The sequence below is a fragment of the Lepisosteus oculatus genome, chromosome 6 (genome assembly GCF_040954835.1).
Source record: "Lepisosteus oculatus isolate fLepOcu1 chromosome 6, fLepOcu1.hap2, whole genome shotgun sequence".
NCBI classification, from domain to species: Eukaryota; Metazoa; Chordata; class Actinopteri; order Semionotiformes; family Lepisosteidae; genus Lepisosteus; species Lepisosteus oculatus.
In genome coordinates, this window is record NC_090701.1 from 41,099,236 (window position 1) to 41,376,036 (window position 276,801).

General features: G+C 40.8%; 9 protein-coding genes and 1 long non-coding RNA gene across 28 annotated transcripts; 2 read left to right on the forward strand and 8 right to left on the reverse strand.

Moving 5' to 3' along the window:
* Positions 1-5,612: 5,612 nt before the first annotated feature.
* Positions 5,613-14,944, reverse strand: LOC102685135 (coiled-coil domain-containing protein 106). Of its 6 annotated transcripts, none has more exons than XM_015353945.2 (5): positions 14,871-14,944; positions 12,160-12,388; positions 10,147-10,332; positions 8,934-9,143; positions 5,613-7,874 (listed from the first exon to the last, which is right to left on the reverse strand). In XM_015353945.2, exons 2-5 carry the CDS (start codon positions 12,365-12,367, stop codon positions 7,531-7,533), a joined length of 948 nt encoding a protein of 315 aa, XP_015209431.1. In that variant the 5' UTR covers positions 12,368-12,388; positions 14,871-14,944; the 3' UTR covers positions 5,613-7,530. The 6 variants fall into 6 exon arrangements, with proteins under 6 accessions (XP_015209431.1, XP_015209429.1, XP_006634190.1 ...); XM_015353943.2 differs by having other exon boundaries at positions 14,808-14,880; XM_006634127.3 differs by lacking the exon at positions 14,871-14,944 and adding an exon at positions 14,653-14,862.
* Positions 14,945-23,198: 8,254 nt separating this feature from the next.
* Positions 23,199-36,332, reverse strand: LOC107078182 (uncharacterized). Of its 5 annotated transcripts, none has more exons than XM_069191279.1 (17): positions 36,251-36,332; positions 33,393-33,552; positions 32,950-33,116; positions 32,786-32,856; positions 32,597-32,667; positions 32,109-32,223; positions 31,431-31,520; positions 30,810-30,868; positions 30,155-30,215; positions 29,504-29,575; positions 29,272-29,312; positions 27,913-27,967; positions 27,576-27,676; positions 26,716-26,805; positions 25,469-25,579; positions 24,761-24,880; positions 23,199-23,336 (listed from the first exon to the last, which is right to left on the reverse strand). In XM_069191279.1, exons 2-17 carry the CDS (start codon positions 33,465-33,467, stop codon positions 23,286-23,288), a joined length of 1,350 nt encoding a protein of 449 aa, XP_069047380.1. In that variant the 5' UTR covers positions 33,468-33,552; positions 36,251-36,332; the 3' UTR covers positions 23,199-23,285. The 5 variants fall into 5 exon arrangements, with proteins under 5 accessions (XP_069047380.1, XP_069047379.1, XP_015209438.2 ...); XM_069191278.1 differs by having other exon boundaries at positions 25,469-25,576; positions 27,913-27,985; XM_015353952.2 differs by having other exon boundaries at positions 27,913-27,985.
* Positions 36,333-52,598: 16,266 nt separating this feature from the next.
* On the reverse strand, positions 52,599-180,735 carry gpr158a (G protein-coupled receptor 158a). 2 transcript variants are annotated; one of them, XM_015354046.2, is made up of 12 exons: positions 179,418-180,735; positions 156,237-156,342; positions 110,935-111,037; positions 106,445-106,665; positions 101,288-101,356; positions 80,274-80,383; positions 76,698-76,936; positions 70,161-70,299; positions 64,271-64,376; positions 63,843-63,989; positions 63,651-63,734; positions 52,599-63,146 (listed from the first exon to the last, which is right to left on the reverse strand). In XM_015354046.2, the coding sequence occupies exons 1-12, from the start codon at positions 180,296-180,298 to the stop codon at positions 61,245-61,247; spliced, it is 4,107 nt and encodes a 1,368-aa protein (XP_015209532.2). In that variant the 5' UTR covers positions 180,299-180,735; the 3' UTR covers positions 52,599-61,244. The 2 variants fall into 2 exon arrangements, with proteins under 2 accessions (XP_015209532.2, XP_006634191.2); XM_006634128.3 differs by lacking the exon at positions 63,651-63,734.
* On the reverse strand, positions 114,950-120,521 carry LOC107078205 (uncharacterized). The gene is made up of 3 exons (XR_001479171.2): positions 119,057-120,521; positions 116,554-116,618; positions 114,950-115,177 (listed from the first exon to the last, which is right to left on the reverse strand). It is a non-coding gene; the product is annotated as an uncharacterized lncRNA (long non-coding RNA).
* Positions 180,736-209,860: 29,125 nt separating the features above from the next.
* Positions 209,861-225,315, reverse strand: LOC102685537 (threonine synthase-like 1). 4 transcript variants are annotated; one of them, XM_015353939.2, is made up of 5 exons: positions 225,246-225,315; positions 220,814-220,907; positions 220,437-220,597; positions 215,683-215,797; positions 209,861-214,906 (listed from the first exon to the last, which is right to left on the reverse strand). In XM_015353939.2, the coding sequence occupies exon 5, from the start codon at positions 214,903-214,905 to the stop codon at positions 212,659-212,661; it is 2,247 nt and encodes a 748-aa protein (XP_015209425.2). In that variant the 5' UTR covers position 214,906; positions 215,683-215,797; positions 220,437-220,597; positions 220,814-220,907; positions 225,246-225,315; the 3' UTR covers positions 209,861-212,658. The 4 variants fall into 4 exon arrangements, with proteins under 4 accessions (XP_015209425.2, XP_069047382.1, XP_069047381.1 ...); XM_069191281.1 differs by lacking the exon at positions 225,246-225,315 and adding an exon at positions 224,890-224,993; XM_069191280.1 differs by lacking the exon at positions 225,246-225,315 and adding an exon at positions 221,312-223,986.
* Positions 225,316-226,070: 755 nt separating this feature from the next.
* LOC102685746 (N-acyl-aromatic-L-amino acid amidohydrolase (carboxylate-forming)) lies at positions 226,071-237,346 on the reverse strand. Of its 2 annotated transcripts, none has more exons than XM_069191282.1 (7): positions 237,239-237,346; positions 236,279-236,511; positions 233,826-234,021; positions 232,604-232,691; positions 230,107-230,214; positions 229,490-229,599; positions 226,071-228,943 (listed from the first exon to the last, which is right to left on the reverse strand). In XM_069191282.1, the coding sequence occupies exons 2-7, from the start codon at positions 236,503-236,505 to the stop codon at positions 228,743-228,745; spliced, it is 930 nt and encodes a 309-aa protein (XP_069047383.1). In that variant the 5' UTR covers positions 236,506-236,511; positions 237,239-237,346; the 3' UTR covers positions 226,071-228,742. The 2 variants fall into 2 exon arrangements, with proteins under 2 accessions (XP_069047383.1, XP_069047384.1); XM_069191283.1 differs by having other exon boundaries at positions 237,214-237,310.
* Positions 237,347-241,001: 3,655 nt separating this feature from the next.
* Positions 241,002-244,148, forward strand: aplnr2 (apelin receptor 2). The gene is made up of 2 exons (XM_015353964.2): positions 241,002-241,269; positions 241,786-244,148. The coding sequence occupies exon 2, from the start codon at positions 242,054-242,056 to the stop codon at positions 243,479-243,481; it is 1,428 nt and encodes a 475-aa protein (XP_015209450.2). The 5' UTR covers positions 241,002-241,269; positions 241,786-242,053; the 3' UTR covers positions 243,482-244,148.
* Positions 244,149-251,142: 6,994 nt separating this feature from the next.
* tmem17 (transmembrane protein 17) lies at positions 251,143-255,478 on the forward strand. The gene is made up of 5 exons (XM_069191284.1): positions 251,143-251,359; positions 251,879-251,982; positions 252,203-252,316; positions 253,602-253,745; positions 255,031-255,478. Exons 1-5 carry the CDS (start codon positions 251,251-251,253, stop codon positions 255,127-255,129), a joined length of 570 nt encoding a protein of 189 aa, XP_069047385.1. The 5' UTR covers positions 251,143-251,250; the 3' UTR covers positions 255,130-255,478.
* Positions 255,479-256,807: 1,329 nt separating this feature from the next.
* On the reverse strand, positions 256,808-266,262 carry LOC102686147 (zinc finger protein 3-like). 5 transcript variants are annotated; one of them, XM_006634132.3, is made up of 5 exons: positions 266,075-266,262; positions 264,180-264,517; positions 261,439-261,614; positions 260,847-260,937; positions 256,808-259,560 (listed from the first exon to the last, which is right to left on the reverse strand). In XM_006634132.3, the coding sequence occupies exons 2-5, from the start codon at positions 264,385-264,387 to the stop codon at positions 258,188-258,190; spliced, it is 1,848 nt and encodes a 615-aa protein (XP_006634195.2). In that variant the 5' UTR covers positions 264,388-264,517; positions 266,075-266,262; the 3' UTR covers positions 256,808-258,187. The 5 variants fall into 5 exon arrangements, with proteins under 5 accessions (XP_006634195.2, XP_015209523.2, XP_015209524.2 ...); XM_015354037.2 differs by having other exon boundaries at positions 256,808-259,563; XM_015354038.2 differs by lacking the exon at positions 266,075-266,262 and adding an exon at positions 265,230-266,068 and having other exon boundaries at positions 256,808-259,563.
* A 463-nt stretch (positions 266,263-266,725) lies between these two features.
* Positions 266,726-273,696, reverse strand: neu1 (neuraminidase 1). Its single transcript, XM_015354041.2, has 6 exons — positions 273,493-273,696; positions 271,483-271,672; positions 270,680-270,942; positions 270,187-270,369; positions 269,666-269,885; positions 266,726-268,072 (listed from the first exon to the last, which is right to left on the reverse strand). Exons 1-6 carry the CDS (start codon positions 273,601-273,603, stop codon positions 267,855-267,857), a joined length of 1,185 nt encoding a protein of 394 aa, XP_015209527.2. The 5' UTR covers positions 273,604-273,696; the 3' UTR covers positions 266,726-267,854.
* Between the last annotated feature and the right edge of the window lie 3,105 nt (positions 273,697-276,801).

Genomic DNA, 276,801 nt, shown 5'->3' on the forward strand with positions numbered 1-276,801 from the left:
AAAACTTAAATACATTTTACCATCAAACTGACAACAAAAGAAGTTGCATTTCTTAACAGTAAAAAATCCAATCTCTTGCATGGAATATATGAGTATATGCACCAAAAAAAGAACAAAGTCACTTTCACTATTTTAGGAACCCAAACATTAAATTTAATCAATGCAATATTTTTTCCCCAGAAGGTCAAGCTTAGTACAACTGTATGTCTTCTTTGCATGGGTAAATTAATTCTTCTCTTATCATTTCATAGCAATTTGAATTGCATTATATCACCCTGCAAACCCTCTGTCTGGAATAATTGATTTTCCCCGAGAAAGGAATTTTGATTATTTAATTCGCCATTATCACAGAAGTACTGTATATACAAAGAAAGAGTACACCACATTTCTAGCTGTCAAAACTCATCATGGGCACTGTGAAATGTTCATCTTGTATTACACTCCTCTATTACACCCCCTCATAACTTGTTTTAATCCTACTCACCTGTGTAGCTGTCGCTTTCTATACTATGCTCCAACGCAGTATGACATTAAGAGAAAAAGAAAGATGCTTTTCCTCATTCCGTTCAAACAGGCGTTCATTCATGAGCAGCTGACACCAGTGACAGACGGAGCTCTTGAGGCCAAGAGTCACTTTCTTGGTGGAATGGCAGTGCAAGTACTTAGCAAGGCTCTGGGCCAGCGAAGTGAGGCGATGCTGCATAATCTCACAGTGCTTCATTCCCACAGCCAGGGTTTCAACTCTCCGGGCAAGGCAAAGAAAAGTTTCCAGTTTACAGCATGTCAATGCACTTTGGCTCATCTCACCCATTTAGTGGGTTTTAAGTGATTCATCCAAGAAAATCATCCAAGCATTTGCTGAAAGAAGCCAGGGTATCTGCTTCGACAACGTGATTCCATTCTTTCATACCCATTTAATAATAATAATTGCTTACACTTACAGAGCCCTTTTCTGGACACTCCACTCAAAGCGCTTTACAGGAAATGGGGACTCCCCTCCACCACCGCCAGTGTGCAGCCCCACCTGGATGATGTGACGGCAGCCAGTATACACCAAAATCTTTTAAACAACTGTAGTTCCTTTCCTTACCAGTTAGAAAAATATTAACTCAGTTCAGAAAAAAAAAGGCTGATGAGGTAACAATAATAGATTAAAATAAACACAACTATTCTCGATTAAGATGATCCTGATGATTGTGATGATGGTGATGATGACAATGCACTGGGTGGCCCAGTGGTAAGGAAGTGTGGTAGTTATCACTGCTGCCTCTCACAGGAGTGGGCTCTCTGATTGTCTCTTAGATGTCTCCGTGTCTGTGTGACAGACTGACACTCCACCCAGGAGAGTGTCCTGCTGGATGGACAAAATGAAAAATAGCATTTAGAATAATGGTTTAGTCCTGAAAAAATAGAGCCGTGATAGCTCAGACTGGCTTCTGACTGGAAGGTCCTGTGTTCATTCCCAGGTAGGGGCAAGCGATGTAGCTCTAATTCCTTCCAGATGGCCCCCAGGCCCACTCAGCCTGCTTTCCAAATGAGTACCATGGTGGTTAATCCTTCTGGGGGTGATAGGCCAGCCGGAGTGTGATGCTGACCACATCACCTCCACCTCCAGCGTCGGATGGTCAAGAAAAATGGTGGCCCTTGCCCCACATTCCTCATGGGCCTTTATGACCTGAAAAGGGACCTACCTACCTGGATATATAAAAAGATCATGTAAAAAAAAAAGTGTCTGGCTCTTTTCTACCTCTAAAAGAGGTACAGACAGAAAACGTGCTGCAAGAAGGAAGGGGCTGGCGAGATCGTGAGCACAGCTGGCAGTAGAGTTCTTATCCGTGTCACAGCACCTGCCACACGATCAGGGTCTGTTCATAACAGCCCCTCATCACAGCTGCTGCTGCGATGTCACAGTCAGAGTAGCCCGGTACTCGACCAAGGTAAAACGCTCGTCTGTGGACGAGGCTCACCTCCCTCGTCTTGTGCCAGTCTGGTTTACTTTGTTAGTAGACCAAGCGTGACTATGACTTAAGTTTGGTCATACTGTAAAAGTCCGATGGCAGCATTAAATGGTCTATATAGAAATGTGATTATTGTCTGCAGTGTAAGTTCACTTATTCTATGCATAAATATCATAGTTTCAAACAATATACTCTAGTACTGTTTGGACATACAGTATAGATGTGTGTTGATCCTGTGTTTGTACCTATAGATACGTTTGTCCATCCTGCAGTGAATCTCATGTTGTCCATCACCTGCTGTCGACAAACCAGACAAAATGACCTCCCTTGCTTCCCTAAGGGGCTCTGTGTGTTAAGAATTCTGCCCGTGCAGATGAAGAGGTGAGATACAGGAGCTGTTCAGGAGACAGTCACCTTGTTCTGCACTACTGCAGTGCAGCATCAATCGAAATAATTAGAGTCCATGGCAAATGAACCTGTCCTATTCATTCCCCCAGTTCCATTTATGGCACAATAGACTTTAGATTCATTTCCATGACTACTGTGGAGCAAATAAACTTTTTAACATGAAACATTAATGCATGAAATAATCCACATGAACTGCATTTTATACTATAATAAATTGTAGTTCTGAAAGCAGGTATACTGTAAGCAATAGTACTGTAGTCACTCTCTAAAACTATAATTGAATTTCATTTTGTTAACAAAGAGTTGTCCTACATCCTTTATCTCTATAACAGCAACCATAAGACATTTGGAACAAGTATTTGGAACAACAAATGACTTACTGTGCCGGAACACATCAGCACAAATATCTGTCTTTATTTATTCTAAAAGAAGGCTTACCATCAGTGGTATCCCACTCAAGAGTTTCTACTGAAAGAAATAGCAAACTGTGCCAGTCATAAACATTTCCATTCGAGCCAGTCAAGTCTTCTTGTAATCCTAAGAAAGCAAAGTACAGGGGCGGCAATAACTATAGCTGAATGTAAAATTGGGAGGAGTCACCAAAGTCTATCAGACACAAGATACCCCTGAACAAAGGCAGAGGACAGAATGTGGTGTACTAATCTGGCCATACAGGCCTTCGGCTGGTGGGATAGCAGCTAGCAAACAGCCTGACTTCAGAGCAATTCAGAGAGACTAGAGAAGAACTTGCACAAAGTGTAGGATCGAGATCTTTGTGTAATAATAAGAATGTAAGGGCAGTATAAACGATCTCAAAATTCAAAAGGAATGCCATCACCTTCTCAATGCTCCAGAAGACCTCCAAAAGTTTACTGATGATGCACATTTTACACATTGTGGCTCTTACTACAGGAGAAAATGGTTTGTAGCCTCTTGGTTTCACGAAAATTCCCCATTTTTATTTGTAGTCAGTGCTTTCCTAATTGTACTCAAGTGGCGTTTCGTACATTTTCACTTGGAACCAAAAGGTAGTCCTCACCACCTAACACAATATGTACATTTTGCACAGGAGGTGAACTTATTGAGATGCCTCATAATGGTTATACGGATAACTGATTTGTCTTTGCACCTCTATCAATTAGTCATCACCTCAAGGGCTTTCAAAGGGTAGAAACACTTCTGCCATTTAAATGCTTGTTCCTTCATGTCAAAACACCAACTTGTTGCAATTCTGATGTTAATTCACACGTTCTTAAGAGGTTGCTACAGTCCTTTAAGCCACAAACCCCTGCAAGCTCTATTGCTATTAGCCTTCTTGGGTTTCCTTTAATGTTCAGAACCCACACATTCAAAAATATTCACCTATCCTCTTCTTCATCTGAGCTTATCAGATCATTTAACTTGCTCCCATGATGCATCAGTCATCACCAATCACGGCAAGATGCATACATTTATTACTTTAAATTAAACTGGGTCATCAGCCTCTCAGACTATAATTCCAACTGAAATTATCTCAGCCAGCCGTGGCATCTGACCCTGTAATCATTAAAGAGAATTAAAGAGAATCGTCTCTCACTGTTTCTGTACCCTTCACTGGTTCCTTTGCCACCCATGAGACATGCTCATAAAAAACTGGCTTCAGTGTCAAACATTTTATGGCTACTCATTTTGGGTTGATACAGTATCCAACATGGCTCAAAGAAGGAATCTTGGATCCTACAGTCAAATCCACAGGACACTAGACTTCTGAAGCTTATCAAACATGGATCAGATCTGAACCCAGACAAGCTGCTTCCCAACTCTGCAGCTGAAAAATTCTGTTATAGGATCACTCTTGTATCTTCTGTGAATTGCAGTAGGCTGTTCCTAATGGGTTATTCCCTCAAACAGACAGGTTAAGATAATACATCAAGCCAATTCAAATGATGTTTTCATATGATCCTAATTAGGGATTTGACCAAAGTACTTAAGAGTACATAAGAGTTTTAAATGACGGCTCAGGAGGTCAAACACCATTTTTTCATGTAAGTACAGTATCACAATACCTACACATTGGTTATCATTTCTCTTTCCTCCCTCCAACCCATCATTCTACCGGGGTTTCCTTTAGTCTTGTCCTTATAGTTCCTGAACTATTCTCTCAATCTAATTCCAATTCTGTCTTTATTCCACTTTAGGGTTTAACCAAACATGCTGAAATAAAATTTGTGAACATAAAACATGAAAGTAAACCAGCCTAGAGAACACGGTCGGAAGAAATACAGAGGAGCAGAGGCTAACCTCTATTTTATGATTTAAGTCATTCAACCAAAGCACCATAAAAAACAACTACCAAATTGTATGAGGGCAAGCATTCTATATTCACAGTACTAGGTTGGGCTAGCCTTTACTTGACAACATTGTGTTTTAAGGGTTTTCTGCATGCTGTGGAGATCTTAATACTCCAGTTTGAATAAAAATATTTAGATGACCGTTCAAATGTAAAGCATTTCAAGAGAGTGACAATAGAAATCTAAGTCTTCGATTTAAAGGACCAGAAAAAATGTGAAACATTATTTTTAAAAAGACTCAGCAACTGTTTCCAACAGCTACTGTTTTTGTTCTTTGCAAATGAATAGCTTTATTTTGAAAAAGACATTACAAGGATTATTAAAAACATGATTATCAAAAACAAATCTTATAGGTACATAGTCAAAAATGCATCGCACCTAAATTTTAAGTATTTACATTTACGTAGTCAAGGTGAAGTCTAATGTCATGGGTGAATACAACATCAACATTTGTGTTGGGAGTTCATGAAAAGGTAAATCATGAATCCCATTACATGAAAACATCAACTAATAGACAACAGAACACTGAATGATCCACAGTGACCTTAACTGAAAACAGATGCTTAGATATATTATAATAAAAGGCAATCCAATGAACTGTACAGTATGTTTGCTATTAAGTATTTAAATTACTTAATGAGTTTTTAAAAAGTAACTTTTTGTCCATAACAAGGCGATGGAACTGAGGGTGAGAGAAAATTGTTTCTTAAATATGAAAACAAAGGAACCATTTAAAATAAATTAAAATAAATTCTTCAGGAAAAACTAACTATTTTGAGCAGCATAAAGCACCTCTTAAAGCAATCATTATAAACAACATACACTGAATCGAAGCAAATACCTTCACATTGCACAACTCATAGTTTCAGTTTAAGTGGAAATTGTTAATATTAAGAAAAAGTCAAACATTAAAATGCAGGTTTTACAAGTGCTTTTATTTAAACAACCACAATGAGTTTTCAATATGCCAAAAACCTTGCAGACATATTCATTTCTCTCTAAATATAAGTACTGTACATCTTACATATATTAAAAAATAAACTGGTATGCATAAAAAACTTATTTTCTCTATGTTAGCTATAAACAATGCAAAGCAGCCCAAATAATACCCCCGCTTGTCCATAAATACTTATGACTGTACCAAGAACATTTGTGGTCTTTTAGAAATGTTTTGCATTTATTGGGTAACACTGGAAATATTAAAACAAAAAGAAATGTTATTTCTGTCAGGATTGAGGATTTGAGATGGCAACAATAGTTAAATGTGTTATAAACATAAAAATACTTACTGTCCTGTGGTATGTACAAAATTGCCCAAATTGTAGGAGCAGTAAGAACGTTGTATTTTGTTATTATACCATGTAGCACCACCTTGTGGATACTATGAGATTTCTTGGATAACTTTGTAGAACACTACCTAACTGATTTAAAGGACACACTTACGATTAAAAATTTCTTTAGATCACAAGTTCTTTAAACCTACATAAGCTTCCTTTAGCTCAGTGTTTGCTGATTTTTATTTTCATTTTAATTGAGAGCGCTATTACAGAGATGTCACTGTGACTTGACATTATACAGCTCCTACCCCACTTGACAGAACAAAAATATCTGCTGTACACACTGTCAAAAAACACGTAGATAAACTGGGTGCATTTAACATGTTATGCAAGAAACACCTTAAACTTGTTACAAGTACAAGTAAATGCTTTTCTCTGTGGATGAATAATTTATCTGATTATTTTCCCTTTTGTGTACAAAGGTACTGTACAGTGAATGATCTGCTTACAAACCACAATTGAGGAAAAAAGACACATATTCACAAATAATTGATGTGTCCTGGTTTTTATGTCAACAAAATCAAAGCATTTCCTTATACAAAGCATTATCAATTTACCTACTGTACCATACAGTATAAACATCACTAGCATTAACTCTTTTTCTTCTTCTCAGTTGGCTGTAACAATACTGTTAAGTTTAGACGCTATTTGAATTCTACTTAAAAAATTAACTACATTTCAATTGCAGGAATTCCTGTTCGTCCCATCCTAATTATTAATTAATTATAATTGTAAGAATGGATGTACAGTAGGATTACCAAGTTTCAAACAAAACTTAAGTTCTGTTGACAACCAACTCATTCTACAATTCCTCCAACACGTCTTTTGTGATATTGAGAACAAGTGCACAGACAAGAAAAGTACTTCAATGAGAATTAAATCTACTGACTTTGTCTAATTATAAACCACGAAATATGTCTTACAGTCTTTGACAAAATGTTATTGCACTATTTTTAATTAACATGAATATGTAATTATTATGATTAGAAGACAACAACTAGTCTGTCAAATGTTGTTTTACAGAGACACCCATAAGTTAATTTTAATGGCCACTTGTCCATAATGCCCATTTCTCTAAACACAATTCTTATTACGCTGGTGAGAGAACAGAATATCATTTCTCTGTCCTTGTACTAAATACACATAATGAAAGGACAGCAGCATCACTGATAAATCAGTCTACTGTCACTTGCTAGGCTGCTCAGTTCTGCACACCCGTTACTTTACAGTGCTCTTTGAGAAGAAACCTAAAGGAAAGACTAACATACCACACAAGACCTTTCCTTTACAAAGGAAATTAAGAATAAATCACAAAATGCTCAAACTAAGGCATAAGAAAGTTTTACACATAAATTTCAGAAAGAGGAACTTTATAAAAGGTGACCGTTTGTCAAATGCCTGTATCGTCAAGTTTTATTTGCAGTTGTCCTTTAAGATTAAAGAGCTTGAGTGTGAGTCAAGATGCATGTCACGCAGTACGATGTCAGGATATCTCCTTTAGCTGTTCAAGGTGGAATGTGTTTTGGACTTCTTGGCCGTAATGGGTAGAAGTTCCCCTGTAGCTTTCATTTGCTCAATTTTCCGGGAAAGGTTCTCATCGTTTTCTATAACAACAGCACATTTCTGAGCATACTTGACCAATGTCTCTTCCCTTGGGTGAAAGAGTCCCACTACCTGCAGCATCTCTTTGGCTGCAAGATGGAGCTCTGCGATGGGCGCGGTGTTGGCAATGGTGTTCCTGTCGATGCCATAGTGCCGGAAGGCCCCACTCATGCTCTTTTTCTTGTTGAAAGCGGACAGCACCTGCTTGTACCGATGGATGACATACTGGACTCCCGTTGCTAGAACACATGGAAGTGCCGTGGTTATTAAAGACATTTTTAGTTAGTGTCTTCAAACCATACACTCAGAATACAACCTAGACAGTAAGCACTGGGTCCTTATTCTTGCATCTATAATAGGACAGACTGATGCACTGTGAGTTCAGCATTCTGATTTCACCCTTTTAGTTATATATTCATATCTGTATATACATTCATAGTAATGTGAATATAATCAATCATAATTATCATATTATAATAACAATTTATTGTGATTCATAATAACCTTAATATAATTTATACATACATATACATTTAATTCATATGCATATAAATTCAGTGCTTACAGTATATATTTAACAATATGGAAGCACTTAATTTTGTATTTATAAGCTTTTGGACTTTGGAGCTTGTTTAGTTTTTACAGTTTATCGCAACCGAATGAGGCCTTTGATCTGTTTCATGCTTGAGTGTGTTGGAAAACTAGCATGAATGTCTACTATAAAATAGTGCATTTGTTAAGAATTTCACTTGAGAAATGTCTGGAAATTCCCCCAACAGATGCTTTAATCTGCCAAAACATGGCATATTAATGCAGGGGAACATATGAAGAGTTTAACCATAATATCACCTGTACTTTTTACTACACTCTTTTTACTGTTAAGCACTGAAAACAATATGCAAGAAAAAAAACTGGCAGGAAATCACATCTGGAATTTCAAACTTTTTCAACAGATTCCTCCCAAATCTAGGCATTAGCTCTCGGATACAGTTACAAATTGACTTTCCCACATCTCTTTCCTTGTCAAAGTTAGTAACTGCTTCTTGTGTGTTGACATCAAGCAAATTAAACATCCTAAAAAGTAATATTGCCCTTCATGTTCTCCTTTCTTCATGAATCTATGTTACTTACTAGATTTCACTTAAAAGATAAACCGCCTACATGCTTCCTTGCAAAACAAAAAGACATAAACAAAAGCTGTTTTTAAATTCCTCAGAGACCTCAAAAAATGGCTTAAATCTTCATTGAATACAATGATGAATACGATAAGTGTCCTCTAGTTCTGATTATCTACGTACCTCTCTTCCTACTATAATCTTTAGCTTTCTTGCCTCTCCTCTTGTCCTTGTGGTGTCTTTTTTTCTTCCCATCATTGGATGTCCCTGAGGACACCGTGGTCAAAGATATGTCAGAGCCGCTGTCATTGCTGAAGGATGAGCTACTCGATGCCGTCCTGGACCTCTTCCGTGGCTTACTCTCTGAATACAAAGATTTTCCTGGTTTTGAATCTGCATTCAATCAGAGCAAAAAAGTAAACAAGAAATGCTAAACTGTTTGCTACACCTGCACAATAAAAACAAATAAATACAGTAGCCAGCAGCCATATCACTCTGCAACTGACAACTGGCAGCCCACTGAAGCTCAGCAGGTGTGAGCCTGGTCAGTACCTGGATGTGAGACCTCCTGGGAAAAACTAAGGCTGCTGCTGGAAGAGGTGTTAATGGGGCCAGCAGGGGGCGCTCACTCTGCGGTCCATGTGGGTCCTAATGCCCCAGTATAGTGATGGGGACACTATACCATAAACAGGCGCTGTCCTTCGGATGAGATGTAAAACCGAGGTCCTGACTCTCTGTGGTCATTAAAAATCCCAGGGCGTTTCTCGAAAAGAGTAGGGGTGTAACCCCGGAGTCCTGGCCAAATTCCCCATTGGCCCTTACCAATCATGGCCTCCTAATAATCCCCATCTATGAATTGGCTTCATTACTCTGCTCTCCTCCCCACTAATAACTGGTGTGTGGTGAGCGTTCTGGCGCACTATGGCTGCCGTCTCATCATCCAGGCGGGGCTGCACATTGGTGGTGGTGGAGGGGAGTCCCCATTACCTGTAAAGCACTTTGAGTGGAGTGTCCAGAAAAGCGCCGTGTAAGTGTAAGCGTAATTATTAAGTAATAAGTGTTAGTAATAAGTGTAATTATTATTATAATATATTCACAAGTCATTTTAATAGTAGTTTAACACTTGGTTGATTTGTCGTGCAGCAAGCGTTATCACCAAGCACATGTAACTGAGTCACGGACTTTGCAGAATTCAGTGCTATTGAACAAAACAATACACCAGGTAGATTCTGTTGATGAAAAAACAATTTTTGTAATCAGCTTTAAAATCTGAATCACTGCACAAGTTGTAAACCTTCCAAACAGTATATTTAAAATCCAAGTACTATGGCTGCACCAAAACTCTACATTATAAATCAGAAATATTAAATGGAAAAATATTCTGTGTAATATGTACCTTCAGTTATTGACTTTGCACTGGTTAGATTCTCAATCTGGGAACGAAGAAATTTGCGATCTTGCTGCAGATCCTCAACCTGTTTTTCGAGGAAGTTGATCCTTTCCTGTTTACTTTCCAAAAGGCATTGGAGCTTTGTGATGGTCAGCATCACACTTGGAGATAGAGCTTCTGTTGGAGATAACGCTGGGGGGACAAAGGCAGTGATTTATTGAACAGTCTGAAATTTTTCAGCTCACTTGCTCTTGCTTATAGCAAACAAAAATACTTCCTTGTTAACTTCCTCTTTAAATTGTTAACATCCTACAGATTGTGTCATCATTTAAAATACAGCTACTCCTGACAGGTTGGGTTAATGAGGAAGAGCCAAGCTCATATTCCTAACAGACGTGGTGGTAGGCTGATGGGCTACATGTCTTTTGGAGCTGCAAGGAAACTACAGTACCCCCAAAAAAATCAATGTAAACACAAGGCACAAATGCAGACACAACACAGAATCAATCCCAGAATTCAAGAACTATGAGGCTGTGGTGCCGTTCTTCCTGGTTAACTACATGTTTTTATTTATATTCAAGACACCAGTGGCACTGTGTCCTATGGTTTACACTTTAGACCACAGATCTGGTTGCACGTTGTTAGAAAAAGAGGGACCGACACTGAAGACAGTTCCGATCGTTGCCCTACTACAGTAATTTCCCTTAATGAACAAACAACGTGCAGGGGAACTTCAATGCTGTTTTCATATTTTGGGGTCAGAAAGAATCAGCATTGATGAGTGTATTTCAAACTGCAATAAAAATAAAATGTACACAGTATCTTGTAAAACCTCCAATTTACATCACCATAAAGTGGAATTTTCCAGGTTTGCACAGTGTTGTGATTGCAGCGATTCAGAATGAGGTAACAGAACTTCTGGTGAGGTGAAGAGGCCCCATGACATTGTAAACACGCAGGCTTGTGAATACATCTTTTTTAATCCAATAGCAATATTGCTTTTGATTTTGAGACAGTTTTGCTGACAAATACTACTTGCTTGTTAACTCTACACGCAGATCACGTTGGAACATTTCTGTGGTGAAACGTCTGCTGCACAACCTGTATTTATTCGCTTATACATCACTTTACATTATTGTGACTAGTGAGCAGGAAGGGCTGCATCACGTTGCAATTCGTGGGAACTCGAATGCAAGTTTGTGACAAAATGGCGACTTTCACTAAATTAATGATTTTGTGCTTAATTCAAAATTTCTAATATTTTTCTATAACATCAATTAATTTATTTTCTTACCAAGATGTACAGTAATAAACAGTCTGAGAAAGCTGGACTGCAGTTCCCCTTTAAATAAACTCATCTGATGATGGATTGGCAACCAATACATTTTTTTGTACAAACTACTGTAGGTGCTTGCTTTTTTATACTGGTCTACTGTATATATCACCTAAGTTTATATAAACACAGGTGCCTACTTACAACAATACTGAGAGAAAGCTGACAGAAATAAAAAGAACCTAAAGTTATTGCTTTTGCAGTCTTTGTCTTTGGTCTAAATGAGATGGGACATTCCACTGATTTTACAGTAGTTTTATTTCTAAATATTCCTGCAACTTCAAATACTCAAAAAAAAGTCCTAAATTAAAGTGGACAAATCTAAAAACACAATTACATTCTCAAAAGTGTGTTTTCTACAGGCTTTAAAGACCTGTTTTCAACATTTTGTATATTGTTTCTTACAGCGTTTCACAAAGGTTTTTCGAAGAGACTTTGGTAACGATTTATTTGAATGTTGTATCCATAATTCCTTCACAACTGCTACACAGGACATTATCACATGCATAATGCTTTGAAGGGACATGGGCAAATGTCATACAGAGCTCATGACATGTATTTTAGCATTGTGTATAGCTCTTGGTACGATGCAACATTCAAATAAAGCGTTTATATGTTGTACTTTGTGCTGGCTGTTTTCCTGGAATGGTATACACAGTAAAATAAAGTTTGCTTGAGTCCCTTACTGGACACTGCGCTGCTCAGGGTGTTATCCTGTTCCACATCGCTTGTCGTTCCTGAGGTCCGGGTGTCCCACTGAGCAGTGTCTGGATCATTCTCTTGTTTCATCCAGTGCTGCGAGCTCACTTTTGCTTTCTTTCTCATGGCTGAGCTGGAGTGTATTTCAACTTCTGGGGAATACCTTACAGCCTTGTCTGGCCAAAGAGAGGACATCTCTTCTAAAGGCCCAAATGCCTACAAAAGAGAATAGTACTGTGGCACAATCACCTCAAAACAGCTGGGACCAGTCACGTTTCGGTTACCACTTTTGAAATAAGAAATAAAACTCGGAGGACACAAGGAAACTTGGACATGCACCTCTCCTAGCCAAGAGAAGCAACACTTGGATGTAGGTAAAAAAATTACACAATTCCCACTGGGACAGGTACTTTATGTTTTTTAGATCTTTCGTGACAAACATATGACTCTTTAAAGGAATTGGTTATAGTGCCAAAAAATCTTATCAACATACGAGAAACCATCTTTTCTCATTTAGCATTCAGATTTTTCATTTTTAAGAAGTACACTGAATACTTTTGGAGGGAAATAATTCCTTACACTTATATACTGTAGCACTTTCTCTGGTCACTCCACTCAAAGCACTTTCCCCTCCACCTGGTTGAACAGCAACCATTGTGTGCCAGTCTGCTCTCAAAACACCAGCTACCAGTGAGGAGAACAGAGTGACGAAGCCAGTTCAGAGACGGGGATCATTAGGAGACCATGACTGGTAAAGGCCAGGGGGACATTTGGCAAGGACACTGGAGTAACTGGAGTAACTCCTATTCTATTCGAGAAACACCATGGAATTTTTAATGACCACAGAGAGTTAGGACCTCAGTTTTACATCTAATTCGAAGGGTGATGCCTTTTTACAGTATAGTGTCACTATACTGGGGCATTAGGACCCACACAGACCGCAGGGTTAGCGCCCCCTGCTGGCCCCACTAACACCTCTTCCAGCAGCAACCTTAGTTTTTCCCAGGAGACTCCCATCAAGGTACTGGCCAGGCTCACTCCTGCTGAGCTTCAGGAGGCTGCCAGCTGCACCTCAGATTCCACCAAGATTTGAACTCAGATCACTGGATTCAGAGTCCAGAGTGCCAACCATCACACCATAGAACCAAATTAATTACGGTCTTCCCATTAACACAAGAAATGTCTCACAATTGTGTTTTTTTAAACTGAAACTCACTTTTAATATGTCAGTAAAACTTACTGTATATTGTATGATCAAAGGAATATACAGTATTTTGTCTCTGGTTTATTCTTATTGACCATCCTACAATTCTATCAAAACAGGCACTGGCAAATTATATACAAAATACTAACACTTTCAACTGATTTGATGAGAGCTTCAAAAAAGTTATTGGTTGAAAACTTATTTTGGGTTCATTTCCAAGAGACGTAACCCAGAAGGAATCTGCCAGTTTTTAACAACTCCAGTCACTAAGCACGTTAAGGATTTAAAACTTTTGAATATATAATTTTAAACTTTTTCTAACTTCAAATGTTATTAGACTAAATTCCTAAATTAAAAATAATTCGGTTGATGTACAGTATATTGCAATTAACCTATATTTAACTTTATTCCTATACAATATAATTCAATAATTAAAATGTTTATATGTGCTGTAATAATATGTGACAACTAACCATATATACAGTACACCACGTATTTAAAAGGAGTAGGATTTGTGAATTCAATATCAGAGATACAGTAGAAGGGTGGTTAGTTTTGGCTTAATCTTCATAGAACTTAGACGCTTTAACACCTTCTCGCCTCTGGAAAAAGAGTCAGTTTCCGCCTTGTATGATGTCCCCTCAAGCATTTTGAAATACCTCCGGAAGTTTATACAGTAGAAGCCTGGTTCATGGCTTAAATTAAAGCTGAAAGGTCCGTGCCATCACAACACCAGCTCCATAACTCTCCCTTAACAACGACGTCTACTGCAGCGCCCCTGTCCTTTCAGGCCACATCTTTGCAGAAACAAGCTACAGAACCCGTGCATGACGTCATTCAGGCGTTCACCCATCCTCCGTCTCCATGGAGACAGCGCAATAACCAATAATCAGCGAATCGATGAGGTCAAAAGGATGTTTTTGTAATGTTTGCTTTCCTTCCATGGAATACTTACAGTTTAATAAAGAACATCAGTATTTGTTATTATTTTATAGTCTTAATGTCAATACAAATAAAGAGCGTAGTTTGTATTTTGCTACGAAACTGTCCAATTTCTTAACGATGGAATAATGTAAAATACGGACACGTTTAAAAACATTTAAGGTAGAGTCCTGCGTAAGCCATTTAATTTTCTCTTTTTTAATTAAACTAACACGAAGGCCTAATTCCACAAATTAGAATATGTACTGTACATATACTTTATTTTTTAATTATTTTAAATGGATGCCGAACAGCTTACTAGTAAAAAAAATCTAGCATCTGCAAAAATACATACCTCTGTAGTTTTCCCCCACACAGAGCACAGGATTTCCAGCTTGCCACTAGTTAAACTAAGAATTATTTTCCGGGGCAAGGGGCTGTTTTTTTTTTTTTCAAGAAAACACAGCTAGGGCTTTTTTTTTCTTTTTTTTTTTAAAAGAAACTGCATACCTCGAAAGCAATCTTCTTTGTGCTTGGGGGTGGGCAGGTGATTGACGACGTTGACAAACCTACCGACCAGTCAAAAAAGGAGCCGTTTTCGGAGAGCAGCAGCCTTCCTCTTCGTCAGCCTGCTGGGAATGCAAGTGCATTTCGGGATTTTGAGTGTAAATCAGAACTATCCAATTCGAGTTATTCTGCAAACCTCAGCAAGTCATTCTCTCAGTACATTTACCGTGCGGACAGCTCAGTGCGCTCATTCAAAAACGAGCTCCTTTAATGTCTGGAAGAAAATGTAACATACCTGCAAAGGCATTTTTAGTGTTGTTGTCAAAAATGCACTTATTATTAATTAACCGTATATACTAACATTATTATTAATATTCTACAATTAATACATGTATATAATTCATATTTTTTTAAATACTTTAAAGGTTCTTTTATTTACCTCTCTGCTCCTACTGTCTTCAGTACCTCCATCTACTGTCTCCACTCATTGTGTATTTTCATTGGACATATCTTGTGGATTTTTTTATTGTTGTTGTTAAGTAAAGCCACCTTTAAAGTCGCTATACAGAATAAAGTTGTTATTATTGTTGTTATTATTATTAAAACCATATAAGGCCCATTATACAGCATGTGTGTCTACTGCTGCTGTGCTCTGCCCCCTGCTGGGATTCCATTACTGTCACTCATGGTCTTGGAGCAGACACAGCATCACTCCTTAGACAGCAATGAAGTCTGCTCTTCCAAACGTCCAGGTCTTCTGCCAGCGAACACACTCTACACCCTCGTGGTTTCAAGGGGAGTGAGGTAACTTCGACCTGGCGCCAGAGAGTGGCGACGTGTTGCACGTTGCTCCTCGTCTGTATGTCTTTGTCTGTTTCAGGTTGTGGGCTGTAAGCATTTCATTGCATATGTGCATATGACAAATAAAGTGAACTGGACTTCATGTAACATGTTCAGTGTCACTGAGCCCTTCTATGTATTGTAATGTATGTACAGTACTGTATCTCCTGGATGGTTCAAGGTCCACATTTACAGAAACACACATTTCTGTTTTGTATTGGCTGATTTTGACATTGAACTTTTGTTTTGACTGAAATTAATACAGTCAGTGGAATTCATATTTTAAAATTGCCGAATCTACGTAGTTCTTTCATCAATCAATTTAAGAGCAGATTTATTCTGTCATGCATTAACTGATACCAATACCAATCGCCAAAGAGCAGCAGGTGAAGTGGGAAGTGTGATGGAACAATGCTGGAAGGAGCGATATCCCTTTAATTTGAATGCAGTAGGAGAGTGAAAGAAATATGGGTGCTTTCCTTTCTGATGAGAGAGACGAAAAAGAAAACAGCCTTTCTTAGTAATTATAGAGGAACAGCCCACATTTAATCACAGCTTTCAACACTTACTGTATAATTCAAACTTCAACAATTACCCATTTTTGTGAGGAATTTAGTGCCCAGTGAAGTTGCCCCCCCTCCCATTGATCAACCAAATGTGCTTATCTGTCTCAATTAAGTATTCAGTGCCACAGCACATCTATGCAATTACTGTATGAGTCATGCAGCAGCGACATCAAACAATGTGGCACTAAGTACATTTTAGACCTTAAAACTGATAGCAATGCTTAATATAATCAACCTCATGCTTAACTAGCTTTCAGAAACGTGAATGAATAAAAAAAAGCAGAAATTCTAAACTGGAAACAAAAAAGAACATTGTTTACACCTAGTGGTCATAATGTTGGAATGAGCTTTCAGTAGGACGATTAACATCACACAGATTTTTCCATCCACAGTACAAAGATGCATTGAGTGTGAGCTCCATAGCCAGTTTTACTTACTGCAGTATTTCAGCTGCCTGTTTGTCTCTTGAGATCCATTTCAGGGTGTCTGTTCCCGGTGCTCTGTGCCCTGTCTACAGCCATTTTAGTCTCTTCATTCTTATAATACTTTTATGTTCATTGGCCATTTCAATATTTCTTCTTCTGTTTTCTTACTCCGAGTGGACTTCTTTCAAATGTTCCTTTATGTTGTCCATCGGATACATAACGTGTATATACAGTATATACTGTATGTAACACTTTTATTTTTTTTATCAAAATACAACTTATCCATCCATATTAACTGGTCAGAGTTCACAGCCTCATTCTAACCCTGGAAATGCTATGAAATAATAAATAATTATTTAATTTTCACCCCCTGACCAGCAAGGCATCACTGTTCCATTACTGAGAAAGGTGTAGACTGTTATAAAAAACTAAAACTTGACATCATCTCTACAGTATAACACCGTTCCTCTACATCAGCATCCCATTAATATTCTACAGTACCCCTTGCCATACACATCTTTTACAGTTTGTCATTTGTTCCCTGTCTTGAAGGTTGTTTCAATCAGTGTATTCTTGAAATCATTTGGGGTGGGGGTGGGGGGGTGTCTCATCATTCAAAATCCGTACACATGATGAAAAAAATTTAGTTTCTGTCGACTGTGCTTTAAAATGTTCTGGGGAATTTCTTAATTTCCAGCTGCTTTCTTGTTCTTCATTCACTTGATGGCTTTCTGTACATCGCCTCATTTAATGTTGGTCGAGTTCAAAACTCGCCTCTCATTGGGCAATGTAGAATGAAATTTAAGGTAGTATTGTTGAGAGCAACTTCCTAATTGAATATTTGTTCAAAATATGGCCATTCCAACAGGTGTAGACCTCATTTTCATTGATCGGGTCCTTAAGTGTCAAAAGGATTGGCCCTCAGTTACTCAGTCTTCATGGAAGTTAAAAAAAAAAACTCTGATATCATTTATGCAACCAAGATGTTGACTTACCTTTATCATGTCTGTCTACAAACTGTACCTTGTGTTTTTAAACCTTCAACATTGCTTGCTGATGGTGGGCCAGCTTCACCTGCTTGGATTTTGGGTCACTCTGCATGTGATCATTAATCACCTGGTCGTTTCGAGAACAGCGCACCTCTGCCAACACCCGATTTGAAGCCTCCTCCTCCGAGATTCCAAAAAGAATCAAACCTGGCACAGAAATCTTCCCTGCTTTCATGGTTTGAAAGTAATTCAGGTTTAGGCACCTGACCAGAAAGGAAGCAAAAGCTGGGATATTTGATGGTGTCATGGAAAGTCGAGTATCCCCTGGAACTCTCCAAAGATTTGGTGCCCATTGAGGTTGCCCCCCCCTTCTTGATCATCCAAATGTGCTTATCTGTCTCAATTAAGTATTCAGTGCCACAGCACATCTATGTAATTACTATATGAGTCATGCAGCAGCGACATCAAACAATGTGGCACTAAGTACATTTTAGACCTTAAAACTGATAGCAATGCTTTATATAATCAACCTCATGCTACAGTAGTATTGGCTTTACTAGCCTTCAGAAACGTGAATGAATAAGAAAAAGCAGAAATTCTAAACTGGAAACAAAAAAGAACATTGTTTACACCTAGTGGTCATAATGTTGGAATGATTTGAAGCCTCCTCCTTCGAGATTCCAAAAAGAATCAAACCTGGCACAGAAATCTTCCCTGCTTTCATGGTTTGAAAGTAAATCAGATTTAGGCACCTGGCCAGAAAGGATGCAGAACCCGAGATATTTGATGGTGTCATGGATAGTCGAGTATCCCCTGGAACTCTCCAAAGACTGCAAAGAGAGGAGTGGCACCAGTCTGATATGATCCAAATTGTGTGGATTGGAACAGCAGAATCCTGCTTTCTTCTTTCAGATGTTAGTTGAATATCAGAATTGATCCTAGCCTTTTTATCCTTAACTAATCAATGCAATGATATAAATAATAATAAATACTCATTAGAATTGTATTTATTATTGTATTGTAATACATTAATTATAATAAACACTAATATTGAATACTAATTATAATGGTGACTAATTGTTATTTAAGAATTAATTATTAATTAATCATCAATCATTAATAATAATAATAATAATAATAATAATAATAATAATAATAATAATAATAATAATAATAATAATAATTAAGTAGAATTAGTCTTTTACATTTCTTTTACATTCTGCTTTGGGAATTCCAGTAAAAATCAAGCGAGTAATCAGGATTTGTGTAATAATAGTTTAGCCTTTAATCTTATACTGTTTCAAATCTAACAGGTTACTTTCTGAGAAAGTGAGGAAGATGTCTATTAAGAAAACAACTGTATAAGGTATAAAAATACAGTACCCACTGAATAGAGCCATCGGTTCTATTTATAGTATAGGTTCCATTAAGCATATTTGTACAAGGAAGTGACAATTTAACTGCATTTGAGTTGAAGAGATATTGCTGCACTACAGAAAAGGACTGGTCACCCCATTTCCACTGGGCATTTAGTTGAAGAGTAATACTGTACCGTATAGAAAACCCTAAGGACTTCTGCAGGACATTTTATACAGTATTTATGCAAACATTATTCTTAATGAAACAAGGTTCAGTAAGGAAAAAGCTGGCATAGTATGCAAAAGATATCTACAAAACAATGGAGTAAAAACACTTTTTATCAAGTGCCAGTAGTATAATATACAATAACTTATTGCAGACACAAAAAAACACAGACAGTGTAATTTATCACTGCCGTTCTTGGTAAAAGGTATCTATGCAGATAATTAGTCCGACCAGTGACTGCTGGAATAAAAAATAAATAAATAAATAAATAATAGAGTTCACTAATATCTCACACATATTTAAAAATATTGACTTAGTGATCAAGCCTGTCCAGGCTGACAGGTCTCATTTAACCCAAAAGCCATATACTCTTGTTATGATACAGGAAATAGGAAAGCTTACAGGTCTCCCACTTCATTGCATCTTTTACCTTAAGTACGTCCTTGATTAATTAGGCTATTAAACCTTTAATTAAAATTAATTTGGATGAACTTTGTTTAAAACAAACAAAAAATAATTACATCTGCTTTCTTTAAAAAAATAAATTGATGTATTAAAGGAATTTAGCAACAGGCCATTTTTATTGTTTTGGTTTATATAAATAGTGGTTAACTTGTGATATTGCTATAAAACTTATTAGACCCCAAAGCACTTTACTCTGAGCATTCCTAACATCAATGTCATTGTAGACCCTGAATATTTTAACAATTAATTTTTGTTCTTCCCATCGGAACAAAAGTAACTTTTTGCATCAGTCTTTAATCAAAGACTCAATGTCAGAAAAACACAGAGAAGTGGTGATTGTCGGCAACTTCATTCTCCGAAACAAGGCAACAGTGACTTGTAGCAGAGACCATGGGACAACCATTTCTTGTTGGAGTTCAGGTGACCAATGTCATCCATACAGTATATTCCACAGGCTCCAACCTAGGGCAGGCAATGACCCAGTTGTCCATGTGTGCAAAGATGACATTGCTATAATAATAATGCCTTACACTTACTGTACACAGCACTTTTCTGGACACTCCACTCAGAGCACTTTACAGATTATGGGGACTCCCCTCTGCCACCACCAGTGTGCAGCACCCACCTGGATGATGCAACTGCAGCCGTAGGGCACACAGTACGTTCACATTTAACATCCTCAACACATTCAACACATTCAAACACGTTGGCAGGACAGAGATTTTTTCAGGAATTCTTCCAGCACCAGTCAAAGGTGCACAAGCACAAAGGTTAATCCAGCAACACAACATGTGGTTGAGGACATGGTATCCAGAAAAAGGCCTTTCTCGGCCACAGGAAGCCTTTTCATGACAAAAACCATCTAAATATGACAGATTACATCTGAATGAAATGGGCATCAGTTGCCGTGACAAAGGGATCCACAAAGACATCCCGAAACACTTCAACTAGGAGGAGAAAGAAGAGAGGAGGAGCCAAAAAAACTCCAGAAAGCCACCATATTAGCAATGAATTATGATAAGGCTGGCATCACATAAACTATGACCGAAAATGATAGAGATTACTGTAACATTATCAGATACACACAGTTCTGGAGAGACAGGAATGGCAGAAGAGGAGAAGGTATGGAGCTACTGTATATACTGTATAAAAAAAGACAAATTAAAGCCTCTGAAACCATATGGATCAGACTGTTCAAAAACATTCTGAAGGTGCAGTGATAAAGGCATGCAATAGACCAGCAAAGGCAGACTTTGACTATCATTCAATACTACTGTAGATACTGCAGTTAGGAATTACTGTTCAAAGGAAGAAGTCGTTTTTATGGGAGACTTTAACTTTCAGGACATAGACCACAAGAAGCCTGTTGGAAAAGTTTAAAGCAATAGTAAATCATCAGAATTTCCAGTGGTAGACATGGCTAATGCCTGCTTTCTTATCCTGTTTTCTGGAGCACCTACTCCAAAAATCAGGAGAAATGCTTGAATTGTTCTTGCCTATTCAGACAATCAAGACACACCGGTGAGAGAACCATCAGAGGATTGTAGTCATAAGGTTGAGCCCAAATTCAAATCTACACCTTCAGGTAAGGAGATTTCTAAGGAAGGAAATGCCGTTTTTAGAGAAGCAGAATGTGAGGGGATATGGTATCGGTGTGAACTACAGTAGATGGAAACAGTTCTAAGAGATTAATTTTGAAACGTTAAACACACTTTTCCAACCACCTAGTAAATGAAAAGCTAATAACATTACCCTGGGTGGTTCAACAAATAAATTGTGAAACAAATACACAGACAAAAAAAGCCAGTGTGGAGGCACAGTGGTTAGCATAGCACTAGTGTCTCACCCACTGGTGCTGGGAACCTGGGCTCAGTTCCCAGGTTGCTAACAGCATGGAGATGGTACTGTATGTTCTCTCTGTGTTTGAGTGAGTAGTGTAAGGGTGCAGTGATTAGCACTGGGGCCTTGGGTTTAATTCCAAACCTGGGATGCTATCTGAGGGGACTTTGTATGCTCTCCCTGTGTTCACATGGGTTTCCTGCAGGGGCTCTGGCTTCCTCCCACAGTCCAAAGACATGCTGGTAGGTTGATTGGTTTCTGGGAAACTGGGCCTGGTGTGAGTGTACAGTATGTGTGTGCTTGTGTCCTACGAGTTTCCGATGGACCTTGTTTTCCGTTGCTTGAAGGGATTAAGAATAATATATTGCTACTCCAGAATCAGTCTAGCCAAGAGCAAGGACATACATTTTGGGAGTGAAGGGAATGTCTTACACCGACAGGCTGAAGTCAGAATAAGGATAACCAACTGCAAAAATATTTTTTAAAATTATACTTATTAAATGAAGCATGTCAAATTTTCTTGAAAGTATGTTTTTGTTGTTCAGCATTTAGTCAGTGTGATAAAGTGTGTGTGACTGGTGTGAAAACTGGTATTTTAAATATGGTGTTTAGCACATTCTGTAGCATTCATAACTAATAAACATGCATTCATTCACATATTACAAATTCAGAGAACATTTGTAAGTGTAGGTGTACATCAGATTAGGTGTGCGGTTTTCAGCGCAATTACTTATATTTCATATCAGCCTTAGTTAAATCTCCAAATAGAATTTAAAGTTCTGAAGCAAGTTGCTTGCTGTTTAACGTTTTGTTTTCCAGAGCTCACCTACTGAAAGACATTCAATTATTTTCTTTCCACAGTTGAATAACCATGCATAGAGAGATACGTTTCAGAATTAGAATCTTTATAAATGCTTCCTGTAGCAAGGATGGATGGCAATTCTAGGAGTCTATTTTTAGAGAATCGCTTAAATAATGCATAAAAAATAATTTGACATTCCATAAATTGATACGGAAAGAATCATAACCAAAACAATGAACAGATTAGTTCGTTAAGGGTGCCATCTGCTGGCAATAGTGGAAATCATCATTCAGACTACCTACAGTAATAAAGAGATCTAGACTGCCTAGCTCTAATTGATTTTGAAAACATTAAAAAAGCTCATTTAGATGAAAATGGCAAATTTGAATATTTTTCTTCTCACTTCTCTAAAGTTGTGTTTCAAACAGAACAAAAAAACAGCTCCTTTTTTAACAGCTGTCTCTTGCTGAATTAAAATGTTTGCATTTCCTATGAAGAAAAGGCTAAACATTTCATTAAAGAGTGAGTACTTTCTCCAAGTCAAAAGAATATCATTTTTTAAAAAAAAAAGAGTAAAGAAGGTGCTAAACAGGAGATTGGGAGGAAGTCGAACTGTAATCTCGTATTTCTACTCTCTAACATTCCTCATTCCTCATCTGTACCATTCCTTCATTCCTCATGTGTGAGAGTGGTTGTGATAGCACTATCATATTAAGTACAGTATGCTATTCCTTTATATAGGTCTTGAACATTTTGTAATTAAAAGTTGAAATGACTATTAGATGTCCAGAGACCCCATAATTAATGGCATAATAATTTTAATGTTTGTGTGTAAGGCTCAGACATAATTAGCAATGATGCCAACAACAACTACAATACAGAACTGCCATTACACAGCTGTTTATTGAGCCCCAAAACATTGATAAGGTGCCTCCTTTCTTGCAGCAAAATTGATCTGGTCGATGCAGAGATTAATGCACATACAGACGAAATGGGACACCGCTGAATCCTTTCTGCCTCAGCTGAGAAAAGAAATACAATTTCATAAACATTCCTTGAAAAAAGTCTACATTTATATGATAAAGCTCTTCAATATGAAGATTACTGCCATTTAAATTGCTATAGAAAGAAAGGACAGTCTTAATAGGTTATCACTGAGCCTGTAACCTCCAGGGAATCCAAAACATTGTGGACATTGATGAATCTTATTCCTTTGGGTTTGCAAAATCCATAATGCACACGTTGAAATGCTTTTACCATTACCTCATTAATAACATGTCTTTGGTTGCTTGTTTTAATGCCTTTTGGCAAAGTTTGCTACAAATAAAGCCAAAACTGGACAATCCGGCATGATGATTTTGATCCAGATCAACAAAGGAATGGTTAAGGAGGAACTGCAATGCTATTTTCATGTTAGAAAGAATCAGACTCGTAAAAGGAATCAGAAAGGTTCATCAGGTTGAGTGCATTTCAAACCGCAATAAAAGTAAATTGAACGCAGTAACTTGTAAAACCTCTAATTTACGTCACCAAATAGTGGAAATGTCCAGGTATGCACAGCGCCCTGTTCTGCGATTCAGAACAAGGCAACAGAACCTCTGGTGACGTGTGGCGGCCCTATGACATTGCAAACAAACAGGCTTGTGAACACATCTCTTTAAATTCAATAGGGATTTTGCTTTTGATTCCAAGACGGTTTTGCCAACTAACACTACTTACTTGTTAACTCTGCATGTAGACCACGTTTGAACATTTCTGTGGTGAAATGTCTGCTGTACAACCTGTATTTATTCGCTCGTACATCACTTTACACAAGTCATTATGGTGACTAGTGAGAAGGATGGACTGCATCACGTTACGGTTCACTGAAACTTGAGTGCGAGTTTGCAACCACAAATGGCGACTTACAGTACTTTCACGAAGTTCACAATTCGAAATTTGTCATTTGTTTCTATAACATCAATGAATTGATTTCATTACCGAGATTTGATAACTTGTATGAGAAAATGGGACTGTAGTTCCCACTAAAATGCGTACAAAATGCTCCGAATTAGTGTTGCTGAATGTCCCTCTCAATCTTCTGACCTCAGTACATTGGGCATTGGTGATTCTAACTCAATATGGCAGCTCGCTAATGGAAATCAAAGAGCCTGTGGGACTTTAATGCTACAGTACATGGATGAATGTCCTCATGATACTACAGTAGTATCATGAGTAGTATATGAGTCATCTGGTCAGTGTAATATCTGCCAGAGGAGGATTTACAAAATACTAACTACCAGGGTGTGAATAAATGTGGCTCCTGTGTTTTCTGGACTTTAATGATCTGTGAATAATATGACTTTGCTTTGAGCAATACTACAGTATTACTTATTATTAATTGAATGGATTCATGTTTATGGGACTGATACAAACCGAACCCTTAGGAATGATCATGAACTCCTACCTGTTCCTGAGAAACAATGCCGGTGGAATTGAAGGTTCTTCTTCTAGGAGAGAGCACATGTTCGACTGGAGCGCCACTTCCTGGCTTTCCCCATGTGCAATACTGCATTGTCTCTACATGCTGGAATGTGAAGTATATTCCATTACACTGCACTGTGAATATACAGTGTATAACAGTATTACTGAATAATATAATGCTAGGATTCACATAAGAAGATCCCTGAGGTCAAGACCTTTCCCCATCTAGCTGCAATAGTAAGTCATTACTCCTGTATTTGCTGGAGTATTTGCATGACTTTTTATTTGATGTGCATTCAAATACACTGTCATTTTAATAACAATCAAACGTAATGCTCTAGATAAAGCTCTAAATCTCACTGCCATGTTGTCTTTGGAAACTGAAACCCACAACAAAAATTCAAACCTTAGGAATATGTTCCACACAGTTCCATATACTGTGGGTACTGGTATACATACTGGGATCATTGGTTAATATACATCTAGAAGTTGGTTTACAGTATACGCCAAGCACTTGAATTGTAATTTTAATGATGATTCCTACTGTCATGTGTTTTATGTGTTATAAAATACAGTCTTTTTGTTGTTGCCATTTTCTGGTCTGAAGCAACTTAGCAACTATCTTCCATCTGCCTCTCTTGACTTTCTACTTGTTGAAGTGTTTGCACCCAGTGGTGTGACGATAATTTACCATTTGTTCTGCAGCTCCATCTCTCGTTTTGTTCATTTGATTCCTGCGTCTCTTATCTTCTTCCTGCTGTCTTAACTCGGCGTAATAGTTGAGACGTTTCATTTTCTCCTGCTTTTTTTTTGCAAGATGTGGAAATAAATTGAAGAAATTATTTATTGCAACACAGTTCGCAGGAATTAACCAGTATTTTAGTTACAGTATTTCTAAATTACTTGGGGAAAAAATTGAAATTTGTGTCTGTACACTATCATGCATATACTGTATATTTCAAGAGGAATGAGGGCAACCAAAGATCATATGACAGTTGAATCGTTCATCTAGTTTCTCTAAACGTGACTTAAGCTGCTTGGCTGATGGCCACAGGACAGGGAGGCTGCGACCCTCAGGCCTAGTGAGAAGGTGACCAAGGGGGCAGCTGCAAAGGTGGAGATGGGGAGGAAGAGGGATGCAAACCGAGCGAGGAAGAGGAGAGGGTGACATGTGGTACGCGTGGGAACCTGAGAAATTACGTCGAGACTAGTTGTGGGTTGTTGCAGCTGAGCTTAATTGGTCTGGCTGCCCTCATCCCTCCCACACGTTCGTTAGTACTCTATTTAATGACTTCCTGAATAAGCCATGTCACAACTCCTACGACAAAGGGAAATCCAGTGGGTTTGTTCGGTTGGTTACAGCATTCACTGTTCCACCAAGCCTCCACCTCAACCCTCCTTCTTCCCTCTTTACAGCTCACTCACTCAAGAAGACTGGATTGAACCCATACAGTACTGTACTTTGCTTGGGTAATTTAATCACTGTCCTCTCAGCTCAAACGTGCTTTAAATGCACTACTTATGGTCGATACTCGAAAGTCAATACTTTGACTAGGAAGCCATTTACCCTCAAATCTGTGAAACCGCAAATACATGTTCTACAGTAATATAGATGCGTCAGCATGCATAGGCTGCAAAAGAACAAGTAAAGGTTTATTCCAGGCTGAAAGGAAAATAAAAGAAACAACGTTTCGGCTATGGAGTTTTCTTCGGTTTCTTCTCTTTTCAGCATGGAATAAACCTTTACTTGTTCCTTTATAGTGAGGTAATTCATACATAAAATCTACCAGATATGGTATATTGTACAAAAGCTTCATATAGAGATTCAATTTTTCAATTCAATTTGGAATACTTTATTCATCTCCAGTGGGACGTTTTAAGAGGACACTCTGCTAAAACATCTTTTCATAAAATAATTAAAATATAGTCATTCATTACCTGTTTGAGAAATCCTGTTTTCTCATTTCCTGGCGGAATTAAATGGCTACCATCGCTGTCTTTACGCTTGGGTCTTAAAACAGGATATTCCTAGAATATGATATTGATATACTGTAACTGGCATATATACTTTGAAAATATATGTTTTGTTTCCTTTTTGTCTTGGATAGTTTGGCTTTGTTTGATTAGAAAAACTCAGAAATATCACTTATCCATAAACACAGAGTCTGAAGTCAGTTGAGAGTGATACAGTTAGGTGTGATACAAGTATTTGCTACTAACATTTTTTAAAGGTTTTTCAATAACCCTTAGCATGTAATACAGATCAAGCAATAATCTTATATTAATTAAAAGGTTTCGATAGAATGTTATTGAAATACAGTAAAGCTATTATCTGCTTCAATTTTAACATATAGAAGAATATGTAAATTCTTCCTTTGTGACACATAGGGGCATCTGTGTCTTGTTGTAAAACAATATCTGTCAGTTTCAGTCCAATTATATTAATGTGCGTAACAGTGAACTTGATGAATTAAGCTCCTAAAAACTGATGTCAAAGATCTCATGACTTAATTATCATTTAAAATAATAACAGCATTTGTTCTCAATACATACATGATGACTGCATTTCAGTTTATTATAAAATCAGGGTAAAATGTTCCACGAAGATTCTACATTTTAATTCAGTCTTTGAAATTGTTGTGTTACTTTGGCAACTTGATTCCATGAGAAGAATAGTCACCAAGCAGTGAACTCTCCTACCCTACTGGCATGAACACTGGTTGGTGGCAGCTCTTCAAAATAAAATGCAAATCAGGATATCAACACTCAAATATTGTAAGAACCGTACATATTCCTACCTTCAATTCTCCATTAAATGTCTCGGGAGAAGTGCTCGTAATACGGTGTCTGTCCTTAGAAGAACGGTCTCTATCACATTTATGTAGCAAGGGCTGGCTGACTGAAGAAAAAAAACTCTGCAGCTGTTTGTACTGTACATATGTATACAGTTTCTTCACTTCAAATTATTGTCATGCTTATCATTTTATTTAATTAAGTCATGCTTTGTTAGACAGCGTTTTGGGGGCTGGGTTCAGAAACATACTTATTGAATTGAGTGAATCAACATGATGCCAAACAAAACATTAAATTCAGCCTACAAAAAGTTATTGTCCAAAACCTTATATGGCGACTGACCTTGTTTTGTTCTGCCAGGATCACAGAAACAGTTTGGAAAGGAGGGATCGCCATTCTGAAATAAGATAGGGAACTGTCCTAAGAGAAGTTATTTGTGAATCATTTGATCGAATGACCAGATCTCAGCTCATTCTAGGAGTTTACATCCCCAAAATAAAGGCAGTTGCAGTGAGGGCACATACTGTAGGAACATTGGCTGTTTAAGCCAAGCACAAAGACAGAAGCAGACTCACGGCTGATGCAAGTTATGCGTGTTTGCTCATTTTTATGATTTAACATTTTGGGGACAAATTAAAAAGGGACAATGAGTGATTAACAGTACAGTAGGGTTGTGCTCAATACAGGTTTTCCTGAATAGGTTGTGTATCATTATGTCCACTCCTGGTAGGGTTCATTTCAATAAAGTTGCTGCTTTTTAATTGCAGAATTTGGCACTGATATGTCCATCATGTCCAGACTACTTCTAATTTCAACTAAGCTAGTTTCTGTTTCGTAATATCAGTAACAGAATAAAGGAAAACATAAGCAAAATATTTCATGAATGACTATGCTTTCTTGCAAACTGCATAGCTGAATATTACACTAACCTGCCAACAGCACCAAACAAAGTTTAATGGGTGAAGTGTCCCACCCAGTTTTCACAGATGGAAACTATGGTCTGTTTGTGTCACAATTTCAAGCCTTTCATAAAATTAAATCAATGTGAACTATACTTGGGTATCACAGGGGAAATGAAAAGAATTGTACTTTGAATTGTTTCAGCTGTGGTGGGCTGCTGAGAAGCTGCACAGAGAAATCAGGGACATGATGGCAGCATATTTCAGAGATCACAATGTTATACAAAACTTTACAAATCTGTGCACAATCACAGGACTCTGTTCTCCAAAATTGCAACCAATGACAGTCGAGTGAATTTATACCTATTACATAAAAAAAAACATACCAAGCTGGTTATTATGGCATTCATTTGTGCAAGTGAAAGTCTGTGTTTTGGATTTTGTTTATCCCTTATCTGGTGTATTTTGATTTACACATGTTGGATGTGACATCATTTCATTACTATTAAGCATGATTCTGAAAAAAAAAAAAGATTAAAAGTGAGATGTGGTAAAATCGCTATTCATGTGCTCAATGGAATGTTTACTGTTAATTTGTGCTCCACTTCATGATAATATCATGATCTGTACACAACTAATATTTTTTCCAAGAACATCAGCTGGTTCACAGATTCTGTCAGATGGATGCCCTGGAAACTCTGATCTCAGTGAATTCTTACAATTTCCTAATTCTTAAGAAAATAATTGTTAATATCATCACTCTGTTACTATCATGTACAAGCTGGGTGTGTATGGGGTTTACCTTTCCGTATTTCAGCAAGGGGAGTTCTGTGTTATACTGTCCTGAAAAAGAGCAGGGAAAAAGTAGCACAAGTTGTACAGCGAAGGTTGCAGTGTCTAGACATTTACCACTTTAAGATCAAACTTAATTTCAAAACATCTTTCCGTCCAAAAACAAAACCATTTTCTACTCATATACACTATCCATACCAGATTTAGCTATAGTAAAGATGGTTTTAAAAGAAAAGTCAGTTCTTCTGCTGGTCCTTGGATTACGCAGTCTAGTATGTGCTTTGCTTTTCTGCTTATCATGCCTTTCAAGTGGTCTGTAGATAAAGAAAATGTCATAAAATCTAACTATTTGATCACATGGTGTTCTCACAGTGAATAAAGTTATATATAAATACATTTCAAAAAGTATGTCTAAGAGAGTTATGCTGGAAGCACTTGTTTTCTCAAGTTCCTTCTCTCTTAAAGTAACACTTCATCCTTTATACAGTATCTTACTGTACACACAAACAATTATGGTATTATAGTGTTTTTCCAACCCAAAATCAAAACGCCAGTGAGCAGAGAACAAGCATCTTCTAATATGGGGGGGGAGTATTTTCAAATTAAACTGATGAACTCTGGAGAACAGGAAAAGATCCAGGGCTGAGTGTTTTCTTAGTTTTAGAGGATTTCTGCCCCAGTACTGTACTGCTCCTCTTTTTTTCCCTCCCTTCCACACCCACCTATTAGCCTGTTACCGGGGCAACCTGCAGTTCCACCAACAGTCACTCTCCACTCTCCCCTGGAGCAGACAGCCAGACAGCCACCCTGGTCCCAGTGTGTCTCCCTGCCACATCCAGTGGGGGAAATGGCAACCACTACAGTATCGTTCCACAGTATTCACACAAGCTGACCTGCACTTTTGTCATTCCAGAAAGAACATCCAGATCCTTCATGAAATGGCCAGGATGAAATCTGAAACAACAACAACTGTCCTGTATCAGTATGAATGGCACACACAGCTGGCGAGCTAAAGAAGCTCAGAGCTCATGGAAAGACTAAGGTTGTTGCTGGAAGAGAAGTAAACGGGGCCAGTAGGGGGCGCTCTCCATTAACAATCCCAGGGTGTTTCAAAAAGAGTGGGTGTGTTAGCCTAACGTCCTGGCCAGATTTCCCCCTCACCTTTCCTGTTGCATCATCCAGTTTGGGGCTACACATTGGTGGTGGAGGGGTGTCTTCATTATTATTAAAGTATATAGTATACTGTATATACTGTTTTTATACTGTACATACAGTACAAACACTGTATTTATTTTCATTTCTTTTTGGCCTGTTAACCTTCAATTTATAAGCCAACTCAACAAATACATGGGGGATTTACATTAGTATACAATGATGCACACTTATATCATATCTAATATATCAGTTATTTCCCTTGGTGATGAATATGAAAAATAACCATAGAGAAATACAGACAAAATAAAAGGTACAATTAATCCATAGATATATATTATATAAACAAAGACATGTGCACTTTCCTTGGTGACAGGCTGTCACATAGTGACTTACCAATCTGTTTCCCTTCTCTGTTCTCTTAGTGATTTTTATTTCTGGCATGCTTGTTTCTCCTGAATCCAAAAAGACAGCAATGTGTTTTAGACATGGATCACTATCTAACCCAATTGTACAGTATGTGCACAATGAGAGGCAGAACAATGGGAAGAAAAACATAACAAAGCCAAAGACATCTAGTGTATCTGCAGTACCCACTACACTGCACAATAAAATCACTCTGGAGAGAAATCCATTCCACATTGTGGAAGAAGTTAATATGTGACACAGAATCAGAAAAGACACCAAATTAAATGAATGTAGTGCCAACTAGCATAGTTTTTTATACCTGATGGATATGGGGGGAAGGAATTTTTTTAGTGATCACCTGCTGCAGTTTTTAATTCAAATAGTCTGAATTATAGGAACAAAAAAAAACTACCCCAACCAAATCAGTTATTATGTAACTCTGTATGGTTTTCTGTAGTGTCCTTTTTTAGTTCTTTAGCTCCACCATACTTACACTTCTGAAGTATACCTACATTCATAATTGTAAGATTAGTGACCTGTGTCCTGTGGGCCATTTTCTACTACAGTTTAGATTGATTCGTTAAGATATTTCACTTAATTTTACATTACCTCTTCCGCTCTTGTGAAATGTATTTCCATCAGGTCTTTTAAGTGGCTGGTAATCAAACCAAAGACGAGAAATCATTTTGACAGTCAATCCTGACCTCACACAAAAAAAAGATACAGTACCATGAATACAAATGAGTATCTCTGGGAAAGATATGAGATCTTTGAAAATCGACTGTGTGTGTAACTCACCGTAGAGAATTTTGTTTTACAGAATATGACTACCAACAGCGCATATCTTCTAGCAATTCAGCCCAGAGTTAGGTGTACTTATAGGATTGTGGAGTGTGTAATGGAAAGTTACTGAGAAAAAGGTATTTTATCCTAAAAATGTTGTTTATGGGCAGAGCTGTGTTGCAGAAGCAGCTGGATTCTTAGAACAAAGTGTGATAGCACCCAGCTCGTCAAGGGCACGGGATCTTTTAATAATGTCATGAAAAAGGGAGTATGAGAAACTATTTGAATAAGTACTCTTTTCTTTGCTTAAAGCAGAAACCTATAAGGAATGGAAAATTACTGCTTCGCCTGTCCTTGAAGTGTTGCGTCAGCTTAAAAAAGACAGAAAACAAGGGGCTCTCCCTGCTTGCTTTTGAATCAGCCTTCACTTCCCTGCACAGACCAGTGATGGCTTTTTCCCATATTGCAATATGAATAAAGACCTTACTGAGTGAATGAGAATACCTCTCCTGGCTCTTCTTTGATAAAACTCCACGACAAGTGTTATGTGAAAATTTGGCTGAACCCGCTTGGCTGAGGGCTGACCTCCTGGCCAGAGGACGAGAATGCCTGGACCCCCCTGCAGACAGGGGAGTGACCAGGAGTGACCAAGGGGCAGCTGCAGGGGTGGAGATGGAGTGGGGGTGGGATGCAGAAAGACGGAGGGAGAGAAGGGGATCATGTACAGTATTTATAGTGTTTAGGAGAGGGAGTGACGTCAGGAGTGATTGCTAACTACTGACAGCCGAGTCTGGCTGAACTTGGTTGTTGTCCTCCCTCCTGAGCTTTTGTTATGAACCCCATTTAAAAACAAAACATACACTTATCTTGAAGGACTTTACAGTTGACGTTTAGTTTCATTTTCAGAGAAGCTCTGCTTCCTGCCCTTTTCACAGGTTGTGGTGAAAAGAACCTAATAAGTACACTAGATAAAAAAGTCCAATTCAGTTTACCGGCTTTGTGGAACCTGGCTTCTTATGAGCTGTGAAATGGGGGGCACTGGCATCTTCAAGGCAAAGCCACTCTAAAGAAAAGAGATAAAAAAACTGTTAACCAAAGAAACACCCAGAAAAAATCCTCAGCCTCAATTGGCAAATGTAAAATCCTTTTTCATCTGATCGCCATCATTGAAGGTGGATTACCATCTTTTCCCTCACATTCTGGGTCTTCCTCCAAGACTGCCCCTTTGTCCGTGCAGCCCTCAAAGCTGGTACTGGGAAGATTTTCAAAAATAACTGTCAAGTCCGAAAGCTGTCCAGATTTTAGGTTTGCTGTGTGTCTCAGCAGAAAGACAAAACCCACTTACCTTAACTGAATATCTTCAATATGCTTCCAGTAAACTGGATTAATTGTACTATGGCGGTTAGCCCCATGGCTCCAATGTTTGGTTTCGGTGATCTTCAGCTGATTTGTGATTGTAGGATACAGTGTTTCTTCTTCATGCACTTCCTTAAGTTTGAAGTTACAAGCGTGCTTGTTGAGAAATGAAAAAAAAAAATTCAGCATTAACTGGAAATGAGAAACTTTTAATTCATCTATCGCTTACTCTATCACTTCACAGCAAATAGTAGATGTGTAGTGTGCGCGATTCTTTTCTTCTAGTCTTCCACTACCTACTGTATTTCAATTTTTCTCCTTTACTGACTTGTCTGTCATTTGATGGATCTCTAGTTCACCATGTAATATAAAATAAAGCAACGACAACGTTAAATTTAACCCCCGCCAGGGAGTGAACGTAACATAAAGTACCACAGGAGAAGACAGGAGGCAGTAAGGCTCCTGTAAAGGACACAGGGGCTGAGTTGGACTTGTAGAATGTGGCATCTTCCCCTGGGTGCTCACGTTCGTGTCTAGTACAAGAGATCTCCTTGAGTTTTTCCTCCTCCTTTGACCGGACCAGACATCTGGGCTAAAACATAGTGACATTATCATCAAGAACAAAAACAATAGCTTCACGGTGGTGTTGAGGTATTTACCATGGAAAATCATTTTGACAGTTGATCCTGACCTCACACAAAGATACAGTACCATGAATACAAATGAGTATCCCTGGGAAAAGATATGAGATTGTTGAACTTCTGCTGTATGTGAAACTCACTGTAGAGAAAAAGGTTTTTTTTTTTGCAGAACACTACCATATACTTCCAGCAGCACATATCTTCTATCAATTAAAAAAAACTTACACTTCTTTCAAAGGACTTTACAGTTGACATTTAGATTCATTTTCAGATTAGGTCTGTGTCCTGGCCTTTCCACAGGTTTTGGTGAAAAAAATGTAATACATATGTAAAAAAAAATCCAATTCAGTTTACCAGCTTTGGTAAAGGCTGGTAGCAAATCCCATATTGCCCACACTTTTGCCTCAGAACAGACCACAGTTTGGACACCTCCAACACAAATAGGAAATTAGTGAATCGTATGCGGCCAGCACAGCTAGTGTGTTTGTTTATGGTATTGTCCTTCTCAGACAAGAGCACACTGATCTTCTAACCTTCATTTCGCTTGGCTGAAGGTACTCCCGTGTCCCCAGGCAGAGTTAAGTTAATGAACTGTGACAAATCAATAAGACTATGAGGTTCTACACCTTCCGTCCTCCTAATTCAGTACCAACGCCCAGAAGAATCCAATTGTTTGGTTACATAAAACACTCCTCAAAGGCTCATTTCCCTAGGAAGAAATAAGAGTACAGAACAAAAAAATGTCCTGTTGGATTTACACTGTTTGTTTAGGTAACATGCCATAATGGTTGTTCACATTTGTTTAGTATTGTATATGGTACCATTTAATATTCTTTTTTCCCCTAAAAAACAATGAACAAATCAAACATAAAAATGGCTTGCTAGTAGTCTACTTGACTCTGTAATCAAAGAATCAGCGGAAGGTGTGACTTTTTTAAATGGACCATTTCCACACTATTCTGATGCATTAGCACAATACACATTTACATACAAATACACACTTATACACATACACACTTACAGTACAGTATGTGCATACACAAAATTCTTGCCTGTATACAAATCTTACCTTCCAATACTACATTTCCAATACAGTACTGTACTGTACGTCCCTGTACGGTTACTGTATTAACATTCGTAGTACCAGCCAGTGACCCAAAACACAAGTCAGGAGAACCAAAAATCAAACCACAGGTGGTCTTCTGACTTCACTTTGTGAGGTAGAATACAGGTCTTTTTATGCTTTTAAGTGACAGATGTTTCTAACATAACTGTATAGAGAAGAACATGTAAAGGTTTATTCCATCCTGAAAAGAGAAGAAAAAAACCCAACGTTTCGAGGTGTCAAGCCACCGGAAGAAGACTCCACAGCCGAAATGTTGTGCTTCTTTTCTTCTGTTTTAACCATGGAATAAACCTTTACTTGTTCCTTTGCAGCCTGCGCATGCTGATGCAGCTCCCTACTTGAACTACTAGAGAAGAACAATACTGTTTTACATTCATCATTCAGTCCTCCCCCATCACTCCAATGCAGCAGCCTGCTGTACATCAATTAAAAGCAGCGCAGATCTTCAAGATCATCTGTGAGAAACTGGCTCTGTGAAAGATTAGAGGATCAATGACTTGAACGAGCTGCAGGCTGCGGAGCTCGGGAATTAAACTTCAACCACGAAGGAAACATGACAGGTGGTGCAGTGGTCAGGATTGCTGTCTACCCGGAACTGGGGGTCTGGTTTCAATTCCTGGCCTGGTGCGCTCTGTGAGTGGAGTTTGTACGTTCTCCCTGCGTTCGTGTGGGTTTCCTCCGAGTGCTCGAGTTTCCTCCCACAGGCCAAAGACATGCTGGTGGGTTAATGAGCTTCTGGGAAAAAAATTGCCCCAGGTGTGAGTGAGTGTGTGTGTCTGTGACCTGGGTGTCTCATCCAGGGTGTATCTGGCTCCTCCACGACCCTGAATAGGAAGAAGTGGTTAAAAACTGGAGGGATGGGTTCGTGCTGTGCAATATGAATGCTTTTCAACAACACCTTTTCTTAATGAATCAGTCCTTTTTGGGTAGTAGGTGTCCGACTGCTTGCAAGTAATACACCCTTCACATTCTGATTTGAGCTTTTGTTTTGACATTTCTCTTTTCATTTAAGTACAGTTCTCCGCCATTGAAAACATTGTGAACCCCCAAACCATCCTGGATTTGTTTTGTGTTGCAAAATATTTCCCAGTGCTGGAACACAAAACTTACAGCTGTTATGACAGCCTGATTAGAGGAAATGTACTGTAAAATATAAGAATAATCACAAAATTGAAGAATACATATGAATAAGTACAGTATAAGAATATATTAGAACATAGAAGAATAAGTACAAAGTAAATAAGGTCATTTAGCCTATCTAACCTTGCTATTTGATCCAAGTTCAAGTTTCATGAAAGAAGCCAGGATATAGTCTTCAACAATATGGACGAATAGCTCTTTCTATAGCCCCACAACCCCTAAATGTACCACAATAATGCATCATAATATTCTTTGTATAGAATTTCCTATCTACCATAATACAGTGTAGTTGTAGTCTGAGATATTATAATTATTAATCCTTCATACTCCAAGCAATTTCTGCCTGTATTGTTCATAAAACCCCATATTCATAGTTTACTTACATCAGAAATGGTGAATATCTACAAGCATCCCATTTTTTCTGAATTAAGCTATAATGCACTTATGAAAAAAAACAAATTAAACCAAATGTTATAAGGTAGAAAATATAAGTGCTATTATGACATCATTAACGCATCACAGTTTTTCATTCTTAGTGCTTTGTGAGGTTGCCAAGAGCCGTGTGACTTTGGGATCAGCCACAAGACAATTACTTTCAAGCAGAGACACATCTTAAAAGCATCTGTACGTGCTCTTGTTAAATCTGAACTTGTTTAAAGGTCAGGATATTTGAATGTCCTCCAGTTAAACAGCAGAAGACTTCACGCCACGTTCAAGAATTACCTAAGAAATATATGCCATACCATTGATATCCATTAGGGGGCAATGTCTCACTTTGTGTTCTACATGGGAGATAAAAACGGAAGTGTTATTTCAAGGATAAAGGATCTATTATCTATTAATCACAAATTAGTACAGTGTATTATAAATAATACTATATATTATTAATGATTAGATCCATTATATGTTTTGTTATTTTTAATAATTCTGAAAAGTATTCTGTTCACATTCCATAGACCAAATGCTGTTAAATATAATGGCCTCTACAAACTTTGTTTGTACCTACAGTATTTGCAATATTTAGTGTATCTTTTTGGACTGCCTAATAACCTAGTGGATGATCAAAGACGATGATGATTAGATACTTAAATGTTTCAGTGTTTCATTTTATGTCATTTTGCAACTTGTCTTTTTTGCCTTTTATCGAAAAGATCTATTGCTAATTCTGAAAATCTGTCTGCGGTCTTTCTAGTTGACACATACCTGGAATAAGGAAAGAATGCTCTAGTCTGTAATGAGATGATGGACTTTCATTGTCTGATATGCAGGGACCACGTAAGCAGAAAAATGACCTGAAATTTTACATCTGTTCTTTATTATTAATTATTATTCTATAATTAAAAACAGAATTTAGGATTAAAGTAATGTCACAGAGGCCTGAAATGGTTCCTTGTAAAATGAGAAAGAAAATTGTTTGTTTAATAATCTCCAGTACTGTATGTAATCTCTGGAAATATTAGGTGTCGGTTTTGAAGTTTATAATGAATGAGCTTTAAAGGGAGTCTCCTATTCCCTTTCATTTCCCTGTACAGTGAAGCTAATTGGAGTCTGAATTATGTGTCAAGTTAATTGGTTTTACAGGCGTTATATAACATATAAAGCAAAATAGACACCATATCATTGTAAGGCTTTAATTAATCAGTAATGTATCAATCTGAAAACGATTCATTATATTAATACGAGTAGGGAATTGAGATCTTTGTGTTGTATTTTCACGGATACTGTATAGCACAACATGCACACAGAATCAACATGGTTATCTTCTAGAAAGCCCTGAAATAAGTCACTTCCCTACCCAATTGCTTACAATTAAGGTCTTGCACATTTTCATGAACCACGGACTCTGAAAAGTAAAAGTAAATAAAAAGTAAAATGCAGCTTAGCTTTGAAAAATATACTGTATGTATCATGACTGTCCTCGATTCTGGGTGATCACTTGAAACCCTTCAAAGCTATTTGTTTTGTGGTAATTTTTTAAAATACCAGCTACTGTATATTGCATTTAGTTTGTTGAGCTGGTGATAAAGTGCAGTTTGTGGAACTCTAAACATTGATGATTTCCAATAATCCAGTAGTCAAAAACAGGATTGTGGTAAACCTGCAGGACATTCGGAGATGGCAGGACACTGTGTGGAACTCCACTCTGCCACGTGGCCAGACATGGGGAACAATGAGAACATGCAAACTCCATGCAGAAGGAGCCCCAAGCTGGAGTCAAAACCAGAAACTAAAAGCCAACATCATGCTTGCATTATAAATAGTTTGACTAAATTAAGGAAAATATTTTTAAACCGTGCTAAATAAAAAGTGTGTTTTTTTTCTTCATCCAAATGTGCAGGTCGGCCTTTTTTAGAAATAATAATAATAATAATAATAAACTTTATTTTATATAGCGCCTTTAAAGGTGGCTTCTCAAAGCGCTTTACAGGATGACAATAACAATAAATAAGAAGACTACAACAATAAATAAGAAAATTTCACAAGACAGGACACAATTATAATTACAACAATACAACAATAACAATAGAGGAGACCGTGGAAGATGGTATTAAGAAGAGCAGAGGGGTGAAGAATGGAAGCAGTTAAGTAAAGGCTTTTCTGAAAAGGAGGGTTTTGAGTCTGGATTTGAAGGAGTTTAGAGAAGGTGACTCTCTAATATCCTTGGGCAAGGAGTTCCAGAGCTTGGGGGCATAGCAGGAGAAGGCCCTGTCGCCCATACAATGTAGACGGGCTTGGGGGACAGTAAGGAGGGCAGAATTTGAAGAGCGGAGGTTGCGAGGTGGGGAGTAGGGCGATAAAAGTTCAGACAGGTATTGAGGTGCCAAGCCATGTAAAGCCTTGTAGGTGAGCATGAGGATTTTAAAGTCTACGCGGAATTTGACCGGAAGCCAGTGCAAGGACTCCAGGATAGGAGTAATGTGAACACTTGCACTAGATCTGGTCAGGATTCTGGCTGCTGAATTTTGGACATACTGCAGCTTGTTCAGAGTAGATTTAGATACCCCAGGGAGCAGAGCATTGCAGTAGTCAATTCGAGAGAATACAAATATGTTGATCAGCTTTTCAGCCACAGTTAATGATAGCATAGGGCGTAGTCTTGCGATATTTCTAAGGTGAAAAAAAGATGTTTTGACAGTATGCTGTACATGTGGGTCGAATGTTAAGCCAGAATCGAATATAACCCCAAGGTTTTTCAATTTTGATTGGAGCTCAAGTACAGAGCCATCTACAGACAGGGTTACAGGACTGGCTTTACGAAGTTGATGGGGGGTACCAATAAGCATGACTTCAGTCTTGTCACAGTTAAGATGAAGGAAGTTTTGAGTCATCCAAATTTTTATGTCAGAGATGCAATTAGATAGAATAGAGACAGCCACATCAGTGTCGGGTTTGGTATGGATGTATATTTGAGTATCGTCAGCGTAGAAATGAAAGCTGAGGCCATGTGATCTTAAAAGCTGACCAAGTGGGAACATGTAAATGCTGAAGAGCAAGGGGCCCAGTATTGAGCCCTGAGGGACACCAGACTTGACAAGACCAATTTCAGACCTGTACCCATTGAGAGAGACAAAGTGACAGCGATCAGTGAGGTAAGAGGTAAGAGGTAAAAATAGTTTAAGTAAACCATAAAACACATGTCCATAGAAATGCCCACAGAATAAAGAACTACTAGCATATTGAGAACACTGACAGCACCTGGACCATGTACAAGACTTTCTGTTTTATTGAATACAGTAGCATACAGTACTGTACAGTAGCGCAGTAGCGCACTATTAAACACACAAGAAGGGCTTTAAGAGATCTTACAATAGGCAGAAAAGACTGCAAAGGGCGACAGTATATGAGGCATTTAAAAACTGATATGTGCAAAAGAGCTTGAAAGTTTTGGAGTCATGAACATCTCAGAGTGCTGGTGGGAGGGACGCCTAGTCAGATAAAATCTGACACGATGAGGAGCAGAAGAACACAGCCGGGAGAACATCCCTTGATTTGAATGGCTCCAGTATCAGCCAGGGTTTTCTCCAGCTTCCTCTCAACACAGCCCCCTCCGTGTAGCTGGGTGCCAGTGAATGTGCAGTATGACTCATGCCACAAACTGTGAAGGATCTGCTGTGCTGTATGTATCTTGTAAGGCGTCTTCAATGAAACGCGCAGCTTTAAGGTCATGATGTAATTCCAAAGCAAGGGAATTTTAAAGCTGAGGAAAGGTCACAGGTGGTTCAGAACTTCAGTCCATTAATTTTAAATTACAAATACATTGCCTGATGACACTCTCCTGGTCTCTCCAGAATACTCTCCTTGTGTCTACTCTGCCACTTACTCATGCATGTCAGGACCACCCAAATCGTACTCCCATTTGTTCAACTGAGGCTGCAGAGTTTTAGGCTAAGCAGGTAAACATAAACGACAGATTTCATGTAAATCGTCTTATACACCTACTGCACAAGACGTTCCTAATGCGAGTCCCAACATGTGCATGACATAAACTCTAAAGCAGAATAAACCTGCCTAAACTGTATAAACTGGGCATTGCACACCTGTTTCCACTTGAGCTGTGTAATGGGTTATACCCATTGTGGACTTCAATCGGCTACTTACTCTACAACCACAGCAGAATGAGCTTCAACTTTAATTAGAATGTCCCTGCCTCTGAGTGAATGTATCAGTGTGATGCAAATAAAGCAGTGCACTTTGAAGATTGAATAAATGTATTTACATCTTACTACATAATCTCAATGAGGGCTTTTCACTGTAAAACAATAATTAGCAATTTGGCACCTTCAATTCTTATGTTTTCCTCTATAGAACTTTTTTTAAATCTCATTTTACTGTAAGAAAGCTCAGTTGTTATTTAAAATAATCTGATAAATATTCCTCACTGCAGCTGAATGAACAAAAGAGATAATCAGATGGATAGCTATTAGAAAGTCCTGATATGGTTCCAGTATTGTTCATTTACCACCAATGTTAATGAGCTGCCCTTTGTGCTTTTGTTCTGATCCTGCGGTTAGACTTCTTTTTGAGTCTATGAGCCTGTGAGCGAACTATGAAACAGTTATTGTTTTTGTAAGATCATCCATACATCTCTGCAACTTGCTTCTTGCACTTGCCTTCTGATTTGTTTTGACTGAAACAGACACAATCGTTTACAATGAACAATTTTCTTGATCTTCCAAGTTGTAACTATAGGGTTGATCGTAACAAAATCCAAATGAAACATTAAACTTATTTCCAACACAATGGGGCTGATTTTCCCTGTCGTCAAAACTTAGAAAATCATCCTTCCAAATCTTTTGAAGTCTGAGAAGTTTGCTCTCTGTGTCCCCACAGAGAAAAAAGGAATACGTAACTTCATCCTTGTGCCAGATTGTGCCAGAAATGTATTCCACAGAGGGAGAAATAGCAAAGGGACATGCAAAGACAAGAACAATCAAATTGTGAGTGATAAATCCCCAGATAAATTTATAGTGGTGGTATAGGTGTTTACAGAATCATTTAGATTCTCCTGGGAATTAGGTAAAATCCATAACTGTCATAATGTAATTAAAAAGCCAAACTGTTAAAAAAAGAACACGCATATTTAAGGATATGTCATAAAATATAGGGAATTGCATTCATTTATATTTAAAAATATATATGCATACAGTATACACTTTGAATTTGATTTAAAATTAATGTTACTTGATAAAGTGTGTATTTTCCTTTCAAATCAGACCCTGCACAGATGCTAAAGTCATTTAACCTATTCCAAGTGTTCCAGTTCAGTCTCACTCAGAAGCGTGACTATTCATCAAAGACACTGACATTTAGCTTTAACACCCCTGACAATGTTAGATTTATTTATTTACACAGACACAATTCCCTTTTGATACGTTTTCCTTTGAAACTCCTGTGTTGCCCAGCCCTCTTCTCTGTGCCCTGGGATCATCACTCCAATTAGCTCACTGGTTCATCTTACAGTAATTGTACCTGTACAGTACATTCAAATGTACTGTACAGGTGCTGTATGTCCTAAGCACCTGCATATCACTTGTCTGGAAAAGCAGCACATTCATTAGCTTTGACTCATCTGCTGGAGGTGCTGTCACATCATTGAACTCTTATGATGACCTGTGTGATTCTTGTGTTGAGCAGAGTTCCAAATCTGCCAAGGCAAATTCCTGTACCTGACACGTACTGGTGAATAAAAGTGATTCTGATTATGATGACATAACTTTTTACTGTACCTGAGGAGGTACAGTACTTCACCCACCTTTACATTTGACAATCTCACACAAGCATTGTCACGCTTTGGAGATACATTTTTGGACAATGAACAATTATTATTGTATGTTTATTATATATACTGTATATTCTATATCATATACTGCACAGTATATACTATATGTATCTATAATATCTATAATAATATATAAAACATAATATGATAAAACTGTTCATTTACTTAACTAGTTGTCGTACCCGTTATTTCTTTATTTTTAACATGCAGTGATTAATACACATATAAAATACACAAGAACAATTCAGATGTCAGCAGAGACTAAGCAAATAAATGGCCCATTTCACATGTCTCATGTGACACATTAAACTTGACAAATATACAGTATGTTTCTTTCATTGTCAAATAATAAAAGCAGGAAATATCCCCACAAAAAATCCAAAGAAATAACTAGTGTTACTAAATGGCATACATTTTCTATGTGAATTTGGAATAAATAGAATATTCCAAAAGAGATCATGTGAACTATTAAAACAGATCTCATAAAGATGAAAACGACCAAAAGTGATCACTTATTGAGCTGCCAGATTCCTCCTTCTAATATCTAGTAAGCATTGTATGTTTAGTCAGGGGATATCCTAGGTATCCTAAAATTACACCACACATTAGTCTTCGCATTCGTAGATGACATTATCTATAATTAAAGTGTAGCACACTGTAGCTTCCTGGGAGTCTTGATGCCATCAAAGTGCTTTTAAACTGAAGGTAAAGTTCTTCAGAGCTTAGAAATTTTAGTGTGGTGTGAACTCTCATGTGCTACCTAAATCAATGCTGTCATGACATATTTTCTTCAGCTTCAACTCAGCTAAGCAATTACCCTCCTTATTAACTTTAGATGTCTGGGTGGCGAACCAATTTGCTACACCGGAGCAAAAACGAAGAACATTTATTAAGGCACTCCTTGAATGCCTTTGTGATACAAATCAAAGAACACGAGTGAAATGCACAATGTGGTATGGAGGTAAAATACAATCATCTGCACTGCTTTCAGTAAAGTGTTTGGAACTTGGACAAACATTGTAAAAAGTCTAATTGTATACATTAATATATTGTGACTCATATCCATCTAATATCTTCTCTGACGATTGGAGTACATAGAACTTTGCAGAAAGCAGCACAAAAAAAGTCATTAGTATAGCTGAGGCTAAAATAAAAACTTAAGAAAACTGAGGACAAATGTCCACTGGATTACTGAACAGTTACAGTATCTACTTCATAATGCTCGGGAGCCTCAAATAAAATTATTAGTAGTAATACTAATTAGTAATACTAACTAGTAATACTAATACTAATACTAATGTCACTATTATTTTGGTTCCTTTTTTCTATTTTTGCTCAATATTTTTAACCAAGTCCACATTAACATCTTACAAAAATTGCTCAGAATGTGAATTTAACAAAAATTGATTTTTGTTTATAATACACTAACAAGACTAAATGATTGCATGTCATTACACTTACATTTGAATGGAAAAAAGGGTTTAACTATCAATATCATTTTCAGATTAATACTCTCTAGACCCATGGCTGTATTTTTGTATACAAACTCTTATCATAGGATTATAGTTATATTCTTTTTAAGAGGTATTCAATGAAGAGCCGTTATTACTAAATTACATACTGTACAGCATCCTGACTGATGTTGATCCAAATTTAAGTGAAATGTTAACTTAAAATGCACAAAGCATTTGCCAGGTGGACCCAGCTGCCTTTAAGTGGTCCTCCAGAGGACTAATTATCTAAAGCAGAAAACACACTGAGCTAATCAACAGCCTGCACGCTGCCCAGTGTTGCAAGAGAAACAGGAGAAACAGGAGGAGAAGGAGTATCAAGGGCAAATGCTAAAGAATATGAAGACTCATGACAGAAAATCAAGACTTAGTGAACTTCGACAGAGTCGTTCATAACGGATCCTCCATTATGACCTTATGACCTACTGTATAGGTCAGAAGAGTAATAAGTTCCTCAGTATAAAGATTACTACAGCACAGTAACTACTCTAACATCTACAACAACGCTCTAAATTAAAACAACCTTACAGATTTGTCTTTGGCATATTGTAAAGACTCTTTAAAGAGAACTTAACTACTCTGTATCTGTCCTGTTACTGTGTTTTGAACTTTTATGTGTTGAAAATGTTGTTAAAAAATAAGCCAAACAAAAGTGCCCCCATATTTCTGTAGTATATAATATACAGTATTCTCAGTAGAGATCACAGGACTACCTGGAATTTTACTAAAATCCTAATAGATACGAATTACACTAATACCATACACCTGTAAAGAGTAAATACCGAATTGAAATTAATGGATACAAAAGAGTATAGTAGAAATCCAGGACAGCCAGTAGAAGTACTGTAGGAGTGTTAATAAAATATTTATATTTCTTTTATTAATTATCCTTCACAAGGAATGCTCTTCTTTGACAAATATCTGTTAGAAAAATCAATGTTTTGCATAATGCACTGTAGATCTGAATCACAATATTCTGAGTAGTCACAATTGGTTACAAATAGTGAAGGCGTAGTGAAAATTGTGAACATCTGATAGTATGGCTATTATTTTTTTTCACAATCAAGACATTTTTTGCATCTACTGTAGTTGTAATTGTAATAAAAGTGTGATATGAGACCAGCAGCTAAAAAAATGTTTGTGTAGGGAAACAAGTGTACATACTGTAAAACAGACATTATACCTGATCAAAAAGAAATGGGGGAGAGTTATGGAGAGACAACAGAATATAACTTGAGTGTGAGCAGAACATGTCAGAGTGCTGATGTGTGATAACACGATGATGGTAGAATCATTTGGACAGGTTTCATAGGCACATAAGCCAGAGATACAGAAAAACCACATTTTACAGTTCACAAGAAATAAGAAGCAAGACGTACATGGTTCTGCAGGTGTTTGTTGAGTACTTATAGTAGGAAGAGTGTGATTTGTTCTAGGCCACCTGCTTGAGGGCCAGCTTGAGGCTATTGGATGAGCAGGCTATACCCTGTGATCAGTGAGGAGTCGCCAGGAGGGAGCTGTACAGGTGAAGACAGGAAGGAGGAGGGGTTGTGAGAGGCAAAATGTGAAATGGATTTGGGTTTGTGTATGTCATACTGTATAATTCTGAGATATGACACAGAATAATTATGATTTGAAACAGCTCAGACGAATTACTTCGTCCTCCCTCCTGAATGTCAGTTAAGAACATAATTTAAAACCGCTTCCAGGAGACAGACTTGTTCATCTTATGACCCTAGAAACATGGTGAGACCAAATGTACTACTTTAATGAGAAAGAAGATACCATAGGTTTTAAAGTTTATATACAGTACAGGGTTTCTTAGTTTCTTGTCTGTAAACGTAAACAGCATTTTTTTGAATGAGGTTCTCTTCAGAGAAAGAGAATATTGCAAACAGTATGGATTTGACTGAAAGCACAGAAATACTCAACAGTACAGTTACAGAAATGGTCTGCAAACTCATGTTTGCTGTAAGTGGGGATATACTGTAGCAATTTTATTGTAGAAACAAGGTAGCATTTCAACCTTTTGCCCAAATCTGAAAACCAGTTTAAAATTATACTGTATTTAAAACAATATTCAATTCAAACTGCAGAGCAAAGAGGAAGGCTCTTTTCTCCCTTAATACAAATGTCTTTTCATTCATTTCCTGAAGTAACCTAGAAAGCACAACCAAGATATGTACAGCATACAGTATAGACAGAATACCAAATATCAGTATAATGGGATTACAGATTTAAAATCAGTGTAACAGAACGACTTCAAGTTTGGTGTCCTACCAGAAGCAAGATTACAAGACCATTATAAAGCTCAAGCAGTCTCAAGAGTTATATTACAACTAACCCTGTATTATTTTCCAGTGATGAAATTAACACTCACTCACAATGTCCTGCAGCATTGTCCCAGTATTCCTCTCTTCACCTTCATTCTTTGCAGTGTCTCTTTATACAGTACCAGCAAGGCAATAAAGTGTGTAACTATGGGGATAAAAGGAGCATAGGAGTCAATGACAGTGAAATGATTATTGGCACCATTAGGTTTAAGTGGTACAGCAGAAGTAAAAAGATGAGTTTAAAACAAATACAGAGAAAACATCTGACTACAGCAAGTCAAAACATCATATTAAGAAAGTCAGACTATTATTATTCTAATGAATGTTATAATTTTGCATACACTACAATTTGAGTGTTATAATTTTGCATACAGTGGCAATGCTCATCACAAAATAATAACAAAGTTATTAATTTAAATGTTTTTTTATTGAATGCAACTTTTTTTTGTCCTAAAACGAAAAGATTAAGAGTAGGATTTTTTTCATTTACAAATAATTCTTCATTATCTGCAGTTTCTTAACACAAAAAAAGGACTTATTTTTAGAAGTCAGTTTTAGAAGCAGTAATATGTTATTGATCCGCATTCATAAAAATAGGCTGGCAGATTGCTTTTAAAATAAAAATCAATGTTAAAAGGCTTTGTTTACCCTGCCAATGCTTTTAGGTTACATTATATCTAATCATAATTCCCAAGCATAACAGCAAATAGCAGTCATAGATCAAAAACTGGCACAATACAGAGTTACCAGTCAGTCTTTCTTTTTTGATAATGTGAAAAATGTAATTAAGAAAATAAGCTTGTATAAGAAAAAAACCTAAACTGTAATAGATGTTTAATCCCATGATTGGGTTAGTGTGTGAGTGAAGCAACCATTATTTGGAAAACACAGACACAACTCAAATTGTAAATACAGTGTAATCTACAGCATGTCTAAGAATATGAAACAGGACAAAACCAGGAGAAATTAAAGCTACTGAATATATTCCAGCTCTTACAGAAAGGCTTTCAAGAAACATTCTTCAGCAAAAAATAGATCTCAGAAGGTCTTTCTGCGACATCTTTATTTCTTGGATCCTCCTACAGTATTATATTTAAGACACTATGGTTTGTATGGATAAATGAGGACAAAAGTTTCCAAATAACGCATTTTGTGTGTTGATGTACAGTATAACTGTCACGATTATAGTCCCTCCTCCTTAAGAGTGCTCTAGCCCTTTCACTTCAGACTTAATTCTGTGCACCTGACCCCTTTTCCCAGCCCACCTTAAAAGCCAGGCGCTGACGTTCATCCTGGCTCTGCATCTGGTTTCCGCACCGTGGGAGTCCGGGACCTGGAAGCGCCTGGTCCCGTTAAGGTTTTAACTTCCTCTTCCTGTTCCTCTTCCTGTTCCTGTTCGGATGGATCACCTGGCTATGGACTTTCTTGCGTTTTTGGATTCCCTCTATGGATTGCTTTTGGATTGTTTGCCTCGGCCACACCTCCCCCGTGCACCAGCGCACTTTGGACACGCCCCCCGTTTTCAGCCCGGTATTCCTGCATGACGTTTCCCTAGTGTTTCCCCACTTCTTCGGATTGTGTCGTCCGCATAGGGTCCGGAAAGAACTGTTCGTTACAATAACACAATTTTTAAGTTATTTTACCAGTCAATGCTTCGTGGATGGGACCTTATACAGTATATGTACAAGTACAAAGTATCTTTATACATTGAAAAGCATTACTATTGGGACTATGAATATTGAATATTTCTCATTTTTGCTGTGTACTTCAGATCAAAAGATAGACACGAGGCAAAAGAACAGAAGGTCAGCTTTACTTTCTGAATATTTTGTGCGTATGTGCTAAACCATGGTAAAACAAAATGTACCCCCCAATTTCAGGTCAGCAAATTAACCTGGTGGGAAATTAGTATTTTTATGCATACCCCTTACATTGCAATGCCTTTTCCACATCTGTGCCCCACCAACATCACGAGACTCAACAGGATTCAGATCAGGAGATGGACTTGGCCAGCTCAAAGGTTTTCACTTCTTCTTGAAGTCCTGCAGTATCTGGAGTGTTTTTGTCTTGCTGCAGGCAAAATTGCCACCCAATGAGTTTGGAGATATTTTTTGGACATGGGCAAACAAGATGTTTGTGGACAGTTCAGAATTCATACTGCGGCTGACATTGTGAGCTACATCATCGGAAAATAACGATCCAGTTCCAAAGGCAGTTATGCATACCCAAGCCATGACACTACCTCCACCATGCTTTACAGATTAGCTAGTGTATTTAGCATCACTTGCAGTTCTTATTTCCCCATGCTTTTGTCTTTCCGACTCTTTGATAAGGTTTTATTTTGATCTCGTCTGTCCATATGACTTTGCACGAATACTGCTGTGGCTCATCTTGGTACCTGACCTTAATATTTTAAAAGCAAAGCCTAATCTTTCCTTTGAGCTGGTACAGTATCTATGCTTCTCCTCTATAAACAACAGGGCATCTAAGCTAGTTACCAGCTAAAAAAAAATCCCAGAAACACTTTTCTCCAAATCTCAAACTTCACAATAATACTCAGATATTTCACAGATTCCATACTGTAGTCCCACAGTAGGGCAGCAAGATGGCCACCCTCCTTCCTTGTCTCCCTCTGTGTTCTGATGCAGGAACATGGAAGTGTACAGTATTTGCTCTCTTCCTCATAGACAGTAGCAGATACCAACTAATACCTTGACTGCCTTCAACTTCCTGGTTTAAAATGTAACCCAACCAATTGTTTTGACCCATTAGTCAGGTGACGGGGGCGGCAGGTGTCATTCACAGCCCCTTGCAGGGGAATGTATTTTAGTTATCGTGAGGGCCTATTAGGATTCCCGCCATGTCCTCAACAGCAGAACGTCAAGAGCTGTTCTGAGGGACAAAGGCTGCAGCAGAATGAGAGCTCCAATTGTCTTGGTCTGCCTGCCACGTGATCAAGGACTCATGTTCTCAAGATAAGTGTGTCGGCTAATGTGGTTCTCCCATAATAAGAGACGTACGTCAGCTACTGGTGAGGTACTAGAAGAAGGACAGTGATGTCTGGAGCCGCCAAGTTATTAACAGGCATGCAAGTGGTCGTTAGACAAGGGTTGTCAAGCATTTGCTCTTGGGGTGGCCAAATAATGATAATTCCTTATATAGCGTTTTTCTGGACACTTTACTCAAAGAGCTTCACAGGTAATGGTGACTCTCCTCCACTTCCACCTATTAGCAGCCCTAAAGCAGTATATTTTGACAGTTACTATGTAACTGTAACGCCATTCCTTTGTTGGTTTCATTTATACAAACCAAAGAACTGGAAATCCAAGTCTGTCATCACCTTGCTAGCAAAATTAAAGGCATGTGTTGCAAATTTAGTCTAAAGAACACAATACTGAAGCAGCAGTCTGAAATTCCTCTAGAGAGGGAAAGAGACAGGTCTGTTGATTCAGACTTGTGTAACTGGAGGTGTCCGCCTGCAGCATCTGATCGACTGATGGACTGATTACGCTTGTAATGAGAACGAAGCTTTCTCACTGCAGTCAATCAGTCAGTCAGACACCTCTGGGACAGCGCTCCAGCTGGTTTGCAAATTATAGCCAGGGCAGCTACTTGCATACTTCAATGTATTGTCCTCAAAGCTCGCAGGCTTCTAATATGTCCTTCAGTGGGCATTCAGGTTAATCATGAAAGACGGATCTGACGCAAGATTCATTAACAAGGCAACATGTGGATCATTCAAATTCAGTTGCTCCCTCAAATACAGTTTTTCTTACCACGATCATCACATACTCTTATTTCAAAGTCTTACTTCCTACAAACCCCATACGTAAAACTTCAGATGAAAATCGCGTCTGATATGACAAATAATAATTCAGCGTACATTCAACACAGTCATTTCTGTAGTTCGATAAGACCATCATGAGGCTACCTACTGTAGCTGAGGAATGGCGCCTTGGCCGTGTAGAAAAGGCTGCCCAAACCCACCTCACCATTACAAGGAATGAGCTAGGGGAGGTGCTGCAAGGGTGGAGATGGGTTGTCAGGAGGGGAGTAAGAAACTGTGGATACAGTGCATAAAGGGAGTCTTGTGTGTGAGCATGTACTGTAGATGAGTGGAATTCTGCATTTAGAATCTAACCTTCCTCCTGAACTTTTGTTATAAATTCCATTTTGTTTGCATCGACATGAGCTATTAAGCACATACTCAAAAAGAGACACAGCACAGTAAGAGTATGAGGCATCTGCACAGTGTGCAGGTTCATAGGATGAATGACATGCAGGGAGATTTTGATCTGAGAACAGAGTGGACTGCTTGATTCCCCTCAACTCGAGGTTTATGAGCTTGAGGCATGACCTCCTAAAGGCTGTCTCAACTCAGATCTAGAAAAATTACAGGGACCAGTTAGCGAGAGCTTCAGGGACGTTGTAACAGGCCATGATCTTATGTAGTGGGAACATCATATTAGAGAGGGGGAGACAGCTGGGCTTTGGAATACCACAGGAAAGAGCACGCACACCATAAAGAAGTTGCGTGCTTAGGGATTTAAAAATATTATTCGTTGTAATAATAATGGTAATCTTTAACTTATTTATAGAGCAATTTCATGTTTCATTATGTCAATTAACTAGTTTTTATATAAAACAGTAAAGTTAGAGTGCATGCAAAAATAATGGAGAATTTAAGCTGTCAGCAAAGAATCAGGTGGCTCTGTGCAGGTAAAAAATGTGCTCTTCAGAAGTTGGCAAGAATAAACTGGAGGGAACGGACGCACTTATCCAAAACTGTGCTGAAGACAACCTGAGGCTGTTTAATCCCACTATGAATGCCATTTTTCTTCAGCATTTTCTGCACATTTCTGTTAATTACTTGCAGGTGAGGATCTGCTGGCAGTTTGTTTATATTAATTAGCTGAATGCAACAGTGCAGATTTAAAATGTTATATTTACACGCAAATAACTAATTATTTAGTTAAATAACTAATTATTTAAGTCAATTAATCAAGTGGAAGATTGATGATAAGGGCTTTAAAGGCAAGAATCGTGCAGCAAAGTACTATAACACTTAACACAACATGTTGTATACTCAAATTCAGTCTAACAACATGAATAAAGACTAATTTCTATCTTTTTCTTGGATACTGTATGACAGTCCAGATGTGGCAGCTCATGTGGGCCTCATTCCAGGAGAACAGGGTAGCAGACGGAGCAAAAGAGGATTTCTGAGCATCGTCTGCATAGAAGGGGGTATGAAAGCTGTGTGAATGGATGCAAGATCCCAGGGGATGGGTGGAAACAGCAGAGGATCTAGTACAGAGCCTTGAGGGACACCAGTGTAGAGGGAGCGAACTGGTCCAGGAGACCCTGGAGAACTGGAACAGCTCTGGAACCATCACATTCCCTGCACCACGCAAATATGCTCACCTGTTAAAACAGTCTGGGAGCTACCTCCTGTCCATTGTGCTGATTAGTTCACTCTATAATTGATTCACGAGGAATTAGGGCACCGAAGACTGTGTGGAAGTACTGTAGAATTGTTTAGTGACTTTGTGAAAATGTGGCTTAACACCCTTGAGGGAGTGCAACCCTCCAAAGGCTAGGTGCTGGGACCCCCATGTTCAGTGAAAGGGCAAGCCAGGGGCAGCTGCAAAGGTGGAGATGGGGTGGAGGAGGGATGCAAAATGAGCGAGGAAGAGGAGAGGGTGACATGTGGTAGTTATGGGAACCTGAGATTAGTTGTGATTTGTTGCAGCTGAGTTTAATTAGTCCAGCAGCCCTGATCCCTCCTGAAATTTAACTCCATTTTTTAAAATTTTAAATACTACAGGTATATTTATACTGTATGCCAGTGACTTTAAATGTCTGGGACAGAGGCTGGATCTGTGTTTCAGGGAATGGGCTGAATGGCCTCTTCTCTTTCTTAACCTTTCTTATAATATATACTATATAATCATAAATAAAACTGTTTAAAGCAAACATATTTTCTTTAATGGCCTTACAGATCTGATTTATTAGCTGCTCTATTTCCGATGTAAAGAAAGGAACATCCTTCTATTTGCTAAAGATGAGGCCCTCTCTTCTCGTCCGTTTATTTCCACAGAGAAAAACAAAGGAAGAGCTAAGGACTTTGGGTATACCTTCATTATCGTTAATACTGTTTTTGCATAGAAAACATAAACAGTAGTAGAGTACTAGAAAATTATTGACCCAAAGAGCACCATTGAATTGACAAGGGCTTTTGTGGGCTTTTGAGCCAACAAGATATTTGTAGCCTGTTTTCTGAAACTAATTGTAAATTGTAAACTAATTGTTCGAAGCTGCAAATAATATATAAGACAACGTGCATATGGACAAGAGAAAAGAAAGATATAACGTAAGCAGTCATTTGATGTAAGAGAAAGCAGAACTAGTTTTAGAGCAAAAAAAAATAAAAGTCCTTTAATAGTTTCAAGGTACTGTATATTCAGTTTACCTGAATCATTTGTTCTTTGTTTGTTCTAATGAAAAAAACTAATGACATCAATAACATGATTTCCAAAATCACTGAACTTTTGGTGCAGGTCTTATGACCTGTTTAATGAAACCAGCTGACCACATTCTTGAATTTTATAGAAATATTTATTGCAGAGGAGTTATTTTATTTACATGCTATCACAATATAACACAATATAAATCTAACAAATATTTTCATGTGGATGCTATAGTTTTTCATAGAGCATTAATATAACATGTACATAATACAGTGGGTTAGGTACAGTTTCACTCACTATACAGTTCATAACAGTCCGAAAGATCAAAGATTTTAAGGGCAGTGAATGTCAGTCCTACTAATTATTGTTTTCATGCAGAAGCCACTGAAGCAATGATCACAAAGTTACAGCATGAATGCTATTTCCCATGAGGTGATTTTTTAAAACTAAGTTTACAAAATAACTTGAGAAAGCAAAACCCTCAAACAAAAAATCACCATATTAAAATTCTATTAGTAATTCCAAGGCATCTAAACAGCACACTTGAGTTGAACAAGTTATTATTGGAACAACTACTTGGAACAACAGGAATTATTAAGCTAAACTGCTATATTGTTAAGAAACAAAAATCATGGCTGATGCATTACAGTAATCATTTCACAAACGTTTTCTGTAGAATACGAATCTTAAAAGATGCCAACGTTAAGAGGTGCATTTTAAATAAAAACAGTGATTCCGAGAAAGTGACCGAGAAACAACAACCAATAAAACTAAGGCTCATTAATCTAAAATGGTCATGCATTGTCCTAACAAGACTATTATACCTGTACAATTCAGGTACAGTATGTGTCTCTATAACGTGGGTTCCTAGATACAACAGAGCCCATTTAAATTGTATGGAGGACCTGCAGTGTCAGCAGTAACAGCTACACTGTAAACGTACGGTATTTTGTATTGAAGGCCATGCTTCATTTTCTTCAGTAAATCATGAGGCACGTTTACCATTCATGTGATCAAAAGGGATTTGTTTATATTTTCAGGAACATCTTTAATTTTTTTTCGTTATGAGCACAACTCTGATACATTTTCCCCCACATAGCATATCTGTACATCGGTGGATCAGTGCATGAGTGCATACTGTATGTGTATTAGAGCATAAGGCTGCACACCGAGCCATGGATTGTGTCACAGCACCACAATGAAGGTATTCCATTTAATCAAAAGCATTAATTTCTGTCTTTCAGTTTCAGTTAAACAATTGCTATGCTGTAGGCCAGGGTTATCCATTCCTCCGCTCGGGGGGCCAGTGTGCTTGGGGGTTTTCTAGGTCTCTTAAAACTGCAGCACGCGAAGAGGAAAACAAAGTTGGTAAAGAGTAGGGTTGGAATAAAAACCTGCAGATACATTGGTTCGCCGGGATCAGGATTGGAAAACCCGGATAGAGGCCATTAGATTGCCTTTCTAAAATTACTCTTTAGTGGCATAGTAACAGCAGAAAAGACAGATACACTCAGCACTTCCTTATGATTTAAAAGATTGAGCATAAAGAAAAGATTTTTGGTCAGAATATGGTATTCAGGCTGTTTAAAGAAAATACTACTGCTCATTTAGCATCATGACACTCTTTTGGGATGATTGCACAACGTCCCAACAACCAAAGATACCATTCTGCTGAAGGAAGCCCTAAAGACATCTGAAATATACAGTAGCATCAACAGATTTAGGGGAGTAATCACAGCAAAAACATATTTATTTTTCACAAGTAATTCAGATTTCTTGTGAAGTCTTCCTCATCTAAGTGGTATTAATAACATATATATTGTTCATATCTTGTTCATTATTACACAATCCTAATACATCTGGACGTAATGCATTTTTTATGTGGGTGCTTTCTCTATGAACCCTTAAGAAAAAAAACATATTGAAAGGCCAGTATAACAAAGAAATTATTTTTATAAAGTTATTTCAATACATGAGGTAGTATTACAGCAATGGAGTAAAGAAAAAAAAATCTCAATTTAGAATTAGCGACTATTTGACCCCGGCAGCATTCATCCCAGTCATCAGAAAAGCTGCTTGGTAAAGGTTGCAACACAGGGCCAGTTGCAGAAGCACAGCGTGCGAGACAGGAGTGCGGCCTGTTGGTCCCCCAGTCCGCCGCTGGGCACCCACACAGAAACACGCGGCGACCGTTTAGACACGGAGATAACCGATGTCTTAAAAACTTGGAGCAAAACCACAGAACTGAGGGCAAAGCCACTCACTGACAAGAGCTCTGAGGCAGTATTGCCAACGACTCCCCCCCATTTGCCGCCCTTGTCATTGTCGTATTTTTGTTTAAAGACAACAGGAAATGTAAAGGAATGAACCAGGCGGAGGGGGTGTTTTTTTTCATTGGTGTTAAGTCAAAACTTCTGTTCCGAGTACTTCATAGTTCGCTAGACGGGAGAAGCTCGGGGAGGTACATGAAGTTTGTTTGTTTTTTTTCAAATATGAAAGTATAATTGTATCTCCAGGTCCTCTTTATTGAGGCTTTATTGCGGAAAAAAACTACGGGAAAATCGAATGATTATGTTTAAGAATGCCATAAATTACCATTAGCAGCATAGCTATTCTGAAACACACAGTAACACACCAATAGAAAGTAAAGCAATCGTGTTTGTGGTTAGGTCTGAACGGATAGTTCAATTTAACTTAAGTTAGAAATACATTGGCTCTGTATCAAAAACCTCTTTATTAAATCATTTTTAGCAGATTGTCTTTTTTGTTTTCTTTGGAGGACAGATGCTACAATTCTTGCCATACTGTAGCTGAAAGTCTGAAACATAACCCCAAAACTGAAAAATAAAACCCCCTTGCAGGTTTTTTCACGACAGTGTTGAACATACTCATGAGAAGTATACTTACTACCGAAATATACTATAATATGTCATAGCATTATGTTAATATATGGCATAACCATGAGTTTTATATCTCTAAAAGACATCGAATAACTCGGACAACATGATAGTACAATAAAACAATTTACATAGCCCAGATAGTTATTGCATCATTTCCTTTGGGCACACTTGTGAATGCTGCTTTTAGTCCAGAATGATTTAATTCATTAATTACAGTATATTTGATCTGCAAGTGGAATGCAAACCAAATTATTATATTGGCATTGCACTGGTATGTGAGACGTAAATAGGACCAGCAGTCTACAGCTCTGTTCTGGTAAATTCGTTAACTGAACCAGTTGTTGACTTAATTAGCTTAACAGCTACAGTAAATGTTCATGACAGATCAAATGGACCCATAACTTTTGCAAAATGCTTCTTTCATGTTCTTAGCTAGGATTAATATGCTCTTTAGTCACTGACTTGATGTCATAATCTCCAGGACTAGGGCTGTAGATCACTGTTTTGTTGGTAAATAATGTGTTGAGTATCACTTCATTTATTGTCATAAACTATTGTATATTAATGCTATTTATTCTACAGTACAAAAAAAATACTGTAATATATACTGTACATTTATTTCAACAATTTAACATACATTATTTTCTTTATCCTACAAGGCTGCAACACACATTCAACTGATATTTTCTTATTCTGATAGAAGTTCTGTGTTAGCCTCTGGGTACACATATTTCATTTTCTATAACAGTTACAGTTAAGGTATGCAGTATATATATTACATAAATACTCCTATTGACATTTTAAGATTGCATTATATTTCAGATCCAAGACCTACCTAACCTCTTGATATTTAAGATTCTCCACCTTCATGGTTTTTCCATGAAATGCCAAGTTAGATGACATTGTTGGAAAAAAATAACAGTTTTAAAAGTTGATTTTAGTAAATAAACCTTATATATATGTTCTAATGCAAGCATAAAAATGTCATTATATTAATTATTTGAAATATCATTTTTTTTAAATCCCAGTGACAACTGCACAATAAAAGAATAGTAGTACTGACCTTAGGAAAAATGGACAACAATTATTTGGTCATAGCACTGAAAGCAGTTTAACAATATAAATGCACACACAGAGGTGTCCCAACAATGCTTAGTTTGAGAAAGAAGGTGTACCATTATGCTTAATATATTCGATAAACTGTGCTACAAAATGTGCCTTATCTCAGTGTGTTTTCGAGTTCAAAGGCAATCTGGCCTGACGCACTGGCCAACCGTGTCCCCAAAACCCTCAAGCTTTGTTAGAACAGACCTCAAAAATTGAGCTGTTGTGCTAACTTTCTCCAAATTTTGTGTAAAATGAAAACGTTCAGGCTTCCAAAGACATCAATGAGAGAAGTGAATTAATGTTGTAAGGGATAATTTGAAAAATAAACTTAATGTGCATGGGATCAAAGGTCTGTGTCTTTGTCTTAGGTTATACTCATGATTTAATAAACACCTGTCACGTGCACTGCAGCAAACAAATATATGTGGGCCACTGAAACTAACAGAAAGTGAAGTGATTTCTTTTAAGTGCTACATTTTCTATTGAACATACAGTACAGTATATAATAGAAGACATTTAAATTTATAATGAAACAAGAATATTACAGTACATCGTATTCATACAGTCAATAACAACGTGCAAAAATTAATTTCATACTTTGACAGAAGGGCATTCGACATATTTGAAAATGGCTTTACCGAAAACCATTACTTGGTGGTGAGCGTAGAATAAATGTACAGTTTAATTCTCGAGCGCTGAAAAATAAACTGGAAATTCTACACTCCAAAAGTAACAAACGTGGTTGCTTGTGCCAGAGTACAAACCTGTAACTCAAAGTCACAGGGATTCAATGAAGAAGGAGCAACTACCAAAAAGATCGCAAATTGGCTTGGTTTATTCTGTGCAGATTGTAATCGAAAAGCGCCGTAAAACTTAAACTACTGCAGCTGACTCTAGGAGTGGAAGACAAAGTCGGTATCCAGCCTGTATCTGGAAACTCCTTTATCCCAGTACAGGTGGTGGCAATCATAAGGCTCAAGGTAGGACTAAGAACACATTAACCCTCCTCACAGGAGCATTTAGAGTAGCCAATCAAGCCTACTCAGCATGGTACTTTGCAGAAAACCCATGCTGATGTAAGGAGGGCAGGTGAAAAAACACACAAGATACTTGTAATTTAATGTTTTACAGTATTACGTCTTGGGATCTAAGGCATGAGGCAACAGTACTAAATGTCAGGCCACAGTGCTGCCCTCCCAAAAAAGTACTGTTTCTGAAAATCTGAGAAGCTGCTTCAAGCTGCCCGGCGAAAACCTTAGATGAAGGCAAAAGATTTTAATGCGAGACCTGAGAGAGGTGGACCACAAATATTCAATGATACTTTAAGAGGGTTGAATCTTGGTTTTTTGGCAGGTCCTCTTCTTAAAAGCAATATACATGAAAGGAAGCTTTTCATATTTTACACTGAATTATTGAAGGTGCCCTATGATTTTTTCGGTTACTTTCTACCTTCTTATTATAGAATTATATTATACTTATGGGAATTAATGCTACAAAATATCAAGACATTGTGCACTTTCATCCATTGCATTGTGTACATTTATTGGATGGAACATAATATTTTCTGCAAAGTTTACAAAGGATATTTTGCAAGAAAATAATCCTTTCTGCAGTTAAGGATCTTAGTCCTCAGCCTTCAGTCCAAAGTCAAATGTTGCTGCTTAAAGGCTATTGAGAGCAAAACTAAAATGAACTCCAGCACTGTATATGTTGAAGAATTAAGCATATGGTTTAAAAAAATAGAATAAAACTATAAACGAAGCAAAAGATTAACAGAAAACGTTGAAATAGGTGTGCTCACTTTGTCAAAGTATGCAATTGTTTCTGCGTGCTATTTTTCATTTTATGCATGTGGTATAATATTGATTTAGTGTAGATCTGAGTATACACTTCTTTAATTCATCTTTCAATACCATAAATGGATTTTTAAATAACATTTATTGCATGTTTTACTTTACATATACTTTTTTCTCCCAACTGTAAATATACTGTACATACATGCTGGTGTTTACAATTATGATGACATCTGTTAATCTTACTAAGAAAATTTTACATAAACCATTGACTTTATGCCAAAGGTAATTTTTCAAGTTCTAAAGAAACATTTAACATTGATATTGTCTTACTGGCACATGCTACGCTCATCACATTCATGAAGTTTCTGTTCGTTGTAATGCAGAATATATTAACCTTTCCATTAATAGGTTACAAACAAATTAGTGAAGTGCGAGAGCCATGTGGAAATTTGTAACAAGAAAAACTAGCAGCCCACTTATTTTAAGCAGAATGCCAGAAAGAGGATACAGGGGGAGTAAATGATATACAACAGCTGCAAGGAAGTACTGTAAATAAGATCATTGCTTCTCCATATTTACACTTGATGAGGAAAAGCAGTCTGCTTCAGAGGGTAAATGACAAGTCAAACTTCTGCATAATTGAGTCCCAGTCAATGGGTACATTGAGCAAAGCAAACACAAATGAAACAGAAAGAGTAAAACAACAGAATGAAGAAACAGAGGGATTGCTGGTATCTCTGGGGCTAACCATTTCTGAATCATCGCTCATTAACATTTCATTAAACTACCTTCTATCCAAAACCAGAAAAACAAATCTCAAAATGCAAGAAGAATGGATGAGAAGGACTTCAAACTTCTGTTTAGAAAATGAATACCAAAATACCTGTAAATATATGTACTCAGTCATTGACAGACTAAACCAAAAATACTAAGCATAGCAGATGTTAAAATTGGTGCACTGACCTTACTGTAACAAGCGTACATTTGATCTTGGAGTTTATTTTTCCTGAATGGTTAAAACACAAAATGGGAGAGGACAAATGTGTTGTAAAGCAAAAGCTAGACACATCCTCCATTGTATTTCCTTGTATGTCTTTTCCAGTGAATCAATAAGCTTTCAAACAAATGATTTGTTTTCACACCAATAAAAAACTTATAATGATTCAGTTTTATTTCAATAAGAAAAAAAATCAACTGAATAAATGAGCAGAGGCTCTATAATAGATAAGCTGGTCATGAAGGTCCAGCTAGTTTTCCGAATGATAAAAGGTACTTTAAGAGATTTATTAGTTCAACCAGAGACATTTTAGTTAGATCCCTAAAAAATTCAAGAAAACAAGTGCCACCAGATTCTAACATCAGTATGATAAGATAGAATGACAATTATTTCCGAGTTGGTGGATATACATAGGGTCCTGTTTTTATTTATTCACGTCTTAAAGAGCTGAAGGTGAAGCCGCATGTTCCAGCTTAGTAGATATGGAAACAGTATGGATGTGTATATTAATTTCTCAGTGGTAGACACCTTGCCCCATTCATGAACTGCCCAGAATTGCTTTACTGTGTTGTGCATGTACAGTACCTTTGATTGTGCATACAGTATATGTATGAGTGTATTGTGGTGCCACAGGGATATAGTCACCACCCGTTCCATGCTCAAAGTGGTCCACCCCCTGTTGCATCACAGTATTTATTATCACATACATATAGAATACACAATGACCTGCCACAAGCATCTAGACACAGGATGGGCAGACCAACTTCATTATGTACTTCATATATTACCGCATATTAATGAACATAATTTTTAGGGAGTATTTAGTTTCATAAGCCATTTTCAGGTGTTTTCGTATGTGCCTAATTATCACTAATTACTGTACCATTATTGTTTATCCTTAAAAATAATCAAATATATTTTTACCATTTTTGGGATTTCTTTGCAATAAACATATGTTGCTTTCTTTGCAATCTTTACATCTCAACTCACAAAGGAGATTGTCAAGGGCAGATAATCTCCTCTGATCCATCTTTTCGTTGAGTTATTTGTCTTTTGAAAATGCTGCCAGCTTTACACGTCTCGAGAGGTGTGCTGGTGTCAGCTGGAGAAGTGGCACACCTCTTCCCGATGAGACTGCAAGCCTGCCAGCACCTCAGGCTCGAAGGCTGAGAGCCCAGGCTGACTAAATGCAACCCCCTGCTCAGCATCACCCTGATAACTGTGCACTTCTGCCTGGGAAATCTGTGTCACAGTTAACTCAGACTCATGATGGTTAGATCACAGAGCTTAACCTGCACTCAGAGCACGTTGCCCTTACTTACCCTTAGCTACGGTAGTTTAGATACTTGGGATCCCTGCAATCAAAATATTTACTGTAATTAGTTGTCTGTCAGTAGATCAAATACAATCCATTCGCTGTCAGTGCAGAATTACTGGAAACGTACTGTACAGTACCCACTTAATGTCCTTCTTCAAGTGTGCCTGTGTTTTAAGGAAATCTCTAAAAGGAGAAGTTGGATACAAAACCTGAAATTTGATCAAATGGACAGTGGAGTTCTGGAGATTCTTTACATTATTTGCTCTATAGTTAATTGTAGTTAATTGCAAAGAACACTGTGTGTATAACAGTACAGAGTCCCAACTTCAAATGCATTTTAAAATGTTATAGCTTCAGTGGCCATGTGTACACACACTATTTGTGGGGAATTAACATTCCCACAATTGCAGTGAAAGTGACTGGAAATGTTGTTGCATAATATTGTGTCTTCAAGAATACAGCAAATACTCAGTAGCAATCTGGAATGCTTAATATAAATATTCTAAGGAAAAGGAAGAAAACCAGGGGGAAAGGCAACATATGAAAGACTCATATTCTGTACTTAGAAGTCGCCTGCAGTTGCATCAAGTTGATGTTGAAGGGGTTCATACTGTGAAACATTTTTAATGCAAAAGAAATATTCTGTTGTCCAATCATGTCAAGTGTCATGCGTTTTTCCCTGAAGTTTGATCATCGAAGTCCCATGGACAAACTTCTGCTATTCTGTTTTTACTAGCAGAACCCTGTTCTGAATATTCATCTTGTTTTTTTGCACAGGTATTTAAGTCTACTTCCTTGCTTTCAGACATACCCTCAAAATCCCATGGGCAAATTTCAGCTTGCTTGCTCTTTTCTGCTCCCAGTTTGTTCACTGTGGCCTTCCTTTTATCTCCAATTGATGCACCTTGACTTTGACTGCTTTCAACTTCCCAGGCACAGACCTCTGCCATTTTTGAGCGGTTAATAGGTTTCTCTGCCGCTTTGTTGGAACTGCTCTTTTCTCTGCCTTTTGATTTACCTTTTTCAGCATTCTTGTCTTTTGTCTTTTCCTTGTCTCTTTCCAATCCTATAACTTCTTTCATTTTTATGGAATATAACCCTTTCTTCTTTGAAGGGGAATCCTTTGCTTTTGAAAGGGGAGTTACGTTAGAAGCCTTTTCCGAATGTGGGGACTCTGGAGCATCGTAGTCCCAAGGGCAGACTTCTCTGGACAAAGGTTGTTGTACATTGCAGCTGGATTTCGAAGAGTCTGAAAGCAACCCCTTTACTTTGACATCGGTGGGTGCTGAACTCTTATTCTGCCCTCCGTGTTTCATCTTGTGTGGCTCAGTTGGTTGTGCGTTCGTCCCTTGGGATGGCAGCTCTTCAAAATCCCAAGGACAAATCTCAGCCTTCTGGCTGTTATTAGATTTCTCGTTTGTAAAATGAGGTGATAGAGACGGAATGTTTGCTTGTGTTGTCCCCTCTGTCGTTTCCTGACACTCTTCAACCTCCCATGGGCATATTTCTGACTTGTCAACTTTCTTCTCATCGGAATGTCTGCTGTTTGAAGGCAAATTGTCTGCAGTTTTCTGCTTGTGCTGCAGTTTTCCTTTGGTGCTTGATCCGTGAACTGAGGTGGTCTCCACAGGTGCAATGGACACGTGTTTTTGGACTTTATTTTCGGATGGAGTAGTAGGAACATCTTGAACTTCCCAAGGGCATATTTCAGAAATGTCACACTGATCTTTTGATCCCATCTTTCCTGGATCAGAGCATAAAGAGGGCTGACTGCCACCCCCTTGGTGTTTCATGATTCCAGGTTTGCCCGACTTTTTGTACTCCTCAGACTGATTACCCATGTTTTTCTGGATGCACTCAGATTTCTCACTCTCCCCTGATTGTGTCTTGCACCAGTCTTTTCCCTTATGTTGGCTTTTTTGATGTTTATTGCTTAACTCAATGCTATGAGTTTTGCCTGTGAGACCCAAGGTTTTCTCCTTGGCACTGGCAATAACACTGAGGGATTTCTGTAGCATGGATGTCCTGGGGTGGAGTGGTTTTTTATCAGCAGTCAAGTTGTGCGCACTAGCAGACTTACATACCAGAGGGACAGATTCCGCAGATTCAGCTTCTGCCCTGTCTGGGGTCTTTTTCACAAGCTTCTTGCTCATCAGGGCATCTAAAATGGAGTTTTCGGTATTGGAAACTTCCATCTTTTCAGTGGCGGAACTGCTAGACTCTTCACTTTGATCCCTCACATGGTCGTAGCTGCTGTGGGACTTTTTAATAGAGAACATTTTGTGTTTTAAAGACTCCTCCTTGGGTTTGGAGCTGGCATGGCCAGGGTCAAAAGGATTTTTCCTCAAGGTGCAAATGCTGTTCCTCGCGCTTGTGTGATCCACAAGGTCCTTGTCCTCTTTACTGCATTGCCTGCTCACACTCTCGGGAATTTCTGTGATGCGCCTCATAATGGAGCGCCCCAAACCTTTCTTAGAGCTTCGTTTTTTCTGCAGATGTGGGTTATTAGCAAGCATCTTCTTCCTCTTGTAGATCTCAAGCTGGGCGTACAGTTTCTTCAGTTCCTCCTGTGTGATTTGAAACACAAAAGGCAGGGAATAATTGTAAAAGACGTTTTCCTCTTCATTGTTTCGAAAGAGAGCAGAGTAACAAATACATACAGTATAACCAGTTTTGTTGAAAAGGCACACTTTCAATAGCACATAGAACATGCAGTAAACTAGTCAAACATGCATGGCGACAGCTTTAACAAGGTACTGTAGCATGCTCTCGACATAAATAACAGACAAAACTACTATTGTCAATGACAGTTTGAATAATGAAACGGATCGTGTTTTATTGTTAGCGCTGAAAACAGACTCTGTACACAAAGAGATTTTTGCTCTCCATAAAAGTAACACAGTGTTACACACAGTCACATCAAAAGTTTGGCAGCTGCTTTTGGCAAAGTTTATTAGTAGGTCCTGTCTATCTGTTTTTGATCAACAGGTACTGCCAAAGCGGAGTTGTCCTATTCCGGTTTGGTATGAGAGACTTCTTCAGCTCTAACAAATAATAAAACCTCTGCTCACATTGGTACGTTTTTCCCAAAGACTGTCGCATGACCTTACACCACAGCCATTACTAGAACTGAGCTGGCCCGTTTCGTCTGGCGTCTGCAATAAAAAACCAAACTGGCATTGCTCAGTGTCTTTTATATGATGGCCAACAGTCATGTAATTTCATAGCAAACGTGAGAGTTACAAAGCAAAGAATTGATTTACCAGAATGTCATCAGGATCCAAGCTGTGCTCACTCCAGGCAGATGTGATGCTGCTATTCAAGTAGGAGCCAGACCTGCCTAAATCAAGTTCATCTTCATATGCTTCTGTAGCAATGTCATCCCTTGGGTTGGTTCCCGCAAAAAGAAACTGTAAAATACCAACCGTAACACTAGTACTGGGAAATACAATGTACAAAAGCATTGCCCTCTTCAGAGTTACTTTTTACATAAATCTTGAGTTTTCTAATTAAGTAAAGTATCTAGATCAAAAGATAAGACATTTGTAAAAGTCAGCCTAAAATGGTTAAGGACAGTAAATACGTTTTTTATAGGTTCTATTATTCATTTCATCCAGTGTAGCTTTCTGTCTAGGGCGCAGCAGAATATCAGTGAAAGCCCAGATAAAAAAAGGTGTTAAAGTGACAGTACCTTGGGAATAAGGAGAAGGCCGAGAGTCACGGTTACTGTCAAGTGTGCATGCGCAAAGAACAGCATGAGCATCCACTCTGGGTAAAGGTTAGGAGCCAAAGTGAACCTGGCAACACGAATAACAACACACAAACCGGTTCGTTTATAAAGCAGAAAAACACCAGAGCATCTGTTTAAACCTGTCTATAATTCTGCAGATTCTGTCTTAAGAAATGTTGTTGCGTTAGTAAACATTGCCAATTAGAGAGCTCAAACACGACCCCAAGTACATCTGTGAATTATACGCCACTGTAAAATACAAAACATGAAGGGGACTATACGTTTCCAAGCGGGATACTTATAGTACTTGACTCAGGGAATTTTCTATTCAGTTTAATATCCGAGATATGCTTTTATCATGTAAGCAAACAAAATTAGCAAAACATGAGCTACCTGTACATGTAAATGATCCTTGTTTCAAAGTAAGGAAATTGGTGTCTCTGTGATGATTCGATAAGAAATGCCACTGAATATCATTCCAGCCATTTTCTAATCCCTTTATCCAGTCTTGGGTCACGGCGGAGCCGGAGCCTATCCCAGCAAGCAAAGGGCACAAGGCAGCATACAGCCTGGAATGCCAATTCATCTCAGGGCACATACAGACGCACGTTTTCCAAGTAGCCACCTAACCTACCAGGTATGTCTTTGGACTGTTTGAGGAAACAGCAAACAGAGCAAGAACATACCAACACCTCACATCCCAGGAATCAAACCCAGGGCCCCAGTGCTGCAAGGCAGCAATGCCAGTTAGCCACTGTGCCACTCGCCAATTAATATGGAATAAAAAATTGCAATCATAACTATAAGAATGTACAGTAACCCCACAAAAAGCCTTAAGGCTACAAAACAATATCTGCAAAATATATAAAGGAATGTATTAGTTGGTATGTTACTATAAACTTATAATAATTTAATTTCACTGATATTACAGAGAGCCATTTACAAAATATGCATTACTTTATTACTTTAAGGTACCCTTAAAAGTTTGTATAAGCTAACAAATGTTAAATTAGAAAAACTAATTTTAAAAATCTCCAGGTTTTGTTGACAAGAATTGTAGACGTAATGCAATATTATTTTATTCCTTTTTGAATGATATATCTGTCTAAGTACAGTACATTCAAATTATTTTTCTATTTAGTTTATTTCAAAAAGGATATCAAACATAGCACGTGATAGCACATCTCCTTAAGGAAAAGCATCTCTTCATGTCTGTCTACGGACCAATCCATTTGATTTATTTTTTAAATGTATCTATGGTGTAGATCTTTCAGGAACAGCATATTTTATTGTATTAATAATGTAAATATGTTATTTGTATTTTCCAAAATCAGAAAAAAGTAAGAAATAATTTAAAAATAAGTACTTTAATTAAACAAAGATGCATTACATATTACAATAAGAAGCGTACAGTGTCTCAAAAGGATTATGAATGGAATCAAAATTATTTTGAATTAGAGTCTTATTCTAATTTTGTTATAGTTGCATCCAAGCCAAGTTTGGATGGATAATAAAATTCTTATTTCTTTCTGGGTTTTAAAAAAAACGTAGATATCTTTCAAGGTTCATCAAAGCTTTTGTTTGCGGTTAGCTGGGCTCTGTTGAACCTGTATACCGATATTTTACAGAGATGGTTACTAATATTGTAAGGCAATATCTTATTTTAATTATTTTAGTGTCTTACTTTAATTGTGACATTCAATTGAAGACGCCTGTACAAACATTAAAATATCATGCTAACAACTTGTTCTCAGTGCTATTAATGTTAGAAAGAGCCCAGAAATAATGAATTGCGTAGCAGCAATAAATATTAAAGAAGTAAAAGAGAAAATTCTGCCCTGTCTGAGGGAATTTTACTAAGCCATAACTCAAATGAAAGGTAAGCCTTTTGACTGATGAATTCGGACAATTCAAAATAATTAAAGATCACAGGCTGTTTTGAATAAATGTTTTGCAGTCCGGCTACAGAAATCTATTTGGTGAGCAATGACTTTACTTTTGTCACAAAATGACCTGCACCCCTTGGTTAACTTCATAACAACTGCAATGCTCAACACTGCAACTTCAGTAAAAAGAAGAAGGAAGTTCTACAGAAACAATGAGGGTGGGCAGTAGCCTGAATTTTAAAGTATCTGTTAAATTGGTGGCTTCAGAAATTTTCATGTTTTAATGGCTTTTTTTTCCAAAATATTTGTGCAGTGCATTTATACAATAGAATCTATACTGTACTTCTAATACTGGGGAAACAAAACATTTACTCAATGGTTTCGTGCATCATTAATCCTTATTTGCGAGGACAAGATCAGCTGCGTCCTTCAATATTAATCATATGTGTTCTTTGCTGGGATGAAATTGATTACAAGGATCATAAACCTCTGCATAAGTGGAGCGGTGGCTCTGTGGCTTAGTGGCTGTGGCTGGAAGGTTGCCGGTTCAAATCCTGCAGCTGGCAGAGGAATCCTACTCCGTTGGGCCCCTGAGCAAGGCCCTTAACCCCAACTGCTCCAGGGGCCCTGTACAATAGCTGACCCTGTGCTCTGACCCCAAGGTTTTCTCCCTGTCTGTGTCTCATGGAGAGCAAGCTGGGGATGTGAAAAGATGAATTCCCAATGCAAGAAATTGTATAGGGCTGTTAATAAGATGTATAATGTGTAGATGTATAGTGACAACTTCACATACAAATTCCAATGCTCCTGCTCCACTTCAAAACCTTTCTGTTTTCTTCACTGTTCTGTTGATTATTTTCAAGCATCTACTGTATAAATCCAAAACACTATACTCAAGATCTGTCTTTTTTCTGCCCTGCATTGTGGGTGCTATACAGAAAGTGATGCCAGTCGGTCAGTAGTGACTCTTCTCAAAACGTGGTTCTGAAGGTGGACGTATTTGTTTTTAAACACAACGGTTTTCAGAATTAGCTCAATATATGACATCGAACAACTATTTCAATGATAGTGATTGTGAGGTTGGTGTTGCAATAAACCCTTGAGTATTTTGAGGCACAAATGGCTTTTCTCTATTTACATGCACATAACCCGATTTTAGCCTGTTCTGCATTTCACAATTAGCTCATTGTGCAATATGTTCCATAAACTTTTCTTCCCCAACTTTCCTTCAGATGAAACACGACTGTGGTCTACCATCCTGTGATGCAGAGTGTGAAGCTTTCACTGTTGTAAAATAAGACAGCAATAGGTTTGTTGCCTTGCAGTGCACTGATGTCCAGTTCTTGAGGAGAGCTGTGGCACAGCTTTAGGCCTTCTGCTAAAGCATGCTGTGACCTTCACCCCAATGAGCAGTGTTCTGGTAACAGATGGATAGGTACAGTATGTATGTTGTTTTTGTACTCAGCTTGTCTCGAAAGAAACTGTATGATGTGAAGCTGCAAATTCATTACAACGGCTCAGATGTCTATTATAGTTTATTCTCCTTTAAAAAAGAAGGTAAATTCAGTGTGTAGATACAGATAAAATGACTAAACAAACTACTCTGTTTTTGGATTATCACTTACATTTTGCTATAGTTAACAGTTAAATACATCAAGAGCTATAACCTTCAGTTCTTGATTTACATTCTATTGAATTTTGAGGATGAAACATACTTTTTGTGGAAAGACTAATGCATCACTTAATGATCAAATCGACTGTATCTTCTATTGCAGATATTAAGCCAAGAGATAATAAGACAAAGGCAACAGTGACATCTTCAAAAACGAATAGTGAAAGCAAGCAGTGAAATTGACTGTAATGGAGAAGAGCAATGAGCTGAGCAGGGTAACATATACAATTGTGTGATATTTAATTTATGCTTTTAGTTCGGTTCCTGGCAATACCTTCTTTTATGTGCACAATCAGATATTGCAGTACTGCACTGACCAGACTCTGTACACAGCTCCCTGATTGTGCAATCGTTATTTCCCTTTTCCATTTAGTTTTATTGTCTTGCTAGTTTCACAATCATTGTGTTGTTTTGTGACTCGCAATTATTATCTCTGCTTAATGGGGGTGTTTAGCCACAGCATTAAAACTTTTTTTCATTAAAATAAGATTTCTGGGAGCACTTTGTTCAATAATGATGCATGGTTCTGTGTCTGTTGCACCGCTGTCTGCATACAGTACAGTAGATTGCAATGTATAAGGTGAAGCTTATGTATTTTCCCTCAAAAGTTTCTAATACACTGCTTTGAAAAGGAGAAGGATTAACATAGAATGGCACAGCCAATATAACATGAGCCACTGTGAATCATGCTGAACATTTAAGTAAATTATTTGGTATGAGGGGCTGATACATTATGTTTTCTGAACAGGTTAGTCTATTAATTACTAGCTGTTTGAGTCTATTAATTACAAGCTGATTGGGTGGGATTGGGCCTTAACTTGAAGAATATGTACACTGTAATTTTCTTAGACTTTGCTCCTAGAAAAAAATCTAGATGAAATTAACTGGTCCTTAAGTTAAGGAGTATCTGGATACAATTTCTAAGTTTACAGACTCAAAATTATGAGTAAACACTTAAATTAACATCTAACTTATTTGTGTTACAGGTACAGGTATACACTGTAGGTAAATATACTGTAGTTCATGCCAATACCCAGACTTCATTCAAGAAATAACTATTCGAGATCATTGAATCGTTTTCCTGCTAACTGCCAAACAAGCTGGAGAGATGAATGGCCTGTTGTCATTTGTAACCTTTCTTAGGTTCTTATGATGAACACAAGCAGTATACAGATATATCAAGGCTTGTTGTACTTATTTGTAATAGCCACTAAATAGACTCCTTGATATAATGCACACCTATGTAAAGAATCTCAGAATATTTACTGTACGTTTCGTGTTATAGTTAAAGTAAAGTTGAGCTGGGAACAATTTAAAATCGCAGAGCTGTTGAAGTATGGATGCAGGAGTCAAACCTATGTGGTGAGTAACCTCACCATAACCAGTTTCCAGTTTGTGTAGTTTCTGCCAGGAAATGGGTTTATACAGGTTTAATGAACAACAATCTGTGCAAGAACCGACCTTGTGACTTTTTCACCACCTTTGACATAAGCCACAGATTTCCACTGCTGAGTGCTGGGGGGCACATTTTAATTACATAATCTAATGGTAAAAGAGGAAGAGATGTCTGAAACCATGCATCAGTTGTCAGCACCCTCACTGAAACAAGTCTAAATTCATGGTTTATTTAATACAGATCCCAGATAAAATGGAAGCCAAATTGTCTTTCACCAAAACATGAATGATTGTATATACTGTATATATTTGATATGAACGATCTGTATACAGTATGTGCACTCAACTGAATTAGTCATTTATTTGCAGAGCAATTAAGGCATCCAAGCTAGTGTTGTTCCTGTGAGGCTGAGATAACTGAGGCTGCATGGTAGTGAAAGTTCTGGGGAGCTGCGTTAGCCCAGCGCATGACTGTAAGCATACATTGCTGATTCATCCTCTTCAAAACTCTCCAGGAATACCTGCAGCTTCCAGAATCCCTGTTACACTTAGTTCTGTTTCTGTTTCATTGCTTAAAGTCTTGTCCATTTGCACTGATAAATAAAGGCAGAGCAGAAGCACAGTAATACTCCTGGGGAGTTTGTAACAGATTGAATCCAGAACATTCTCTTCAAGCTCTGACCTCCCATTTGGCATGCTCAAGATAAAAAACAGAAATCTGCAGATTTTTTTAAGGTATACATAGCGGGGGAAAAAAATGTTGTGCAGCATAAAATGGATCTATTTTTCTACTTTACGAAACAAAAAGAAATAGCTATGTATACACCAAGAGGTTTCGTGTTTTTGTCTCTGTTTTTGGCTCAGTTCATTGGTAAAAAAATGTCTGCAGATAGCTTACCTAATGATATGGAATATTGCAGAGATAATGAGTTCATTATGGACTGCAACAGCCATATAGCGTGGCTCATGAAATGCTGAAGGCACAGTCCGCACAGCATAGCAGAGATACACTCCCCACAAGAGGAAAATCAATTCAGCTGTTTCGGGAAACACAAACAGAAAATGGGTTGGCAACCAGTCTACAGTGAAATATATATAATAGATTTATATTAATTTTAATGCAAGGAATTACTAAACAAAAAATCTGATTTCATACAACATAAAAAATCTAACATAAATTCTAAGCATTATAAAGTGACAAGCAAATGTATATTAATATATTATAAGTGCTATGAAATGTATTTACACGTATTCCCTGGCCACTGAATGACTGAGTATAATAATAATAATAATACATTAAGTAAAACACACGTTAAACTAAGAGCAATCATTTGGTACAAGTGTTCCATTGTATATCTGTAGATTTATTATTGCAAGTTATACATTTATAGTCTTGCAACCATCTTAAAACATTTTCCATATAGGAAGATATCGTTTCCTGTTATCTCTACTCCTGTGTATTTTCGAAGATCTTGCATTATAATTGCTGATTAGACAACTTAGGAAGTAAACTGAAGGTGAATATAATATTATCCCTTAAAAAGGCTTCTGCATCACCTTGGCATTTGCATTTCTTCCAGAGTGTAATTTTGCTAATATTTTAGAAGGGACACAGTTGAATAGGTCTGATGCGACAGATGTTGTTTTCCCTGTTTAGGTTAATTGAAAAGAACATAAGTGTTGTGGGTGCCATACTGGGTAGTGCTGGGGCCCTGGGTTAAATTAAGGACCTGGGGTGCTGTCTGCATGGGGTTTGTTCGTTGTCCATGTGTTCATGTGGGTTTCTCCTCCAACCTTCTGGTGGTTTAATTGGTTTCTGGGAAAATTGGCCTTGGTGTGAAAGTGTGAGTGTCTGTATGTACAGTATGTGTGTGTGGGTATGGGTATATCCTGCTCCCCAGCGACTCTGTATTGGATAAAGTGGTTAGAAAATGGATGAATGGATGGATAAAGTTTTCTATAGTGTTTTTAAAGAAAAGTTAACTGAATGCTCAAAGTGTCAAGTGTTTCTTATTTATTGCTTTTCATTGCAACCAAGAGGTCTATGTCAGCCATGCTATAGTTTATTATAACTGCCTGTAAGCATTCTGTTAACATATTAATGATGTGATAAACAGTTATAAAAATCCCAGGCAGGGTAAGGATGGAATTAGGGGAACATTTCAGGTTATAATCAGGATTAGGGTTTTATTACACACGTTCAATGAATCTGAAATATTGATTATTAATTAATCAAGACCTTGTATACATGTATATTCTATAAAGCATTCTACAAATGCCATTCATAACACCTTACCTAAAGTATTTCGTATAATTTTCTAAAATATTTCTTAGGTGCCTTCTCACATGAAGATTTTTGGTCACATATGAGAAAAGAAAAAAACTGAATACATTAAATATTGCTTATACAGGAAGTGGGTTTTGTGGGATAACCAAAGTGTCCTGTTTCACTTTCAGTGTATTCTTATGAGACACGGCCACTGTGTAAGATTGTTAGTGTGGGACTCACATGTCCTGTGAGTTTAGTTTTTCAAGTTTGACCGACAGTAAAAAACAAAAACAGAATGTCTGAGCGTGGCTGACCAGGAGCTCCATGCATCACTGTCATCACTGCCTGCCAGTGATGACTGCCAGGATGTTGTGACTACAGACTCTGAGATCTAAGATCAGACTTTGAAATGCATTCTGTTTATTATATATAAACAGAATTGATAATACTGCATGTATACAGTAATATTGATATGTGCTTGGGCCAGTTTTACATGAGAAGAGTGAGCTGCAAAATATTTCTATATATATTGTATGTGTACGACAGGAAGGAAAAGACTACTTTAAAGCATTGCCTGCTCTGTGTCTTATTAATTTTCTATAACTCTTTTATATCAGTTTTGCTGAAACTATGCAATTCAGTAATTTCCTTATATACAGAAATATACATATACTATACAAATGTACGTGGTTGTTGCAAGATAGTTGGCCACTTCAAATAAATGAATTGTGAGAACCGTGGTCCACAGAGCACAGACAGTACATACTGTACAGATGGCCCACATTCCCAAGGATAATGACAGTACACATCATGTCACACTTATATCATCTGTGTGCACCAGGGGGCACTAACACCACTACTGTACATCACAAGGCACTAATAACATCAGTGTCCACCAGAGGACACAAACAGTGAGCGTAGTGCACAAAATCACCAAAATGGAAAACATTGCTAAAAAAAGACCACAGGGCCTGATATCACCAGCACATCTTCCAGCATTCTGACATCTGTAGAAGACATTGCTGAACACTTGCTCTTCACAAAAAGGAATCGCTCTAGTGCCGTGTTATTTCAGAAGCAATAATGAATGCACTAGAGGCACTGAAGTTAGATACATGGAGTACCACCATAAAGAAAGTAAGGTGTACAGTATGACAGCTTCCTAAACAATTACACGGATCTGGCATAAATCATCCTGCAAACAAAATCAACAGTGGGGCCTGATACCATTCTGCTGTATGAAATGCACAGAATTTGAAGGAGTAGTCTTTTTGATTACCTATATTATTTCAGGCTACTAAACTTCTCCATTACAGTGTGTGACACTCTCATCATCAGATTAAACCAGGGTCATTCCAGTGCAATCAGGTACTTTGATTTTCATTTTTCTTTGAAGTCTGTGTTACACACATGCTGTGCAAGAGCAGGATATGTACACTGTAATCATGCAACACAAATGTCACATTTCAGCCCTGCTCTACCCGGTACTGTACTGTAGCTCTCTTCCTGGGATAACAGGTTTAATCCTATATGTGCTCATTGGTTTTTTTTCCAAGCTAGAAAGAAAGAATTCAACTGTATTTAATTTTTATTAATTATACAAAACATCCATACTGTAGATGCCTGACAGAATAATGAATGCATGGCTGCAAAATACAATTTATTTGATTTTATTTACCTAAATAATTATATTTGTTCCCTCCAAATCTAGTCAGCCTGTATTACTGTACATTCCAAATTCTTCTTCTCACTGCTGCAAGTTAGGTAAGTCTCCAGGGGAGAAGGAAATGGAAACAATAAGCCTGGGACTAGTGCAATGGGAGTAAATATTGGGAATGCTGCTGCTCCCCTGTAGCCACCTGCTCAGACAAATATAAGAACACATAGGCAGGTCTGACACTTGTATAGCACTTTTCTGGACACTCCACTCAAACCACTTTACAGGTAATGGGGATCTAATCCACCACCACCAGTGTGCAGCCCCACCTGGATGATGCTCCAGTCTGCTCACACACCAGCTCTCAGTGGGGAGGAGAACAGAGTGATGAAGCCAGTTCAGAGAGGGGGATTATTAGGAGGCCATGATTGGTAAGGGCCAATGGGAAATTTTGCAAGGACACTAGGGTAACACCCCTACTCTTTTTGAGAAGCACCCTGGGATTTTTAATAACCACACAGAGTCAGGACCTCGGTTTTACATCTCATTCAGCGTCTTTTTTACAGTATAGTGTCCCCTTCACTGTACTGGGGCATGAAGACCCACACAGACCGCAGGGTTTAGCACCCCCTACTGGCCCCACTAACACCTCTTCCAGCAGCAGCCTTAGCTTTCCCAGGAGTAGCTCTTCCAGGTACTGACCAGGCTCACACCTGCTGAGCTCCAGGGGACTGCATGCTGCAGGCTGATATAGCTGCTGGCATGTTTAAAGATATTTAAATATATTGTTATATTAAATGCTAAATATTGTTAAATATTTTATATCTTACATACTAAATATATTAAAATATTTAGTTAAAAGAGTAGGACTGGAAATCAAGGGATGTAATGTTGAAATTGTACAATGCACTAGTCAGGCCTAATTTTGAATATTGTGTTCAGTTTTGGTCACCACGTTACATAAAAGACATGGCTGCTTTGGAAATAAATCTTGTATATTTCTGGGGCTTAAAGTAACAGTCTACACTGAGAGGTTAAACGAACAGGAACTATAGTCTTGAACAGAGACTAAGAGGGGGACTGATACAAGTATTCACAAGATTCAAGGACAGGAGTCACTTCTTTATACAATGAATTGTGAGAGTATGTAGCAAGCTACCCAGGCTTGTCGTTGAAGGGGATATTTGATACCTTCTTTTAAGAAATTACTGGAAGTGATCAGTAACTATTAACTACCAATTGAGCTAGATGGGTCAAAAGGCCCATTTCCAACTGTCCTTCTGTTCTTATTTTCATGGCTTTGCTATTTGTGTGAGACATACTATAAATCAGTTTAACATATAGACTGATATAGACTGATCAGACTGATATAACATATAGACTGATCAGGCATGTTATGCAGTAAGTGACCTGCAACTACTGTACATTCCAAATTCAGTCTGAAAGTCCCTCTCTACGGAAACATCTGTCACAATAAAACAGTACCCCCCACCTCCTTAATGTGAGAAAGCATACAGATTTTATATGTACAATAGTTAAATGTACAATACATGAATTGAGGTTTGGGTAGTTAAGTGCTGTATCTGTACTACACTCGGATGCTTATCATCAGCTAGGCTGCAGACCATAACTAGACATACTGTACAATTGATGCTTATTTTTATTATCATTATTTCCCCAGAAATCTTAATAGAGAAAATATACTCAACAATGCAATTTTATTTAGAAAAAAAAACACAAAATAAGACTCCTTATCAAGATAGGAAATAACCCCCTCTTCGGATAGTAATCTCAAGGCCCATGTTTCTCAATCATTGCATATAATTAAAGTCTGACTCTCTACATACTGAACAACTGCACTGACACAATCTTCTCCTGTTGTCATCATTCTCACCAGCCCTGATCACGGTGCAGCTAAAACTGTTTGCTTGTCTCAACAGATTCTGCTGCCTCTTCTTGAGGTTTCTCGTATCCCTCTCCTGTTCTGCGTGTCAAGACTAATTGTGCAGCTGTTCCTGTGAACAAGCAGCCGTGCCTATTTAGATGCACGCTTCATTCTTGCAATGAAACGTCTGGAATGTTATCGTGCTTTATTTTGTACGAGACCCGAAACGCTCAGTTCCCAGGCCGTCAGTAGAAGCAGTTTCTGTAATAACAGGTTTTTCCATCAACTCCCAAAACAAAACATAATTCACTATAATACAGAATATTACATGACAGTACTACTTGTGAATTCATTCTATTTGTATTGTTTACCAGGGGTCCACTGTTAAACAAGGGGTTTACCAGTGGACCCACTGGTACCAGGGGTCCACTATAATTACTACTATATGGAGCTGAATGCTTGGCAGTTGGAAAGAGGGAAGAGAACTTGATGAGAAGAACTGAAATGAGGATGTTGAGATGGATTCTGCAGATTTCAATGAAGGATAAGATCAGAAATGAAGAAATCCGTAGACGATGTAGGGTGGTGGATGTGGTTGAGAAGATGCGAGAGGCGAGGTTACGGTGGTATGGACATATCATGAGGAGGGATGTTGAGGAAGTAACAAAGAGGGTAATGGAATTTGAGATGGAAGGTAACAGAGGAAGAGGCAGGCCTAGAAAGAGATGGACAGATTGTGTGAGAAAAGATATGGAGGTATGTGAAGTGAGTGAGGAAGATGTGCTCGACAGAGACAAGTGGAGAAGAGCAACCAAAGCAGCTGACCCCAGGACAGTCTGGGACTAAGGCTGTGAAAAAGAAGAAGAAGAAGACCAGGGGTCCACTGCTAGGCCTTTCATACATTCAGCAACCTGTTTAGGTAAGTAGTGTAATGTATAAGCACATACTACTTGTATCAATTTTTCTGCTTATATCCTGTTCAGGTGTACACATTTTAAAAATCAGTACTGTGTAATAATAATTACAATAATAATAATAATAATAATAATAATAATAATAATTCACAACAAAATGTACAGGTGTCAGTGCGCTTATTTAAAGATTATTTATCTATAAGCAGGTGAAAGACATGAACATGCGGAAAACCTCTAATGTGCTGGGAATTTAATTAATACTGTACATCACCTAAACTAATTAATCCCTGACACACTGTTACTTTATTGATTGTTCTAGGATAAGACTTCTGGAGAATGCTTCTGTACTTAAAATTAATTAAGGAAGCTGACATATTTGAACAAACCATACAGTGTCTCCCCTCTGTACTTAGGGGGTATTTGTTATTTGGGGTCCAGCCTGGGAAAAAGAACCGCCTGGTACCGCGGCATCCAGGCTAGACTTCGTTACAAACGGTAAACCCAACCAGCATTTTTTCTTTTTGCTTTTGTTTCTTTTTTACGTTTCTTTATCGGTTTTCCCTAACCTCACACCGATGCCCCTGCCCCCTTTAGACGGGGCGTCGACTATGACGGTGCTCGCTGCGGCTCTTCCCACTCCCGCACTGTTACAGCTGGAAAAATACTTAAAAAAAAACGGAATTCGTGTTAGTTTCCAGCACGGAACCTACCAAGCGCCATCATGTAGTCCCAGCGGTCCAACAGACACATGCTGAACTGCAGGCCATCCGGAGTGTACCCCACATCAATGAGGGAGACGTCCCGGTCCAGGTTCTGGCAGACGGCGGAGGTCCAGGCCGCCAGGAACCAGCAGACGATGAGCAGGATGACGCCCAGCAACCGGAGCACTCTCCAGCTCGTCAGGTACGGGATTCTCTGGGCCGTCCGCGACAGGAACACCTTCAGGACCCTGCAACGTGACCAACAGAGCAGAGCTGCAGCACGCACTTTCTACTGGAGGACGGGGGACGGGGGAAGGGGCCGGGATAACGCGTGCATTGCAAGAAAGAGCTGAGAAAAACAAAAGGGAGAGCTTTATTATTAAAGGTAGAGAAGCCTACGGGTTTCTAAACACTCCTAAGACCTCTGTCATTCATGCAGTGGACATTTTTTAGGATTCGTAACAAGCCCTTTGCCAATAAGTCACCTTGATGAGGCTGTTGTATAATCTTACAAAGTGGAATGAATGTTGGAGATGGTAGAGTTTTGCTGAAGAATAAATATAAGAGTGCCACGAATGTAACTATTGTATACTCAGGATAAATGTTACTTGGGACTAAACCGACAAGATGTCACTACAGTGCTAGAGATGTTCGATGGGATGCCGCATCTGTGTTTTAAGTAGTAGTATATCACACCCTCTCGAACAGAAAATGACCCTTATAACAACTAATAACTGATTAAAATGAAGTTGTTTTGAAAAAGAAAGATAAAGTTGGAATAAAAAAGAAATCTGTTGCAAATCCATGTTGCTAAATGATTTTCTAATCTGTGTTACTGATAATATGGGTAATCTGTCTAACACCCCTTTCTTGAACCAGGGGTTTTACTGGCAAGTTTAAAGAGTCAGGAGTGCATGATGATCCTCCCTTTTTTTGTCATATGTTAATGTGTCCCCAACGTTTGTCCAGTAGAGTAAAAACCGTACGCACACATGGACAGTATGAGTAGGAACAGCGATAGATTGAAAAAAGTTGTAGAAAATTCCATCTCTTCCTATTTTTGTAAATTTGTTTTGCACTCCGTCCTCTCCCCACAGTGTGCTAACCTGAACTGTTTGGGGCCTCGTGAATAATTTAGCCACTTATGTAATGTAACAGAAAGCCCCTAAGAGGCCAAAACCTGCGGCAGTGAATCCAACAATGGGAAACTGATCATCGTTACCGTGCCGCTTAATCAGCCTTTGATCTGAATTTATAGCCTTCACGTACACGCATTAAACTGATAAAGGGTCCGCGGCCTCCTTTAATAATTGATCCTCGCGTGTGTTAACTTTAAACCCGCCCCGTTTCAGTGAAGATCACCCCTGAAGATATTCATCTTGCTCTCCTAATTAAGTATTTCATTAGCTCTTCTTGACATTTCTACCTGACACGAGCCCTCTGGCGGTTTTGTGTCCGTCATACCTACAGAGGCTGCTTCTCATTCTCTCTCATTGCGTCTTTGCAAATGGCCTGACCAACTTCAATCATTTTCCAAAGCCTTTCCTGCCGCCCATTGGCACTGGAGTCTTCTGCTGCACTTCCTACCTCATTTTGTTTGTTTCCTGCCTCAACTTGTCTGATCTGTTCGGGACGAAGTGTAATCAATTATTTCTGTTCCAATCTCAGCGCTCTTGGGTTTTTGCTCTTACTACATTCTCTGTGGGCATTTTTTGGTCATTCACAAACGGATGGCTGAGGATTTTAACTTCCTTAGAGTCTGCAAATGAGGTATTTTACAGGTATAGGGTACTGTACTGTATTTGTAAGTACAGGGTATTTAAATACAGTAGGTCTTTTGCAAATAACTGCAAACTATAATCTCATGGCAAGTAAATGGCAGATGTTCTGTACTTGACCAGTCCAAATACAGTGGTAGGAACAATTTTGTGAGATAGAGAAATAGAAAATGAACATTAAATTCAACCCCATGAGTAAGAATAAAACCCATAATTAATATATTTTTTTATTTTTCACTGTATTAGTATATTCTAAAGTACGATGTATGATGTAACACAACAATTTACATTTGCTCATTGAGGTACAGTGCCATATTTAATTCTTTAAATATGTAGGGATGTGAGCACAGTAAGCTGACTGTTTTTAGAGTCCTGCACTTTAAGGAGACATTTCAAACTTAAGGAAGAGGGCGACTTCTTTTTCTTTCAGTCTCCATCGGCTCCCCACACTCTGACGTCCTGACTGCCAGTTCAGGCATTCATTTAACTTGCTTGCAGAGGTGGACTCCAGCCTTCAGAGGCGAAACCCCTTAGAGAGTCTGATGAGCGGACCAACCTGTCCTGAGCTCTCACTGAGTTTTATTTTGGCTGTGTTACTGTTTTATGGCGTGGACTGATTTTATAGCTGGACACTTATGACGTTCACAAAGCCTCCGTTGTACTGAAAGATTTAATTGGCTATTCTGACGGCTGTGGCACCAGTGGGCACATCAGTCTTTTCTGAGCTGTGAAGTCTGTTTTGTTGAAGCGCACACCCTGCACATCACTCTTTACTTCCCTCCCTCTCTGTCTGTCTGTGTCAGGCTGGGGAACCGCTCAGTAAATAGTAATTGTGGGAATTGAATCCTCAGGGATATCCACAATAGGGGAAATCCAAGGCCAGGGTCTCTAGGCAAGTGAAGATTCAAATAACCAGGCGACAGGATAAGTATAAAGTTCCAAAGACATAATCCAGAAATCCAGGTCAGAATGCAGAGTGAATGCAGAGTGAATGCAGAGTGAATGCAGAGTGAATGCAGAGTGAATGCAGAGTGAATGCAGAGTGAATGCAGAGTGAATGCAGAGTGAATGCAGAGTGAATGCAGAGTGAATGCAGAGTGAATGCAGAGTGAATGCAGAGTGAATGCAGAGTGAATGCAGAGTGAATGCAGAGTGAATGCAGAGTTCAGGAGCTCAAGAAGTTGAAACCAATACTGAGCAAAGTTTGTAGCAAGAGCAGGGTTTAAGTATGCTTGAAGGGCTACTAGTCAAAAGGTGATTGGTTGGCCTATGCCTCTTCTGAGAGGTTGCGGTAGACACCAGAGGTTACATTGCCCTGTGGAGGCGGGATGCTGGGACTGTAACAATCTGCTGTCTTGAGTCCTGGGCCCTCTCAACTGCTGCTTCCAGAAAACACTCTCCTTCTCACAGGCCATTTTCATCATAGTTAATCTCGACAGAACTCCATGTAATTAGCACTCAGTGAAAACCAAAGAACATTTTCTCCAGTATGAATGTTTCCATTCTGTTGTGTTCTTTTCATTTTCTGGGTACTGAGTAAGTACAGTCTTTTCAAATTTTCCAAACTAACTAAATGCAGTGCGTGGTAAATAGAAAAAAGTGATGCAGCATGTTCTTTCACATTTCACATTCTGATGCCTACAGAATGACTGCAATTCTGGTAAAAGGCCTTTAAAAAGTCAGCTGCGTTTTATTTCTGAGCTACCAATGATGGCGTTTAACATTAAGAATCCTTTGTTGTTCTTCACTGGCAGCTGACCTTTGATGTCAGGCTTTATAGATGAGCTCACGATAAACAAAGATGTACCTGTATAACTTGAGAGTTATGGTCCCATAAACTGTAGCAAAACCCAAAAGACGAACCCATCGTAGAAGAATGCAGCGGAATACACTCGGCTGAAAGTATAAAATGATAACCTAAAAAAGACAGAAAACACTTTTAGAACAATTTTAGATTTTTTTTCAATGCCTAAAAATATACACATTTCCAGTAAGTACAAATGCAAACATTACTTCAGCTACATTTTACTCCACTGTAAAATATTCAGCTGGTGTTAAAGTTCACCTTTCCTTATTTTTGTAGAAAATCATCAGAGAATCAGTCAATCATTCAAACCGCAATTAACTTCTTTAACAAATCGAAATAATTTCCTTAAATCAGGCTGTCTTACCACGAACAGATTAACGCCATGTAAGGACAGTCATTCAATAAATTAAAGGCATTAATGTAAACAATTCAGTGTAAAATAAAAAAATAACACCTCACTTTTGGTATGAAAATATACCATGGTTTATCATAAATAATATTCCATCAAAACCTATAACAAGTTAATGGGGGGAAATACATCAAAATTTAATTATAAAACACATTTAGAAACAAAACATTTCACAAAATAGCATGTCTGTAGCATTCATATGCTACAGTATATGAATTTGTACACTTGTCAACTGCGAATCTGTAAGGCGTAGTTACGTAGTTAAAGTACTACACAACATGTACTGAGATGAATAAATATCCCAAAAACAAAAAAAATCTAGAATACAAATACATATAATTTATAGATTTTGAAAACTTTCAATCTGTTTTGTTTAAAAAAACATTCTAAAGATACAATAAATACCCTTCTTGTAAAAGAAGCAAGAATTGAGGACTTTGACTCAGATCTTGAAGACACTGTGTGTTTTCAGTGATGGGGATTTATAAATAGTTGTTACTGCATGTGGGCAATTTCGTTTCATGACATGGAAAACACTGAAATGTAATCCTGCATCAGCAAAGATTGGCAAAAAAGTGCATGTGTGATTCCAGAGAATAAATGCCTTAACTGAAGCCTTCTTCTGCACCATTTCCTCATCCATGTGTTGTGTTGCTGGTTTTGCCTTTGTGCTTGGTTTTGTTTCCTAGTCTCGGAAGGCTTCTGAATCTGAATCTGTCATGTTCCTCAGCGTGTTCTGGATGTTCAATGTGCTGTTTACTATCGACGTCATTTTTGGCCACAGGGACAATAATTACTGGGTCATTGCCTTCCCTAGCTATCTGCCTGTGCACTCTGTGGATAAGGGATCAGTCACCTCAGCTCAAGGGAAACAGCGAAATGATGTTGTCTCACAGTCCCTGCTGCAAATCTCTGTTGCACATCTCACTTTACATCTCACAGATGCAAAGATCCCATGGGGACTCAACACCTTCTATTGTGCTGGATCAGCTTTTCTGTCAGGTAATAGTATAAAGGGCAAAGTGAAGAATTATCAGTCCTTATACATGGTATGTGGCCCGACTAGCTCTGCTGGTAGAGCATGAGACTCATAATCTCAGGGTACTGGGTTTGTGTCCCACGTCAGGCGCAAGGTTCTCTAATAACCCATACTGGGCAGCAGCAGTGTGGGACAGTGTTGATGGCGGAGGATCACGTTTCCGTGACAACAGAAACAACACTCGCACTCTCTGTGCGGAACAAAGGCCTGGCAATCAACTTCCATGTCTTGCCATGAAAACTCTATGGATAGTGACGGGGGAACCATCCACAGGGTCGCCATGAGTCGACACTGACTTGATGGCACTCATCCCATCCCATACATGGTAGTACGTTTGGTCTTCCAAGTACCAGGGGCTGTTCAAAGATAATACTGCTTACACTGAAAGGATGATCCCAGTCAGAGTCCCCAGGAGTTTTGAGGTGCTTTTCATGTACATTTTGTTCAATGTTTTAAACTGGAGTGTAACCAAGTTCAATAACCCTGTAGACCCCTCTGGAAGTTTTTCCAGGTTTTCTTCCAGATTTTGATGCACCAGAAAAGCCATAAAGATAGAACGGTTATTGTTCATTGTCACCTTTCAAGTATAATTAAAATCAAGTCCATGGCATTCCAGTGCAGTCATAGGTGTCACGATCGCAAACCCCTCCTCTTAAGGGCGCTCCAGCCCTTCCTAGTTCTCCCTCATTCTCCGCACCTGTTCCTTATTCCAGCCCCTTTTCAGTTCCCCCTTAAAAGCCAGACGCAGGCGATAATCGGGGCTCTACATTGATTCCTGTATCATGCGAGCCCGGGTCCTGATGCGTCTGGCTCCGTTATGCTTTTAACTTTCTGCTCCTGTTCCCGTTCCCCCTGGTTGTCCCGCCCCGGTTCCTGTTTTTAATCTCCCGTTCCGGATGGATCGCCTGGCCTGGACTCATGTTCGTTTTTGGATTCCCCGTTTGGACTTCTTCCTGGATTGTTTGCCCTGGACTCACTCCCCCTGGACACCTGCGCACTTTGGACACGCCCCCCCCCGTATTCATTCCCAATTCCTGCATGACTTTATCCTATTGTTTCCTCACTCCACCCCGGATTGTGTCGTCTGCATAGGGTCTGAAAAGAACTGTTCTTGACAATAGGTGAGTGAACAGTGACTGTCAAAACTGTGTGACCAGAATTCTGCAGAGAACAGCGAGACGTTCAGAGAGTGCAGCATTCATATTATCTAACAGTGGAAAAAGCACTTGAAACTGTTGTTGGAGAACAGATATCTGATAATTGCTAAAGAAATGAACATCTGTGGTTCTGCCGCACATAAGCAATCTAAACATCTGGCACCAATTTGCAGCGCTCAACCAGGAAATATTCAGTTTCTCTAATCAAACAGAGCTGCTCATAGCTACAGTAGATTCAGACTAGCTTCAAGGCCATACACATATACAAGGTATTTTCTATTTGAAGTGCCAATTGCTTAGCACTAATTAACTTTAGCTTGCTGAAAATAAAGCCCTCACTCGGTGGTATTTCCATTCCACAAGTCTTTCCCAGAGAAATGGAAATTAAACCATCGCATTCGTAATGCAAGAAATCAAGTTAATGTACTATAATTTATCCCTACTTTTCGGTGAGGAATTAGAAAGGTTTCTCCCTGTAATACCTGTTAGTAGTTAGTTGATCCAAGGACCTCTTCCAGATAGAAGCCAGGATAGAGCCTCAGCAATATACAGTAAAGTAGCAGGGCAACTTGTCCTATACTCATTACTCGTACTCCCACAGCAATTAATTGTCCCTATTCTTGTTTTGTTTGCTATTTCACTTCGTAATGGTCTTTTATTCAGATGAAGATTAGTAAAGTGAAGGGGATCAATTTACTGTAGTCACGCCTGACCAAATGGCTGCATTTTGCAAACACGCAAGACTAAACTTGCAATCAAAGAAGATATGAATATCCATTGATTAGTACTTGGACCTAATAAGAAAACCAAGCTATGAAACCAAGTGACCTACTAGAAATTAAACTAATCTCTGAGATGACAGGGAGATTGTTTCCAGTGAATTTCATTAATTGTGCAAGTTTACTTCGTGGCACGACGAGCAAACAAAAGTGAAATTGTATGTTGTATGGTACAGTAAAAACCATCACTGACACAAACAATGTAGGGAATGAAGCCAAATGAAACTTTGTAAGTCATGACAAACAAATAAAAGATAATTTTAATCAAATTAAAGAAGACCATCTGAAGCCAAATAATTATCAGTGCTTTGCAGATATTTGACAGATTCACAAAAGGATTTATCGTTAATCCGATTATCACAGATATGAATATTTTCCCAAGGCAAATAATATGCAGGCATCCATTTATTTTCTCTCAATAGGTTTTATATCAGCCTGGGGTTTGAAACAAGCCTGTGGGGACCAAAAGTCTTTCTTCAAGCATTTGAATGCATATACAATACCAGGAGTGTTCAAGCATGGCTTTGTGTCTGACGTAACATGACAGAGCTACTGCACAAAGACATCTGGAGTCAGTGAAGTTTAGCTTGAATTGATGTCTTCTTATTTCAATCGTTTTAGTGAAATGTAGGAAGTTCTGTAAGAGAGAGGTTCATTTTTATTGTTATGTAAAACAATTTCTGTGGCATGGTAGATGTAATTAAAAAAAACTTTTCAGGGATTTCTGTGCTTTCCATAAAACAGTATAGAGTGATTTGAAAAACTTTCAACTACTGTACATTTCTAGTGCTCTCGAGTTTCACTTTTAATAGTTTGGAATGACAAGTTTTCCAAAGACAATGCTTTCATCCATCAGAAAACTGCTTTTAATACGTTTGAAACTGCTTTAAAAGTATGATAAAAAATCCGGAACAAGTAGAATATAAAAAGAACAAAGACTAAAACCGGAAACGAAAAAATGTACAGTATTTTGAGGTGTTTTGTTCCCTTTTTTATTTTTTAGGAACTTAAGCTCAAATTTTGTTTCTTTGCTACAAATGCCTGTTTGTGAAATAAGAACCCAGTCACAACTTAAGCAACTTTGGTGATGAGCATGTTTTCTGTCAGTAATGATTTGTTAAATATTTCTGAAAATCTACAGTACATCAAAGAGGTTGGGAAATGTGATGTAATCTGTTCAATTTGTTTAATTTAAAAATCATGATTTTTAAGATGTACTGTAAATGGTAAAAAAGAAACATACTTCCATCTGACATACAGGTACCGTATATTAAACTTGCAATTGAAAGATGCCATTGCCTACAGAAAACACTGCTGGTGTGATGGGTGTCCACAGGCCTAATCTGCAATTCCTTGTACTGATTAATCATTTCACAAAAATTTAGGCCTAATGCTTAACATTTTATAGAACTGGCAGAAGAAAAAGTGTAAAGCAACTTTAAAGATTTGGCTTTAAGGTCAAAAAAGTACTACTGGGTCATTTTGCAGCAAATATCTATTGAAAAACATTTTCAGTGATTCATTCCTCAATACTCACAAACTGATCTTGGACTGTCAGCTTTAGTCTGTTCAGTAGCATTTCCCCATAATCTTTGGCATTATGGGTTCCATAACAAAGTGCAGGACACGTACTGTACTATTAAGCTTGAGATGCATCCCCTCACTCTATGAACTAGTGAGGTGATAATTATGTGCAAATAAGGGTAAAGAACTTATTTCATCCTCCACAGCACATAAAGAAACAAATGAAGGGGAAAAGACTGAATATTAAGCACAGCAGTATCTATTTCTAACTGCAGCTGGGAGCTGAAATCTTTTTTCAAATGCAGCTACAAACGCAGGATCAAAGCGTTTTCCCCTAAGAACGTTGGTCTTTATGAAACATACCCTTTCCTGCTGGGTTCCTTACAACATATTAAAACTGGTGAGGCTTTCTTGGCCTTCTCTTTGAAAAGTTATTGTACAGAAGGGCATGTGAACAGACAGAAGCTGAACAGAAATAACCAGCATTGTCCTTTAAGCAAATTCCTTGTCAGTACTGAGTGTTGGGTGTTGCGCTAGCTCCCGTGACTGGAGGAATTACTCTACCTCTGTGACAGGATATCGATATCAGCACAGCTATTACCAAGACTTGCACATCGTTTTTAATGTTGTCTGTCTTTTGTTTGCGCACCTCTGCACAGAAAGTCAGATCATTCAGTTCAATTAAAATCATTTAGTCATAAGGTGACTTACCAATTTTTTTTTCAATATTAGGTGTGCTGCTTATAACAAAAATGGTTCTAACTGTCTCACACCAACCAATTATCCTTCTTTCAAGAAAGGTGGTGCAACATACTGTACAAGCGCCCTCTGAGTATGCACTGGCAAGTTGTCTCACTCCCAATAAGGCCCTCAGTTCTGACAGCACCAGTTGATCCTGCCTATCTCCTGACTAGCCCCGATGCTGGTCTGCCCTGGCTGCTTGTGGGTGGTCCTCGAAGACAACTGGACAGAGGCAAAGTCCGTGTGCAAACAGAAACCACACATTTAACAGGGACAAAGGGGCCGTTTGATGAGTTTTGACATACCGCTGGTATGAGAAAAGGTGAGTTAGAAACAAAAATGTCAAAGAGGAAAAAAAACCAGGGCAGACACAAATTTCACATTATTAATCTAAGGCACTACTACTATAGTGTTGTAAATACTTGAGGTGCACAATCACAATTTGAGAAGTAATGTGAGACAGCAGGCTAAATATGCAAGAGCACAGAGCCATGTTGTCACATGGCAAAGCTAACCTTTAATTCTTTAATTCATCTGTTGGCAATTGACATAAGTCAATGTGGGATTGTACATCACTCACTCTGTATTGGTTTCCTATTGTGTTAACACCTGGCTATCTGTAAAGGCATTTTCTGTGAACATTTATACTGATGTTGATGTCAGATAGTAGCTTCACCAGCAAGGCTATAATAAAAAGAAACTATATTCAAGTGACATGTCAAATAATAAGGTAACCTTTTCAGTCAGATTATTCAGTAAACGTTTTTTCAAAAACTTTGTAGTGTGGAATCTTTAGCTTGGCGCTTTTTTAACTGGAATTTGCCCATTACATTAACGATTCAAACATCATTGCTTCTCTGTGACTTCTGGAATTTTATTTTTATCTCAGGCTGTCATAAAGCTTCTAAGCCCAGCAAAGTAAAAATAAAAATCAGTAACTATTTAGCTACAGGTACAGTACACTGTCAAGGCAGAAGAAGCCCTTTGAAGATACCTGGTTTTCTTCTAACCTGCCCAGAGAAGTGATACCATGTGCCACAAATTCGTTGCTCAGCTTCACTTCGTTAACCTTTCTGCTTTTCAAAATGTTACTGGCAAACACTCTCATTTGCTTAGAAGTGCAAATGTACCATTGATTTTTTTTTATTTTATTTTTATTCTCAAATCTCTGCCTAGGAGTTGTTCTGTGATCAAACACAATAACCCAGCTAATGAAGCAAACCTGCTACATCCTCCAAAATAAATAATACTGGCAGCATAGTAATGCCGGGCTTGGCTTGACTGGGGCTCTTTGTGGAGTGTTCAGCCCCTGTAGCTTGTGAACCCAAAAAACCTCAGCAGAGAAAACAAGTTGAGGTTGATTTATCTCTTTGTGCCACAGTGCACCCGGCTGATCCAACGCTTGGTCAAACCAGATTAAGTTTGCTCAGAACAGACCTTCAGGCCAAAGCAGCTTGGCAAGATGCCCTGATTGGTCTCTATAGCCGAACAGAGGATCTGGCCAGGATGTCTAATCAGAAGATTCATATTTGCTTTTAGTGTGCCCTCTGTGCAAATTGGGAATGGCATTCAGTTGATGCTGAAATTGGTCCTTTAATTTAGAGAAAAAAGGCTGACAATTGGAGACTATCAATATAAAAAAGGCCTATGCTTTCTTAGATTGTCTACAGACAGTTGGTGTAAGGAAGATGTAACAGTTAATAAATGAAAGAATACTGTATTTCAACATATTTACAAAACAGGCCCTCACACAATGCTGTGATGATGACAGCTCTCAGTGGGAATAAACACACTGGCTAAAATAGAATGCAAGCTAACGACATTCAACATGGTAAAATAAGCACATGAATATTTTACAGGAGAAACAATATTTTTAGGTAGTGGGGAAAGTAGGAATTGGATGGTGATACTGCGGTCTTGAGGTTTGCCATATTGACTTCATTCAGGCGGCTTTGGAGCGGGTCTGGGAAAGCACTGTTTCGACAATGAATCGTAAAGAAGCAAAAAAAATCACAGGAAGTATTTTTCCATTCATTATCGTTAACTCTTGGTATGGAAGAATAGGGCACAGGGCCAGGCTACACCCTGGAAAGGATCGGCAGCCAACGGCAGCAGAATAATTTTTGTCATGGAAAATCCTGGACCTTCTGCCTGGTACACTCCTGACAAAATGCACATTGGGATTTTTTTCTTTTGCTTGCATTATTAAAGCTTCTTCCACTGCACTGCCCAATTCACTCCCCACATACAAGAACTAAAAGGTTTTCTGAAAACAGAGGCCTCTGATGGCTGGCCCTGGAACACTGTCACGAATCCTGTACATAATGTTCATTCTTGTATCTGCAAAGGAATTCATACAGACCTAATAAACTGGCGCAGATTCGTTTTCCAAAGCGCTGTAGTAAAAAGTGAACTATCCATCTCATCCAAAATGCAAACTCGACATCTTTAGCATTAAACATAATCAATATATTTTCAGTGGAGACAGCATATTGGGTGAGTCATTTCACCTATCTGAATAATAACACTGTGTATCTTTTTTTCTGCTCAACAAAACCACATCCCTAACCCGCTGAAATATATCTTCAGCAGGTACCTGCGAGTCACACAGATTTTTCATTTCTCCAGCCTCACTGTCTGTCAGTGGCCTTGTCAAGAGGAAGTGTGAGCATGTGAACCGAGGTTGAGAACGAGACTTTAATAGAACATACTCATGTACCACCTGCAGTCTCTGGGGCATCATCAGCTGAAAGCCTGTGAATCTAGGGCATTGTCTTTCCTATCCATGAGGTCATCGTCTACTCCAGTCCCGGATCACTGCTGGTGTTCTCAGTCTTTCCTCTGAGAGAAGGCAAGCATTTAACAATCTATCCCTCTGCCTTGATGAACTGTTCATTTTTTGCTGATTAATTTGCTGATAACTTTTCATCCACATTTGAGTAAAATTTGTAGCTTTTGCAACCCTGCATCCAAGCTAAAAGTTGTCACGGTCGACATCCGTCCCCTAGAGGGCGCTCCACTACTTTCTTGTCCCTAGCTCCTTGTGATTGTTTGTCCCCCCCGTTGTGTCTTGTTTGTCCCTCTGTTTAATCCTAGAGCCTCCAATGCTCAGGGCTCAGCTTTAGCATATGGGCATCATGAGGGCATAGGCCTCATTCCCAACATTTCCCGTAACATAAACCCTTGTTTGTTTTCACCGTAGCACGTCTCCCTTTCCTCCAGACTCTACCGCTCGCATAGGGTCTCATTACAAACCCGAGGCAGATTGCAGAGCCATTCAATGACAAAAGTGCTGCTTTTGTCATTGTCATCTGCTGTCCAACCACCAAGTGGAATAATCCTACATTGCACTAAATGTAAAGTAAACATTTTTCCAGTCTTATCTTCTCGGTTGGTAAGTACAGAAATATATTGACAGCCATGAAGATGTGGAGATAGCACTATTTCTATAAAGAATATTATACTGCAAAATAATCTGAATTTTTTGTGCCTCTGTTGTCTGGTATTTTGCATGGTGTTGTCCAGTTAAAGAAGTATAACAGAGGGGTCAAATGGCGTATACTATACTGCATACTTAATAAAAAAAAGTTAGACTGAGTCATACAGTGCCGTGCAAATGCCCCTTTCAATGATATCCGATTTTGCTGAATCTTAAATGATTTATACACATATTTTAACACAAAACAGACATTGTTAGAAAAGGGCAAATACCTTTTTAAAGCACCGCCAGAGTAAAGTGTTGTCTTGCCATTAATAAGCACAATTCCCAACATGGCGTACAGTACCTACTGTATCAAAAAATGGAAAACAGCAGGACTTTTGTAGGAAAGCGTGACATGCAGCTTGCGCGCTCTTGCTTCATTAAATGTGACGAACTTTCGTTTGGTGAAGAGAATACTACTCGGGTGCAGATGTGGCCGTGCCCGACATGAACCTCTCCATTACAGACGACTGTCCCTATTAACGCCTGTCATCAAGGGTCCCCTGCAGGCTCTGTCGCTAGCAGAGTCTGTTTAATTTAGATTAGGGTTACTTCTCCAGCAAGCGTCTCTGGCTGTGTAAGTGGCAGGGCTTAAAAGCATTATACAAATGTACTATTCTTGTCACCCAGAGAGACTTTCAGATAGGGCTGTCTGGCACATTACGCAAAGTACAGAATCTCACCTATAAACCACCGTAGGCACAATCCATCTGGGAGTTTACTGAGAGCTCTGTCACACACTGACCTTGATAAGTGAAACATGCCTAAAGGTATGACAACAAAGGCATGATTCCATTGGTCTTTATTTACTCCAGCTGAGAAAGGAGTAGCAACCAATTAGGATGTGCTACCAAACTAGACAGTCATACAGTATCAACATGAGGCTTCAAATGTCAAATGTTCAATTGCCACCTTTTAAGTTTACAAGCAGAAACTAGTGCTCCGAGACTTGGAATCTGTTTCATCCCCCCCAATATGTTAATGATATGACGATGTGTTGCGCCATATGCTCATTAATCTATCACATGAAGATAATAGATCCATCCATTTTCTAACCATGTCACCCAATTCAGTGTTGCGGGGGAACCGAAGCCTAATCCCAGCAAGCAACGGGTGTGAAGCAGGATACACCCTGGATGGGACGCCAGTCCATCACAGGGCACACTGAGACACAAACACACACATACTCATGCTCGCACCAGGGACAATAGTCCCGCTAGCCAACTCGCCTACCAGTATGTCTTTGGATGTGGTAGGAAACCAGCCAAAAACCCATGTGGACACAGAAAACATATTGTACAAACTGCACACAGACAGCACCCAGGGCACCAGCTCTGCCAGGCAGTAATGCTAACCACTGCACCACTGTGCCACCCCACATGAAGATAATGACACTCTTTTTTTTGTTTTGTTTATGACTTATACTCACTGAATCTATGAAGGATGTTAAGAGAATTGGATTAGAAGACAAAAAGTATTGATTTGTGTGCCAGCTTCCAGCTTCACAGTAACTTCCCTAACAAACAGCAACACCTGTCCAACAAAGGCCCCGCTACTTCTAATCAGGGCACAATAAAAATGTAGATGAAGAATTCTAATCAATATATTAAACAGCTACAGAAAACTACAAGTATTGATTAAAGCATTTCACATCTAGTCAAGGTCAGGATTCAAACACACCTCATTGATCGTGAATTAGGTGCCTTATTTCCTGATCCTTTTGGATTTCAATTATATACCTGTGGAAAAAATGACAGCTTCTATGAACTGAGCATACACTGTAGTGCCAACAACCCAATGTTCTACTGTTTGAATAGCGCAGTTACATACAGTGCCTTGCAAAAGTACTCAGTTCTGACATTTGTTGCATTAAAGGTTGCTGTCATGACTCTTTAATGGAGTTTATAACAGAGTTTTGGAGGGAAGGTTAGATCCTAAACACTTACAGTATGATAATACTTTATTGTCTGAATTCTCAGAAATTTGTCTTACATCAAAGCAGCTACAGCACGTTTTAAACACACAGAAGCTTACAAAACACGCAAACATTACATTAAAAATAAATTCAACATTACATAACAGAAATGAGTATGTATCAACCCATACATACTCATTTCACACCAATCCTACAAGAATTTATACAACGACATCTGAACCCAGTACATTTACTCCCCATATCATACTAGGCCCATATCATGACATTTCATCTTGCCTATGTATATAAACCTCATGCCCAAGACTTCCCTTCTTTCATCCCTCCCATCTACACCCTTAAAGCAACTCTCCAGCTCACTCCTTGCACTACTGAGAGGCAGTTTCTGCAGCCTGATCCTCACGAATAGTCTGCCATTCCCTCTCCTAGGAAAGTCACACTAAAAAGCTTTACATACTGGTATTTGCCAAAATCACTTGAGTACACGAGTAATACAAAGTATATCGAAAGCAGATGTTTCCACACAGGTGTGGTTCCTGAGTTAATTAACCAATTAACATCCCAGCTTGCTCAGGGACATGTATACAAATGTTGAGCAGGCCCAGTTGCCCATTATTTTGCCTGCAGTGGCTAGAATAAGAGATCTTGGTGACTTTGAAATAGGGGTGATTGTTGGGGCACATTTGGCAGGACCTTTAGTGAGGAAGACTGCTCAACTTGCTCATGTGTCATAAGTGGCTAAGGTGATGCTGTCAAGAAAGTCTGAGGGAAAGACATCATCGACTAGGAGCACATTAGAGCTCATCCAACGGAACTAAGGGATGCGGGATGATATCACCTCCTTCCTGGTGGCCTACCACACATGCAGATAGGCCAAGCATTCTCGATTCACCCCCTGCTGGGCAATTACAACGTTTCACTACTCCTCAATGCCCTTGGATTTCATATCCGTGGATTTCATCACGGGGGATGCGTGGTGATAGTTTCTCAAAGTCTACCCACTTCATCCCTCTGCCCAAGTTGCCATCTACTTCCCAGAGGAAACATTCAGACTCCATGGCCTTCCATCTGATATAACTTCCAACCAGGGGCCCCAGTTGATCTCCAGATTCTCCAGAAGGTGAACCTCTCCTCTAGATGCCGCCTGGAAAGTGTACTGTTATCAACCAGGGCCTGGAGATCAACCTTCATTGCTATGTCTCCAGCTTTCAAGAGGACGAGGCTCAACTGCTTTTTTGGGTGGAGCTTTTGAGAAACATCCTGCTCAAGACCTGCACAGTAACCTCACCTTTTGAGGCTACCAGCCTCCTCTCCTGAGCTACTGACATCCCTGCCACTGCAGGCGCTGCTCATAATCTTTACAAAGTGTGGAACTGGGTGCACCGTAACCTGGCGAAGGTTGCCCAAGGGCAGAAGAGATTTGTGAATTGCTGCAGACACACCATACCTCCTTTTCCACGGAGGTAAAAGCCGTGGTTGTCATTCGCGTACCTGTGCCTACGAGATCCCTCTCTCATGCTGGCCCCCCTATTTTACGAGTCTCTTCTGAGTCCTGAAAAGGATCAACTAGATCACCTATCAGCTGGATCTTCCCCTTCACCTCGGGAAGCATCTTTCATCGACCTCCCACGTGTCGTTCCTCCAGCCAGCCGCCACGTGCTTCCAATGTCACCATCTCCCACTGGCCCATCGGTTCCCCCTCCAGGATCTTGGATTCCCGCTGGGTTCTGGGAAGTGTGCAGCGCCAGTTCCTGCAGCCTCCCCCTCTAGTCTCATACCGCCTTCCCTGAACTTCTCACACCACCCTTCTCCTGCATTAGGATCCTTCCTCCAACACAGGCTGATGCCCCCTTTGGGTGTGTTCGGTCGGCAGTCCATTCAGTATTTAGCTTAGCCTCTGGAATAAGAGCAGAACTATCCTTTCTTTCACATTCCCGTGAAATGCTATATTGATTCACTCTGCATCTTGCCTTCTTTATGTAGCCACTTATTTTCTAAGTAGTTCAGGTGGGGAGCTGTGTCAGCATGCGAAGGCTGCAAAGGAACAAGTGATAGGTTTATTCCCTGCTGAAAAGAGAAGAAAGAAGACGTTTCGGCTGTGGAGCCTTCATCAGGTGTTAGCCAAAACCGTTGTGTTTGCTTTCTTCTCTTTTCAGCATGGAATAAACCTATTACTTACTTTCTAATCCACACCTTAATGTGAAGCCAGAGTCACGGGGCACAGATGAATCTATTTTCACATTGAATTTGACACCATCCTAAGGGAAAAGCCTGCAGCATGGGTAATGGGCTTGTTCTTCTCCAGACCGAGACAGTGCAAATTACTTTTGCCAGACCCTCTGCGTTTGAGGATTTCCCCGGATAGCACTCTGCCATTCAATGCGATTGTTATCATTATCACTTTCTGCGGTAAGGAGCCAGGAAGGGGGTCTGGCCCTTTCCTCTAGAAGACCCTCTCCCCTGGTCAATACCATTAGTATTCCAATTGAAATTCCTTTAAAGGAAATTCATTTTTCTGCAAATGTCTATATCGACGATTCATCTTTTAAAATTATTTGACAATTTTGCCAAATTACCGCTGGATTATCAGAAAAAAGAATATTTGGAATCGTCCACATCTGTTTTTTTCCTCTCAGTATGCATCAAGTGCATTAAAAATCTGTATGGCGGTCACAGCCCCCTCTATGAAACCAACTAAAACATAGGAAAAAGTCGTTTGAAAACCTATATGAAAAACTTACAGTTTCTGGTTAGTTCATTTTTAATTGGTGCCATTGCCTTTGACACTGAATCACTGCTTGCCATTGAAGGGCTCATTAAAAATGCAAAGAGCCTAGCATGATGTAGTAAGGAGGACTTTGTGCGCGCTGTTTCATCTCCAGCACCTCATTGCTGCCTCCTTTGCTGCTCAGTGTACAGACTGGAAATGGCGGAGCTAGTTAAGTTACAAACAAAAGCTACAGTATATACAACAATCTAAGGGTCAGAATATATTATCCCAATGCTATATGTTTCTCATTAGTTCTGGCATAGTAATGAATGGTGACACTCCACTCCTACTGTACAGCTTTAAAACAGCATGACATCTATAGCCCAGAGTACATGCTTGTATTGCAATATCTCCAGACCCCAGCGCTGCACAGTACACGGTAGGGTGAATCCGAATAAAAGGCAGTAAAGGCAAGATGGCAAGCAGAGGAGCAGGGAAAGCAATCAGTTTGCCGTGAGGGAGGAAGAGGCAGCAGAGTGGAAGAAGTTGCACTCCCTGGTGAGGAGCACGGTAGGGGAAACAGCGCTTGGGGAAGTAGCTGAAGCAGCAAATCTGGCAGCTACAGATGGAGCTAGAGGACAAGGAGAGCCCCAGAACACGGCGAGTAACGTGCTCGAACAGGGGCCAGATGCAGCGGGAATCGTGCGCACTAAATGAGAGCAGGGGATAGCGAATGTTTTAAAAAGCAAATTATGCAAAGAAAATCCAAAAGTAATGTCGTGTCTGGACTAAAGAAGGATTTGCTGCTACATCACCCATGACAGACGGAAGAGCTACACGCAGTTTCAAACAACACACGTGATCACCAGAAAGCCATCCCAATATGCAACAGCAAATTGTTTTCCATTGCTTCTAATTTACATGTGCATGTTATCACTTGTTTTTCCATTTGCTTGTTCTTCTGTCACCAGGGGTGATTTTGTGACAGGTTTCTTTTTTCTTGTTATCTTTGTGTAAAAAAACACATCATCAAAACTACCATAGCTTAAGCAGAGAAAAAATGCTTTTCGTTTTGTTTTGAGGAAGCAATTTAGGAAAATCCCTAACAATCCGCTGGTCCATAAATTCAAAATAAAATTTAAAGAAGATTTATCCAAATTTAAATGTGTGCATTTCTCTTTTAAAGGCTTTATATTTTTAAAAATCTAAAAACATAAAGCAAAGAAAAATCTCGCTATAATCATGATACTGTACAGTTGAGGTCCTACTTTCTGCAATCCCATTCTAGGAAATGGTGATTTTATTGTATGTGACATGCTGAAATTGCATTACTCCACAGAGCAGAATAGCAAGGGAACACAAAAGATATCTTTCAGCACCAATTACACTGGAACCACTTGAAATAGAGTAGCAATGTCGAAACACTTGTAGAATAACTGTAAAAGCTAATAATAAATCACTTTTAATGCACATTCCCAGAAATGCTAAACATTTACAAATATTACAGTACATCAAAATTTACCATTCTTATACCAATCTACAACTTATACCAGAACAAAATACAATTAAGTGAAAGAATGTTCCACAATTTGTTTGCATAGTAGGTTAAGCAAGGTCAGCCCACAGTCTGAGAAATTATTCAAAAGTGGAGTACTTTTGCCCCCTTTTCACAACATTTTAAAATCTGAATGTTTTGATGGAAATGGGATAGAATGAAGATAATGAAACACTGTGCATCAGCCATCTACACTGAGAGGTTGATATGCAAAGGAAGGGGAATTACTAAAGAAAGACTGTAGAATACAACTTTACAACTTTACAAGTTTGCTTTAAACGAACAGCACACTGCTCCTCTGTTTAAATGCGGACAGTTGCTGTTCTGTAAGAAAACACAAAAGCCTTTTTAACATACATATCAGAATATATTTCAGCTAACTTCAAACCATTTTGATTAAAAAAAAAGTTTTGCTGAAGCTTGATCAAAATCTGCAAAACGCTGTCCCCTTGAGGACTTCGTTTAAATTGTCTTGGCAATTTGGTTCATCTAAATTTGGCAAATCTCACCTGATTTTTTTTTGCTTTCATTTCAAAGAACTCCCTTGTGCTGGATCTTCCTGAAAAAGTTTTTTTAACCTCATAAAAGTTATTTTTTGATCCCTGATTACACACTTGAAAGCTTTGACCCAAACAGCCTGTCGTTTTCTTACGTTTTCACAATAGTCAGGAGCCTCTTTACTGCTTTGCACCGAACTGTTGCAAAACACGTAAAACAGAAACACTGTGCTGGTCTGAGGAATCAAAGGAACAATTGTTAACTCAAGCATTTCATTTTGTGTCTGCGTTTTTTGTGTCCATACATAGTTTACAACTAACAATGATAAGTGACTTGATCATACTGTGCAGAAAAAAAAGGAAAGCCATAAGAATGTTTGATTTCTAATTTTCAGATATAATCTTCTAAACTGTCTTAAGCAGCTCAAGGGTGCAGTGGTTAGCATTGCTAATTTGCAGCACTGAGGCCTTGGGTTCAATTCTGGACTTGGGATACTATCTATGTGAAGCTTGTATGATGCCTTTGTATTTGTGTGGGTCTCCTCTGGGTGCTCTGGTTTCCTTCCACAGTCCAAAAACATACCGATAAGTTCATTGGCTTCTGGTAAAAGTGACCCCAGGCTGACCTGTGATGGACTGGTGTTCCGTCCAGCAATACCCTCTGCCTGTGGCTCATCAGGATAGATCCAGCTCAGGGAGAGGCAGGTAGAAAATGGATGGGTGGATAAATTGTCTAAGTTTCATGGAACTTGATTTTGCTCATTCTTAATTAATAATGACCTCCTCTTACAATGTAAAAACTGGACAGAGCTAGCGAAGAGATTACCCTCTTATAAGAGGACATTTTCAAAATAGAGTTGTTGAAAAGAAACAAAAGAAATGTTGTTTGATTAATTTGAACATTTATAGTCTAGATTGACGTTTAATGTATTTTGTGTACTAGGAAAAACAAGCATGACATTTTCCATTCAATGGCAATCTTAAAAAATACAATAATTGATATTTAGCATGTAATATCATTTAATAGCATTATAGATTATAGCATAGAAATATGATATCGAGTTCTATAATTTGTTAAATAACAGTCTCTTCTGGATTGTCCTTTTATCCAAAGCTGTCAAGCAATTTGAATTACACGGCACTTCTTTGCAAAAAGCTAAGATTTTGTTTGTGTACGCCTCTGGGGAATAAACACATCCCCCTTGTAAACAGATGTGCCTTTGATAATAGACTAATACATGGCATAACATCATAGACTCCTCTGGTGAATCTCTCACCACTGAAAAGCAAAACAAATCATTTAAGAATAATTACTTTCTTAGAATATTGTAGCTGCTAATTGTATTGATTACATGATGTAAATTAGTTCATTTTCAACTACATTTTCAATTTCCTCTTGCACTAGCACCAGGCTTTCAATAAATGGTTTCGAATTGCATTTACTATCTACCTTAAGGTCCTAACGAGTAACCCTTATGTTTGCATCACATAAACTGCAATCATATTGCTCACAACATTAAGAACGATCCGTGCCCACATCAACTTATTTATCTTCCGTATGCATAGCATGGTCTTCGGGATGTTAAATATATTCTAAATGAGCTTGGTTCATCTTGAAATCAGTTGCCCTCTGCAGTTTTCTTTGTAATATCAATATCTTCTGCCATTTGAACATTGTGGAGATTATAAATAGAGAGAAAGACAGGTGTGCTGTGAGGAAGGACCATTCCCACTGGGTCATGTGCACATTCACACTGCCTCATATTCCTGGCCATGAAGCAGTTGTCCCGCTGGCCAAGCAGGAACATCCAAAGATCTAAACTGCCGATACCTCCGAACCATTTGACCTCAAACACAATCATATCATTATTCTTACTCTCACTGAATACACTGCTGCCTTCACATTTATTTCAGAGTCTGTCCAATTCTACTGAAGTGGACGTTCTTAACCACAGTTTGGGAGAGATAACAATAGACAAAACACCATGATATTTTAAATCATTACAGAATGTCTCTCTACTGTTTATATCTCTTGCAAACACCTCCTTTCGCATACTGTACACCAATTCTTCAATGCTTAGCCCAGTCGTCCAAGTGACAAAAATAAAAGAGAAGGTTAAAGAAAGAAACACTGAAATCACATTTCTCACATTTTGCCTCTTGCATTAATCGTCTCTCTGTGGCCCATGCTTAAAACAAAAAAGAAGGTAGGAGGAAACAAGATGGAGGAGAGAAATGTCCTCAGTCTTGCATTCGCCTTCCGCATTATTCATTTATACAACTGTGCCCAAAACTACAAAAAACAGAAATACACATTCTATTTTCTGTCTCGTGCATAATTCAACATGTGGACCATGCTCCACACAATTGAATTGAGACAAAAACTAAGTGTCACTGCATAAGATTTTTAAACTGAACACAACAAAACAACCCAAGATCAAAGGAAAGAAAATCAGCTGTAATCTCTTTTTCTCTCTATATATATATCCCTATACGGTATGGATCTCCAGATTTCCTCAAAGAATATTTGAGCTTAACCAAGAATCTCCAGCTTCTCATAATCAACTTGCTGTTTCATCTTCCTCTGCTTCCTCTTTGCTCCTACTGCATCTCCCATTACTGGATCCATGGCATCAAAGACTGGACTCTAGTTAGTTTGCAAAACACTCTCTGTATTCAGCATGTCTCCAGCATCCAACGTGACCCAATCACAACTCGCCTGGCACCTGCCGGCCTGTGTTCTTCCCTCTCGGTACCCGCGGCTCCTGATGCCACCTCCTCGACTCGACCTCCGTCACAGTTTTCAGGCATCCTACAGCTTTTATTGCCTGTCTTTCCTCCTGTCACTGTCCCTGCCGTCCAACGCGACCCAATCAACACCCTGGGTGTCTCCCATCCTGGGTTCCTCTGACTGGACACGGCTGCTCCGCACACTACCTCCTTGGCCCCTGGGTCTGCCCAGAGTCTTACCTCAGGCTCAGTTATTACTTAAGTTTCCGTATTTAAATTATACCCCCATCCTTATTGCTGCCATTCTTTGGGGTCTCAATTGGAAATAAACATTTGTTATCAAATGGCTTTCTATTACTAATTGATATTGTTACAGGCTATGGTAGGTGACTATGGAAGCGTCTTTAAGAATCAAGAGACAGTGGGTAACAACCCAGTGTCAACATTTCCACTTTCTAGCGCTTCAAACCAAAGGGTGTCTATTGTGTTGTGCTGGGTGTAAGAAACATCAATCAACAGAATCTTCTGGTTCTGTAGATCAGAGAGACACAGGGGAAGGGATCAGAAGTGAACAAGAAAGGAGACAGGAGGACACAGAACATAAAGCTTGTGCCAGGCAAGAGGTCCTTGTCCAGATTATCCATATGGACCAGGTTACAGCTAAGGAAGTGGAAATGTTGACACTAGGTAGGTGTTACTCATTGTATCTAGACACAACTCCCATATTTACCTCCCATAGCCTGTAACAATATTTAATCATATACAGCAGTAATGCAGTTCATACTCCATGTGTCACGGACGTCCAAAGGGACTAACCGTGGGGAGCAGGAGAGCGGAAAAAGACCCATATGCGTAGCGGCGAGACGGGAAAAAGGCCCGGGCTCATTAGTGCAAAGAGTTCAAGAATGCCGTATAGAAACCTATGCCCTCAGGGAGCGGACGTGGGGCGCCCTGGTGCTAGGCGGGTCTCAGGACATCCGAACGTCAATGCTGAGCGAGGACAGAGTGCAAGACCCGGAAATATATAGCCCAAGGGAAAGAGAGGGACAGGAAGGACAGCAGACCGGAAACTAGGGACAGGACAGAGAAGGAGCTCCCTCTGGCTGCAGAGGGCGTGACACCATGCTATTTACACATTGGTGATGCTCTCTGTGGTTTCCAGCTTCTCATTTTGTTAATACGAATGGTCTCACCACGTCCTGTAGCTGGTTCCTCTTTCACCAAAACATCAAACATCAATAAAAATCTCTATTTGTCATCAAGCACTTTGATGGTGCAGCCTTCTTGGCAGCTCAGTGCAGTATTCTTGAACACCTACTTAAGAGGAGGTCTCTGGTTCTCAGAAGCATACATCCGAACCAATTCTGACATTCGGAAAAGGGGCATTGCTCCAGCTTTTTTACATAGTCGTGTGAATCTCTGCATTTTCCCAATGTCTGAACCTTCCTTCCACCTCTCTAGCTGCATAGGGTGGTTTTGGGGGTTCAAAGCCTCCTCGTCCTATGGCCAGGAGGCTGCCCCTTAGCCAAGCGGATGAGGCCAAAACTCATTATACTTTCACACACACTAAACATTTCCAAAGCATCTGATTCCCGGATGGCATTTATTCCTCATGAAACAGAAGTTCTTAACTGAATTTCAGGAGGGATAACAGCAGACAAAGCCAATGTCACCCAGCTGTTTTAAATCCCAATCATGACCAATTTAAGATATTTATGTATATCTTACACACACCTCTTCTCACACTTGGATACACACATCGCACTTCAACACCACCTCCAGCTTCGCAGCTGCTCTTGAATAACTCTTCCCTCTGCTCATCCCGTGGCCAGGAGCCTCCCCCTTATCCAAATCGGTTTAAGCCACAGCTTAGTAAGTAAATACTTAATAAACATTTACAAAGCATCATCATCATTCTTGGATGTCACTATTCCTTGTGAACTGAAATTAAACCTCAAATCCTATTTGATTAAATGAGGTCAGGACCTGCTTTCAGAAATGAATTCCCTAAGCACGGAATGGATGGAGCAGTTGTTTTGCATAACTTTCTATTTTTAAGACATTCTTGTTTTAGCTCACCATTTAACACGTTTCGTTTTCGTTGCAGTTTTTCAGCTTACTGCAAAAATAAGTCATTTCATATTGCCTGCTTCTACAAAGCCTTCCTTGGAACTTGAAACCAGAGGCTTATGAATCTCTGCAGTAGGTGGACTGGCCACCACAGAAGCGTTCTCCCTACAGTATGTATTCTGCATTCCTTAACTGGGACCGACATATTGTTCCAGTTATACAACCCAGTTCTCCAAAAAAGAGACACATATTACGCAGGTTCCAATTAATATTAGACACACTGTGAAAACGTCAAAGTGTCTTAGGCATCCCTTACGAACATGCACATTATTATCCTGCATCACAGGGCTTGAGCAGTCACTCTCATTGATAAAGGAATGAAGACTCACAGGAAAGTACAGCAGCAAAGCTCCAAAAAGGATGGCCTCCAGGAGAACTAAACCAGACGCTCTGATACTCTGGAACAAAAGAGAAAGCAGTGTCAATTTTTACTTCTTTAAGTTGCGCCTTCTGCTGTAGCTACACTGCAGCATGGTGTAGAACACACTGAAGGTTACACATGAGAAAACAATTCAGCCCATCTTCCTGATTTGGTTGCCAATAGATTATCGATCCACAGTTTTCATCCATTCACGAAGGACTGCTTCGTGCCCTCGATGTTTCGTGAAAGGAAACATCGAGTCTTCAGTCCCTGTCCCGATGCACCTCCTCTTAGGATTTTTACTCTTGTCCTCATTTGTTATATGAAATTACTGCTGATAAAGACAAAAAGTGGATGCGATATACAGTATGCTATAAATGTTTTATCACAAACATAAAACCATTAGATTTCACCACCCATGGAACAGAAATAAAACAGAAAAATTGATTTTCAGTCTCAAGGAACGTAAGTGGGTTATTAGTGAGCACCAGCACCACAGCTATATATAGACATGAAACCCTCCATGGTGCTGTTGTCGTTCCTGGCAGGTACTGCTGCACTTCAGCTCTCTGTTAACATCCTGTATTAGCCACCACCCAAGGCCATACTGAGAGCCTGGTTACTGCCGCTAATCTGTGTTCTTCTTCACTTTTCACTACGTGCCACACTATGAGCCCTTGTCAAAATTTTGCATCCAAACTTTATAGGAGAAGATTTCAAGAATGTATTATTTCTTTGTGTGTCCAGCACACTTTATATTTTCAAAAGTCAAAAACAGCACAAAGAGGCAGGAAAGTTTAAAACTGCATTAAAAAGCTGTGGAGTGTGGTTAAAATATCCACAAATACAGTTCATCAGTAGGAGGGTTGTATAGGAGAGGGGAGGATTAACTGGAAATGAATAAAGAGTACTGTGTTGGTGTCTGCCAGAGCTTTGCTGGTGGAGTCAGTATGTGGCCTTAGCGCATAGGATGCTGGAAAGATGAAGCTAATTGGGAGACTTCAATTACTGAAAATAGCAGAGCACTACATATGTTTTTATTGCTGCTGTTTTGGCTGTGCTCTTCCTTGCACTCTTATGCTGCTCCACTATTCTGGAGCTATGTTATCCTTTTTTGTGACGTTTGTCTGGTGCCATCGGAAAAATGGGAAGCTGTGTTAGCAGGTGCCAGGACCATGGCCCCGTTTGTTGGAGTGGGTTTGTGCTTTTGGGCACAGGCTTGTTCTGTCACCGGGAAGACTCAGTTCAGTTCAGCCGCTGCAAAGCTGAAGCCTTTGCACAAGGTAGACCTAAGTAAAGAGGACCAAATTCCATCCTGGAGGCTCTTTCAGTTGTAGAACTCCCACCAGTAAGTCACAGCCCGCAATGCTGTTCGATTACAGACCGCGCTGTGAAGTCATTTGCTTAGTGCCAGACAGGCTATAGAAGAGAACATCTTTGGGACCTTAACTGACCATTACCGCAAGACTTGAACTGCTTAAGATAAAACATGCATTCCACAGAATACTTCTTCTCGACTTGTTATGCTTTAAGTGTAACTGTTTTAAGCTAAACCTCTCTTAATACCAGGTAAAACATCTGAGTTCAATAAAAATCTTATCTCTAAAAAATGAGAGAATATGCTATGGATGTTTTGTGTTGAGCGGTGGAATTACGTTTCTGGAGGGAAATTATTTTGCTTGGTATTATTTTTAAGGATGGATTGTTTTTGTGAAAGAGAACATTATTTACTGAATGAATGGAACATGTATTGACTATTTCACTTGCAGTGTGTGCAACAGTTAGTCTTTTTCCCTGTTGTTTTTTGTTCTGAAGAGATAGTAAAACATCATTAGGCATTAACAGGGCAGGATGTGGTCCTGCCTAACTCAACCTTATTGGTAGATTTGGTTACATGGTAGTCATCTACCATGTAACCATGGCGGAGCGGTGGCTCTGTGGCTAAGGATCTGCGCCTGTGACTGGAAGGTTGCTGGTTCAAATCCCGTGGCTGGCAGAGGAATCCTACTCCGTTGGGCCCCTGAGCAAGGCCCTTAGCCCTAACTGCTCCAGGGGCGCCGTACAATGGCAGACCCTGCGCTCTGACCCCAAGTCTCTGTGTCTGTGTCTCCATGGAGAAAAGCTGGGGTATGTGAAAAAATGCATTCCTAATGCAAGAAATTGTGTAGGGCTAATAAAGAAACATTAACATCTGAAGACAGTGTGCCCTTTGAAATGCTTGGATGTAAAACGAATTCTGAATATAATTTCAGTAAAATGTTACTGGTAAAAAAAAAGAAATACTGAATGAATAATTATTAGAAGATATTTCAAGGCAATTGTATTGTAAAATGTTTTTCCCTTGCGAGACAGCAGGAAACAAAAGGATGACTAGCGAACAAAATGAACAGTGCATACTTGGTGCACTGTTGCAAAACTCACAGGATGGCCTTACGTAAAAATAGGCCCAAATCCCTCAATGACTACGGCATATGATAACTCGGAAGTCTTTTTTCAAAGAACAGAGATACAGCTTGTCAACTGTTATAGAGCTCACAAAGCTTTTAAAGAGAGTACTCTCTGTCTTCAGTTAAGATGGCTTTTTATGATTTTTTTTTCATATGCGTACTTTCCCACAAGTCAGACTATATACAGCAACAATGCACCATTTTTTTCTAATCTGCTGTACATAACATGGCAATTTCTCTTTTATCAAAATATCTGAGAAACTTTTTTTTACGGGAACTTTTTTAAAACATATGTACAGTAAGTTTTTTTTAATTGAAACCAATATACTGTATGTATACACAATATGTGCAGCATATACAGTATGTACTGTACATGATACAGTATACTGTATGTATAGTATATATGGAGCATAACAGACATATGAAAGACCTTGAAGACTGTAGCTTCTCTCTTCTGTCCTTTGACTACCTTTTTTTCTTTTTCTCTTTTTCCTTTGCTTTTCCCTTCCAAATCTCTGGTTTCCTTTTTTCTACTGATTTCTTCCTGTTTTTATATGATTGATTTACACGGTTTGTTAAGGTACCAAGTCTTTCCTGCCATGATGGTTGTTCACATGTATTTATTATTGTACAGTATATGGTGCCAAGTTATAGTCTTTCTGCTCCCTGAAAAACCAATAAACAAATTGAACATGGATTACATTATGTGACAAAGGTAATGATGCTCAACCCAGCGTTGTTTCAAATAAAATGTGAGCAATGCATTCTTAAAACACTGCAGCGCCGGTGGACAGGCTGACTTCACTCTGGCCATCAGTGAGAAAAGCGTTATTTGATTCTCAGCTGCTGCTCTATACTGTTAACTTTTACCTGCCTTTACAACCGGGGGGGATCGTCCTTACATCTGCAAGTATGATTTTCTTCTGACATCTTTGTGATGCCAGACAACAGAGGTAAAAATTCCATGCACTGCAGTCATTCTGAATCACTCAAGCTGAAATCAGTACTAGAGGCTCAGGAAAACAGCTGAAAAGGCTCAGTGCTGTTTTTGTTTTAACACAATTGCCCTTTCTTTTCTATTAGACGGTGGGCCCAAGGCTGGTTCTTTACTACCGTTAACGTTTATGCTTCTACTGCATAAAATAGCATTAAGGCCTTCAAGTCTAATTTCACTTTAACATGTCAGTATACATCATGGTTTGTGACATGAATTATAGACAAAAACACACAATGTTGTTATGAAGAGCCATGGTTAGTACAGCAACTAAAAGGATATACAGAGGCAGTCAAATGTAATAACAAGCTGATAGAACTTTGCCAATTACAGCATTATATAGTGACTTCAGTCAGCCTTTCAGTTCTAAATGGATATAGTTTTTTTAAACCACTTAAGAGTTTAATTCAAAATCCTTGAAGGCTGCTACAGTACATGTTACGTTTTGTGTCGTCATGTTATGTGAGCTAGGTATCTTGTCTCTTAGATGTACAAATTAATGTAATGAATGACATGTAAATGTATGTCATATGAAGTCAAATAAAACATCTGATGCTGAATATTTGTGAAATTCTACTTACTGTATAAAGGGAATGACACAAATACAGTAATTACCATACTATAAATTAACTTAAACTTAAGAACCTCAAAAACACAAGACACTTTTCTTAAATTTCGCACAGATTTATAAAAAAGGATCCAGATGTCATGCAGCAAGTCAAATGATATCATTCAGCTTGTTTGGCCTGCTGACCTCTATTCAGTCAATATAACCACAGTGTGTCATACTGTAGTGCACTGCAGAGATGAGCAAGTCCACACCAATCCACAGAGAGCAATGTTATTGTTCTAATAAGATTTTGCATGAACAAAAATACATTAGTATCTACTTGCTAAGAAATAAATAACATTCCATATACAGTAGCATTTCTCCACAAATACTACAATATGTTTTATGGCATGTTAATGGAGAACAGGGTCTGGCTTTTACAGGTACAATTAAAAAACCTATAGACATACATGAACAGTTTATATTAACACCTTTATAGTGCTAGCGAATGCTAATAAGAGGAACAGAAGATTGGACTTCCCCTGTTTCCAATTATCACTCAAAGCATTCACTAGCAAAAGGCCTGAATAAAAGATCTCTTCTTACCAATCTTTCTCTGTCCCTCATTCTTCCTTAAGGGGGTAGGTTTCTCTTTCACTGTGTCTCCCTCCCATTCCGAATTTTTGTGTTGAAGAAAATTATAGAATGTTGCCACTCTCTTTTGACACCCATGGCACTGAGAATTATCACTAAATTCAGATCCATCCACATTACAAAGAATTTTCAGTTTTTTTTTGGTAAAATCTGCTTCTGACCACATTCAGAAGTTTTTTATTCAATATCAGTCACATACAGTAGGTGAAGTTTCCAGTTTGAACCAAGTGTGGCCTCTAGTATGTACTGTAGCTTTTTGGCTGCGCTTTTTTCAGGGGCGGCCTGGAACTACCTGGAATACACCGTACGTCACACTGTGCAGAGCGTTAAAGAGATATTTTTCAAAGCACCATTGACAAACTCCTGTCAAACCTGCTTTCTATCTTTTGAAAAGCTGCAAAAGGCTAATATTTCCTGGGAAACCACACATTATAAGGCCTTTGAAACTACATACACAATGCGCAGATAACAAGCTCTTACCTTGTTTTTGCGTAAATGGTAAGCCAGCAGCATGCTGATGAAATCCAGCAGCATGCAGACTCCTTGAAAAGAGATGATAGCGTGGCGTAACAGCCCATCCTCCTGTTTATAGCAGGGGGTATCATCTCTACAGTAAGAACATCCTTCCCTGCAAGGCAAGCACTCACTGGCTCCATCAGACAATTCCCCTCTGTACGAAACATCATTATCTGTGTCCTTCCCTGAAAAAGAAAGCAATGTCTTCGTATTCGCCTAATCTGTTGGCTTACGGAAGCGTTCAGCCTCACAACAGCAAACATCTTAAGCATCATGACAGTGTGGATTGTTTTCTATGTACAGCATATTTATAACACAGCAACAACACAGCATATTTATAACACAGCAATAAAATGCAACTGTAGAGTTGCGTATAAGCAATACATTTTGACACACTGCATTTAAGATTCAATACCAAGTAATTGGAATATCAAGCAATATTTGTTTAGCCAACTTTAATTGCCAAAAATATCTTTCATGTTTCACGGACCCTCAGTTATGCTAGAAGAAAGATGTTTATCTGTTGTCTATTACTTTATCAAACACAGTGCAAAAATATAGTATACTGTTTATCACTGCATGTGTACAGTATAATTCAGATTTACCTCCAAGATGTATACAGAAATCATTGTTCCTTTAATTTCATTTTGTTTAAAATTCTTTATCAATGGAAATAATCCAGTACAAATGTCACAGTAGCACAGTGGTTAGCATTGCTCCCTTGCAGCTCCCTTGGTGCCCTGGGTTTGATTCCGGACCTGGGATGATATTTGTGTGTGGAGTTTGTAAGTTCTCTGTGTCTTTGTGTACATGGAGAATACTGTGGAGAATTACAGGGATTTGCTTCAGGTTTTCAAAAAATATAAGAAAGAGGAGACAGAGTGTAAAAACATACTCATAGGTTAATTGGTTTCTGGGAAAATTGCCTCTGGTATAAGTGTGTGTGTGTGTTTGTGAATTACAATACCTCTGTATTTTAGACCACACAAACAAGTGATTTTCTATTGATTTAAACAACTCTTTTGGCTGTGTCCATGCTAATATATAGAATTATATATGTGGTTACTGTATTGGAATATATATACAGCTGTGTGCCCCTTAAATAATCTAGATTTGTAATAGGAAAGGGGGCTTAAATTTATGTCGCAGCCAAACACCCTGCAGCTCCCAGCTGGCAGCCCACTGAAGCTGAACAGGAGTGAGCCTGGTCAGTACCTGGAGGGGAGACTCCTGGGAAAGCTAAGGCTGCTGCTGGAAGAGGTGTTAGAGAGACCAGTAGGAGGCGCTCACCCTGGGGTCTGTGTGAGTCCTCATGCCCCAGTATAGTGACGGGGACACTATACTGTAAAAAGGAGTCGTCTTTCGGTCAGTACCTGGAGGGGAGACTCCTGGGAAAGCTAAGGCTGCTGCTGGAAGAGGTGTTAGAGAGACCAGTAGGAGGCGCTCACCCTGGGGTCTGTGTGAGTCCTCATGCCCCAGTATAGTGACGGGGACACTATACTGTAAAAAGGAGTCGTCTTTCGGATGAGATGTAAAACGGAGGTCCTGACTCTCTTCAGTTCCCGAAAACAATAAGGGTGTTACCCTGGTGTCCTGGCCAAATTTCCCCCTGGCCTTTACCAATCATGGCCTCTTAATAATCCCCATCTATGAATTGGGGATTTAGAGAATATTATTCTAATTCTTATTATCCCTGACCATTGCATATGTTGATTGTCATTACAGGTGACCTCTTTATCTGCAATGCTTATTTGACGATTTAACACTTCTACTTAGTTTGTTTCTTTGGTCAGTCCTTAGTGTCAAAAATACCCCTACTTTCAGGGTACCCTTTTCCCCAGCTTCAGTATGCAAGGTTAAATTTTAATTGGAGGCTTGGGCATTGCAGTATCAGGTGTCCTTATAGTGCCCACTTATTTCAATTGGTAAAGCAATTTCTCATGTCAGCACCTGACCTGCTGTGTAACTGGAGCACAATGCCTGCCACACCTCACCCAAGGAAGTGCTGCATTGACAGCAGTGGGTGAAGACGTGTTTCCGTCTCTGGTATGAAATACGTTTTATACATGTATATGTGCAAGTTATATGCAATTAATGAATCCCTTCAACATTTCAAGAGATCTCAGGTGAAGCCACAGGAGAAGCCAGTGCCTCAGTTTCCAAAACATTTTTTCTGATGTTCATTACTAGATATGTCTAACTGTGATGAGTGTCAAACTCATTCAGAGAAAGAAAACTACTGTACGACTGTACCTTGTATAATCCTGTCCATACCTTCTGTTTTATTATACTGTATCTCTTGCTCTAGTGCAAGCAAAATTACACCAAATCCCCATCTTAGACACTACAACATATTTGACAAAATATAATGAGATAAAGACAGTCTCTCTCCTTTTTTCCCTCTCATGCTATATTAAAATGTTTAAACCTTATATTATTGCATGTGTTAATAACTCCAACTTGCATTGATATTTTTGGCCGTTTTCTTTCATCCGCCCACAGTTTTGTCAGAAATGCACGTACTCCTGGTAAGAGTTGTTGCAAGCCTATCCAGGACATATCCAGTATGATGCAAGACAAGGTGACACGCTGGACAGGACACCAGTCTACTGCAATGCACACACATGCACAGGGTCAATACTGAATCTCCAATTAACTTAACCAGCTTGTCTGTAAAGGGGTTTCCTGTAAAAAACCCACACAGAAGGTTCCCCAGATGTGCCTCGCACATTGTGAGGTCACAGCAGTAATCACCATGCCACTGTGAGTCTGGTGATGTTCCAGTTTCAGAACATTTTATAGCTGCAGTTCTCACCTCCGCACAAATGTCGAGAAATTATTTTGAGAACTTGTTTTTCCTTGCTAAGGAGATTAGCTGTGGAAATGAGATCAAAAGCAGGCAAAACACTGATTAAAGAGGAATTAGCCCAAGACTCGAAAGATCAGCCTAACTTCTCTTTTAGCTGTGTTTCTCTTTTTTCTTTGGGAACTTTTATTTGTTAAGCTACCAGTTTTAATTTTAGAGCACCCAAGCACAGGAATTTGAGCTAGATAAATCAAGGGCCCCAGAATCTTTTTTGGGTCACACTTCTAACTTAAGAATATGAAGAATAGTAAGAAGATGCTACACACCACCAAAGTGAGAGGTCAATCATAATCCAGTCTTGTACAATGAAATCAGGGATGTACTGTACAGTATGTGCAAAGTAAGAAGTGGTTATGATGGGAAATACCAATTTTCCTCACACAGATTGTAAACAACTATCAAGAAGGTGAGCAGCCGAAACTAAACAATGAACAGTTTCTCCCATACTGTGTTTTTCAGAGTGTCAATTCTTTTTTCCCGATTACAGTCGACTCACAACTTACATGTACATGTTCTCAACTGACGAGGGGGCAGCTTTATGCAGTCAGTTCCAGAGAATAAAATATTGAAAAAATACTCTGAAATATTTGTCAAGCGTGCCTACAAGATCTAGCAGCTAGTGAGTCTATATAGTTGTCTTATTTACTTTTGTTCACTTATATTTAATGTCTTGAATTACAAGAGGTTAGTAGGGTTTTTTATAAGGGTTCACGGTACAAATGGACTATACGCAAATGTGGCTTTACATACTACTCGAAATCGCTAACCCAAACGTAAGTTGTGAGTCAACTGCATTAGGTAGGCCTGTACATATCTAGTCTAGTCTTTTCAAACAATCAAGATAAGAGTACGTCAAACAGAGGTGAGAGATACACTAAGGGAGCTTTGATCATAACATGGCTTGCTTTGAAGCAATAGCACAAGTCTATGAAAATGTTTCTGAACCTTTTCCAACCCTCAGTAGCACTTATATGAATATAAAAAAAGAGCACCACTCCGACCCAGGCACATTGTTATTAAGGTTAGAAAACGAAACAGTGTTCAACCTGTGTTTGCCTTGAAGGGCACGTTGGCCTTATCCCTGGCAGTAACTGATGACAGTGAAACACAGAGCTCTTGCTGAGCCACTCTGACGCTCTCCGTTTTTATATCCTGTACAGTACGTCACACTTGAAAAACTAACTCACACTTGAAATACTGTACTTAACTCACACCACACAGAATTCCCTCTTGAACAGTTTTACAGCAACGCAGCTCAAAAGTAATATAGGTACATTGAAATCTTTCATTCATTTTGTTTTGTTCCCATATGTGACTCTTCCAAAATTGTGATGAACACTTGTTAATGTCTATGATGTGTCACTATTCTGCAGCACGCCAGTTATAAGACACTGGTGTAGAGGTTTTACATGTTATGGAAACATTAACAAATCTCCAGGACTGGATCGTATTCTCCCAATTGTACTTGAGGAAAACTGAAAATTAGTCTTTAAAATGTTACATTTCCGGGTGGCTTCTGGAGTTCCTTGAAAAGGAAGAAGATGAACAGTGGACTACTAAACTCATAACTTAAACTCAAAGAACTTACTTTTGAAGCCATTGACCGACACTCTGCTGGGATGATAAAATCCTTTCTTGCACTGGCATTTATATTTATCCAGAACAAATCCATGGCCTCTTAGTGGTTTGCACTGAAAAAAATAAAATAAAGTGTTTTGAGATCAGATAAACATGTTGTTCAAAGGACATGAATCCCAATACCATAGTTCTCTATTTTGCACTGCATGTTCAAGAGAGAAACAGTTTAATTTCACGTAAATTATTTTTAAACAGTGATCTTAACTTGAGATTTTGAATTTTAGAAAGGCATTACAAATGTAAATAAGGGGATTAGAACCTGATGCATTTTCATAATGCCTATCCATATATTACTATACTGTATACAGTCTATACAGTATATCAATGGGATTTCTTCTCATTGGTCCTGACAAGTTTGCCAGTCCCTCTGAAAACCATCACCATAACATGAACACTGCTTAGCATTCAGGCCTAAAAGTGCCACTTTAGTCTCGTCAGACCACAAGTCTTTCTGCCACATCCCTGCAGTCTTCCAGACGGCGTAATGCTAACTCTTTGGGGGCAAGGATATGGGTTTTTTTTCCGCCAGGGCTCCTTCCTTGCAACTCTCTAATACAGGCCCTCTTTGTGGAATGCTTTGGAGATTGTTGACCGATGTACATTATCGTACACCACTGACTGACTTCTATCAGCCACTGACTTCTGTAGCTCGCTTAGTGTCACAGTGTCCTTGAAGTACAGTAGCTTCTCAGATAAGTGTCCTTCTTGTCTGGCAACTAAGTTGAGGCAGTGTGACTGTAGTTTCATACTTCTTTAACTTGTACACAATGGGCTGCACTGAGCTCTGATTCGTCTAATTTTTTTTCAAAGGTCCCTACCTCACAGAGACCTCACAGACACTTAACAACTTAGACTTTTTGTGACTTCTGAGGTATTGTATGGCACCTCTGCAAATTGGAGTTTGCAATTACAAGGCTTATGAATACTTTTTAAATGTAATCATTTCTGTTTTTTTTTTCATTTTTAGAAAATTGTGGAACATTTACAGTACAGTATTTTATTTTGACATGGTACTCCATACTTTGTGGATCAGTGCCAAAAATCCTACATCAATCTATTTCAAATTTAGAATCTGCAGCAACGCAAAACTTGTTGGGGGCTGAATATTTTTTCAAGGCATTGTATATCATCTTATTAAAAAGAGGCAAATGGGGGATAAATCTAAAATTGCACAATACTAACTTAAAGGCTATATGGAATATTGTGTTTTTGTAATTTCCATATTTAAAAAAAACACAATTTGAAGTAGACAAATGCTCACATACCACACAAAATAAATACATAGAACTTAAAATATACAGTACAGCTAGCAAAAACAGACTATTAACAGTAGATCTCATTTCAGATGCCTTGCTAAATTAATTCCAAAGACAAACTACTTCTCTTTTACATAAGATCATTTTAAGAACCTCAGCTTCAATATTATATTTGTACTGTTGTTGGGAGTGCAAAAACTCTTCCAAGGGATATTCTCAAAGTTTTGTTCTTAAAAAGCGGTAAATGAGCTGTTCAATAGTCAGCACATTCATGCTTCCCTTTGGAACCTATTAGAGTACAGAAAATACGTTATAACAAGGACCAACTATAGAATTGTTCTGTTGATCTAAAGAAATGAATGATGATTTGAATAGCCTAGAAAAGAGGACATGTAATTAGTATAATGATGAACCCACACACAGTCATACTGTATCCATCATCGCCTCACAAAGAGCAAAACACTCCACTTTCACACTTCCAATGCATGGACTTTATTCACAATCGAATTGTAAACTGCATTCTTTACAAAAGAAAAAGCAGCAGACAAAAACTACTGTATATTATGGACGTTTTTTGCCACCCTTTCATTTGCACTTAGTTTGGATTCCTGATATTTTTAACTGGCGTTAAAAATCCATGGAAATGAGTTTCCCTTCTGAGACTTGCAGCATTGCATAAGCAGAGAGTAACAAAGTGAAATCCGTTGTTGCAAAATAACACCACTTCATGAGCTCCAATTAAATTGTGAAAATAGAGTATTAATCTCCCCATATTTAATTAGTTTACAAGATAAACATCTGTTACAATAGATGGAATATGTTGCCATCATCATATGAGTAAGAGTTTCCCAGAGTTTACCTTACAGTCTCTAATTAGAAATCTTCATTTACTTTGCTAATACATGATCGAGAGTTCCTAGAAGCAATAACCATACAGTAGTATCAAGGGGAATCCTTGGCAGACTTAATTTTATACTTGCTAATTAAGGTGATATAATTAATATCTAAATAAAGTGCAGCCTTATTTGAAGGGTTAGAACTGGATTCACATAGATTTTGAATTAATAAAAATAAGGAACTCTGCAATGTACAGAATTATCATAAAGCTTCATTCAAAATACTGTGTTTAGGCTTACAGCTACTACTAAAGTTGCATTACAGATACTACTACATAGCAGATTATAAGATTCCTATTCCAAGAATTTACTGTACTCGGAATAAAAAAGCAAAACTTAATATTACTTGTTCAAACTGGCTTAGGTTTCACTAAGCATTATACTGTAGTTAAAATAAAATCTCAATTAACTACACATGATTTAGTTTTATTGTATAGGTATAATAGACAGAAATGCAAGATAGATGTCTGTGCTTATTGTAACCGATATACTGTATGCCAAATGTGTGAAAAATACTGTATTTCCTCATTGTTAATTTGATGATACACGACTGAAACAATCAATGGAAATCTTTGAGGGATCATTATTAACGCAGAATGTCTTTCTAAACTTTATTTTTTCTTTAGTGGGCAGATAATTCTAATATAGAGGATCTCATCTTTATATTCAAATTGTAAAGGACAGAAATACTGTACCAGTAAACTGGAAGCCCACAAAAGTTGTAATAAAAGCAATATGAATTTAGTTAGTATGGACGATCTGTGCATTAGGTAGGGCTTGCAAAAAAACTGGCTTGAAGTTTGTGCCCATAATGAAATGATAATGCAATTATGTTATGATTTATAACTTTTGTCAGCGTTGTTTAAGGTTTTACCAAAAAATCTCTAAACGTTGACATTTAAATCTTTCCAGTGCATGCATAAGTTATGAAGAGAACATCTGAAGGAACAAGACGACAATTTTTGGAGAAATAACGTAGCCACAAGTCTGCAGACGCCTAAGATGTTTTGGAAGCTGCTCTTTCGCCATGAACTAGAGGACCCTGGAGGTAGAGGACAACTGATCTAACCCTACCTCCTGCTCAGCCAATTATATTATTGGGATATCTGGATCATAGAGCCCCGCTCGCAAACAAAAGACTGTGTAAATTGAGGCTTCAAATTTTAATTGGCCCATCCTTCTGTTACTTTCACAGAAGTCCTTCAAAGTTCAGGTGATTTTGGTCACCTTTTGTAACCCTTGAAATAAAAGATGGAAAGAATTCTCCCATAATAAACGTGGATTTTGTAGTAAGGTAATTAAAATTGCGTTGGCCGCACATAATCTGTATAGAATATTTTAATCATTATCCTTCCCTTCTGCAGGTGTAATTGATTACGGTTGAAGAAGGCTCCTTAGCTACTCTTGTTTTAAGCACGTGATTAACACCTTCTCATTCAAATGGATCACAGATCTGTGCCTTAAGGAAAATCAAATACAGACATAACAAAATATGTACTGATTCTGTAAAAATGAATGAAGAATTAAAGTCTCTGAACATTACTTGGACTTATGAAAACACAATATACTACTGTTGACATTTTTAAGTAGAAAACAGCTTTCACAGAGAATGTAACAATTGTAATTTATTAACAATCTATACATTCACATTAACAGTGGTACCAATTACAGTCATTAGAAAAAAATGAGCTGCCACTGTTTGTTATTTGAACAACAATATGCACAACACCGAAGACACATGAATTCATATTTGATTTATTTTAGTGACTTAGTCAAACACGTCTCAATTTTCAGTATGCTCTTTTATTGTTGCAATGCTGTTACAAATAAAACACCAAATGATAGTTGAGCAACAGGGAAGGAAGTCCAAAATAGACATCAAAACAATAATAAAATCAATACTGTACTGAATACACTGTGGTGCTTCTGTTGCAAGCCTTCAAGACACCATTCTTCCTCCTACCTGCACTTTCAAAGTCATTGCAACAAGACTGATACTGAGTCCACTGCTTTTCTTGGGAGACTTTGTTTTCAGCAGCATCTGAAATAAAGTCAAGAATGTGTTACACAGATGATATGAGTTTCCATTCCTAGCAGCAAAACTAAAGGTTTTGGAACTTTGCTGTTTCTTCAAATTATTTTCCATCCTGAAAATAATTGTACAGTACTTTATAATGGTTAATGGAGCTACACTAAATAAGTTCCCTCATAAGACTCCAATATGGGTATGCTTTTTAAAACTGTATGTATTAAACATGTAATGTATTAAGCGTTAAGTTGACATAAAAATCTTCAGTTTGTTTCCTGACCTATTATTCTGACATGTCTGAGCTGAACTTTGAGTTCTTCCCTGTCTGAGCACAGGAATTAGGTTTTCCAAGTTCATAAGGATAAATTCAAGACCCAGTGAGGCAAATTTCTATCTTCACAGCCCGTCACCAAGGACATTTACCCAGGTATCAAACTAATAAATCGTTCTCATCAAATATTTTACCATTCTTAACTTTTTTTTTTAAACGGGAGGAAAGAAAATTTTTCAAGCACTGACAGATGAACAATTCACTGATTACAAGAAGGCTCTTGATTCATGAGGGCAAACACACTAGGAACACGTGCTCCTTTAAATCGCAGACAGGGAAAATTCTCACTCATTCTTATGGCCAATGCTATCAAGACAGTCAAGAAAGGGACAGCCATCTGACCGAGTGCTGTGGCTGTGCAAGACTCTAGTTTAATGAGGAATCTGTTGAATCTGCTGACGCAGATGCATCTCCTCAGAATCTGAGGAGAAGCACTGTGGTAAAACATTTGAAGAGGCAGTTAACTTGTTGGAAGCTACTTTCAACGTTAAAACCAAAATCGAGAGAAAATGTATAGTGATCTATGGTCAATTCTCGGAATTAACAACAGAAAAAAAAACTGTTGCAGATTAGCTACGAAGCGATGAAAATAATAGACTAATTTGTGGGATAAATAATGACTGTATCCAGCAATGTGTGTTGTCAGGAGTGGATTTAACATGTGTGAAAGTGCTGAGCACAGCTCAGGACATTGTAATTCTTAATGGAAATTTAACAGATTTACATCTGCCATCTAGGGAGGTCTTTAATGTCAGTCCAGATGTGCAAAGATCGCGTGACAGCTTTCAGCACTGAAAAGCAACAGAAGCAAGCCAGGCTTAAGAGTCTGCAACCAGTCTAGAGGGAAATACTGTCCCCAGAACCACAGCTTCATGAATGAGATGTTTTGGAACTATGGAAGGTTGCATCGAAAAGGGTGGCAGAAATAAGGACAAAGTTACAGAGGAGCAACCTCCAAAGAAAGGAAAACCTAACCTCTACAATCCCCCCAAAAATAAAATACTTGGATGAAGCATAATACTAAGTATAATACCCAAAATACAAAGAGAAGACGCACTGGGTAGCAGTAGGAGCTGGTCCCAACCTATTAGGTAGAGCCTGGATAAATGAAGCGACCTTCAACTGGAAAAAAAACATCCAAAAAGATATTAGAAGCAAACTACCAGATACTACAGGGTGTGCTAAAATACAGTACGTGAGATGGTTTTTAATGATAAATTATGCAGAATTATGCAGGGTACAGCACCAAACATATGCTGACAGAAATGCAGACCCAAAGATCGTTCTTCAAACACAGATCAGTTTGTTTTCCCCAATGAAAATGTGGATGTAGGCTGAACTCAACCATCCCTAGAAAGAAAAAAAAATGATCAAGCTAGGGACAGTCCATACTGGCACCCATATTTCCTATTCTAAAGAAGGATAGGTGTGTTAGAATATGTGGTGATTATCCATCCATTTTCTGACCACTTTCTTCAATACAGCGCTACAGGCGAACTGGATCCTATCCTGGCAAGGAGCAAGGCAGGCTAGACCCCAATGGGGCCCCAGACTATGTAGTGAATATAAATCAGCTAAACCATGTCTCCTGGAAGAGTACACCATTCCCAAAGCTGACGATTTGTTTGCCGCTCTAGCGAGATTTAACTAAATTCGACATGACTCATGCCTTCCGTTCGTTCACACTAGATGAGGACTCTAAGAAGTATGCAAAAGAACAAGTAATTTCCATGCTGAAAAAGAAGAAAGAGAACACAACGTTTCGGCCGTGGAGCCTTCTTCAGGTGTCTAAGAAGTATGTCACTGTGAATATCCACAGGGTTGCTCACATACTGTATAACAAGCTATCTTTTGGTGTCTCATTGGTGATCCTTTTGACTTTGAAAGCAGCTGGTGGAGTCATTGGATATGTTAGTGTTCTATGATGAGAACAAGGAGATCCCATTTTTGTGTGGTCTCACCATATGAAGAAGGGGCTGTACTCTCCCACTTAACACCATATGGATTGGATAACCCTATTGCCTTTGTCTCCAGAACCCTTAAAGCTTTCTTACATCATTTAGACCCAAGTCACAACAGGCACGAAATACCTGTCCAATCTACAAGGAAAACATCAGGCATCCAATGGAGAAGACGTACCGTAGCACAGAATACACGAAAGATTCCGAGTCTGATGAAGGTCTGCTCAATTATTCAGATGCTTGTGCTTTATGCCTGTATTAGTGAAACATGAATGTAAAGTGATTTGAAATAGATCAAAGAGCTCCAGAAGAATGTTTAGTAAAAACTGGAAATGCCTTTGTGATAAAGAGAGAATTTACACAAGACTTGCAGTGGCAGAAATAACGTATGTGGACCATGACGTGCGATGCCGGCATACTGTAGTGACCCTTCCATTGGCTGCAGAAATAAGATGAGCTCAAAGTTCAAACAATTCAAAGATTGTTGTGAAAACAAACATAGTGGGACAACCAAGAGCAAAGCTCTGGTGCAGAATGTTTTAGTGCCGTTTAGTCAGGAACATTTAGTTACAGACTTGAAAAATGCACACTACTTTGGGCATGTGTTCCCTTACTGTCAATGGTTCCCTTACACACTTCAGTATTTCAGAAATTATGTTCTGCCCTGCAAAAATGTGAGTTTGTTGAAACAGGGTGTAAGGAGATACTGAGATGTGTAACTACACACAGTGGTTTATACTACCACATGCCATGCAATGGATCCTGTAGTGTTGAACATTAGCCTGCACTGAAACTTTTTTTTGGTTCCTTTGTGAGAATGTCTGCCTGCAAATTATCTGAAGCACAGACAGGGAAGGTGGCATAAAGTGCAATGAAGCTCTATGAAGATATGACTATCCTTAAAGATGCGTTTGCTACCATACAATCCGATCTGATGCCAGGGAAAGAATGGGCCTTTTTTACACAATGAAAGACAAGCAACTGAACTGGGAAAAGCCATTCCTCTTGTTTTCTGAGTTCTGTTCATTTGCTGAACATGCCTTTAGTCACATACGGTACAGTATAAGCGATATGGTCAAATAATAGATACAGGTTCTCTATTGTCATAAAGTCCATTTTAATTTTGGAAGGGAGAAGCACACAATAGCACAGAATATGAAATATTGAATTGGAAAATGTCTTTGTGCTGCAAAATAAAAGGCAAATAAGAATGGAAACTGAGGTATGTAGGCAAAGTCATGCAAAGATCACTAAATTTGACATACAGTTATCTAGCATATTGTGTTTTTAAGCTGATTTTAACATTTTATTGGTATCTAGTACTTGCTTTTTGGCTGTAGAGATTGCACAGTAATACATAAGAACATTTTGATATTAGTTTTATTAGCGTTCCCTTTGATGTTTTTTGTACCAAATATTTCTAGTCTCCAGTTTGACATCAAAGATCCCAAAACTAGTCTGTTCACATCCCTATATTTATACCAGCACTTTTCACAGGTTAAATAATTTAAAGGATAGAATTAATGTAAAAGCAACACTCATAATATCACTGCTATAATCTTTTAAATATTTATTGCTTTTAGATCAAGTTTCACTTACCATGATAATGAATCTTCAGAGTCATAGCTGGCCACCGAAGTGTTGAGGTTCCCAGGAGCAGCAGAAGGTTGTGGAAGAGCTACACAACTCTTGTTGTGTGGAGAAGTTACTAAAACAATCTGAAGAAAAAATCACTGAAACAACAGACTTCAGTACCATGCTTCATAGTCAGGTAACGTAAATCACTTCGGGAGACAATTTATTTTTCAAAGTGCTGAAAGGCCTACAAAAAGAATAACGAAAGTAGAAAGAGAGCACCTACTCTCTCTTCGCAGCTCCACTACACTTTCTCTTGCCAATAAGCTCAGAGTTTCTTGATTTCAGAATAGCACTGGTATAGGGGCTGAAGAAGGATACAAGATGTTAACTTTAAGTCCTTTCTGCATGAAGATTAGACTTCTAAGCAACAGGAGTTTATGGCAGTTAGGGGGTTAACTGATAAGGATTCCAGATGCGAGCTAGGAGAGCTAGGGAACCCCCTGGGGACTTAATCTCTGACCATTTGGCCAAAAAGCTGTAAACTGGCCAAACACGTGACCTCCCCCCTTAACCATAATAACAGTGACGTCAGAAGCAGCAAGGAAGGACTATATAAACCTAAAGTATGTACCGGCACCTTGAACAATACTTCTGTTTTGTTGTTTCTTGCGGGAAACAAGACTTCGGCTTTATTGTTCCTTGCATGCAATAAACTCTTCTGTTTAACTTCATCTCGGGATCCAGAACCTTATTCTTTCTGTTGCAACAGGGCAATGAAGAAAGGATATTAAACAACATAAAAAACAAACCAAATGTTTTTTTTACAATGAAATAACATACTTTCATGTACTTCTCTCTTTAGAACCATAGCCTCTAAAGAGGTAAAACCCTTGCCAGTTGCGTATTGTGATTGGTCCAACAGTAATCCATGAAATGTCATATAAGACGATATTTCAGTTGGTGAATGACAGAATGGCCTATTTAAAAAAAAAGCTGGGCAGAGTTGACAGTAATCTGTGAACCAATCATAAAGATGAATGCTTCATTGCCCACTTTACAAAATTATCTTGGAATATATCTATTTATACTGTATAAATACTGCACCCATAACTAAATTGTAAAGTGAGTTACATCATGAAGAGGCCATATTAAAAAATCTTGAGTTATTTAGGAGGTTTCCTTAGCTTTCCATGGAGATTGTCATTTTTCTCCTCTCCAAAGTGTTTTATTTATTAGTACTGTATTCATTTAGGGCCAGCTGTTTCTTTTTTCACCTGTTGTATTCTACCATGTCAGTGTCAGAGTCCGGCCACAGTGCTTGGCATTGCTTGTAGTGCCTTCTCTGGGCTTTACTGGGGCCAAGACAAGTTTCCAGAAGCGTTATACTGCTACTGTATGTCACAGGGTTTACAGTAAAACAAGTTCTTCTGGAAAATGTTACACACACTGAAAAGTCATTGAAAAAAAAGCAACAAAGCAAAATTCAAGTAAAACAATTACATTAAAAATACTTTTCATATGATTTTGTTATGATTAGTAATATATAGAAGTTGATGAGCACAACGGAGCATTCCACAGAAACAAGAAATTGCTGGTCTATGATTTTTTCCCTCCTCACAGAGGGATTTTGTTTATTGTATTATATTTCAGAATTGAAAATGTGTTTTTTTAATCCAGTTCTAAAAATATATTTTACCTCAACCATAAGGACAATAGTGTCATATACTGTTTCTCTCTATTTGAAATGCATGAGAAGCAGCCCGAAAATGTCAACAGATAGTGAAGTGCTTGTGAAAAATCTATTCTATTAATATTTGTGAAGAGGTACTATTCATTGCATTATTTTTACAGCCCTGACGTGTGAGAATTTCTGATTGCAATAAATACCATAGATCATCCTTTGTCACAGGTACAGTAGAAAGTAGAAAGATAAAAATAATGAGCTCTATGATGTATTCATTTCTGAAAAATAAACATCTGAAATGAATGATTTCAGGTAACGGTGGACGTTTGCTCAAAATTAAATCATTTGTAATTTAGCAGTTCCATCTAAAATTTCCTGTGATTATTGTGTCTCAAGTGTGCAGTCTAGGTCAAGAGAGGAATTCAGAGATATTCAATAGCATGGTGAAATGTGAATCAAAAGACAAGTAAGAAATGTCTACTGAAAAAAAAAGGCAATTCTAAATCACTCCATTTTTTTTTAGTGTTTCATTGACAATGTGGTACCAGGTCAATTAAAATCTAGTCAATAACTGAGCACGTTGTCTGATACTTCTCCTAGATTATAATGTTAGCATGTTCTGTACATGTAATACGTTGAGCCAGAAGCTATATTGCCCTGAAGAATAAAACTTATCATATCTCAGAAAATAAATTAAGCCAGACTTTGTTAGTACATGGGTAAGAGATGTCAAAGGAAAAGGAGACTTTCAGGCTTTCCTTGGGATAGTCTTGATAGTTGGTTCGTGTACGAAATCCAAACCAATGCTTAAGTGTTATTCAGTTTGATAGATAAGACTGTGCTCAGCCTACCTTTTAAAATGTTTCTGGCTGAAACGATCAATGAATTGTGTGCTAACCTTTGATTCCAGATCGCAGAATTCTGCTTTGAATATCATCGTGTTCTTTTCACCTCTCTTCTGCTGATATGTAACATTCACTGTGAAGCACGTTGAGCTGTATTGACACGGCACTATATGAAAAAATAAAATGATAAAATACTTCACAAGATTCACAGATTTCCTCTTCCAGTTGAGAATTTACATGTTATAATAACAGCTTGCAATTAAATAACAGCTAGCACTTTGTATCTCGGAGGATCTCAATGTATTTCATTGGGTTTCTGCCCCAGTTGCCAGGCAGAGTCTTATGTTCCTACATACTGTATTTAGAAGAGAAGAAAGGTTTTTTAATCAATAATAAATGCACTCACTCATCTACTACAACTGGAATTTGTGCATTTCAGGGATTGACCACATTGTAGCGAAACTTCCTCGCAAGAGGAATTTTTAGTCGCATCTTTTTGACAAGTTGTGGCAAACCAGGCTGGGGAACATGATGTTGCGAGGATGGGGGCTGAGGTTAGGGGAGGTTATATAATTTTAATAATTAACAAACTGACACCCAGTGAGCCTATTTACAGGAGCTGGAGGTCTTTTGGCTGTTATTGACTGGCCTGCCACACAAACCCTACACATACATCAGTTTTCCAACTGTTGCTTTCAAAAAGATGGCACAGAATGGCAATAATGGTCACTTCCGATCACTCAGGATCATTTACAGCTGGGAGATCTGGTAAAACATTGTCACATAAACATCAGCTGGTAGCAGATCCCAAACAGTAGAAAAAATATTTGAAATAGAATTATCAGAGATGCTTAGCTGTCATTTTTTATTTCAAGATGAAACGTATCACCGTAGAAAGGAAAAAACAACAGAATGGTATTTAAAAGGAGATGTTTTGCAATCAATTATTGCTGTTATCACCAAAAACATAATCATATCCATGAGGTTTATAACAAAACTACATTTTCTAGGAAAAATGTACATTATCAGTTTTCAAATTGCTTGTCACTGCATCAGATTGGTAAAGTTGTACAATAAGAATTGGAATATTTCTTTATGTTGGAGTGCTGCAGTTCCTAATAGGCAACTCTCTCAGCCTGTAATTCCTGTAGTCTTAATTCCCTTGTGATCCTAAGTAAATTATATAAATGCAATGTGACTATATGGGCACTATTTCCTATGCATAATATAAACATGTTGTAGCTACAATATTTTTTTTTCTCTTCTAGGTTTCTAATCACAAGACGTTAAAAGAAAGGTTACGACAGTAAGTGCACTTGAAATGAGAAGTTTAAAAAAACTGATGTGTTTGATGTGCACAAGATCACTTTATGAAGTATTCTCTGTTTGATAAACATGAATTATGAAGTCTCAGAGAAGGTAGGATCAAAGTTGAACAAGCAGGTTTGCAAAGATCCTTTTCTTGCATGCCTGTGCTCATAAATTTGACTACTGTTGAGGACTGCCATCAAACATAAATGCTACTTGAATGAGAAATCCCTGCGTAATTCAGCTACTTTAGCTGCAGTTCTTCCAGTAGTAGTGTGCTTCTTCAAATCATAATATATCTTATTTAAATCCCCCTGTTGTGTCTTAAGCTGCAGGAAACCCAATATGAAATCTACAGAGCTAAATTCAAACAATTTATGGTCAACCCTCCAAAGTAAGCAATTCATTTCAAACTGCTCCCTTTGGAATGTCTAGGATCAAGCACTTAGTAAAGGAAACATCCTTTAATTGTTTGACAAAGCAAAATGTGACTTTACTGGCTCGAGCTATTTTCATTTATCACTAGCCAGCAGACATACCAGAATGTTGTTAAAATTTATATTTAGGATACACAGCCTAAGAATCAGCAAATGTGAGAGGATTGGATGTCTGCAAAAGCTGCTACTGTCAGATAATCCAGACTCTTTCCCACTGGTTGCCATATGCGCAGGATGCCCAGCTGTGAGTCAGTGATATTGGCTCCTCATGCCACAAAACAGTAAAATTAACAACCATATGGGGCTATATTCAGTAATATTCTTATGGGGCTTTATTCAGTTCAGTTTGGTAAAAGTCTTGTATAGTATTGCAAATTTTCTGCTTTACTGTACGTTATGTTGTACGGTATTTTTAAATAGCACCATACACAAAACATTTTACATTTACATTAACATTCCAGTTTAAATTGGATTTAGGTATAATTTCAGAAATAAAACTGCTGTACACCATGCAGTATTTATAGGTACTGATTGGCAGGGCTGATCTGAGGAGCGCACTAAACCATGCAATCAGTAGGAGCGAGGGACAGTGTACACAAATGGCAAGGGACTTAACTCAAGACAATGAATTTACTGGGAATTCTTCATTCAGGGCAATAATTAAAATCCCCAATACCCATCACACATGGGGATCCAGCTTGTGGTCCCAGACACACTGATCCCTTCAGTGTGCTGGACATCAAAGGGTGTCACAGTTGTCCTCTCAAAGGCCTCCTCACATTCTTCCTCTTATGGCACCGTCAGCTAAATGAGGATGACCTTCCTTGTCTCTGGGGACCACAGCACCACTTCTGGCCTTAGGGATGTTTGTACAGCCTTAGGAAACTGCAGCCTTCCTCCAAGATCCACTCTCATGTACCCCTCTCTCCACAGAGCCTGCACAGTGGATCGTTTCTCACACCCCACTTGTACAGATTGTTACGATCCCTGCCTCTTGGCAACGAAAGAGGCAGAAGAAGGTGTAGCCTTAGTTCATTAGTCTACCTATCAGTGTACGCTTTCACCACCACACCTCCGTCTCATCTGGTATTTAAGCATTAGTCTTTCCCTACCCACTCGCTCAGTATTGGTTTCCCTTTCGAGCTACTTAGTTGCGCTACGCCTTCTACCTCTTCGTACTGTTCTGGTTCCGACTTTGGTTTCTCCCCTTTTACTAGGGGATTACGGCTCGGCTTCGGTTGCTTTCTCCTAGTTTGGTTCTCTGGCTTCCCCTGGACTCTCGGCTCTCTCCTTCGGCTACGGTATTTGGATCACGACTTGTCTCTATCGGCTCCCGCAAGTGGGTTCACTACTTGGTTTCGGTTTCACTGGCCGAATCCATAACACAGATCTGGGAGGGTGTCATGGAAAGAGACGTGAAGGGGCCACAATTCTGTCCAAGTTGAACTTCTTTCAGGAAGATTCCACTTTGTCCATACTCCCTGAACTCCCAAATCCACTGCTGAGCTTCGTCTCTCCCGATTCCTTTTCCTGTACCATAACTCACTTCTCTCTCAAGCTATTCCCACTATTTTTCCCACTGCTGGAAGTTTACAATAATGTTCTCTATCTCTCGCCATCTGTTTGTAAAATATGCTGCCTGAAACCGTACCTTCATTTCTCCATAGTAGCTGGTAATCATCCCCTTGCTGTGGTGTGGAATACGATAGTGCTCCAATGCAACCCAAATCAACTATGTGGGATGAATCCACATGCGTTAGCCAGACAACTGCCAGGTCTCCTCTACTGGACGTCACCTCCTGGGTCATCTGACCCCTGTGTTCACCGAGCATCCTGAAAGGCCTGGGATTCCCCCGTTCTGCACAGATGTATCAACGTACTTGCTCTCAATCATGTACTGTATGTTGACACCCCTGTGGCTAATTCTGGAGATCTTCCCCTCCACACTCAGAAGTGAGATGGTTCTAAACTGTCCAATAGATGAAGAGTTCTAAAGACAAAATTCATAATTTAATCCTAAAGACAAAACCTTATACACCTACCTTATACATTGCATTGCTGTATCGCACTCCCTGATTCTTATGCTTACTTTAATATGATTCTCTTTGCATCCGCTTATTAAAACACATTATTTCTAGCAGGAAAACTGATGACATTGCAAAGTAAACTGACAGACATATCCCTGAGTGATTCAGATATAGATGTAGCTGGCAAAGGTCTCAGAGCTGTGAATGCAAACATCATCCTGGGGGATCTCAGGTCTACATACTGTAAACTAAAAGAAAACTAATCAAAACAAACACATTAATATCTTAAAAATAGCTGAATATTAATATCTGAAAATATGAATACTTATGCTTATACTTTTTTCCAGGTTCATTTTTAAGAGATTTTTTTGGTTGTTTTATTAATACAGTATATGAAAACACTGCGCTTTGGGTGAAAAATGAGATGGATGCACACTGTATTTGTTGGGTCATGTGTTTGTTTCAGCATCATTGAGTAGATTTCTCATTTAGGTGAGTGAAAATATAGATTATCACTAAGTATTTCTCCGTTAAAACAAAGGCTGAGTAATTAATGGATTATAAGACTCTGTCCACAGTGAAGGAAGAGCCTGAAAGCACAGATATGAATCTATACTGTGCTGCTTCACACACAAAGTCAATTGGAACTGGGAAAAGTTAACAGGAGATCTTGGACTTGTCTTGAAAAAATAGACACTGTGTACTTCAGACTGTGGATCTGGGCCACCCCAACTGTAGCTGCTCTGGGTTTCTGGATAACAAAGGATACTTACTGTTTTGTATCACATTCAATACACAAACGAAGTAGTACATTTCAGAGGATTTGTGTTTAGGTTTTTGATTTCCTCTGATCAAGGCATTAATGTGAGTAACAAATGACAATTAAAAACTGTACTTGTAATTCACAATGAATAAACATCTCATTTTCTTACTTTTGGACCTTTAACGAGAACATTTATAACCAAGAGCACACACAACCACATATGTAAAATGCATGTAACACAATGCACAAAGGAATACATTTTGACAGTTTTCTGAAAATACAGTATAGTCTGATATCAAGAGGACATAACACTTTTTCACAGCTCACAGCAATGAAGAAATATCAGGCTGCTGTACCAGCTCTGAGAGGGTGAATTTCTGAATTGAATTGAATATTTGTAATGAAGATTAGTTATGTATGCAGGGACACCTAGACATTTAGTACGTCATCTGTCTGAGGAGAGAACAAATTCCCAATCGCCAAGAATTTACTTTATGTACATCACATGTTGCTTCTGAACTCTTTGTTTTTGCAAAATCTCTGAAGGCACACAATCGGGAATATTGTTTTTATCAAAAAGGCTATTTTCATCTTACTATGATTTCATGAATCTTTCAGATCTCCATTCTTTTCTTGTAGAAGTTGAGTAGTTGAAATTCTTTTTGAAATATCCCAGAAGAACATCGTGCAAACGTATTATTTAAAAATATGACAATGAAACCTCTATTTCAGAATTTATCATTTTAAATATACAGTATACAGTATATTCAAAAGGATGTCATTAATATTGCTGACAAAGTTTATTTTTCAGAAATAAGTAATATTGGATATTCTATGTAAACAATACAAAAAATTAAAGAAGCATCCAATGTAAAGTCAATACAATTCAGAGAATGCAATGTCATACAATATTGTTATTCAAGAGACTTGATAAAGTTAATGAAAACTTAATGATATGAAAAACATCTAATGATACATGGTACATTGAAACTGTTTTATAAACTAAAAGGCACCTACTTGTTCATGCATCTATGTGGTAAATTTTAATAATAAGTCTATCTTGGACAGGTTTCAGATACCAGCAATAAATAAAAAAATGCACTTGAACAGTTCCATATTGCAATAACATACGCAAGGTAATATTTGAGTGAATTGCCTATCATAAGCTCAGGTATGCACAAATGCCTGTTTATGATATCAACTAATGGTATCTCCTATCATGGTAGGCTTAAAGCCCTAAACAGATGTAATTTTGTGGGAATGTTGCCCACAACTTTTAAAATTAATTAGTTTAAATTAATAGGGTTGGAATGGCCAAAAACTGTCACAGTTGCATTTGGCTCTCTCCCTTTGATGTCTGAGTTATACAGCGAAGGCAAAAAGCATTCAGGAAATAAATTCTAATTGTCCCGTCCTAATAGAGCATCCATTTTTTAATACTAAATTGGATGGACAGTTTCCATAGAAGGTCTTTGGAAGTAAATGTGCAACAACATAGCCAGCGCAGAAATGTTATCTGACCATCAAGTAGAGTGACAAGTTATTTGGCATTCTCTTTCATAGCTGCATACCCTTCACTAAGCACTTCACTTCTGGGGTGAATAAGTGAAGTGAATACTTCTTTCCCAGCACTGTAAGCAGCTTCTTCACACTCTTGTTTCTCACCTCACACTTATAATTCATGTTTCCGTGATCAGAATATAACACTTTACACTCTTGTGTCAACTAAATCTCTTCTTTTTCCTGGTGTCTACCCAGTCCCGAATTTTGCCTAAGTCTTATTTAATTCCCTTTTCTCTGTCTACTACAGTCTTCTATTTTGGTATCATCTGCAAAGTTCACTGATTTACAGACCATACTTGAATCTAGGCCACTGATAAATTAGGAGCAACAGCGGTTCTAATACATATCCCGCTGGCCTAGAGGGATGTCCTTAAGGCGGCCAGAGTTTCCCTCTATTCAAGTCCTACTGAGAGGGGTCAAAGCAATTTTACATCCCTTTCCTCCACCATCAATAAAAGGCTGGGACCAGCTTATAAGTCTGTTTTTCCTCATTGCATCAAACTATGTAACACATTTATGCAGCTCTATTATAAGAAAACACAAAATATTAATAAGCCGTTTCTGACTTCACCTCCTCCATGACATCTACTAATTCTCCTGTTCTCATAGGATAGTTTCTCTCATTTTTCTGCGTGTTTTAAGCACTGCACTGTAAGTAGCTAAAACAAGACGTACTTTATTGCCTGTGTTTTCATTTCTGTTTTGTTGCTATCCAATGTTAGGTTTTTGGCTAATGGTTTCTGATGTTCAGTGACCTCATATTTCTCTCCTTTTAGGCTTTTGTTACTTTTGTTTCCTTTTTGTGTCCTTTTGTGCAGCTTCTGTTAATCACAGCTGATTACACGGAACGAATACCTACTGTAGCAGCCATTGATACAAAATCTACCTTCTTTGATCTAGACTTCGACTAGCAGGAGTCAATTTAGAAATCTTCGATGATCAGGGTTCTGTTGTAGAACCCTTGTTATTCAGATGTTGCCCCTTAGTCAAATCATGATTTGTATAGTAAATATGCTGTGGCTGAGATTATCAAAAGCCCCAGCTAAGCCCAGAAGGAGAAGAACATTAAGTGACCTACTGAGGCCATCAGAAGATCATTAACTACCTTACCAACGGATGGGCACATATTTATTCCTTTACTTTTATAGCATTGTTTCCCTAGTGTTGTTTAAGCTGATATTACCCAGGTGTATGAAATGTATGAAATGTTCCATGCACATTTTTCATGTGCATGGCTTATATACCACCATAAAGACTATTACATTACACCATAAAGACCATAAATAAGATATGCTGTTTGGCTAATTGTGCTCAAGTTGCTCTACTACGTGATAGTCCTATGGTCAGCACTACAAACAACCCTCCCTGGAAAAGTTATACTTAAAATAGTTAATCAAATATAAACAGTATTCTAAGAATGAAACATCATTCTTTTTAACGTACTCTATACGAGACCTATATTGTAAGCACTCTGTCATTCTTTCTCAGGTCTGGTTTTACTGATACTCTGTTAAATGAGATTATCTCTTTTAACAGAGTATCTGTTATCTCTTGCTATCCTCTCCCGCGTTCTCCTATGGTCTCGGGTCATCTGCCATCAATCACACTAGGGGACCAGCTGACCAAATTGGTGATATATTATTACATGATAAAAATAAATATTAAATAATATTTTATTAGTTTATGTTATTGATATAGCCTTAAAAAAGAATGTGTCCTATTGAACTCTGCATCACTTCACTAATTACAGTAGCAAGCTGTGCCCTTGTCACTGTCCTCTATTTTCGAAGCATTGACTAGTCGCTAATTTACTACATTGTGTTGTTCCTAGAGCACACCAATCAGTTTTGTTGTTTTTTTTTCCTCAGAACTGACTTCCATACAGTAATCAGTCTAGCTAGTATTTATTTGGTTTGAAAAATTCAAATGCACCAAACCTCCTACTGTAGAGTAAAGGATATAAGCAAAACACCTACTGAAACACCTGCCATTATACAAAAAAAGTAATGGTGACATATTGCTCTTTCTAAGCTTTACGTGCAGACTATAAATGAAGATCTTTTTATTTCTTTCTGGCAAGCTACTGTCTTTTGTAATCAATCACATGACAATCACACTTTATAACAGCAACGTGCCTAGCCAATGTCCAGTTGATATTGATGGAGTGTTTATTGATGCTGTATCCTAGGATTTTCTGATCTTGCCAGAAAAAAAAAGAGTTTAAAGTACAGTATATTAAATAGCAGTGCCCTGTGTCAAAAGATTTGAAGGCTTCACCTATTTTCAGAAGACAAAGATTAATCTATTAATGTAGTAATTTTATAAGAGGTACTGTAAAGAATAAATATATAGAAATGCAAGGAAATAAGTCATTCGAGATTAGATACTAAAGTATTTTACCTTCTACCCCTCAATTAGATAGATTTATTGACCCTGTGTTAATTAAACCACAGCTATTTTGGGCTTTGCATAATTTCCTTCTATGAAAATACATTACCTACCATAAAGCCAATGAACCACATTCGAGAGCAGATGGAATTAGACAATATTCCTGTCAGCTGCCGATATATTTGACAGGTCTTATTACAAAACATCTAAACAATTTGAACTGTCGAAGTAAATAAATGATTCAGGACTATTTCATTGTCCTAGGAAAAAACTGCACTTAATCAAAAGATCATGGTCCTTGGGGGTCTGAGTCTTAACCTGTGTGTCACATGAAAAAAATGAAAGAAGCATAGAGCAATATTCAATAAGCTTTATTAAGATGAGAAATGTTCTATTTTCAAAAACCATGAATCTGCAGTTCATCTAGTTTAAGGTCCTTCCAGCACAGACTGCTTCTCCTCATAAAATGCCACATTATTTAGCTGTCTTGCCTCGAAAAACATATGTACAGTAGTGATCCTCATAAAATTTCATGATGCTGTTTAGAAAGGAAGAGTTTAGTCCAGATGCAATATTTCAAAATACAGGCCTTTCAATAGTAAGGATCAGCACAAAAAAAGATGCCCCACGACACAAGTAAATTTGATCACGTTTCAGAGATTTTACCCTCTGCTTCCAATTCAATTCTGGACAAAACAAATGTGAAAATTAAAAAATATATAATATTTATAGTATTTATGAGTACTTATAAGCCTTTACATTTTTTTATGTGTAATATACTGTCTTAGTGTGTCACATTCATTTCATGCCAGTTTTTGTCCAGCATTTTTCTTCGTATTGTTTCATTTCAAAACACATCTGGTTCTTTTGGTTTCACTTCCTCTGCATGCAGTTACAACATTGGTAATTTTAACTATTAAGCAGCATTTCTAAAATATTTAGGTATTATATATAATCCTTCTTTGCAGTGTAATGGAAAACAAAACTTTCTTTCAAATAAACCCATCACTAAGCAGTATTCCCGGCCAACTTACAGGTTGCCCCTTGGGGATAACTCTATTTCTTAAATAAAATAAAAATATGTATATTATATTGCCATTTTTGTTTATTTTAAATATCACAGTATGTTAAATATTAAATCAGTATTAATAATACATGTAATAACTAACTTATAAATAAATAATTTTAAGAAAATGCAATTATTTATTAATATTCCCTTTTTAAGGCTAAAATAGCAACTCTAGTGGTAACATTAAGATACTTCAGACATTTAATTTTACTATTCACACAAATGCACATAAAATATTGTTACTCAGATGCAAAATATCCACCACACACCCCCTAACCGGACAGACAAACTAAACAAAAAGACTATGTTTCCGAACATGTCACACAAGTTAAAGAATCACATTAAGTCATATCCAGACAGTACTGCACAGTACATCAAGTACAGTATAGTAAAGATTAGTGCTGTTCTTGCAGACTGCCATCATCTAGATGTCATTACTTACACCACTATTTTAAAAACTTTCATTAAAATTATATTGCATTGACTTTTTTGAGTGGCAAATTGGAATATTAACAACTTAAATCTAAATATAGTGCAGACTTGTATTAGCTATAATACAACATATTGTACAGTGTGTGATGACAGTCATTCAGGTGATTGCCCAGAACCTGATGTATTTTTATCTGCCCTTTTTTGTTTTTACGTATTTATTTGCTTTTTGCAGTACAATGCTGTGTGGTTATAATATGTCCATAAAATATTGTTATAGAATCAAAATCTAAAATTACTAATTACTATTTATACAAAATTACTAATAATACTATACACTCTTTTTAAGTACAAAAAACAATAATTCTATTAAACAGGGAGTGTGATGACATTATTGTTATATAGTAGTGTGACATACTGTACTGTGTTTAGAGATGTGGTGACCACATGGTAACAACATCCCGTTTTAACAATGTAATCATTGTATTTAATGAAATTGTTGGTCACTAGTACAGTACACACACGGTATGATTAGTGCAAGAAAGCAAGATCAATAGTAACTACAGCAACATATCCTTGTTCCTTAACCTGGTCAAAGCAGGTCAAAGCCTCCAGTTCCTACAATTTTGTTATCTATTGCGCAACTGCCAGGTGTATAACTGCCTGTTGCTGGGCAGACTTGCGCCTCATAAGTAGTGGGAATTTTTTATGTTTTTGGCGCGTTTATGAGTGTAACCAATCAAATTGTAGTACGGGTCTGTGCTTATGAAAGCGCTGGGTATAAATGAAGGGACTTTGAGAGGTGCTTCAGACTAGCACTATACACTGTGCTGTACGTGTGTTCTGCTTCTCCCATACTGCAATATTTAAAACCTTACTATTAGAATGAAGAATCTATTTCTGCTCGTTTGTCAATGTCAATGTCAAGGGGCATTCAGGAATGTAAACAATACATGTTTCAGGTTAGAAGACACTGCAATGTATTTTTTCTATTTCAAATGATCAGTTTATATGAATAATGTCAGAATAAATCTGGACCATTGTAAGCTACTGTACTGTGAGTTAGTTAGTTTAATCCATACTTTTGTTCTTTGTCACCAAATTATAACATCAAAGAAACAGAATCTCTGTGTTTTCTCATATCTCATTTTTATTTCAGTCTTGTAAAATTAAAATTATTTTTTATAGAGTAATATCTACTTCATAATTACATTTTTATAAGTCTTAACTTACTAATATTTATGGTAAACACCTGCATATGACTAAATAAAGTAGAATACCACAAACCCAAGGTAGGTTATACTGTAAGTACTGTATGCTTCTTGGGTGAGCATTAGAGATTAACTTTCTTTGATTAAAGAAAAACCCTAAACAAAAATTAATAATTCTGTATACTGTGTGTAATTAAAAAGCAATAATTATGTTAGTGTTATACAGCAATGTGATATACAGTATCTTATTTGGGGTTTTGCATAATCATTTTATTAGTGTGTTTGTCACTAGTATATGAATTGTGATGTGATGCAGTCCTTCCTTTCTCACTTGTCACTGTACATGTACTGTAATGACTAATATAATGAGAAGTAGGAGTGAATAAGTATAGGTTGTGCATCATTTTTAAATGAAATGTTCCAACATGAGCTCCATGCACAGTTAACAAGTACTATTAGTAGCATTTGTTGGCAAAACCATCTCGAAGTTGAAAGCAATATTTCTATTGGATTAAATAAGATTCATATTTCATAAACCCATTTCACATCACTGGAAGTTTTGTTGCCTCATTCTGAATCGTAGAACGTGATGCTATGCATACTGTACCAGGAAACATTGTCTATGTCTGATGTAAATTGGAGGTTTTACAAGTTACTATGTACATTTTACTTTCACTGTGCTTTGAAATGCACACATCAATGCAGATTCTTCCTTTTTCAGAAATATAAAAATAGCGTTGCAGTTTAATGTCCAGTTCTTGTAGAATATGATCGCTTTATGCACAGTATACCAAATGAAGTATAAATAATAGAAGAAAATAAATGACCAATTAAAAGTAAACTAAGGGCTAGTGTATTGAAAACCTTAAAGCGGCTCTTCCCAGACAGCTGTCTGTTGTCTGAATCTGAAGGCATTCTCCTTCATATTGAAGCCCGGTAGAAGCTGCCAATCAATCATTCTGTCATTCTGGCACATTCATTTGCTGATTGACAGGTGCAACTGGGGACATCTGCCTCAAAATGAAGGCCTTTTGGCAGAAGCAATCACAGAAGCACGGGTTTGTGAGTGTAGATTTTTAATGCTAGAAAGAGAAAACTATGTTATACTTATTTTCAGTCAACTCATACAGTATGTGAACCATACCCCCTAATAGTTTATTTTTGTGTTGATGCAGTTTGTTTCGCAACTAGTCTAAATGTGATTTCGTCCATGAGTGAATTTCTTATGCTATCAAAAGTTTCTGAATTGTTCATTTAAGGGAAACAGATACAAACATGAGCTCAGCTGGTTGCTAGTAACTAAATGATCTGAGAATCCAGAGGTTTCCAGTACATCCACTGGGTTGGCTTTATCAATCCGTTTGAGGATTCTGAATCTTTGAATCAGGTATCCTTGTAGTTTTATCTGTTAAAAACTAAAAAGATTGATATTTCAGCATGTACTGTAAGTGTAGGACATTCCTTTAAGCCCTGGAATGTATTGGGTTGCTCTTAATAGTACATCAGAGAATATTGTTAATCATAATTCTTATAAGCGCTCAATATGCATTTGCATAAGATGAATCAAACCACAAATGATATATGTTTAGTAGGACTGACTGCACATATTTCAATCTATAAATCATGCATCGTTAGTAGGACTTATTATTCAGTATATTTCTTATGAAAGACATTGTGTCTTCCATAACTTTTACTTGATAAGTCTCCAATTCAATGTACTTTGTACAAACTGTACTGCAGCAGTGACAATATTTATATGATGCTAAGAAACAGAATTTTAGAAAGTCCCCAAACACAGAAAATGCCAACTTATTGTGATGCCTTGAGCCTTCATGATCTAACAGAGGTACTTACTGTAAAACATTACAAAAAATAAGGCTGATAATAAATGCATTTCACTTCAGACTGTTTCTGACATTCTGGAAATAGGGCAGTTAATTACACTTTTAAAAACATTGCTTTTCTTTTTCAGTTAGAGCAAGACTGACTATTTTGGACTTGTTGGTTAAAACCTAACTATATCCTATACTGAAATACACGTACACCTAATGCCCCATTGTCCCAGTATATCAGGCACCAATCTGTAAGATATAAAAGTTTAAATTCATCTTGACTCTAAATAAAATTTATCTTAATGCTGAACAAGAATTGCTATGAACCACGTGATTCCTGCTTTTCATATTTGTAACGATTTTTAAAAATTGTACTAAAAAAACATTTTCAGATCAGTACATAAGGATGAAATCCCTATTTCTGGCAGTCCCACACCCTGAAAGCCTTTCAGCTTTTAAAGCAATGGGAATTAGTTAGGTTTCTAGTGAAATTATGTGTACATTGCTGTAGATTGACTATCAGGCAGACGTTCTTTTATCCCGACAGGAAAAATACCCTGTGGGGTCTCCTTTGTGCTCGATAGTACTTGACAGCCTCACTAATAATCACTTCCAGATTCAGCTTATACTGTACCGAGAACAGAAGATTCCAATTGCTGAAGCCTAAAGAAATTTAAAAAATGATTAAAAAGAGGAATTAAAAAGTTATCTGAACGTGACACTTCAGACCAAAACCTTCAACCAAAAAACAAAATGTGCTACAGTATGTGTGGGGAATAAACTTAGAAACTGCAATAAAATATGACATCTGTGCTCAAATGCTGGTCTTATTTTGTTCTGCATTTTAGCTCAAGAAAAATAAGGAAAAATGAAAAAACAAATGTCTTGAATGTCACATTAAAAGATATTTAGGTGCTTAATGAACACCTTTATTAAGTTGAGTTAGTAAATTAAAATGCCCTGTGATGGACTGGCATCCCATCCAAGGTGTACCCTACCATGCACCTGTTGCATGCTGGGATAGGCTCCGGCTTCCCTGTATTAGATAAACGTTGCATGCTGCATACAGTATTTCTCACAGGTCATACTGTACATGATGAAACCTAATTTACTCCCACATTACTTCACTTGAAGCAAAGTGACTTGAAGGACTAAAGGAAAACCTTTAATATAATGGTTGCCACGTTCCATAACCTTACATTTAACGGTAGGGAAACAATTTATAGAGCTCATCCATATGTATAATTAACATAGGCAATAGTCTATATTGATCTAGAAAAGGTACTGTAGGTCTTGTTAAAGCTATTTGAAAAAGCAACAGCTGTTTTGTATACGCAGAGGACATACTATATGACAGTGTATTTACATTTTTGGAAAAAAAATTAAGTCCTTCATAAAACGTAAAAGGTTAATTCTCAAATCGCAGGCAGAAGGCATTTGGGCAGACACAACAGTTTGGACTAAGAACTGGCTAAAAAATAGAAAACTGAGTTCAGACGAGGAGGAACACTCGAATGGGGACAATGTAATTAGCACACTTCCCAGAATACAAGGGACAGCTTAGATAATGGTGATGAAACAGAGAAGGAAATGTAATTAGTAAGACCATTTTCAACCATTGCGATGACATTTTCAAGGCACATTTCATAATTAGTTGTTGAAAATAGCCTCACATCCACATGGATGAAGGCTGAAGGAGCTACTGCATCTTCATGTTTAACTTATAGTATATAAGGCCTTACTGCTGGTCTTTAATAAAATGCTAAGATGGTCCAGTTTATTACAGCCTAGTTAGAAGTAGGATGACTTTTGATAGCCTGTTAATATGAGCTAATAATGTAGTTAATAATTCCTTACACTTATAGAGTGTTTTGACACTCCACTCGGAGCACTTTACAGGTAATGGGGATCCCCTCCACCACCCCCAGTGTGCAGCCCCACCTGGATGATGCTCCAGTCTGCTCACACACACCCGCTCTCAGTGGGGAGGAAAGCAGAGTGACGAAGCCAGTTCAGAGATGGAGATTATCAGGAGGCCATGATTGGTAAAGACCAGGGAGAAATTTGGCACGGACACTTAGTACTTATTAACTTGTTTTTTAAATGTTGTCAATAAATGAGTACTTATTAACTTGTTTTTTAAATGTTGTCAATATGTATTTTTAAAGTGAAGATTGTGAATGTTAATGTGAAATGGAGTAAATAGCCCAGCAGAACATTAGGTGAGGCAACATCTGGGACAAAAAGTGATTTTTGTTCTGATAAAAACCTTCACAAACATGTTTACAGTGGGAACTGTCAGAATGAAAGTGGACCAGAGGAAACAGGCAGTTTGTCAAGATCCTCATCTGCACACACAGGACAGGCTACCCTAATTTATCCTACTGAGACGCATGTTAAAAAAAGATACTGTAATAATATACAATAAAAGGTCTGTTCTCAAACTCCTGATGCCACTTTCACATTCACAGCTCCAGAGGGGAAGTGTTAAAAGTAGAAAGAAGATCCAACAGCAGTCATGGGATGTTGCCGAGTGGGGCAGTGTAGTTGAAATGTAGTGTAGTGGAAATAAAAAATACTAAGCTCATCATAGCCATGTTTTAACGGATGAGTACTTATCATATCTATTACTATAGCACTGAGTTTCTGTGTATGGATTGGACACTAGAAAAAGTTGTCAATTGGCGCCATACAGTACCTGTTTGAGAAAAATAAAACAAGCAGGAGTTCAGACACTTTGTCACAGCAACATGTCTTCATACAGTATATGCCTTGGATAGGTAAACAAGTTGATAAAAGTGGCCAGAGCTTTCATAAAATGACTGGCTTCCCTGTCCAGCAAGATCACAGAAGCACATTACGCCAGTCTTACTAGTTCAATTGCCCAGGAAAAGAACTGCCTTCTATGTAGTATTGCATTTCATTCAAGAATGTTCTTCAAAATAGGATGCTACATCTCTGTTCAAAATAAAATACTAAATGGCTGATATCATACGAGCAACATCATGCTTTTTTAATAGTTCTTCAACTTTAACATGTCAGATGGGAAATTATTTCATTCTAATTTTCATAGTAAACGTTTCTCTGACAGCTTGACTGAAGGTATGAAATGAGGTCTGGCTTGTTGGTTATTGAATTAACATTTTTCAGGACGTCGTGGAAGAATGATGCGTTATGCTTCATTCTGAAACATTAACAGCACTGCGCGGTGTTAGCATTACTGCCTCACAGCTCCTGGGTTCAACCGCAGCTTGGGAAACCGATTTGTGTTGGAGTATTTTAACTGTGTTCAGAGGGATTTTCAGCAGGTGCTCCAGTGTCTTCCCAAATTCCCCATGTCATGCAGCTTATCCCAAATTCCCAAATGTTTGACTGGCTTTAAATGATCCATTTTTTGTGGGGTGTTAAGATATTAACTGCTATAATTAGTGGGGAAGGAAAAAAGTGTTTGTATCTTTATTTATCTCATTCATATTTACATCAGTTATCAAAAGAGATGGGCGAGCATCTTGAGGTCAACAGCCTGTCTTCTCCAGTTAATCTGAACTCTTGCTCAGTATCTTTACTGCCTCTCTTCCCTTATGCAAATGCTCGAGTTTACACTCTTCACCTGCACCTACTGTCACATCCATCTAAGGATTCTTTCTACACCTTTCTCCGACGTCTCCCTCTTCTGACAGCTGCAACCCATCATCAATCCACTGGGAAAAGCTTTAAGAATACAATAAGCTAAAAGGGCAATACTCATTCTCACTGTTTTGTGGCAAAATCGTTTATAGATGCTGCCTCACTGATGAAACAGAAAGGTTCAGAAATCTTCCCTGCATTCTTAGAGCAACTGAGTTGAGAGGGATTAAAATGTGCTGTCACCAATTTAGAAAACTACAAGCAATGACAACATCATATAATATATAATAGCAAGATGAAACTACAGCTTGGCTAATGGTTTTGTGTTATTCGTCAAATGAGGTTAGTTGTATCCACCATTAGCCCTTGATGTGGAGTATGTGACGTTCAAATGTTCAAAAAGGTTACTTACTTTTTTATCACACTGTACTGTACTGTATATGTTCACAAAAGCCAACATAAATAGTTAACGACACTATAAAAACAGCATGCAGGACCTTTAAAAAGTAAGAGTTCTTCCAAGAATAAGAAATACACCAAAATGTGAGCACTGCAGCAAATATGGAGTTGGAAGAAAAATAAAAACGTTCATACACATAACTGATTTGTTCTGAAATGCAAGCTTGTACATGTCTGTTAATTTCATGATGGGATGGAGCATTTGAGCAAATGGCTTTGGAAATCCATTTATATCACATCCCTCATTAACTTCTGTTGCATTTACTGTCTGTTTTGTTTAAAAAGACTAATTAGGTGTTGCGGGATAAAACTCCCATTATGCAGCATTGAGCAGCTTTTTATAAAGCCAATGAAGTTTCAAGCCATTCTTGTAAATCGTGAAATATTGAAAATGAAAACAATTATCAAGTTGTGGCCTTTGATAACAAAACGTTGCCCAAACACAGAATTGTATTAAATAAAATAACTTATCGTGTTCACCCCATATAAACACCTATTTTGTTTAATATGCATATAGTATATCATATTTCAAGTGAATATGCTACACTACTGTACAAAATATTAATCTATGGCTTTGAAGTATTAAGTTGGCTATATTGGTGAAATAGTTTCTTTCCAACATTTTTTTTTGTCTAAAAATGTATTACCATTTCCTGCAAATGAAACTTGACAGAATATTCTGCAAAATGAAAAGGACACAATTATCTATTCTAATCTTCATCAAGTGATTAATCTATAAACACTTGATTAAACATGACCTTTCCTTCGCATTACTGAACAGAATAACTCATAAAATAAGACCAAAGCTTTTATATTCGAAGAGATGTTGCTACTTTGTAGCATTACAGCCTGTTCTGTGAGAAAGCTTTGTTATTTAAGCTTTTCGATTGAAAATTTTTTATTAACGTTTATTTTTTCATATAAACAAACTGCACAACATGGCTTGACTAAGTGAAAATATTTTTTTAAATCAGTTTACTAAAGAAGTGCAATATTTTGTATGTACTGTCATATTTTTTATAAGAACTAAAAATTGTTTTAAAAGACTTGTAAATAAACCATTTAGTCATAATACTGTAAAATATGCAGTATAATATATTCCATCAGCAAAATACTATCCATGAAATATTATATTTTATAGGAGATTCCTATGGGCCATAAGACTTTTTTTAAGGGTTATCCAAGAACAGCCATGGAAACTTACTATGAATAGACAGGTGGTTGCTGAAAATAACAGATTACAAAAGCCAAAAATACTTTTAATTCCTTTAAATAATAAGGTTGCTCTGAGGTGTTTCCTGTGTAAATGGTTTTAAAAAAGACTGACAACTAATTCATCTAATATAATTTTCATAAGCATTCAATGTAAAAACCTTGGGATCTACTTTTTAAAGAAAGGTTATCAATATTTCTCTAAAATGCGTATTATGCCAGACAGCCAAGGATTTACATATACAGTATAAAAGTGTTTTATGTGCCTTCCACAGCTCCAGAGAAATCTTATTAGTTTTTCAAAAAGAACAGCCTGTGTGTATCACACAATTATACTGTAGAAATCCAAAAGCATTTGATTTTTCCTGAATCAAAGATTCTTTCTGTGTTATTGTAGACCTTTGCAAAAAGCGATATACTGTAGATTGGTTTCTTACAATTTAGCACTAAACATTGTTGCTTCAACTAGAACCTTCTGTTCATCTGCTGCCCTGTCTTTGGAATGGGCTAAACCTTAATTTCTGTTTTATTCCCAGTTCATGTGGATTACAGTCAGGTTAAGTCTGACTATAACAACTGACCCAAGCTTATTACTGGTGGCTTGTAAGAAAGGTTAGTGAAGAAACCGCTTCTAGTCTGGTGTACCAAGCTGGGGACATGGTATTTTTCAAATAATCAATTAATGATTAAGCTAAATGAAGCTATTCCAACATACTGTAGATACTTAACTTCTCATTACTGTATATAAACAGAAAAGTACCTGGATAGCTATTTGTGTCAAACTTAATGTGAACAAGCTAAATCTTTATACTTTGCTGTTCTTTTACTTTGTAAAGTGGCTTTCAGAAACAAATTTCTGTATCAGTAAGGGCTCTAGAGCTGGTATATGTCCTAAATGGACGGTAAAGAGAATTTGATAAGATACAGTACAAACAACACATGTCCACAAGACTGCACTCCCATAGATCTGTTTCCAAAACGGGGATTGACAACCTCATCCAAACGTGAGGGTAGAGCAAACGAATAAAACAAACAGTTGGTTCTATTATTTGCTGACATACTTAATGTTTTGCCCAGGGTTAGACCAAGGTGCTACAACACAAATTTGGTTTTCCTGTACACTTCCTTGCAATGGGCACCAAAGGTATAGGATTTTTATTAATTGTTTTCCAGCTCTGAAAGAGCATGATTTTGACTTCTTTCTCTCATTTCACTACACATTTGTGTTTGATACAAAGCTTCGCAGGTAATTATAGGGGGATTCAGTGCTGCACATCGTTGTCCTTTGTTAAGCGATGACAGAGTCATATGATTAAAGCTGCATATTATGACAACCTGCCTCTTTAGTTCTTCCAGTTTCCAAAGGAGCACTCACTGTTACTGAGTTTTATTTTCAAGTTAGTAGGAGTTGCAGGCTTTTTTAGGAAGTTTACAGTATGCTAGTTGAAAAGGTTTTGGATGTTGTGGTTTCCATCTTGTGTATATTTAAAGTACACTTGATAATATAATGAAAATATACTGACTTATATACTAGGTATATAAGGTAAATATACTAGGTAAATGTTGTGATTTTAATGATCAGGGATGTATAGTTAGTAATGGAGATGATAGTGTATTACTAGTAGCACTGTTAGTATTATGTGCAAAATGCTTGTGTGTTTTCATAGTGCAGAGGCACAGCAGGGTTGCATGTATTTTGGATGCAAAAAGCCTATGTGTTTGTGCCTGTGTGCTGTGAGGCCTGCTGTGTGGTTACTTAAATGAAGTAAATAAGATTCAAACAGTATTAGCTTGTTAAATTGTGTTATGTTGACACCCACTTTAATATCATTATCTAGGCAGCTGCTGCAGTGTAAATACTGGCTAAATCTCAGTTTTCCATGAAGATAAATTATCCTCCATGGAGTAGTCCATCTGAATTTGACAGAAGAGGGACCTAATATTATTTCTCACAAACATTGTTTAACAAGATGTTCATCTCATCTTTGTGAAGCCTAGAAAGTATTATGGTGTCAAAGCAAAATTAAGCAGTTATTGCTCAAAAGCAAAGACAAACAATTCATGTTTTTCTGCTTGAATCACTTACTTACAGTATATACTGTTATCTTTTAAAAATAGTGTTACAATTACACACAGTGGGTAGATGTACAGTAGCTAAGTAAGTAAATACAGTCAAAGATTGGAAAACATGAATAAATGTTATGTTAATCTTAGTTCTTAGTACAAACAATAATAAAAAAAATACTGTGCATATTTGTTGTAAATTACACTAGTTTTAAACTGAGAGAAAAATACAGATATCCTTTCATGGCAGTTTTGGAGTTTTTAATTGTACAACATTACAACTATTCATGAGCCTAGCATTTACAGTAGGCTTGTTAATCTATGAAACAAGGTAGTTTCAAGTCAATAAAAACTGTGCTGGTCATTAAAAGCCAAATGTACATCAACAAGCCCATGATAGTGTCCATGAAATTCACGCCACTTATACTCTTCATACCTCTATAATATCTGAAGGTGTGATTTTGACCAGTTAAGGTGCTCTGACTGGGTTCTGTAATCCAGAGGAGGGGCAGTAGAGCAAGGGTTACGTCACTAGCCGACTGTGACTGGTATTTCCCAGGTTGTGGTGCACAATTGGCTAAGCACTGCCAGAGGATGTATCGGTCTCAGTCGGCCCGGGCGCCCTTGGCCCCACGTGATACAGCTGAGACACGATACACTCATGGAGGAGCTTAGCCATTCCAGATTGGGCAGCGGAAAAAATCATCGTCGATTCTAACACATGTTCCTTATGTTTTAAAAAAGGGAAAGCTTTCCCCTTGCTAAGAGAAAGAAAAAAACTCATCCCCCTTCAGATTTTGAAAATGTTAGATGTTTCCAACTTGGGTACTGGAAAAAGCTGTGAACTGTCAACACTGAGGCAATGTTTTAGGCAACAAGACAGTTCTTACTGTATGTTTTGACAATATCCGTAGATGCACTTCAGCTGTTAAATTGTTGACTGATATAAACATTCAAGTTTATAGTTTTAAATATATTTAAAGTTCATGTTTTCCTATAAAAGCATGTGAATTGAAACACCATGTCACATGCATGGAGAAATCAAAGCTGAACACATTTCAATCACATCTAAACATGCTTACCAGGTATACAGAATTTCTTCATGGATTACACACATTACATAATAAATCACTCTACAATTCACTCTTAAGTCATTAAACACCTTAACAGATAATGATTTGTTCCAGACAGGACAGGAACAGCAGAAATATTTGCAGAAAATTATTCCGTTTGCATTCATTCTTAGCTTTTCATAATTCAGTGTAAGATTAGAATGGAACTTTGGTATCATTTTTACATTTGAACCATGCTCAAAGACGGACAGATACAGTATAAACACAGACAAAGTAAAAGGCTTGGAACACAAATCCTCTGGTGTTTCTGTGATAAGCAGTAGAGAAGACGTGTGCAGTCCTAAATACAGTGTATGCAAAGCATCTCCAGCACACTCACAGAAGCCAAGAACGATGTGACGCATTCATCAAGCTTGGGACATGTTTATTGGAGCCCTGCCAGCTTGTAGGGTAATTTTTTTTCAAATGAGATGAGCATGTTAATTTTCATTTGTTTCAGAAATTTATATAATGGCATGCTGGTATGGGCTCTGGCTCCTCCATGACTATGAATTGGAAGAACCCATTAGAAAATGGATGCATGGATAAATATAAAATCCAGAGAGAGACAATAAAGGGATTTCATATATTTATTTAGCAAGTGTTAGAGTATGGGAGGTTAAATTTCTACATTACTTTTGACAAAATGTCTTTTATAAAATGAAACGACGAGTTCAGTTCTTTAAGTCTCAGGTGAAATATAAATGGTAATAAGCGATAAAGGGCTGGGTAAATTAAAGTTATTTGAATTTAGCTTTTCTTTGATACACGTACAAGGAAGGCGCGAAGGGACTGATGCACTCCTCTGGATATGTTAATAAAACAATGCAAGAATTTATTTTGTAAGCGCATCACGTGCTCACCTATAATGCAAACGGATGCCAAAGCATATTTAGAACTTATGGCAAAACCTGGAAATGGCAGTTTTCATACTGAGGAGAAGAAAATCCAGGTCTGTACAGTCAAAACTTAAGTAGAACTACATTTCCAGTGAGCATTTCTATCACTTTAACCTCGACAAGGTCATTGAAGGGCAACGACTGAAAACCAATAATTCAGAAAACTGTTTCAGCTGGAATTTTTTCAATCTCTCAACAGATCCTACTCAGGTTAAAAAGTCACCACTCCTGCTAGAACACTAGTTGCCTACTGAAAAGGCTTCAAATTGTTTTTTTCCTGAGATTGTTTTGAAGAGTATACTGTGTATATAAACACATTTCAGAAGTGACACGAAATGAACCAGCCTATTTCCTTCTAGTCAAAAATTCAGAAATTCCTGGGTGCCTAAGACATTTGTTTTCACACAAAAAGACATTCAGGATGAATACTGATATTCCTTAAATAGAAACCTGTACACAAAATGTATATATTAATCAATTAGTATTGATTAATATGTACTAATTGAAGCTGGCAAGGATATCATCATAAAAGTAACATTAAAGCAAATGCACGTGGTTCACTAAAATGGACACTCAAGTGCCACTTAGTCTTTAAACTTTTAACTTTTTTTTTACTTTTGACAATTCCAGTACATGTTCATTCAAAACACACTTCAGCTGCTTTTAGGTTTCATACAAAAATGACATTGATATTGTAATGAATCAGGAGGCTTGAAAATCAGTTCCTGACACCTGCCTGCTGTGCATGCATGTAAGAAAGATGAATAATTTAACCACACGAAGTCATGGATTTCTGAGTGTAACACCTCAGGTACATTCTTTTATTCTCTAACACATTGTAATAACAGAGCAAAAATGACCCGTCTTTTATTTAGGACAGAGATTTATTTGGATAACTAACACAACTACACAGCAGACATTATACACTATACGGATATTTACAATTCAGCTGGTTTCAGCGTCTTACTTGCAATACCTTACTAAAGTATTCAGCCACTTGTACAGCTTGCACGCCAGTTATTCCACTCACTCAAAGCAAAAAAAAAAGTGAATATATAAGTAACGTAAAAGAAAAATTCAAAAGACACACAACTACTCAAACCCTATGCTGTGGCAAACCTAAATTAATTTAGGTGCCCAGCATTACCTTTACAAGCCACATAATTAGTTAAGTGCCCTATGTGTTCAATAACAGTGGTTTACATGATTTCAGAATAAATACTCCCATCTCTGCAAATCTCTCAGTCAGGTAGTGAATTTCAGGCACAGTTTCAACCGTGACGATAAAGGAGCTTTCAGAAGAACTCAGTGATGGATGAAGTTACATAAAGGCTCAGGTCAGGAAAATGGTATAAAAACATTTCAAAGATCCAAAATGTCAACTATTAAGAAATGGAAGGCTCCAAGACATGGCCTGAATCAGGCTGTCCCTCCAAATGGAGCAGCCGGACAAGGAGGAAACAGAAAGGAAAGGTTAGGGAGGCTACAGTCAGGCCAACGGTGACTTTGAAAGAGTTACAGAGTTCAGTGGCTGATGGGAGAAAATGTCCTTGGGTAAACAATAGCCTAATTAATCCACAAAGAGGGTTTGTATGGAATTAAAAAAACATATTGGATCCAACAAGGGGTTTGCCACAAACCACCTCAGTGATACTTAAAGAAATTGTGCACAGAGAAGACAGAATCTGATTTTGTTAGACGAAGTGCACAGTGTCACATCTGAGGCAAACCCATCATGGTGCCTCACTCAGTCAACACCATCCCCACTGTTAAGCAAGGCCATGGCAGCATTATTTTACACAGTAGTTCTGTTTCTCATCAGTAGGGAATGGGGAGCCTTCAAGACTGATGAAAACATAGATGGGGCAAATTACTTGCAAATCTTAGAGAAGAACCTGCCTCAGACCTGCAGCTGAGACAAATATTCACCACAAAACAATGACCCAAAGTACAATCCGGGACATCAGGTGAGATCATGGTCGAAAGGCGAAAGGTAGTTCAAAGTCCAGAAAGTACTAAGAGAGGCGAACAATCCAAATCCGAAGGCGAGGTTCAAGGTCGAGAGGCAGAAGAGTAGTTCAGAATCCAGGAGAAGTATAGTAAGCGAGGTTGAAATAACTGCGAGGTAGAGCTCTCTACGAGAAGACTCAACACTGAGCAGCGGGAAGCGGGTTTGGATGGTATAAATAGTGCTGCTTACCGCACGGTAGAGCTTGTGCGGCGCTTGTTATTATTAACCCGCTGCTGGTACTGGTTAGTTCTCTTATGAGTTGATCTCCGCTGGCTGGCAGTCGTGACAGTCATAAGAAATCCCCATGAACATGAGAGAACTTGAGCAAATCTACCTAAACAAATCGGCAAAGATAACACCAACATGCTGGTGTGAGAAGTTAGTAGTGATCTATCCAAGATCTATCCAAAAAGATCAGAGGATGCAATAGCTGCCGAAACACAAAGAAACATAAGGACAAAATCTTAGTTGCCTTAGTAGGAAGGATATTTTAAAGATATTAAAAGTCGGGTAGCTCCAAGTTGTCATAATAACGGGCTGAATAACAGAAAAAAGGCCTTCCATAAACTGTGTGGTTTATTAACATAAAGATCCATGAAGAGCATATCTGATTTTCTTAAGGAAAGGGGGAAAGTTAAAAAGAAAAAACATTATATTTCTTCCACTGAGTATAACTGAGCAGTATAGGATGCTTCCAGTTCATCAAAATAATGTATCTTTATTGGAAGAAATAAAAATAAAAATGTTTTCCAAAAAACAACATGGGTTATTGGACCAACAATGACATGATATAAACACTGTAAGTACATCAATCTGCAAGTGAGAGCTGACTGTTTAAGTCACGTCACTCATTTGGTTGCTTGTACTGCTAAATGTTCCAAGGATCTCATCTGGCATTTTGTAAAAGAAGCCAGGGTATCAGATGCAACAACATGGCTGGTTAGCTTTTTCCAAGCTCCTGTGCACATTACTGTTGTTTTATTGGTGAAATAACTCTAAGATGTCATTTAAGGAAGATCTGTAAAAACATGAGGACTATCTCCTAGAACCCATGTAGATTACCTGTCATGCCCCCCCTCTCTGAAGTGCAGCATAGCAGGCAAGCTCCCGGGTGGCAGACAGCCACGCCTCTTCCACCTGTCAATCAGGGCCAGTTGCCAATTATACACAAATAGACAGGAAGCTTGATTCACCTGTGGTAATCACCGCCATCCCCATCTCCAGGTAGAGCAGGCTATTTAAGTTCAGTCCTGCCTGTGCTCCATTGTAGAGTTTGTATGTGTTTCGTTGGACTCTCAACCCAAATTTGTTTTGCCCCCTGCTTTGGATTCTCCCTTATGTTTGTTTTACCACATGCCTGGACTGCTTCGTTTGACCTCGGCTTTCGGATATTCTCTTGTGCCTTCAGTGTGTCCCCATGGTTTTGAGCTCGGCTCATGCCCTGACTGTCACGATCGTCATCCATCCTCTTAAGGGCGCTCCCACCCTTTCATATTTTACTTTATTACGTGCACCTGCCCTCTGTTGAGTCTGTCATTATTTAAGCCTGGTGCTCCCGCTATTCCTGGCTCAGCATTGGGAGATGGATGCCCGGAAGTCCGCCTACCAGCGGGTCCAGGAGAGACCCTTCGGCATAGGTTTCATCACGGCGTCCTGACGGTCTGAGTCCGGGGCTCGGAGAGCCTGGCCTCGTTACCCTGGTTTTATTTCCTGTTCCTGTTCTGGATCCTGTTCCGGATTTTAACCTTGTTTGTTTCATCTGGGATGGATCCCCCGGGTCCAGGACCCTGGACTGCGCCCCAGATTTCCCCCTTGGACTGTCTGAGTTTGTTTGCCTATGGTACGCTCCCCGAGCACCAGATCACCGCCGTCACGCCCCCCTGTCTGTCAACCCATCCTGATCCTCTAAGTCTCTTCCTTGTTGTCCTTCTCCACTTACTTCCAGATTATACCGTCTGCATAGGGTCCTGAACTACGCTTCACGGGAGCCAGGACTGGCGACCCATTATACTGACGACGCTTCTGGAAATCACTTTGTCTGTTTGTCTGTTCGCTACACTCATCTGCTGCTCACCTGTTTACTTTTGCCTGCTCTTGGGTTCATCTTACAACCCAAAGACCTCTTCTTAACTCTACTTGAGTGACGGTACTGTACATTATACTCATTATACACCAAATTATACATATATAATTAAGTTCTTAATACCTTTTTTCCTTACAGAATAGCAGAATATGTTTAAACTATTGCCATTCATTCTCTGTTGATTCAGTACCCATCATAACGCTTCTGTTAAGATCCGATTCTTTCACAATGAACTTTCTTGAAATCGCAAACTTTTGGACCCATATCCATAATGATTATAATAAAGCAGTTCATTGTAAAATTTGTGTCTGAACCTCTTATAAACTTGTTAATCAGAATATTATCATTTTAAACACTCAACCTATTCAACGGGTGGTCACATAAGTGTGTTCAGAAAGGCACTCCCATCAGAGAACATTCTGTTTGCAAATAAAACCTTGCACTGTTATACTATTTTGTGATTAACCAAAAGTTAGCATTAAGCCTTAGGTCTAAGGTTAGCATTAGGTCTTCACAGGTATCATTTACTACACCAGAACAAAAGCAAATAATGGAAGTGATCAAAGCTAGCCTGTTACTAAAACAAGAACTCCCAGGGGAGAAAAAACTGCAAAAAACAACAACTACAGCAACAACACCCAGCAACACAACAGCAAATGAAAGCTTTTTACTTGAAATAAGCTTCTAGGCTAAACTAAGCCTGCTTTAAAAATAGTGTTTATTGGAGGTTTTAAATCACTCTCTGAGCTGGCTTACCCACAGAATAACTCAACCTTTTCATCTCAGTATTAAACTTCAACATGATTATATATACACAAAGGGGCCCAAAGCAGATAACGTTAGATACAAAAACAAGTAAGGGTTTTTGTTTAAGAAATGATGCTCCCTATGTCTATCTCCTGCATAAGACTGGAAAGCATGAAGTCAATTCCTCAACAGAGCCAAAAGCATAGAATATAAATATACTGTAGGATTGTCCCCTTCTCTGAAACAATGGAAACCAAATACTGTCAATTAATTTACTGAGGCATTTTATGCATTCACTGCAACACAGAACCAAACTGAGATACAGAATCTGGACAGTAAAGGACTGGCATTTGCAGAAATGATCTGATTCATAGTTTCCATGGTCACACAACAGTTTCCAGCCATGATCAGCATCAGACCTCGTATATTTGACACCTATTTATTTATAGGCCCACAAATGTTTTATGAATACAGCCCATTGTGTTCATCTGCCTACTCTCATGTCTGTTTTGGCAGATATGATTATCTGGGAGTCTGCCCTTTCTCATATCTGCACAGTCTAATCCCAGTGGAAAACTCTCAAAGGTGTGTTATCAATGGCTAAACACTCATTGTGAGCACCGACCTTTTTTAAAGAGAATGCAGCTCCCTTATGTGTTCTTTTTGGGTTTTGGGGGGGCTGACAGTTTTTTTTAAACCAAGTAAATATCATATAAAATGACCAGACATCCTCACATGGATAGGATGTGATGGATGTGAATGTAGATGTTCATGAATCTTTGGGCTGATGCACTTGTTTTCATAAAAATGGAAATGTGTGGACTTCACATAACTGTCTTTCAGATAATACAAAAACCAAAACTCAAGCTGTGGTCTTAAAAACATTTTCTAAGGCAAGAATTTCTAAGGCAATCTGACACACTAAATAATTTTTTAAAACAAAGTGCTGAAATTCAAAAAAGAACACCATGTACTGCATATGTACTTACCTCTTTCCAGCACTTCACGATAAAAATAAAGCACGAGGTGATGTTTTATCACTGGGGAGAAGAAAACAACCGGAAAATGGTGCAATACACCATTATTTGGCCACTTATTTTTTGCCAGTATGAATTAAGACTAAACTCTAGAGAATGTTTTGCTGAAAAAAAAAAAGGTTTTGTTAATGGTGTTCCTGAGTCGGGGACAAGTATGAAATAAATGCCACAATGAATGAATGTGATAGACTGTCATTAGGTACAAGGATGTCATGAGGCATGAACATTGTGTCCATCCCAGCCCTATAAAAACCCATTATTGACACGCTACCGTTCCTCCATGAGATGTCACGACTGACAAGAGCAGGTAGGATCTAGACACTTGGGATAATGAACTCTGAAATGTCACAACATTTGCTTGCACATTATTTTAAAGCCTATCGAGCAATCTTTTTCACCTGTTAGGCCATATAAGGACAATTGTTATTGTTGGTGATCAATCTTGTCCTGGAACGTCATGTATTAACAAAGCAAGCCAGAGCTTGTCGTCTTCAATATCTTCATCATCGATTTTAATTGGCCAGAGCTGCAGAAATTTCTACTGTACTGTCTGGACTTGAAACAGACCAATAAGTGATAGAAAAAGTAGTACTAGTAAGCTATGAGCTGTAGTTCTTTATGGCCAAATTCGTGCTCAGCACTGAGGGAGATAGCAATATACAGTATATGAGGTCCAGACGATGGAAAGATCTCCTTTTTTCTGAGGTTAAAGCTGAGCTTTGCCTATGACTGAGTCTGTGTGTGTGTAACAAGAGTGGTTTCGTGAGAGAACTGTGATGCTGTGGGGTGCAAATCAGTTCCAATCCAAATGTCGTGTTGTACAAGGTAGTCACACTGCCCAACACCATGTGGACAACGTTGTGACCAGTCCTCATTCCATTGTGAGTGCAACCTGGTGGTCACAGATAACTGATAGTTCAAAGCATTCCTTCCCAGCCCTATAAAAACAGGTAGGATCTAGAAACTTGGGATAATGAACTCTGAAATGTCACAGCATTTGCTTGCATACAGTGTACATCCATACTATGCATACAGTGTTCAAGAGCTTCAGTAGACTTCACAGCCACCTGTTACAAGCCCAGGTGAACACCTTAAACAGAAAAAAAACATGGCAAACTCTTTTTGAGATGTATGTTGTGTGTTAAGGTCACATCCATTGCTAGGCATCAGTTACCTGTACATCCCCTACAGTACATATGCAAACTATGCCTCCCATAAACCCACTGGGTGAGTTCTTGTAGCATTTCTGTGTTATGAGTCACTAAGCTGCCAGTCAGTTGTGATGCCCTGCAGGTCGCACCCAGGAATGGTGGTCTCACTGGTGGTGGTCTGGTGTAATACCCAAGAATGCACTGAGAACAAAGCCACATGGGCTCACTGAGTTACAAGGTTTATTTCTGAAAAATGAAAAGAATACTACAGAGGGTTTCCAGATGATTCCTAACGGTGGCCAAGGACACAAGCGGCACTGGTCCACATCTGGCAGAGAGAGGGCATGTGTCCATCTCCACTACCAACCCCAGGGATCAAATCCCAGCCACCTGGCACCCTCTCTGGCTCTGGATCCGCATGGGGTGGCAACTGATATTGTATAGGCAGACCACAGTGTTCATCAATCACACGTCTCCCCATAGTTCGACTGTGCAGATTGGCTCACCAGAAGGCACACCCATGTGACCCCTCCTCTCCCAGACAAACAGGAGTTGATGCTCTGGCTATGGCTGGGTGTACTAACACTTCTTATTTTACCAGTCCTGGTCTTAGATGGGGTACCATTACCCTCTCATTTGCTTCTCATCTGTAGAAAACATTTGATTCTGTTATTGATGTAATCCCTAGAAAAGTCTCAAAACCCAATTTCGAAGACATTCAGTTTACAATTATACTGAGCAACTGTATATTCTAAATCCTTAAACTATTTTTTTCTTATTCAAGAACAATGATTGCTTTGCATTCTTTTTTTGTACTTTAAACAAGTTTCTTTTTTATTTCCATAAAGTAATTTACGATTGACTCATGCTAAGTGTATTATGTTTCGAGGACATTTGTCCCAATAACTGAATACTGATTAAACAGAGAAAATAAATCCCCAAACTTCATACAAACAGGAACAGACTGATGAGACAGGTAGAAAGGCAGACATAAATATTTACATCCTCGCCTTCACAGACATTTAGACAGAAAGCTAATAACTTTTACAGCACAGCATGATGTATTTTAAAATCCAAAAGACCTCCATGAAGGGGAAAATCTTCACAAGCTGTCAGCAGAGCCAGGTCTCATTAACATCAGAGTTCTTTGAAGCTATTTATCTCCATTTTGACAGTTCTATAGCGCTATAGAAAAGACTCAATTAATATTTATTTTTTCCAAACTAACCCACATAAGATAAACTCCTATTAACTCCTGTAAATATATCAAATGCAAATACTTCTGAAACTTACATATACTGAGCATTAAAAGAAACATATAATATTTTAGTCAAATAAAATATGTAGATTTTAGATAGTGATTGAAGGTTTCTGCTGTCATTTTAAGTAATTGATCATTTATAAATAATCATGTCATACTCAAGTAATCATGGCACACATACACTAAGAGCATAACACCATGCTCTTATTCACTAGTAACACTAACTCACCGCATTAGTGAAAGAGCTGACTGGACATGACATGATTTAATATGAATGTCAAGCTCGGTGAAAATAAAAAACAATAGCAGGAGAGCAACATCTTCTTGCCACCAGTACCCTGGGGGCTGAATAAGTCCAGGAGCACCTGAGCACAGCCAGTCAATAATACTCAACGATCTGGGAGACGAGGCACCTCCCCCAGACTGACTTATCAACCCAGATCCCACAGGGGTCCGGTTCTCACCAAAGTTCAACACCACAAAATGTGGGGATCCACGCAACACCCCAGAAGTAGTTAACCAGCACCAGCTGAGCCAAGTGCTCACTCTTAATGAAGCAAATTTTTGACTGACTTCACCCAGTGTGGAGGAGTTGAGCATTCAGCGTACTAACCAATAGGGAGGTCAAAGTGTGGTACTCTAGGCAGGTGAGACCAGTTGCACAGAGCACCGCTTCTCGTGACTGATGGCAACCTACCAACACCACTCTGATCACGACCGGGGACCCTCAACCTGCTGCCCTTCCTGCGTGCTCATCCTGATGGGACCACACCCCATTAAAACAACACACTTCCTCATGCTGCTCATGTCCCAGTCCTGACTTCCTGGCTGTCTTGAACTGAGAATCTGACAGCTGTGTGGTTGTGTGGGCGAGGCTCTACTCGCCAGACCTGAGCCAAATTCAGCCAAACAGTGTGGGAATAAGCCAAGATTATGTGACATCTAGGGGCCACAGAGACCAGCGAACAGGCCAGTGCTTGTTCGGGCTCCGCAGGAGAGGAATGGGATAGAACCCTGCATGTCAGCATCTGCATCCTGGTGCAAAGCATTGGAGGAGTGGAGCTTGTACTGCTTTCAATAACAGCCACACATGTCACTAGGCTGCGGCTTTCAGAGTAGATCTCCTATCGATCAACCCTATTGATGACAAATGTTCATCATCGTAATCAATTCATCGACGCTATGTCATGTCTCTCCAATACAATGTCAATGCAACTGCAATTAGAAGAATTTCTGGTTTTCTGCATAATACATTTATTGCACTTCCAGTCGCATTCTTCTTTTGATAAAATGCTTTCAATAGTGCATTCAGCATCAAGAGAGGCTTTGTGCTCTGTAAGATGACTAAGAACAGTGGTATCTTTAATATGAGTAGTAGTTTATGTCTCACAATTGATGGGGTTAAAAATAGACTTTCAGATATCAGGTGAGGTAGGATAAGGAGTGGATGATTCACAGGTTAAAATCAATTGTTGGACAGGTCTTTTAGGATATTTCTCTGTATAGAAAATTCTACTGCTTGGCAGAAAGATGTACTGGACATCTTCAAAAAAGCAATGGGGTAAAAACCCAGAATAAGTGACTGTCGGTCACACTTTCACCTTCCACTGTTTCTTTAAGGTTTGTACAGAATTAGCTAAAACATTTACAGCTAGGTCAAAAGAGTGTAAAACGAATTCATTTGTCAAGTAAAACAAGTATGACACATAAAAAGCAAAAACCAATTCAAGAGCGCATTCTGGAAAAGCCCCTAGATTTTAATATGAAACCAACACCTCTGTATTTTTTCTTTCTTTATTGTAGTAGTGTGATATTATTGCTCATCACGCTGGTGCTTTCTTTAACACAGTACAACACCCTGCACAGGCAGTGCTACCTGCCCTGGTTTGGAAAGCAGAAGAGTGTGGGAGTGGGATTTCTCCTCTGCCCCAGTCTCATCGCCTTTAAAAGAGCTCAGGGGTGCCAAAACCAAGGTGGCAAGGTGATGACTGGTTGCAGGTCTCGTGTGAAAAGGATCAAAGCGAAGAAAAGATCAAAGAGCACAGGAAGCAGGGACTCTCTGCAGTTTATGTGCACAAAATGAACATTTAGGAGAAAGGACACTGCTCTACCTCGTATATTACTCCTCCAAAGTTGAAGCAAAACTAGTCTCAGTAGCCATAGACTGAATATTCATGAAATGTTGGCAAAATTATGTGATTAGGTTTACTGAGAGCATCTTTAAATGAAAGTGTGCCGCCTGAACTGTTCACTAACTCTACCTGCTTATTCATGTAGATGACCAAGAAAAAATGTTGACATCAGTACATCCACTTTCTAATTTTACAATATACTGTGTTACACAAAGTGCCATGTCATGAAGAACAGCAAACGTATTTCAATTACCCTAACTGTAGCTCATACTATAGAAAACTGGTTCAGAAGGGTACGTCATATTGTCCGTATGTTTACAATGATAGAGGCGAAAGGAATTCAGTGCTGTCTGTTCAAAAAGCAAGTGACACTAACAGGCTTCTTGAGTTGTTATTCCACGGTTTTAACCTGAAGTGGATGTCTGTCTCATTATAAATAATTCTGTTTGTCTCATACAGAATTAAGCACACAAAAAATGTTTAGATTGATTTTTGACCTACGGTACACTGAGAAATGCTGGCTTCTGTATCTCAGGTTGAATCAATTAAGTAGCTCCTGTAGCTATTTTTGATCTTGTGCATCTTTCCGGATGTTTTCCAGCCCTGTTCTCCTGGGACAAATGTTTGCTAGAAGGTTTCCAGTGATAAAGTAAGATATATTTCCTTATTAGCCTGTTACAGTACATGATGTATTCTGTATAATATTTTGAGCGAGTGGATTCCTGAATATATTTCATTTTTTTGGAGACAAAAATCAAACAATTATTTACTGTATATGTGAAGCCTTTAAACAAATGTTATTGGGATCCCCTGAGTGCAATTTCTGGTTACATTGCAGATTCCTAAATTCTATTTACACTTAGCATTCACTGACCCCCTGAACACAAGAACTGAGACAATTCCCAGGGTTTGCATTAACATGCATGAATTTCAGACAACACATTCAGCAGAATAAAAGCTAAAAGAAGAAGCAGTGCACTAATGTCTAAGGTTGTACAGGAATATACAAAATCCTCTCTCATACACCTCGTATGAGGCGTGGTGTACTTTTCTTAAGAAAGGTCTGACTAGTCATTAAAACTCATACACAAATTTAAAGAAGAAAATGTGCAAATATCTGGGTAAATACAATATTGTAATTTAAAGGCCTGATGTACTCCAGCAATCTCAAGCAAGCAAGCGAACACAGACAAAGAGCACAGTTAATTATTTAGGATGCCTGCTGCAATCCATTACTCTACATTTATTATAGAAGAGAAGATCCATGCTAGGTTTAAAATAACCTTTCTATATAATAATCTGATCATATTTATTAAAACAATTGGAAAGTATGAATCACCAATATTGAATTGGGTTTCCAGCTAAATTATAATGGTTTTCTTTCTCCTTTGTATTTTTGGATCAAATTAAAAGCAGGAAAGAACAAAATCATCAAATGTAAATATACAGTAACAGCACTGACATTTCTAAAGGTATCATACCAAAAAAACCAAAAGTCAATGTACTATAGAGCCAAGATGCATTTTCAAATTGAAGAGCCAAAAAACTTAGGAGCTGAAATATATTTTTCAGCATTCCTTTTCAGTTCACAGCTTGTGAATGCATAATATTACTGTGTAATAATAAACTGTGCATACGAAATATTACTGCGTAATAATAAACTGTAAACACATAATATTAGTGTGTAAAAATAGTCAGTTATGGAAATAACTAAATTGCTCAAAAGACTTTTCATACTGTCTGTGGAAAATATGGTATTTTCTTAAAACCCTCAAACATTTAAGCTAATCATGCACTGAGTGATTTCTTTAAGCTCTTCTATAGACACATCACTCTGAGGGAAACCTCACCTCTGTGATGTTCAGGTTACATCTGTGGGTCCCAGCAAACCATCCATCATTGGAACACTGGTCAACATCCACATTCTGAAGGTTGACATCAACACGAACCACTCCCCTGAAACAAATATTAGGAGAAAACATTACAGTTCTTGAAAATATCTGACTTCTACCTATTAAATACTGTACATGTGAAAAATGTATAAAATACAAGATGCAAAACCCCTTCCTTTCAACTCACGATGTAGTTTTTTTTTTCAGTTGTGTTTCAGTTATGTTGCCACAAACAATAAATGATTAGCACAAAAAACACTTATGCTCTTGAAAACAGAAGCAGGCTCATTTCTGTCCTCCTCAGATCAATGTGCTGTAGCTAATGGCGTATGAAATTCTGTAATTAGCAGACACATTAAGAAGAATGAATTTGCATTAGAGTACCATACTTCTAGTAGTTTCTAAATTGGTTTTCACTTCACTGTGCACATTTTATAGCAGTAAAACAAAAAACCTGTAAACTTCTTAAATTCCATAATAAACTTGTGTTGATATCTGTGTTTCTCCTATTCAGTTCAAAACATTCCTGGCCTTTTTCATAGAAATAGCAAAATGAGGATGAATGCTTAACATCTATCTAAACTACCAGATTGTCTGTTTATGATGGCAATCTCTGCAAAGCTTAATGGCAGGCAGTTACTCTAAATATGTCCACTTTTTGTGGCACACATGAAGGAACTATTGTATAATACTATTAAACATTGATTTTTATTGTTTCTTTTTAAAACAGCAAAGAAGAAAGCATTCAAAGCTCCAGCTACTTGATAGAAATGTACTGTAGGTGCTTATAATTTCAGCTACTCGTTCAATTATTAATGCTTTTGCCCCTGGTGCTGCTGATCTTTAAAAAGCCATTAATGCTCTGTGAGACACCAATAAAATGTTACAGGTTCCAGCTCAGCACTTGCTCATAATGAAAATCCCTTTCACACATTTAACAATGAGGCTGTCTGAAAGGCCCTCTCATTATAATTAGTAGCAATAAAGGATAAGGTTACAAGAGTCTCCTATCAGATCAAAAATCATGCAAACAATTCCAAGGGCTATAATTTCATTAATATGAGGTTTTGTACTGTTAAATCTATAAAAGCAGTTGCACTTATAAAAAGCATTTTCGCCCATTGATTTATTTCTGGAGATCCGTACCCAAAATATGCAACCCAGTTCCAATGTGTGGTAAATGTGGCCACAGCGGTTTCTGCGAACCAGAATTTTGACTGACTAGTTCTGTTAATAATCTTTGTAACCCATACTAAATGATAAATAACTGAAATAGGAAGTCTTTCTTTAGAAATAACAATGAAAATACCACATCCCCAAAAAACTATGTGAACGTTATGCAGAGCTGCTAACAGAGACCGATCGGTGGTGACATACGTGTCTCTTCTTCTACAATGGCTATACATCCCGCAAAGCAGATCTCTGCTTCAGCCTCAGCAGAGACTCGGTTTGCAATGAACAGGCAGCTACGTATCTCCTTCTTCAACAAGCTTTCAAGCAAGCAATAGGGATCATCTCAGGGGGATCTAACTGGTTCATCCTTCCTTTTGATTGCCTCCGACTCTGGATGAGCAGTGCTCATCCTTGCTCAATGTGGGTGAAACCTTCATCATGGGGACCACCTGGATTAGTGGAGAGCCCAGTAGTGGTTGGACCACCTCATCTCAGTGTTGTAACAGACACTACTCTGAACCTATTTAGTTTCGCTGAGTGAGAGCTCTAAAACACCTATATAGATTCTTTCCCCAGGCTATAACTCTCATAAACAAGGACACTTCTTAAATTCCTAACTAGTTGTACATTTTTATTTAACAGTACATGCCACTGATATTTTTTGTAAATATATGCAGTACCCATTGTACATTTTATTATTCAACTGTACATACTTTTAAATTGTACATATCACTGAGTTTGGTTTTATCTGTAGGTTTTTTCTTTTCTTTTATTGGAATTTATCTTGACGCCTGCACCAAGAGAAATGCCTTGTAGATTTTGTACTTGGCAAATAAAAGTTTCTAACCCCAACTCTAATGCTTCAGTAAGAAACCTTCAGTGTACTCTAGACATCAGGTCTTCCCCTTGTATAAACATGGTCTCGAAACAAAAAGTAGTTGTATATTAGAAACATCTACTACCATCTGAAAATTTGGAGAGAGGACTGCTGTTTATCTTCACCACCTGTTTGTGAAACAAATGTTTAATTTCAACCACTATTCTGAAAGCACAAATGCTGTTCGATCCTTCTCTAACATTTCTAAACCCACAATTTACTCTAATTTGTCATAATCAGGTGTTTAAAGTAAAGTGATGTGTCAACCATTTTTCCTCATATTTTCAATAACCCTATCATATCTCTATCAAAACTATCCAAGGGGTATTGGGTTGAAAAATCTTACGATTATGAGAAAATGAGCACTGGACAGATGCTGAATAGTTGTGGTCAATTCTGTGCTGTTTCATACTAAAACTGGATAGACAATAGTTATCGTCAGTATTTCCGATTTGAGCTGTGAGCCTTCATAGTTTTGAGCTGAGGCACACAGAATTAATTTCTCCGTTATTTGTGATTTGTGTAGAAAAGGCCAGACATAGAATAACAAGACGTTATTTTTAGTGTGTCCAAAGAATAGCAGAAAATACATGCAAAATGAGAGATCAAGGCTCCTGTGCAAGGTGTCCTAAAAGCCAGTGCCCATCTTGTGCAGGACAACATTCTAACAAAACAGGAGCAAATGTATCAAGTCACCAATTTCTTAGATTTGGTCAATCAGCCCAGTCTATTCATACCACAAACAGGAGAAAGACATCTTTAATATCAAATGTTTATTGAATTGTCAGAGTGTTGAGCTACTCTTGCAAAGGTATATAAAGAACAGCAACTAATTCAGTAGTTTGGTCAAATTCTGATAACAATGAAACAAGCAGGCAAATATAAAGGCATGGCATACATAACACTTTGGTATTTCCTGGCTGAGGAAATCACAGGGCTAGCCAAAGATCAGTAAAATACAAGGAATGAACCAGGGAGACAGCTACAAGGATGCAATTGAGGTGGAAGATAAGATGTGCAGCGCCAGCAAGTACTAGCAGACCAAAGTACATACCAAAGGAGAGCAGGAGTGCAAGATCAGAATTTGACCTCCACCCAAACTCCTGTTCAATAACACTCAATAGGAAAAAAGGAACAATAACAATAGTTACTTGAATGAAGTTAGTAAAGGGTCAGCTGATCATTTTGCCTAAAAAATATGAGAATAAGCAGCTAGCATTAAATCCATTCATAGAATATGGCAGCTGCAACACTCAGGTCAGACAAAATGAGCCTCAACAGATGAGATGGAAAATCTGTTAAAATTTGAAAACTCAAGAAAACTTGAGCTCAGGAGCACAATCAAGCATCCTCTGTATAAAGAAACTTTAAGCACTCTCCTAAAAACTCCATTACAATTTCAGCATTTTAAAATTCAGAATCAGTTTCTTATACCACACCCTAACGGGCAGAATTAAACAATTAAACAAGACAATGTGCATATTAGTCAAGTTAGTCAGAGATGAGAATAAAATAAATCAATGCTGTAAAAATGACTCAAAGCACTGCATTTGAAAGGCTTAGTGGCATCATATTGAATTAGCTAGCAAAACATCTTTCTTCTTGCACTAATATTGCATCTGTGTATTGTGAAGCAAATGCCCAAAATATATTAAAAAGTCATCACAGCTGGATAATATAACTGGATGATTAATAAAGAGAATAAAACTCTTCATTGTAGATTTTAAATGGTTCACAGAGGAAATATAATAGTCTGACGTTTTAATCATTGTAAAGTCTATCATATGGCTAATGTCTTTTCTCACCGTCACCTTTACTTATTTTATGAATTAATTAAGAGGAACAATGTGTTTTTTTTCCCTTTTATGCCTGTGATGTTGTGAGAGATGGCTCTGTGAGAAAGCCAACGTCTTGGCTCAAAACTCGGGCCCAGTGGTGTACTAAATACCTGTTAATTGGGAAAACCTGCAGAATGAAGCACACCTGATCTGAGCAAGTAATTAGCATTCAGAGGGAGTAAGATTCCATGCGAGGGAAAGGAGCTATCTGGACAGGCTCTGTATGGAATTATCCATGCCTTTGGGCTAATTAAGAGGCTTACAAGACCAATTAGGAGGAAATTGAACAGATTCAGTTTGCATCTAGGTTCCAGTGGGGAAGGCAAGGAAATGACAACTCTTGCTTGTAACAGATTGGGCCGGTTTACAGGTCTGTGGGACTCAATGAGCTAGGAAGGCCTGAGAAGATATAACCTAGGCTGTACCGCAGGACTCCAAAGGTTCAGGGTAGATGGGCTGAGTGGTAGTTACAGTGGTTCAAGCAGGGAGCTGCCTCAGCATGCGTCGGCTGCAAAGGAACAAGTAAAGGTTTATTCCATGCAGAAAAGACACCCGAAGAAGTCTCCACAGCTGAAACACAGCTGTGTTTCTTTTCTTCTCTTTTCAGCAGGGAATAAACCCTTACTTGTTCCTAAGTGGCAGTTTGTTTACCAGGCCCAACGAAGATGAAGAGCGATGATAAGGAAATGGGGTTGGAATTAAGGGTGAATAAGGGGCGAATGGAGGTGTTGTAGCATAAAGACAGCCGGGTAGCAGGGAGTCACTTGACACAATGTGGCAGCATACTGCACGTTCTCCCCTCTACAGGGAGAGAGGAGTCTTGAAGGCACAGGTTGAGTCCCAGGTTCTCCCTGTGCCTTGAATTCAGCAGACAAATGGGCAGCCTTGGAGTGAAGTGAGAAGGAAAGTGGAAAAGGCAAAGCTGAAGAGTTGAAGTGAATTCACTTGAAGGCAGGGAAATGGACGACACAGAGTACATGGGGTTGAATACTCCAGTGCCTGGTGATTAACAACAGTAACATAACAGTAAACATGATTTAGCGTGTGTGTGAGTCAAGCAGAGTGCAGACCAGCAGAAGGAAGAGGGATATGAAGTCTTCTCCAAGAGGAGGCAGACTAACAAGATATAGGATCCCAGAGAGGCAGAAAAGAACTGGAAGGAGCAGTTAAAAAAGTAAAAAAACAAAGGTGGCAGCAGTGGCATTACTGGGCTGTGGCAGAGTGAGCACCAGACACAATGTCTGAGCTTGATTTATTAACAGATTTTTTAAAAAAATGTTTAAAAGTAACAATTGCACCCTTATAACATCTGCATTTTCCATTATTTGAAATTGAGGGGCCGTGCCTCGAAAAACTGTAATGATTTCATATACTGTATATCAAGCATGGACATGCACAGTTTTTAGAACTGAGAAGAATTAAGGCTAACCTTTTACACCTGCTGCACAATATACCTTGCCATATACAGAATATGCTGATGATTACATAAGAATGAAATTCACAAAACATAATAAGCCATTATTACTCAAGGATTTCTTTTTTAAACCATTTTCATTTCTCATCAAAAGCCCAGACTGATTTATTACCCTTTTCTTATTAGATATTTATCTCACACGAAACATTTTTATTAATCTGAAAGGTCACACAACTTTTCAAGAAAAAGAAATGCTTGAAAGAAAATGACATAATTGCAAAACTGTTTCCCATTTGTGTGATGCTGCTGTGTAAACATCAGCTGAACTCCCTGACAGACACACAGACTGCCAAGTGAACACACTCTGCCAAGAATTAAGCCCTCCAGAATAAACTCCCAATATGTGCTCTGATAGCAAGGCATTCATTTGGAAACCATTCTCCAAACCCCGAGAAACATTTGTTTGCTCAGTGGAGCTTTCCTTCTGTTACACCATGAAAAGCTGAAAACCGCAAACTCCTCTTTCCTGAGTGTTCACTCCAGCCCCATCGCAAGCCTCTCAAGAACTCATCATTTTCTCTTCTTGAGCCAAAGCGCACATATGGCCCAAAAAGGAACACTTAACATAATACTAATGCTGGGTCTCATCTCCTGGAAGCCACCTTTGTAAACATTCAGCGATTCCTATAAAAAAATCCTTGTAAATTGAATAAGGAACACAGGTTACAGCCCCATCGCAGCTGCCTTTCACCAGGTAGGAAAAAAAGACGTTAGGTAAAAGAAAAATAGAGGAACCTAACTGTCATGTACTGTCCTTAAAAGTGGATTTATATGCCCTATCATTATTAGTTGTCAGATTCTAAATGAATAACTGTTACCTCTGAAGTGGTATCCAGCCAAATGCAGCTTTGATTTCTCACAGCCTCTTGATATAATAACATGTGTATATGGGTCAAATGTATATTGATGTAAAGAGGGAGGTTCAATAATGATTTAAAGAATGAATGACCAAATCTCATTATTAACTATTTTTCCCATGCAAACTAAATCATTTTTTGCCAACAAGTGTTCATTTCCACGCAAATATAAACGTGCAAGTATTTATAATTGTGCCGTCCAATAACTGTGCCAGGCCAGACTGTCTACTTGCAGAATTTAAATACCTTCGCCTACCAAATAGCTTTATTACAGATGCTCCCTTGGCAGTGAAACTAGCAGGCCAGAAAACAGAAAACGGAAGTGGAAAAAAATGTTCTTTTTTCTTAAAATAAAAACTGTATTACACAGTCCCAAATTCCTTCTGTATTAAGCTGAGTGAACAACAAAGCAGTGGTCCGCTGTCTGTATCATCCTGTTCTACAGTGTTTCACAAACCCTGTACCTTTTTCCCGTCTCCTAATGTCAGTCCCTGCTGACTGGTAACAGAATATATCCTCAGGTAATGTTTACATTGGCCAGACAGGCACTTCCTGGAAACGCTGTATTGATCTGAAAGCCAAGAAGTATCTGTAGACGTAAAAGATGAATTGTAGGAGAACCCTGCATATTTTTCTCTAGTTCCTTATTCTTTCTTGGCTAATATTCCAAACACTGCCTTATAACACGTACGAAGTACATCTTTAATGAGAAGTGTGGTAAAAAAAAACTCTACTGGGCAAGTTTTGGAAAAAAGAAATGCAAAAATAAAGAAGGGTATTTACTACAATTGTCATAATTCTTGGTATAAAGAAGATAAATAGGAGGCCAATACATAAATAGCACTTAAGTGAAAAACATTCTTAGTTAATAACAATTTTAGTGTTCTGTTAAGCTGTTTACTGATGCAATAATGATCCCAGATGTTTTGAGAACACACCTTGTCAAAAATACTCAGATAAGGCAATTAGGAAATCACAATATTAATGATAACCATAAATCATCTGTTATTCAAATGCATTTTGTACACTGGAAAGTCAAATACTAATATTTTTAAATACATTTCCACCTTATTTTGAATGGTAGAAATAATATTAAAAAAAGTCACAACAGCTTAAAATACATACAATAATACAGTACATCAATCACAGTAAATAATACATTTTGAATATATCCGTCTCTTCTCACTTTTGTGACGGACTGCTTAGAAGTTAACATCGGAAGCATATCTTACAGAACAAAAACAACGTCTGAATCAGATGGAGAAATTCATTTGGGCACGAAAGGTGAATTAGAACTATTTAAGTTGTTCTTCTGACTATTTTGTAGGTACTGGTTCAATGGAAACAACATCAAAATACTTGTTGCAGGTTTGGAAGTTACCTGTATCTGCATTTCCCTTTAATGTTCTGACTAGTAAGAAGAACAGAGCAAGATAAGAACAAATACCACATGTCTAATCCCAATATCAGACATGCAGATGGTAAATGTCATGAAAATGAATTAGAAAGTAACTTCTTACGTGTTATCATGTTCTTCTCAAAATATTTAAGGACTATTCGCGCACAGATTCCAAGTGTGTGATTCGAGGGGTTTGGAATTAGCCATTAGCAGGAAGGCTGATGTCTTGATTTAATCTGGGATCATTATAAAAACAAATAATTTAAATGGTTGAATTGAGAAAACAAACTATTCGGAGCACATCGAGTTTGTTTCCAGAACAAGTGGATGTTCGGTAGCAGGGTTAGATCCTAATGAAACCAATAGGAGGACGAATGTCTTAGAGGTTATCTGGCATACCTCACCTAGCTGAGAGAACAGCAGCCTAACCATAATTCGCGAAGAATTACAGCAGCCGAAGAGTGAGAGCAGGTAGAATTGTTGTTGTTTGAGATGTGAAGACTTGGTCTAGCTCGCTTGGCTGCGGGCCAAGCTCCCTTCCGTTGGACGGGGAGGATAGGGCCCCCATGTGACGGAGAAAGGTGGGGCGAGGGAGAAGAGAGGGTGACGTGTGGTATACATGCAGACTGAGCACTGAACGCGAGTTGCAGCAGCTGAGTTTAATTACTTTGGCTGCCTTCATCCCTCCCGAGCTTCCGTTAAAAACTACATGGGCTCCATGGATGAAGCTGACTGAACCCCCCCTCGCTTTCCCCCACTACAATGAATGAGCTGGGGAGCTGCTGCAGGGGTGTAGAGAGGATGACAGGAATATCGTGAAAGAAATGCAAAAACAGATGCCAAGAAGGTGAAATAGTTATATACAGAGGAGCAGAAATAAGCGAGACCAGGGTCTAACCTCCTCCTGAAATATTGCTATAACTTCTGTTTTTAGGTGGCTACATTTTAGCCAGTCACTTTGAAACATTTAATACAATATTTTATGTTGATACAAAATTTTAATTATCGAAATTATCCCATCCAGTTCAATTACAGTATCTAAAGAACCAACATTTTTCTAAACCGCACATTGTGTATATTACTTAAGCAATGGATCACCAGAACTTGAATTCAGAGGTGTGTGCTTGTTGTGACAAAAATCTTAAGAAACATGTTCAGGCTCAAAATAATTTTATTGAACTGAAGCAACTGACATTTTGTTAGGAATATTAATAGCTTTAGATTTACAATATGTTCAAACAGCATCTGCTCCATCTGTGCCATTTCTGCTAGTCTGAGGTATTTCTTAATTTGTTAATATGGAAACAATAATTGTTAATGAGCTATTGTACTGTATCACACACAAGCCTACTACAAAACAAAGTTTTGCTATCAAGGGCTTGCATCTGAGAATCAGGGAGTTTCACTGAGAGTGGGAATAAACCTCAGACCTAGTAAATTTATTAGCATACATTACTTTACCACATAAGTTACATTATACTCTACCTCTGTGTTACTTTGATTCCTAAAGAATTTTCATAGACTGAGGATATATGGTACAGTATAGGATTCTGATTTGTAACAGAATCACTGTTTTGTTGATCAGTTGGAAAGTACAGTACGTTAATCACCTAATCACAATCACTTTCAATAACCATTTCTCCAATTCAAGGTCATAATGATCTGGAGCCTATCCCACAAAGCACTGGGCACAAGGCAGGATACACCCTTCACAGAGCACCAGTCCATCACAGACTATACCCAGACACACACGCTCACACCAGGGCAAATTTAACATGAGCCACTTAACCGATCAGTACGTCTTTGGACTGTGGCAGGAATCTTCCACAAGAACAGATGGAACATACAGACTCCACACAGACAGCACCCCAGGAACTGAACCCAGGGCCCCAGCGCTGTGAGGCAGCAATCCTATCCACTGCGCCATCCATACACAAATCCATTCATTTCGAAATGAAACGAGGGCTACAGTACATCTTATAATGGGAAACTTCTTGGCGATGAATAGGAAATTGCTGTTGTACTAAAAGAGTGTCGCTCAAGTGTTCACTAAAGAGAAAAGCCAACAACATGCCACAGGTGTGTTGTTGTGTTAGGCCATGAGCCATTATCATAGGCGTTTAAAGACATCACAGAGATCTCTGTAATTATCTCTCACAGATTACATTTTATTTTGTCATACTAATATACTGTAGGTGGCTCACATGTCTACTGTAATGCTTAAGCTTCCCTATTCTTCTAAAATATTTTGGTAAGACTGCTTTTATTACCTTAGTATTACAAAACTAAAAAATTACCAAACCTAGAAAAAAGGTATACAACTGAAGAAGTAACAAACATGCATGAAGCTTTATTTGAAACAACTCTTGCATATTCAAAAATGTTCTCAAAACTACGAAGCTCTGCGACTAGTGCACAATACTTGCAAATATTTTCTGTTGATTTATGGTGCTGTTAGCGAAAAAGATGACCTGGTTACACAGCCAAACAAATGGAATTCATTGCTTTGTTTACCTTATCTGAACAACTACTACCATAGCGTTCCTGTCGATATAACCCTGCCACACATTCCTCCTGAAATGTTTTGTCGTGTCAGGCAAGGTGTTTTGGGAAGCAGAGAACAGATCTGTTATATTTATTCTCCATGAGCTCGGAGTCAACAGCAGCTATAGTAGCATTTACCCAATCGAGCCCTGACTCTCGCAGGTCCCGTGTGAGTGGAGACGGCCACACAGCCAGACACTCACGGCAAGCACAGGCGATAATCGTGTCCCAGGCTGCTCCCACACAAGCGAGTGGGAAGCCGAAATTGGGACGACTCGACAGTTAAGGCAGCGCATTATATATGAAAAGTAAAACAAAAACAACGGAAGTCACAGCTTACCGACGCATTGCAATACTTCGATTCACTCAATTCTGCAATTTGAAATCAGACCTTGTGAAGGAAAAGCTTTTTCTGCAACGAGACCACAACGGGATGGCTTTCTTTCAAGTAGAGCAGTTTATTGCCCTATGTACTGTACATACTGTATTCACTGGAATTCTTAATCTCTAACGATCTCTCGGGACACCCTGTGCACAGTACAGACAACACTACACAATGTAGACAACGGGTACAATAAATATATTGTGGGGAAATAGATAATTATGTAGTAGTGTGACCGAGGGGGGAAAAAAGGCTAAGACTGTGTAAAAAGTGCAGAGAACAGATGTGTATTGAGTCCGAGGCCCTGCGGTTAGCTGTTGAAGCCCAGTCTAGCAAAATGAAGAGCTGTCGCGATAAATCGGTTTATCCATGAGGGCCAGGGGATTTCTAAAACCATACAACAAGAACAGCAACAGCAAGCAGGGGTTGTTTTTGTTGCTTTGTTTGCAGGCGGCGCGCTGTTCTATTTGTGGCACTAACTAGTATGTTTTTTTTTCCACTTCAATGTGGAAAATACTCCTATTCAGCTGGGGGACCCTTGTGAACTTACCATGTTTATTTCCTCCGAGAAATTACAGATGCACGGCTTTAAAGTCGTTCCTTTCTGACGTTTAAACCGGGAGAGTTATTTATAAATTATGAGCATGCAGCAGAAATATTGAAAAGCCAGATTTCTGAGGCATGTTTAAAAAAGAAAATCTATAATGACTTGATATTTAGTATATCGATGTCCTTGCATCATAAACATACTGTACAAAAATCATTTAAAGAGACATTCGGTACATTTGCGCATTATTACACATTAATATAATGAATTATTTGAATGTTCTGTATAAAAATAATTCCCTGGTATGACGCAACATATTGAATGTTCTGTATTGGTATAACTAGCATTTACTCATTTATACTTTGAGACATCATACTTTGGTAGTATGCCTCAATTGTTAAAGGAAAGCTTTTTATCATTCAGTTGTGGGATTTATGTAACAGCTCTCATAGTATGAAATGAGATTAGTATGGAATTGTCACTCCCAGGGGCTACCAGTTGTATAGCTGTATCGCAGTCTTGCATGGTGGGAGGCTGGCTTGCTGGCCTTGTGGGATTGCCCACTGCCTGTGTGGGCAATGTGTGGCACCTGCTCCAGTGTGGATTTCAATAGCAGGTTTCATCACACACACTTCACTCGGCCAAATGCATCATCCTCTTGTAGTCGGTAACACCGGCCCACGAAACGCAAGTCATTGTGGAGAAAAAAATAGAGTAGGCTGGAGTGAAAAAGAAAATGTAACGTTTATTTAGCGGATTTGAACCCTGGACTGACCATTTCAGTCTATAGATTTCACCTTAAAATGCTGCAAAAAAGCAATTGTTTTCTTTAGCAGACCTGTAAGAACTGACGGCTAATCCCACATGCTGTGCATGGATATCTGTGTGTTTAGCTCCTATCAACCTAATCTCTGAAACTCAGACGTATCCATGAGTTTAGATTTCCAGCTGTTTTAGATTCTAATTATAGGCACTCCTTTTGAAAGGCCAAAATGTATTGTATAGTGAGCATCAAAAGAAGCGGGACATTTCCAATTGCAAAATGATAAATTCACATTTCTAATTCTAAATGTTTTGCTCCTGGTTGCAATCTGTCCCCTTCCTCTCTCAGAGTCTGGTCAAGCGTCTACCTGTTCATCAAACTCGGAGAGCTAGATGTCACATGTCACCCCGGCTTACTGCACAACGAGACTCAAGTCTGGCAAGTACTGTGGGGCTTCCCTGACAAACATGTCACCTTCCCTTCTCTCACGGAAGCCGGTCTTGCACAGGCAGCATGAAGACCCCTGCTGTCCTGCTGGAGCGTTGTCACTGCAAGACGAGCTTTTGGGAAAGGCAACAGGGGAGGACTTGCCTGGACTTGAAGTGCTGTGTGGTCAGTTTGCAATCGGTCACTACAAGTGGAATAACAACAATAATAATTCCTTACATTTATACGGTGCTTTTCTGGACACACCACTCAAAGCACTTTACGCTTTACGGAGGAGAGCAGAGTGATGAAGCCAGTTCAGAGATGGGGATTATTAGGAGGCCATGATGGGTAAAATCAAGGAGGAAATTTGGCCAGGGCACCAGGGTAACACCCCTACTCTTAGGGTAAAACCTCAGTTTTTCCCAGGAGGTCTCCCATCCAGGTCCTGACCAGACTCACTCCTGCTGAGCTTCAGTAGGCTGCCAGCTAGGAGCTGCAGGGTGATATGGCTGCTGGAATTTTGTAGTAACCATCCTTTCATGGCCAGACCATCACACTTTGTGGTCCCCTTCAATCAGTATGTTGTACACAACAAGTTACACCACACTTGCTCACACTACCTCGTTCTGTTGTGTCAATTAACAGAATGACTGGCCCCTGTGTAGTTGTCTGCTCGGCCATGATGACGGTTTCATTGCCTCCAATTGAAATGTTGATGTGCAGGTTGGCGTTTCTGATGCTGTGACATTGGCAGCACAAAACCAATCACGGAGATGGAGCACGATAATGAGTTGATCATGCTGATCTTTCATGACCAGCGGGTCTCCCAGATCATTGACAGTGTGTTTGCCTGTAACATCTTGCCTGGTTAGAAATTGCTGGCTGTGAATGCACCAGATGGTGAGCAACAGTGCGCTGACTTATCCTGCCTCAAACAGACCGATGGCACGAAGGCGTTTATTGACAAGCAGGGCATATTGCTTCTTTCCTGTGTTTTTCTTTCTGGACTCTCAAACAACTTGATATTCAACATGTTTAAGCACCTCATACCCTAATCAGCTCTCTCCAAACTGAAGTAATTTAGTGTTTATGCAACACGCATTTGAGTGTTGTCACAATCAGTCTCGAATAATCCAAATAATAAACTTAATAAAATCACACCAAAAGCAAGAAGTTAAAAATGAAAAGTCTGTATATTCTATTTCTGTAATGTGCATATATTGAGCAATGCACAGTATATATTACATGTATTTTGCAAGTGCATGTAAAGAGATTTTACAATGATTTTGGATGTATTTTACACAATCACCAATCGCATACCGGTCAACCAAATTTGGCACCCAGCTATATTTTCACTACTGGATTCCTTAATTAAAAACAACACTCGTTGCCAAATCTGTAACGGGGCTCACATGAAGCTGAGGTTGTTACAGAGGGTGACGTTATCTCAGGGGTACCTAGAGAGCACTGAATCCTCCCACAGCTGTTCACGCGTAGCGGTATTCTCTGCAGGGCAGTGATCCGCGGCTCAGCTGAGGGCACCTGGTTTTCCTTACGCGTGCGCCGCAAAACAGAGAAAGAAAGGTGGGAAAGGCAATCATGCTTTTTAACATACTTTCACCGGAGTTTTTAACGAAGGTCCAGAAGGAAGGACAGCAAGCCAGGCCTCCCTCATCTGTGCTACTTTACCTCACTTGCTCAAGAGGCGCTGAAGGCCATTCTAAGCCTCTCTCCCTTGCTCGCAATCGTCTTTTTCCATCCTTCCCCAGCACCATCTGCATCTGCCCCTTGGTTAACGTCTCCGTCTCACTATGGGGGTCCTGACTCCCTCCTCAAGTGGCCAGGTTGTTGACCCCCCAGCCAAGCGGACAAAGCCAATGTTTCTTGGGCCTACATGCATTTTCCTAACGGCTGACACATTCCCATCTGATCCGACTAATGGTGATTATGGAAACAGAGGTGATCGAGGAGGTCAACTCTAATCTCGCACTTCCACTCGTCTGCATAGACATGCTTTCTGGCGGCGCGCGGAGCCACACACCCCTTCTTCTAGCACCCGAAACAGCAGCGCTGCTCCGTTTTCTCTCCGGCTCGTCCCCTGGGCGCGATGGGCCACGTCCTCAGCCTAGGCTGGGCCGAGCGAATGCCAAAGTCTTAGGTTCTCTGTCCCTTTATACTCGCCGGCTCATTCCGCCTGTGTGAGAATTCGACCGGACTACTGAAATAGTTATAAAACAACTTCGCCGAAGTGATAAATCAGAATCCCGAGCTGCCGGCTTTCTTAAGCACGCTTCATCAAATGCGGAAGATGTCAAGGTTGACACGGTCTGTATCCGAGTTTGTTTTACACTGTGTAAAATAGCGCAGGTGTCTGGAAGCATTGATTTTATGTGCTCAGTCCGCGTCTTCTTCACCCTGATGTACACACATTCACAGCTGGCGCCTCTGGGCACTTGGCTCAGAACGGCTGCCTTGAGTCCCAGCTGTTCGGCTGAACATCTACAGTACAGCCCAGATCTATTCCCCTTTTGCACTTACTTTATCTCCCATTTGAGTTGGGTGCCTTTAGTCTTTTTTAACCTGATAAAAGAAAGTGTAGACATACTGTAAAGCTGTTTTTTCTGACCCCTTTTACTTCATCTGTGTGCCAAAATAGGAATCCATAGATATGCCTGTGCAATAATTTTTAGTGATGACAGCCTGCAGCATGTGACAGCTCCATTGTGCCATATAATAAATGTGATGACGATCAATCTTTTGGGTAGTGTGAGGGGAAAGCTTACTGGAGGAGTAAATGTGAGTTAATTTAGCTCTTGCCCCTCCTGGCAGCTCCGGTAACAGTTGCCCTGGTAAATACAAGAGCACGGTAAAGGGAAAACAGGAAAAAGTAGGAATAAATTAAATGGCAAAGTAAAAGATGGAACAACAACTAGAGCACTTCTAAAACACGCGAGTCAGCTTCAGACACTTCCAGAGTGTTTTCTTCTTTCGTTTTCCACTTGCCATTTCATCTTAAAAAAAATGTATTTCAGGATCGGTGCACTTTCTAATGCATTGTACTGGACTTTAATCCCGATGGAAAGTGTTTCCAACCAGTTCCAGAAATGTAAGGAAACACAGAAAAATGCATTAACTTGACAGAACAAGCCAAACCTAACCCAGCTCAACCCTTTGGCAAGACTGTGCTCACTCGATGTGATAGGTGCAATTCCGTGTGCTAGAGCCACTGATCATCAAACCAGGTCTCTCGTTATTGTCCGTAAGCATGAACAACATACTTGAACTGACTTATACGTTTGCATGCTCTGGAACTCAATAGACTCTGGACCTGCTGTTGCACTTTCTAAACTATTCCAACCTCTCAATCAGTATTATTTTTTTCTGACTTGGAAAATATGACATAAATGGTTAATGAAGCTCATGGACTCTGTGCTAGGGAAAGAGAGTCGAATTCCAATTTTCAATCACATAGTGAAAGTTAGGTAAAATATTTTAAATGTGTATGTACTGTATATGAATACAGTACAAACATTACATACAATACATTTCTTCCATTATTTGTTTTAATTCAGTACACTAGAACTCTACATAAGCAGAGAATGTTTCAAGATCAAATGGACTGTATTGGCTTGTGGCATACTGGGCTGGTTTATACTGTACAATGCAAAAGGAAAATTATTAAAAAAATAAATAACTTTTATGCCATGAAATCTGGTTGTTGTAAAAGCTCAGTCTTCAAATCTATGAAGAACCAGAGAAATGCTTTGGAATGAGATATAAGAGCCTACCTCCAGGTACTTGCGTGACCAGATTTATATGTTACCTATAATATTTTTTTAAATCAGTCTGTGCAAAGACTTTCTATTCATGCCAGAGGTTCTATACCAACTATTTAAAGACATGGCTGCTCTGTAAAGGGCAACAATGAAGTTATCTATCACTTCGTAGATCGGGTATAAAACTAAAATTGAAGTCCTAATATTACCACACAAGTTCAAAAAAATACACATTTGTATAAATTGTGTCTTATTATTTAATACTTGAAATCTATTCTCTCCATGTTTTATTTTTAATATCAATGTTTAAATATAGACAGTTTCACAGATGGCACAACGTTGTTATTAAAACTGGAAATAATGAAATTCACAGCATTGATAAAAACGTAGGGAGATGCAATACAAAATATTAAGAACCTACAGGGAGAAAGCGATACTAACTTGAAATTACAGGACGCAAAAACAAAAAGATTTAAAATAAAATGGACGAATGAGACAGAGATGCTTGAAAATTCAAATGTTAACTCAGATTCAGGAAACTCTTGTGAGAGTAAAGAAAACAAACGCATCAGTCTGTATGTGTGTTTTCAGAGGGAGGGAAGTCTAGAACAGCAAAATACTTCCAGCAACAGTAGCTTCTGGTATCACTCATTTAGTGGTTGCATCTTACACAGTAGCGTGTACCTTATCGGATCCATACGCGATAAAAAATAATATATCACGAAAATTGATTTTCATTTAATCATTTTTTTTACATTGCAATCTGTACTCCAAAGTAGATCAGGGTGTCTCCAGCGCAAAGGTACGTGACAGGCAGTCCCGTAGCACCTGGGCAAGACTGAAATCAGGCTGGATCCACTCACTCATTCATTGGCTGGCGATGGGTTTGAAGTGACACCTGCGAGAGGCAGCGCTTGACACCCACTACGTACCTGCGGCTGTCAAAAAGGGAGGTGGGTGATGACCTGGGGCCGAGCGGATGGCCCGTCTGGCACAAGGGCGAGGGAGGAAGGAGGCAGTGTCTGACCTGCCCTGGGCAGCAGCGGGTGACATGTCATCCAGAAACATCATTTAAGGGGACAAATGCTAAATGCTAAATGGGAGAGGCATGAGAGCTTTCCCCATCCTATCTCTGGTCAATTCATTGCAGAATCCCTCTAAAATCCTAACGCTGCGAAAGGCAGCACGGATTTAAAGCAATTTACTACAGTATATACTGTAGGTGAAATACTTTACCACATGCTGTTTCCCAACCCTGGTCCTGAAGGAACGCTGTCTCTTCTGAGTTTTGCTCCAGTCGGGTTCTTAATCAGAAGGCTAATTGATTTCAGTTTCCTATTTGGGGAATATGTGTTCGGCTCTGCAGGTGCGTTGTCTGAGAAAAGGTAACCATTTGCACCTTTCAGAAGGAAAGGAAGAAGACAACGGGGAACAACACTCAAGGTCGAAGCTGTCCGACCTAGATTGTGCAGCTGAGGTTTAGTGATGGGGATCTGATGGAGAGTGAGTCCTCTTTGAATTTGTCACGAACGGTTCTTTCCGGGCCCTATGCAGACGACATGATCCAGAATTGTGAGGAAACACTGGGGAAAAAGTCATGCAGGAGAGGGTATGGAGACAGGGGGCGTGTCCAAGGGGTGCAGGTGTCCAGGGGGAGTGAATCCGGGGTGAACAATCTATGAGAAAATCCAAACGGGTAATCCAAGACAGAAGGTAGTGTCCAATGCCAGAAGATCCATCCGAGGGAATCAAAACCATGAACCGGGTCGGGACCGGCGGGGAGGGACCAGGAACAGAAGGTTAAAACCATGACAGAGCCAGACGCAGCAGGACCCGGGCTCTCACGAAACGGGATTCAATGAGGAGCCTTGGGTGACGTTTGCGTCTGGCTTTTAAGGGGGAGCTGAAACAAGGCACAGGTGTGGGTAATGGGAGAGAACGAGGAAGGGCTGGAGCACCCTTAAGAGGAGGAGTAACGATCGTGACAGAATTGCCTTGTGCCAGCCGGCAAAATTCCCCAAATACTTTCCCTCCCTCTTTCCCTGAAGCCAGATACAGGGGCGCCCATGTCTGGACATGAACTGTTTCATGAGAAACAGCAGCAAAACAAGCTGACGAGAGGCTGTGTAAAGTTCTGTATGCTGATGACGTTAGAAAGGTGCATCTTTGAGGCCAGGTGTTTCTGAGGCTCAGGACTGACCGCAAAAACAAGTTAAGTACAGCTCCGAACAAAGCAAGGAGATCAATTCATTCTTCAATTAGCAGTAGAAATTTAGAGTTCATCTGGAATAAAATCCAGCAAAAACAGTGCTGCTCCAGAACCGGGACTGGGAACCACTGCTACATTCAATATATAGAATTAGGTGACAAATATAAACTGATATTCAAAACAAGCATCAGACAGAACGAAGTCATTTTTTTCATCTATATGTTCTGGATGGAACATCATTTCATCCTTTGTTAACAAGTCCCTGACAATGAATTAGAAGGCTGCACATGGGAGCCATGGAGTTAGATACTGTTCCCCTAGGTAAATGATGAATAAAGGATATTGACACCATGAACTCAACAACAAGCATTCTGACTAGGTAGCCTAGCTTAGGAGACATATTGCTTATTGAGTATAGTTATGATATTCTTAAAACATACCAATCTTAAAACAACTGTTGGATTAACTCTGATATCAAGTGGCATTTGGCATTGACATGATCTACACACCCATCCAACTCATTGTGCAGGATCTAGCTTGGGGCATTGAAGCAGTAAGCATAACACTGATCACTGATCTACACAGAAAGCTTTAAGTGCATTTAGACATGTGACAATATCAATAGACAACATTTAGAGATGAAAGGATTATACTGTACCTACAGTTAATGTGTAATAAATCACCACACCTTGCCAAAATTGACCAGGCTTTCATCTATGTCGATATACAAACTTCACTGCTGTATCACAACTAGAGTGAGTCAGGATGTTTCCCATACGGGTACTCAATGACTGTGATTCCTGTGGCTTGTGGGTATTCCTTGACACCCAATGGAAGAGGCAGCCACAGCAATCCCTCAAGCTGTCCTTCTCAATCTGAAAGTCTCCTCATTGGGTCGACACACAAGACTGACCATGACTGGATTGATCACAGGTGCGTCCTGTCAGTCGACAGTGCAGCTGAAGTCTAGTGATGGCAATTCGATGGAACCCGAACACTCTAAATGTCTTTGAACTGCCTTGTGCCAGCTGGCCAGATAAGCCAAGTACATTCCCTCTGTTCCCCTGAGCCCAGGTATAGGGGCGTTGATCACAACTGGCAGACCTGCACGCTGTCAGTACAAGCGCACTTTACCTGTGCGTTGGCCCTCTCACCTGCACACATTTCTCAATGTGTAGAGAGTCAGAATCAGGAGGAAATATGGAAAGATGATATGCAGAGGTAGGCTTGTGGATTTTCATTTTCATTTCCTGCTGGCAGGAAAGTCGGATTTAGTGGTGAGCATTGTGGGTGAATATTCAATGCATATTTGTATTTATTTTAATATATTAAGGTTGCATATGGATGTACCACTTACAGTACAGTACATACTTTTTTTATATTATATTGCCATTGTCGTCCACATTTCCTCATACGGTATTTTACAACATACTTCCATCCATCAATTTTTAGCAACATTAAATACATATTCTGCACTTTCTACATTCACCAGTTTGATTTTAAAAACATGATATGGTCAAAATATGACTGGGTAAGTAGTCCACAGTGGAGCTTTACCTAAATCCTGATCACTAATCATAGCTGCTGAAGGCAAGCATACTATCATACACTACAAAGCCCTGACTGTACACCAAGGTGTTCTACCCCCTACCCCCCCCCCCCCCCTATGTGTATCTCTGGAACAGTACCAGAAGTAAAGTGTGTTACACTATACAGTAACATGACAGTGACCAATACATAGTAGGTGGATGACTCAAAGTAATAAAGGCATTGCAGGCATTAACCCAAGCCCCTCTAAAAGCATCTACTTCTCGTCCGAACAGCATATGAATTTACCCACACCCCTATTGTTTCACTCTTTCAGATTGTCACTACACAATCTGGCCTCGTGTCAACAGCTCCACATTAGTGTGAGTCAGTGCAAGGTGAATTCCCGAACTGGCTTAGCATCGCCAAGGCGTCCACCATTCAAGTGAAGCAAATATACTAAAATGATGCCTGTCCACACTGACGTGCAAGACGATACTCTATGCAAGTGAACTATTAAAAGTCACACATTTTAATGGATGTACTCTGGAGAGTACTTGAATGTTCATTCTTTTTTTTAAGTGCAACTTACAGTTTTAAGTGTATTGTATCTGGCATACCAAATGACTGCATGATACACCATTACATTGTTACAATTATGATGATCCATCCAACATCGATGGTTAACAAGTTTATTGCCTGAAGGATTTGCCTACTGGCCCTGCCGAAGCACACTGACTCTTGGAGAACAGTGGTATTAAAGGTTGGCTGAAGCTCTAGAGACTCCAGGTAAAGGTTCCCAGCTGTTACTCATACCAGCAGCCTTGTTACCTTTGTGTCTCCTTTAGGTGTCTGAATGAAGATAATCACAATACCATCAATACAGAGAGTTAACACTTGATTCTGGTTGTTGGGTTTGTGATCTTTCATAGTTGCTTTATGACAAAGACAGAAACATATGACCTGTAAAGGCTTAGTGTGCAGTATGTTGTCTGCAATTTCTTTCTGGGTGACCAACTTCATGATAAGCACACCATACAACAGCCTCTGGCTGTAGGAGCTACATTCCAATATTCCTCACTACCTTCAGTTCAATTAGGAGGAAATTCAGCTTCGAACGATGTCATATTCAGGCATTCAGGCAGAGTAATGCTCACTTCCAGGATTATAACAGAAGTGGCTCTGTTCCTGGGGCTTAAGTCGGGCTGTAAAATGCTTGAGGAGTAGATTACAGCAGTCAGTGAAATCCAACAAAATACAGTTAGTCCAATCCTTGCAGTCATGTGCATGACCCAGTGTGACGTCACAAAAGGACCTCTTGAACACAAATGATGTAATAGTCCTGATCTATTAACAATAGCCAATGAGCAAAAGTGCAGGATCAGATCTCAAGGAAGATTCCCCCTGAAAGTGCTCAAATTAAACACTCGTGGTACTTTTTGGAACTTTTAACTCACAGAACCAAAGAGGTTCTAAACGTTTCATCGCCAATTCCTCGTTTAAAATCCCCAGTTGGAAATTCGGATTTTGTTTAAAAAATGAAACAGTGGGTGATTTGCCATCATAAAGTTTGCAGAACGTCCCACTAGGAAGAAGTTCCACGACAGGCCCTTCACTGAATCAGAGCCCAACAGAGAGATAGGCTAGACATTTGTAAGACAGTTTACAAAGCTTTGCACAAGGCTTCAAAATGTACTTCATTTTCAAAGAAAGTTACCTTATAATGGTAACATTAACTTCAACTGATAACACAGCATTATCACTCTCTTTACAGCTATATTTTCACCCTTCTGATATATGTCTCCACATTGTGTAACAATTTCAGAAAATGTGAAACAAACCTTCCTGTGAAGCAAGAAACTTCGGGATTTCTCATTGGTATACTGACTTACCATTTCAAATTGCACCTGATCTAAGCGTTTAGTTTTGTGCTAAATAATTACAGCTCAAATTCATATTAAAATATTGTGGCTGAGATAAGTAACTCTTGAGACAAGTTATAGTTTTGAAAAAATGTGCCACTGGTACTAGTAATATTACACTGTTAATATTATTCACATCCTCCACTGTACTTGTGCGAAAGAAATGAGAAGTATGGTTTCAGGATACTTGTTGTCTATCAACAAATACTGTTGTCTGTCATCTTCCTTTCTTATTATTTTATGTGTATCTCATGTATTGCTCCCCTCACCATTTTGTAAGCTTGTATGTTCCGTGTTTAGTTTCTTAACTAGTGTTTCTCGAAATGCATTCATGACACATTACCCTGATGTAGAAAACACAAATTCAAATCTACCGAGAGGTATTTTGTTTCCGGATATCGAGTACGGAAGGCGAGTCTCTGCACTAAGCATACTGTAACTCACACACCCGAATGTTTCAGTGCGTCAGGGAAAAAAATGTACGAAAGATCAAAGAACGTATACTGTATGAAATCGTCTTCAAGATAACGTTATTAAGGGTATTTCAGTACTTGCCAATCCATCATTGTATGTCAAGAAAGTGGGGACTGTGAATCTGTCCCCCGGTTTAACACATTTCAAGCATCATATCAACCGGATAAAAAGGGTGCGTGAATGAAACGTCACTTTATACTTGAACGAACAGCTTTCGTTCAACATCTGGTGGAAATACGTGAGAGCATTAAATAGGTTTATCGTATTTTTGCATACGTATCTGGGAAGAGAAAATATATCGAAACCGAGAAAGAGAGAGCTCGAAAATAAATGTGGATTTTCGGTCACTCTGATCACTGACGTGTGGTTGGAGCCCAACTGTTATTTTTAGCTCGGCACCTGCCTTACCACGGCTTAAGTGCGCTGTCAGTACAGTTACACCCCTGAAAAAAACCACAGCTCCGCGCAGAGGGCTCTGCGTGCGCTCCGGAGAACAGCCTCGCCGCATTCACTCTGAGTGAGCCCTGCATATTTGCCCGCCTTGATTCAGTATTCTTTATGTGGCCTTAAAATGGTTTAAAATGGCAAAGCACTGTTCGGAAAACTCTGTGTTGCAATTCAGTTTAAATCCTTAGTCCATCAGGACAACGACAAAATAAACATCTAATTGCACTTTTTGCAGGAGATAACTGTCAGATTCTACTTGCCGTTAGAAAAAAGTTCTTAAAATCAGACCTGACTAATTATTCATATCACAAACTCAAAATCAGTTATTTCATGGAAATTACTGTACTCTATATAAGGTATGCGATGGTATATTGTATGGGTTAATCGTAATGTATGCATACCAAGATATGCAAAGTTTCATCACAATAGTTCTGAATTGATTTACCAACTAACTTTGAGACTATATACTGTATATATGTTTCAGATTAAGTTTACACATACCTGAATTCAGGAGCCATATTTGACTTGAGTCCGTAAAACCCAGCCGACAAAGTCAGAAGCCAGCGGGGGATATAATTTCCTTTTTCACACTCCAAGTAAGGGTCTGACCACTTTATTTGAGTTTTATCAACGACGTACGTGTCCCCCTTTCTCGAGAAGGAATCTGCCGGCTTTAGTTCTTGTTGCAAAACTCGTCGAAGCAAGCGGGGCTTCTTTCCGTTTTTGAACTCGTTATACCACTGTGTTTCGGCCGTCTTGTTTTTCAGGTGATGGTGAGCCGTCGTCGAAAGGTCCTGCAGGACAATCTCGCCGCCCGTTCTCGTCGCCTGCAGAAAGACCTGGGGACCGGACGACAGAGGCTTGACGTTGAAGGTGACCACGGCTCGATGGATTTGGGGATCGCCTTCCAAAATGCTCCTCACTAACGCGTGGTACCATTCAATGTCGCCTCTCAGGTTTTGCTCTCTTGACCTGTTCGCCTGCAAGATCATGTTGAGGAAGTTGGTGGCGTGCATCACAGTATCAAGCACGCTGTGGAGGGGATAAGGAGAAGCCAGGTACGATGCGTTTCGGAGGATGCCCAGCTCGCTTCGCCGAGAGCAGTTGGCGTGTTTCAGCGTGGAAGAATCCCCAGTATGAAAAAAAGCCTTTACAACCTCTGGAAGATCTTCTACGATTTTCTGTAATACGACGGAGCGCTCGTTTGCTGGTTTCGTCGAAGACGCGTAATACTGTGGTTCAGTGTTAATGTGACTGTTGTAGATAGGCTTCTTGTCCTTAATTGCCGAGTGCCCGGGGTAAGCTGCCCACCCCATAAATCCATGATTTGATCCAATAACAAATCCCGTTTGCAAGAGTAAATAAAACAGGAAAACAGCCATATCGTTGTACCTTGTTGAAGTCACAGTTTATTCCCACCAAAGCTGCTTACGAAGAAGGAAATGCTATTCTTCAGTTAGCGAATTGAGATATATTCACCTGTGGATAAGGGAATGCAGTTCTCTCTCTTTTTAGCTCTTCTTGAAAATACGGCGAGGACAGCGGGTCACATCCTTTTCTCAGAGATGCTATAGTTAGCTCGCTTACGTCTCTCTCCGTTAGTCAATGATTTTCATTAAAAGGTGTTTTTGGAGTCCGTTTAAGAAGCACATCCCCGCTCCTGCTGGAAAAGCCTTGTATTTCGCACGTAGCCCTTCGTATCTATCAATGCTTTAACCCAGGGTGCTAAAATTGAAAAAGCAAAAAAAAACCCATCGGATTACTTATGCGCAGAGAGCCGTACCCCTCTCACACTTCAATAACAAACACACTCCGCCCTCTTCGGCTTACAACAAGCTGTAACTAAACCAGCGGGACGGCAAGAACCAATTGCTCTTAAATCCCGTCTCCTTCATCATCTTATAGGGTTCTTATAGTGTCCTTGACTCGCGAATGGCCATTTCTTCTGTCAATCACTTCACCGGGGGCAGGTTAGGTAGAGAGAATGAGCTGTCCAGTGCTGAAAAGACCTTCGGGCAGAATGTTGCGAAATAAATACTAGTACTGCAGTTTAAAAACATGGATATCTTTCCAAGCGTGAAGTATCCCAAGTGAATAGGAACGTTAACGCGTTTGTGTTCAGCATGCACAGACAGAAAACCTTTGCCTTGGGTTCCTGTTTTCCTTGCTGAGGTAAAGATAGACGAAAAATAAGTCAACTGGTTTTAGTCTGAGGCGCTTATTTGTGGCATTTTTTCTCAGGCGATGAAGATTTTATCATGGTATGCTGATTTCGTTAGGGAGAGGCTTGAAAAAAATCGTATCTGGCATTCGATGCAAAATAATCCTTGAGTCGAAAAAAAATCGAATTTAAGATCGATTTTAAGAATTTCGAATCTCCTAAGGTGCACAATTTAACAATATCATAAAACCACCATGTTTATCCGCTTCATCTGAAGTTAGCGGTTCAATGCGGGGCGCCCACACACACACGGTTTACAGCAGGGTGTCCAGCTCTGCTTCTGAACGACAACTTGAACACCTTTTCCCGGCTTTCCGCGTGCTGCCGCTTTTATAGCGCCCTTCCCAGAGACCCTGAAACCCTGCAGACACACCGGCCGTGCAGGACCAGGACTGGACACCCCTGACTTCTAAACACCCACCCGAAGCAATTAGCCTCGACCGTGGGGTGCTGAAACAATCCCACACGAACACGGGGAAAACACAGAAACTCCACACAAGGGCACCCCAGCCCCTAAGGGGGACCCCCCGAATCGCCTGGGTTCCAGCGCTAGCCAACGTGCCACCTCGTCGGCCTATTTCACCAGATTTAACCGACGAAAAAGTCACATCAAAGCCAACGTCCACATAAGACAACCCTGAAATTGACCAATTTAGTGTTTGTGTTCGGATCCAAATTCCAAGATATCTCTCTATTTTGCCAACGTGCCGATTCATGACACGAAATGGAACAAGTGAGACGGTGGTCTTTACAGAAACACCTGACCTGACGGCCCCACTTTACCCTCGGTGATTCACGATGTGGATGAGTCATTTCACCTCACGATCACTTATTTTGTCCACTCTGCTCAAAGAAGCGTGCCGGCACGACCAATGTAGGAATATAAAGATATTTTCCCGCTTATGTCTGCTAGACACAAGACAATGTGCAAAATATCAGCTAAAATACATAAGAAAAATAAGCAGATTATTAAAAAAAAAATGAGTAGCGTCTCCAAAATGCAGACGTGCTTTTGTTGCGATGTTTTATTGCATTTACTGCCCAGGCTCATCTCCTTTTCTAAACAAAATATTTTAGGTCTCATACTGCTAAACAATTATTTTATGTTTTTTTTTTGGCGAAAGCTAATAAAAACATGATAAAAGTAATCGCCGCGTCTTTCCTACGGCTCGGTGTGATACTCCGTCCTAAGGAGGAGCTGCACAAGGCGTTTCTTGAACGGAAAGAATGTTTGTTGAAAATATCCCCAGAGCACCAACTTGGAGATCACAAGAGGCAACAGCGAAGCTTCAGAAAGCACAGCATAAGCGAATTATTCTCAAGGAAATTTGATCGCAGTTCTTACACATAGTACTCCGGGCTTCCTGGAACACAAATTAAATATGCAGCCATCTCTTCCCATAAACGGTATCTCATATAAAGACGGAACCAACTGAACTTTTTAGCCTAGTAAAATATTGCAGTGCAAGCGACAATTAAGGATGAAAGCAATTGTTCTCGCGCGAAGACAACCTTGACATTAAATATTTTTAAGTGTGCCACTTAAAACTATTGTAATATCAATTTGCACGTGGGGATTTAGTCTTTTTCTAGTTTTATACTAATGAAAATGTGTTTTATTATTGGACATGAAATAAATTCAAGTGAGAAGAGAGTTTTGACAAGTGTCATGGTGATACCAGTTACGTTTATAGCCACAGTAGGTACTTTAGGATGTGGACATCCCTTGGGAGATCTCAATTTTCCTACATAGAAAGTGGGGAGACCAACAGGGATGTTAGCAGCAGACACTGAAATTTTGCACATGAATAAGCAGAGGATATGTTTGTATGGATCTCTTGTTTTTTATGAAAAGGAAGAGTTAAGAAAAAGTAGTGGGAGTAACCTTTTGGAAATGGAGGCGTGGTTTGAATTATATTTCTAAACTGTACAGGTAGAGTCCAAAACGAAAGTTTTGAATTTAGGCACAGTGGGTTATGAAGGACTAAGGCTTAGGAGAAGCTAGATATAATAGGACACAAAGAATCAATAGAGAAGAGATGGTAACAGGTTACAGAAATTCTGCTTGAAATATAGAGCCTATCCAAAGATTAAGAAAATAAAAGGTAAGAAAGCAGGGGCTTCAAATGTTTAAATGGAGAGATTAAGAAAAATATAAAGAGAAAGAAAACATTTAAATTGATTTTTAAAAAAAGGTGCAATTACAAAAAGGAATGCCAGGAATTGCAATATATCAAAAGCCAAGACAGAAACAAAATAATGAAGGCTAAAATTTATTACAAAAACTTTGTTTAATATTTCAACTCCAAGCAAAAAGTTAAGGAAAAGAAAAACGGATACTCATGGGGAACTTGTTGACGATGAAAGGAAAATTACTCACGTATAACATTATATTTCACTGAGGTGTAGTATTAGTGTAGCAGCAGAAACACCTACAGGACCTGATGGTATTCCGCCAATTGTACATAAGGAAACAAAAGACGTTATTCATAAGATGTTACGAAAACTCGTCTAAAGCTATCTCAAGACAATGTAACACCCAATGAGCAGAACATTCCTAACGTAGCACCCAGCCATAAAAAGGATCAATCGCATAATTACAGGCTAGAAGGTCTTACGTATATTACTCTTCATGAAAACGTAAGGAAACAATCATTACATTTAAAAAGGGGAGTCATCGGTATTACTGTAGCAGCGATATTTTACTTTAGGAGATGTGTGGATTTTTTTTCATTTAGATCTTGAGAAACCAGAAATCTTTAACACCAAAAATGAATACACTCAACATTCAAAATTGTATGTTTTGTTTGTCAGCAAGTAATGCTATAATTCCTCCCAAATGTACAATTGCTTAATTGGAGAACATAGACTGTCTGAGGTGTGCTTGTGTTTGGACTGAGAACTTGTTAATGGAGAGAAAATGTATGGGTGAATGCTCAGGTTGGGGTGATGTAATTAGTAGAATGCTACAGAGATCTTTACTGGGATCACTGCTCTGTATAATATATAAATAATCTAGGCTCCACGGTCGAAACGTTGTGTTCTCTTTCTTCTTTTTTTCAGCATGGAATAAACCTATTACTTGTTCCTAGACTCTGGTATACTTATGAGGGACTAGACAAGGAAGCAGATGATAGCAAAAGAGGAGGACTGGCAAACTCTGTACAGCTGACAAAGGACATAAAAAGGTCTACAACATAATTCAAGAATTGTGATTACCTGGCAGATGTCATTTAATGTTCTGTGGACAAATGTTGCGTACTGTTTTAATATAGTAATAACTATGAATGAGAGATGAGAAATACTGAAATGGAAGACACTGTGTATGCAAATGGATCGGGTGGTTACAGTTACAGATTTGGTCATGATTCAGATCATATGGACAAGGAATAAAACAAACCAACAGAATTTTAGCATGTACCGTATGCTTGAAAGTGCAAGCAACTATCACAGCAATCTCAGTCTTACCCAGAATGACCTGTGGCTGTCAGTCAGTTTGCTGCCTGTTGCTGCCAGTGTTGAGCTCATGGAACTGAATACGTACATGTGATCAACATGTTAAATATTTTTCTCCTTAGGTTTCGCTGACTTTTACTGTAAATCATCTTACCCTTAGAAGGCTTCAGTTTGTGCGTTCGTGCTTTGAATAAAGCACGACATCTAAAAACACGAGAATACATTGCATTGTCATTTCTCGAAATGGGACACCATAGAAAGGGTCAGAACACTTTTGATTATACTTGAAAACAGCTACGATATTCATCAGGAGAACTGCCAAAACAAAAACCAGAAAAAAACATGACGTGTAACTTTAATATGACGAGAAGCCTCTTAGAACTGCGGTGCCGAGAAAGTTGTGACCACCCAGGATCTGGGCGTCTGTCAGATTGTGGCACACAGCCATCGGAGCAGAAATAGCTCCCAGCAGGCACCACCAGACAGAGCCCGATGCCGTGAGAGTGATGGCTCAGCCAGATACTGCGGAGAGACTGGATTGAGAAAACCAGTTTTTTTTCTTTCCAATTTTTCACACTTTCAGTATCACACCTCTTTACAGCCTAATAAACATCTAAAACTCCTTGCCACGTTGTTATACCTTCTTCAGGACTCGCAGCCTCTTGCCACATCGAGGAACTCGAATGCCTTCCCTTTTTGCATGTGCAGTGGTTCATCTGTTTTCGACTTGCATTACTATTAAAAGAATTTCAAAAAGGACTTCCTCCTTTCACACGGCCTTGCCCATGTGCAGTTCTGTTTTGTGACTTTTGTCACAGATTTCTACTCAACAAACAAGAGGAAAACTGTAGACGGAGGAAACCGTCTGTAAATGTCACTGAAAACATTTTAAGAAATCATCCACATCCACAATACATCACATAAATCTGCTGTCATGCAATTCAGGACCTTGAAAACACTGTACTGTTCTTTACATACTGTACCCGCTGATAATGATGATAATAATAATAAAAATAATAATAATAATAATAATAATAATAATTGCTTACACTTATATAGCGCTTTTCTGGACACTCCACTCAAAGCGCTTTACAGGTAATGGGGACTCCCCTCCACCACCACCAATGTGCAGCACCACCTGGATGATGCGACGGCAGCCATAGTGCGCCAGAACGCTCACCACACACCAGGAGGATGGGGCATTAGGACCCACATGGACCGCAGGGTGAGCGCCCCCTGCTGGACCCACTAACACCTCTTCCAGCAGCAACCTTAATGAGGGGAGATCTCGATACACCCAGATCACTAAACCTCAAGACTGCCACTCAGTAAGAATATGGCTTGATGAAGATGTTGCCATAACAGTGGAAATCAAGGGCAGAAGTTTTGGTCTCAGCCCATTCACTTGATATAACCCCAAAGCCTGCCAAAGTAATCTGATAGGTTTATTTCATAGGGAACCGAGCCACAGATCTCAGTTACAAACTACCTTTAACCCCTGCAGGAAAGCACAGTAAGTCTGAAAAAAAAACCATTCTTTACTAATGTTTCCTGAATTGTATTTATTCTTTGGGAAACCATGATTTAACACCAAAAACGTGTTGTTTTCCCCTTTAAGCAAGCTTCATGCAGCCAAGAGTGAGGGACTGTCAAAATACTGAAAAACATTAATGTCTCAGTGACGGTTGCTGGGTTCATCATCACTTCTTGATTGTGTGGCCACATAGAACATAAACAGCCTCCTCCACGTCCCATTTCTTTATTGCATTACAACACGTCCAGAACTTGCTGTGCACTTACGAAAGAAATCAAACCACATTACACTACAGTATGCTTCTAGTAGTCTACTGTCGTAAGGCGGAATATATATATTCTTATTTTTTTAAATATAGACTCATTTCTGTGTCTTGAGGTAGGTGCAGATAGGCGTGACAGGAGGTAGAGCGGTCTGCAGCGATAGAGGCATTACTTCACAGTCAGATAATCAGTATGATCAAAAGGTATTATAATAATAATAATAATAATAATAATAATTGCTTACACTTATATAGCGCTTTTCTGGACACTCCACTCAAAGCGCTTTACAGGTAATGGGGACTCCCCTCCACCACCACCAATGTGCAGCCCCACCTGGATGATGCGACGGCAGCCATAGTGCGCCAGAACGCTCACCAGAGTAATGAAGCCAATTCATAGATGGGGATTATTAGGAGGCCATGATTGGTGAGGGCCAATGGGAAATGTGGCCAGGACGCTGGGGTTACACCCCTACTCTTTTTGAGAAACGCCCTGGGATTTTTAATGACCACAGAGAGTCAGGACCTCGGTTTTACATCTCATCCGAAGGACGGCGCCTATTTACAGTATAGTGTCCCCGTCACTATACTGGGGCATTAGGACCCACATGGACCGCAGAGTGAGAGCCCCCTGCCGGCCCCACTAACACCTCTTCCAGCAGCAACCTTAGTTTTTCCCCAGGAGGTCTCACATCCAGGTACTGACCAGACTCACACCTGCTTATTCCTCCTGCATGTCAAATCTGATGGTAGTTTGAGTGTCTTCTTTTCAAAGGACGTGTGTGGAGGTTTGCTAACTCATCCTGATGAGTCATGCCGAGGTCTAAATCCTTCCATGATGCAAGTCTGGACAGATTTCTCTCATGACATCTTAAACTGTGCTTGGAATGACAGAAAATGGGTTTATGAGTAAAAAGGGACTGTTTTTATAATAAAAAGTGATACAGCTTGTGTGCAGCCTTGTATTGTCACTAGTCCTACTAAAGGATCATTCATGCCAGCTGAAAAAGATTTCTTTAGTATCTGTGGACAGCATGTACAACAGCCTCATTAAAGAGTTTATAGCGATTAAGAGATACTGTACTCCTCATTTGAGATAAATATGAAACCTAGAAATCTTTTTGCCTTCCCGCTTATCATTTTAAAAGTTCTACGGTTTCATTTAGATCTTCATGTAATCTCTCATGAAGAACCATTCCAGAACCATCTACCACATAAAAGCAGGAACATGTATATTTGTCCCTTGATAATGGTTGCACAAGCATGTGCTGTAATTACTAATGTGGGAGCAGTAGCATCTGAATTCTTCCATTCCAGTCTGCCCTTAAGCCACAGATGGCTTCATTTAACATGTCTTTTTACTTAAAAACATTATACTCATACTATAGAAAAAGTGGTACCATTTTCGAATAGCAGAAACCTGTAAGGCATGTGTTAGTTGTGTTTGAATGAATAACACGCACTCTCCATACATTATTAATTAGGCATGTATTAGGAATTTGCTATTACTGAACTAGCTCTGAAGAAGTAATACAAGCATCACAGTTTTCAGCATTACAAAATATTAATTACCTACAGTATATTATCCCATTTTAATAAATACACCACTGATTTTGTGTAGCTAGATATTTATTCAGGCTATTGAATATAAATTAGAAACAGACTTTGGAGATTAAAACACAAAACATCATAGCAAATAAAAGTCGAATGAAAAAGAACAGAGCTACGTTTCTTTCACTCTAATGATATATAGACTTATTATTCTGTAGACTTGTGCGATGTATTTGTAGAAACAAATAATTGCAAAGTTGAAGTTCAATATTTATTTGGTGCAACATAACCATGCCTTCAATGAGGAAACATAATAAAGGTTATATAAGTGAAAATCCGAGTTTTCATAATAAACACTAATGGAAAAAACAAATAAGAAGGCAGTTGGCATTTCTTCAATGGGCTTTTTAAATTGCTTTTTTTATTCAGTCTTCTCTAATGCAACCCTCTAGATTTCTGTAAGATAAGGAAGTTAAAATAGCTGCTTCAGCATAATTTAAATTTTCCATATTTTGTACAAATATGCTTTCTTGTAAAGCCCTAATCTGTGCTCCAAACAAAGGGAAAAGAGGGTGTTCTATAATCTTCTCTTTTTATAAATGGAGCACAAGCAAATCAAATAAAACCTGTTCTCAAACAGAGCTGTAAATGTTTCAGATAGGAAAATATAACAATTGTTGTGCAGCATGTAACTTGGAGCTTTTTTGTTATCAAGTGAAACTGGAGAAACTATAATGCCAAGAAAAACGTTTGTGAACCACAGAGAGAAAAATTGAAGTTTTAATAGTTTTATCATGATAGCGTTGTTGAATCAAAACAAATGTTAAAGGGTTTACAGCATGTGAACCAATTCCTTCTCTGGAATAAATGGTGTGTGAATTAAACAAGCAAGGAGAGATTAAGGTACAGGGGATGTGAAAAAGTAAGTGAACCTCTAGTTTCATTGGCTCACTTAAGGAAACTCAGCCCACTTTCTGGGCTGCGTTTGGAAGGTTCAAGACTATATAAAGATCAGTCACCTCCAAACAGGTGTCTGGAAGCAAGACATGCTACCATCTGAGAAAAGCCCTGAGTAATAATAATCATAATTCCTTTACAGGAAATACGCTTTACAGGTAATGGGGATCCCCTCCACCCCCACCAGTGTGCAGCCCCACCTGGATGATGCTCCAGTCTGCTCACACACACCAGCTCTCAGTGGGGAGGAGAGTAGAGTGATGAAGCCAGTTCAGAGACGGGGATTATTAGGAGGCCATGATGGGTAAAGGCCAGGAAGACTTTGGCCAGGACACTGGGGTAACACCCCTACTCTTTTTGAGAAACACCCTGTGATTTTTACTGACCACAGGGAGTCAGGACCACGGTTTTATGTCTCATCCAAAGGACGGCGCCTTTCTTACAGTCTAGCGTCCCCTTCACTGTACTGGGGGATTAGGACCCACACAGACTGCAGGGTGGGCGCCCCCTACTGGCCCCACTAGTGCCTCTTCCAGCTGCAAACTTAGCTTTCCCAAGAGTCTCCACTCCAGGTACTGACCAGGCTCACACCTGCTTTGCTTCACAATTAAGGCATAATTATTGCATAGCAATAACATAGTTATTGAAGCTCATGATCCAGAAAGGGCAATAAAACAATTTCTATTTGTGGATCTAGGGCCCAACCAATCCGCTGTCAAGATAGTCTACAAATGGAGAAGGGACAAGACCACATTCGCTCTACCCAGAAGATGTCAACCTACCACAATCTCTCCAAAAACAAACTGGAAAAACAAAGAAGTTACAAAGAACTCCAGAGTAACATTCAAGGAACTGCAGGCCACTCTCACCTTGGCTAATGTGAGTGTTCATGACGCAACTACTGTAAGTCAACAAAAATGACATTCAAAGAAACATAGCAAAGAGAAAACCACTGCTCTCCAAATAGAGCACACACCTGATCGACAAGGCTTCTGGAACAATGTTCTCTGGACAAATGTAGAACACTTTGGCCTTAATGAGAAACAAAATGTAATATGTTTGGCGATAATCAAATACTGGTTTTGAACAAAGAAGCTCACCTCAGCCATCAAGGATCCTGGTGGCAGTGTGATATAACAAAAAGTCATAACAAAAGATTGGCTTCAGAACAAAAAATTCTGCATTTTACAAGTGCCTAATCAAAGTCTGGATCTCAATCCCAATGAAATCTTGTGGCAGGACCTGCAGTGAAGTACTGTATGTGAAACATGTGAATATCTTTAGGGTTCACGTACCCTTTCTCTGCATTGTATCAATTACTGAATGCAAGGACATTCGTGGTTGGATTTATAGTGTTAGTTATGTCATGGTAGCACCCAAAACTACTGCATATTTTAAGGGATTATAAAAGTACATTCCTGGCCAGTCAACAGAGGTTTAGCTATTCATCTCAGTATATATTTTCATATTACTAAGTTGTTTACACAGAGCCATATGGTGTCAAAAGAATAAATTGAATCCAGGGCCCTGTCTTGCAGTCTGCAATTTTTGTGTCACATCTGATTAATGAATTAATTGCAACAGATACATGGATTTGTTTCAGCCTTCCCAAGATGTTATGCTAGCATGCTACAGTATGAACCGATGGAAATATTCTTATTTCCCCTGCACCAAGAAAAGCCTAGATACAGTATGCATTTGCTAAATTCCAGTGCTGCTGTTTAATTATAATTGCAGTAACACATTGCCCTGTTTGTTGGGATAAACAATAATGCAATTGTTTAAATCTAAGTAAGAAGATATGTCTCCGAAAGGAAGATATGTCAACATGCAGGCTGCAAAGTCAAGGTTAGCAGCACACTGAAAAACATTTTGGTTGTGGAGCCTTCTTAGGCTGTGAAGTAGCTTCCTGACAACTGAAGAAAACTCCACAGCTGAAAACACTGTGCTTATCTTCTTTCTGCTTACCAGCCCGAAGTGCAATTATTAGCAGTCAAAGACAGAAATATTCCATATTCCATGTGTCCATCACAATTCATGCCAAGTAAGCATCTTATGTTAAGATTTAAGAACAATACTTCCAAACCCCAAAGCTACATTTTTTACAAACCAGCTTTTTGAAATGGTTTATCACACATACTGTTAAATGCAAAATGCGGTAATGTGTTTGTAGAAATATGGCAAATGTTATACAATAATTGAATAACTGAACATAAAAGTGGGCCGCTATCGAGATACAGGAGACAGAAGAATGCACTGAGCATCACAAAACATATTTATTCCATGTTTATTTATGAAAAATACATAAGAATTTTTATATACAGTAGATGTGTGCATTAACTGGCAGCGTTTTACACATTTTTATTAATCCAAAACTCTCCTGGCTAATCTTTACTTCTGAACAAATTCCTATCTAGCTTTGGTTCATGCTGATGATAAGAGGTTTACATCTTGTGGTGAGGTCTGCTTTCTCAGTGTTCTGCAAACTCAATTTTTATACCTTCACCCCTGTTGTTGTTAGTAGTTGTTATCAGCTACGTATGTGTTTATATTACCAACCTGGTCTTGTCACGATTGTAGTCCAAACACTACAGTCAAAGCAAGAGGGGCTGAGAGGGTGCTCACAGCTCTTTTATGAATGTCATCCAAACAAAAAATATCTGACCAAAAAGTGACAGCAGGCATCAAATTGTCTATAAGATCCCCCAAACAATTCCGATAATGAACTCCTGTTGCAGTACTGTGTGGTATTCTCAGTATGATTCTTATGTCATGAAAACCTTTTGGTTCCAGGCTTTTAAAAAATCAGTAGAGCAAAAATATCCAGCATAAGTATAAAGAGCTCAATTTATCTTCCTGTCAGGAAGAAAGGAGCCTGTGCTCTACTTTCTTCAGCAGTATTAAAAGGACAGCCTAACACGAGGTTCATTTTGTTTTCTCTCTCAATAAACAAGGTCCCTCACACAGTATTCTCCCTCTAGGTATTTCTTTCTCTCTTTGGAAATGTGACTGTTGATGCAAAGGAAATTTTCTGCAAGGGATTCTAGCCTGGTCTTCTGCGTCAGAATCCACAGAGTTACAAAACGCACAAAGAAAGTTCACTGAGATACTATATGAAAATACTTCCTTTCAGCGGCTGTCTGCATGGTGTGTGTCTGTGCTGAATATGTATTTTTCACCTTTTGAAGCAGATATCAAATGACCGAAATGGTACCATAACAACGTTAATTCCTGTGATTTCATGCAAAATTGACCTTTCTTTTCGATCATAGCACTTTCAAGAACTGTAAGCCCCCAAGGATGGGTAACCTTTCTCCCCTTTGACAAGATGCTAAACAGTTAAAATAGATTTTTTTTTTGCTTGCGGTCTGTTCTCAGCTCTCTGTTCAGTAATGGCACACTTTGATGTGATATTTTACCAGACTTTACCTGTCTGAATAATAATTGGAACAATATTTCACACATCCCATCAGAAACAGATAAAATATTCAAAAGCATGTAATGTAATAAAGAAATATGTGTTTGATAAGTTTCTTTAAACCTCTTTGCTGACTGACTCAGTGGTATGTTGAAATAACAGCCTGGATTTGTTGTAAATATGTATTATTGCAAAGGTTGTTTTTTTTTTTAAATGACACGTTCATGGAGGATCAGAGTTTGCTGTATTAAGGTTGGTTGATTGCACTAGAGAAGCCAAATCTTATGTATCAGTTTTATATAAATCTTATATATCGATTATATTATATATCAGTTTTCCAGGTAGAAAACTGATAAGTCAACAGATAAGCATTTCTAACTCTAAAGTATGTTAAAGAACATTAATCTAAGCTATAAGGACACATACAGTCCTACAAGACCAACTAAGTTATTGAGAACATCAGAACAGAACCAGGAATCTCAGTTCTTTGATAGTATGATATAAGATCAAGTAGGACGTGTTCAGATGATGGCTGGAATCCAAGCACCTTCTTAAAAACTATGCAGAACCTAAGGACATGTATTATACCAACATCTACATTAGCTAAGTTATTTACCTAATTCTTCAGTTTTTATATGTGCCCCCAAAACATCTGAGCTTCAGGTGCACATAAAATATCAAGCTATATATTGTAGTTCAGGTGGGTAGCTGCGTCAATGACACCTGAAGAAGGCTCCACGGCCGAAACGTTGTGTTCTCTTTCTTCTTTTTTTCAGCATGGAATAAACCTATTACTTGTTCCTTTGCAAGCTATATATTGTACTAGACAATAGGATATATATTGCAGAAAGCAGCACAAAAGATCAAATCCAAGCAAAAGCACTTTTAAAAGGGAGGCTGGCTGACTGGGTAGGTATGTAATTCCACAAACAATAACCACTCAAATGCTCTCAGCAGTTGCAAGTGACAGACTATGACCAGTGTCTGCCAAGCAGCTCAAAAGGCCTAAACAGTGGCCGGTCAGAGCCTGCCCAGTAAATCTGGCAAGTAAGGCAGATATCTGGACAACAGAGAGAGAAAGAATATCCCTTTTCTCTGATATTCTAGTGAGCTAGAATAACCTTCCCCAACAATACTGCAGTAAAGTGTCTGGGTGCTTGGAGGTCCGGAGTTTCGCTTTCAGCTCAACTCAGATGAAATAAAGGTAGAGAGGCTGGTCTGGTATTCTTTGACAACATCCTACCGTATGATGAGAGGAAAACCTTTCTTGCTTCACTAACTTGTTAGAGTGCTTTTGAGCAAGCAACAACAATAATGGACTCACAGGGTGCGTAATACGGTATATTTAGATTTTCAGAGGGCTTTTGATCATGTTCCTCATAAAATATTGATCCTCTAAAATCAGCAGGTAGGCATTTAGGGGAAAAGCATGCATTTGGATTGAGAATTGGTTAATGGATCGAGAACAGGGAACAAAGAACAGAAGAGGGGTAGGAGTTCACACCGGAATAATGCAGAGAACTGCATTGCTACAGTTCTGCAGGGATCTCTGCTAGGAACACTACTCTTCCTTATTGAGCTAGCGTCTAGACTACTGACTAAATCCACGAGGTTTGCAGATCATAGAAGGATCAACAAGTATTGTAGAAAGTAAGTAAAATAAGCAAATAAAATAACCAAGTAAAACAAATACAGTATTTAAAATGTATACTGGTCTGGACTGGACAACACCTGGAAGATTACATTTAATGCAGTAAAAAGAAATTATAAATGCAACATTGGAAACACAAAGATTTTTCATAAGCCTTTTTATGTTGTCACATTAGCATCTTCTAGAAAATTCAGAAATGCAATAAAAAGGCAAACATAATTAAGGTCAAATTTAAATCAAGGGATTTTATGTTAAAATTGCATTAGCAAGACCACTAGTATACTGTATTTAGAATACCATATCATTTAGAATATTTGCACTATTTGGGTCATCACTTCACAAAAATATATATCCTTATTTTAGAATCAGTTCAGAGAATAGAAAACAGATGTATCCTGGGGCTTAAAGGAATGCCCTACCCTGATAGGATAAAAAGCTGAATGATTTCAGTTTCTAACAAAGAATTCAATGACCGGACCTATTGTAATCTAAATATTCCAAAATCTTCTAAGGCATTCACAAACTCAGCCCGGTGAACTTGTTTGTGATCAGCAGTGAAACATGAACCAGAGGTCACAAGTGGAAGTGTTTTTCAATCTGAGAGCAGGATGTTTTTGTTTTTTTACACAAAGTGTTGTGGGAGCATGGAACAAGCTACACCTTGTTTCATTCATCGAATGGCTGGATGACATTCTTGTACCAATTTCAAACAACTAACTACCGAGCACTGAACTGGCCAGATGTTGTCCTCTCATTCGCCCCCTTTCTTACGGTGTTAAAAATGGCTTTGAAAGAAAGGCCTATGGGTGGAATGAAAGCGCAAACTAAGGTCCCCAATATAAAAGTAAATTGCACCCTCTCTCAAGCAAGGTGGTGTTTTTCTATCCTATTTTAATTCTTCAAGAAGAAGAATGGATTTAAGGAAAACCCAGCACAGCACCAAGACATACAGTACTGTACTATCTACCCGTCCGTTATCAGAAAGGTGATCTTTCTTGTCAAAGGTCATGTCTTATCCAAGAAGGAAAAAGACAGGACGTAATCCTGGGTGGCAGCCAGCCCATCCTAGGACCCACGAGTAAGACCCCCCCCATGTAAAAAGCACTCTGGAGTTATTTGAAGGCAAATGCATCCTCTCTGAATTATCAGGTGGGTAGCTGCGTCAGCATGCGTAGGCTGCAAAGGAACAAGTAATAGGTTTATTCCATGCTGAAAAAAAGAAGAAAGAGAACACAACGTTTCAGCCATAGGTCCTTCTTCAGGCATGCTGACGCAGCTACATATGACGTTGTGTTCTCTTTCTTCTCTCTAAATTACGATCATCATTATCCGTACCGCAGTTAAAAATCTTGGGGAAAGCATTCTATGTAATATCCAAGCAGCTTTTGCAGCACACAGAGAACCAACACATTATTCAAATGGGAAACAGCTGCAATTATCCTGATATTTGTGTGTGTGGGGGTGGTTCTTGCTTTCACTATATTTAAGAAAGGCATTTTATATTTAAGTAAAACACCAGTGGTAGGCATTACTTCATCCGCACACGCCCAGTGTATTTCTCAGAGAGCGGCGCTGAAACAAAACCTGTGTTGTAACAAAACGTTCCTGCGCTGGTCTGGGCAGTACACACCTTTCATTTCTTGTGCCCTCGCAACTGCGCCAGTGTTGCGGTTTTTCCAAAGACAATATTCTGGTTTCTGTCACTCCCACCTGTTTCTTGTCCTCTAGGACATTTATCGCGTTTCATTTGAGAAAGTGAGCATTGCCGATGTACTGTATGTTTCCCTCCAAATTCAAATTAGAAATTAATTACCTCATAAGGGGTAGCAATTAATAACGGGTAAACTGCGACAGTGAGGATGATATGATGTTTAACATACATTCTAAATAAACGTAAATAATCTGTAGTTATAGGTTTTTATTCTAAAGAAGACTAGGAGGAAATGCCACAATTATTTGCTGACGGAATGTAGAGACTCATTGATCTGCAGCAGCTATTGCAAAAGCAAAAGGATGTGAAGCCCTGGAAAGGGTATACAGAGATGTTAGAAAAGAACCTACTGTTGATTTTACTAAAGCGATCAATGGAAACAGCCAGAAGCGAAAAAGTAAACAACCAAATTATACATCTAAGCATCTTGTTCTGCAGGGGCCCAAGAGACTCTTCAAACATGCCTTCACTGTTAATTAACAAAGACATAGATTCTCACCAGAAAATTAGTAGCAAAATCCGACAAATGGAGAGGAAATTGAGTCCAACTGGCTGACAGACTCAAACTCGTGGGACTTGGACTTGTTTAGCAGGACATCGGTTTGCAAGCTGTTAAACTAGGCTCGGGCACAGCAGGCTAAAGTCTGAATGCTACACTTTGTCCCAGTCAGAAGATTATTATTATTAATAATAGTAAAACAATAAATGATTTTATGAGACTTGGTACCACTACGCTTGGCAACAGCTGGCCAATAAAGTGTAGCTATGAGCAAGTGTGAGCTTATAACTACAACTTTCTCTTGCGGTATTGTTTTCAAATGCAGGAAGCTGAACAGGAACAACAGGGAAAGTGTTGCAAATGGTTTACTGGTGCTATGGCGTTACAACCCAGAGTTATAAAACACCAAGCACAGTCACAATTTTGGTTACATTATAAAGTTTTCCTTGAACATCAATCTTCAATGTATTCAATGGGAATAGCACAATAACATTTTTTTATTCTTCATGACTACATGAATGCACATGATAAAATGGAAGAAATATACATAGTAGTAATTTTGTATTCAGTGGGAAGACAACAAAGCCTAAACAAGATGCCTGGCTTACATTTAGTGAAAATATATTTTATTGGCATTATTGTACATTCAGAATATACCTACAGGGAGAGACACTGACACTGAACAAAATAGTTAGCATTGCTGCAATGCAGGGGTGGAAACCCGGGTTCTATTCTGGGCCTGGGGTGCTGTCGGTGGGGAGTTTGCATGTTCTGCCCAATGATTGTCTGGGTTTGTTTGGATTCTTCCCACAGTCCTGGTGACATAATGGTGGATTAATTGGCTTCTGGTAAAACTTGCCCTGGTGTGTGTGTGTGTGTGTGTGTGTGTGTGTATGTCTGCCTTGTGGTGGACTGGTGTTCCATCCAGGGTGTAGCCTGCCTTGCACCTGCCATTTCCCAGGATAGCCTTAGGCTCCCCCATGATGCTGTATTGCATAAAGCAGCTGGAAATGGATCAATGGAAGAATGTTTTTTAATATTCTAGACCTGCATCAGGAAGTATTTTTGCAGGGTGTTTGAGGAAACAGTTGAAGACTTGACAACAACAAGGAGTTCTCCCTCTGAGCCTGATGATGCTCTGATTGGTACCGCATACCATCAATTCACTAAAAATAAGGGTAGAAGTAGATACCAAACAACACTATAGACAGTTTCAAGAAAGCCGCAAAATGTTCTTTTCTGAGATCATTCTCATGTTTGTTTCAGCAACTTTGCCATTGAACACTTGCTAAAAAAAAGAAGTGTTTATACAAGCAGAACAATCTTCACTTCAAAGGAATGTAGACAGCGCTATCTAGATTTACAGAAAATTATGAACACTGCTAATGGTGACTGACAATACCTCATTACTGAACAACTGACAACTAAATTATAGTTGTTGCACAAACTAAATTACATTGTAGTCACTGGCCACCCAGCAATATTTTGACAGCAATGTAACCTAATATACAAGCTGATCATTAATAGACCCTATTGTTAAATTCCAGTTTCAAAATAAAAGCTCTTGCTGTGCCTACATACAATTAGGAAAAAAAATATTTCATTATAGTGTATCTGTTTAAAGTATTAAAACAGAATATTTAAGTAACTGATAATATTTAAGTAAAGGAAAACCTTTTTTTTTACAAAGTTTGACCTAAAAGAGAAAACCGTGATGCATTCAGAGAATATTTCAAGAAAAACCTCAAACACAATTTTTGTGAAAAAGTATAAAAATTGATTTTTCTTTTATGGTACATCAAGAATTAGCTTTAATGGATCTGCAGATCTTCCAAAATTATTTAAAGCCTTTAACAAACACAATTAAAACAGTGTGCTGTAAATACTTTTGAACAAAATAAAACTAAAGGTTTTATGCATTTCATTATCCATCCATCTCTTAACAGAAAGCTTCTATTCTTGCTAAGGGCTGCCACAACCCAGAGCCTAACTATAAATAATGTATGTATAACAGCATACCAGCCAAATGTACTGAGATATATATTTTAATGCATTATGTTCAAATGAATAAGTATTTCTACCCTTTAGTTCTGATCATCTCAAGGACAGACTGTCTGCAGCCTTTCCATTTTAAGCCCTTTTATCACCGTATTTTCAAGCCCATTGGTCCCAGCCTTCACTTGAAAAAGCCTAGGTGTGGTTTTCAACAACATTACTGGGACACTTGTTTCATAATCCGTCAACATTCTGCCCAAAGAGCATTTTGTTCTGGATTTGAAATGCACTTCAGCATAGTTTCTGCATACTGCTATGTCCTCGGGTCTGTGTTCCATGGTTTATTCTGAAGACGTCCCATATAGTTGACTTTGTGAATGCCTTTGATTGGAATTGGGATTTCAGGATTCTGAATACTTGGACCAGATCTGTTCAAGACTAAAAAGAGTCTGTTCCTTCAGCCGGTCAGTATAGGATGCTCCTTTAGTCCCAGAATGGGCTGTATCTGGCTGCTCTTCTCTGGACTGATTCCACAACAGAAACATTTCTTCTATAACCTGATGACCACACTTATACTAAACATCGTCTTGTACAATTTTAACAAATCACACCTGAATTTGAATTTTGAACTTTTAACCATAAAGTTTTCCCATAAAGTGTCTAAAAGAGGTAAATGAGGTGTTATAGTAAGCACTCAATTCTTTTGTCTAAGTAGCCATTTCAAAGTCAGTGTGTCCCATTTTGTATTTGTAGTTTGTTTTTACGACCTGCAAGCAATATCCTGTTCACATTAAACACCATCTGCCAGGCCTTTGCACAGTCTTGAATTTTGTCTAAGTGGGTTTTTATTATCTTTGCCAGTTTTATAGTGTTTGCTACACCTCATATTTTAGTATTGCTGTTAAACCTGATTAATTTACTAACTACACCAGAATTTAAAAGGCTGATATTAAGAAGAGCAGTGATCCCAATATAGATCTCTTTGGTACTCCACTAGTTACTTCAGTATAATTAGTCTTTACCCCCATACAGTGCTTTCTGCCTGTAATTGGAGAATTAACAATATTAGAAAAAGCATTCTGAAAATCTAAATCCAGTATATCTTATGCTTTCTGTGTGTTTGTTACTGTTGTTGATTGTTCAAAGCTATTAACTTAGATAAGCAAAACCTACTATTTCTAAATCCATGTTGACTGTTCCCTACGATCTTATTTCTGTATACTGTAAGTGATCCTCCAGTGTAGTACTAATTGTCTCTATAATTTACATGTGCTTCAAATTAGACGTGCTGGTCTGTAATTACCCTGTGGTGACACTGCCCCTGAGAGAAGAGACTGTCACCCGCAAAGATGCTCTTGAACCCCACAGGAGATAGACTTTCCCATAGAAAACAGAGCTCAAGAGTGACTAGTCAGGGGACCATTCCTTGTTGATCACAACATAAAATATATGTAAATATATATACAAAATATAAACAAAAATAGAAAACAACACAAAGTTGAAAACATCTGATGTTTTGCATGATTCAACTTCATAGCAAATAGAAAAAAATCAGTACTTATGGCCAGCAGCCATATCACCCTGCAGCCCCCTGAAGCTCAGCAGGAGGGAGCCTGGTCAGTACCTGGATGGGAGACCTCTTGGGAAAGCTAAGGCTGCTGCTGGAAGAGGTGTTAGTGGGGCCAGCAGGGGGCGCTCACCCTGCAGCCTGTGTGGGTCCTCATGCTCCAGTATGGTGATGGGGACACTATACTGTAAAAAGGCACCGTCCTTCAGATGAGATGTAAAACTGTGGTCCTGACTCCCTGTGATCATTCAAAATCCCAGGCCGTTTCTCAAGAAGAGTAGGGGTGTTACCACGGTGTCCTGGTCAAATTCCCCCCTGGCCTTTACCCACCATGGCCTCCTAATAATCCCGATCTCTGAACTGGCTTCATCACTCTGCTCTCCTGCACACTCAGAGCTGGTGTGTGGTGAGCAGACTGGAGCATCATCTAGGTGGGGCTGCTATACTGTGTGCTATACAGTATAAGTGTAAGGAATTATTACAAAACATTCAAGCAACAAGAAACAAAACAACCACTAGGTTTGACCTTCAGTGAAAAGTGTTAGCATCCTTCCTCCACCTCTGCAGCAACAGCTTGGTCACTCCTCTCTGCTTGAGGTCTCTCCCAGCCAGGAGGCTGGCCCTCAGCCAAGCGGGTTCAGCCAAGTTATGAGTGAAACACTCTGTGATCCCTTCAGGACACGCAGTTCTGGGTGGTGTTTTTCTTAGTGAAGGTGAGACTTGGAAGCAAAACAAAACAGAAATGAAATACAAATTCTCTGTGTCGGCTCAGACGTTGCTATGTGTAAAAACGTCATCATAAATTCATGTTTAGCTTAATCAAGTGGGAGTATTTATGACGACAATTCTACTACATGGCTGCTGCACACTAAGAGAAATAGATACACAACTGAAAATAAACATTTTTAAATGGCTCTAGAATATTCAGAATTACAAGACTGAAAACTGAGGAAACAAGAATGTCACCTTAAGCAGAGGGTGATTTAGCAGCACTGGAACCTTTAATGTCAAAAGTCTCAGCTTTTAATTACAAAGATAACAGTGTAATTTAACTGATAAGTAGGGGCTGAGTGGAGATTAAAGAGAAACCCTCTGAGATCGCTGAAAAGCCAAACTGTGCTGAATATTTTGAGTTTCTCGGAAATTAAGCTTTCATCTTTAGTGACTGCACATTTTTAAAGCTTATCAAAACTAGCATTTAATATCATACATATCCTGAGGCCAAAAAGATGTAAACAAGATTTATTTTAAAAAATGATATGTGCTCCCATTGATGTTAGAATCTGCAGCAATTATATTGTCTCCAGTAAGGCCCTTATGTGTAGAATTTCTTCAGCCTATAGGAACCTAGTATAATATGTCATCGACAATTAATTTTTTCCTTAATTCCTAAAATGTTACATTTTTGCAAATAAAAAAATAGTAAACAGCAGCTGGAATCTAAGGACCCTGATTCTTTAGAGACAATATATTGTCTTTAAGAACCTTGAACAGTGGCACTTCTGATAATAAAGACTTACAGCTAGCTACCATGGCGAAAAGTAAACCATTTACAGTAGATTAAGCTACAGGTCTGTTTTAAACCAAGGGAAATAAGTTGACACTTGTAATTATTCCTGTTCACTCAACCTTAACGCATTAGCTGCATAATAGCAGCTGGGATGCTGCTTTCCTTAGACCACAGATCCTTAGCCATTAGAGTAGAGGGGCCTTATTAATCAGATTCAAGCTCAGTGGACCTCATCCACAGCCTTGGTGAAGCACCGCAGATTAGTCATAATCATTTTGTGGAAAACTTCCACAGAAAGCAGGACGATTAAGCCTTTGAGCTTTTGTTAACAAAGAATCAAACTATAACTTGTAGGATTTTACTGTTCAATATATTTAAGTGTGGTTACTAAATAATCTTTAAGAAATAATGAGCCTGCAGCATCATTTGTCCATCATATGTCCACTCAACACTGATGCAGTAAACTGAGCACGACTGCACACCTGACATTACAGAGTAAAATAAGAGAAGCAAGATTTACACCCATAAAAGCTCCTGCAGGCTAAAAAGTTACTAGTCAGAGTCAAACTCGCTTCCAAAATATTTATCTACTTTGACCAAGAAATTAAAATCAGTCTCAAATGAGCATACTGTACATGTGAACAGGTGATAGGTTTATTCCATGCTGAAAAGAGAAGAAAGAAAACAACGTTTCAGCCATAGATCCTTCTTCAGGCATGCTGACGCAGCTACATATGATATTTTTCATTCATCTTGATAGTTTTATCTAAATCTCTTATGGATGTATACTGTACTTAACTGAATTTAACTTCACCTTATTTGTTATAGATGTATATATATATATGAGTAGAGTATGTAGAGTAATGAGGATTGATTGAGACAAGAGAAATATTCAACTTTCAAAACACGTGGGATCCCAGGAAAAGCAAAATGGACCAAAAAATAAGAGTGTTGATAGAGTTGGGAAGATAGAGTGTTTATTGAAAACGTGACACCGGATCTGTAACTCCACTCTCCTAACGGACGGTATCCCGTCTCGTGCTGCACCAGAGGGAATGGCGGGAAGAACTGGGAACAGGTACCATATGGACAACAGTTCACTGTACCTCTGCGTCTCATAACTTATTGCTGTGGTACAGAAATAAAAACAAAAACAGCACCTGTCTACCCTCTACGTATTCTTACAGCACCTGGAAACACATGACTTTACTGCTCTTAAGTGAAACAATCTACAAAATCGACATTTTTTATATCATATTAACAATATTAAATTCCTTAATTGTTTTATTCCCATGTTTCCACCTAATCCACTGTGCAGTAGCGTTGCTGCCACACAGCAGTATGAGCTCCACTTTACTGGTGGATGAAGTAAGTTGCTTCCTATATGCAAAGTGCTACAGATTTCTTTTGGGGTGAAAACCACCTTATTAATACAAATACACGTTTTCTTAAGATTACTTGCTGTACACACAGTAGGTTTTTCTTGATAGCGATACTTGTCTTATTTTGCTTAACTCTGATTGCAACCACCTGGTGACAGTTCTGTATACTGTAGCTTCCAGGCGCGGAGTTGAATTGAGATTAATCAAGCCTTTCTGGAGGCATCAGACTGAACAACAAGAGACTCAACACTTAACCCCTAATGTTCACCGTTCTCTACAGCATCCAGATCAGATTCCCTTTTTTTTCCTAAGGAGATACATTGATGGCACCCAGGACCACTGGTTTTGCAATCCTGATGTTTTGATGCATGTTAATGGTTTTGCAAGGAGAGAAGAGTTGCAGGACTGGGAGCTAGCTCACTCCTTTATGGAGTTCCTATTTCCACTCTTGAAAGAATGAGTTATGAAATCTGAACTGTATCTGTATTGTATTTGTATGTATTGCTCTCACACACAGCTTGTACCTTTAACTCTTACATGTGTATTTAAAACACAGCAGTGCACCACATACCAGAGCAAAATAGCTTTTAGTTCTTTTGCTGAAGTGTGAAGTGTGAACTGTATGTATTAATAATTAGGAGTATGAGAATCTTCCACAAGAAGCTTCACATCCTCACATGGAGGAAGAGACAGCTGCAAAATGAGATCTAATTCCCACAGAACTACCCTGTGGTCAGTAAAGAGGGACTAGGACCCTTCGCCATATGAGATAAATCTGCCTCTTTTCCATCACATTGCAGTATAAAAGTCTAAAACCCTACCCAACTGTTACATCAACGCACAGAGCACACTTAAGTTATTCTGACATTTGAATTCCCTCGGTTGTTATCCGTACGACACTACAGGCATGGCTCCCAAATGAGATTAATTTCACCACCGAGCTGCCAAATTGTTAAATGTCACCTCTCACAAGTTGTCCTGCTGTAATGATTTAATGAAAGAAACTTGTGCTGATGGTGTGCATTGTGTGAAATGTCAACCAGGAGAGCTTGCATTTTACAGCACGTCCTTCGGATTTCCAGCAAAATAAAGCCAAACATCTTTTTATAAACAACTGTACCTGTCCTGCTAGACCTTCAAACACCGCCAATTGAAGTCATACCAACATCCTTGAGCTCTACGAGCCTTTTTTTGTTTGTATTCGCTACCACCGAAGCTCAAACTCAGTTTAAATTGCCTCATTTACTATTCGCGGAGGGTACAGATTCAATTCTGACATTTGGAATGCCGTGAGACAAAGCATATAAATTGAGTGAAACTTCAATTTATGTGTGCGGTATTCTGTATGAAGAATGAAAATAAGGTTCTTAATAAAAAAAAACAGTCAAATAGGATACTACAATATAAGCCAGAGAGGAAAATATTCTAAAAACAGTTTGGGAGAAAGAGATACTGTTATGATCATGATATAGAAAATATCACTCAATCTCAGTTTTTATTTTTCTGTAGCAGGTGCAAATTTACAATCTCAACCTAGCGCGTTCAAATTAGCATAACACAACGCAGTAGGGATAATGTCTTCCAAAACCCATCGAGAAATAGTTTTGTTTATGCAATTGCTTGAGAAGTACCATAATGTCACAAATACAGTATACAGTATGTAACTAAACAATAGAAAACTGGATATTATGTTTGAAAAGCGGACCAACAGATTTCAGAGCCAGAGTGTTTTAGGGGTAAATAACAGCTGAATTTGTTAAATATATCAGTCACTCCAATATAGAAGTGAAATTTGTAAAAAGTATAAAGTATATCTGTATATATGCAATAAGCAACATGAAGCATGAAGCATGCAGCCTGAAACCTGTTCTCCGGAAAATATGGAGTTGGACAACATTTGTAAAATAACATTACTCTGCAGTAATCTACTAATCTGCCCTTCTACATTCTGCCTCGTATGAAGCTCGTTACTCCGCGGCTGGTTGTGGTCCTGCAGTCTGAACGATAGACTGAGACCTAACTGCAGAACTCGGGCTGATTCTGGAGGACTCAGAGGAAGCAGAGCCAGAAGATGGAAGCAGACAGAGAGGGAAAGGCTGGAGCAGAGAGGCTGACTGGGAAAGGCTGGAGCAGAGAGGCTGACCGGGAAAGGCTGGAGCAGAGAGGCTGACCGGGAAAGGCTGGTGCAGAGAGGCTGACCGGGAAAGGCTGGTGCAGAGAGGCTGACTGGGGAGCCAGGAGCAGAGAGGCTGACTGGGAAAGGCTGGAGCAGAGAGGCTGACTGGGAAAGGCTGGAGCAGAGAGGCTGACTGGGAAAGGCTGGTGCAGAGAGGCTGTCTGGGAAAGGCTGGTGCAGAGAGGCTGACTGGGAAAGGCTGGTGCAGAGAGGCTGTCTGGGAAAGGCTGGTGCAGAGAGGCTGACTGGGAAAGGCTGGTGCAGAGAGGCTGTCTGGGAAAGGCTGGAGCAGAGAGGCTGACCGGGAAAGGCTGGAGCAGAGAGGCTGACCGGGAAAGGCTGGAGCAGAGAGGCTGACCGGGAAAGGCTGGTGCAGAGAGGCTGACCGGGAAAGGCTGGTGCAGAGAGGCTGACCGGGAAAGGCTGGTGCAGAGAGGCTGACTGGGAAAGGCTGGACCAGAGAGGCTGACTAGGAAAGGCTGGAGCAGAGAGGCTGACTGGGGAGCCAGGAGCAGAGAGGCTGACTGGGGAGCCAGGAGCAGAGAGGCTGACTGGGAAAGGCTGGTGCAGAGAGGCTTACTGGGAAGCCACGCCACTGGAATCAGTGCCAACTGCAGGAGAAGATCAGGAAACCGAAGGAAAGCAGCACTTCTGAGATTTTGGTAGGATGACAGTCCTTGGGTAGAGTGGGTACATTTTCTCCATTGCATACTGTCTGACAGTGGATTGCTGGAGCCCCAAACTCTTACCAGTGGTTTTGTAACCGTCTCTGGACTCAGGAGCTCCAATAACTCTTTTTCTGAAGTTATCAGAGATCTTCCTTCGATCGTTGCTTAACTTGTTTCCAGACACCCGTTTGGTGAAGGAACAACTGACAGCATTTCTGATCTACAGTCTGGAGCCTTCCAAACTCCTCCCGCAAGATCTTTTTAAACACCTGATTCGAACTACTCCCTCAAGTGAGCTAATGAAACTACTTTTTCACATCCCCTGTACCTTAATCACTCATTGCTTGCTGAATTCATATACCACTTTGTTTAAAGATACATGGAATTAGTTACTATGAACTCTATAGGCCTGTGTTTCAGCCCTGCCATGGACTGGCGTCCCATCCAGGGTGTTCTGTATGTACTTTGCCCTGTGCCCACTGCTCCAGCACACCTCTTACCCTGAATTAGCTAGGGTGAGTAGAAACCCTATTAGATATTTACATAAAAAACTATTGAGATTAAAGGCGGCAATCAAAGTAAAACTACTGCAGAGTAGGCAAAGGTGGATCTGTTAATATTACTTTAGTAGTTGCTGACAGTTTCTAAGAACCTTTTTTTTTAACGCAGAAAAATCTTGTTTAGCCCCATAGATTAAAAAAATTAAACATTTTACTGTGACCACAAAACATGTGACCTAGGAGGACTTCAGCTGTATTATTATATTTTCTTGGCTTTCTTGCAGAGAATAGCAAAATATTGTACCTATTAAAGCCATGGACTAACATCGCTAATTGAACTTAGTGAGCTTACTGCTCCAGTAATTGTCAAGTATATATGCTGAGCAAAGAGGGCCACGCAGCGTGTGATCCCTTGTGCTAATGCTGTCAGACATACTAACCATAACAGATCATTTTAAAAGCAGTTTTCTCTGAGATGTATATTTTTAAAAGGGAGTATGTTATATCATTTATTTTTTCTTTCATTTTATAGATAGTTTCTCAGAATATACTGTACTGAGTTTCTAAAACTGCAAGATTAATCATTAATGATATAGGCACAGGATAAGACATGCAGACATTTTCTGTTTACTGTGGATCTGTGTTATCCACATGATAGGAATGTAGAATGGCATGTTTTCTATTATTTGTCCTCTGGCACTGTTTTCTTTTTCTGAAACACCAATTTACAGTGTCAGATGCTATATTAAAATTTGCAGGCTCACTTGGCAATCAGCATTGCAAAATCCCGAGTGTTGCTCACAAGACAGCCGATGTTTCGCCTCTTATACTGATTCAGCTACAATGTAACACGAAGCAATATAAGACATTGAACACCTTAATATGTTCTAAGGCTTCTAAAGTTTAAATAAAACTAAATGTATGCATAAAGCAGAGTACCCACACGCTCTCAGTACTTGGTGTATCCTCCGATGTATTTTGCCAGGCATTGTACAGTATGAGCTGTCAGCATGCCTCCTGTGAAATGTTTCCTCACGCTTTGATGCAAGCAGCTCTGAGTTTATTCAGATTGGAAGGTTTCCCAGCAGCCACGGCCTCCTTCAGATGCATGTGTGACATTTCTGTTGGACTCAGGTCGGGTGATTTGAAATGACCTTCTCTATCACTTTTATCTATTTCCTCTTCAGAAACTCTGCTGTTAATTAGCAGGGCTGGAATCATTGTCCTACAAGCATGAGAAGCTCCAGTACATCCTGTGTGCTTAAGGGCGTTTCTTTCTCTTAGCAGTGTGTGCAGGTATTGAACTTCAGTTTCCTTGACAGAAATGTTCTAGTCCCTGAAGATGCCTGTTCAATTACGGACCATGCTTGTTAAGAGGCAAAACTGTCCCTTTTAATTCAAGTTTTTTTCATGTCTGCAGAATTTTTGGTCACTGCTTTGGAAACTGAGATTTTGACTCCTAACATCATGTCATTAGCCAGATTAAGCTAGCATGCTAAAAGTGATCCATGTTACGAGAGTATCTACATAAAATGAAAATGTGTAATTTGAAAAGGACAGCAAATACAAAAGTTTTCTACCTATCAAATCACTTCAGAATTTTCCAGTTTCAACATGTCAGACTTTTTGTCGAGTTCCTATTCACGGAAATGTGTGGAGAAGTCCCAGTAGTTTTATTTCTTAGGTTAGTTAGGTTACAGTTGTGCCTCCCTGTCTTCCTGGGGGTTTTCACTGGGTGCTCCGGATTCCCAGCACCTGTGAAAGGCCTGCAGCTGAATGAATTGGTGTCTTTAATTTGTTGCCGTCTGCGGGTGTGTGTGTGTGCATCCAGCAATCCAGCTTCTTGTCTCACTTTACATACAGAGGCCCTCGATTGACATGGTACTTCTGATAGCTGCCAGATATTAATTTGCCTTAAGGGAGAAAAGTTAGTGAAACCAAACGTATGTAAAATGTCTGAGTAAAAATCTGCCTACAGTTCATTTTTAATTGGGTTTGCAGGACTAAATAACACTTTCAGGCAGTTAGATGTTCAGTTTTTATCTTCAGTCGGTTTTGATCATTGGAGAATTCTCCAGGTACTCCAGGGAGGTCAGCATAAGAGGAAACACTTCTTTCGGTGAGACATTCCAGAGGATCACACGCTGCCAGTGAAGTCTGATAAATTACATTGTGCTCTTTGGCACTAGCTTTTTATTTAGAAAACCCAGGCAAACACTTGAATCATTTTCTGCTGAGAAATAATTCAGATACAGAACCATCCTTGGCAATGTGTCATTATGTGCATTTCTCCAAAAGCATTAATTCCCTGAAAGAAATTATCTAACATCTGTGAGGATTCATTTATTTTGTTCTGTTTTTTGAAGCTACATTTCACACTCACGCCTGTTTCAGAGTTATGAATTTCACACTCCATTACAATGTATCTCAGGCACAGCACTTGCTGTTATATCTGTGCGAAGTAATCAGGATTTCTCAGCTGATGTCAAGAGGGGCGATATTCTCAGTCTGGATACCTTGAGGGTACATCCTATCTTATCACATGCGTGATTTACACTTGCCTTTTCACATTCTGCAAAATGCGAAACACCAGACCAAATTAGATCATGCTGTAAACTTACAAAGTTTGAAGCCATTTTTCCTTGAAGAGCACACTGTAATAATACCACTTTTGGAGTTAAAGAAAAACATTATTTCTGAAGTGTCTTTTATAGAAAAAATGTGACAGAAGAGACAACATTGTACACCAAGAAAGGCCAGACCCTTATTTTGCCCAGTTAAATTTCATTCAACTACTCCGATTTAAAATTGTCTACTACTGACCCCTTTGCCTGTTATTTCAGGATGAGTTCTGAATACACAAAGTTTCACTTTGCTGAAGTTACCTTTTCCCTTCACATTAATTGGTAGCTGATTTAGTTATGCCAATCTCGGAGCTTTGCTACGTGGTTAGCCAAATATTTACAAGAACAATTTTCAGTATATTAGGCCAGTGTACCTCACACGGCCCACTGGGAGACCTGCCCAGGGACCCCAGGGAAGACCCAGGACGTGCTAGAGGTATTCTCTCTCTCAGCTGGCCCGGGGCCACATGGGAATCTCCCAGGAAAAAATTGGGAACTGCCGCTGGGGAAAGGGAAGTCTGGTCAGCCCTGCTCTCCCTGTTACACTGCGACCACAATGCTCACCAGGAGAAAGTGGTTAAAAAGATGAGATGAGCTGAGCTCTCTCTCTGTAAGGACCCTCTGTCGGGTGGTGAATTTCAAGCAAGGATTCAACCATGGAAATCAAAGAGCTTTCGGAACAGCTCAGGGATGAAGCCGTTTAAAGGCCCTGATTGGGACAAGGAGACGAAAACATTGCAAAGTCCATCATTAAGAAGGAGAAAACACCACTGACTGATGTCACTGTCCCTCCTAACTGAGCAGCCCAGTAAAGAGGAAACCAGTTAAGGATGCAAATGGCAGCCAGCAGTGACTTTGAAAGAACTACACCGCTGAAAGAACTACAGGAAGATTGTCACCGGCCGAGTAACCAGGCTTGGCGCAAAAGAAAAGAAACTCCCACACAGTAGTCTTCAAATGCAAACAAAACTGGATTTGTTGCCATCAAAAGAGGGATAACAAAAAAAAAACCCTCACAGGAATACTCTCCACACCTTTCCTCCAAGGCACCCTCCTCCATACTGAGCTCTCCCAGTCCCTTTAATAGCTCCTCCTCTTCTAAGGACCATCCTCTTAAAGGGACACGCTCACATTTTCTTAACAGAGATGGGCAGTTTTACCAAAATAAAGTATTTAACCATCCAAAAAAATACGTATAAATTTTAACGTATAAAATTTGCACGAGTCATGCAACCGTGATCTATTCACTTAAACAAAACAACTAACCTTACATCAGTTATTTATAGATGGCTCACCAGTCACCTTTCCCTTTAAAATCATTTGTGTGATACTACAAACAGGAAAGGTGACTGGTGGCCATCTTGATCAACACAATACAATACTCCAACGGGGAAAACACTGCAGTGACTTTGGGGAAACAACAAAAAGGGTAAGTATCATTCACACTTCATTCGTATCACATACACTCTCTCAAACATACCAGAAGGGTAGAGGGAAATATTGGAGTATTTCATATTCAGTAAAAGAAAGACAAAATAACAAGCACTCCGTCACAAAGATGAGAAAATGTTCATGCCTCAGGACTATGCTAGGAATACTCCACAGAACTGGCTCAGATGGCAGAATGGAAATTCCATCTTGAATACAGCAGTGAGTATAGAACAACGCATTTAAGCAATACTGAAACACGCGTCAAAAGTATTTATGGTCGGACAACAGAACTCAAACCTTTTGGTTCCACAATGCTGGACTCAGGATGGATTTGCGTCAGGTGTATCATACAGTCAACACCATCCCCACATCAAGCGTGGTGGTGGCAGCTCTGTGTTCCAGTCCTCCTCCTCACCAGCAGGGACTGGGAAGCTTGTCAAGGCTGATGGGAATACAGATGAATCAAAGCACAGGAAAACACTAGAGGAAAACCTTTTTCCATCTGCTAGGCTTAAACGTGAGATGACAATTCGGCCTTTCAGCAGGACAATGATTCAAAGCAGAAGGCCTGCTTGAATCCTGCTTATCCTGACTTGAATCCTATTGAGAAATCCGGGGAACAACTTGAAAACTGGTGTCCAGAAGTGAACAGTAAGCAATCGAAGACAGCATGAGCAAATCTGTCAAGAAGAATAGGCAATGATTGCACCAAGCTGGAACACGGAATTCAAAGACTTAACCCAGACTGGCTTCTACCAAATTACAGGGCTGAATACTTGTGCAGTCAACACATGTCAGGGTTTTTTTGTCTTTAGTTTTTGGTGATATTTAATGTAACATATCTCATGCTTAGAAGGCTTCAGTTTAAGAAAATATGAACCAACAAAATAGAAACTCAATTATTAATACTCCGGATGGGGGGATGATTATTGTCTCAATTACTTATTGTTTTAAATTGTGGTTTATTCTCCAATCCCCCAAAAAGCTAATAGTATTTATTATAATTAAGAAAATATTTTCAGACTTCTTAGTTTATACTTTCAGACCCTTATTTTTTTAACAAAGTACACTGTACCACATGTTCGTAATTATGTTTTTATTATTTCTACTTAGGTTACTTCATTTACTTATTCTTTATAGACAAGAGAAAGCTTTTCCAAACCCACCCCGTACAATTACTGAGGAATGATGATTTAACAAAATGAAAGTAAATGTGATGCATAAATTTACTTATGTGTTTTAAATGAATGTCTCTTTGATGAAGGCAACAAAAGTGCTTTAAATTTCAGATGTTTTTTTACTGAAATGTATTGTTTTTAATTATAGGAAAAAAATGCCAATTCGAGTTTCTACAAAAGGATACGTCTACATGGACCTGGTGTTTGAATTAGAATAGATCAAACAACTGTTAAAGCATTTTGGAGTGTATGAAGCAGAGGAGAGTGCAAAGGTAGTCAGTGTGCTCTTGTTTTCCCTTCTGTTTCTACTGTATAATCTTTTCAAAGACAACACTATCAACAAGTGGAAACATCTAAGAGCTCCACAATTACAGCATAAACTAAAGTCATAAGGTTGTAATCACAAATTTAGACTGTAACTGTTCTAGCCTCTATAAGCGATTTCCATTATTGTCTCACCTCTGACAACAGACAAGGTCACTCGTCAACCCTTTCTATAATGGACGCTTGCCTGCCACCTAGTGGCCATTTCCCATTACTGATTGATATATAACAAGCATTCTCAATGATGTGTGAAAATATTATTTCACTGCTTTGCAATTCTTTCATTAAAATATCTATCTATATAAAATACCTATGCACACCTGACATGGAATGTAAATATCTGTCCTAGCAGCTACTTTACTTCCAGATTAGAAATTCAATTAAATTAAATTATTTCCATCCATTTTCTAACCGCTTTACCCAGTACATGGTCACTGGGGGAGCCAGAGCCTATCCCAGCGTGCACTGGGCACAGGGCAGGGTACACCCTGGATGGGACACCAGGCCATTGCAGGGCAGACACACAGACACAAACCCACACTCACGCCAAGGAGTTTTCCCTGACGTCTGTTAACCTACTACTATGTCTTTGGACTGTGGGACAAAACCGGAGCACCTGGAGGAAACCCATGTGAAGACAGAGAGAACATACAAACTCCACACAGATAGTACCCCAGGTCCAGAATTGCACCCAGGGCGACAGCACTACGCTGCCCTGCCACCCCTAAAATATCTTCATTAACAATATATACCGTGAACAGCTGGTAAAACTTGGAATTCATTTGGAAACCCAAATAAAATGAGGCAGTATATGATTAAGTTTGGTAAACATTGAATTCATTAAAATAAATCTGAAAGTCAACAGTGGTGTTCGTTTGCTCTTTAAAGAGTCTAAACAAACTGAACAAACTAGCAGAGAACATGAAGTTCAATCCAATGTAAGCAGACCTGCAGTTCCCACAAAATATAAATATATCTTGCCTACTGTGTTAAGAATTGTCTGTTTTAAATTATGTAAGTGGGGCATCCCTATATCTGTAACTGACAGCATCTCTGACACATAGTAAGTTAAAAGGCAAATGTATTCATTGAGTTATGCAGCACTAAACCTGTCTAGCTTTCCATGCTCAGGTAACTTTTAAGAATGAATCTCGAACAACAGTTTCAACTTCTTCAACTAGGTCACTGACGTTAGCATCACACACCTTGTGCCTCCTTGGATCTCTTAGAGACTTTAAGTCTGCATGCATGGGAGGCAGGGAACCTAACGAGCTGAGCAAATTAAGCTGATCGAACGGATCCTCGGCAACATCCTGAAATTTCAATGCTTTCAGCACAGCGGGTGCGAACTTGGCGGGGTGAACCGTGGAGGAAATGATAACTGGGCACGTCCTGTCTTGCAGGCGATCTGCTACGACTTTGGCAGCCGCGGCGCGGGTGTCCAGAATGTATCCTGTGGCTGAATGAACAGCGCTGATAGCAGCCAAGCACTCCTCTTCAGAGCACCAGCCTGCCAGACAGTCCTGATGCATCCTTTTCAGTAGAGCTCTTGGCACCTTAAAATACCTCTCCCTCTCAAACTGAGAAAATAACCCTCTAACGAGCTGCCAGTCCCCATCAGAGATGTGAAAGAGGTATCTCTCGAGGCTAGAAGGCTTTAGGACTTCTGTTGCCGGAGAGCTTGAAGGCAGAAGCTGTCGGTCTCTAAGGTCATACTCCCCAGTCCTCATGAATTTCGTTAGAACACCGCTCTGGTGTGAGGCACAAATAAATTTCCTGATAGGAATTCCCATTTGTTTTGCATACACGGCCGATAAAATATTTCCAAAGTCGCCAGCGGGGATGCAGACGTCCACAGGCTCTCCGAAGGCAACGGTGCCCTGGCTGACGAGGTCGAGATAGGCGGAGGCGTGGAAGATGACCTGCGGAAGCAGCTGGGCCCAGTTAACGGAGTCGGCGGCGGTCAGCACCGCGCCACACTCCACCGCCAGGTGGCCCGTCAGCTTCGGATCGCCGAGCATCTGCCGGACCGCCTGCTGGCAAAAGGCCAAGTCCGACTGCACACCGACCGCCTTCAGGTTCCCCTCCCGAAAACCCGTCATCTGCAGTCTCTGAACGGGGCTCACTCCGGCTTCGGGGAAGAACACCAGCACGGCACTCCTGCGCTTTTCAGCCTCGGGTAGACGACTAAAGCCGTTCAGCGCCGCGCTGCCCGTGTCTCCAGACGTGGCCCCCAGGAGTAAATGATTGCACAGGTTCGAGGTGCAGTACGCCAACAGCTGAGGCAGCAGCAGCAGGGAGAAATCTCGGAAAGAAGCCGTGGGGCCGTGAAAGAGCTCCTGAACGTACTGGTTATGTACGAGGTGTCGGACTGGAGCAATCCTTGGGCAAGCAAAATTATCCGCATAAGCCTTCTTGACCATGCTGTAGAGCTCCGGAGCCGGAACGTCAGCAGGATGGATACATTTCTCAAGCAGGATCTGGGCTCTTTCAGAATACGGCAGGTCCACTAATCTCACCCATTCCCGTGGGGGCAGCTCTGAAAGACCACCCTGTGGCACATAAAGCCCACCGTCGGGAGCCAGACCCTCGACCAAAACATCGCTGAAAAATTTCCGCTCTGACACCGAACCGTCCTCTGGCAGAAACTTGTTTCTGGTTGAAACAAACACTTCAGATTCAGTATCTTCACATCTCTTCACGGCTTTTAATACATTTGCGGCCACTTCTTCAGCGCTGTCCCCAGAATCACAAAGGACCCTTGCATCACACCACTTGTTATATATTTTCCGCCTGCAGCGTAGAATCTCTCTCAAAGACACTCCTGATCCGCGCCCAACGATCCTATTCCCTCTCCCTCCCGACAGCCTCTTTATGATGACTTCAGGGTTAACATCAAGGTATATAACAATTCCATTTTGCTTCACGTGGTGCATAGCTGCAGAGTGCATTGGACTGGACTCCGTCAATAAAACAATACTTCCAGACGCAGAGAAACTTGAAAGAGCTTTGCCTTCCTCTTCAACAAACTGTTCCCAACCGATTTCTGACAGCTTCTCCCCTGCAGTCATGTTCCACTCTTTCTTGAGGATGTGATCATCTAGATCAATGACAGGATGTCCTAACTTGCTACCAAGGATGTTTCCTACTGTTGTTTTTCCTGAGCCTGGGAGGCCCATGATGAAGATGTTTTTATGTCCGGTGCAGGAGCTCAGACTTGCTGTTCTGGATGCTGAGAAAGAAACTATAGGAGAAAAGAATGTCTTCCGAGTCAGTAAACGAGAATTACTTTCATTAGAAGCTCTTCCCCGATGGTAAGCCAGGAGTCCTTTGATTGCAATGTTTTTCACAAGTCGACAAGATGGATGAAACATCCTGAAACAGCCACATAAAAAAAGTAGGAATCAGTCTAAATGACAAAAGAACTACAAAATGTAGATCACAGTTTTGTTTCAGGCTTAAGCCAGCAGCCATATCACCCTGCAACTCACAACTGGCAACCCACTGAAGCTAAGCAGGTCTGAGCCTGGTCAGTACCTGGATGAGAGACTTCCTGGGAAAAACTAAGGTTGCTGCTGGAAGAGGTGTTAGTGGGGCCAGCAGGGGGCGCTCATCCTGCGGTCTATGTGGGTCCTAATGCCCCAGTATAGTGACGGGGACACTATACTGTAAACAGGCGCCGTCTTTCAGATGAGACGTAAAACCGAGGTCCTGACTCTCTGTGGTCATTAAAAATCCCAGGGCGTTTCTCGAAAAGAGTAGGGGTGTAACCCCGGCTACCTGGCCAAATCATGGCCTTACCATGATTTACCGGCTACCTTACCAATCATGGCCTCCTAATAATCCCCATCTATGAATTGGCTTCATTACTCTGCTCTCCTCCCCACTGAGAGCTGGTGTGTGGGGAGCGTTCTGGCGCACTATAGCTGCCGTTGCATCATCCAGGTGGATGCTGCACATTGGTGGTGGTGGAGGGGAGTCCCCATTACCTGTAAAGCACTTTGAGTGGAGTGTCCAGAAAAGTGACATATAAGTGTATGTAATTATCATTATTAAGCTTAAATCAACAAAAAAAACATCTGAAAGCAATACCCACAGTTTTCACATTAAACTAATCATTTTAAGAGAAACATGACTTGATGAGTGCTCACCTTATTTATGAAAAATACTTCGACAGTCTCCAATTACATTAGCAGTAACTAAAAGGGTCATCAAAGCTCAGCCTTAAAGACTAGTCCTGTGCAAAACATTCTTTATCCCACAGTCCTATAAAGAAAGAAAAAGAAATATTAATATAATAAGTATTCACTAATAGATCTATCTGAAGCAACTATATCTCAAGGGTATCTAATTAAGTGATCATAGGGAAGAACATTATTATATTAATAGAAGTTTTGCTGGACTATTACACACGTAAACTCATTCTCACTATTTGTGGGTTTTAAGCGCACTGCAGAATTTGTTTTACAACTGGTCTGTTTTCTAATTCAGTTTGTCGGACTGCTAAACATACACACATAGGGTACATTTCTAAAAATGTATATTGAAGTCAAATGAAGTGTTATAAAAAGTAGAAGACAGGAACATGCATTCATTATGGATTAAGTATAAGTTTCTGCCTGTCTTCATGACTTTGTTAGATGTGACAGTCAGTGGTCCAGGCCTCCATGAATTTTCAATCCAAGGCAAAGGCAGCCTATTTAAAGTCCTGGATCTAACAGAGTTGGATAAAATCCGATTAAAATGAAAAATTATCAGATCCTTTCAAAGTGTTAAATCTGCTGGATATATCCAGAATAAATCCTTGAAAGTTTATGTGCAATGGAACAATTTAAAACATTTAAATCTGTAAATAATCATCTGTAAACCCATACTGTTTTATGACACATCTTCATCCATGCATTTCCAACCTGACTCAAGTATAGGCTACATAAAAATGGTGTAGCTTATCGAACTTCACAGCCTCTGATGAAAATGCCAAATTATCCAATCTAATATGTTCTAACCTCATTCTTTTTGCACTTGTTTTTATTTAATACTCATCCACTTTGGATTTTTGCCCATTCTGAAAATACAAAATTAACAAACTACCTTGAACTGACCACAAAAAGGTTCTAACATTTTAGTGTGTTGAACGGGTGCCTTTTCTTTTTTATATATAAAGAGATCTTCCTAAGGCTCCACGGCCAAAACGTTGGGTTTTCTTTCTTCTTTTTTTCAGCATGGAATAAACCTATTACTTGTTCCTTCCTATATATAGTCTACTTGGGATCATATTTCTAAGAAGCTTCAAAACAGGTACATTGCATCTACATTGAAGGCTGGTTTGACCCAACGCTGTAAAATAGACATCATACTTTGAGACGCACCTTCTGGTGTTAACTGCTCACTGCTCACATACACTGACGGCCAGAGTCACTTCCACCATGCAGATTCACAGAGCGGCATCCACATCAATGTTGATATACTGAGCAACAGAAATCCTACTTGAAGACCCATGGTGCAACACAGCTAGTGTACTGCTTAGAGGATACAGAATCACTGACCTTTATGGAGTAGGGCAGGATACAGACCGCACTATAAAGCATTTAATTATTTGTAAAAAATGTCATGTTTAGTCACTGGGACAGCCTCCATGAAGGAGTGTAGATCAGTTACCGAAAATTATGCCTGGCATTGCACTCAAAGCCATTCTTTAAAAGCGCTGCATTCATATCTGCTATACTCTACATGGGTAGTAGATTTTCTGAATTCTGCTACTCTGATACACAGCTAAATTCATTAAGGTGCTACTGTTTGCTGAAATTCTGCAAATCTCCTGCTTTCTACATCATGCTATCCCTTATGCTGAACAAAAAAAGCCATTTAGTGATGGGCACCTTGAAGCTCAGCACTGACATTTCTCAGATTATCGCTCAAATTCAAGAGCAAAGTTTATTAGCAGCTATGGACACGAATTGTTGAGCAATGCATTCACCAGTGTCATATCCCACCACTGTAAAAGCAGAATGATCTGCTGTTCCTCTGAACATAGGCCATCTTTATCATGAATCTCTAAATAACCAAATAGTCCACAAAAAATAATTATTGCAAATAAAATGCTATATACCATGCTGAATGTGAGCATACATTTTTCTTTTCAGTAGCTGGACACCTATTGGAAGTATGGCTGTATATATGATATGTTAACAAAAAAAGGGAGCATTATGTGAACAAGCAGTACAAAAAAACATGGAAAAAGTGTTCACACAATAATACTATTTTCAAACAAGTGTTAATTGCTCACAAAAGCCCTTGTCCAGTTAATTACACAGCTACAAGCCATCACTGGGTCTATATTGATCCTAGCTGATACAGTGAACCTTAAGATAATTGCTTTCATAATGAGCAATGAATAAAGAGTATGATACAAGGTTCAAAACATAAGTGACTTCAACAAAAATAACAAAATACAGAGTTAGCCCAAGCACTTGGTCTCCCTATATGAAGTAAGAAGATCGATTACCAAGAAGTACAATTTTACAGGTATGATCACTCCTCCATGCAGATCTGAGAGATTGTCTGCATGCAGAAACTTCAGGCCACAGAAGTAGAATCTGTGCTTGAGAGCTGGAATCATGTGGATAGTTTGGATTAAGCAACTGATGACGACTTGAAAAGTGCAACAGGTGATCTGGATTTGACACCAAAATAATTAGACAAATTAAGCCATCACAATCAGAAGTGACTGTCTCATTATTGGACTGACAACTAGAGTATCCATCCATCCACTCGTGCAACTTTATAGATTTACCACTTTCTGGAAAAAGACACTTACAACGATATGATATGAATTTACATGATTTCTCAGAATTTCTTACAAAAGTTTCCGCAGAGTGGGAAAAACATTTTCACATCCACTTCCATTTGCTAAGTGTTCCATGAACGTCTGTCCTGGGCCATACTCTTTACTCCCTCTGATAACAATATTGCTCAGGCTATATTTATGGGGAAACCCTCAGCTAGAAGATGTGCTTCAATTTGGTACAGCTGCCGAGGCAGAGACAAACAAAAGCCCAATCGAAATCTGAGTTATTGTTTCCAATAAAACCCTCGTGTGCAACATGCCCAACATGACTTTGTGTGATTTCATTCTGTATGTTGTTGCTCAATTCATACAAATTAAAGCACAACTATTGAAACACCATCTGGATACCTGACTAATGAAATACATTCTGAGCCAGAGAACCTGTTAGAAGCTTTCAGACCAAAACACTTCACACATCACCTCACTTTCTATAACCAATTATCCAATTCAGGGTCACGGAGGCCCAGAGCCTATCCAGGGAAGCACTGGTGGCAAGGCAGGATACATCCTGCATGGCACACCAGTCCATCACAAGGCACACACGGACACAAACACACTGACAGAGAAGCCTGTCACGAGGTACAGATAGCAAAGAAAATACAACATTCATACACCTTCCACTGAGCGGTTGCTAGATAAGTTCCTGAGAGTGCACACTCAGGGCTTGACTAGTAACTGCTATTACTTAATTTCATATACATTCACATACATAAACATACTTAATTTCATATATATTCATATACTTAAACACAGGTTTGAGTGAGTATTGTGGTGTGAACGGAGAGCACTCTCAAAACGGATGATACTCAATGTTTGTTTGGTGTCGGTACTTCCGGGGTGGGTCAGCCTATGGTGGCCTCAGAAGGCCAAACCTAACCCCACTTCTCAAGGGTTATTTAAGGAGATGGGAAAAACCACTTTGAAGTAGAGAAATGGTTTGTTCCAGAAGGTGAGGGGCATACAAGCTATTTAAGCTGGCTCCTCAGCCTAAGAAGGTGTTGGTTGTTGGTGGTTAGTATATTAGGTAGAGACACAGAGACACAGAGACACAGAGACACAGAGACACAGAGACACAGAGACACAGAGACACAGAGACACAGAGACACCGAGACACCGAGACACCGAGACACCGAGACACCATTTGAAGAATTACTTTTGTTTCTTTTGGGGTTTTGTTTTCTGTTGTGGGGGACTGAGAGCACTATAAATAAACTGCCCTTATTTTACTTGAGAGTTTATCTGTGAATACAGGACTCTCCTTCTCCTCACAGTCTTATGGCTGGCCATCCCACCTCTGCCACTAAAATGTCACACAATGGTCTGAGGAAGGCCAAAGTAGGTCCGTTTTATAACGGAATGGCTCCATTGCAAAAATGCTCACGTAAAATAAGTGCAGTTTATTTACAGTGCTCCCAGTCACACCAGAACGGGTTTTTTACAAAAGCCTATTAACCAACTGGTGTGTCTTTGGACTGAGCTCAAGCAGAACATGCACCCTCCACACAGATAGTGCCAAAGCAATTGAACCCAAGGGCCCTGCACTCTGAGGCCGCAATGCCAATCGCTGTGCCACCATGTCATCCAGAGCTTCGCCTATTTAAATCAACTTTCACGCTGTGCAGAAAAACAAACCAAGCTATCATATGACAGTGTGAACGAAGGGACAGCTTTGGAAACGTTTGAAATTTTGAAAACTTTTCAAGCCTCAGAAAAGGGTACATTTTTAATGAATGTGATACAGATATGCAAGATTGTTTTCTTTGAGTTTGGAGGATATTAAGTTGACCATTACTATAACTGAGCATTCATCATCTCAGTGCTTGATTTTAATGTGACTGCTACCCAACCTATACTATAGTTCTATACTATACAGACTATAAGCTTAACATTGACTTTTAAGTGAATTCACCAATAATTATATAGAATTAGTCTTTCTTCACTCTCTTGCTCCCTAATACATACACCTGATTGATCTTATAAATCATAACATTCTACTAATTCAGCTGGAGAGCTTTTTTTGGGCCCTCTTGTCCTGCCCATGAGAGGTTTAAAACTGACCTGACTTTATTTTTCTCGGTGGTTTTAGTTCTGAGGTGAGGCTGGTTACAGCTGGTGGTCCAAGCGTTACGCCATCAGCTAGCCTTTCCATAGAAGTCAAGCAGAAGAACCTGTGCCTGTTGTGGCTGACAATAAACCCAGAAGAAAAACAGCGCCAGGGCCTTTTTGGAAGAAAAAATAAGAATCGTTTATTTTTTAAACATACTATTAAATAAACGGAGGATTATGTATATTCATGTCCTTGGGAATTGTTTTATAAACAGTATTTACTATTTGAAGTTGTGGTGAGAGGTGGACTCATGCTTTGCGGGCAGGACAAACCAGCACCGTGAAGTTTCTCCACCCCCGCTACAGACAGCACAAACGATGAAACCCACCTCATTCGTTAGTGCTGCGTTTGTGCCGGTTTGTGCCGTTGAAAGTAACTTCCCAGCTGCTTCCCAGTTTCCCAGAGCCTGATACTTGCTCCACCTGTAGGAGTTAAGCACGAAGAGGTTCTAAAATTTCTACTGTAAACAAATTACAAGGTTTGGAATGCATGAACAACATTAAGATAAAATATTGACGGATAGATGCGAGTGTGCATTTTACAGATAACTATTCAGATCGCCTCTAAATGACAGAGCTAAAATTAATCCAAAGTATGTATTTGACGCTTTTATTAGCAGACCTTTCATGCACTTAAAGGTACGATTAATTGGTTAGCACTGTAAATGGACTATAACAATTCAGTGTAAAGTCTTGGGGGAAGTCACGAATTTCCAAATTACGTGTCTTTTGGCAACAAAATAGAATACTAATTTCGTGGGTTTCATACAAGTTTAAAAGCATCATGAAGTGTCAAACAAGATCTTCAGAACTTAATATTTTAATACCTTCGCAGTTTTTATTTTCATGGCGCCTCACTCGATATTACCCTCGGGGCGATGCATTTACTCCAACCTCTGAAACCCATACGCGCGTGCACGCTCTTCTGGTATGTTACGCTGAAGTCCGCTGAATATTTAAAGGCAAGGTAAAAGCTCCGTGAAGTTGACCTCCGCACCCAACAGACAGCACAAACGATGAAAACCACCTCATTCGTCACTGCTACGTTTGTGTCGTTGAAAGTAGCGTTTGTGCTGCTTTCGTTCCCGAGATATAGCATCTTGTTTTGCCGGTGATCACATGACCATGCACGGTGCCTTTGACCTCCAGTGACCCCGTCTGCCGAGTTTAAGCGCTCTGTTACCGTTTGGCTCGTACCCTTAACATTGTAAATACAATCAATATCTTAAAATATATGAGCCTACTTAGATGTGAATAATACTAAGATGCCAACAACTTAACCATCTATGACATAAACCTGTGGTTGTAATGTATGTAAAATCACCGGGATTGTAAGATCTATGCTTTTTTTATTTTCTAAGGTACGTTTTTCTTTTCTTTCCCAACTCGCTGTTGCCAAACGCGTAACTGTGGGATACCATCGCGACAAGACCTCTGCAGCATGTCATGATAGGGACTGTAAAGCAACGGGGGCTCAGGCGGGCGCCCTTGCCGCATTAGGTCGGCCCCCCACCGTCGGGGGCTCGAACCCGGGACTTCCGCGTCACTCAGCAGGGACCCAGCCCGGTGAGCCAAAGAGAGATCTCTCTATATCCCAGTAGCTGTAGTCCTGCTATCACAGGGAAGGGCGGCGACGTCACCGCTCTAGTAAGCCGGCTTTTACACAGTGCCTGTTGGCCATAAGCGTTACAGGACCTAATGTATAACACATGTATATCACAGCAGTATATATTGCGACTGGCGCCTTGCTTCCATGCCACCCTGGCACCGCTGTCGCAAAAAAGGTCTCATATCAGGACATGATATACCCAGATCGGACCTGTCGCAACATATGGACTCCATGTCGTGACATGAGGGCGGGGCATTTTGGTCGGGGTATTTCATATCGCGATATAGGGGCTTCATGTCGCGACATGGGGCGGGGCATTTTGGTCGGGGTATTTCATATCGCGATATAGGGGCTTTCATGTCGCGACATGGGGGTGGGGCATTTTTGTCGGGGTATTTTATATCGCGATATAATGGCTTCATGTCGCGACATGGGGTGGGGCATTTTGGTCGGGGTATTTCATATCGCGATATAGGGGCTTCATGTCGCGACATGGGGTGGGGCATTTTGGTCGGGGACTTTCATATCGCGATATAGGGGCGGGGCATTTTGGTCGGGGTATTTCATATCGCGATATAGGGGCTTCATGTCGCGACATGGGGGTGGGGCAGTTTTGTCGGGGGATTTTATATCGCGATATGCGGGCTTCATGTGGCGACATGGGCGCGGGGGGCTCTGTCATATCATGTGGACTCCGTGTCACGACATGGGGTGGAGGCGTTTTGTCGGGGTATGTCACATTGCTGTATCTGGACAGTGATGCGTCAGTCGCAATGGTTAACGCGATGTGATCGTGATGCGCGTACTCCTATCGTGACATGCTATCGGAGTCGTGAACGAGCTGTGGATGCCACGATATTCTGTCTGCTATTCAGTTTTGACCTCAATGCGACTTGATCAGTAATTGGAAACCAATGGATATGTTACTGTATATCCAGCGTGCTCAAACAGCACACACGGTACACACAGAACTTCCGCTGTGGCGCTTTACCCAATCAGAGTGTCGATTCTCACTCTTCACCCAATCGCGGCCCGAACTGCTCGGGGGTTTAGCCAATCGCGGGTCTGAGAGCTGAGAGCTAGCAGCGCCAGGTGGATCGGCTTGTTTACTGTGTCAGTGAGAATCTAGTTTTAAAATGCTTTACTTATTTGCAAAACAACTGCATAAATTAAACTACATTTAACGTCTTTATTGATTCACAATGTCCCGTACTCTTCGAAATACATTTTTTATTTGCAATACAACTGTCTCCGCTGCTTTCTGTCATGAATACATGGTATTTGAACAATTTTAATCGTATATTTAAGGGAAACGCCTTCTGCTTTGTACTTTAAAAATGAATAGAAATGTAAAGTGTATGATCTATTATAATGCTCGTGCTTTCAATTTTGTTTTTTATTGTTAAATTATATCGATCTAGAAACGAATACCTAAAAATGTGAATATGGGCTCTCGTGTTGTACCAGCGGTAATTTGGAAACTGGGGTCTCTTCACCGATGAAAGGAGTACACAAGCAATACATTTTCGAGAACATGGTTAAAATTTAAAAGAAAACGCCTAACCCAATGAACTAACATAGTAACTCCTCCCTAAATGTAAGACTGTTTATTCGTGTAAAGGCTCCAAAGTCTGGGGTCAACTGATCAAAAGATCACAACTGAAAGATCTGGTGGTCGTGACTTTCCTATTTTGTACGTCACAGAGTGACGCCAGACCCAGGAGAAGAACGCGCTATATTGAAATATATTGAAACATCCATCCCACCCGACCAGACAGACTCGAAAAACAAATTGCCCCCATTGTTTTCATCACAATCAGGAGCTCAAGTACCGAGTTTGTTGGTATCTGTAAACAGCCTTGTAAAGTCACGTGATTACCCGAAAAACCAAGGCGCTATACAGTATCTCGGAAACGAAAGCAGCACAAACGCTACTTACAGCGACACAAACCGGCACAAACGCAGTACTGACGATTGCGGCAAGTTTCGTCGTTTGTGCTGTTCGACGGGCGGGTGGGCAACTTCATGGAGCAGGACGTGCAAACATGTCTGCGTCATTACTTTGAAGACTGCAGAAGACTCGACTTCACCTGAGGATCTAACACAGGCGCCCATACCTGTGTCTTCAGAGGGCAGGCGTGCCTTCACGCTGTATTCTACACCAAGGACTGGCCGGAAACACGAAGATAAAACTAAGGACTGTGAGTTCATCGCTTCATGTTTGCGCATAAGACCCGTGTAAATACAAACACACGGATAATGACAGTTTATTAAAGAATTCAGATATATGTTCATTTCTGTTATGTGAAAATAAAAAAATATGTTTCCAATATTGCAGCGGTCCGCAGGTGTGAGACGGTGGACTTTCCAGTGTTGCTTCTCGGGTGTGTTATTTACTACCCGCGACAACCTTGTACGTAGGCCCTTAAAAAACACCCTGGTTCTTTTTCACTATAACGAATGTGTTTTGTATAAAAAGTGCAACAGTGGTCTTGTTGTTCTAAAGCTGCAGATTAAAGCCTTTTTGAACACGTGGCTCGACAGACGGTCGAATCTTTACACGTCCCTTGGTGCGTTTAAGAAGGAGACAGTGAAACTGAGAAACTGATCACTCCTTCAGGTTTTTAAGAAAGCACACCTCTAAGAAGGATTAAGCCTCTTGGTAAGAACATGCAATTGTTTTCTAGTGTTCGCTTTTTTAGACTACACCCGAAACTCTTCTGATTAGGGTATGTGGTATTCGTAACATTTAATTTTCCTGCTCACATATTAAATGATATTAAATGCAAAATGTACCGCGCTATATCTCGGGAACGAGAGCAGCACAAACGCTACTTTCAACGCCACAAACCGGCACTAATGAATGAGCTGGGTTTCACCGTTTGTGGTTTCTGTAGGAGGGGCAATTTCACGGAACTGGACAAATTTACTTTTTTCCGTTAATACAACCATTTATAAAGCGTAATTCAGAAACGCATTTTCACGCCGACATCGTTAGTTGATTTTTTTTCGTTAAGCGCTATTAAAAAGGAAAGTAGCACACTTCGGGACGGATCGGTCAAGCCAAAGGCAAACGAAGCCGCAGTCTTTCTTTCAACTAAATTATTATTTTTTAAAAAACATATAATATAGTGTGAAGATACACTTCTTACCTGGCAATAACGTCATCTAGATTCGAATCTGCGAAAACCAAACCTGGTGCACTTCCATGCTGCCATGAATCCTTCCCAACCCTACCTGACCATACATCTACTAATATAAGCACCATTTACAGTATATTACCGTAAATTTAATAAATCACGGTCGCAAATTGCTAGCCATTTGTTGGATTAGTCTCAGATGGGAGGGGCCGGTGTTGTATTCAGTCCAGTCTCCTCTGGGAATATGTGTCCCCCTGTAAAATGCGTTACTTCAGGAACGAGTGAGTTTTCTCACCCCCCACATAAAAAATGATATATATGTAACACATAAGGACAAAAGATGAACATAGACTTCGTGTGCTTTCTCTTTGGCTGTCTCTTGTCTCGTGTAGAAATAACTTAAACTTGCATTCAAGCGGCTGACCTGTTTTTTACATTACTATAATCGCTGCAAACGTATGAAATACAGCGAAAAACCGATATGAAAACACACGAACAGGCTCCTTTTTTATCCATAGCGTAATAAGCAACCACACGACCATACGCGCAGGCGCCACCTGTGTCTGTACCTGGAAAGTTCTGTCTCACAAACAAATCATTATGCATTCGTTTCATTTCTCAAATTTATCTTTAACTGTTTCATCCACATTCTTAGAGCAGGATAGTATGAAATTCCATCTTTTCATCCAGTTTTGTTTTGATGTGTTTGCAATTCCCCAACACAGTCATGAGTTTTCATAACACGTAAAATTCACTTTTCATCTCTTGATGCTCAAATCCAATGAAATCCAGTCCACATATTGTACTAGGCATTAAGATTCAATTTATAGTTTCAAAGAGATTTCAAATTGTTTAAAAAAGCTTTTATTTTCATTTAGCATTTTCTGTGTGCTATACAGAGTCAATAACCCATAACTAATATAAAAAAGTAATATTGCAGGTATTGCAAAGTATTGGACCTGTCTGTGCATTTTGACATATTATACAAAACACCATTGGAGCAGTCTCCACTCCCAGCAGTCCTCTCCAGAGCTCACTGGACTGCCTTCGCCCCTCCTGCTGTCTCTCCCTGCTCCTCGAGCAGTCTCCACTCCCCGCAGTCCTCTCCGGAGCTCACTGGACTGCCTTCGCCCCTCCTGCTGTCTCTCCCTGCTCCTCGAGCAGTCTCCACTCCCAGCAGTCCAGATTTCTCCTCAGGTTACCTCAACCTTACACCTAATCCTCTGTCCAGATCATCACTTCACTTTTCCTTATTTCCTTTTCCCTCTCTGTGGCCACCTTCTTGCTTCCCAGTGGAGACTTCCTTGTTCCTGTGATTCTGTTCTCTAGGAGATGCCCCTAGCAGCACGTTCTGTACAGAATGGCACTGGCGCGCCTCCCTTAGACCACCCTTTGAGTGAGTGACCCACCCAGCCTCCTTGCTAGACCTCTCCACCTTTCACTGCGCCCTGGGGCTGAGCCCAGTTCCAGACCTGGGTGGCTCGCCCCAGTGGAGCCCTTTATGTTCCTGAGGTCCAGTTCTCTCGGGCTCTGGGACCTGTGCCCACGGCTGTGCTGTCCAGACATTTCCAGTAGTTGAGAGGACACCGGAAGACAGGCCAGAAGCAGTAATGAAGTAGAGGACACAGCAGAAGTCTGGAATTCAAGGCAAAACGAAGAAAACAGGAACAAAGCAAACCTAGGAAAACAGGAATCCGGACTCAAGGGGCTCAGAGACAGAACTATGTAATAAAGGCCTGAGCAGACTCATTAAATACACTGCACCACCTGCTGTGGGCATGGATGTGACTTGCTCACAGGTGATGCAGATTTCCTGTCAGCACACGTTTCAACACCTAGAGAGATGCATGGCCGCCTGCCTCTGGCGAACGCTAGCTTGCCCCGTAGCTGTGCCACAGGCATGAGCCTGACATAAGGGGAAAAACTATCTTTCATAATTAATGTACCATTTCATTCTTTTTTTCTTGCTTTTAACATTATTACTACTTATATATTATTCCCAATTTAACTTCCCATTTTGTGTTATAGCTAGCATGCTTTATGTACCCTGGGCTACTTCATTCTAACTGAAGGCTTTTGCTGATCTGCAACTCTATTTCCACCTCCTCTCTGAAATCACCTAAATATACGGTGGCACAATCCCTGCAATGCTTCAGCCTTTACTGGTTATCAGCTGTGATCCTTGTCTCTGTTGACAGTGACTCACCCTAAGGGGGCAGCACATTCACTACGACAAACAACACTTCCTACCCTCTCTCAGCGATAAGGATCAGGATGACTGGAACCAGCAGTGAATGTAGGAACGCAAAAATTCACAACACAGCTAGCTTAGAGCTGGTCTGCAGAGGTTTAATCTTGTTTCTTCCAATCTGGTTTACATGTAAATACTCACAAGGAATTTATACACTCTAAAGCATCTCTTTCAAATGCCATAAATTATAATAAATCAGTCAGATTTATTATAATTTTATTATTATTTTATTATTTATTATAATCCAGTACATTTTAGGAATAGTATATTTACAATTAATCTTTTGATCCTTCATGAAAGAACTGTGATAGATAAGACAACAATATGCCCTACTCAGCTTAACCATCTCACAAAAGTTGTCAGCTCAACACAACAGCTGTTCATCTCTTTACTTGTACACAGTATTTAACCACCACCACAAGATTCTTCTCACAAAAATCCTATAGTCAATATAAAGACAGAAACACAAATGTAAAGTCCTTGCACTGGCTTCCGGTCAAGTTCCGTGTAGACTTTAAAATCCTCATGCTCACCTATGAGGCTCTGCATGGCTTGGCACCTCAGTACCTGTCTGAACTATTATCGCCCTACTCCCCACCTCGCAACCTCCGCTCTTCAAATTCTGCCCTCCTTACTGTCCCCCAAGCCCTTCTACATTGTATGGGCGACAGGGCCTTCTCCTGCTATGCCCCCAAGCTCTGGAACTCTTTGCCCAAGGATATCAGAGAGCCACCTTCTCTAAACTCTTTCAAATCCAGACTCAAAACCCTCTTCTTCAGAAAAGCCTTTACTTAACTGGTTCCATTCTTCACCCCTCTGCTCTTCTTAGTACCACCATCCACGGTCTCCTCTATTGTTATTGTTGTAATTGTATATTGTAATTGTGTCTTAATTGTGTATTCTGCTTATTTATTGTTGTATTCTTCTTATTTATTGTTATTGTCATCCTGTAAAGCGCTTTGAGAAGCCACCTTTAAAGGCGCTATATAAAATAAAGTTTATTATTATTATAAATGTAAGTTTTCACTGATATAATTGTCTGAAGCAACTATATATATATAGTTATAAAGTATATTTAATTAAGAGAGCATTATAGGAACATAACATTATTATTAATAGAATAAAACTTTCTTTGTGCTTCCACTGACAGCCTTCTTGAAGGGTATGAATGCAGTCCTGGGTGGAGTCTTGAGATTGGTCCAATATGTGACCAAATCACAGTATATGTACTTTTTGAGCTGAAAAATGGTATGTTCCACTATTTCTGAGTAACGGTGATGGCAGGCAGAGAGATGGTTATCTTTTTGGTGGTCCAGAAGGCAATTCCTTTACTATAGTAGGCACATTCATTCACAAACACAGGGTACACAGTCTCTTCTCCTCCAAAAACAAGGGGGTCCCCACCACTGAAGGGCTGGAATATAGGGTCCCCTGGATTAAGGGGCTCAAAATCCCTGTCCTGAGAGAAAGACACACAAAGAAAAAGGAGTGTTAATACAGACTACAAACACAGACTACCTGTCACTGTGGTAGTAGAGTACACTACAGTACATTAATACTGCACTGAGAGAGGGGTTAATACAGTCCAGACACACTGACTGGACACTACAGTACATTAACACTGCACTGAGAGAGAGGGGTAAATACAGTACAGACACACTGACTGGACACTACAGTACATTAACACTGCACTGAGAGAGAGGGGTTAATACAGTCCAGACACACTGACTGGACACTACAGTACACTAATACTGCACTGAGAGAGAGGGGTTAATACAGTCCAGACACACTGACTGGACACTACAGGACATTAACACTGCACTGAGAGAGAGGGGTTAATACAGTCCAGACACACTGACTGGACACTACAGTACATTAACACTGCACTGAGAGAGAGCGGTTAATACAGTCCAGACACACTGACTGGACACTCCAGTACATTAACAATGCACTGTGATAAGACAGACTCAATACAGAGAGAGCCGGTGTTGCTTGTTGTACATACCTGAAGCTGAGGGTGAATGCAGGCTGTGAGTTGCCCATCTGAATCTCGGGGGTAGTCAATCTTCTGATCAACTTCGAAACACTGCACTGAACCAGCTGGGATCACTGCGCCTGGGAGAGTCAGCAGGGGCATCAATACATTCTGCTGTAACAGAGACTCACTTTGACTTCATATTCTGATACATTAGTACTGCTAGGAAAAATGACTAATATATGCATTTACAGTATATACCCACTGCCTCCCCTTCCCCACTGGAGTGCAGGAATCCCACCTGGGAGACACACAGCCCCCTCCTGCCCCGGCGGCCCCACCTGGGAGACACACAGCCCCCACCTGCACCGGCGGCCCCACCTGGGAGACACACAGCCCCCTCCTGCACTGGCGGCCCCACCTGGGAGACACACAGCCCCCTCCTGCACCAGCAGTCCCACCTGGGAGACACACAGCCCCCTCCTGCACTGGCGGCCCCACCTGGGAGACACACAGCCCCCTCCTGCACCAGCGGCACCATTTGGGAGACACACAGCCCGTGACCGTGACCACAGAAACACACAACAATAAAATCTGGAGTAAAACACACACTCTCACACAGATGGAGGGGGTCTGTTCAGTGTCACCTCTGTTGAAGAGCTCTATCCAATCCAGCAAGCACTGCAGCAGACGGAGAGTCTTGTTGTAAACATCTGCTCTTATCACCCCTGGAGGTTGTGGCCCCATCTCGATCGCTGTTCGGAGAGAGACACACAGCCCAGATTATACGGTGGACAGCAGAGATCCCCAAGACATGCAGCACTGCACTTGTCCACATGCTGCTACAGCCACTCCAGCAACATGCCTGTAATTGTTCTCTTCCATGTGATCACACCCTGTGAGGGAAAGCCACATGTCTAAAATGCAGACTCTCGTTTCCCTGCTGACACAGAAGTGCAGCTCAGTGCTGGAACGTGTCCCTAAGCTGGCTGCCTAGGGCTGCTTGCCTTGTCCACCCCTCTATAGGCCTGTGACCCCTAGATCACGCAGCGGTTGGAGTGATGTTAGATGTGCTGAACTGCACTGGACAGTTCATCATTTAAGGGATGTGGGAATCTAGAACAAGCTGTTGAACCATGTGTGTCAAAGCGATACCCTGGAATCTTTCCAGAAACAGCTGCATGGGATCCTCCAGTTAGGACTGGAGTTTTACACAAAGAGTTGTGGGAGTATGGATCAAGCCACCCAGCCATCTCAAAGCCATGTTGTTGAAGCTGATACCCCGGATTCTTTCAAGACACAGCTGGATGAGATCTTATGTTTTCATACTCATATCATCAGCACCAGAGGACACAAGTGGAAATGACAGAAAACACATTTGAAACTGGGAACTGGAGTCACTTTTTTTAAGCAAAGGGTGGCAGGAGTGTGGAACAAGCTGCCTGGCCACACTGTTGAAGCCGATAACCTGACCTCTTTCTAGAAACAGCTGGATGTGATCCTCCAGTCAGGACAGGGGTCTGCTGATAATCTCAAATAAATATTCATATACCACTTGAAGCCGATATGTGGGTTTCATTCAAGAAACAGCTGGATGGGATCTTCGGACTACTTAGCTACTAATTACTGAACAGGCTGATTGGGCTGAATAGCCTCCTCTAGTCCGTGAGCTGACTTATGTTCTTAGTGGTCTATCAGCCCACCTGATAAGAGACTGTGAGCTATTTGATTTGTCACGCTTAATGTGGAGGAGGTTATATAACACACCACAAGCAGTTGACATTTTTAACAGTTTGAATTCCTAAATGTACCTCTTCCACCCTCAAAACATCACTCAGCGAACAGTCCTCAAACTATCACCGAAGTTTCTCTACTGCATCCTGTGACCCACACGACGACATGGTCTTTTTCAAACTGATCCCATCTATGTGAAGAAAAGCGTTGAGCCAAGAAAGACAACCTAAGCATTGCACCTCAGCTTTTTTGTGCCTTTGATAAGAATATTTACAGATGTTATCCATGAGCCTGAGCTGGGACTACTGGCCTGATTTTGGCCAGGTCTTTCAAAATTTCAATAAACGGAGGTTAACCAACTGCTCAATCTCACCACTAGAGGGGGGTGTTGTACTTGTTTTAGACAGTATTAGGCAGAAGATAACATAAATAACGCGATATGGTCGATACATTTACCAGAAGAGTATTATGGACTCTTGGTAAAAACGTAGTATCAGTCTCTTACAACAGGACCTCCGTTTTATATCTGATCCAAAGGCCGGAGCCCATGTGTAACTCGTTCGAGAATGACGCACAGTGTGAGACAGAGCCAGGGGTCGATCTGGAAATCTCTTGGTCAGCGTCCCTGACCTTACACAACACATCAACGAACCTGCTGCATGAACATTTACCTCTTCACTAATGAAACTAAACACGTTGTGCCTGCAGCAGTATCAGTGCTACGCTCTAGCTGGAAAAGACACAGGACAAAAAGAAAATCCACCCAACGGTCTCCATACCCCCACAAGCACCCCAAGGTGCAGAAGACAAACTGTAAGGTACTCCGCAGAAATTAATTCACCCCTACATATTCTGAGTTCAGCTGTGCTTTCCCCACATTAGAAGAACCCCCCATTTTGCTGTAGCTATCAAGGGTGCAACAGCAGAATCCTGCCCAGGATTTGAACCCGAGATCCTGTGGTCAGGTGGTCCGGATGGCATAGCTCTAATCACTTCTCCACAGGGCTGCCTCAGGAAAGCTCCTCGGTGTGAAGAGGAAATAAAGGAACAGCTTATCCCATTGCAAGATACATTGCCAAACCACACTGCATATTATTTCATATATCTTCCCCACTTTGATTTCTCCAGCCCTAACACTAATCCTTTTCGTTTTCTGTTACTGTTTTGTGTGTTTTTTTTCTTCTTCTGGGAAGACCCAATCTTTGATCAGATCCAGATTTCTGAGCCTCCTGTTCGGTCATAAAGGTGAGAATATGTCAGAACCATGTGTCACGGATTAATGCCTTTTTGCCTAATCATATAGCAGAGAATCACTCTCTCAAGGTAAAAGTCTGTTTAATACATTTCGCTGACAACCCCTGAATGGCACTGCAGATCGGCCGCCTCCCTTCCCTCCCTGCCAGAACTCACTCATGTTGTGTTTCCCAATCGACATGAACGAGAACGAAGGAGTGTTCCTCTTCATCAACAGGATGCGACAGGGCTGCTTTGACAAAGACTGAAAGAGAGAGAAGGGTTAATACAGTCCAGACCCACTGACTGGACACTACAGGACATTAACACTGCACTGAGAGAGAGGGGTTAATACAGTCCAGACACACTGACTGGACACTACAGTACATTAACATTGCACTGGCAGAGAGGGGTTAATACATATCTAACATATCCAACAACTAATTCTCAAACCAAACACTAGCAATTCCCTGAATGCCTAACACTTGCAGATGAGAATTAACCATTTATGGGGAACTGTGGAAACCGTAAACACACCATATCATTTGCCAGGCGTGTATCGATTACTATTGTTGCTTGATTGAAGAACACTAACAAGTTGGTCGAGACAACTTGTTTTAAAGTTTTGTTGTTTGAAAATGCCTACCTTTTCTGAGTCCATTTGGACTATTTTCCTAGGACCTTACAGCCATATAGGTGATCCACTAGTTCAGTTCTAAGAATTGTTTCCTTTACCTTACATGTAAGAGAAGTCAGATTTCTTGGTCTATAATCACCTGGTTCAGTTTACACTCCTCTCTTCTTTATGAGAAAGGTATTACAGGAGCTGCTCTCCAGCCCCTGGGTCCTATCTCTGTTATTTAGGGACTGTTGGAGGAGTAGTGTCAACAGTTTCTGAATATCTCTCATTGCCAGGAGCACAGCTGGTGAGATCCCACCAGGCTCTGGGGATTTATTAACACCCAGAGCTTCTGGAACTGAACCTCTTCTCCCTCTGCTCTCCTGACTCTGTTTAACACAGAACCTTGTCCTTCTGCTGCCCGAGTCACGGTGCTGGTTCTTCTTTGCTGAGCACCTGAGCAAAATAGTTCTTTAGCACATCATCCTCTTCTTTTTCATCATCTAAAAGTCAAATATGCTTTTTTAACTGTGCTTGCAACACGCTGTGCTCTTTTTCTTGAATTTGCCTGATACTGAGTACATTAACACAGGGAAGGTCCAAGTGATGGCAATCTAAACTTCATGAAGAGTTCCTTCCCAACCTATTTTTCAGGAGCAGACGTCAGCAAACGTGTAGAAACTGGTGCTCCTCAGATCAAGGTCAAGCCTTAGGAGAGTATGTGGTGTGGAGCACAGGGTGCAAATGTGAGATTTCACCAGTGAGCACCTAGGTCAGTACCTGAAGGTATCTGGCAGCATGCAGTGACAGGTAGTCAGACTGAGTGTCACAGATCAGGCAGGCCTGTGTGTTGGCAGTGGTGTTGTGAAGGTCACAGATGAAGTCCACAGCTTGATCTGACCCTTTGGGGCCAAAGGTCTGGTTCAACTCCAGAGCTCTCCGGACCTCGTAAGGGGAGTCAGCTGAGGCACACTGACTGAAAGAGACAGAGCAAGAAAGGGAGTAAAAGCAAATTCAGTACAAAGAGGTTAAAGTAGTTCAGGTGGGGAGCTGCGTCAACACGCGTAGTCTGCAAAGGCACAAGTAATAGGTTTTTTCCATGCTGAAAAGAGAAGAGAGAAAACACAACGTTTCAGCTGTGAATCCTTCTTCAGGTTCCTCACACCTGGAAAAATGGAAAAAATGACACACAGCCGAGTCAGTTATTTTGCTAAACAAGAAATGTTTTTATGTAAAAAAAACATGGGATATGTAGAACACCATTAAATTTAAAGAACATTCAGAAATGGTTATTTTGAAAATAAGAAAAGTATTTTAAGCTGGAAAACACAGATAGGAAACATGGGCACTGTTAGCCCATCTGGACCCAGAGCAGGGGCTTCAGTAGAGCCTGGCACTGCTGGAGCAGTACTCTCAGACCTGGGCACTGCCAGTCCATCTGGACCCAGAGCAGGGGCTGCAGCAGAGCCTGGCACTGCAGGAGCAGTACTCTCAGACCTGGGCACTGCCAGTCCATCTGGACCCAGAGCAGGGGCTGCAGCAGAGCCTGGCACTACTGGAGCAGTACTGTCAGACCTGGGCACTGCCAGCCCATCTGGACCCAGAGCAGGGGCTTCAGTAGAGCCTGGCACTGCTGGAGCAGTACTCTCAGACCTGGGCACTGCCAGTCCATCTGGACCCAGAGCAGGGGCTTCAGTAGAGCCTGGCACTGCAGGAGCAGTACTCTCAGACCTGGGCACTGCCAGTCCATCTGGACCCAGAGCAGGGGCTTCAGTAGAGCCTGGCACTGCAGGAGCAGTACTCTCAGACCTGGGCACTGCCAGTCCATTTGGACCCAGAGCAGGGGCTTCAGTAGAGCCTGGCACTGCTGGAGCAGTACTCTCAGACCTGGGCACTGCCAGTCCATCTGGACCCAGAGCAGGGGCTTCAGTAGAGCCTGGCACTGCTGGAGCAGTACTCTCAGACCCAGGCACTGCCAGTCCATCTGGACCCAGAGCAGGGGCTTCAGTAGAGCCTGGCACTGCTGGAGCAGTACTCTCAGACCTGGGCACTGCCAGTCCATCTGGACCCAGAACAGGGGCTGCAGCAGAGCCTGGCACTACTGGAGAAGTACTGTCAGACCTGGGCACTGTTAGCCCATCTGGACAAGACCACAGTCATGGCTTTCCAGATGAAAGCCACATACATCTTAGAGAGACAAATACCACTGCACAACAACACATTGGTACACAATCAATGACAATTACATGGTCCAGAAATCAGTAAGGGCACTGAAGAAGACACACAGGGCTTTCTACTCTGTAAGAAACAGACTCAACAATATTAGCATCTCGGTAAAAAGCTGGCTCCAAATATTTGAAAGTGTAATCCAGCTCATGCCTTATATGGCAATTAAGTGTGGGGTCCAAACACAGACCAGGATTACAGTACACTAAACAGGACAAACACCCCATAGAAGCCCTGCAGACAGAGGTCTGTAAGAACATGTGCAAAGAAAAACACCACAGTGACTGCAGCCTGGACACAGAAACATGGCGACAATGAGACTTCACTGCCCAGAGAGGACAAGATCAGTGACCACAGCCTGTACATAGACACTGGACACAGACAGACCTCAATGTCCAGAGAGGACAGGATCAGTGACCACAGCCTGTACATAGACACTGGACACAAACAGACCTGACTGTCCAGAGAGGACAGGCTTGGTGACCACAGCCTGTACATAGACACTGGACACAAACAGACCTCAATGTCCAGAGAGGACAGCCTCAGTGACCACAGCCTGTACATGGACACTGGACACAGACAGACCTAACTGTCCAAAGGGAAAACGCTATGCTCCCACTGCCAGCAGGGGGTGGCAGAGACAGAGAATAGCAATGCAATAAATACCTTGGGATTTGACATTCTTTCTTAAAATAACAAATCTAGCCCTAGATTTCCCACACCTACCAGTACCAGAACAACTTTCAGTCCTGCTGGGGGAGGGAACTCAATTGAGCAATAGAGTATGTGAACTCTGTCACAGCCTGGGGAACAGAGAGAGGAAGCCTCTAAATAAAAATGTTTGTAAGTTTCCAATAATAAAGTTTTGTTGTAAATGTTTGGGTTTTTTTTTTATTACTGGTTTAGTGACGAAGTAATGTGTTTGGTACGCCAGCAAAGCTCCTTGAACCTGAAAACCGAGTCTGTCGGGTGGGGACTGAAAGCCCCGCTCGGACCGGCGCCGGTACCTGAGCGCCTCCAGGGTGAAGCAGCGGTTCAGGTCGGTGTCGATGTGGCGCACCCCGCCGGCTGTGGCTCTGGGGTTGGTCAGCACCGTCTGGGTGCTGAAAGAGGGTCTCCGCAAACAGGGGGCGCCGTGTCTCACCACATAAACCCCTCCCAGCTCGTTGCCGTGGGTGCCACCAGACACCAGCACCCGGCGCAGGGGGGGGTAACACTTCCTCGGTCCCTCCATTGCTCGCTGGGGCACAGGGAGCGAGAAGAAACGACCCGTGAGCAACACGTTATACTCCACAGTGTCTGCACATGTCTGTCTCCACCACAGATCGCGGGTGCTGCCAGCTGACAACACGAAATGCACATGATTATAGAGATGAGAAGACAAGAAATCTTATCTTATCAAATAAGAGGACAAGAGGGCAGTCAGCCCATCTAGTCCGTTTGATAAAGAAAATCACGTGTGTGTGTTCTCAGACTGTCACGACTGCAGTAAATGACTTTAATTACTAATACTATTATTTCAAAAAATATTATTTAAATAACTATGATTTGCACTATCTCCCCGTTGTAATGCCACAGTTTAGTGAATAAATAAGATTTAAACTTGTCTGTCGCTGTTAAAGCGGTTACCACTATCTTTTACAACAGCTCCTAGTGACCGCTGATGTGATACTGTTACAAACACAATGCGATCAGTTTAATTAGTTAACAGGTTAATCGATGGTCTAGATGATGAGATTACAAAACATAACGAGCAAGTAATTAAATGTTTCGGTTAAAACAAAAACTAAAAACTGTTCCTAATCAGATTAAACGCTTTCTATTCTAAATTAAACAATTCCGCATTCGTTCTACAGCAGCGCGACGGGCTTTTTCAAAGTGAGAAATTTAAACAGATGACAAATAAATCGATTCAACACAGCGCCAGTGAGTCAAATCCCACCTAATCTTGGGTAATGTAAACATACATAAACACTGCTTCAGCTACGGCCCCGACTCTCCTCGGCCTGCTGCGCTGAATTCCTGAGGCTGCGTCTGACGTCACCGTGGACGCAAGCCTGCCGGCGGGAGCCGCGAGAAATCCGGCTTTCTGGAGACCACGCGGTCCTCAGTGGACGACTGTGACAAAATGCGTAATACATTTGAAAGGAATGTACCCTATACATTTGAGGCTTTATATTTTGGTAAACTGGATTTTGATTGGAGGGGAACTGATGAATATTTGTTTGGAATCCTTATATCAGCAGGGAAGAAAGCTATAACAAGAAAGTGGCTTCTCACAGATCTACCAGCAATGAATGATTGGATTGAATTAATAAAAGAAATATATATAATGGAAAAAATAACATTTTCACTAAAATTACAAATGAAAAAAATGGTTAAATATTAGGCTAGATGGGCTCAGTACATTAAACCTTTAAGGTCAGATTTTCTTGAGATACAAAATAACTGAAATTTAATAAGATACATTTATATAGTTTCCTCCCTTTTCATATTCATAAATGTATACATCTTCCTTCTTTTGATTGTATATAGTTTTGTTAAAAAGTTATATAATTGTAAAAAATAGGGGAACAAACAGGATTTTGTGCCTGCGATGTAAGGCTGAATAATGCTTGTTCATATGTAAAATGGTTTTGTTTTGTTCTCTGAAATAAACAAAATTAAAAAAGAAAATGCGTATTACAAATAAATAAAAAAAATGAGTGAGTTCTGTGCTATCACATGAAAAAATAAATGATGTTTCTTTCCTGTCTGCCGTGTGAGCAGCTGTACAGGGTTGTGAGTTTCTTGACAAACGCTGAAAAATTAGATTCTTCATTCTTATTCTAAAACAATTCTTAATTCTAAGTTGTTATTTCAGTTATTCTAATGAGGGGGGGAGATAAATGCATGGTGAAGTGGGGGCAACATAAGCACACTGTGTTTCTGGATTCAGCTGCTGGCCTGTGGGCTTTGGAAAAGCCTGGGGTGTGTATGTTCACACATCTTCACGTGGAAAACGAATAAAAAACACAGCGTCTTAGGATGTATGGTGATTAGTGTAGAATTAAGATCAAAGGATGGTGTGTGGTCACTAGACTGCAGCACAGCCGGCAAAAGTCTCAGACATTAACAAAGTCCACCCAGCGTGTTTCTTCAGAATGTGAAGCGTGTTGTTTCAGAACTGTGAAACATGAGCCAGGGACACGAGTGGAAACTGTAGAAGTGCACTTAAAACTGAGAGCAGGGGGGGCTTCTCTACACAAAGGGTGGTGGGAGTGTGGAACAAGCTACCCGTCCATATTCTTGAAGCCGATATCTTAGTTTCTCTCACAGAAAAGGCTGACTGAGATTCTCAGGTCCACTAAGTGCTAACAACCCAACGGGCTAGGGCCTCCTCTCGTTTGTGACTCGTCTTGTGTCATTCCTATGTCTGGCTCTGCCAGGAGCGGGGTGACTCCGAGGACAGCCAGAGCCCCCTCCACCACACTGCAGCCTCGCATCCTGCGTGTCCACCTTTGTTTGACCGTTGTTTGCACAGCTGGGCATCAGGCGGCAGGGAGAGATCGACACGGAGTGGACAATGTCTACCCTGGTGAGGGACTGCAAGTATTGACACAGCCCCTATAACAACACGGACCAAGTGCCGCAGAACAGTGCGAACGTCACAGATCGCAAAAGAAAAGATGTTTACCATAGTGATCTTACCATGTTTATACTGTGGTGTCAACATTCCTTCACTGCTCTCTGCTACTTCAGGCCATGGGAATGCCAAGCTATAATAAGACAGTTTTCTCTGGTGCAGACTGGGGGAGTACAGAATAGCAGGGTACAAGCTACCCAGCTAAGGGGTTGAAGCGGATACTTTGGGATGCTTAGGTCAATTATTCAATTAAATTCAATTTAAATTCAAGGTGCTTTATTAGCATGACCAATGGGTACAATCAGTGTTGCCAAAGCAAATGAAAATAACAAAATTCCCATGAAACAAAACAAAAAATAAAAGTAAAATAAAATCTACAGACACATTACAGACATTTACAACAAAGACATATTATAAAATATGTACATATACTGTAGACAGAAGGAGCATTACTGGGAGACAGACTCCCAATAACTACCAAACAGACTCCCTCTTTTTCTGGTAATCTTCCTTAGATTTCCTCAGTCCTTGCCTTCCTGCCAGCTCAACACTTCCGATTTCCTCCGTGTGCCAGAGGTATCGATGAAATGCTATAGCACTGTCCCTGTTGCAGCTCAGGGGCCAATAATTGAAATCGGGACTTGTGCTGGAAGGAGAGAGGAAGAGAGAAGGGCTGGATTTCCAGATGAAAACCAGGGACCAGATGATCAGGACAGAGAGGGACCCCCTGTTGTCTCCTGGCATGTGGAGGGGGTGACAAAAGGGATGATTAAATATTTGCCCCGTCTGTCTGAGCTGCTCTTAACGACTTCCCTTTCAGCTGTGCTAATTAGCACCGTGCTAACAGCTCACCACATTCCAGAGAAAACTCAATCACTCAGGACGGCCCTTTCTTTCTTTGCCACTGGTCCCAACATCATCGGCAGCATTTAGAACACAGACCCTGGGAACACTGGATACCCCAGATTCCAGAGTTGGGGGACTTGGTGTCTTGTTGCTCTTTGCCCTGTACCACAGCCTGGCCATAGAAACTGTACCACACAGACAGAGCTGACTGTCCAGAGAGGACAGGCTCAGTGAGCACTGTCTGTACACAGAGAGACCTGATTGTCCACAGGGGACAAGCTCAGTGAGCACTGTCTGTACACAGACACTGGACACAGACAGACCTGACTGTCCAGAGAGGACAGATCAGTGACCACAGCCTGGACATAGAAACTGGACACAGACAGACCTGACTGTCCAGAGAGGGCAGATCAGTGACCACAGCCTGGACACAGAAACTGGACACAGACAGACCTGTCTGTCCAGAGAGGACAGGCTCAGTGACCACAGCCTGAACACAGAAACTGGACACAGACAGACCTGACTGTCCAGAGAGGACAGGCTCAATGACCACAGTCTGGACACAGAAACTGGAGACAGACAGACAGAGCTGACTGTCCATAGAGGACAGGCTCAGTGAGCACAGCCTGGACACAGATAGACCTGTCTGTCCACAGGGGACAGGCTCAGTGAGCACTGTCTGTACACAGACACTGGACACAGAGAGACCTGACTGCCCAGAGAGGACAGATCAGTGATCACAGCCTGGACACAGAAACTGGACACAGACAGACCCAACTGTCCAGAGAGAGTGACCACAGCCAGCAGGGAGACATGCACTTTCTGCTGCACTTTGAGAACTACTCTGGGATTAGACGAGCATTCTTCCCTAAAATAATTAATCTTATCCCAGAATTCCCACACTTGAGCAACTTCCCATCCTACTGGGGAACGAAAATCATTATTGCTGCAGCTCAGTATGTGATCTCCTGTCACAAAACAGGGAGTGAGGGAGTGTCTCAAATACAAATATTTTGTCATTCTTGTATATGTTTATTGTTACTTCTTTGGCAATGCTGTAGTTCAGTCAATGATTTTGAAATGTGAATTTGTGTTTGCTGTGTAGCATCAGTGAAAGGAATGTGTGGGTGTGTCATCTCAGTGTGTATTCTGGGTGTGTGGTGTGTGGAGGTAGTAGTGTTTGCCTTTTCGGATGTTTACTGGAAACGGGGTCTTCACACAGAGCGGGGAGGAGAGAGAAAGGGGAGGAGGGCTGGAGAGAGAAGGAGGGAGGGGACTGGAGAGGGAGGAGAGGAGAGGTCTGCTTGGAAAAGAGAGAGTTGAAGCAGCTGTAGATCACTCATCCCTCCCGAAAGAGAGAGGCAAGAAACTGAAAGACAGGCAGAGTGGAAAAGAGAGAGAGCCACTCTCAGTGCGGTCTTTCTGAAACACACCAACGGGATTTAGGAGAGAAAACAAGCAGAAGAAAACAGAGATCACATCTGTGAGAGGGAGAAGTCCCAGTTTTCCAGGACTCATTGAATGAAGGTAAGAAAAGACCAGTTCTTTACTCACTGGGTCTTCGATTTCTCTGCAGGGATCAGATGATGATGGTGATAATGATGAAAGGGTCATATGGTAAAATAAAGTTTCTGATGAACTAGATTGCATTTGTGCGTCCTCTGGAATAAATGTTGTGATATCCTGCAGATCTAGAATAGAGATTCTCTCAAAAGGTTTAATAGTAAATGCTGGATTGCTTGCTTGAAGTCAGGAAGGATCTAGTCTAAGATCTGCTGATGAGCGTACAGAGTAATTTCTCCTGGTTTCCCTGTGTGCCCATTTAAAAAAAAATGTGATGGAGTCTGTTAAGGATGCACAGTGTCTGCATTGGGACATGGAGAATTAGTTTGAAGAAATCTAGACATTCTTGTAGTATTCTCTGCACACACTTCAGAAAAAAGGTGGATTTCTTTTTCTTTTCCGAACCCAGATTTAAATAGCAAAAGTGGTTCCTGTGGGGCCTCCAGTCTCTGATTTGCTTTCCTGTTTCTTGCTAATCAGGGCAGAGGAAGAGCTGGAGAGATGGGAGGATGAGCGAGAGGGGGCAGGAAAAGGGCACGAGGGAGTCTGGGATGCGGAGAGGAAGAGGCAGAGGGAAAGAGGAGCGAAATAGCCGGACCGGCTCGCACGCACAGCAGCGCTGACTCAGCGGGTGGTAATCAGAGCCCAGCAGACCCCCCCCGGACAGAGAGTCATCCCAGCTAGACACGGACACAGCGGGGGCGCCACCTGCCCACACAGAAGAGCTCCCACACCTCACCCGAGCGCCATGGCGGCCTCTGCCCCTGCCCCTGGCCTGGCCCTGCCCACCCCCTCCCCCTCCCCGTCTGCCATGGCCCTGTGCGACTACAGCGAGTGGAGCCCCACCTGGGTCCTCATCCCCCTGGTCTACCTGCTGGCCTTCGTCCTGGGCTCCCTGGGGAACGCGCTGGTCCTGTGGCTGTACCTGGGATGTTCGGTGCCCCGGCTCCGCCGGGCCTGCCCCGTTCTCCCGCGGGTGCCCCCCCCTTCCTCCTCCTCCTCCTCCTCTTCCTCCTCGCCCGCCCCCTCCCGGCCGGGCCGCTCCCTGACGGACTCCCTCATCGCCAGCCTGGCGGCGGCCGACCTGGCCTTCGTGGCCACCCTGCCGCTGTGGGCGGCCTACACCGCCCAGGGCTACCACTGGCCGTTCGGGCGGCCGCTCTGCAAGCTCAGCAGCTACCTGGTGGCCCTCAACATGTACGCCAGCGTCTTCTCGCTCACCGGCCTCAGCGTGGAGCGCTACTGGGTGGTGGCGGGGCGGGGCGCGGGGGCGCGCCGGAGGGGCGGGAGGCTGGGGGTCTGGCTGGTGGCGGGCGTCTGGGCGCTGGCGGGGGTGCTGGCGCTGCCCGCCCTGCTGCTGAGGACGGTGCGGGAGGTGCAGCTGGGGGAGGACGGGGAGGAAGTGGAGACGCAAGGCGGTGCCGCCCACTTCCAGGACCAGGGGGTGGGGGCTAGCGTCCCGCCCTCCCACAATCCCCTGCAGCCCGACGACGGAGGCGCCTTCCACCCCCACTACTCCTGCGTGATGGATTTCTCCGGCCTGGTGGGGGCGGACGACCCGAGCGAGAGGGACAGGGCCGAGCTGCTGTGGACGGCCGCGCTGGGGCTCAAGTCCACCCTGCTGGGCTTCCTGCTGCCCCTGGGCATCCTGCTGCTCTGCTACGGCTCCCTGGGGCGCCTGCTCTCTCGGCACTTCGGCAAGAGGGCGGGGGAGCGCCGGCGGCAGAGGCGCCTCCTCAGGGTCATCGCCACCCTCGTCCTGGCCTTCTTCCTCTGCTGGCTGCCCTACCACGCCAACAAGATCCTGGACATCCTGGTCAGCCTGGAGGTGCTGCCGACCTCCTGCGCCTTCGAGAGAGTCCTGGTCCTGGCGCACCCCTACGCCACCTGCCTGGCCTACGCCAACAGCTGCCTCAATCCGCTGCTCTACGCCTGCTGCGACCCCTCCTTCCGCCGCCGCTGCCAGGGCCTGCTGGGAAGGTGTCGGGGGACAGGAGGGCGAGAGGAGGAGAAAGGAAAGGAGGCCAGCCGGAGCTCCGGAGTGCAGTCTGGGTCTGAGAGCAAACAGAAAAGCAAGAGAGAGGGGGAGCAGGACAAAGTAAGGAGATGCAAAGACCAGCCTGATGCAGAGCAGTACTCAGAGACTGGACACTACAGTACATTAACACTGCACTGAGAGAGAGGGGTTAATACAGTACAGACACACTGACTGGACACTACAGGACATTAACACTGCACTGAGAGAGAGGGGTTAATATAGTACAGACACACTGACTGGACACTACAGGACATTAACACTGCACTGAGAGAGAGGGGTTAATACAGTACAGACACACTGACTGGACACTCCAGTACATTAACACTGCACTGAGAGAGAGGGGTTAATACAGTACAGACACACTGACTGGACACTACAGGACATTAACACTGCACTGAGAGAGAGGGGTTAATACAGTGCAGACACCCTGACTGGACACTACAGGACATGAACACTGCACTGAGAGAGAGGGGTTAATACAGTCCAGACACCCTGACTGGACACTACAGGACATTAACACTGCACTGAGAGAGAGGGGTTAATACAGTCCAGACACACTGATTGGACACTACAGGACATTAACACTGCACTGAGAGAATCTCTGAGAGTGGCTGAGTATCACTGATTCTGGACCAAAGACATGAACAGAAATAATGACACTTCATAGCTGAAGAGTTGCCACATCCACTCCAGAAGAGGACAGAGAAAATGCCCGACAGGAGTGAGAACTTTGTACTTGTTCAAGAAGGATTGTGTATATTTATTTCTTATATTTAGAATAGTAAAAATAAAATACTATTTTAAATTGTGTTTTTATTATTTAACTATTGTTCACAAATTTGTATATTGGTATCACAACCTGTATTGAGGTATCTCTATCAAATTCAAAACATCAGAATGGGTGTTTTAAAATACAGGAGTCAGGAGTCTTAGTCTTAGAGCAGGAGTCTTTAGTAACAGAATGTACATCATAATATATTGTGCAGTGGTACAGAGTAAAAGATGTGTAAAATACACAGTTGAACAGTGTGGACAACATCCAATACAGTACTGTGTGGGCTTGGTGTACAGTGCAGGAAGTGTACAGTGGGCTGGGTGTACAGTACAGTTGGTGTACAGTGTGTGTACAGTACAGTGTGGGCTGGGTGTACAGTACAGGCAGTGTGCAGTGTGTGGACAGTACGTTGTGCAATGGGTGTACAGTACAGACAGTGTACAGTGTGTGGACAGTACGTTGTGTACTGGGTGTACAGTGTGTGGACAGTACAATGTGGTTGGGATGTACAGTACAGTCAGTGTACAGTGTAGGATGGGTGAACAGTACAGGCTGTGTACAGTGTGTGGACAGTACAGTGGACCGGGTGTACAGTACAGGCAGTGTACAGATTGTGGACAGTAATTTGGGCTGGGTGTACAGTACAGTCGGTGTACATTGTGTGTGCAGTAAAGTGGGCTGGGTGCACAGCACAGTCAGTGTACAGTGTGTGTGGGCTGGGTGTACAGTGTGTCGACAGTACAGTGTGGGCCGGCTGTACAGTACAGGCAGTGTGCAGTGTGTGTACAGTACAGTACACTGGGTGTACAATACATTATTCACTGTACAGTACACTGATTACACCATACTGTACAATGACTACACTGTACTGTACACCCAGAATGAGATGGTCAGTGTACTGTACAGTGTAGATCTATTTTACAGTACTGTGTGTAGCAGTTTATCAAAATGCAGAGCTTTTTTCCTGAAATACCGTGGAAATGGAGGGTGAAATTGTTAAATCCTCAATAAAATCCTTAGCCCAACACCCACACATGGGCTTAGAAACTTGTCTCCATCTTCCACTCCCTCCTTCATTTGTAAAATGAAGGTGTTTTGCAGGAGGCATTTCTCTCCAATTTCCCACCTTTTCCCACTATAATTCCTGCCCTTTACTCTTCATCCCCAATTCCTGGAGAAAGATGTCTCACTGTGTTCTATGTTCAATGTGATTATTGTTTTTTCAGGGAAAAGAAAGAGTATTACATGATATTGCATACAATAATGAATACATGTGAACAATCATCGTGGCAGGAAAGTCTTGGTACCTAAACAAACCGTGTAAATCAATCATATAAAAACAGGAAGGAATCAGTAGAAAAAAGGAAACCAGAAATCTGGAAGAGAAAAGCAAAGGAAACGGAGAAAAGGAAGTTAAAAAGGGTAGTGAAAGGACAGAAGAGGGACGCCACAGTCTTCAAGGTCTTTCATGTGTCTGGGTCGAGCTGCAAGCTCTTGAAGAAGTTTAAAGGGGCTGCCCGGCAGAATTAAATTTCACAGTTGAGCCACAGAGGGAAAACCTAATTGTTTCAAAGGTGAGGAAGTACATCACATCCCTTACCCAGGGAGTGAAGGTGGATGCAACCGGGTATTGCCAATGGAGCAAAATCAACCAGACTGGTGAGATACAGCTTGCCAAGGGTGTAGTGAGGCAATATTCCTGCAGAGTCCAGTGATGCTACACATTATTAATAATAACAACATCACTTTATTAACCCCGATTCTCACTTTTAAATGCACTTTCACATAGTTCCACCTCTGTTTTACTGTTCACTAAGAAGACGTGAGAAAATAAAGAATCTTTTCAAGCTTTTTAAACTTTTCAAAGTGAGGTATGTGATACATTAGCTACTTTAATTTTTCTCCTGAAAGACCAGAGAGGGGTATGTAAAGGCCAGTTCCTCTGTAATCCTTTGCTGACTTTCTCCTAGGAAGTTGTTAGTGTAATAATCCACCAGTATCTCATAATACTGCAGTCAGGTCCAACTGAGGTGGAGGTGCCAATTTTTAAAAAGCACTGGTGGATTATGTAACATTAGTGTTAGTGTTAAAGTGTGTTTCTTCAGTAATCTTGGAGTCTCATGGAAAATTTCCAACTTGACCAAGTGGATTGTGTATATTCTATGTGAACTCATCTCCTGTCTATAATAAACTGTGCTAATGCTGTTTGTATATATTCTAATACATTTGTATACATTCTAAGCAATCTCATTATTCATCTCATTAAAACGGTGCTGTCTGTAAATATTCTGTTACTTTTAGGTAAGCAGTTATAGTCTTCTTCAGTAAACATCCGTGCATTTCTTTATTAGTACATTTGGTGATTTTGTATTCCTCAATTGCTTTTTTGCCACAAGGATTGATTTGTTGAATTTGGGATTAGACTTCCTATTCCTGGCTATTTCTCAGAAGGTCTTTTTGTCTGCTTCATACAGTAGTTTCTACCCTCTCAATTGGTGCGGTTAGTGTGTCTGGACTGTATTAACTCCTCTCTCTCAGTGCAGTGTTTATGTCCTGTAGTGTCCAGTCAGTGTGTCTGGACTGTATTAACCCCTCTCTCTCAGTGCAGTGTTAATGTACTGGAGTGTCCAGTCAGTGTGTCTGGACTGTATTAACCCCTCTCTCTCAGTGCAGTGTTAATGTCCTGTAGTGTTCAATCAGTGTGTCTGGACTGTATTAACCCCTCTCTCTCAGTGCAGTGTTAATGTACTGGAGTGTCCAGTCAGTGTGTCTGGACTGTATTAACCCCTCTCTCTCAGTGCAGTGTTAATGTCCTGTAGTGTCCAGTCAGTGTGTCTGGACTGTATTAACCCCTCTCTCTCAGTGCAGTGTTAATGTCCTGTAGTGTCCAGTCAGTCTGTCTGGACTGTATTAACTCCTCTCTCTCAGTGCAGTGTTCATGTCCTGTAGTGTTCAGTCAGTGTGTCTGTACTGCATTAACCCCTCTCTCTCAGTGCAGTGCTAATGTACTGTAGTGTTCAGTCAATCAGTATGTCTGACAGAGTCTAGTGTACGGATGTTATCCAGCTGGTGGCTGCTTTGTGCCCTACTGGGAACTTGATCAAATTTCACAATAAGCCTCTTTTTTAATTCCTCGTTCCCACACCGACGATTCGACTCACTCGTGACACGCAGTCCCTCGCTCCTCATTTCCCATCACCCCCTCTCCGTCTCAGCGCTGTCCTGTTTTCTCTCTCCCCCTCGCTCCGCCCCGAGCGGTGGGGGATGATGTGTGCAGATCCCTTGCAGCCAGCGGCCCGGAGTCGTCACTGAGGAGAAAGAGAGGGGGCGTGGGCCTGTGTGTTGTGTAGGAAATGCGCGAGCTCTCCTGCCTTGAGATTTCCCACCTGCAGCCTCTGGCAACCAGCCGGTGAGAGCAGGGAGATGGAAGAGAAAAGAGAATTTTGCAGCAGACGCGCTGTGTTTTTAGTGATGCAGAGACGTCATCCATTTGCAGCCTGAAAATCCTGCTGCTCTGAGCTTGTCCCTGCAGGTCCAAATCCTGCACTTTAAAAAAAAAATCAACCTACTGGTTTTTAAAGCAGAAGAGACTTGGGCTTCTCTCAGCAATGCAATCCCTGAAACTGTTCCGGCACTGTCCCACCCAACCCAGCTCATGATACTGTTGAGGTTACAAGATAAGGCATTTCCTCTCAACAGGAAATCCGAGCAATGAGTTGTTCTTTTAATTAAACTTGTTTTGTTTCCCCTTAGAAGAATGGCAACATAGTAGGCTGTATTGATTTGCCCTTCTGGAAAATGGATAAAAACCAAGGTCAAAGGTCAAAGTTCAAAAGTTTGTTGGCCTTACATATTTTATATATATAGCTGTAAATCTTATACAAAATAGATCCATTTTACAGATTATTTGCAGTGTTGTAATACAATATTTTGCACGTACTGTCCAGAAAAATCTATTGTAGTACAATACTGCACAGTAGTAAGGTATTTTGTAATACTATAGAGCAGTTCCCTCCCTCTCTCTTATCACGTTATCACTTACTCCTTAACACGAGGAGTTTCCTCTGTAATGGGGTAATATCTTTTTTGCCTATGGGTTTGCCCTGTTTTCACTGTGCTTTACTTTACTAGAATATGCTAAAATCCTCAGCTGTTAAATGTTAACGTTATAGGTTTAGAAATGGAGTTCACAAGTTCCAGATTCGTATTACCAGCTTCTCTTTTCCAATAACATCACAACTCCCTCCCACTCCATTAGCTGCTCCAGATGTGCACAGCTGTAGAGAATTAACTAACATCGGAAGCACAAAACATCTGTGCGGATACCCACCCACCTTTTCAGAGCCTACTGTGTGTGCATTACGGTATGGTTCTCTGTTTTCTCCTCTCTCTCCAGCTGTCTCCTATCCTGTTGTGTGTGTTAATAAAGGACGTTATCTCGTCTCGCTCTGTCTTCTGTCCTGTTATATTACTGAGAGATTCTCTATTATCTCCTGTCTCACTGTGTCTCCTGTTCTGGTTTTTGTACTACTGAATGATTCACTGTTGTCTCCTTGCTCTCTAATTGTGTCTTCTGTCCTGTTGCTTTGCTGAGAGATGTTCTCTGTCTCACTGTGTCTTCCATCCTGTGTGACTATTCCAGCAAAAAGAGCCTCTGTAAAGACGGATCTGAAATGAATGAATACACTGTAAGAGAGAAGCAAATTGGTCAGATTATTAGCTGATTTGGCAAAACTCTGCATTTTGTTCCAGTTTCAGATACTGTATATAATGCATCAGATAACACATTATATCTGTGTATTTGAAAGTGTTCTTACTTGTTTCTCAGCAAGGGGGATGTTATTTATCCCTCTAGAGTTGTCAGCAACTCGTAAGGATTCTGGATCATACTGTCTCAGTGGGGGACCATGGACCACGGGCAGTGACGTCTGACCACTAATGCTGAAACTATTTTGACGTTGCACAGCACGCACGGTTGCATCAGATGTCTGTGTGGGTTTGAAATGAAGCAGTGGGCGGATGGGGCTGCATTAAAAGCCAACGAGAGAGGCAGCCCCAGACTGTCTGATGCCATGATATTTTCAGATCTCACGGCTGCTCAGCCCAGTGGCAGGAAATGAAGGTTTTGGGTGGCGTGACCCCAGTGCAGGATGAAGGTACAGGACATTCTCGTTAGTCACCTCTCTCTGGCACTGGGTTCATTTCCTGTGTCTGTATTTAGACTCTTTCCTCTTGACCATGGGCTCAAGGAGGCTGACGTACAGATCTGGCAGGAGTTTAAACATTCACAGAAGCGTGTGTGCCTTCATACATCCAGTGATCACACAAAGCGGTTCTTTTCCTTTGGAACTGGAAATCACTGATCTACTTGGTAGATGAGGGCGCCAGGCAGGGGTTCCCCCAAAGCGTGCTCCGTCAGGGCTCCCCTCTTCTTCAGCCAAGCGAAGGTACTGGACAGCTGACCGGCAGAGCTCCCTTAGTGCTGCCAACTCCCAGGACTCCCAGCCAAGTTGCATGGGCTGTAGACCCATATCCCGGCTGATCTCAAGGTCACCCAACCCCAGCTGTTCTCCTGCAGTGGTGCGCCGCCCTGCTGGCAGTCCTGCGCCACAGCTGGCTGACGATATCAGCCTGATGGCAACCAGCGATTCCAGGACTTAAAGGGCACAGCTGAGTGAAACCACTGGGGATCCCCCTTCAGCCCAGCCCCGCAGTTATTTTAAAGCAACCCTGAATCCAAACTTTTGTCTCGAGTGTGTGTGTGTGTCTTGTGATGGACTGGTGTCCTGTCCACAGTGTACCCTGCCTTATGCCCATTGCTTGCTGGGATAGAATTCCAACTCCCCCGGGATAAAGTGATTAGAAAACTTAAGCATGGATGAGTTGCAGATGTTGCCACTTTCCCTATCTTTTTTTTTGTTTACCCAAGCAACAGCAGCTTTAACTGAAATGTAGAGCTTTTACAATTTGCCCCTGGACTGACCAACTAGAACCATTTGGTTAAACAATGCATAGTGCTGTTCTGCTCTCTTTAAAACACAAAACAAAACTCCTTGAACAAACTGAGTACATGATAACATACAATAGTTATTGTGCAATTTACACCCTGCTGTCATTTATAGATACAAAATAGGGAACAAAATACAAACTTACTAACTGCTGGTGATGCCTGTGTATCACAGAAATTTGCCTTTAGCACAATTAAAGACAAAATGACATGGTTTGTGGCACTTGCATGTTATTTGAAGGGGATTCTGATTTAGTGGCCTTCAGTCATCACGGTAGGTTACCCAAAGATGATACTGTAGTTTCATACCATCGGCTTCTCAGCCAAGCATTGACACCAACTGTTCTCATAATATGAAGCGCTAGTATTGCAACAAGACATCGTCTAAATTAAAAACATATTTTTCGTCATTTCTTTCTGTGTTATAGCAAGTATTTTACTACACGACACTCACGCTGTGCTCCGGTGGAGATGAACTTAGCCCCATCTCTTCCAGACTGTACCTGTACGATGATGTCCTTACATGCCGTACTGGTGGGCAGTAGAGCATTTTGTATTTCTCCGCCTCAACAGTAACTTTTACGTCGTCCATCTTCGACGTGAATCTCGAGCTAATCTTTTCACTGCAAACAGACGATGTGAGACGCGGTTTGACACTTTATTGATTGCTTGGTTCATGGCCTCATCGCCTGTCTTTGATGACAAAGCGGCTCACACTACTGGCATTTGGGCTAGTCGACACCTCTATAAAAAAATTGGGGGGGAAACAGTTTTTTGGACAGGATATCGATATGTTACAATGAAGACCTAAATATCCAGATTGTATTGAATTGTTCATTTACGTGTTTAAAGCTCCATTTACGCACACAGTGAAGACTAATGCCTCCCAACGGTCATGTCGCACTTGCAGCTGTGAATTGCTCATGTGTGCTCTGATTGGCTGTCGGAGCGTCAGTTGTCTAGGCAACCTGAGGTTTGCGGCGCTTCCTTTTGTCTGAACCGGAAGGAAACTGTCGCGCCATGTAGGCCATTCTGGCTCCAGAGAGCCTTTAGAGGCAGGCGTCTCGCCTTACCGGGGGTTAGAGCCGAAATGACTTTCCTTTCCCAACCCTAGCTGAAAGAAAGATGTCTCTACCGGAGCCTGTGCGAAGGCGCCTGGAAGACTTGTCTCGCACGGTTTTTACCGACCAGAACCGAACTCGGCCCCTGTATGAGGAGCATTTCGCTTCTGTCAGTAAGTCTTCAAGATATTTAATTGTCAACTTACATTTAATAGAGGCGGCTCATGGAGTATGACGTACTGTGCCGTACGGTTTACCCGTGTTTTGTTTTCTGGCTGTTCTACAGAATTTGTGAAAAGACTGAGAGGGAATATTTATAATAAGTGTGTCTGGACTGTATTAACCCCTCTCTCTCAGTGCAGTGTTAATGTCCTGTAGTGTCCAGTCAGTGTGTCTGGACTGTATTAACCCCTCTCTCTCAGTGCAGTGTTAATGTACTGTAGTGTCCAGTCAGTGTGTCTGGACTGTATTAACCCCTCTCTCTCAGTGCAGTGTTAATGTCCTGTAGTGTCCAGTCAGTGTGTCTGGACTGTATTAACCCCTCTCTCTCAGTGCGGTGTTAATGTCCTGTAGTGTCCAGTCAGTGTGCCTGGACTGTATTAACCCCTCTCTCTTGGTGCAGTGTCAATGTTTTGTAGTGCCCAGTCAGACTGTGCGTCTTTATGATTAAAACCTTGCCCTCTCTCTTGCAGACAGTGAGGTGGTGTCTAGTCTTCCTCTCCAGATGTCCCTGTTCTTCAATCTGTGGTTTTTCCCCCTCTGGTGGGTGTGTGAGGTTGTCATGCTACAGCTCAAGGTAAACTTATAAGCCTTCGTGTCTGTTGTTCTGTACCTCTTTCTGTCTCTCTCTGTGTTTGGGTTTCTGTCTTTCTTTATTCTTTGTGCCTGAAAAAACAAACATGTCCTTCACTCTGCTTCCTTCTTTTACCTGTACTGTGTTAGCGTCCTAGACTGTGTAGATATTTGGTGTTTGAACTGGGTTAATGGCTCCCTTGTTCTGTCTCTTTCTCTCTCAGTATCCAGTGCTCACTGATTACTACAAGTTCATTCTCATCACCATCCTCATTTTAATGACTGTGATAGAAGCCATCAGACTTTACCTGGGCTACACTGGGAACCTGCAGGAAAAGGTACCGTCTGTGTCTCTGTCTGTTTTTGAACAGTCTTCACTCACCAGGGGCTGTGGTGAATAGCCAACCTTGAAACAGGGACAAGAGTAAAAGTACAGGTGAACAGTCATGTTAAACCAGGGGGCCATGGTGAAAGTACAGGTGAGTCATGTTTCACTGTTCTCTTACTGTAGTGTTTGCACTCACCCCCATCATAATGAAGTGCTTTGAAAAACTACTTATTCCACACATTAAAGCCAGCATTCCAAAAACACTGACGCTCCAGTCGCACACAACTAGACTCCAAAATAGCTCTTCCCCAGAGCCGTCAAGCTGGTGATGCCCCCACTCCCTCCCATCACACTATGATCTCTCCTCACTTCTTCCTGTACCCACAATGACTGTACTCCTACACCACTACATACACGACAACTGAATGTAAGCCAAAGCTGTACTTAAAACTGTAGTAGTTTACTAGTTGTAACTTATTAATCACCGTATTATTTTTGCACTGTTCCCCGGATTACTTTTGCACTGTTTTTGTCCAGTTGTGTATTTTTCTCTGTTTGGGTATTTTCACAGTTTTTGATTACACTGTTATTGTTATTGTGTTACTGTCTGTTGTCTTGTCTTCTGTTCTATTTATATACTGCACCTGAGAGACTTATGAGAAACTATTTTCACTATACTATGCACCCGTGTTAGTATAAATACAAATGAAGTTGAATTGAATTGTGTGTTGGAATTACAGCAGGATAGTCCTGTTACCAACAAGCTAAACTCACATTAAAAGATGAAGATAGTTGTAAAAGTATGATGTAGTAGACACTAAAATGGACAGTGTTACAACTGTAGAAGCATAAATTTCATGAACTACGGACTGATAGACAAAATTTACAGTAGCACAGATATTACACTAGCAGACTCAAGTCAAAAAATCTGTTGCAAAATTACCAAAATGTACAATACAAAAAGCACCTTGTTTTGGAGTGACACATTATTGCACAGGTACAGGCCAAGTGTTAGAGAATTTCATGGGTGTGCAGTTTTATATGAAGCAGCACCATGGGGTCACTGAGCTGCAGTCTCTGAAAGCCTGTTGTGTGAACTCTGTCTCCCCCTGGTGGCAGGTCCTTGAACTGGCTGGATTCTGGCTGCTCAGCCTGTTGTGTAAACCTCTGTCTCCCCATGAACTGGCCAGGTTCCAGCTGCTAAGCCTGTTGTGTGAACCTCTGTCTCCCCCTGAACTGGCCGGGTTCTGGCTGCTCAGCCTGTTGTGAGAACCTCTGTCTCCCCCTGGTGGCAGGTCCCTGAACTGGCCGGGTTCTGGCTGCTCAGCCTGTTGCTGCAGCTCCCTTTGATCCTGTTCCAGCTGTTCAACGAAGCCATCCTGATCCAGCCGCTGGAGCGGGGCGTCCACATCGTGCTGGCCCTCTTCCTGCTGACCCAGGTGAGAGCCTGCCTCCGTCCCGGCACCGGAATCCGGAAGATGAATCCTCTCTGGCCGAGCCCAGGGCCCTTGCCCCCCGCGGCTCTGCAGCAGCTGTCCGTTTCTCTTGCGGGTTAAGGCTCTATTTCCGGTCGGAACGCCAGTCTGTCCTTGGCCCGGGCGATCTCGTTTGCATTGCAAGCTCCAGTTGGTGCTCTGCATAAAACTGCAGTCTCTGTACCCTTGAAGGGCGAGCTGGTTCTGTTTGAACAACAGTATGTCCATATCGGTACAGTCCAAGCTAATGCATTTCATTCATCAGAATAAGACCCATTTCTCTAGCAGCCAGTTAGTTTACAGTGGAGGGATTTTGCTAAAAAAAAAGGGGGTATTTAAAGCAAAATTCGTACATCAGGAACCAAAAATGTCTAGCAGTTACCTTATTCAACAGGACAGTTAAAAGACTGAGAAGAATGGTTTAATTGAAGGCATGTGATATTTCAAAGTAGCCTCTGTAAATTCACAGCCCGCATAACTCATATACAGGAAGAAAGGTACTTGCCTTTTCGATGACTTCCCTTCAGGTTTTATTCCGGTCAACGTAGACAGAATATAACATCAATTGACTGATGAGAGTCTAAATATTTAATTTTGTGGATTTTCTTGAAATTATTTGATGCTAAGAAATGTCCTAGGGTGTTCATTTCCAAACTCAAGGCTACGCCCTTCCTGTGTGCTCCATTCCAGAGTTTTGATATAACCAGCTCCTTCATTTCTATACTGATCCTGTATTGACCCTGCTGAGTATCAGGTAATTAAGAAGCCACTTGTCGCAAACTGGAAGGCCTGCAGACTGGGTTGAATTAGGAACAGATCCTCGATTAGATGGATCCTTCCAGTAAAGCCACATGGGATACGTGCTGCCAGCAGGAGGCAGCAGTGAGGAGCAGTGATTAGGGTGCCGGACTCGTTCATGGAAAGCTGTGGGTTCGAATGACAGGTGAGATGCTGCTGTTGTAACTTCAGGGCAAGATACTTCACCAGAGCCAGTAAAACAAATTCCCAGCTGTATAAACGGGTGCAAATATCCGTCGCCTTGGGTAAAAGTGGCAGATCAGTAAATAATTCAATGGCTAATGAGCAGTAGCTCTGACACATGAACGCTTGCCAGCCATCCACTCTTCCAGGGAGGGAACCCAAGCTTCTCGATAAAGCACAGCTCAGAGTACATGGACTGGCTGTAGTTTTCAGTCAGAATGCCATGGCGTCTGTAAACCCCGTCTCTCTTTCTCGTTTGCTCGCTCAGGCTCTCACTGGGTTGACTGCTCTCCGCTCGATGGTCCGACACACTGAGAACCGCTTTCACCTGAGACAGTTCAGCGGCCTGCAGGAACTCGGGACCTGACATCCTGGAGCGAAAGAGCACCTCCAGTTTTGAGTGACTGGCAATCTGATGAGGACTGATGTTCTGTCTGGCATCATGATTCACCTGCCGGTTGACTGGCAGACACACAGGCCTGTGACATATGGGCAGACATTCAGAATGACTGACAGCGGTACTTCAACAGATGGAATAACAGATCATATGTATATATTTTTATTTTTACTGATACGCTGAAACCCAACTGAAAAAAATTGTAAATTGTAAAAAGTATTGTGTGTAAATGTGTGTACCAATAAAACCAGGATCTTCTTGATTAAAAAAAAAAACCCACTCATTTTGCTTTTTGAACAAGTAAAATGGCCTTTCTTCATCTCCTCTCCCTCTCACTGCCTCTGCTATCCTGTTTTGTGTTTATAACCGAGAGACTCCGTAATCTCCTCTCGTTTTGATTATCTTGTTTGTGTCGGATGAAATGTAACTTGAGATCTTGGAATGGGAATTTTGCGCGTGAAGTTGCCTGTAACTTTTACTCTTTGTTTTAATCCCAGTATTTTTACTCATCTTTCCCGGTCCAGATAATCAGTTTCCTCTTTAATAGGCTGTAGTTACTGTTTTACCGGGGAAATGTGTATTTAAAGGTACACGGCCTGATTATGACATTTGGGAGCTTAAATTTGATTAATCCCCTAATGTAAAGGATTAAAGTGGAATCTTTCTCAGAATCTACACGCCATAAACCTGATTTAGCAAGAAACTCAGAGTTGTGCCGCTTTTACTAGTAAAAAGATAGTAAAATTTCATTGCTCTACTGAGAATTTTGTGTGTCTGTAAGTTTTAGTCACTGTCTAGGGTGCAAAGTGGACATTTTTAATGTATACATCTACGTACAGCACAAAGTGGGAAAGTAGGACCAACAGTGTCCTGTTTCCTTCTGTACAAATAGTTTTTAAACCACTTCTTATTTTCCAGCTGTTCAAAGAAAATAACGGGTTTAATAGCGTGGTTTGCAGCACAATGGCACAGCTTTTTATGGTAAAGAGGGCACATCAGGCTGCCATCACACCTAGAAAAGGCAGAGACAGCCTTCTGTGCAGGGGTGCAGAGAGAAAAGTGTATCCAGGGACTGCACTGCAGAAAGAGGAACGATGCATTAAACATTAAACACACCATGAATCTGGGGAAACTCACTTTTAAAAATAAGGACCCTGGAGAAATGAAACTGAAAAAAAAAATTAAAGGGAAAACCCAGAAAGGCAAAACGTGTACATAAACATTAAGCATTTTAAGCATAACCTTAGGAGATTCTGGGAAATCAAAAAGAAAAGGATCAGAATGTCATCAGTCATCAACAACAAATGTGACAGCCAACACAGAATTAAGCACACATGTGAAAGCAAGTATTATGAAACATACCAGAAACGAAAGACACTCACCTGCCTCATGATGGGGTTCAAGCAGTGGCCCTACTAAAAACTCGCACCTGAGTGCATGAAACTTAAACAACGACAACAGAGACCTCTTCCCAGCAAGACACACCTGAGCACAACTAGAACAATAAAATTTACATAAATAACCAAGTCACAAGAAATATACAGTCACACTGTCGACATGTTGATAGCCACTGGTCTGTACAGTCCCCTTCCACCTAAACAAATGCAAAACACGTGAAAAGAAAAAAAAAACAGTTGAAGCGTCTTAGTATCATTAAAGTGACATTTATTTACGCAATGTGGGTGACAACAACATAGGAAAGCAAGTAAGAATCATCATCAGTTAAATCTACAGTACAAAGGCACAGATCACACTCATTTAATCATGATGTCTTTGATATTTTACCTTAGACACACACTTCCCACACTGGAAATCCTGATGCCTAGGGGTTCTGGGGTAGCAGTGATTATACAGATGAATTGCAGCAAGGGTATAAAGTGTTTTTAAAAGAAACCCCCAAATCACCAGCTGTGTGTTTTAATGTCTCTACTTACAACTCTGAACCCTGTGACCGCACACAGGGGAGAGTGAGGAAGGGCGGTCAGACTGCTCTGATTGGCCTGTCTTCCTGTCACAGGAAGCTCCACCCCACACCGGAGGATGAACACTGATTGGAGGAGAGCTGTCCCGCTCACTGCCAGCACTGTACACCTGCAATCACTCAGGAGGCCACAGGGGAGGTAGGGAGGCTATATCACCCAGAGAGACCGAACCAAATAATCCCACCCTACCATCAATGGTAGGCCAACAGTGGATTTCCAGTCACAGCCATCTAGAGACATGACCCAGGCTTGAACGCACAATTATAGAGCTCAGAACAATCAGCACGGCTTCTGTCCCTGGTGGTCCTTCCCATCCTCACCTGCCTTCGCTACAGCCCTGTTCCTGGCTAGCCCCCTCACTGCTCCTTGTACTCTGCCTCAGGCCGCCAGCCCCTCTGCCTGCACCGTGTCTTGCCCGACCCCTGGGACTCTACACTGGATCCGGTCTTCAGTGGGAGCACTGTGGGGCCCGTTCCCCGGCACAGCGCCCTGACGGCGGAGGAGACCGACTTGAGAGAGCAGACCGCCCAGATGATGCACGCCCTGTCCTGTCTGGCTCCAGGTGCAGACAGACCAGATTCTCCCTGATCCAGTCCTGACGTTGTGTTGGGTTTGGCAACCTGTAAAGAAGTAACAGAAAGCCTCCTCGACTCACAAAGCCTTGCGAGAATTTATCCATACACACCCTGGGGACCTCCCAGCTATGTGTGGGGTCTGGCACAAGAGGCTGCAAAGAGTTTTCACAAGGGTGTCGCCTCTAAGAAGTATGAAATGCCAAAACGAGCCGAGAGCCGACGTTAACTTGTGTCCTGTGACCTGTGACCTGTGCTCTTGCTCCATCTCAACAGGTTTGACAGATCTGATCAGCACAGCGCTGTGATTCCCACAGGCGTGAGGGCAGCGGTTTGTTCGCCAGGTGTGTATGGGGTTAGGCCACGCAGCTCCATGCTGAGGCTTCAATTGGAATAAACTGGACCAGAGAACGGGGGCTCCACCTGTACAGTCACCAGGAAAATAGGAACTGCCGATACGGACCAGATGGGGCCCTACGGTCTCTCTTCGGTGTGAGTAATCAAGTGCCTCTTGAGGTCGCTGGTCTGAATGAAACTCTTCTTGCAGATGGTGCAGCAGTAGGGCCTCTTTCCCGTGTGCGTGCTCTGGTGCCTCTTCAGGTTGACTAGTTTGCTGAAGCTCTTCCCGCACTGGCCGCAGCAGTGCGGCCGCTCGCCCGTGTGAATCTGGTGGTGCGCTTTGAGGTTGCACGACTGCCGGAAGCTCTTCCCGCACTGCGAGCAGGTGTAGGGTCTCTCCCCGGTGTGGATGAGCTGGTGCGTCTTGAGGTGGCCCAGCTGGTTGAAGGTCTTCCCGCACTCGGAGCAGCAGTACGGCCTCTCTCCGGTGTGGATGCGCTGGTGGATCTTCAGGTCGCCCGCCAGGCTGAAGCTCTTCCCGCACTGGGCGCAGCGGTAGGGCCTCTCTCCCGTGTGGATGCGCTCGTGGGATTTGAGATGCCCCGAGTAGCTGAAGCTCTTCCCGCACAAGGTGCAGCAGTACGGTTTCTCTCCTGTGTGGGTCCGCTGGTGCATTTTGAGAGACCAGGCGGTGCTTAAAACTATGCTGCAGTGGGCACAGCGATACCCCCCAGTGTTTGCACTGGACGCTGCGGAGCTCTCAATGGCCAGCGTTGGGGCAATAGAGCAGGACGGTCCGGTCAGCTCCTGTCCGTGCTGTACCGATCGGCTCTCATCCACGCCTCTCTCCGGGGGCGTTTCCCCCAGCTCCTGGCAGGAGATCTCCCTTTCCCTCTGCTCCGCAGGCTGTCCACCGTGTTCCCAGTCCCCCGGGAATCGGACCAGCCGCTCGACCCCTTCGCTACGCCGCTCCTCTTTAACGGGGGCCGGATCCGAGCTGTGAGATTCCAGGTGCGCCCTGCCAGGTCGTTCGTAGGGTCCCAGCGGTTTGCCATCCGGGCCCTCCACTTGGGCGCGGATGGGCTCCAGCTCGATGTGTTGCTCTGCGGCCTGATGGGGCTGGAGCTCGGCACCCTGCTCTGTAATCCTCAGGACAGTCACGTCTCTGTCGCTCTGTGTTTCCATGATGACGGGCTCCAGTTGGCCAGCTGTCCACGTACCGCAATCGCGTCCGACACTGCTGGGCTTCTCCGCGTGGAGCTTGGATCCCAGCAGGCTACACTGCAGCGTGACGCAGTCGGGCCAGGAAGCCATCACCTGCACAGAGTCGCGTCCCCTAGGCCCGTCTACGCTTAGCCTACATCTTGGCCACCTGGCAAGCTCTTTCTCACCCCCTGCGGGTGCGGGCTCTGTCTCTTGCCTCATGCCAGAGCCCCACCTCTCCCTGGGGCACTGCTGCTCAGCAGGGCTCTGTTCTCCAGAGTCGGGGAGCACGCTGACCTCTGAACCTGCTACAGACCAGAGAACAAGGTGTAAGAATGACTCCCATAATGAAATGCTAAAGCTACTTAATTTCGGAACTGATTTATTTGTTCCTGTCTGATATACGAGAGTGGATGTGTCCGTTCTTGTATGATTGGTGTGAGTGATTCTATCTGCACCTGTCTGATCTGTGTGTCTGTACCTGTCTGATCTGTGCGAGTGTGTCTGTCTGTTCCTGTCTGATCTAAGTGTGTCTGTCCATTCCTGTCTAATCTTTGTGTGTGTTTGTCTGTACTTGTTTGATCCGTGTGAGTGTGTCTATCTCTTCCTGTCTGATAGGTGTGAGTTGGTCTGAAAACCATTCATGTGTAATCTGTGAATGGATATTGAGGATCTGTGTGCCTGTCTATCTTGGTTGTCTGCTTGTGCGATCTATGTGCGAGACCAGACTTTTCGACTGACTAAAGAGAGGTGATCTGTGCTGGGTGTGTCTCAGAAGTGTATACTCTGCTGTGTATAGCACAACAAAAATTCTTCAGTTCCTTTGTACACCATATAGCACAGATAGCAATGAAACGGTGTAACCGACAAACACATGCAATAGCTATGTGACAGATTATACCGTTTAATTAATGAAATTACGTTTACTTCCACCACACTCCTGTCATGCAGTTGATTAAACATGACACTCACGCTGTACACCCGCAGAGATTAACTGGGCCGTATCTTTTCCAGACCATATCTGTATGGTGATGTTCTTACATGATTTGCCGCTGAGTGGAAGAGCAAGATGTGTTTCTCCACCTCAACATAAATTTTACGTCGTTCAACCTTGATGTGATTCTTGAACTAAACAAGATGCAGTTTGACACCTCACTGAGTACCTGGTCCATGATCTTGTCACGTGTCTTTAATGACAAAGATGGCTCAGGGAATCTAGTGGCATTTGGGCTAGTCAGCACCCTTAAAAACATCCTGTCTTTCATGGTGGTAGCAGGCTGTTGGGACACAATAGTGGGATGATGATGATAATGAACACCTTTAATGGCACTATAAATCTAATGTATTTTTACTCTCCACTTAATGTAAAAATAGACTTGAAACGTAAAACAAAAATGAACAGAAAGCGGGGCCACACTTTCTTCCAAAAAAACCCACCAAACCGAATAAAATAACGAATACGCAAATCGTGAGTGCAAGGAGAATTTCTGCCAAGGACAGCGGAGTACATTCTGGGGCACCCTACTCAATGAGAGTCTGTTTCCCTGGATGTAAACACGTTGTTATTTTCAGCGGTTCGTGCTTGACACACCTGTGGCTAATTCTCTCTTCAGACAGCCGCTGCCCGAGTCCTCTCCAGGCCTCTCCTGTTTGACAAGAAGCGATTCCTCCATGTCTTCGTACTATAAAAGACAAGAGGAGATTTCTGAGCAACACTACACTACATGGTTCTAGATATGCACTGCAGTTACCACTGGTAGTCCACACCTGTACAGGAGTAGAGGTGAGCTATCGGAATATAGTGCTGTGCAGAGCACTGTTTCTTACAGTGCTGCCTACAGCTGTGGTTCCCAACCCTGGTACAATGTCTCTATGGGTATTGACTTCAACAACATGGCTAAGCAGCTTGTTTCACACTCCCACCACCCTTTGTGTAAAGACTTGCCTCTTATCCTAACTGGACAATGTCATCCTGCTATGTCTTGAAAGAAGCCAGAGTATTGGCTTCAACAACACGGGTAAGCAGCTTGTTCCACACTCTAACCACCCTTTGTGTATCACCATGCCTCCTGTTCCTCGGTTTATTAGTTTAGGAAGTGTTTAAGAACTCAACCAGTGTCATTTTAAACCTTGGCAGAAAACATTATACAGCTGAAGACCCAGATCAAATTCATACTACTGACCTCCTCTTTAATCACAACAGATTCCAGGTCAGTGTCCTCCTCTGTGAGGTGGACAGGATACCGATCATCAGTTCCCACTGGTATGCCCTTAGACATCAGCTCTCCGAATGTCCACAGACCCCGTTCCTTGTCAAAGAGGCTCTCTGTGACTGCAGGAGCTCTGTCCTCCTCAGCTCCTGCGAGAGAGAAATTGCAGACAGTTCTGAGCACAGCTGCAGAGGAGTAATGCCAGTACTGGAACCAGGCCTGACACAGTGAGCGGGTCAGAGAAGTGACATCACGATCTGGACTCCTGGACAGTGGAGACCTTTGTTGGTCTTTTGATGGTGACCGCTGTCTAGGGAGTGGTGCTGTGTCTGACTCCACTCTGTGGGACACTGCGATCCAGTCCCAGCAGGGACAGAGCAGAGCTGCACGTGTTACGCCATAATGTGTTTTACTGATACAGTGCCACTCACACTGTGGGCATGTCTGACACAGTGCCACTCCCACCCTGGGTCTGATAGAGTGTCACTCCAACTACTCACACTGTGAGCATGTCTGACACAATCGCACTCCCATTGCAGGCATGTCCGATAATAGTGTCACCCCCAGTGTGGGCGTGTCTGATATGGTGTCTCAAACAGACTCTGTGGGTGTGTCTGATACAGTGTCTCACACAGACTCTGTGGGCGTGTCTGATACAGTGTCTCACGCAGTCTCTGTAGGTGTGTCTGATACAGTGTCTCACACAGTCTCTGTGGGTGTGTCTGATACAGTGTCTCACACAGACTCTGTGGGCGTGTCTGATACAGTGTCTCACACAGACTCTGTGGGCGTGTCTGATACAGTGTCTCACACAGACTCTGTAGGCGTGTCTGATACAGTGTCTCACACAGTCTCTGTGGGTGTGTCTGATACAGTGTCTCACACAGACTCTGTAGGCGTGTCTGATACAGTGTCTCACACAGACTCTGTAGGCGTGTCTGATACAGTGTCTCACACAGACTCTGTAGGCGTGTCTGATACAGTGTCTCACACAGACTCTGTGGGCGTGTCTGATACAGTGTCTCACACAGACTCTGTGGGCGTGTCTGATACAGTGTCTCACACAGTCTCTGTAGGCGTGTCTGATACAGTGTCTCACACAGTCTCTGTGGGTGTGTCTGATACAGTGTCTCACACAGTCTCTGTGGGCGGGTCTGATACAGTGTCTCACACAGACTCTGTAGGCGTGTCTGATACAGTGTCTCACGCAGACTCTGTGGGCGTGTCTGACACAGTGTCTCACGCAGACTCTGTGGGCGTGTCTGACAGTGTCTCACACAGACTCTGTGGGCGTGTCTGATACAGTGTCTCACGCAGACTCTGTGGGCGGGTCTGATACAGTGTCTCACACAGACTCTGTGGGCGTGTCTGACACAGTGTCTCACATAGACTCTGTGGGCGTGTCTGATACAGTGTCTCACGCAGACTCTGTGGGCGTGTCTGATACAGTGTCTCACACAGACTCTGTGGGCGTGTCTGATACAGTGTCTCACACAGACTCTGTGGGCGGGTCTGATACAGTGTCTCACAAAGACTCTGTGGGCGTGTCTGATACAGTGTCTCACACAGACTCTGTGGGCGGGTCTGATACAGTGTCTCACACAGACTCTGTAGGCGTGTCTGATACAGTGTCTCACACAGACTCTGTGGGCGGGTCTGATACAGTGTCTCACACAGACTCTGTAGGCGTGTCTGATACAGTGTCTCACACAGACTCTGTGGGCGTGTCTGATACAGTGTCTCACACAGACTCTGTGGGCGGGTCTGATACAGTGTCTCACACAGACTCTGTAGGCGTGTCTGATACAGTGTCTCACACAGACTCTGTGGGCGTGTCTGATACAGTGTCTCACACAGACTCTGTGGGCGGGTCTGATACAGTGTCTCACAAAGACTCTGTGGGCGTGTCTGATACAGTGTCTCACACAGACTCTGTGGGCGTGTCTGATACAGTGTCTCACATAGACTCTGTGGGCGAGTCTGATACAGTGTCTCACACAGACTCTGTGGGCGTGTCTGATACAGTGTCTCACACAGACTCTGTGGGCGGGTCTGATACAGTGTCTCACAAAGACTCTGTGGGCGGGTCTGATACAGTGTCTCACACAGTCTCTGTGGGTGTGTCTGATACAGTGTCTCACACAGACTCTGTGGGCGTGTCTGATACAGTGTCTCACACAGACTCTGTGGGTGTGTCTGATACAGTGTCTCACACAGACTCTGTGGGTGTGTCTGATACAGTGTCTCACACAGACTCTGTGGGCGTGTCTGATACAGTGCAACTCCCATTCTGGGAGTGTCTGACATAGTGTCACTCCCATTGTGGGCGTGTCTGATACAGTGTCACTCAATCATGGCCGTGTCTGACATAGCGTCACTCCCTTTATGGGCGTGTCTGATACAGTGTCACTCACCCAGCTCCGTGTGTTAAAACCGTTGAGAACCGAAGCCTGTCTCATCTTTAGAAACAGTGCCTCGTACCACAGAGCTCAAACTAGGGGATCCGGGGGGATCTCTCAGAGGGGTCTCTCCAAGGCTGACTGGCGCCACACCCACACGCCCGAACCCACGACACCCTGAGCCTCACACAGTACTTCCGCCTTTCCGAGCTCCCACCGTCTGCTGGGGAAGACATGCTTTTCTGGCTGGGGGCTCGAGTTTTTTTATAACCCCCCTCTCAGCTCAGAAACAAGGGCCTGAGCTTGTGCACTGACCTGCCGGTGCCTGGACCCCCACGGAGCGTGCCCCCCCACCCGCGGCCCGCCGCCGCAGGCGCCGCCGCAGGGCCTCGTTCTCCCGCCTGGCCCGGGCCAGCTCCAGCCGCGCCGCCGCCATGCTGCCCTCGAAGAGCTCCGAGACCTCGCACACCGCCGCCCGGAACAGCGCCTCCATGACGGAGGCCAGCTGGCTGCGGAAGGGCATCCCGGCTCTCGGAGATCGGAGATCCGGGTCTCGGCCCAGCCCCCGCCGGGTCTCCCCTCTCTACAGCAGGGCGTCCATGTGAGAGGGGCACAGTCTGGAAAGCGCCGGACCTGGACTTCGGGGCAGCGGCCTGGGAGGGAGAGGTCAGAGGGAAGAGTTACTGCCCTGTCTGTGCCACGCACCCTCGTATCCCCCTGCAGCTCCCAGCAGGCAGCCCCCTGGAGCTCAGCAGGAGGGAGCCCGGTCAGTACCTGGAGGGGAGACTCCTGGGAAAGCCAAGGCTGCTGCTGGAAGAGGTGTTAAGAGGGACCAGTAGGGGGCGCTCACCCTGCAGTCTGTGTGGGTCCTAATGCCCCAGTACAGTGACGGGGTCACTTTACTGTAAAAAGGCGGTGTCCTTCGGGTGATACGTAAAGCTAAGGTACTCAATGACCCCCATCCAGCTGTGTGATGAAAGCAGCCTGGGTATCAGTTTCAACAACATGGTTGGACAGCTTGTTCCACACCCCCACCACCCTTTGTGCAAAGAAGTGATTCCTGTTTTTTTTTCTGTATGAAATCATTTATCTCCTCTGCAATTTCACTTTTCAATAATGCAAAAGAAGTACGTATTTTACTGTATTATGTACTTCTAATATATGTTCCTCAAATACTGTTTAGCAGGACCTCTTGGTTGGTGAAGGCTTGTTATGCTGCACTCGGTCGCAAAATAAATAAATGATAGGGCGTAATTAAATAAAGTGTGAAAACATAACTGTTCTCGGTTTTCAACGTGCTTCTCGCGTTTACAGAAATCACTATTGGAACAACGAATCTGAATGATACTAACAGTAGTTATTCACCATTTCAGGCATGCTACATATTCTCAATGTGGTGGTCCATCCTTCCCAGTCCCGGTAAGGACTGCACCTGCGTCATCGCGGGCACGGTGATGCTAAACTGCATCTGCGGACAGCCTCGTCACGGCTCAAACGTGTCCAGTCATCCCAGAAGAGATACCGCCGCCGTGTTAGTCTGCAAGCATCCCATTATCTCAGTGAACAAAATTAATGAATGGCGATGTCCAGTCAATCCCGGTGTGTTCTACTCTATACGAACACGATGAGCTGACTGCCTCTTCTAACCGCAGTATGAATAGTTAACGGGAACCACCCTAGGCTTCATATTTGAAAGGCACACACTGCCATTCCATATGTACTACCTTCAGGTTATTTTTCACCTTCGTAATCCCACGATGTTGTACTCATTTTGTATATTCATTGACCGTGGGTGTTGCCCATGACGAAAGGGGTTTACACCGAGAATTCGTACAAGTTCTCCTTTCTTGCCTTTTCGCTCAGTTCCGGCTTTATGCATCCTCCAAACGCCACCCTTTTTGTCAGAAACATGAAGTAACGAGATACTCATTTTGTACACTGCCCCGACACGTAGGCTTCATGTGGCGCACCTAGGGTTGCGTGCTGGACGGTTGTACACAGTGAAGGTTTCTATACCGTCTGTAGCAGCGTATCATATATACGTGGATTTAAGACGCACGACGTGATACATTAAGCGTAAACAATCACAGTATAAAGAGACAAAACGTTCACGGTTCACTGAACGACCTGTGACAAGCACGCTAGGAATTGAGACCGCATCGAAGTGCAAAAACGATCCATCGTGATGGGCGATTTACAGCAAGGCTTACGCAAGGGTTACGCAGCTCACGGACAAAACTCTGCCCCGCAGCGGGTCTGGCTGTCCCAGGCGGTGACTCCCCAGGCTGTCACACGTACTCCCCGCCAGCAGGCAACATGAACAGCAGCTGACGAACAAAGCTAGGAAGCGGACAGGAGTCCACGGTTGGGCCCCTACGGCAGCCTTGTTTGGACAAGCAGAACCAGGCTGCTGCATGCGCATTTGATGCGACATCTGCAATTTGGGCATAGAAATACCAATTATCACTCTGAAAAACGGAAGTCGGGATCCTGTAAATAATGCAACTCCGTAGTGACTGTAATGGAGGTAGACCCTGCCTTGAGAAAGGATAGGTTTACTGACCACAGCTTGTCTGTAGAAACTGGACACGGACAGACCAGAACGCCTCAGTAGTGGGAGTCACTACGGTGCTGGTTCAGTTCTGGTGCAGCCCAGGAGTGGGTGTCGGTTCTACAGAACCAGGAGGCCATATCAGTGTAACGGTAGAAGAGTGTTTTCCAGCCCCCCAGGTTAGTGAACTTACACTGCATTTACAATTTGTCTGCCATTATAACGGCAAAATTCTGCTTCGGTAATTCAAGAGCCCCAATGCTTAGAATATACAGTAGGTTCCAAAGACTTCAGAAAAATCAGGCAACACTATTTATTATGTACTTTATTAAGATGTTTATGCTTTACAAAATACATACAAGAACTTGGAAGTATTTTTCCCCAAAATTATTAAATAGGTTCCATGCAAGGAACATGTCCATTATCCCTGAGTTTGTCTTCCCCTCTGAACATGAACAAACACTCCAAGTCCACCGTATCCCTCTGTCCCACTGCTCTGTCAGCTCCCAGCTCAAGAAATCTCTGACCCACTCCCACCCGTGCATCCCAGACAGGCCCACAGACACACAGGAGAGCCCTGCCAGCTCCAGGAAGCCAGCGCTCAGCCTGGTCTACCACTGCCCCCCGGGGCTGGACAGAACAAATACCCCAGACCTGGTCTACCACTGCCCCCCAGGGCTAGACAGAACAAATACCCCAGACCTGGCCTACCACTGCCCCCCGGGGCTGGACAGAACAAATACCCCAGACCTGGTCTACCACTGCCCCCCGGGGTTGGACAGCAGAAAAACCCCAGAGCTGGTCTGCTACAACACTGCCCCCTGGGGCTCTATAGTAGAAATACCCCCAGACTACCACTGCCCCCTGGGGCTGGACAGAACAAATACCCCAGACCTGGTCTGCAACAACACTGCCCTCTGGGGCTCTAAAGTGGAAATACCCCCAGACTACCACTGCCCCCTGGGGCTGGACAGTGGAAACACCTCAGACGTTGACTACAACAACCCACCCCCGGTGCTACAAAGGAAACACCCCAGACCTGGTCCCTGGTCTACAGCGTCCCTGCCAGGCCTGGCACAGCGAGCCACAGGCTGGCAAGGGCTCAAGTACAACCCCTGATCACCAAGGCCTGTTCGCCCGTGCCAAGAACGGCCCAGGACTGCTGCCCCGCGCTCAAGCCTTCATGCGCCAAGGCTGGCAGCAACAGAGAGGAGAAAAAAATCACAGCAACAGGGTCAGGGCTAAATCAGGTTTTCCCATCCCAGAATAAGTGGGTTCTTGTGGATCCTGTGTGAAGTTCTAGAGCAGCAGTTCAGAAACATCCGTCCGGTTGCTCAGCGGGAACTGAAAGCTTTCCGCGTCGAAAACAAACCAGACCCCGACGAGACGCTGAGCTCCAGCAGCCTGACCTCTCCAGTGAGCGCGGCCCGCGCCGGGCCCTACACGCCCCCGTACAGGTGGATCTTGGCAAAGGAGACGGACTCATAGGCGTCCCGGTGCCCTTTCTCATAGACCACGTAGATGTACTTCCTGTCCTCCACGCGGCCGCGCAGCGTCGTCATGGAGGAGTAGGCGCTGGGGCCCCGCCACAGCCGCAGCGTCCGGGGCTCCCAGGACGAGCCGTTGGTGAAGGACCAGCGCAGCGTCAGGTTCACGCCTGGGGGCGGGGAGAGGGAGAGGGGTTACCGAGAGCGAGGCCACACCAGGGGGCAAGCGCCCGGCCCGGGGGTTTCTCTCTCCTCGGCCTGAAATCCGGCGCAACCCTGGCTCTGCTCACGGCCTTGTCCACGTGTGCTGTTACTAAGGCAACGTGCAGGCCCACACCCCCCACCCCACCCCAGTCACTCAATTCCCAGCAGCCCCAGTTCCCAGACTGTCTTCATGCCAGATTGATAAATAACAATTCCTCACACTTACATAGCTCTTTCCTGGACACTCCACTCAGCACTTTCTCAGCATTTTACAGGTAATGGGGATCCCCTCCACCACCCCCAGTGTGCAGCCCCACCTGGATGATACTCCAGTCTGCTCACACACACCAGCTCTCAGTGGGGAGGAGAGCAGAGTGATGAAGCCAGTTCAGAGATGGGGATTATTAGGAGGCCATGATGGGTAAAGGCCAGGGAGAAGTTTGGCCAGGACACCAGATTAACACACCTACTCTCGTTGAGAAACGCCCTGGGATTTTTACTGACCACAGGGAGTCGGGACCACGGTTTTATGTCTCATTCAGCTTTTTTACAGTATAGTGTCCCCGTCACTATACTGGGGTATTTGACCCACACAGACCACAGGGTGAGCGCCCCCTACTGGTCCCTCTAACACCTCTTCCAGCAGCAACCTTAGCTTTCCCAGGAGTCTCCCCTCCAGATACTGGCCAGGCCCTGAGCTCCAGTGGGCTGCCAGCTGGGAGCTGCAGGGTGATATGGCTGCTGGATATCTGGAGGGGAGAGGACCACAACACAGACTTGCGGACTCAGACGTTACACACTGCTGAGAGAGAGGCGGAGAGGCAAGCAGAGAGGATGGCGGGGCACCAACTGCGCCTGAGAAGAGTGTTAACAGGGTGTGTTGCATGTGCAACAGAGCTCCCCCCTCCCTGTGAGAAGTGACCTGTCTGAAACACCAGGGGGCGCCATGTGTCTTGAGAAAGAAAAGCTCCAACTCTTCCCTCAGCCTCAAAGCACGTGCCCTCCACGAGCTTGACAGGCCGCACAGGGGTGAGCAAAGTCAACAGGTATTTGCAAGGTGGTCAGGAAGACACGCTGGCCAGGGATGGCCAGTCTTATCCCCTACAAAGCACTGAATTTCAATAGTCGGAGACAGAAAACACTACGCCTGGACAGAGATTCAAAATTCAGAGCTCAAGTTTCAGAATTCTTAAAGGCAATGAGAGACACTCCAGAATACTTCTCTAGAACCACAAGTGGGAACTATGTGAAAGAGCATTTAAACCCGAGAACAGGAGTCTCTGCTTTACACAAAGGGTGGCGGGAGTGTGGAACAAGCTGCCCAGCCATGCTGTTGAGGCCGATACCCTGGATTCTCTAAAAAACACAGCTGGCTGAGGTCCTCCAATCGGGACAGGAGGCTGTGCTCTACACAAAGGGTGGCGGGAGAGTGGAACAAGCTGCCCCGCCATTTTGTTGAGGCCAATACCCCGGATTCTCCAAAAACACAGCTGGCTGAGATCCTGGGATCAGGGGTCTCCTCTCGCCTGTGACCCCCCCCCTCGTGCTCGGGCTCTTACGATGGTGGGGGTTGGCGGGGTTGGTGAAGAACAGCACCCCGTCCTTGAGCAGGGCTCCGGCCGCCACCGCGGGGTCCACGAGCGTCTCGTCGAAGCGCACGCTCTCCACGGGCAGCGTCTGGCAGCCGTCCTCGCTGCGCGCCAGCAGCCGGCAGCGGCAGTGGTACGCGTTCTGGTTGCGGGCGTTGACCACCACCGAGCCGTCGGGCATCTCCACCGGCTTCCAGGAGAGAGAGAGAGAGAGAGAGAGGCGGGGGGTGAGGCGGACAGAGAGGGGAACGGGACACAAGGACAACAGAGGTCAGTATCCACGGACAATGAGCTACTCAGGCAGGACAAGCAGAGACAGGCTGAGGCCAAGAGCTCAGAGCCAGAGCCAGGGCACTTGGTGACGATCAGCCAGCCAGATGGAAGAGGCTCAACATCAGGTGCATCACCTTGAGTGTTCGAAAACAAGTTTATTCGAAAATCCCTGAACCAGCATCCGAGTTACACCCCTCCCCCGTGTGCGAGAGACCTGCCTGGCACTCGTCTGGGTTGAAGTCCCCGGCGCGTTTCGGCTGGTTGTAAGGGATACTCTTCAGCGCTGCTCCGTTTCTCCAGGTCTGCCCGTGATCGTCGCTGAGCACACAGAACACCCCGTCCCCGCTGATCGTCCCGTGACCACACACTATCAGCCTGCCCTGAGCCGGGGGGAGGCGCTTCTACACGGACACAGACAGACCAATACACCAGGTGGTCAGGAACACTGATCGGGGACTGCGGCTGACTTTCTTATGCTGTAGTGTCCAGCCAGTGTGTCTGGACTGTATTAACCCCTCTCTCTCAGTGCAGTGTTAATGTCCTGTAGTGTCCAGTCAGTGTGTCTCGACTGTATTAACCCCTCTCTCTCAGTGTGTCCCACTGCACTGTTCAAATTGACAAAATACATGAGTACTGCCCATTATCATTAATTAAGCTTGTATTCAGTGTTTAATTAAAACACATGAACCCCTCCACCTCCTGCCCCCATACCTGGAGGCCGTAGCCTGGCCCTGGCATGAACATCTTGGTGCCCAGCTCGGTGGACAGGTTCCTGGGCCTGCTCCAGCTCAGCCCGTCATCAGCGCTGTGAATCAGCATGGTGCTGGACACGCTGCAGCCGACGTAGTGAGGGCACAGGGTGTACATGACAAACACCGTGCCCGTCTCCTCGTCCACCACCACAGAGCCCAGGTTCAGCCCATCGGTCACCTCCCCGTCGTCCACAATGAAGGAGGTAGGGCTCCATGTGGCACCTGAGAGAGGAGAGGGATCACAACTCTGAGCCAGGGAGACAAAACACTCTGACCCCATGATGACAAATACCATATACTACATGAGCAACATAAGACTGTACAGTACAGGCACCCTGACTGGACACTACAGTACATTAACACTGCACTGAGAGAGAGGGGTTAATACAGTCCAGACACACTGACTGGACACTACAGGACATTAACACTGCACTGAGAGAGAGGGGTTAATACAGTCCAGACACACTGACTGGACACTACAGTGCATTAACACTGCACTAAGAGAGAGGGGTTAATACAGTCCAGACACACTGACTGGACACTCCAGTACATTAACACTGCACTGAGAGAGAGGGGTTAATACAGTCGAGACACACTGACTGGACACTACAGGACATTAACACTGCACTGAGAGAGAGGTGTTAATACAGTCCAGACACACTGACTGGACACTACAGGACATTAACTCTGCACTGAGAGAGAGGGGTTAATACAGTCCAGACACTAAACTCAGAAGGAGGAACAGCGGGACCGGGGACTGACCTCTGTCTGTGGAGCGCCTAGTGGCAATGAACTTGGCTCCGCTGTCCGAGGAGGAGTGCTTCCTGGCCTCACAGAAAGCGAGCAGGCTGCCCTGCGGGGTGAAGGTCACCAGGGGGATCCGGTAAGTGTCCACTTCTCCAGCGCCGCCGCTGACCCAGAGCAGCTGCTCGTTCAGCAGCAGGGGGCTGACCTGGAGAGACAGAGGCCTCCTCGGTCCCGGTTCTGGAGCTGGGCCTGGGGCAGACCCTTCTCTGACCGGGGCAAGTACTGACTGATCTCCTGGCTGAGACTCTTCCAAGCTCAGTCCTGGTTTCCACAAATACCCCTGTTAAAGCACATTATTTCCCCCAGATCCACAACACAGAACTCTATTGTCTCTCCTCACCCTGACAGTCAAGACTTTGCTCCCTATTTCAAGTCAAGGTGCTTACTGGCATGACCAATGAGTAAAATCAGTGCTGCAAAAAGCAAAAAAAATATACTGTTAACAAAAAACAAAAATCTACAGACATTTACAATAAAGACACAATCATAAACATATGGAGCATTATCGGGAGACATGTTCAGTTTTCCTCAGGCTGAGACAGGAGATCACATACTGGGCTGCCAGTTCAGCTGAGTTCCCTCCTCCCTCTCCCAGTAGAATTGGGACGTGTTGTGATTCTGGCAGGTGTGGGACTTCTGGAATTCGATTTGTAAAGCTGGTGAAGAATGTTTCTCTAATCCCAGATTATCTGTCACAGTGCAGTAGGAAGTGCACCTCAGTCTCTGTTTCTCCCCGCTGGCAGTGGGAGCACAGGCTGTCCTCTCTGGGCAGCCAGGTCTGCCTGTGTCGCCCAGTTTCTATGGCCAGGCTGTGGTCACTGAGCCCGTACTTCATCAGGGTCTGTTTCTTTTTGCTGTTTCTTATCTTGGTCAAATATTTGGCTAGTGTGTATTGTCTGTTTAGGATTCTGTAGCATTCCAGTTTGTTGTGTTTGTGCGAGATATTGGTGTTTGATCTGTGCTGTGATTTCTGTCTGAGCAGCTCTGGGTGTCCAGCTGATGATGAGCAGGCAGGTGGACACCTGGGACACACCCACGGTGGGAGTTCTGATTGGTTACATTCCAGCACACCTGAGGGAAGGCCACTCTGAGCTCAGAACCTGAACAGTGCCAAGAGCAGTTACAAATCAAATATATCAGTCAAATATAAACCAGACAGAAATCTGAAGTCAATAAGCCTGTAATTAAGAACTTGGACGAAACAAGAAACAGAAGAAAGTCTTTCACGTGGACCAGGAACTTCTTGTGCTCAAATAATTGTAGATAACAGGTCAACGTTTACTCTAGCCTGGACAAAGTCAGCCCAATGGGCTTCTCCAGAATTAGAGAAACATGAACCAGAGGGCACCAGTGGAAAATACATGGAAGTGGATTTTAATCCTAACATGAGGCACTTCTTTACACAAAGGGTTGTAGGAGTGTGGAACAAGCTGCCCAGCCATGTTGCTGAAGCTGATTCCCTGGCTTCTTTCAAGAAATGGCTGGTGAGATCCTTGGATCTATTAACTATATCGAACAGAGAAAGTGGCTCGAACTTCCTCCTGTACAAGGAGTTTTTTGCTCTTAATCTTTGTAAAATATGACAAAAAAAAACAACCACCAGCAAAGACACTGGAAGCGCGGCGGGAACCAAGCCTTACCGCACTACCAAAACGGCAGCTTCAGCAAAACCGGATGTCTCTGAAACAAGCTTCTCTTAATTGTTGCTTGTGTGTGGACCCGACTAAAAAGGGGAACTTTTAGCCGTTCAAATAAATTTCTTTGCGACATCTTTATCTAAAACAAACTACCAGATTCGAGACAGGTAACAACACTACAGGGAAGGCTGGACCATCTCAACACCCCGTAATTTGATTAATAAATGAAAACTTTCCTCGCCGGAGATCTTGTTTACTAAAGGGCTACTTTGCATTATTCCTCCAAAGAACTAATACAAACATCACCCATCATTAGCGCGTTACTTACCTTCTCAAATCCCCCCGAACTCAGCGGGATTAACAATGTAATGACGGCGACTCCTACAGGAAGAAGGCGAATCCAGTTTCCTGGACTCTCCGTTTGACCAAAACTCCCCATCCAGCCTGTCCACGGCTCTAGAACACTCTCCCCCTACCGATACTCACAAGCCTCTGTTTCTGCTGCGGCTCCACCAGCGAGGCCGGAAAACAAACGATGATATCATATGACTTTAGCGGTCATGTGACCAAGAGGAGCCGTTGGCAGGCATCGGGCGCCATTGCGGCTCGGAAAATGGGAATCCCCTGTGTCATACCAGGGGGAAATACGGAGCCAAGATGGCGGCAACGTAGACGCAGTATCCCGAGATCTGACCGGCACGTTCGTCGTTTGTGCCCAACCTTCATTTCTAGGAAGGTAATGTGATAAAAATTGGTTAAGGCTGGAGGATAATTAAACCGACCCAACTAAGTTTTAGGTGGAACAGACTTAAGGTTTGGTCTTTTGTAAAGACCTAAAATGGATTCTGGATCCTGAAGCCGAGGAGTTGAGAGCTCTTGGAGTAAAGTATTGTGACAACTGTCAGCGTTTTGACGCTATTGCAGGTAGGGGTGGGACAATATAGTTCTTCACCTACCACAGGGTACTGCTGGGAAGAGTTAAGAGCTACTTGTATGGGACTCCCTATCCTGTAGGCGCTGTAATTAATCGCTCTACTTAGACTCCTCACCTGGTTGGTGTTTGTGGATCCATCAGCCTCCCTTGGACTGGCTTCCAGTGGTCTATGGGCTGGTCCTAGGTGGGGTTATTGAGTCCTTGTGGTCGTCCTGAGTGGTGTCGTCTCCCTTGAGCACCTTGACGTTGAGCCCACAGCAGTCCCTGGCCTCAGACTGTCACCTTCTCAGGTCTCGCCTTTTCCTGCGTTCGCCCCTGTAAAAACAGACAGAGGTCCGATGTGCACCTCTCTCTCTCTAAGTCTGTAACTCTCTTGCTTTCTCCCTTTCCAAATCTCTCTAACGCCCCGGCTCCTCTCCAGGCTCATGATTACAGGCCTCACTGTAAAGAGCAGGGCAGTAAAACTGTCAGTGGTCATCTATCGCCTGTTATTCCCCACACCACACAGAGTACAGAGGTACTTTTATGACATCGGCTGCCACTGAGCACTTCCATACTGAAGGATTAGCTGGAGAATTGACTTGCAGTGGCACTGCAGGGTGTCTGGGTGCTAAGGTCCCACCTCTGTTTCCTGCTCATGACAGGCGGCTTTAGGGAAGACTGCTGTGAGGTTTTTCTGACAGTAAGCAATGTGAAGGAAGAAGGCCAAAATAGGTCATTATTCAATGTGAACAGCCTTGAACAAAGCTCGAAGATTGTTCTGAAACATTTATTTAGGGTTGGTATGTAGTTATGGTGGACCAGCAGCAGTGTGGAGCTGTGGTTATAACGTTGACCTCTGAAATGGAACGTTGTGGGTTTAAATCCTCTCTCCTTTTTGCTCTTCTCTCTTCTCCCTCTGCCTCTGTCGTCTCCTCAAATTCAACAGCCTGTCAGTGTGCGACACTCCCTTCAGTCTAGAGACTCAGTTCCTTCAGTGTGTCAGTGTGGGACACGCCCTTCAGACTAAAGAGACTCAGTTCCTTCAGCCTGTCAGTGTGGGAGACTCTCTTCAGAATTAAAGAGATTCAGTTCCTTCAGCCTGTCAGTGTGGGACACTCCCTTCAGACTAAAGAGACTCAGTTCCTTCAGCCTGTCAGTGTGGGACACTCCCTCCAGCTCCTGGAATGTACATACCTTCTGCATAGACACCATAGAAAGGCGATGCCATAACTAAGTGCACAACAGTTCCCATGCCCTTTGTGCAAGAAGAGGAAAATGGCTTTTTGTGCATCCCGACAGCTCTGGGCGCATTTTGTTTGAAAGCAGAATATGTGGAACCACATGAAACCTCAGATGCACACACTGTTGAACTCCGTCCTGCCAAAAAATGTTCTGAAACACTAAGTAAACATCCAGCATCCAGCTTTGACTCATTTCAAGCACAGATAGTCATCGAACAGGCAGAGATAGACATATAGACAGAGATCTGTGGGTGGCTGGAAGAGCGTTCTGCCTGTCACCAAAGCAGGAGAACAGGAGGTCTGGAGTGCACTACAGCAGGGAGTAGTCTCACTCCTCCACTCTCTAAACACAGTTCTCACAGTTTCCGCAGACTTCTCCACCTCCAGCTCTTCGTTAGGTCTCGTCCCTTCGCTCACAGCGCCCTGTTTCTTCATGCTGCCCCCGGTGAATCTGAAAAGCTCTTGGACAGGGCTGGAGCCAAGGTGTCAACCCCAGAGTTACCACCTGAGACTTCAAGCCAGGGGGAGCACCGTGAAGAAAATGAGTGATGGGGGACTCCTAGTAAACTATTGACGATTAAAATCCAAAGTTGGTGCGGCAACAGAAAAAAACAAGGACTTGCGGGTCCTGAACTTGCTTTGTTTCATTAGTCGGGCAAGGGAGCATCTGATCATTTTAAAACCTGCTGCTGCCTCCTGTACCTTCAATCAGACTGTACATGATTTGGCTTAAATACCCATTAGTGCCACAGTGTCTTAGTGTCCCGCTGTCACTGTGTTTGCAGCTGGGAACCCAGTTTTCCCACGTGTAATATGCAGTAGTTCTTCAAGTCATGTCTGATTGCAGGTTTTGATATTAAAATCAAAACCATATAATCATATATTGCACTGTTTTTTGTGCAATATATGCCAGGGACCTGTGCAATACATTTATATCTATATTTTTCTGTGTACTGTTCTGTTCTAGTTTGTTCTTTGTGTGTCTGGACTGTGAGTAACTCTTGTATTGTATTGTATGTATTGTACTATTATTATATAATTCGTTACACTGTGGCTGTGTTGTGTGTGTTAAGCTGCTGTTGCACTGCAATTTCCCTCACGGGATCAATAAAGTATCTATCTATCTAAAATATTATTTTTGCCCAACAAGGGGTATGCATACTCTCTCCTGAGAGAGGAAACTTTTTTAGGCTGGGCTCTGCGTCACAAAACGGCAAACAAAACCAGCGCGACAGCAGAGGGAGGTTTAAGGAAATGCACAGGAGGAGGAGGTGTGAAGAAATAGCCCCATGCAGAGGTATTGCGACACGCAGAGAGACGAGAGACGAAGAAGTTCAATATGTCAAGCCAGTTCTGTTGGTCATCCTGGTGTAACGCGGTGTCTGAGAAGCACTGCTTTTAAGGATGTTTGAAAGGCACTACATCGTATAGTTCCATCCAGACATTGTGATCACAGCGCTACAAATTTAACATGATGCCC

Bases quoted from the DNA above. Each gene is read 5' to 3' on its own strand.
- LOC102685135 (XM_015353944.2), bottom strand. From the start codon at position 14,025: ATGCTTGAGGGGACATCATACAAGGCGGAAACTGACTCTTTTTCCAGA. The intron at 9,144-10,146 runs GTACATATTACA...GATTGAATGCAG, and splicing joins TGCAAAGTCAATAACTGAAG to ATTCAAAACCAGGAAAATCT. The intron at 7,875-8,933 runs GTACGTAGATAA...CATGTGTTCTAG, and splicing joins AGATTATAGTAGGAAGAGAG to CAACGGGAGTCCAGTATGTC.
- LOC107078182 (XM_015353952.2), bottom strand. From the start codon at position 33,467: ATGCCACATTCTACAAGTCCAACTCAGCCCCTGTGTCCTTTACAGGAG. The intron at 25,580-26,715 runs GTAATGAATGAC...GCAAAAAAAAAG, and splicing joins AAACAGGATTTCTCAAACAG to CAGGAGAAAATGAAACGTCT. The intron at 24,881-25,468 runs GTAAATTATCGT...TTCACATTCCAG, and splicing joins ATGGAGCTGCAGAACAAATG to CATGTAGAGACAATGCAGTA.
- gpr158a (XM_015354046.2), bottom strand. From the start codon at position 180,298: ATGGCTGTTTTCCTGTTTTATTTACTCTTGCAAACGGGATTTGTTATT. The intron at 64,377-70,160 runs GTAAGCTATCTG...TCGTGTTGCCAG, and splicing joins GCAATATTCCATATCATTAG to GTTCACTTTGGCTCCTAACC. The intron at 63,735-63,842 runs GTAAATCAATTC...TTTTTATTGCAG, and splicing joins TGGATCCTGATGACATTCTG to ACGCCAGACGAAACGGGCCA.
- LOC102685537 (XM_015353940.2), bottom strand. From the start codon at position 214,905: ATGTTTCATCCATCTTGTCGACTTGTGAAAAACATTGCAATCAAAGGA.
- LOC102685746 (XM_069191282.1), bottom strand. From the start codon at position 236,505: ATGGAGGGACCGAGGAAGTGTTACCCCCCCCTGCGCCGGGTGCTGGTG. The intron at 229,600-230,106 runs GTGACACTGAAC...TGACTCTCCCAG, and splicing joins GATAGAGCTCTTCAACAGAG to GCGCAGTGATCCCAGCTGGT. The intron at 228,944-229,489 runs GTATGTACAACA...TCTTTCTCTCAG, and splicing joins GCATTCACCCTCAGCTTCAG to GACAGGGATTTTGAGCCCCT.
- aplnr2 (XM_015353964.2), top strand. From the start codon at position 242,054: ATGGCGGCCTCTGCCCCTGCCCCTGGCCTGGCCCTGCCCACCCCCTCC.
- tmem17 (XM_069191284.1), top strand. From the start codon at position 251,251: ATGTCTCTACCGGAGCCTGTGCGAAGGCGCCTGGAAGACTTGTCTCGC. The intron at 251,360-251,878 runs GTAAGTCTTCAA...TCTCTCTTGCAG, and splicing joins GGAGCATTTCGCTTCTGTCA to ACAGTGAGGTGGTGTCTAGT. The intron at 252,317-253,601 runs GTACCGTCTGTG...CCCTGGTGGCAG, and splicing joins CTGGGAACCTGCAGGAAAAG to GTCCCTGAACTGGCCGGGTT.
- LOC102686147 (XM_015354037.2), bottom strand. From the start codon at position 264,387: ATGCCCTTCCGCAGCCAGCTGGCCTCCGTCATGGAGGCGCTGTTCCGG. The intron at 261,615-264,179 runs GTCAGTGCACAA...TCTCTCTCGCAG, and splicing joins GGGGGTCCAGGCACCGGCAG to GAGCTGAGGAGGACAGAGCT. The intron at 259,564-260,846 runs GTGTGTCAAGCA...TCTGGTCTGTAG, and splicing joins GAAGAGAGAATTAGCCACAG to CAGGTTCAGAGGTCAGCGTG.
- neu1 (XM_015354041.2), bottom strand. From the start codon at position 273,603: ATGGGGAGTTTTGGTCAAACGGAGAGTCCAGGAAACTGGATTCGCCTT. The intron at 271,673-273,492 runs GTAAGTAACGCG...CTGTCTCTCCAG, and splicing joins GTTCGGGGGGATTTGAGAAG to GTCAGCCCCCTGCTGCTGAA. The intron at 270,370-270,679 runs GTATGGGGGCAG...GTGTCCGTGTAG, and splicing joins GGCCAGGCTACGGCCTCCAG to AAGCGCCTCCCCCCGGCTCA.